We start from the raw sequence: 288358 nt of genomic DNA, 5'->3' as shown, positions 1-288358 counted from the left end.
CACATTTACTGGTTTATACCAGCTACTCATCTCATCAAAAACAACATCTCTGCTCACTGTAAACTTACGAGTAGAAGGGTTATAGCATCTATACCCTTTTTGCTGCAGAGAGTAACCAATAAAGATGCACTTCTCAGCTTTTGGATCCAACTTGGATCTTAGCTCATCTGGCACATGTACATAGGCAATGCAACCAAAAATTTTCAAATGAGAAATATCTGGTTTCCTACCAGTATACCTCTCCTCTGGAGTCATTCCATGTATTGCTGCAGTGGGAGTCCTGTTCATTATGTAGACTGCTGTAGCAATCGCTTCAGCCCAATAAAAATCTGGCAAGTCTTTTTCATTGAGCATGGCACGAGATACCTCTCCAATATGCCTGTTTTTCCTTTCTGCAATTCCATTTTGTTGTGGGGTATGACTGCATGAATATTGCTGCTTTATGCCATGCTCCTGCAGGAACCTTGCAAACTCATTTGAGAGGTACTCTCCCCCTCCATCTGACCTTAGGCATTTTACTTGCAGACCTGTTTCTTTTTCAACCATAGCTTTAAGAGTTTTGAAATGCCCAAAAACTTCACTTTTCTTCTTCATAAAATACACCCAAACTTTTCTGCTATAGTCATCAATAAAAGTGACAAAATAATGACAGCCTCCAAGAGATGCAGCTTTAGTAGTCCACACATTAGAGTGGATTAATTCCAATGGCTTCTCACTCTCTTGAACATGTCTAGGAAATGGTTTCCTTGCCTGTTTTCCAAACTGACAGGCTTCACATACCTTATGCATTTCTGCAACCTTGAATTTGGGCAATCCTGCAACAATATTTTGGGCCTGCATTGATTTAAGTCGCTGTACATTAACATGACCAATGCGTTTATGCCAGATATCAATATCTGCAACTACACCGGTCCCATGTGCAAACATTGCTGCACTCAATTCAGACATGTCTGCATCCAATGTAAACATTCTGCCCTTCTTCTTTCCTTTTGCTATCAAGCGACCTTTATTTTTCATATCCTCAACAAAGCATCCATGAGGATTAAATCTGACCTGCAAGCCCTGTTCAACCATTTGACCAACTGAAACCAGATTCTTGGTAATATTCGGGACATGAAATACATCGGACAGGTATTTCTTTTTCCCATCCTGCATAGACAAAGGAATTTTTCCAATCTGCACAATAGGATGTGCAGTATCATCACCAGTCTCCACAAATCCTGGTTTTTCCATTTTCCTTGCATCCTCCATCCATTCTGCATGTCCTGTCATGTGGTTTGATGCACCTGAGTCAACATACCATACATCATTGCTTTCTTCTGCACTTGTCACAGAATTGTTCATGTGCTGCACCATAAACAAATGCTCATTTCTGTCATCACCCTGTCTACTAGAAGATGCATAGTTCCCTTGTTGCAGTTTTCCATTCATGATGTCATTCTGCTTTTTATAGCAGTCTTTAGCCATATGACCCATTTTACCACAGTAATAGCATTCAACATTACTGTTTGCATTTTGGCCTCTTTGCCATCCACCACGACCTCTTTGGCTCCCCCTGCCTCTAGAGTTACCACGTCCTCCTCCATAGGACTGGTTTTCTTGAGTTTGCTGCATATTCTGATTTCTGCCACGGCCTCCAAATCGGCCTCCTCTACCTCTGCCTCTACCTCTTCCAGCATTTGAGTAGAAGACAGCTTCTTTTGAAGTTCCTCCTGAAGAAGATGCACCACCATTTCTCTGCTCCTCAGAAATTAGAAGAGCAACCAACTCCTCAAAATCAGGAAATCTTTCACGAACTGAAATGGATGTCCGAAACTATGCATAATCCTTTCCTAGACCATTCAAGGTCACAGAAACTAAATCATCATCTTCCACTGGTGACCCAATGGAAGCAAGTGCATCTGCAATCTTCTTCACCTTCATGTGGTAGTCGTTGATGCTCATATTTTCTCTTTGCACATTATGCAACTCTTGCTTGAGCTGCATTTTCCTGGCTTGAGTATTTGTGCTGTACATTTTTGACAAAGTATCCCATGCCTCCTTTGGCGTACTTGCATCCTGAATATGCACAATCATAGAGTCTGAAATACTGATAGACAGCCAGTACATAACTTTCCTGGCTCTCTCATGCCATGCTTTGAATGCCTGCATTTGCTGTTGATTGGGAACATCAGGAAGAACTGGTTCTTCTTCATTTCCTGCAACAAATTCCCAATATCCTTTTCCCATAAGGAAATTCGTCATTCTAAACTTCCATGCTTGGAAGTTGTTCTTGTCAAGCTTTTCAGTTACAATCTGTGAAAGAGAATCAGACGCCATTACAGAATCCTGCAAAAAAATTCTGTCACTGCAGAGAACACAGCTTCAGCCTCACAAGGGCAAATCTGCAAAACTGACGAAAGTGGTATTTAACCACACAGTCACTTCCTAGTGACGATTTTGCATATACAGGAACCAATGATGATTCTGTAACTCCCAATGTCTCTGCACACGAGCATACGATGCAATATCTGTGGTAACTTTTCACCGACCTGTAGAACAGTGGTCGCACAGCATAAAACAGGGCTTTTTCCTGAGTGCGTGCAGAAAACTTCCGCCTCCAAAACAGGCCCCGAAATGGCCTCAAATCAAAAAAACAGGGTCGCCAAGAGCTAAAGCTCTTTCCCGCAGCATATACTGCCCTCTTGCTTCACCGCGAAGGGCGTCTCAACCTGAGACAATGCACTCCTGCACTTTCCGGCTGTGCTACCTGCAGAGATCTGCTCCCAAAACAGAAAATGAAAGCAACACTGCTCCTCTTACCAGAACACCGCGAGCTTGGCTTGCTTTCTTGAGCTCCTTACCACGAACAAGGCTCTGATACCATGTCAAGATTGTGGGAGAGAAGGAAGGAGTCTCGCTTGAAGCTTTCTTGCTTGCACAATGGGGGAAGACACACAAGGGTGGAGGCTGAAAACAGTTTTCCTCTTCTTAGTTGTGTAAGCCAAAAGAACTCGAGTACAAAGAAAATAGAAGAACCCTAGATATGGGTCTCAAACCAAACTCAACTAACTAAGGTGGCATACTAACTGAGCCACGAACTAGAGTAGATAAGGATAGCTATCATGTAGCTATTATTCAGGGGCGGTGTACCAACCGCGTCTGCAACTGACAAGTCGGTGACATAAATACACAACGGTCACCCTGGCGTATCACGAGTGGAGCTCGATATCTCAACATAAGCCATATGCAACTAGGTGCAATTAACTTTCCTTGATATATGCACTTCGCAAGCTCCATCTTATGAATATGTGAGATGAAATGATCTATACCCGTGCATCATAGTATGGGCCTAACGTATCTCGTACGAGAATCAAAACAAGCATCTATCAATTTGGAAATACATTACTTACGACCGGAACCACATTTGGATTCACAATGATGCCTTTGCCCGAAGCTTCGTTTCTGGTTGTGGGATTTTCATCCACATGTAACATTCTTCACTTGGGGGCCATCGTCCACAAGTAGACTCAAGAGATTAAGAAGGCGGAATAGATTCGAGATGTGAGAGTGTAAGAGAATATGGGTAAGTTGGGGATTGAAATAGAGAGAATTGTGTAGCCTCTCGAGGTAATACTTCTCTCTCTCTCTCTCTCTCTCTCTCTCTCTCTCCCAAGCTCTCTTTCAAGCTCTTCCTCACAATCTCTTGGAGGGGTATCTTTCTCTTTACCTCTCTCTCGTAGCCTCTTGGGGTCTCCTTATGCTTCCTTGTGCCTCCCCATGCCTCATATTTATAGTGAATTAGAGAAGAGGGCTTGTGGCTGAGAAGTGGAGCTCTTTGTGGAGGGGGATCTCGAAAAGATTAGTGATTTGATGCTTAGATCATAAATCTGATGGTTCCATTAGCTCCGAAAGGGGGGTAAAACCCCAAGACACTTGATTAGAAAGCTCTTAGTTCACTCCTTCTTTTCTCTGTTCAAAGTATTGTTTTCTGTCTGTTGACTACGATCGCGGTGCGCACGATTATTCCAGTCATTTTTCTTCATTTTTATTTTTATAAAATCTCCAAAACTAACTAAAACATCACTTGTCTTTTCCTTTTAAATGACATCAAGTTCTAGAAATATCCATATCTTTTTTTGTATAATATATAAAATATATAAAATAAACTAGTTTTGCCCAAAATCTAATATTTTTGGACCATCCAAACTATACACATTAATACTAGTGATTAATATAGCTCATAAGTCTCGTTCACGTTGTAACTAATGTGAAGGGTGGCTATGGTCCTTGTCAATCTGAGAAAAATATCGGATTTACGACTCTCAAGTTTTCTAAATAAAATATTTTTAATTAAATAAAAATCCTTAATTATTAATGTTAGTTAGTTTTTACCTTACTTAGTCTTTAGTTGTAACCTTACTAACTTATCAATTGACTAACTAACTTTCGAACTAACCAACTAACTTTTATTGTGTGGAAATATTACAAGGAACTTAACACAATGCTAAAGCACAAGCGGAAGTTAACCCCGGACCCATTCAAACCGAAGAACCAGCCATCCCACAACAAATCGAGATTGTGGCCATAAATCGTAATCATGATGGATGGTTGAATGGAGATAATCAGTTTTAGTACCAAAAAATTTACTTTTTAAGCTATTAACTCTACAATTTCCTAATGAGGGATAAGCTAGTCAGTTACATACAACCAATCAATTAGAATGTACTTAAACTTCCAAGAACATGTTGGTGTTATCAATTGCTTTTTAGGAAGGAACACGAGATTTGATGGAGAGGATAGATTCCATGCATGGCATACATTGACAAGTGTGCTAAAAATGTCTTATGGTTATGACTGCTTTTGGATTTGTGAATGATGAATTATAGCTCTTATGATTCCTTGCTTGCATAGACGGATGAATTGTGGATTATGGTGGTTCGAGACGTTGGGATCCCCAACCCAATGCTCCTTAACACTCTACGGAGTGTGAAAAAACTCAAGTACGGGTGGGGTCCTATGCTCTCAAGGGAGGGAGGTGTTTTTTATTTTTGATCTCACTCGAGCTCTTGAGAGGGCAAAGGGCTGAGTGGTAAGTGCCCATGTTATGTAGGATGGCTCATGAGGCTCAAGGAAGCTTAGAGGGGTTTTGAGCCAGTAAATTCCCTATTGACCATGGACGGAGTGTGATCACATACAACCCAATCTCGAGGGATTAGAAGGTCCTATCCTAGGTTGGATGGTGTCTTTTTGCGGAAAGACAATTTTATACCACTCTGCGGAGTGATGATTCTAGATGTTACTATGAAATAAAGTATTTGATTTTTTGAATTGTTCATTATGTGCTAGAGATTGAGTTTAATGAACGTAGTTTAACGGAGTAATAAAAGAAAGTTGATTTTATATGTCCAAACATCATGGTAGTATGCTTTGCTAATTAGAAAACTAAGGAAACCCCATCGAGAAAAGTGGGAAGCTTTGATCTTGACGACTAAATGCTTATGGTTGGGTGGACCCAATAAGTCGAGTAACTTTTCAACATTAGATAGAGCTGATTAAATTGTGACCCTCCCAATATCGGTAGGATTAGTTACCAGGTTTAACACTGTTTTAGGGGGCCAGAGCTAATATTTTACCTTATGGGTAGGGGGATCAAGTTACACTCTCCCCCATCTCTCACTCTCTTTGAACCAAGTGCGATGTTAACCTCACTCTTGCCTTTGTTTGATTACAAAGTGGTCTGTCTTAGGTGGGCGTTAGATTGCTGTTAGGGGTGACTTTTCCACGCTTCCCCTGTGAAGTAGAACTAAGATTCCCATGTTCAACTAAGTCCAAGGTTTCCCATGGGGAGACGGGATGGTGATGTGCATGGATATTAATTTCAGATGACTACTAAGAGGACTCCTCTGGATCTGTTGGAGGAGGCACCTCACATCAACACACACTCTAGTAAGCCATCATATCACTATGATTAGAATTCTCCTAAGCTTGTGTTAAGATCATCATGAAGGGAATTTTTAGCATGGATTTTATGGACTCTTGAGATGCGTATCATGGGAATATTTGAGGAATATTTTAACACTTATAATTTTGTAGGTGGGTGGTTGATGATAGATCCTTAGAATCCTACATTGAATTAGAAACTACTTTAGATTTATTTAACAATTGTCATTTAATAGAGGTGGTTGGTTTATCATAGAGTTTTAGAATCCTAACTTGACTCAAGAATTACTTTATTTTAGTTTAGGAAATAGTTGAAACCTCTACTTTTTAGTTATGCTTTAATACCATGTGTAAGATCCTTGACTTGAGCTCATCCCACGATCATTGTACTTTTTTTGCTATCAATCCTACACAACACTATCCAATCTCCTTGGAGTACTAAGACTTATAGTCGCACAAGGGATCACCAATTTTTCCTCACAAGGACTACGGCCTTCTAATCCTTCTAATCCAAGCCTACTTGTAAATCTAACTTCTCTTTAGTCTAGTATATGGTTATCAAGTCCTTATGAGTGTTGTACCCTTGATATTGGCAGGTGCACACATAGAACTACCAAACCTACACTTCATTCATAAAAAATGTTAAATGAGGGATACAAGAATCCCTCATTGACCATCAAGTATAGTTCCTAAATGGGTATGGTTTTGGGTTTTATTTCGTGTTGATAAAATTAGCTAAAGTCATTATAAGACTTTGGAAAGTTATCTGGCATATCTAAGTTGCCCATCCTTAGGACACAACCATTGGGGTGACATCCATTCACTTTTCATTCAATGCTCTCATCCACTTTATTTATGTAAATAGGCATGCTAACACATTACATTAGGTTTCTTAATTAGCTTTCTTAATTAGCACATTACATTAGGTTTTTTTCACATAACCACAACTTGAAAGCAATCAAACATGCCTTACACAAAAAATTCATGTATTTTTAATTAATCTTTTTATTTACAAAGCCCGTGTGAGGTTATAGACCCCTTCTAGGTCAATAATTTCTCAAGATTTTAGATTCCTTTCAAGTTTTGGGACCATGTTAGGTCTTTAAGTTGTTGTATTCAGCTTAGCTCTTACAACTCTTGTTAAGTGTTGGTGGGTACATGATAGTTCCCATCTCTATCCTAGGCTTAATCATAGGGATCTAAATAACTTAGAGACCCAGTAATCTCCTATCCACTCGTGTAGGAAACAAATGCAACATCCATGATGGCTAGTTTTACCACACAATATTTACCCTTTGTATCAAGCAATGACCTTTCAAGTAATAACATTTCCCTTCTAGAAATATCACTATTAGTATGGAGGAGGTCCATGATTGAAAATATTTATTCTTGTCATCTTGCTTTGCCACATGTAGTATGAAATATTTGAATATTCATTTATTTTTCAAAGTCAAGACTCCAAAAAAGCTATTTCAAGGCAAAATGAACAATCCTTTCAATATAAATGAATTAAACAAAAATACATAGATATTGAATGTCCTTTTAAACATAGGCATTGCTTGTTTGGATTAGATGATGTATTTATATGGTCTCTTGATTTGGATTACAAGGTCTCTTTGTATGTTTGGCCTAGGCTTCATGGTCTTTGTTCAATTTTGCCCTTGCTTTTATATTGTATCCTTTTACTTAACTTTCCTTGCCTTGTATGAGACAAGATCACACTTATTAAGTCCTAATGATACTTCTTATTTTTCCTTTCTTAGCGTGACTCACCTATAGCTATATACATATCTCTATTGATATTTTGGAAAAATCCTACTTTATCTCTCACTTCTTACTCATTTGGGTCTTATTTTTTTCTTTTTGAGGTTTTGACAATTTTATCCCTACATAGTGCAATCACTTACTAGGATCTTATTTGTCTTTCTATGCACTAAAACTCTTTGCTTCTACATCCCATACTTTCCTTAATACGATAATTACTTATGTAGCTTGACTATAATGGAACCTTCTAGCTAAACACCTTAATCAATTGTTATTCTTCAATCCTTTACTTATTTTAGATCTTAGAGAGTCTCATCAATACAAGCTATATCACTTTGAAACACTAAATCACCCCTTTCTTTAGCTCTTCTAACCTCATTTTATATATACTTGGTTTCTCGTAGGATATCTAGGTTATCATTGTTAAGAGTTTCCCTTCCTCTTGTACTCTCTAAGATTTTCTATTCCATAATCACATCCATAACCTAAAGGATACTTTAGGTTTGCCATTCCATGGTTAATTTTAATATCTTCAATTATGGCTAAAATACCCACCTTTGCATCATGCACTTGATCCAAGTGTAATCCATGTCTTTCCCTCCAATAGGTTTTCTTTTAATTTTCTTGTCATATTTTATGTTACCACTCAATGTCATTTAAGGGAATTACCAAACTATGGCATGTTTTTGTTTTGCAATATCCTGTAGATACTGCGTGTGACACCTAATACCTGCAACTTAGTTGAGAAATGATGAGGTTTGTAGAGTTTGTAAATCTAACTAGATGCACACATAAATACCCTCTAGCTCTCGAACAAAGGACAAAATGCTCTTGGAACACAAATTTGACTGAAGAGCCTCAAACTGAAAGTCTCTTATACTCCATCAAGCACTCTAAGATCATGAAGATCTCTCATCAACCAAAGATTATATGAGAGAGATCCCCACATGTATACTCCACAGCAAATCTTCCTTGTAGACTTGTGGGTCATAGCTTCCCACTTGGATGCCACTTTGATATCATGAAAGGATACGGGGAGAGAGGGAGCTTGAATTTTTGTAAGAAAAATAAAACACAAAGGATAAACACAAGTTAGGAAGCTAAAAACCCTAGTATTTCTTCTTCTTTTTCTTCTTCTTCTCCTTCTTTTTCTTCTTCTTCTTCTTCTCTACTATAACAATCTACCAAGAATAAGGGAAAGTACAACATACTTAATATACAAGCAGTCCATAGTATAAACATGCTAACCAAAAAGATGACTAGATAGATATCCCATAACTTAGGTAGATGGACTATAACTAATGTCTAGCTTGTAAAGTATCATTTGAGGTTGAAGAAAAAAACTATGATTGAGTAGGTATTTAAGGAATGGAAATAGGATTCTTGGAAAGCTATGTATTACCTTTCCATTAGTGTTTCAGATAACATGATTGGGCATATATATGATGCAAATAGTCTTGAAAAAGCATGGAACAACCTATCAAGCTATTTGTAAGAAATACCAAAGCTAGAAAGTTGCAGTTGAATTCTAAATTAAACAATGTCAAGCATGGCAATCTGTCTATAAATGACTATGCATTGAAGATTCAGAGCATTGTTGAAGCTCTTGGATCTATGAAAGTGAAAGTTGATGATGATGATGATATAATGTTTGTATGATTGGATGGTTTGGGCAAGGAGTATAAGAAATTCTAAACATCCATCAACACAAAAGACACCATTCCTGATTTTGCAAATCTAATATCTATCTTGATATTAGAAGAGAAAAACTTGGGTCTTGCTGCATGCTCATCACAGAGCAAGAATAGTTTAGAACATGTGCTTTACTTTAACACAAGTAGAGGTAGAGGTTGGTGATAGAGGTCACAATGGTGCTCATTATGGAAAAATGATGGGAAATCTCATGACTCAAAGAAGTAGTCACACACAAGTGGTAGAAGTCAGCAAGGGGAGCCATAGAGGATGTGGTAGACTAAATCCAGGTTATGATAACAGAAAATGCTATAATTGTGGATGAAAGGTTATATTATATACAAAAATGGGAGAAGAGGCAAAAGTAATAGAAATGGGAGAAGATAGCATAATAATTATACATGTACCAATAATTAGTTTGATAATTAGAAGTACTTTATTATGCAACACATAATGAATATAGTGAATGTAGATGCATCGAATGATAATGACTTTTGATATATAGTATGTGGATTTAAGTGTCTCTGACCATATGATGTCTCATGGAGAATGGTTGTAACGTTCCCGCCTATTGACTATCCAAGCACATTTTAACGGTCCATCGAGAAACAAATCTAAGCGTCGCCGCCTGGCACCCCCAAGGAATGTTCCAGGGTTTGTTGCCTAGGGTTTCCCGAGTCTGCCTCACAACAAAACGTTCACGGTCGAACCCACTAGTATTGACCTGAAATGTGGGTTCCTAGGGCCAAGGTCTCCTAACGGCAATCTAAGGTTGGGTTTTGGACATCCTACTTTACGCAAAGATACCCAATCCGAAGAAGATCCATACCACACTTGGTTCAAAGAGAATGGGAAACGAGAGGGATGCACTACTCAACCTCTCTGCCCATAGGGCATAGTCCCATTCCGGTCCCCTAAAACGGCATGAATCAGGCTCTAACTTAACAATACCTAAAGTTGAATGGTGATAAATCCTTGTGAGAAGCCTCTTAGTTCTCTAGGACCACCCTGTTATAGGACGAACCTATTGGGGATTCCATCCACCCGCTTCCCTTGATAGCTTTAGTTTTCAAATTAGGTTCTACCACATTTATGTGTGACATTTAAAATCAGCTTCACAAATTAATCCTTTTAGGGCACAGGGTTCATTCACGTAATTTTTAGCATAGATATGAAAACAAAACAAGTAGTCATTTTTTCAAACAAGTTCCTTAACTTATCTTCAAGTTAATCTTTGTCTCCTACCCATACATGAGAATTATGTATCCCTTCTGTCCAATAGAAGTACGCGGTCCAAATCACATGGCATCAAAATTTCCATCCTTTATCTAGAATAGGATCTTCCAACTCCCTAAACGTTGGGCTCACGACAAAGTCTGCAATTCTATTTCGGTCTAGGCAAGGGGTGTCTAGAGCTCCACTGACCCCAATCAACCTAGGAGTGAGACACAACTTTTGTGGTTGGCCTTTTCACCACTCGACCTTCGGCCCGTGAATCGAGCAGTGCCCTCTCGGGGTAATCCACGGTGCGATCTTGGAGATGATCCATTCGTGCAAAATATCCTTCCTTAATTAATCCAATTAAGAATCAAGCACGATCAAGAAAATTAGCCTAATATCATCTTCTAGTGAAACATTCCTTTATTTCCCATGGCTACTTGTCATTATTGACCCTTGCTATGCTTTTACCATCAAACGCAATTGCTTGGAATATTTATCAAAATCACAAATGCAACAATGAGTTAATTGAAAAAAAACATTCAGGGTGTTGTTCAATCAACTAACAAAACTAATTGTATTTTTTCTAAACAATACAAGAATAGACGCAATAATAATTCCATCTCATATTTGCTCTCCCCCTTGGGATCAAATAATGATTCTATATAAAATTTACTTAATACTTGTTTACACAATTCCTAATGTTATTCTTTTTACGATTATGCTATTCATAACCCCTGACCGATTTCTCTATCAATGAATAAGCCATATGCAACTAAGTGCAATTAACTTCCCTTGATACATGCATTTTGCAAACTCCATCTTTCGAATATGTGAGAAGAGGCCTATCCCTTCCCATGACCTATTCTCATACATCATAGTACGGAGCCTAACATATCTCATGCGAGAATCAAAGCAAGCATCTATCAATTTAGAAATACATTACTTATGATCAGAACCGCATTGGATTGACAGTGATGCCTTCGCCCGAAGCTTCATTGCTGGTTGTAGGATTGCCATCCGCATGCGACATTCTTTGCTTGGAGGCCATCATTCACAAGTAGACTCAAGAGATTAAGGAGGGGAAATAGATTCGAGATGGGAGAGTGTAGGAGAAGATGGCTAAGTTGAGGATCGAGATAGAAGGAATTGAGCTAACTCTCTCCCTTGCAGCCTCTCAGGGTAAATATTCTCTCTCTCTCTCTCTCTCTCTCTCTCTCTCTCTCTCTCTCTCTCTCTCTCTCAATATCTCTTGGAGGGATATCCTTCTCTTTACCTCTCTCTCATAGCCTCTTGGGGTCTTCTTATGCTCCCTTATGCCTCCCCATACCTCATATTTATGATGAATTAGAGAAGAGGGGATGAGGCTGAGAACAAGAGTTATTGGTGGAGGGACTCTTGGAAAACTCAATGATTTGATGCTTAACTCATGAATCTGATGGTTCCATTGGCTCCAAAAGGGGGGTAAAACCCCAAGACACTTGCTTGAAAAACTTTCAAATCACTCCTTCTTTCTCTCCCCGTTCGAAGTGTTTTCTACTGCCTGTAGACTGCGATCGCAGTGTGCGTGATTTCGCCAATCACTTTTTTTATCTTTTTTCTTTTTATAAAATCTCAAAAAATAACTAAAACATCACTTGTCTTTTCTTTTAAATGGCATCCAATTCTATAAATATCCATATCTTTTTAGGATAATATCTAAAATATCTAGACTATGCTAGCTTTGCCCAAAATCTAATATTTTTGGACCATCCATACTATATAGTGATTAATATGGCTCATAACTCTCATTCACATTGTAACTTATGTGAAGGGTGGCTATGGTCCTTGTTAATCCAAGAAAAATATCGAATTTATGACTTTGGATTTTCTAAATAAAATATTTTTAATTAAATGAAAATTATTAGTTATTAATGTTTGTTAGTTTTTACCTTAGTTAGTAACCTTACTAACTAACTTTTGAACTAACCAATTAACTTTTAATTGCATGGAAATATTACAATGGTTCAAACAAATAAAAAATCTTGATACCCGATTTTGTGAAAATAGGTGGCAATTCATCACATCCTATGGCTTATGTTGGGAGTGATTATTTTTACGCAAGATGGAAATGTTAAATGTTTGGTTGATGTGTTGCATGTGCCTAACATCATAAAGAACTTATTTTTTATTAGAAAAATGTTTGAGTAGGGATTGCAAATAAGGTTCAATCAAAATGATTGCTTTGTAGAAGATTTTAAGAACGGATGTAAACTGATTACAAAAGGCAAGCATGTGGAAAGAATGTTTACCTTGGGCATAAATGTACCTAAGCTGAAGGCTATTATATTTTCATAAGTTGTAGGAGTTCTGGCTAATATTTCCATTTGGCATAAATGTATTGTCCACGTAAACGTGTAGTGCTTCGACGAGTTTCAATTGGAGATCATTGAACAAGTGATCTTAGACTTTAAGTGAGCGGTAAGAAAAGTATGTATCAATCCTACTTTATATTCGCAAAGTGATTGAATATCACATATAAAAATAGTAGACGTGCCCTAGAAATTTCTACAGAGAGGTGATTCTTCATCTCAAAGAATGCACCTATTGCAGCCTCCTATCAAAAGAGTTTGTGGGCGTGCGATGGTGGATGGAGTGCTTGAGCCAATACACCAATTGGAGAGCAGGCCACAAAGCACACCCTCGATACCAGAGGTGACAATGAACCTTTCAGACCTTCCTCCAATATTGGAGCCTAAGATGAAGGCAATGATCAATGCATTACTGCCAATGGATGCCAAGATATCTGATCCATTGAGAGAGAAAGTGTCCATACCATTGTATGATGGATGCCAAGTATCTCGCTTAAAGACATTGTTTGCTCTTCTAAGTGTGTAGACAAAGTATGGGTGGAGCAATACGAGTGTGACTAAGTTGCTTAGGTACATTCTACGCTCTATTGATTTTGACTCTATTATAAAAAGTGCTTTTTGTGCTATTCAAGGGTGCTTCATTTTTTTTAGGTTTGTAAAATATCACAAATTACCACCTGGAAATACGATGCTTGAGTCTCGTAATGATGCACAATTGGTGTTACGAAAGTTTGGCATGGACTAAAATAGTATCCATGTATGTGTCAACGATTGTGTGCTATTTTGAGAAGACTATGTGACTATGAAGACATGTCCAAAGTGTGTTGCTCACAGGTATCGATAAGACTTACAAGGGTAAGGCATCCCCCTTAGAAGGTTCTCAGACACTTTCCACTTATACCATGTATACATCACATATTTTGTACGTAAGGCACGGTGAGCTTGTCAATGTAGCATGCATGAAATAGATCCACAAAGGAGTCCAACAAATATAAGAAAATTCACATACATGGAGCCACATTGACTCCATCTTTCTTGGATTTGCACAAGAGCCAATGAATCTTTGGCTTGGTCTTGCTATGGATAGCATGAATCCATTCAGTCTCCACTTATCTTCTTATAGTGTGTGGCATGCAATCCTTGTGAACTACAACATTCCAGCATGGATTTCTACGAAGAAAGGACACCTGATCCTTAGATTGCTTGTTCTTGGGCACTACAAAGTCAATAACATGAATGTCTACCTCTGTCCACTAGTTGATGAGCTCAAAATTTTGTGGGAGGAGAGGGTCACTATGGAAGACATGAGCAAGCATGATGGTTAGTGGTCTACTAATATACAAGCCATTCTCATGTGGATAATGCATGACTTTTCGAGATTTAGGGAGTGCTCAAGTAAGTGGGTAGCTTTTTCTTGTTGTCGATATCTAAGATGGCTTGTTCAAGTTTGTATTGACTAGATAGGGGTATTATGAGAGGTCTAGTTACCTCAGGTTATCATGCATGTCCATTATGTGGCCCACAGTTAGACTCTTGAAGTTCAAGGACCATGAAGAAGATGGTATATCATGGACATGTTGCTTTATTACCGAAGGGTCATAAACTGAGAGAAGGTTATCTTGGATGACCTCTAGCATGAATGAATTCTCAAAGCTGGTACGATTTAAAAATGGTCCACAAGGAGTCATATCCAAGTGGAATGTGATAGTTCTTAGCTTTCTATGAGTTGCCATATTGGATCCACTTACAAATCAACCATTTGTTGGATCCCATGCATATTTTCAAGAATGTGGGCACCTTATTATGGGACCACATCACATGAAAGAGAGACATTATTGTAGGGGTACAAATGGATTTAAAGGAGGTAGGCAATATGGAGGCATTGTGGCCATAGCCCTCTGACGATCACTTGTAGCTACCTTGCGCTCCTTGGGTCCTACCCACTAAAGAAGAGCACATGGTGAAGTAAATTATCAGTTCTATCCACACCTTGATGGGTATGGTGCATTCCCTGAAGTGTGATTTTTCTAAAGATGACCACCTATAAGGGTTAAAATCCCATGATTGGCATAAGATATGCCAGATTTTTCCTGACCTTGATAGCAAGTGACCTCAATATTTTGCTATTTAGTATCTATTCGATGTTTGTAATACTTCAAATGTTTGGGAGTTCATACTACCGATCACGATCATAGGATACCTCACTCCAAAAATACGCTCCGCGATCTACAGATTGTCAAATTTAGTGCAATGAACACAATATTAGTGAGTTTGGGAATCTCCCAATTCCCATTTTTTGAATACTAAAAATGTGGCACCCGGATAACATACCCATAAGTTTCTCAAAACCATATGATGTGACCTATCATTGGAAAGCGCTTGAAAAATGGAATTTATTGAGATATAGAGCGCTTGATTTGGAGTTATACTGTTTAAGTTATGATAGATCCAAAGATTTGACCACGTGTCCCAAACTTATGGAAAATTTCCAAATTTTCCAATATGGTGTAATGGATCTCACAGAAAGATATCAAGATATTGTCTATTAAAGCCACAAGGCGAGGAGCGATGGAGATGGTTTGTCTCTTTGAGAAGTACCTGCTCATGAGCATGCTCACAATATAAACTCACCTCCTAGTACATCTCATAGATGAAGTGGAGATTGTGGGGAGAGCCTATCTCATAGATGAAGTGGAGACGATGAATGTTCTTCTTAGAGTACTTCATGAAAACCTTGAAGGAATTTATGCAGCAACGAGCTCAATCAGAAGATAGCATGGCTAAAAATTTGGCTAGTGTCGAAGGCGTTAGTGCATATTTCGAAGTGGCTATACTGACAATGGATTCAGACAATAGTATACTATGGTCGCTAAAGGATGATGATAGATTGACCAGAGATGTGGTGGTTGGAAATGGGGTAGAAAAAAGGATGAATGGTACCATGGAGGAGAAAGCGAATCATTTTTGTATGTTGCATCATGTATCCATGGAGAAGTGGCTCGCTAGGTATGAGCAAGCTAGAAGAGAGTGGGAGGTTAGAATTTCCATGTAGTATATGCCATTGATGACTCGTTCAATATCCTAAGGGCATGGAGGAGATGATGTGGTTTTTGCATGGAGCTTTGATCACGACTTCTCCTAAAGGGGTGGAAGTCTCTACCAAGGAGTGGGAATTCTCGAGGGGATGTAGTCTGAAGATGACCACATGCTTTACTTGTTGTTATATCTAGATTTTATGTGCAATAACTAATCTAATCATTTTAGTGTATAAGACAGTGTATAGTGCGGCATGTCGCATAGCTGACATTTTCGAGTTGTGTATTGACAAAATGTACTCCACAATGGATTGTGGTGTCATGGCAAAGTTCGAGCAAGAGAGTTGACGACAAGCCTCAGATTTGAATACCGTAGTAAATAAGATAGAGTATTTTGGCAAACCTACAAGTATTATCTTAGTGGATTACCGAAGCTTCTCCCATGATCATATTCAATGTACACTGGTCTAAAGTGATATTGGAAGTAGTTGGGGCAACCATTTGACGAGGTCCATCTAGATTTTTGGAGGTAGATTTCAAGAAAAGATGGATGGATCTATGCAACACGTTTGTCCTACCCAAGCATTGTGAATAGGTGCATGACCCTTTTTATTAATTTTTCCATGACACGAAATAATTACAAATGTTGCTTTACCTTTATACATGATATTGAACATGTAATCTTCTATCCAAATCCTCGACAACCTCAATAGTAGTATGTTGTGTCATCAATACCTTAGAGTGCATGAGTGTATGATGAAAGCAGTGTCTCCATCGTGGACAAGGAGAGTATGCAAGTAGAGGAGTCGATGTTACAAAGGGTGGAGGGCAAAGAGGGCTTGGAGCATGTAGAGGAGACATGCACGAGTAATGTAGATGAAGAGATAGGCCATGAGTTTTTGAGAATGAAGTAGACTCATGTTTCTGTGGTGACCTATCTATAGACCTTCCAATATACACCAAGCTATGCTAAGAGCTTGGCATGGAGCCATAGACTCGGTCATATTTGCATCCATTTTTCTCAATTCGTTGATAATTTTCTTTTAAGGATATTTTAGTATATGCATTTTAATTAGCATCATTTTTTGTAGAGTTATGTTGTTGTGCTTTACCTAAATCCTTATATTGAATATGGCTAACAACATTTTCTGTTTGTGCAAGTTATCTTTGACAATACCCAGAGAGTAAGATGAGTCAAGGGATGACCAATGAGGAGCTGCAAGAGATATTCACACATATGTCTCTAGATCAAATGGCCCACTTTAAAGATATGGCTAACCAAGAGTTGTCGTGGACATCATGTGGCTATTCTCTGAGGTCTACTTCAGCATGCTTCGATTCTTCGAACTCTAGTAGGCGAGATCAACACTCTAGATTGGCCCTAGATGGAGGGAGTGGCTCTAGGAGATGTTGCAGAGATATAGATGTTGTGAGCCCATAATCGGTTCCAGAGAGGATCGCTACTTCTTGCTCTCATACTGATTTTGGAGATGGTGGCTCAGATGGGTGTTATGGAGGCATTGATGCAGTGTATTTGTCTGATCGGTCTGGCAGATACTTGTCACCTCCAAGATTTGTCACACATGTAGGAACATCTACTCCCGTGACTCTGGGTTTCACTCAATCATCCACAAGCAGTACCCCTATGAGTGCCACTCCAAGAGATACTATCCCTATAGATACACTAGATGTACATGGGTCTCTTGGTTATGTCCAAGAGCGTAATCACAAGTGGGAGAGGCCACATCTTAGATATAACTCAATAGGGTACTGATATCTCATAGATAACAAGATAGATTATGTGATCATGAATGATGAGGGGAGGAGGGTGATGTCTTGAATGAGAGAGTTATACTAATAAGTATTTAGGTAAAACATTTTGGACCATTGAAAGAATATACTAAAGGGGAGCAAGGACTATATAGTGGCATATTTGCATGAAGTTTCCAATACTTACAGTGGTATAGAGAGTTTTCCATTGGGTGGATGATGGAGTGTATGTGTACATACATGTCACATAGATAATAAGACGCACACAAGGCAATCAAGAGTGGTGTAAAACCCAAGTGACTAGACGTAGAGGATCAACATAGACTTAAGGAGGAGGCCATAGATTCTCTAGAATGATGGTGATAGCACGGGAGATAGCCACTGCATGATTGGAGTCAAGGGTTGTGCATCATCTAGGGAGTGGCGGCCACATGACTTATTTGGAGGACTTTGTAAGTTTTCTTTTTGTTCTTCTCGATTTTTTATTTGAAATATCACTTACAGTAACAACCTTGTTTCTAACAATGATATTCTATTTTCTTTGTGGCACTCCATCACAAACCGTGATGCCATAGGTTTGGAGACTTGATATGCACAAAGACACGGTCTTATTGCACTTATCAATAGATTATATGTGCGCGGCAGCCCAATAAGTCAATCATCTTTCTTATCTCTAATCATTAGGTTTTTTGTTATACATTATGTATGGTGGATAATGTCAGGTTGTTTATTTTGTAGAGTTCGTTTGACACCCCTTTGTGTTGGGAGGATGAGCTTTCAGATGGCGAGGATTTGTAGCATGCGCTTGGATTCGTGGAGCGCACCTTATCTTCTTTTTTGGTCTTATGATCCATGTAGGTCTCTTCCATGTAGCATTCCTTAAATATATTTATCATCCTTTGTATAAAATTTCACTTTGCCATATTTACATATAGATTTTCATGTTTATTTCGGACTCTCCTCTCCACGGTTCCATGTAATTTTATGAGTTGTCATCACTAGTCTTATACTTATTTTATGAGTTATTAGTCTTATGACTTTAAGTAGTTTTTTCACTTGTCTTTATGATTGTGTACTCAATATGTAATTGATTTGCAGAATATTATTGAGCACATGGTGTTGTGGGTAGCAGGGCATCTTGCTCTCTGCCACCAATTTTTTTTCTCTATAACCATCACTAATTTACCACACATATCTCTATCTTAGTTGGTATCTTAGTTGCTATCTTAGTCGATATGTGCATTGCCAAAGCAATGCAAATAGTGACATAGATAACGATGCTATTTAGCGATGAATTTGTAGAGATGCCTATATCAATGCATTTAGCAATAGTAGGGAAAAAATTTTGGATGAATATTTGCATTGCTTTGAACATCGATATATGGGATATATCTTATAGTGTGTGAGTAGATATAAAGCAATATTATCCAAAGGTTATGTATAGACTTATGGGATTGATTAATGAGGAGACATTTGCTCCAGTGGCAAAGATGGCAATTGTTAGAGCTGTCATGGTAGTGGATATAGCAAAAGGTTGGATCTTGCATCAAATGGATAAAAAGGATGCATTCTTGTATGGTGAGCTGCAAGAAGTGTACATGGAGCAGCCATAGGGTTATGAGAGCATGTTTCATCCCAATAATGTACGTAGGCTACACAAAGACTTATATGGGGCTGAAACAAGCACCAATAGCATGGCATGATAAAATAGCACAATCTTCTCTCTATTGGCTTCTATGTTGGAAATGCTGATTACTCACTTTATGGGCATCAGAGTGATAGGGACATTGTTGTGATTACTTGCATGTGGACGATTTGATTATTAGGGGCGATAATGTGCTTTTTTGGTATTGAGGTGGAGGTGGAGTACTTTGGGAGAGGTGGAGTACTTTCTTGATAATGATTTTACATGAAAGATTTGGGAGAGGTGGAGTACTTTCTTGGTATTGAGGTGATAAGAACAGCTAAGGGATATGACTCTCACAAAGGCAATACATCTTAGAGATTTGAGGAAGTATGCTATAGCTGATTATAAGCCAATCTCACTACCATTTGATTAAAGTGTTAAGCTAAGTGCTAATGTATATGAGATATTGGAGAATCCCATGATGTCCAAGAAGATGGTGAGAAGTGTGTTCTTCACCACTATCACTAGGCCACTTTGTAACTACATCATTGCCTTAAAGAGTTAACTTTATGAAGGTTCCTTATAAGACTCATTTGGACATTGTGAAACATACCTTGTGGTACCTTAAGGCCACATTGGATTATGTTATCTATTATGAGGTGTTGCAATTATTTGGTTATACTGATACAAATTGGACAGGCTATGTGTATGATAAGAAGTCCATTAGTAGCTTTGTATTTTCCTTTAGAAGTGGGGCTTTAACTTAGAGTAGTAAGAAATGACCCACTGTTGTATTATTGGATACACATGCAATGCACAAGGGTGTTATTATGGTAGCATGTGAGATGTAAAGGATATTTAATGATTTTGGGATATAGATAAATAAGAGAGTTATCATTTATTGTGAAAATATGAGTAGCATAAAGTTATCGAGGGACCCACTATTTCATGCATGCGCAAAACACATTGAGATTCATTACCATTTTATCACATAGGAGTTATTAATAGGCAACATTGATCTTATATATGTGAGCACAGAAAAGTAGGTGGCATATATTTTCATCATGCCCCTAAGAGTGGAAAAGCTTCAATGGTTTCAAAGCTTACTTGGAGAGAATAGGTCATGGAGTTGAGCTTAAGGGGAAGTGTTGAGTTGTTAATCTCAACATGAGTTGACACTCACATACATGGATGATTGTTTGCATATTCATATCACTGATGATGTTTGTATTTATGCATGTATATCATTGTAGTGATATTTTATAGCTAGACATCAATTAGTCTGTCTACCCAAGTTAAAGGATATCTATCTAGTCATCTATCAAGTTACTATGTTCACATTATGGACCGCTTGTGTATTATGTATGTTGTACTCTCTCTTATTATTAGTAGACTATCAAGCTACTATGTTCACATTATGGACCGCTTGTGTATTATGTATGTTGTACTCTCTCTTATTCTTAGTAGACTATTATAGTGGAGAAGAAGAAGAAGAAGAAGAAGAAGAAGAAGAAGAAGAAGAAGAAGAAGAAGAAGAAGAAGAAGAAGAAAGACTAGGGTTCTTAGTTTCCTATCTTGTGTGCATTCTCTATGTGTTGTGTGTCTTGGAAGAGCTCAAGTTCCCCCATCTTTTCATCCACAACTAATCTCTAGATTTCTTTTTAAGTTGCCTTAGTAGCAAGACAAACTCCACTACGGATACTTTAATATCACTATTACCTAGCCCATAGCCCAGCCCATGATGCATGATTTACTCCATCGACCATTGAAAAGAAAGTAGCATCCATGTTTTATGGCCCATTAGAGCACTTCAATGACTACACAAAGAAACCATGGATTGCAAAAAAGCCACATATAACTAGTGAAGGCTAATGTATTATTACATAAAATTTCCTACCTACAAGCTAGCTACTATGATTCCTGCCCATGATTACCACACCTACCTTTCTATGACTTCATGAGAAGAGGCTACCTAGAATTGCTACAAGAGGTCATAATTCTATTAGAATGCATGGATCTAGAGCATGGCTAAGGTAGATGGAAGAGAAAGAGAAGACTCATGATAACATATACAAGGGCTGAATGTCACACAAGTGAATTAGGTTCCAATATGGAAGCTTGGACTCATAAACACAATCTTGTGTATGTAGACAATGACATTGGCTAAAGGGACAAAAAGTACAATGACATTGCTTGAAATAAGAACCAAGTACATGCTTATATAACCTTTGGGTTGCTCCACTCTCCTCATTGTGCTTATGGGATACAGAGTATCTATTCCTAGAGCATACATCATTTGTCATATATTTCAACACCCCCCCTCAAATGATGAGTTTCTACACTTGTTGGATTTTGCCCCCCCTACATGACAACATGGCCCAGGAGACTAGCCCATAGGCAGCCTACTCAAGTTAAAGCTTAAAACTATACATCTTTGGAAAGGGTTTTTACAAAACAACATCCATTAAGGGAAACAAAATCCACTATGGAAAAGATATAATGAAAATCTCTTCAAAATAATCTATTAGAATTGTTGTTGATAGCGGAAGCATCTTCTTCATTCATGATTTGATTTTGATGGTTACCATTCTGCACTTGTGCTCTTTTTCTATAGAAACATTCACTGGCCATGTGCCCAGTCTTAGCACAATAATGACATGTGACTTGATCATTGGTATTGGTGTTGAATCCTAGTCCACTTCCTTTTGCTCCATAAGTTCCCTTGGTGTACAAGAGGTTTTTCTTTGAGATGATTTATTTTGCATCTTGGTTTTAACTTTACTTCCTCCATAAAGTAGAGAATGATCAATGTCTTTGAGTTAGAGATTAGAAACATTACTTAGGGTAGACACAAGGTTCTCATATGGTTCTTGATTTACACTTGCTAGTAGCACTTCTATGGCTTCATCCTCATCTATGTGCTTCTTTAAAGTTGCGAGTTGAGTTTTTAGGCTCTTAAAATTGTTAATATGCATGGTCATAGAAGAACCATCCTTTACATCTAGCTTATAGAACTGCATAAGTAATTTTACTTTTGAGTTTTTAGCTTGAGTTCCAAAAATCTTGTCAAGCTCATCCCATGTCTTTTTTGCATCTTTGATGCCGGAGATATGGTGCAATACATCATTAGATAGTCCCCAGGCAATGATGTCTAGAACCTTGTTGTTCATCTTTTTCCACTCTTTTGTCTTGGGCTAGACTTCTTCAATAAATCTGTCTTCATCATCTTCCTTCTTGCCATCTCCATCTCCTACATCATCCTCAAATAGATCCCAGAGGTCTTTCCTCATGAGATGGTACATTGTCTTTTCTTTCCAAGTGTTAAAGCCTTCACCATTGAATTTGTCTATTTGCTCAAGTTTTGACATTTTGAAGAAGGTCTTACTGCGAGTATACTCAAGTAGTGTCTATCCTTTTACAATGAGATTGTCGCTTACAAGGGATTTAATAAATTGGACATTCTACATTACAATCTTCATGTTTTTCATTGCAAGAGCTGAAGTAAAGCTAGCAAATGAGTTATTATTGGATGTTTCAAGAAATACAAATGCCAAGAAGCACTAAAATGAGTATCAAAAGATACTATGCTTTGAAGAACTTGATGTTGCTGGATGTTTTCTCCCCTCCTTACTAATTTGAAGTGCTAGGAACTTAGTGGAGCACCAAATTAGAGTGGGAAACACTTGAATGAGCTGACAGGACTGAGAAAATGAAGTGTATTATGAGCTTCAACCCAAATGGCTATGGCTTCCTATTTGGGGTTTCAAGATAGGGGCCTAGTTTTTCACTGATTATAGCTCTCACAAAGATGACCATTTTGAAAACCCTTTGAGTGGGAGAGAGAGCTTAGGTATGGAGCTTTAGTTTTCCTATGAGCTTAGTGAGATTTGTGTTGCGTGCATGGAGAGCATGCCATACAAACAAGTGCATGTAGAACAAGCAGCGATGATGAATTCATGCAATGCTGAGCTCGGAGCTCGGAGCAGGGCAATGTTGATGTTTGAAATGACAAGAACTTGCCCCTTGAGTAGAGAAAGAGGTTGATAGAAGTAATTTTAGTGAGATATGCCCTAGTTTGAGAGATATCAAAGCTCCAAGCATGGTAGGTGTAGGCTAATACTATGGTTGCCATGAAGGAAAGAGTGGAGTTAGAGTGAGAAATGAACTCATGAGCTGATAAAGATGAAGAGGAGTTGAATAAAAATTTTGATGAGCTTAGCCATGCTCACCATGGCTTTGATACCATATTAGAATGCCCAGATCTAGAGCATGGCTATGGTGGATGGAAGAGAAAGAGAAGACTCATGATAACATAGACAAAGAGGATTGACTATCACACAAGTGAATTAGGTTCCAAGATGGAAGCTTGGACTCATAAACACAATCTTGTGTGTGAAGATAATGATATTGACTAAAGGGACAAAAAGTACAATGGCATTGCTTGAAATAAGAACCAAAAGTACATGCTTATGTAGCCTTTGGGTTGTTCCACTCTCCTCATTGTGCTTATATTCCTAGAGCATACATTATTTGTCATATCTTTCAACAAATTCATCATATCTAGTGCATGACTTGAATCAAGGTGCTCAAAACATGTATTTCATCTTACAACTTTCCTTAACCACAATCCTTATGCATGATTGACTCAAAAGGTTGACTAGTCTCTTTCTCCCCCCCCCCCCCCCCCTTTTAACAATCTCAAGTACCAATTCTTCTCTCTCAGGGGGCCATAATTGATGAAGAGGGTGCACACAATTTCCTATGTATCTATGATTCATCTAGTACACAATTTCCTAAGTACCCATGTTTTATCAATGGATTAGTATAAAATCATATTAATAGCTATCCACAATTTCTTAAAGAGACTGTGATTGCCCAAAATAGTCGCCCTATGCATGCGAGCCACATCATCAACTTATCTTGAAAATCCATGAAAAAGCCTTAGTTACACACAAATGCAAATAACCATGACCTTCTATAACATCCATATTTCTCATTAGAAACTCACAAAGTAGCCACCCACAATTTCTTTAAGGCAACCATAGTAATAATAATATTCAACACAAGCAATATCACACATCAAGATTAGCACCTCATTGCTGAGTGCATGCAAGAAGGGAGCTTTTGGAGAAAGCTTCTTTTATCAACCTGCAATTTCATTCCACATAGTCTAGTTGGTCCTCTTTTTCTTATGGGCATATATCAAGCATCACCATTGTTCCTCCACTACCACCACCACCACCACATCTTACTCTCTCCCTCCTTAGAATCATCATCACCACCAACATTAATTAGTCTCTTTCTCCCCCCTTTCAACTACCTCAGGTACCAATTCCTCTCTCTCTCTCTCTCTCTCTCTCTCTCTCTCTCTCTCTCTCTCTCTCTCTCTCTCTCTCTCTCTCTCTCTCTCATTAGGCCTATTTATAAATTGAAGTTATGTATCTATTTACAATAGACCCTTGCAATTGCTTTGAAATTTCTATAAGAATCCTCCACTTTACAATAAAAAATTCAATGATCAAATATTTGATATATTTCACATTATATTGCATGAAATTATCACAAAAATTTTATTAAATACACAAATAAATTTTCAACTTGCTAAACTACTATGCACAAAGCAAATGAACATATTTATTGTAAATAGTAAATATCTTTAAGTATATGTCAAATATAAAATTCATGAGTCATGTGTTTCTACTTGCATATATAAGTGCTACATCCTCTAGTATTGCAGGTTCAGCTTTTGAATTTGTTCCTCTTCTTCTACATAAGTCAAAACATTATCATTGATATTATTAATAGGAAGAAGACTTGAAAGTTTTTACATCATACATCTAATGCTATCTTGCACTATCTCTTGCATTGATGGAATTAACAAATAAGATTGAATGTAATGTTGAAAACTCAAGCAAAAGCTCCTAATTCACTGTTTGAATCCAATAAGCAATGCACTCCATGAATGGGTTGATTTAACCAATGATGAGAAAATTTGATGGGAAATTTTCAATTCTTTAATCTCTCAATCAAATGGGTGAAGCTCAAAAATTGGATAGATGAGAGAGATCAAGAATTGAAGAGAAATATATCTTACAATATAGCTTGATGAAGGCTTGAATAATCTGCAAATGCTTGATTAAGCCTTCACTTGCTCAACGTTGTTGAAATAGCCTTCAATCCTTGTTTCTTGGATGCTTGGAAACAATCTTGAAACCTCAGAAGCTTGAGATTGAAGCATTTAACCCATTTCCCCCAAATCTTGACTCCATGGAAGCTATTGAGGTTGAATCTTGACCAATCTTGCTCAATCCTTGCAATTCCTTCAAGAAATCTTACTAGAATGGATCCCAAGACTGAATTGATGAAGAATCCTCAAGAAATTTAAGAGAAGTTGAAGCTTGGACTAAAACTTTTATAGTTGCCATGGCTAGGGTTTCTCAAGAGTTGGAGAAGAAGAGAATGCCAACAATCTTAGCAATTTACTATGGCTTTTACTTGCACAAACTAGCATTGAAGCCTCAAGCTGGATGATGATCATCAGGAGAGGTGATTAGTCCTTGATCAACCCAAAAATTATGCCGCAATTTTTAGAGTTGTTTGCTACTCTCTACTACTTAGCACTTGACAAGTCTAGTACTCCTTCTATTGATAATGAAGATCTGAAGAAGATTCGAGTATGTAGTGGATGGACTAGACCAAGGCTTAAGAGGTAGAAGAGGATCTTGGCAGAGACCTCCATGAAATCTACAGAGGAGGTAAGCTTCAAGAAAGAGGAATGAGAACCCTCTCTTTGAAAAGTAACCACAGTTTGTCCCTCTTCTAAATCTAGTTAACCCCTATTTTACGAAGTTACCTTCAAAATAGCATGAAATGGATACACGGCTTGCTAGTTTAACCACGGTTTGGCTAAATCTCTCCAAGATCTTTATCAAAGCTCCAAGATTAGTCTCTGCTCCAAGTAGAACACCTACAAGTACCTGCCATGTGGCTCCTGTACCTACTGTCCAAGATTTCATGGTGAAAATTTAGAGAAAATATGTCTAAAAATGACAAAAACAAATGGACCAAAAGCTTATGCTCTAATGCCACTTGTTAAGGAGAGAAAGAAGAGTAGAGATAGAAAAGGGTGACAATGAGAGAAAAATACTAGAAAGTTAGAAAAGAAGAGAGAGAATCCATAAAAACTATAAACAAAGAGATGAGGTAAGAGAAAATGAATGTATTAATGCCCAAAAGATATGAAAATTTACATATCTCCCCCCTTTTATACATATGTCAATGTGACAATGTATTATTAATAATTCTGCACTAAAATATATCTTCTTCCCATCCTCTTACATTTGTGAGAGAGAAGATACTTGCCAGAGAGATTGACTTGGTATATGTCAGCACACAGGATTAGATAGCTAACATTTTCACAAATGTATTAGGTGCAGAGAAGCATTGAAAATTTCAAAGCTTACTTGGATTTGTAGAGATATAGTTGATCTTGAGGGGGGTTGTTGAGATGGCAAGCTCAACATGTGCAAATATTGATGATAGACTAATGGGTTAGGTGAATCTACACATCTACACTTAGCATGTTGGTGATCATTATGATCCTCACATGGCCACTAACTTATCACTTATTATGTTTGGTTTGTTGCACCTACCTGCAGCTGGCATAGTTATAGCACCAGTCGATTAGTATAGTCAGCTATGCATTGTTTGACACTCAGTAGACCACTTTCCTTTATGTTATATCTTATCTATAATTTGTGTATATTATATTTTGTGTGTGAAAGAAGAAGAAGAAACCAACAAGAAAACGTTTTGGTCACCATCTCTCTTCTTGTGTTTTCTAGTGAGATTTCTCTTGTGTGTATGGTGTGTATTTGTTACTATAGCTCAAGCAAGTCCCCCCACCACATGATTCATGACAATCAAGATATCTTGGAGGGCATACCATTAGATGGAATGGAGAGAAGATAATGTTGTTTGAGAAGTAAGAACTCTATGAATTTTTTAATCAAGGTCCTAGTTTCCACATACTATGTGGTAGATACCATTTAGTATATGCATCTTTTGACTTGACGTGTAGGATCAAGGATCCAAAGTTACTTGCAAAATATGAAAAAAGACACTGACTTAGATCTACAACAATTCCAATAGTTGAGCAACAAAGAACTAGAGTGCTAATCATTAGAACATATACATGATAAAGTTGGGATATCTCCAAATAGGCTACAAATAGAGGAGAGAGCTTGATCATTGTATTGTTACTCTACTTAAAAACAATGTTTTTCAAAAAATAAGATCTACTTTATGATATAACAATCCTTGTAAAAATTGATAAGTGTCTTATTATGTTAAGATTTCTACAAAACTCCTCAAACATTTCGTTGTGTATGGGCTTATGAGGAACTATTGGTTATGGGTATCTAAGCCTTTCCTTGCCTTTGTCTAGTTTATCGCCACATAGAATGTTTCATTGTTTCTACATTATAATTTTGCCACAATTCATTTTTTCTTCATCTCCCCAAAGTTTGCATTACTTTACCAATTTCAAATATACTTAGTGCTTACTTCCTATTAGCTATATGGACAAGCTTTATGTAGGTCCATTAGTGTAATTATTTTAAAATATAAGCTTTTTTTGCTCCTGTAGCATATCTTATTTGGTTGAAATAACAAGTCCCAGCTTGATAATGGGTTTTCTCCATTCCTTGAGTTGACCAAGCTGATAGGCTACCATATTTCTTAGCAAACCAAGGGGTGTGATTATATATAATGTGCTATCGAAGCATTAAAAAGGATGGATTGCAATTGCACTTACAATTAATATACTTTTAAAGCATTAGAAAGGTATGTGACTATATATAATGCGTTGTCAAAGCATTAAAAATGATGGATTGCAATTGCACTTACAATTAATATACTTTCAAAGCATTAAAAAGGCATGTGATCATATATAATGTACTAACAAAGTATTAAAAGGGGATGTGAGTGGCACTTACAATTAATGTACTTTAAGAGCATTAAAAAGGCATGCGATCATATATAATGTACTAACAAATTATTAAAAGGGGATGTGAGTACATTGTCAATATTGTGGGAGAGAAGGAAGGAGTCTTACTTGTAGCTTTCTTGCTTGCACAATGGGGGAATACACACAAGGGTGGAGGTTGAAAACAGTTTTCCTCTTCTTAGTTGTGTAAGCCAAAAGAACTCTCTTACAAAGAAATAGAAGAACCCTATATATGGGTCTCAAACCAAACTCAAATAACTAAGGTGGCATACTAACTGAGCCACGAACTAGAGTAGATAAGGATAGCTGTCATCTAGCTATTATTCATGGGCGGTGTACCAACCGCGTCTGCAACTGACAAGTCGGTGACATAAATACACAACGGTCACCTTGGCGTATCACGAGTGGAGCTCGATATCTCAACATACATTTAATGTGCTCTCCAAAGCACTAAAAATGATGGATTACAACTGCACTTGAAATTTAAAAATTGAGTCTTCTCAAACTTTATTAAGACAAACTACCATGTAATGGATAATATGTTGATCTATCCATATAATAATCTTTGAATTTTTCAACTCATCGAGTATTATTTCAAAGGCATTATAATTATATGTATTCCATAGTTGTGTGACACAAAATTTAAAAACTATATCTAAAGACTTCCAAACATTAGACTCTTATGATTGTGCTTCACCACTATATTTGCATGGTCTACGAGCTCGTTATGGACAAACTTCCACACACATATTGTATTGAATCCTTTGAGTGAACTATATTTCTTAAACATGATTATTATCTAAGGCTAGTGTAAATAAAAATCTTTGTGCTTTCACACCTCCAACAAAAAGTTTATTTGGCATGTCTCAATCATGCTTTAAACTTTCTCATCCTTTTCAATCTTCACATTTCCACATGTAAGCCAATGTTTGACAATGCCTTCTCAAGTGCTACAATTTCCTTGACCAATGTAGACTTAGGTCATACAAGAAAATTACATTTTCTGCATAGACCATGCATTGTGCAAATATGGACTCTCAACAATGAAATACTAAAATTGGTCCAAATTTTGGATCTTTTAGATACCTATTAGGCACTTTTTTCCAATTCTTCTTCTCAAGTTCATTTGCACTATGCCTGCAACATATACACAGGCCCTTTGAGTTGGCTCCCTTCGAAACATTGTATATGCATTGTAAGGTCTTGAGATCACTTGTTAGATGCCACTTTTCTTTGTATCATCCGAACATTTCCATGTCCAAGATTCTCTTGTTCCTTTGCTTAGTAATGATTTGGGTATTTTTCTCTTCTAGAGAATCCAATGTAAGATTTCAAAATTCTCAGACACAACCTAGAATTGGACACATATTATAAGCATATATACTCTTAATTTAACACAACCATACTATCCAAACTTTCAATAGAAATATATTGCTCACCTCAAAGGACCCTAGAGAAAATATATTCTTCTCAAATTGGACACTAATTCATTTTGTATTTTTCTTTGAAATTACTAGATCAAGTGTTATGCTCATCAAGGTGATGATAACCCATTCGAGCTTTATATTCTTCACAATCTAACACTCATTGAGCTTAAGTACATATTACATGATAACATTACATTCATCTAGAGTAACTTTAAATAATTTATCAAAGTGTGACTACAAGGCCTCCAAGTTGTAAAATGTATTATTGTATTTGTTATAGACCACCGCCTCCCTTGTTGATCAATTTATGCAGCCTAGATTCCTTCATCTTTGATTGAATAGATTTGTAAATAGTTTTATATTCTCTGTTGGTAGAATACTTGCCTTATCTAGCAAGACCTGCATATCACTAGGGCTAAGTTGTCTTCGTTTCAAGATTACCTCAATCTCATGTTTTCTACAAGATTTTGATACTTTTGATCCTTCAAGATTTCTTTGATAGCTTCCCTATTTTGAGAAGCATTTTTATGTCTACAATTAATGCCTCCATGCTTGAATTTATTTCTACATTAGGTTGCAATATATCTCTATATTCAAATCAAAATGTTAAAATATCATAAAATACTTCAAAATTACTTTTTGAGATGGAGAAAGAACAAAGAGCTTACTTACTTCAGTATATGTATCTTCTAATACTCTTTGAGATAAAGGAAAAAGTAATAAAGAGCTTACTTACTTCATTACATATCCTCTTTTTAATGCCATTAATTCATAACTTCATATCTTGCATGATTTGATGTTTCTTACATTGTTTATGAGCATTTCTCTAATGTTAGCCCATGTGAAATAGGTATTCTCCCTCTTTAACAAATCCCTTTTTAACTTATATACATTGGTAATCACATCCAAATGTTTGGTATAACCTAAGATTCCATTATAATCATCTCCAAATATCCTGGAAAAGAGGCATAGAGTTGTGTAAAAGATATTTGGACATAGTTTCCCATCAATCTATAAATCTACATTATTATTTTCTTTTAACGTGCATATTTATTTGAATATACAAGTCATGAGATAGGATTTTTTTTCTTACATTATGGCTCGTACTCACAGATCAACCTCAACATGGAGGTAATATGCCTCTCTACTTTACCTCTTTGATGATTATTTGGGCATTTGACATCTCCATTTATGACATTGATTTGACCTTGGTCATCCTTTTTTGTGATTTTGATTCAGTCTTAACCATCCTTGCTTGTGATGTTTGTGAATTTGCTTCTAAAAAATGAAAATACATGAAATGTTTTAGAATGCAATATGGCAAAGTAAAACGTGAAATTTCATGCAATTTTTTAGATTTTGATAAAAGAGACTACATTATTAATCGCATCTCCAATGTAGATGTAGTCATCAAATTCTAAGCATGGTAGTTTATTGTAGGTACTAACCTCTAGACTACGGCTAATTAATGACTTAAAATTATATTAGCTAATTTGTGTATTTTGAAAAAAATGAGAAAATTTTGAAACTTTTAAATTTTTTATCAATCATTAAGGATTTTTGAATTACATCTCTCTATACTAATGTGGAGTCTCTCATAAGGTCCAAAGTTAGTCCAAATTTTCCCTAATGTTAAATTGACTCTCAACCCTATCCCAATAGTCCACAACTACCTCAAATGCAATTCGATCTATGCCTATTGAGCTCACTCCTTTCCTTAAATTGCCACATCATATATACTTGAATCTTAGACTAAGCCTTCTTATGTAGTGACCTACCTATCACATCAGCATTAGCTTATTTACCTCCTTGGACTAGGCCACAACTATCAAGCCTACTTGTTTATGCTAGTACTTAAACTAACACATCATTAGTCTACCCAATCACTTAGATTAGCCCACATCACCTGAGGGAACTTGTTTCCTATCCAATCTGATCTATCCACTTCAAGTCTACTTGCTTATCCAATCTTAGGCTAGAGTTATCTTGTACGCTTCCCAATCTATCTACATGATTAGTCTACTTTCCCATGAGTGGCATCCCACCTACTTGACTATTGGATATTCAAAGCCCAAGACCATGATTGCATGAGCCTACTTTTCTAATCTTGCTAATCCATTTGTCTATCCACTCCCTTCGACTACCACATCATACTTAGTTTCACTACTTATCTACTTGCCTACTTGATTCTCCACCCTCAACCTAGCTAGAGTTAGCCTACTTGAGTGTTCTGCCATATCATCATTAGTATACTCACTCTTGGTAAGATTGCATGTCCCCCAACTAAAGTAGCCTACCTGGTCTACATACCCGCCCAAGCCCCATGGTTGTGTGCATCATCAACCCACTTGTGCTATCCCCACTAACCATACATTAACAATAATCAACCAAAAATTGAGTGAATATATACTAAAGAAATTATTGCTAAATGCTAAACCATACTCCTACCCTTAGAAAAGTAATTATCTTGCCAAAATCCTATAGTATAAACATTAAAAAAATATTAAATCATCTTGCCAAAATGCCATAATATAAAGGTTAAAAAATATCAAATTGTCTTGAGCATATAAAGTTTAAGTGCACTAATGAGTAATAGTCCACTCACTAATGGTGCTAAAGCAATTATATGTGCACCAAAGCATAATTGCACTAATGAGTAATAGTCCACACCAATGATGCCAAAATAATTATCCGTGAACCAAATGCTCCACTAGTAAATAAAATATCATTGCATCTACATTACTTTGGTGATTAATAGACATCTCACCATAAACACAAAACACATTAAATCCCCACCTACACACCTAGCTCAATGATGTGATCGATAGCACATGCGACTTGTCACTATTATGATGCAAATAGGAAAATGATAATAAATTTTAGAACATAAATCCAAATTTAGCCTAAATATTTTAGCATATTATCTTCATACTTCTTAACAAAATTTAAAACATAATAATTTAACATCTTATCTTCACAAAAATAAGTCAAGTCAAATATCATAACACTTAAAGTGTATCCCCATTGAGTCCCGTATGTGCTTTGCTTACCTACATACTCAAACTAGGCTAAGATCTAGGCTAGGACTATACCTATATTGAGAGAAAGCAATAGTGACGTGTATAATCAATGGATTGAGAGAGAGAGAGAGAGAGAGAGAGAGAGAGAGAGAGAGAGAGAGAGAGAGAGAGAGAGAGAGAGAGAGAGAGAAGAAGAAGAAGAAGAAGAAGAAGAAGCATAGAAGACATTGTTATGGATACATTGTCATCCTTGTTCTTCGTTATGTTTAGTTATATATGATAACACAATATTAGTGAGTTTGGGAATCTCCCAATTCCCATTTTTTGAATGCTTAAAAGGTAGCACCCGGATAACATGCCCATAAGTTTCTCAAAACCATATGATGTGACCTATCATTGGAAAGCGCTTGAAAAATGGAATCTATTGAGCTATAGAGTGCTTGATTTGGAGTTATAGAGTTCAAGTTATGACAAACCCAAATATTTGACCACGTGTCCCAAACTTATGGGAAATTCCCATATTCCCCAATATGGTGTTTGATTGTGTAGTGTGTAGATTTATGAGGAGTACCCACTCATCCTTTGGTCATTGGCGTTTATCCTAACAACCTTATATTTAAATTCCAATGAACCTTTAAGGTAGAATAAACAGTGAGGATACTATGCAATTCCCATCAGTACTCTGTAGTGTGTAAAGCACTCAAAAGATAACTCGTCGTAAGATCTGCAAGGTTGTCATCCATATGGATCTTGATAAACTCATTCCACTTGCCTTCAATCACTTCCTTAATGAAGTAATATTTCACTTCAATGTGCTTTGTCTTTGCATGAAACATAGGATTTTGTGTCACTAGGTGGCACTCTAACTATCCTTGTGCAGAGTGGGTACCTCTCCTACAATACCCAAATATTCCACTAGATGAGTAAGCCACATAGCTTCCTTGCATGCCTCATTGGTTGCAATATATTTTGCAAAGAAAATGTGCATAACTCTTACACCATTCACATATCTCATGATGCCTTTCACTTCTTTCCAATGCTTATTTCCAAGGTTTAATATAAACCTCCTAACCACTCTCATTACATAAACAATGTATACACATGTAGCTACCATAGCATACATCAAGTTACAAATAGTGGATGCATAAGGTAACTTGGCCATTTCATCCTCATCTAACTTAGGGCTATGCTCTTAGCTAAGTTTCATATATGGAGCTAATGGAACACTAATAGCCTTCTCCCTATCCTTATTTGAATGCTCAAGTACCTTTTCAATGTACTCCTTTTGAGACAAAAAGAGAACTCTATCATGTTGTCTATCTCTCATAATCCACATGCCTAAGTACTTTATGTGAAGGTTTCAGTGATTTACTTTATGTGCATATACAAGGGGTATGTCCTTTGCCCATCGGCCTTTACCCCAATCTATTTTCCATGACCAAGACTAAATCTACTTCAAAAGGCTTAATTGAGTGGCATGCTTACCTAAGAGTTTGATTGAGCAGTTGACTTGCATCATCCAAGGACTAGATTAGCCTAGAACTGCAATATCAATCACCCCATGAGCACATGTAGTTTGTATCCACAAATATATCCCTCCATCTGCCTATGGTGGCTATGATTAGGATATATTGTGGATAGGATTTAACTCCTAACCACTCGAATATGCTAACACTAGCAAGCTATAGCCACATTTCATGCTTACATAAGAAAGGAATGATTTCACATTTCATGAGTACTTGAAGTAAGTTGAAAACTACTTAAGCTCAAGAAGTACACTTGCACCATAACTCACTAATATCATTGCACTTAATTGAGCATAAGAAAGTGTAAAGATTGATTTTCCAATATTATGTATTGCACTAAGGAGTGGTAGTGTCCAAGGTGAAATGAAAGAGTATGATGAAATCACACTCATAAACCTAAAAGGGTTAACAAAAACCAACACCAAGGGCTAGAACTTAAGTTAAAGAACCTTGAGAATACACCGTAAACCGTATATAGGTCAACCCAATCAACCCTAAGAAATCATAACTCCATAAGAAAAACCAAGCCCATTGAACACAACTTCTTGGATCAAATGCCTTAGCACCAAGACACAAGAGAAAGTAATAATTATGCTAGACTTACACTTCAAATCACACACAAAAATAAGAACCTTAACAAGATCCCAAATAATCTTAACCTACCTACCAAAATGCACATAATCCTATGCTAGAAGGACTTAAAGCGGGACATGCTAACTAATGATTAAGAAATAATTGTGCATGCAATTGCATGATGGGATAGAGATTCTAACCCCCAAGGGAAGTAGATCTCCTAGTCCCAAACATACCCACCCTAGAGAATACAAAATTTGAAAATAACTTCAACCCCTTGTTAATGAAAATGATCATCAAACTCATGAACCTAAATATCGACCAACAAAAAACCAACAAGATGGAGGGAGGTAGATGTATGGGAGAAGTTCCTTATATAGGACTTGCACAAGTCCCAAGAAAGCTTTGAAGATTTGGTGATTGACTTTGATATAAGTGAAATGACCCAAGAGGTCATAGAAAGAAGGAAACATACCCTTAAATATGGACTAAAAGGAACCCTCAATAAGCTATTGTATGTAACCATAGCTACACTATGGAAAAGAGAAAATAGAGAGAGACTAGTCTTGAATTTTGGTCTAAAAAAGGTCATCTAATGACTCATTGTTCATTCCTCTAATATGCTGGCCAATACCCTTCTAATGGGACTAGGTATTTTGTCTAGGACAAAATAGCAATGAAAAATCTCTCTAATTGACAAACACATGGAGATATATAGAGCAAGGGAGAATTTCTACAACTTTATAGAGTAGTTTGAATGGGTATGTGAGGGTAACAACCTTACATTAGATTAAAAAAGAGCACAAGATTTCGAGTTGCCTATGCAAAAAATGGGGGAACATGATCCATAAGCCTAGATTCCATAAATAGAGTATCCTTCTCAACTCTTGCCTATCTGAGAAAAAGTAGTGTAAAGCTCAACCACAACTCAAGTTATCCTAAATACCTGCAAATAGTAGCTCAATAGAGCTCTCCAAACTCATAGAAACCATTCAATAGTCAAGGTCATATAGATCAAACTTCCATTGCACACACTATAATGGAGATCATCTATCATCATAGTGTCCCAAGCCTAGTCAAATATGCACAAATCATGGTCCCTTTAGCTATGATACTGCTTATTGTAGAACCCCAAGAAGGCTTCCCTATCTTGCTCTATATCCAATGTTGGCTATTAAGAGAAAAATAGAGGATGTTTCTATCAGAGAACTCAATAATTGGGCTTACATGCCCCACATGCAAGCTAGATCAAGCACAAAAAATAATCCTTTAAAGATACCAAGCCCATTGGGTTGGATTATAAATCCATCTTCAAGTGACATTCCCCATGCATTTTATAAAAGAATCACTAGAGGAAGAGAAATACATCAAGCCTTATGTCACTTATGATAAAGGGGGCAATGCATTCTTTATTGACTACCACCCAATTCCAATGATAATGTTAGGATGTGGCCAAGTGAGGGTCATGATCCAAGCATATGAGACTATCGAATGCCAAACCTATGGTTGAGCTTGGTATCTATTAAAAAAGTGTTCACAAAAATAAGAATCTTCAAAGATAATAGAGCCAACCATAGGTGTATTGAATGTGGCATAACCTATATTTGCCAAGATTTCCCTAAGCTAAAAGCAATCACAAGTAAGGTAATCATCCCTTTAGAATCACGAGAGAATCACTAAGTTAGTTCAAGGTTACAATGATCAATGACAAAGACACCATCTTAAAATGCTATTCAAGAGCTCAAAGTAAGAAAGTGAGAGTTCATATACCAAGTACTTTTATGATCAATGATTGATTATTTGAAAAAATAACTCAAACAGGATAAAGAAGCATGTATATATCAAAGGTTCTAAAGTGGCAAACCTACAACAATCCTTGCAAATGCAGTCATCTTTAGTACAAAAACTACAAATACTATACTTAATACTAAAATGGAAACCACTCCCAAACTAGATGAATACCTAACACAAACCATCAATTATAAGCAATAAGTCAAGGATTTGGTTAAGAAATCACAATTCAAGCTTCAAGATCAAGTGATAGCAAAAGGTATGAGTGCACTTCACTTGTCCAACTGCGTACCACTATTGACTACCATAGATCCCAATACCAATCAAAGACGTGCCTTAGATCCACCTAACTAAGAGGAATCGTAAGCAATTTCCTTACAATGTCACAACTATGAAATGTTTAGGAGCTAGGACTTTTAGTTCTAGGAAATAGACCCCAGTATCATCACATCCCTAACTTCAACCAATGTAGAAATTCCATAAGGGTATTTGCTAAAAGAGAATCCAGTTCTTTGGAGGAATTTCAAGGCATGGATCAAAGGAATTGAAGTAGAAATAGACAAAGAAACCTTGCAAAACCCTCAACAAAGGGTAAACCCCAACGTAATGTCAAGATTGTGGGAGAGAAGGAAGGAGTCTCACTTGTAGCTTTCTTGCTTGCACAATGGGGGAATACACACAAGGGTGGAGGCTGAAAATACTTTTCCTCTTCTTAGTTGTGTAAGCCAAAAAGAACTCTAATGCAAAGAAATAGAAGAACCCTATATATGAGTCTCAAACCAAAGACAACTAACTAAGGTGGCATACTAACTGAGCCACGAACTAGAGTACATAAGGATAGCTGTCGTCTAGCTATTATTCATGGGCTGTGTACCAATGGCATCTGCAACTAACAAGTCGGTGACATAAATGCACAATGATCACCCTGGCATATCGCGAGTGGAGCTCGATCTCTCAACACTCCCCCTCGAGCTCAATCCCAATTCCTGCACACCAAGCAGGTCTCTGAACTTGCACATCTTCTCTGCGCCCAATGCCTTCGTAAATATGTCAGCTACCTGATCCTCTGTGCTGACATAAACTAGATCAATAAGACCTAGTAAAACCCTCTCTCGCACATAGTGATAATGCACCTCAATGTGCTTTGTTCTAGCATGATAGACTGGGTTATTTGCCAAGTGTATACTACTCATGTTGTCACAATAAATGACAACTGGCCCATCTGTAGGCTGATGCATATCATAAAGTAGCTTATGCAACCAAGCTACCTCACATGCAGCCATTGTTGCACCCCTGTACTCGGCCTCTGTGCTCGACAAGGCAACTGTAGGTTGGTTCCTGCTACTCCAAGTGACTGCAGCACTCCCAAAAGAGAACACATATCCACTGGTAGATCGTCTATCAGAAATGCTACCAGCCCAATCAGCATCAGTGTATCCATGCAACTGTATCTGAACCCCAGTCTCATAAAATAGTCCATACTGCAATGTGGACTTCACATACCTGAGTATGCGTCTAGCCGCATCCAAATGCGATTTCCTTGGAGCCTGCATAGACTGACTTACCAATCCAATAGCATAGCTCAAATCTGGCCTGGTAATAGCCATATAAATCAAGCTTCCTACTATGCGTCTGTACATAGTAGGGTCTTCCAGAAGCTCACCTGCATCTGCACTCAACTTCACATTCTGCTCCAAAGGAACTGAAATAGCCTTACAGCCTGTCATCCCATATTTGGACAGCATGTCCAATCCATACTGCCTCTGCAAGAGCTGTATCCCACTTGGTGATCTAATCACCTCAATGCCCAAGAAATAACGCAGCTCTCCCAAATCCTTCATCTCAAACTTCTGCTTCAATAGCATTTTCACATGAAGGATATCTTCATCACTCTCACCTGTCATAATCAAATCATCAACATAAATGACAAGTAGCATAATACCTTTCTCTGTTTTTCTCACATAAAGTGAGAAATCTACCTTGGAAATCTGAAAGCCAATAGTGACAAGATACTGTCCTATCTTGTCAGACCATGCTCTAGGTGCTTGCTTCAAGCCATACAAAGCTTTCTTCAACCTGCAAACAAACTCAGGATGAACAGCATGCACATAACCTGGTGGCTGCTCCATATAGACCTCTTCTTGCAAATCACCATGCAAGAAGGCATTCTTTACATCCATCTGATGTAAAGACCATCCCTTTGATGCAGCCATAGCAATGACTGCTCTTACAGTTGCCATCCTTGCAACCGGACTGAATGTTTCTTCATAGTCAATGCCATATATTTGTGCATACCCCTTGACTACTAATCTTGCCTTGTATCTGTTCACATAACCATCTGCATTGTGCTTCACCTTATAAACCCACTTACAGCTAATTGCATTCTTACCTTTAGGCAAAGGTACCAATTCCCATGTAGCATTTTCTTCCAAGGCATCCATTTCTTCATCCATGGCTTTCTCCCATTTTTCTTTTTCCATGGCTTGCTCAAAATAAGTGGGTTCTGGTTCCTCTATCACTTTGACCATATATGCATAGTGAATGGCTGTAAATCCATCATATTTTTGCCTATCCACAGGATACCTAGCTCTCGTAGACCTGCGCAAAGTAGGTTCACTCCCAGGTGCTCTCAAAACATCCATGGTCTGTCTTACTCCAGGTGTAACAATAGAAGGAATACCCAACTCAACATCAATGCTCTGTTCTGAGCCACTGAATTCACCATCCACATAAGAGTGACCTGCATTCACATCAAACATGGGCTGATCTACCTTCTCTTTTCCTTTTCGTGATACCTGCATACCACTATCTACATTACTTTGAGAAGATTCTCCTGATCTCAATCTGCCTGTCCATGGCGAAGAATGTGAACCACTACTAGAGGATGATCTAGGTCCACTAATATTTTGTGACTACTGCTGTGAATTCTGTGCAGCATTACCATTTTGTGCATCTACATCATCAATCACATTTACTGGTTCATACCAGCTACTCATCTCATCAAAAACAACATCTCTCCTCACTGTAAACTTATGAGTAGAAGGGTTATAGCATCTATACCCTTTTTGCTGTAGAGAGTAACCAATAAAGATGCACTTCTCAGCTTTTGGATCCAACTTGGATCTCAACTCATCTGGCACATGTACATAGGCAATGCAACCAAAAATTTTCAAATGACAAATATCTGGTTTCCTACCAGTATACCTCTCCTCTGGAGTCATCCCATGTATTGCTGCAGTGGGAGTCCTGTTCATTATGTAGACTGCTGTAGCAACTGCTTCAGCCCAATAAAAATCTGGCAGGACTTTTTCATTGAGCATGGCACGAGATACCTCTCCAATATGCCTGTTTTTTCTTTCTGCAATTCCATTTTGCTGTGGGTATGACTGCATGAATATTGCTGCTTTATGCCATGCTCCTGCAAGAACCTTGCAAACTCGTTTGAGAGGTACTCTTCTCCTCCATCTGACCTTAGGCATTTTATTTGCAAACCTGTTTCTTTTTCAACCATAGCTTTAAGAGTTTTGAAATGCCCAAAAACTTCACTTTTCTTTTTCATAAAATACACCCAAACTTTTCTGCTATAGTCATCAATAAAAGTTGCAAAATAATGACAGCCTCCAAGAGATGCAGCTTTAGTAGTCCACACATCAGAGTGAATTAATTCCAATGGCTTCTTACTCTCTTGAACATGTCTAGGAAATGGTTTCCTTGCCTGTTTTCCAAACTGACAGGCTTCACATACCTTATGCATTTCTGCAACCTTGAATTTAGGCAATCCTGTAACAATATTTTGGGCCTGCATTGATTTAAGTCGCTGTACATTAACATGACCAATGCATTTATGCCAGATATCAATATCTGTAACTACACCGGTCCCATGTGCAAACATTGTTGCACTCAATTCAGACATGTCTGCATCCAACATAAACATTCTGCCCTTCTTCTTTCCTTTTGCTATTAAGCGACCTTTATTTTTCATATCCTTAACAAAGCATCCATGAGGATTAAATCTGACCTGCAAGCCCTGCTCAACCATTTGACCAACAGAAACCAGACTCTTGGTGATATTTGGGACATGAAATACAGCGGACATGTATTTCTTTTTCCCATCCTGCATAGACAAAGGAATTTTTCCAATCTGCACAATAGGATGTGCAGTATCATCACCAGTCTCCACAAATCCTAGTTTTTCCATTTTCCTTGCATCCTCCATCCATTCTGCATGACCTGTCATGTGGTTTGATGCACCTGAGTCAATATACCATACATTGTTGCTTTCTTTTGCACCTATCACAGAATTGTTCATGTACTGTACCATGAACAAATGCTCATTTCTATCATCACCCTGTCTACTAGAAGATGCATAATTCCCTTGTTGCAGTTTTCCATTCATGATGTCATTCTGCTTTTTATAGCAGTCTTTAGCCATATGACCCATTTTGCCACGGTAGTAGCATTCAACATTACTGTTTGCATTTTGGCCTCTTTGCCATCCACCACGACCTCTTTGGCTCCCCCTGCCTCTAGAGTTACCACGTCCTCCTCCATAGGACTAGTTTTCTTGAGTTTGCTGCATATTCTGATTTCTGCCACAGCCTCCAAATCGGCCTCCTCTACCTCTGCCTCTACCTCTTCCAGCATTTGAGTAGAAGACAGTTTCTTTTGAAGTTCCTCGTGAAGAAGATGCACCACCATTTCTCTGCTCCTCAGAAATTAGAAGAGCAATCAACTCCTCAAAATCAGGAAATCTTTCACGAACTAAAATGGATGTCCGGAACTGTGCATAATCCTTTCCTAGACCATTCAAGGTCACAGAAACTAAATCATCATCTTCCACTGGCGACCCAATGGAAGCAAGTGCATCTGCAATCTTCTTCACCTTCATGTGGTAGTCATTAATGCTCATATTTTCTCTTTGCACATTATGCAACTCTTGCTTGAGCTGCATTTTCCTGGCTTGAGTATTTGTGCTGTACATTTTTGACAAAGTATCCCATGCCTCCTTTGGCGTACTTGCATCCTGAATATGCACAATCATAGAGTCTGAAATACTGATAAACAGCCAGTACATAACTTTCCTGGCTCTCTCATGCCATGCTTTGAATGCCTACATTTGCTGTTGATTGGGAACATCAGGAAGAACTGGTTTTTCTTCATTTCGTGCAACAAATTCCCAATATCCTTTTCCCATAAGGAAATTCGTCATTCTAAACTTCCATGCTTGGAAGTTGTTCTTGTCAAGCTTTTCAGTTACAATCTATGAAAGAGAATCAGACGCCATTACAGAATCCTGCAAAAAAAAATTTGTCACTGCAGAGAACACAGCTTCAGCCTCACAAGGGCAAATCTGCAAAATTGACGAAAGTGGTATTTAACCACACAGTCACTTCCTAGTGATGATTTTGCATATACAGGAACCAAGGATGATTCTGTAACTCCCAATGTCTCTGCACACAAGCATACGATGCAATATCTGTGGTAACTTTTCACCGACCTATAGAACAGTGGTCGCACAGCATAAAACATGGCTTTTTTCTGAGTGCGTGCATAAAACTTTCGCCTCCAAAACAGGCCCCGAAATGGCCTCAAATCAAAAAAACAAGGTCCCGCAGCATATACTACCCTCTTGCTTCACTGCGAAGGGCGTCTCAACCTAAGACAGTGCACTCTTGCAATTTTCGGCTGTGCTACTGCAGAGATCTGCTCCCAAAACAGAAAATGAAAGCAACACTGCTCCTCTTACCAGAACACCGCGAGCTTGGCTTGCTTTCTTGAGCTCCTTACCACGAACAAGGCTCTGATACCATGTCAAGATTGTGGGAGAGAAGGAAGGAGTCTCACTTGTAGCTTTCTTGCTTGCACAATGGGAGAATACACACAAGGGTGGAGGTTGAAAACAGTTTTCCTCTTCTTAGTTGTGTAAGCCAAAAAGAACTCTAATACAAAGAAATAGAAAAACCCTATATATAGGTCTCAAACCAAAGATAACTAACTAAGGTGGCATACTAACTGAGCCATGAACTAGAGTACATAAGGATAGCTGTCGTCTAGCTATTATTCATGGGCGGTGTACCAACCGCATCTGCAACTGACAAGTTGGTGACATAAATGCACAACGGTCACCCTAGCATATCGCGAGTGGAGCTCGATCTCTCAACACGTAATGCCAAACTTAGGAGCACTAGGAGTGAACACATTCTAGGAAGAGAAAGTCAAGAGGTCACACTTTTGTTCAATGGAAGTTTTTGGTGACTCAATAAGAAAATGAAACATTGACATAGGAGGTGGAGTTAGTATTATGTGACATTGGGTCACTCACACTAGAATACAATCAAACCTCAAACCACCGAGCCCCTAGCCCTATGACCATAAATGACTAGGTCAAAATCCCCTCACTAAAAACACACAAAACATTGCATTTGGTAGTCCAACTTAATTGCCTAGCCCTCCAACCTCAAGAAGGAGATCCACCAACGTAAATTGTATAAATAGCACATCACTACTCAATCTGTAGGAATACAAGTGCTATGCAATGATGTGTGCAATGTGAAATATGAAATGGAAAAGTGAATGGAATATTCTTAAACAAATTTAAATTATTGGCTCAAAATGATAGTTCACAAGAATTATTTGAACTTTCCATGAATGCATTTACACTAATTATGGCAATGTAGTTATGAATTAGGGCATCAAGATCTCCCATCTTGTGGTACCTTGGCCATAAAGGAAGCACATAATAATCATAACTATATATAAATGAATAGCAAACTTAATATTTTCACTCACATACATTGGTTCATTTTACACATATACTTACACACACATTAGATGGCACTAAAACTAATTTCATGCTACCAACCCATCCTTTTTTGTACAGCCCTGATTCTACACAAAATGCATAATGGGACTGCATTGCTATATGAGAAAATATAGCATACAACTACATGCATTGTAGAGAATGATCTTATTGCTTCAAGAAACAAACACAAAACTCAAATATAACACCATAGAACCATGAGAGAATATCACATAGCATTTTTTATAGCATTATGAAGACAAAGAACAAGGAATAGTGTAGTAATAGAGCACAAAATGAAACAAAAATATGGGAAAACTATTAGCTCATATTTCATGATCAAAATCTAATCATCACACAAAGTGTGATTTATAAAAAAAGAGATTAATAAGGCCCTTTTAGGCCACACTTTTCTCAACCACTCATAACTACAAGTCACGTGATCTTATAAGTCCATTTACATAAAGACACTAAATAGACTACTAACACTAAGGTAGACACCGAGGGTAATAGAAAGACTATGATAAATATGATGTCTAAAGCCATCACCTATCACCTAGCAATCTAGTGATTGGCTAGCCATAGCTAGGACTTGAACCCTTCCAATGTCAAATGCCTTATCCAAAATTTGGAAAAATCTAATGAGACATAGTTATACATTACTCAAAGCTTTCCACTTTAAAGTAAGCCACACAAAGAAATCATGAATAGAGCCTCTCTAGTACAATATTCATAACCCTCTAATGGAGTTATGTTTGTCCAAGTATTTCATGAGCTATGATGCTCATGCATAGTATGAGAATTTGAAACTAAACCCTCACAAGGCAAATAATACCCATGTAGCTCATGAACAACCAAAGGTACAATATCCATGTCATGTATCTTCTTAGGAGTCAAATCTCTTATCTTTACCTATTGATTTATGTCCAACAAAACCTCATTAATATCTTATCTAGAACTATTGAAAGCATGCATTTCAATACGCCAATTGATTTACCACTTTGCAACTTAGCAAACACCACAACCATTTCATTAGATTCTTTTCACAACCCATCCATCTTCTCCTTCAAAGAATCCTTCTCATGAATAAGAGATTTAAAATTTTTAGGTATAAAACTCTATTGCACAAGAGCATAAGGTTGGCCAAGATTCTATTAGCCATAGCAACCCATTGCTTTGGCATAAGCTTCACCAAAAAATTCTTCATGATATTAATATCTAACTTTAAAAATATCAATCCATCAAGATCCACATCCATATCCTACAACATTTGTTTCTCTACTTGCAACAAAGGCTCAATTCTAGCATCCAATAACACCATCTTTGCTCTTAACCATGGATTATCTTGAGCTATCAACTAGATTTCATGCTAAAACATATCTTGCATAAGAAACTTATAATATTTATTACTAGTCCACTCTTTGAAAACATTGGAAGAAATCATACATTTCTACAACATGGAAACATACTCATCAACTTGTTTTTTAGAGCCTCAACCTTATTCTTGTGAAGTTATTTCATCTTGTGCATTTCCAAAGCATTAATCTTTCTTCTCTCTTGGTTCTTTGAGATAGTGCTATACAAAATTTGGACCACATCCAACTTCACATCTCCACTAGTTTACAAGTCAACAAGAAATTTATGCAACCCATCTACCCATGCACAATATGCATTCAAACTATGAGCCATATGAGAAGAAACCAATGGCATTTTATCTTCATGCATACCAACCACGTAATGCATAGTCTTCTCTTTCTTGAGCATAGCAGAGTCCAAATTGACCTTTGAAAATCTAACTTTCTTTTGCATTTCCAAAATTAAAATATCATCATTTGCATCATGTTTAGGATCTACATCCAGACAATCCAGAAAATCCATATGCATAGAAGAACCCATTTCCACATGATGACCCTCCATCTAGCAAAACATCATCAAACTTCTTATCTAAATATTCTTTCTTGAGCATAGCAGAGTCCAACTTGACCTTTCAAAATCTAACCTTATTTTGTATTTACAAATTGATAATATCATCCTTTGCATCATGTTTAGGATCTACATCCAAACAATCCAAAGAATCCATATGCATAGAAGAACCCATTTCCACATGATGACCCTCCATCTAGCAAAACATAATCAAACTTATTACCTAAATATTCTACTTGAATACTAGGTACCTTTTAGTCCACTACCCCTATTTCAATAGGTATCACTACTTAACATTTGATTGTACATATTGTATTTTCCACATGTTGCTTCCACACTTGGCCTTGATTGGTCATTATTCGTAATAGCAGCTTCTCTTTGAAGCCTACAATAAGATCAATGATTTTTTCTAAAGTTAGTTGCAAACAAGATTTAGCTAAGGCTATAAATAATTCATGAAGCCTTCTTGTTGCTCATGAAGATCTGATCCTTCATCATGGACACTTTGATGCTGCAAAGTTTCCTACAATCCTTGTTGTTCTTCCCACATTTTCTACATTGGATATGTGGGCCTAAGTTAGCTTACTCCTCTTTTTTCTTGTTGGTTTTGCACCTCTTTTGCAACCTCTTCTATGGCCTTCTCTTCAAATCCCATTCTATCTTTTTCTTTTCTTTGTCTCTTTTAATAGCCAAGACTTCAGTGTTGTTTGGACATTCTCTATAATGATGCAATTGGAGCAAGCACAGCCCATATGCTGGTCCAACGCCTCATCCTACAACCTTCTCCTCCTCACATGACATCTCTATTATCATAACTCAGTTCTTTGCTTCAACCTACTAGTTTGTGGACTATATCTCTATTGGGATCATCCCTTTGATAAGAAACAATATTGAAAATCGAGCAAATTTTTCAAAGGAGACAATATTGCCGGATTTCCCATTGGATGTTTGGGGTGCCCCATGGTTACATGGAGGCAACCCAGCAGAAAAAGAGTCTAGATGTTTGCTTAATTTTAGCGATTTATACCTGTAGGCATCATTTCAGGACAATTGATCGAAGAACCGATTGACATAACTTCTCTACAACGTGTAGGCCTGCCCGACAGCTTAGTTCCCTCTACCATGCAGGTCGAAGTATTGCTTTAAGATTGAGTGATGAATCAATGGATGTTGCCAATTTTCACAAGGATTTCAACTAAGACAATTGCTATAGGTGCCAATGGTTATTGTCCTTGAAGTGATCCTCCTAGTTGCATTTCTTGTTGATTCCAATCTACATTCCTCTTTTAGCCCTATGGCATACCAATAATTCACAATTCGGTCCTGGCATATATCCCTACCATCCACAATAGTAGCAAGGACCTCATTGCCTTTGCTGGGCATTATTCCATGGTGTTGACTGGTCATTGCCTCACTGTTTGTGTGGCTGACTTGTCCTGCCAAACCTTCTAAATCCACTTTGTGGTGCTGTCCTAGGAATTATTTGATTTGTTGGTGCTATTGTTCATGATAGTTACATCCTTACATTCCTTACAGTTGGATTATATCAACATTATTTGGTTACATGCCTAATTTTCTAACAAATATTATAGGACTTCACATTCCTTAGAGCATTAATTATTCCTGTATCTAGTAGTGTCTTAGTCTTGTTTTCTAACCGCTTCTCCAAGGGTGATTTCTCTTCTTTATTTTTATTATTGTCCCTAGAGGTTCCTCTATCCTTCTTGGACTTCTCCTTATGCCATCTCTAATTTCTTTCCCTCTCTCATCATCTCAATCACTAGACCCTGTATCCAAGTCTAATCTTGAGAAGGAATCCTCTTCATCACTACTATCCTTGTATTCAAATCTTTGAATTCTGAGTCAAAAGACTCCTTCCTTGCCTTCTTTTCTGACTTGCTCTTCCCAAGTCTCTTCTCTACCTTTTGGGTACCCTCATCTAGGACATCTATAGTAGCATTTGCCTACAACTCAACATTAGCAATTACACTTGTAAAGCCTTTACAAAGTAAGAACCCTTTAGATTCAAAGACACTATCTTTGTAGCATCCAATTTGTTCACAAATTTGTAAATTTTTGTGTATAGTTGTGTATGAGCATAACTTCTATTTGCTTTACTTCAAATTCTTTAATACATCTGTGGCTAGATTATCATTTTTTTAGTCTACTTAAAAATTCATTTTTAAGTGCATCATAAGTAGCAAGATGACCGATGCCACATGTGCTATACCAATCCATAGCCTCTCCCTTAAAGGTTGTAGCAAATTGATGAAGTTTAACTTGATTTCCATCTATAACATTATAATACATGGATTTGCTAATTCTATTTCCTATCCTACATGGTGTATGTATAATGATCCCAAACCTACCAATTTTGCAATTTTTCTTTTTCTTATGGTCCATTTTACATCTCTATTTTCCATTTGTGGCACTAGATAAGATAGGTCCATTTTAGTGTCACTCTATGTGTGGCAGTAGGCTAAGTAGGTGTGCAAAGGTGTCTCTCTTGCTTTTCACTTAATGCACCTCATTTGCTTCTCTCCCTCTCCCTCTCTCTACTCCTTTCTTTCTATGTAGAAGATAGTCTCTCTCCTCTCTCTCACCCACAATGCACTTACTTAAGTGCACATCTTGTTCTCTTCTTTCTCTCCCTCTCTCACATTTCTCTCTATGATGGGGAAAATATTTATAGCTTGGGTATGGAGGATCTAGAAGCTCCTCTCTCTCTCTCTCTCTCTCTCTCTCTCTCTCTCTCTCTCTCTCTCTCTCTCTCTCTCTCTCTCTCTCTCTCTCTCTCTCTCTCTCTCTCTCTCTCTCTCTCTCTCTCTCTCTCTCTCTCTCTCCCTCTCTCCCTCTCTCCTCTCTCTCTCTCTCTCTCTCTCTCTCTCTCTCCAGACACACACACACACACACACACACATATCATAAGGGTGAAGGTGGGCAAAAAACCAAGGGGTGACATGCCACATGCATGGAGCTCTAGGCAACTCTAAGAGCTACACAATAATCCTAGGCAAATCCAAGCGCTATGCATCTCTCTTGTGCAAAAAGGGGGTGGTAGTGGTGCATAGGAATCAATGTTGGAGGAGGTTATGGAAGTGGTGGCAGTGGCTACAAAAAGGGATAGCTTCGCACACACAAGGCTTGCTTTGGTTGGAGTGATGGGTCTCAATGCGAGTAAAGGAGAGGCACTAGGATCACAAAGGTTAGTGGAGGATCCCTAAGGGAAGAGAGGATAATTGCAATGCTTGAGGTTACAAAAGAGAACCTACAAGTCTTGATCCTAGATCTTAAAGGATTGGAGGAGGGAGGCATACTATTCAACAAGGGAGGGGAAGGGGGGATGAAAATAAGGAAAAAGGGAGCTAAGAAACCATGTTAGAGGGAGGGTTGAGGGAAAAAGAAGCAAAGTTCAAGAGAATGCATGGGTGATTCTAGGAGAGAAACTACCCCCATTTTGCTACTATGGCTAGAAATGCATGATGGAGAGGATGATGCTAATGTTGATGTGGACTAATGATATTGATGTTAATGCTGAAAAACATCTTGATGTGAATGTAGCTACATGTTTTTTTAGTGTAGGTGCGTTTAGGTATGGAGGCTGCTAGACTTGGTGCCATGGTGGGGCACATTAATTGGCAAAGGAAGGGCATGCATGCTACTAGTGGTAGCCAATTGCATCCACATGTGGAGGCATTCTTTTTCTCTTACAATAACTAACTAGGTCAAGGGTGGAGATTGCTAATTGGGTAAGAGGAGACATGTGTGTTCCTAGTGCCATATAGCGTGAAAAACCCACATGTGGAGGTGCCATATTTGCAAAGGAGAGGACATGTGTGCTGCATGATTGTGTGGCTTATATACTCTTACAATACTATACACCCTGACCATCAACTTTAATATAAATAACAAGAAGAAGAAGAAGCATCAAGTATCTTGACCCAATACATGTACTTTAATAAATTGAGATATTTACTTCATGTAATGCAACAATATATGATATCACCTTGCTTCTAAATCTATTCTCTTTTTAGCTTCTAGGAAAAAGGATTGCAATTGTTTCCATTGGAAAGCGGTTGCCAATGGTTGACATAAATGGTATAAATGAATTATTGTACAATTAAAGGGTATTAATCATAGGGTGTATGTTGACCATGTTCAAAAGACACACTAATGGGTGTGCATCATATAAGTTTAAAAAGCAACATATATTATGGCATTGGCAAGCATTGATAATATGATATGTTGTCAAGAATTAAAATGGGCCCGACACTAGCTCTATGGTACTAGCTGAGCCGCTACTACACACCCAAACCACCCCTCCCGGCCTCACAGCTATGAGCGTCTAAGGGGTATACTACCCTAACCTCTAATACAGAACATTCATGTTTGTATGGATTGTAATCCAATGGATAACCCTTCCCACACTCCTCAAAGGGAGTCCCTACACATATCAGTGTAATACACCACGTAAGCATAGTCAAACTGAGCACCCCTTGGGCTGCCCAGGGACTCCTAGAATAGTTTCCTAGCATGCTAGCAGAATAGGGTCACTAGGACTACCTTCGAAAAATAGGTCTTAGAATTTTTAACAATGTCTTTACAGGGGGTAGACAACTACTCAAACCATCCTGAGATATACCTAACCTAACCCTAGGACTTCATCCCTTGATTACTGGTCCCCAACAAAATAATAAGTCTCCCCAAGTACAGAAACACATATAGGAGAAAAGAAAAGTAGTCACAAAGGAAAAACATCACCTGCACTTATCCACAAGAAGCTTCTACCCAACAAGAGGCTCCCTCTAGGCTATTCTACTTAATCTATATAGCACAGCTCTAAAACAAAACCCATTTACCACAAAGCACTAAATAGATACATAGCCATCTTGGCCTAATTAGATAATTCTCAAAACGGCCATTCGATAGCATATTGCTGCTGAAACAAACCCTTGGTCTCAGCATAACTCCACTGAAGCATAAGATGGACGAAGGTTAAGGGCTCCTCAAGTTCTACACTAAATGCATCAGGTTATTGGCTAACCAAGGGATGTCCGATGAATATGAAAATAAATGATCCTATGCATCCATGATAAAATAGGAAAGTGCTCAATTGCTACATGACTCATAACCTAAACTGGCCATCAATAGCCAAAATAGGATGTGCCAGCAAAAGAATACCACAAAGTAGTCTTGGGCTAATATTTGAAGGTAATTGTAAGAGCTCCCCCGGATCACAATTGAAAAAGACATCTTCAATAAAAGAATAATTGGCTAGGGAATCTACAAAGAGCTTCCACTATTGAGGAACTAGCTGACAAGTCATCGTCTCAAAAATATGCAATATATCCAAGGTTGCATGACAATACATCCATACGATGGGATCCCACACACTATAAGTCCCATTCAATTGATTGATCACTAACTACGAGTTACCTTTCACCAATAACCACCGGATACCACCACATTGTGCTACATTTAGCCCCATAATAAAGGCCTTGTATTTTTCCATATTATTAGTAAAATAATGCCCTAAATATACTCCCATTTTCATAACAACCCTATGTCGGGGATCTTTAATGACCACACCAACACTTGCATGCTTAGCGGCCCTCTAGAAGCTCCATCAAAATACAAAGTATAGGCCTAGTCTTCTTCAATGATAGGCCATGTCATACTAATTAGCTCACTCGTACCTATGATAATCAAAGTCAAGCCATGAGAGGGGATGTATGATAGGGACAATCCCTCCTTCCTTGTTGCTGAAGTCGATAGGAATGCTAGTCGGAATTCTATGACAGTGGTGGCAGCAGACCTTAATATCCCACGTGAAAAATCTATCTTGCCACTCAATAACCTGATACCTTTACTCCACCAGGTCACTCGACCTTAGTGGTAACATTGCTCTAAATACGGATGCTCAAGGTAAGGAATGATTCTTCCCATCCGATTGTCTTGGTACCTACTACAAGTTAAAGATGAATCGTGAAGGACCTACACAAGCACCAAGCCCAATGTCAACCCTTACACGTAGTAAAGCTTTAGCTTATTAAAGTTAACTTTATTTTTAAACTATATCCCCTGCAAGTGTACTAAAAGGGATATAGAGCCATTCCTATTGATAGGAATAATATTATATGGCCCATCCCATTTGGGTTCTAGTTTCCCAGGAAATAGCTCACGACAAGCATTAAAGTACAACACCAACAACTGACCCTTCACAAATTTATATTTCTTAGCCCGAAGGTCATGGAGTTCTTTCATTCTCTTCTTCCCTACCTCTTGATGTAATAAAACCTGCAGTCAAATTTCATCAAGATGCACAAAAGAAATAAATCTTTCTTGCAATGCTTTTGCTGTCAAGATTGTGGGAGAGAAGGAAGGAGTCTTACTTGTAGCTTTCTCACTTACACAATGGGGGAATACACACAAAGGTGGAGGCTAAAAACAGTTTTCCTCTTCTTAGTTGTGTAAGCCAAAAAGAACTCTAGTACAAAGAAATAAAAGAACCCTATATATGGGTCTCAAACCAAACTCAACTAACTAAGGTGGCATACTAACTGAGCCACGAACTAGAGTAGATAAGGATAGCTGTCATCTAGCTATTATTCATGGGTGGTGTACCAACCGCATCTACAGCTAACAAGTCGATGACATAAATGCACAACGGTCACCCTAGCATATCACGAGTGGCGCTCAATATCTCAACACTCCCCCTCAAGCTCAATCCCAATTCCTGCACACCAAGCAGGTCTTTGAACTTGCGCAGCTTCTCTGCGCCCAATGCCTTCGTAAATATGTCAGCTACCTGATCCTCTGTGCTGACATAAACTAGATCAATAAGACCTAGTAACACCCCGCACATAGTGATAATGCACCTCAATGTGCTTTGTTCTAGCATGATAGACTGGGTTATTTTCCAAGTGTATACTACTCATGTTGTCACAATAAATGACAACTGACCCATCTGTAGGCTGATGCATATCATAAAGTAGCTTATGCAACCAAGCTACCTCACATGTAGCCATTTTTGCGCCCCTGTACTCAGCCTCTATGCTCGACAAGGCAACTGTAGGAGGCTCTTTCTTGCTGCTCCAAGTGATTGCAACACTCCCAAAAGAGAACACATATCCACTGGTAGATCGTCTATCAGAAATACTACCAGTCCAATCAGCATCAGTGTATCCATGCAACTGTATATGAACCCCAGTCTCATAAAGTAGTCCATACTACAATGTGGACTTCACATACCTGAGTATGCGTCTAGCCACATCCAAATGCGATTTCCTTGGAGCCTGCATAAACTGACTTACCAATCCAACAGCATAGCTCAAATCTGGCCTGGTAATAGTCATATAAATCAAACTTCCTACTATGCGTCTGTACATAGTAGGGTCTTCCAGAAGCTCACCTGCATCTGCGCTCAACTTCACATTCTGCTCCAAAGGAACTGAAATAGCCTTACAGCCTGTCATCCCATATTTGGATAGCATGTCCAATCCATACTGCCTCTGCAAGAGCTATATCCCACTTGGTGATCTAATCACCTCAATGCCCAAGAAATAACGCAGCTCTCCCAAATCCTTCATCTCAAACTTCTGCTTCAATAGCATTTTCACATGAAGGATATCTTCATCACTCTCACCTGTCATAATCAAATCATCAACATAAATGACAAGTAGCATAATACCTTTCTCTGTTTTTCTCACATAAAGTGAGAAATCTGCCTTGGAAATCTGAAAGCCAATAGTGACAAGATACTGTCCTATCTTGTCAGACCATGCTCTAGGTGCTTGCTTCAAGCCATACAAGGCTTTCTTCAACCTGCAAACAAACTCAGGATGAACAGCATGCACATAACCTGGTGGCTACTCCATATAGACCTCTTCTTGCAAATCACCATGCAAGAAGGCATTCTTTACATCCATCTGATGTAAAGACCATCCCTTTGATGCAGCCATAGCAATGACTGCTTTTATGGTTGCCATCCTTGCAACCGGACTGAATGTTTCTTCATAATCAATGCCATATGTTTGTGCATACCCCTTGACTACTAATCTTGCATTGTATCTATTCACAGAACCATCTGCATTGTGTTTCACCTTATAAACCCACATACAACCAATTGCATTCTTATCTTTAGGAAAAGGTACCAATTCCCATGTAGCATTTGCTTCCAAGGCATCCATTTCTTCATCCATGGCTTTCTCCCATTTTTCTTTTCCCATGGCTTGCTCAAAAGAAGTGGGTTATGGTTCCTGTATCACTTTGACCATATAGGCATAGTGAAAGGCCGTAAATCCATCATATTTCAACCTATCCACAGGATACCTAGCTCTGGTAGACCTGCGCAAAGTAGGTTCACTCTGAGGTGCTCTCAAAACATCCCTGATCGTCCTTACTCGAGGTGTAACAATACAAGGAATACCCAACTCATCATCAATGCTCTGTTTTGAGCCATTGGATTCACCATCCACATAAGAGTGACCTGCATTCACATCAAACATGGGCTGATCTACCTTCTCTTTTCCTTTTCGTGATACCTGCATACCACTATCTGCATTACTTTGAGAAGATTCTCTTGATCTCAATCTGCCTGTCCATGGCGAAGAATGTGAACCACTGCTAGAGGACGCTCCAGGTCCACTAATATCTTGTGACTGCTGTTGTGAATTCTGTGCAGCATTACCATTTGTGTATCTACATTATCAATCACATTTACTGGTTTATGCCAGCTACTCATCTCATCAAAAACAACATCTCTGCTCACTGTAAACTTATGAATAGAAGGGTTATAGCATCTATACCATTTTTGCTGCAGAGAGTAACCAATAAAGATGCACTTCTTAGCTTTTGGATCCAACTTGGATCTCAACTCATCTGGCACATGAACATAGGCAATGCAACCAAAAATTTTCAAATGAGAAATATCTGGTTTCCTACCAGTATACCTCTCCTCTGGAGTCATGCCATGTATTGCTGCAGTGGGAGTCCTGTTCATTATGTAGACAACTGTAGCAACTACCTCAGCCCAGTAAAAATCTGGCAGTTTTTTTTCATTGAGCATGGCACGAGATACCTCTCCAATATGCATGTTTTTTCTTTCTACAATTCCATTTTGCTGTGGGGTATGACTACATGAATATTGCTGCTTTATGCCATGCTCCTGCAAGAACCTTGCAAACTCATTTGAGAGGTACTCTCCCCCTCCGTCTGACCTTAGGCATTTTATTTGTAGGCCTGTTTCTTTTTCAACCATAGCTTTAAGAGTTTTGAAATGCCCAAAAACTTCACTTTTCTTTTTCATAAAATACGCTCAAACCTTTCTACTATAGTCATCAATAAAAGTGACAAAATAATGACAGCCTCCAATAGATGCAGCTTTAGTAGTCTACACATCAGAGTGGATTAATTCCAATGACTTCTTACTCTCTTGAATATGTCTAGGAAATGGTTTCCTTGCCTGTTTTTCAAATTGACAGGCTTCACATACCTTATGCATTTCTGCAACCTTGAATTTAGGCAATCCTGCAACAATATTTTGGGCTTGCATTGATTTAAGTCGATGTACATTAACATGACCAATGCGTTTATGCTAGATATTAATATCTGCAACTACATCGGTCCCATGTGCAAACATTGCTGCACTCAATTCAGGCATGTCTGCATCCAACATAAACATTCTGCCCTTCTTCTTTCCTTTTGCTATCAAGCGACCTTTAGTTTTCATATCCTCAACAAAGCATCCATGAGAATTAAATTTGACCTGCAAGCCCTGCTCAACCATTTGACCAACAGAAACCAGGTTCTTGGTGATATTTGGGACATAAAATATATCTGACAGGTATTTCTTTTTCCCATCCTGCATAGACAAAGGAAATTTTCCAATCTGCACAATAGGATGTGCAGTATCATCACCAGTCTCCACAAATCCTGGTTTTTCCATTTTCCTTGCATCTTGCATCCATTCTGCATGACCTGTCATGTGGTTTGATGCACTTGAGTCAACATACCACACGTCGTTGCTTTCTTCTGCACTTGTCACAGAATTGGTCATGTACTGCACCATAAACTAATGCTCATTTCTATCATCACCCTGTCTACTAGAAGATGCATAATTCCATTATTGCAATTTTCCATTCATGATGTCATTTTGCTTTTTATAGCAGTCTTTAGCCATATGACCCATTTTACCACAGTAGTAGCATTCAACATTGTTGTTTGCATTTTGGCCTCTTTGCCATCCACCACGACCTCTTTGGCTCCCCTGCCTCTAGAGTTACCATGTCCTCCTCCATAGGAGTTAAACATAACATGTGGACTTAAATCTAATAAAGATTACTTCTCAAATATTGTGAGAAAACATGGATCTTGGACATGGCTATGGAGGTTGAAACACAAAGAACAACCTCATGGAGACATAGACTAGAGCAATGACAAGAACACAAGTGAATGAAGTTCCAAGATTAAGTGCTTGGACTCATAACCACAGTCTTGTGTGTATAGATACTAACATTGACTCTTGACTGAAGAACAAAAGTACAATAGCATTGCATTGAGAAGTGAACCAAGTACATGCTTTTATAGCTTTCCAGCTTCTCCACTCTCCTCACTGTGCTTATGGGAGAGAGTAAGAGTTGTATGCAAAAGTATGATCAGAAATGGTTGCATTTGTGCCCTTCAATATCAGACTTGCACACGATTTTCACAAACCATATCAAGTCAAAGTCTCACATCATGGTTGTATCCAAAAAAACATCTACTAACCATGTAGTTAGGTTTTCTTAAAATGCAACAATTGAAAAAAACCTTCTATATAAATGAATCACAAAGATCAACTTACGAAAATGGGAGTGCACATTGGGTCCTCTTTAATACAACATTTTGAGCTAGTTGTCCTGTTGAAATGTCTTGTGTGATGTCTAAAACACAAAATTACTTTTTGGGGCTGATATAAGAACCATGGTACTTTGAAAGGAAATTTAAGGTAGCCTAACACTCCTTCTCATGCTCAAAAAGGGTGATCAAAGAGTGAAAGAAGGCTCTAGTCTTGACCTAAAGAGTCCCATCCCAACGAGATTAAGGCATTGTGCCAAGGGTGTCACTCCGGACTACTCAAGGACCTAGAAGGATCACTGAGGTGATGGATATTTTCTTTGAGTTGCCCAAGAGGTCACCCCAATGAAATCAAGACATCAGACCAAGGGTGTTGCAATGGATTGCCCACAAGCTTGCAATGATCGTGAAGGCAATGATTTTTATTTGGTGGATGTTTATTTGTTTGACTTGGCCCAATAGTTCATACAAAAGTGAGATTCAAAGTACAAAACCACAATCAAGGGTGTGGATATAAAGAGTAGATGAGGGTAACTGCCTAACTAGTGTGGTAGTTTCTTGGGATCTTGTATGAGCAATGAATGCTCATAATGCTCCACTTGATGAGGTAAAAGGAAACATGATGCTCAATGCATGGTTTTCCATTTGGAAGAGCTGAGTTGGTAGTGGAGAAGTAGTCACTATGGTAGTATCATGTTTTAATTTGAATTGTACAGAAGGGGCCATGAAAATGCACATTTGATTCAAATTTTAGATTTACGGAGGGGATATAACTATTGCCTTCAAAATTCACAAAAGGGGTATATTAAATGGTGACAATTTTGTAAAAATGGGTTTTTAAAGTATCCTTTGAACGCATGTTATATAGTGTGCTTCTATAAGGTGACCCCCCCTAGGCCACATGTTTACTTTAAATGCTAGAATTCCTACTATAAATACTACTATGTATATTAAAGGCAAAGGAGTGGCTGCAAACATTGAGATATGGCACAAACATATTGGACATGCAAATATGCAAAGGATGAAATTAATACAGTGCAAAGGGTTGGTTACAGGATTGCATGCTTTTAGAATTTCATAAAGTATGTAAAGCATGCCAATTTGGTAAGTATGTAAGATAACATTTCGTATATGATAGAGACGTGAGCAGGACTATACTTGATGTTGTGTATACATATGTTTAGGGACCTACACAAAATATATCTCTTGGTGGCAGCAAATATTTTTTCACATTTATTAATATTTGTTTAAGAAAGTTGTGGGTGTATTTCATGAAGGTAAAGAATGATGTATTTAAGCAATTCAAAACTTTCAAGGCTGTTGTTGAAATAGAAAAAGGCTTGAAAGTTAAGCACTTGAGGTCAGATAAAAGGGGAGAGTACCTTTCTAATGAGTTCATTAACTTCTTGAGGTCTCATGGGATAAAGAGATAGTTTACTTACAAGTATATCCCACAACAAAATGGGATAATTGACTAGAGTTATGCAACGTAAGAATCATTTTATGCCTTGCAATTCCCCATGGGTTATTAGCACTTTCCACAATGAGTCATTTGCGAAGAAGATATGTCCTAATAACGCGATATGCAATTTATACTTCCATGCCTAAACGGAGTGCACTATCTTAATTCTGTTTCGTAAATATGGACATTAATCAAGGTTCAGTTCATTGAAATGCTCAAAAACTACTTGCTAGGAACGCATATCAATCTTCTGCTCACTTTATTTTGTTCATTTTATTTTTTAAAAAAATACTAATGACTGAATTCCTACGTCGTGAGTTAATTTTTTCTAAAATAGAAAGGAAAATTAGGCATATTGTGGAAGTTGCATGGATATTGATGGTGGTTAAAAAGAATTTACTAAAATATTTTTGGCCTGAAGCTATTCATTATGCTATCTATACTATGAATAGAACTCCCACAACTATAGTTCAATGGAATGACCCCCAAAGAATACTTTAAAGAGGCAAGAAGCCTGATGTGTCACACTTGAAAGTATTTGATTGTATTGCATATGTTCATATCCTAGATGAGCTACAAAAGAAGCTTGATCTAAAGGCTAAAAAATGTATTTTCATTGGATATTCTTTAGAGCAAAAAGAGTATTGCTATTATAATCCTGACATAGGTGAGTTCAGAGTGAGTAGAGATGCTATTTTTTAATGAGATGAGCAGTTGGTATACATCTAGTGGTGATGCATTGGATAATGGTCATGATCATGATAGGTATGTGCAAAAATAAAAGCAAGAATCATGGAGCCTTACTAGACCTGAAATATCATTTGGTATAAATCTACAATTCTAGGAGACTAAGGAGTAGTCCCACATCTTCAGGTGCATCTCCTAGAGTTCCAGGTAAAGACAAATGAAAGAAGAAAGTGATGGATGGTAATAATAAATCTACTAGCTATTTGGAATTTGATAAAGATTCTAGTGGTTCATAGAGTTTGGATGATGAACTCGGTATTCTTTCAATTAGGATACCGGGTGTACAGAGATCACATGGTAATGTAAAGGCTCCATTGAGTGATCTGGTGTGGTATCTAGGTCAAGCAGGTTCAAATACCTTGTTAAAGGAATTGGTTTTGAAGGTTATGTAGCTCACCATTATGCTTATATGTAAAGGTGGTTGAGGATGTTGAGCCCACTTGTTTTGAGGATGTGGTTTTGTAATACCCCCCCAGCCGCCGCCGAACAGGTGGCAACGAGGGGAAGGGGGTTGACGAGAAAGTTGAGGTGGGGGGAACAGGTGACGTCGACAAGGGAGGGGTAAGTCAATGTGGTAGATGATGATGAAGATGGCGAGAATGACAGTGGAGCTGCAGGTGATAACAACGAGGTTGATGAGCAAGACGAGGACGTCAATAAAGATAAGTACGACGACGCAAACAAAGGGAGGAAGGCCACGTGTACCATCTCACCCCCCTTTTCCACTATAAAAACCCCCTATCATAGAAAAAAAGGGGAATACCACCTCCTTGCCCTGCTATCGAAGGGAGAGAGATAGGGAGAGGGAGAGAGAGGGAGAGAAGAAGAAGAAGAAGAAGAAGAAGAAGAAGAAGAAGAAGAAGAAGAAGAAGAAGAAGAAGAAGAAGAAGAAGAAGAAGAAGAAGAAGAAGAGGAAGAGAGGGAGAGAGAGAGAGAGAGAGGAGAGAAGAAGAAGAGAAGAAGAAAAAGAAGAAGAAGAGAGGAGAAGAAGAGAGAGGAGAAGAAGAGAAGAAGAAGAAGAAGAAGAAGAAGAAGAAGAAGAAGAAGAAGAAGAAGAAGAAGAAGAGAGAAAGATAGGGAGAGGAAGAGAGAGGGAGAGTGAGAAGAAGAAGAAGAAGAAGAAGAAGAAGAAGAAGAAGAGAGAGACATAGGGAGAGGAAGAGAGAGGGGGAGAGAGAAGAAGAGAAGAAGAAGAAGAAGAAGGAGCCCTTCCCCTCCTTACAGGGTGACATTGCTCTTCTCCTCGTCTCCCCGCGAATCTAATCCTCATCTCCCCATGAGTTTAATCCTCGTCTCCTCGCAAGTCTAATCCTTTTAAGAAGAATCGCCCCAGCACACCATCTCTCCGACAAGGGAAAAGAATGATTTATAGGCCGGAGGTATGGCCCCAAAGCGGAGGGAGACACACACCAATAGTAATCTCGCATCCAACAGTGGAGCTGCTGGCTAGGGTGTTATTTCTAATACGATTACAACATCAGGTATGGATAATTCATATCCAAATATCTAGGTACTAATTGCCATCTTCGTTATTCATTGAGGCATAAGCATGCACATGAATTCATTTCAGCAAGTAGCTTGAATTTACTTTTCAATAGTTAACAAACTCATAGGGGATCATAGGTTAATTTCGTTTGCAACCATAGATGACCTTGCATAGATTTATGCATATGGTGCATTGAGTTCGCACAAACCCATGTACTCAAATACTTTGCATCCCAATGCTACGCAAGGAAGTCATATGTGGCATAAAGAACATAAAGGATACTTAAGTGTTATGCACATAGTCGGTGCATGCATGGGAAAGATTATATGAAACATGCATCATTGGTACTCAAGTTGACCTTGCATTAAAGTCTTGCATCCATCCTATGAAGATTTCGCATTGAGTAATGGTTAAAGACTTTTCTTGTGCTACCAAACCATGAGTTGAGCACAACTCGTGCAATAATTCAAGGATTACTTTGCATTAGAAGATAGCCTTGCATCGTTACAGATTTGTCTTGCATTGTTTAGGGGAAAGAAAGATAAAGTCACTTAAAAATTCTACATACTATCGCCCTTTCATCCCAAGGGGGAGAGTGGGTACGCGATGGGAAGGTTATCACGACTACTCTTGCAATGTTGGAAAAGGATACCATTGTTTTTATTGAATGATCCAATAACTTCCTAAATGCTTTTGTATTAAACTGATTGTGGAAGGTGATTTGGATTATTATACCAAATGTTTGTATTTGATGGTAAATGCATGGCAGGGGTCACTAATGACAAGTTGCCATGTGGAATAAAAGAATGTTTTCCTGGAAGATGATATTAGGATGATTGCCTTGATTGTGCTTGATTCTTAATTGGATTAATTAAGAAAGGATATTCTGCGCAGGTGGATCATCTCCAAGGTCACGTCACATTTCAACCCAAGAGGGCAGTGCTCGATTCATGGTCTGAAGGTCGAGTGGTGAAAAGGCCAACTATGGAAATTGTGTCTAACTTCTAGGTCGCTTGGGGTCAATGGAGCTCTGGACACCCCTTGTTGAGTCCGGGACAAAGTTGGTGACTGCCATGAGCCCAACATCTAGGGCATTGGAAGATCCTATTCTAGATACTCGATAGAATTCAATGGTGCCATGTGATTTGGACCAGTTACTTTTGTAGGGCAAAAGGGGGTACTTCTATTAGACAGAAGGGATACATAATTTCTCATGTATGGGCAAGAGACAAAGATTATCTAGAAAATAAGTTAAGGAACTTGTCTGTCGAAAGGACTACTTGCACTGTTTTTATGTCTATGCTATAAGTTACACGAACGAACCCTATTTCCAAAAAGGCTTAATTAATGAAGCTGGTTTGGAATGTCACTTATAAATGTGATAGGAACTAATTAGAAAACTAAAGCTATTAAGGGAAGCGGTTGGGTGGGACCCCGACGAGTTCGTCCTACGACAGGGTGGTCCCAGAGAACTGGGAGGCTTCTCACAAGGTTTTACCGTTGTTTGATCTTGAGACATGGTTAGGTTAGAACCCGATTCGTGACATTTTAGGGGAATGGAATGGGACTATGCCTTACAGGCATAGAGGTTGAGGGGCGCATCCCTCTTGTTTCCCATTCTCTTTGAACCAAGTGCGGTATGGATTTGCTTCAGATTGGGTATCTCTGCGTAAAGTAGGATGTCCAAAACCCGATGCTAGAATGCTATCAAGAGACCTTGACCCCTAGATACCCACATTTCAGGTCGATCCTAGTGGGTTTGGCTGCGAACATTCTGTTGTGAGGTGGACTCAGGAAACCCTAGGCAACAAACCCTGGAACATTCCATGGGAGTGCCGGGCGGCGACGCTTGGATTCGTTTCTCGATGGACCGCTAAAATGTGCTTGGATAGTCGATAGGCGGGCACATTACATTTGGTATAAGAGCGAAACTTTGTAATGATATGAGATTGATTAATGTATGGTTCATAAACATATCTTAAATAAAATAACATAAGTGGAATGATTTGATTGTTAGGTACCTTTTTCACCCACGAAGGTTGACGTGCAAGAGAAGAATTTCCTTCTCAAGTAAAATAAGGCACCCGAGTTTGACGAAGAAGGAATAGACGTCACAAGAGAGGCGAAGATATGGATTGAGTCGATGGATGACTATTTCTTTGCTTCGGAAACTACTGCTGCCAATAAAGCAATGATAGCCAAACTCAAGTTAGTTGGCAAGGCTCGTGGCTACAAGCTTTGATGTGTGGAATCAATGGTGCAAAGATGGAGGTATTTCTGAAGCCACTGTTATACTTGGGCTCAGTTAAAAGATGTTGTGTGAACGATACCTTCCGCCAACCTACCAAACTTTGAGGATGAATGAATTCTTCAAGCTAAAGCAACTAGAATTAACCTTGGAAGCTTACTACTCGAAGTTTGTAACCCTACTAAAATATGCACTGCCTATGGATATTATGCAACTAGTATCCAAGTTTCACCATGGCTTGCTGAACACTCCTCTAAACCATTGTCTTGAAGCAATGCATCCAATGGAATTGCAAGATGCGTTACTTCGAGCAAAGTCAATCATCTAAGAGCTTAGATCAGGCAAAGATGATTCCCGAGATCAGGACAAGAGATGCTACTTGTGCGGAGAGTTAGGGCACATCTGTAGGAGATGTCCCAACCACCGATGTTTCCACTGCAATGAACTAGGGCACACCCACGTAGACTACCCTGTTGACTTAAGTCCCGAAGATATGGAGCCTCCAAGGAAATGAAGCTACACAAGTGCAGTCTTCAGATATATAGAGGGATCAAATGAAGACGAAGACCTAGAACCTACAACACCTCTTTAGGATGATTAGAAGTCCTAGAAATTTTGTTAACATGAAATACAACTTGTATTGGAATAAACTTTACTTTTGTAACTATAGTTAACCTGAGTAATATGAGTTGCATCTATTTTGAGCCTGGAACTTGCAAATGACTAGAGATACCCTAGCAAGGAATGACAGTTATAACTTGCAATGAATTAGTCTTAAGTCGTTTCTTCTCAACTAATATGGATTGGGTCTTTCCAGAATGTCAAAGCTTTGAAGTATTCTTTAGTATTACAAGCAAAGCCGATTGTCCATGGAGCTCAGTCCTGAACTAAGAAGAGGACAATCTGAGAACATAATTTCCTAGATAAATGACCACTTCAATCTGCTAAAAGTATCCTGAGAAAATTTGGTCTAAAGAAGAAACTCCTGCCAAGGACAAATAAGTACCTGGTGACCCCAAGTGATAAAGCTCCATGATGTTTCTATTGCAGGCAGTTAGGTCATTTCAAAAGGGAATGTCCAAAGCACCCTAACCATCAATGCTCCGAGTGCCACAACATTGAACATAACTACATCAATTGTCCCAATAGGACTCAAAGAGAACTTGAACTTACAAAAAATGAAATTTTTCAAGCTTCATGATCCAGAATATACCAAATACTTAGGAAAAACCTAGAAAATATTCATGAAATATAACTATAATAAACTCTTCTCTTGTAATCTAGACTCAGATAGATCTAATACAATAAGATGTTGTTTCAGAAGACCTATGAGTGATCAAAATAGCGCAGTGGACACATGGTGGGTCCTAACCCATAGGCCTTGAGCCCCATTAATGCTTGTCTTCCCCAGTTTTTCCGAGATGAGGACATCTCGAGCCTCTAAGGGGGAGACAATGCAATAACCCCCCCAAGCTGCCACCGAACAGGTGGTGAGGGGAAGGGGGTTGACAAGAAAGTTGAGGTGGGAGGAATGGGCGACGCCGATGAGGGAGGGGTAAGTCGACATGGAAGATGATGAAGAAGACGGTGATAATGACAGTGGATCTGCAGGCGATAACAACAAGGTTGACGAGCAGGATGAGGACGTCGATAAAGATAAGGATGATGACGCTAAGGAAGGAAGGTCACGTGATCCCCCATTAACCATACCCTCTTTTCCATTATTAAAAACCCCCCATCATAGAAAAAAGAGGAATACCACCTCCTTGCCCTGTTGCCAAATGGAGAGAGATAGGGAGAGGAAGAGAGAGGGAGAGAAGAAGAAGAAGAAGAGGGAAGAGAGGGAGAGAGAGAGAGGAGAGAAGAAGAGAAGAAGGAGAAGAAGAAGAGAAGAAGAAAAAGAAGAAGAAGAGAGGAGAAAAAGAGAAGAAGAAGAAGAAGAAGAGAGAAAGATAGGGAGAGAGAGAAGAAGAAGAAGAAGAAGAAGAAGAAGAAGAAGAAGAAGAAGAAGAAGAAGAAGAAGAAGGAGCCCTTCCCCTCCTTAGAGGGTAACCCCATGCGTTGCTCTTATCCTCATCTCCCCGAGAATCTAATTCTCATCTCCTCGTGAGTCTAACCCTTTCAAGAAGAATCACCCTGGCACACCATCTCTCCGACAAGAGAAACGAATGATTTATAGGCCAAAGATATGGCCCCAAAGCGGAGGGAGACATGCACCAACGGTAATCTCCCATCCAACAGTGGAGCCTTTGGCCAAGGTGTTATTGCTAATACGATTACAACATCAGGTACGGATAATTTAGATCCAAATATCCAGGTTCTAATCACCATCTCCGCTATTCATTGAGGCATAGGTATGCGCATGAATTCATTTCAACAAGTAGATTGAATTTACTTTTTGATAGTTAACGAACTCGTAGGGGATCATAGGTTGATTCCTTTTGCAACCATAGATGACCTTGCATAGATTTATGCATATGGCGCATTGAGATTCACACAAACCCATGTACTCAAATACTTTGCATCCCAATGCTACGCAAGGAAGTCATACGTGGCATAAAGAACATAAAGGGTACTTAAGGGTTATGCACATAGTCGGTGCATGCATGGGAAAGATTATATAAAGCATGCATTGATGGTACTCAAGTTGACCTTGCACTAAAGTCTTGCATCCATCCTATGAAGATTTTGCATTGAGTAATGGTTAAAGACTTGCCTTGTGCTACCAAACCATGAGTTGAGCATGACTCGCGTGATAATTCAAGGATTACTTTGCATTAGAAGATAGCCTTGCATCATTACAGATTTGTCTCACATTCTTTAGGGGAAAGAAAGATAAAATCAATTAAAAATTATACATACTATCACCCTTTGATCCCAAGGGGGAGAGCGGGTACGCAATGGGAAGGTTATCGCAACTACTCCTGCAATGTTGGAAAATGATACCATTGTTTTTGTTGAATGATCCAATAACTTCCTAAATTCTTTTACATTAAACTGATTGTGGAAGATGATTTGGATGATTATGCCAAATGTTTGTATTTGATGGTAAATCCATGGCAGGGGTCAATAATGACAAGTTGCCATGGGGAATAAAGGAATGTTTTCCTGGAAGATGATATTAGGTTGATTGCCTTGATTGTGCTTCATTCTTAATTGGATTAATTAAGGAAGGATATTCTACGCGGGTGGATTATGTCCAAGGTCACGCCGCATTTCAACCCAAGAGGGCAGTGCTTGATTCATGGGCCGAAGGTCGAGTGGTAAAAAGGCCAAGCACGGAAATTGTGTCTCACTCCTAGGTTGCTTGGGGTCAATGGAGCTTTGGACACCCCTTGTCAAGTCCAGGACAGAGTTGGAGAGCATCGTGAGCCCAACGTCTAGGGCATTGTAAGATCCTATTCTAGATACTAGATAGAATTCAATGGTGCCATGGGATTTGGACCAGTTACTTTTGTAGGGCAGAAGGGGGTACTTCTATTGGATACAAGGGATACATAATTTCTCCTATATGGGTAGGAGACAAAGATTATCTAGAAAATAAGTTAAGGAACTTGTCTGTCAAAAGGACTGCTTTCACTGTTTTCATGTCTATGCTATAAGTTATGCGAATGAACCGTGTCCCCAAAAAGGCTTAATTAATGAAGCTGGTTTTGAATGTCACACATAAATGTGATAGGACCTAATTAGAAAACTAAAGCTATTAAGAGAAGCAAGTGGGTGAAACCCCAACAGGTTCGTCCTATGGTGGCAGGGTGTTCCTAGAGAACTGGGAAGCTTCTCACAAGGTTTTACTGTCATTTGACCCTTTGACATGGCTAGGTTAGAACCCGATTCATGCCATTTTAGGGGACCGCAATAGGATTATGCCCTACGGGCAGAGAGGTTGAGTGGCACATCCCTCTCATTTCCCATTCTCTTTGAACCAAGTGCGGTATGGATTTGCTTTGGATTGGGTATGTCTGCGTATAGTAGGATGTGCGAAACCCGATGTTAGAATACTGTCAGGAGACCTTGTGATGGACCTAAAAATGGGCCGGCACTGGCTCATGCACTAGCCGGGCCTCGTCACTACGCACAAGACAACCCCTCGGCCTCGCGGCCAAGAGTGTCTATCAAAATCTCTGCCTTCCTAAACATTGCATTTGTAATACGTCATTTGTAGTCCACTCTTCTCTCACCCACTACTCCTCAGAGGGAGTCCCTTTCACATAGCCAAAAGGCTCGAATCACATACACATGGGGTTCCTCCTACGGCTGAATGCCGGCAACCCTCTGCGACTCTCCTACACCTTGGGGATTGGCCCCTCGATGCGTCGCTCAACATCTAAACATTTCGCACAAAAGTCGCTCAAGGTACCAAATAAGCGTGTCCAGGAGTGTACCATTTCTTCCTCACTTGCTTTCCCCTTTGGGACCCGCATCTACCTACAGCATGGGTACCTCACTACCTCTCATCGTAGGTCAGGTTCCAATTAACCAATTGCAATGCATGTCCAGGAGCTGGTCACTGATACTTTTTAAATTCTTTTCATGCTCTATGCATTTGTGGATGCCTAGTGCTCAAACATTTAGCAAAACAGTATCGTGCACAAGTGCAAAAACATTCTTTTAATGGTTTCCAACTATCGTTCGTGCTTCGTTGCATGGGCCTAGCACCGAGGTGATCCTCGTGCTACTAAGCTCTTGATTTTAATTACCATCCGTCCTAAATGCTATGCATAAAATAAACAACTTTTCCATCATCTCACACGGCATTTAGACATATTTCAACTTCTCTACCCTTCCCCGTTTAAACATTGCGTCGTTGCATAGATTTATGGGGCATTTTACCATCATTTTATGTGAAAAAACTGGAAAAAGACACACTAGAACAAGAAGGTGGGGTTGAACTGAGGCAAATCCTCATGCTTCAGTCCCCACAAACATTCACAAACATTGTTCTTATTTATTCTTATTTTTCGAAGCCCAAAATATATTTTTCCCCTATTTTTTAGGGTTTTTCCACCCTTTTCTTGCCATTTTTCCCATTTTCTCCCATTTTTCAATTACTGAACATTAAGAACAGATTAGGGGCTGTGGCCCTTAGTTCCTTCTTGCAGAAAAATGAAAGTTTAGTTGGTGTTCCTATTTACTTTCCCATTTTTATGCCAAAAAACCGTCATTTCCCCTTGATTTTTCATATTTTACGTGTTTTAATGTATTATTTTGAACCACAAGATGCATATTTTCCTTATTTTCTGATTATGACCAGCAAGAATTCATGGAAAACAGCAACATGAACAATTTTTAGCCCACATGAACAACATTTCATCAATCAAAAGCCATAGAATCTCAAATTTCCTTTGAAAATTTTAAATTACCACTTATTTGCGTGTTTCGGGTTTCATGTCCATGGCTGCAAATCTGGAAATCAGCAGCACTTCATGTCCAGCACAATCACCAATCACCATTTCCAGCCCGTGGAGCAATCCGATCCATGCCGGACAAGCCTCCATCATTCTTTCTTCTTCCTTCTTCTTCCCACATGAATTCCCCCTTAGAAGAGAGAGAGAGAGGAGAGAGAAATACTAGATTTCTATCTCAGCATTCAGGCCATCAATTGAGGAGCGAAGGACGGCGAAGTGATTGGCATCCAGGGGGGAATGAGGGGCAATGATAATTGGCATGGGTTGTTTGCAGGCTGGAGATCACCATCAAGAGCATGGAGCGCATTTTTCGGCGCAGTATGGTGCCCCCTCTTCTCCATGTTTTTTCCTCATCTCCTACATCAAACTTTCATGCTACATTTAAAATTGGGCTCCCAAGGGTCACTTGCCCATTTTGGCCAAATTTTGTCCACCTCTTCGTATCTTGACCGGTTTCTTAGCCATTTCCCCGACCGGACTCGGAATTGAGCTCTGAAAAATCCTGGGCGTCCGGCTTAGCATCCCGCATTGGCCATTAGCTCATGTCAACCAGCACGACTATCTGAAAAATTATGAAAAATCAACAAGTGTTGCTCGGGCGCCTTTAAAGCACTTTGACGCTTAAAATCGTCCTAGATCGAGCCGCCGCCTTTGACAGTGAATATTTTTCCCTTGATATTCATAATTTTTTGCTATTTTTAAGCACTTCCCGTCACCTAAATTCCGCTCTCACCTTGACCCCTAGATACCCACATTTCAAGTAGATCCTAGTGGGTTTGGCCGTGAACATTCTGTTGTGAGGTAGACTCGGGAAACCCCAGGTGACAAACCCCAAAACATTTCATGGGAGTGCCGGGCGGCGACGCTTGGATTCATTTCTCGATGGACTGCTAAAATGTTCTTGGACAAGCACCAGGCACATTACAAGTTTAGGGTCATCCTTATTAGGATGTAACAATGGGTGAGGAGATGGTTGCATTAGAGGCCAATAACACATGGAATCTAGTACCATTACCTAAGGGTAAGAAAGCTATTGACTGTAAGTAAGTCTACAAAATTAAGCATGATGCAAATGGTTTTGTTAGCAGCAAATGGATGTAAAAAATGCATTCTTGCATAATGAATTGAAAGAAGAGATATATATGGAGTAGCCAATAGGTTATCAAGATTTAGAGCATCCCACATATATGTGTAAATTAAAGAAGGTGCACTATGGGCTGAAGCAAGTACCTAGAGCATGGTCTAACAAGATCAGGGAGTATCTTGTCAACATTGGCTTTTATGTTTTTTATGATGATCTCTCACTTTATGTGAGAAAGGGAAATGTAGGTTTGGTTATCATAGCCCTCTATGTGACTGACTTGATTATTGTAGGTGATAGTGACAATGGGATTGTTGACGCAAGGACCTTTTGAAGAAGAAGTTTGAGATGAAGGATTTGGGTGAGCTATTGTCCAAGTATGGTATGAACGTATATAAGCCTCTTTCAATGCCATTGGAGAGAAATGTAGAGTTAAGTGTTGATATTTAGGATGAGATAGTCAACCCTACTATGTTTACGAGGATAGTAGGGAGTTTGATTTACAAGGCTATCACAAGGCTAGAATTGAGCTATGTTGTTGGCCTTATCATCCACTTTATGTAAATGCCTAGAAAGCTTCATTTAGATGTAGTTGAGGTATGTGAAGTCCACTTTGCATTATGGTCTTTTATGAGGCAAGTGAGGATATACAGGTGTTTAGATACATAGATGTAGACTGCGCTGGTAACATGTCTAATAGAAGATCTATTAGAGCATACTTGTGTTTTCCCTTGGTAGTGCAATAGGTACATGGAGCAGTAAAAAGCAACCTAAAAATGTGTTATCGAGTACAGAGTTGAGTACATAGGCGCTACTATAGCAATATAACTGCAAAATTCATAATTTGAGTGATTTGGATGTGCAAGTAGATGGTCTAGTTGTCATTCATTGTTTGTGATAACATGAGTAGCATACAATTGGCTAGGAATATTGTATTCTATGCCATGACATAACACATTGAAGTGCATTATCACTTTGTGAGACATAAGAGGTACTTGTAGGTGATATCAACTTGGTATATGTCAACACATAGGATCAGATTGATGACATCTTCATGGAGGCATTGGGTGGAGAGAAACTTCGAAAGTTTCAAAGCTTACTTGGAATTGTAGAGATGTTCTTGATCTGGAAGGGGAGTTTTGAGATGGCAAGCTCAACACATGCATATAGATGGACCACTTGGTTAGATGGGTCCACACGTCTATACTTAGAAGGTCAATGGTCATTATGACTCTTACATGGCCACTAAGTTATCACTTATTATATTTGGTTTATTACGCCTATCTATAATGTGGGACAACATTTCAACTTTACTTGAGATTCAACCCAACTCCTAGTGGGACATGCATATGTATAAACAATTGCACAACTAAGGTAGGCACACTTTTTAGAGAGAGCATATAGGTACAATGGAGCCCTAAAGTCCTGTTAACATTGGTAGTCCACAAACATCATGATTCCTTAAGACCTATCAACATCAGTGGCCCACAACCATCATGATCCCATCAACATCGGTGGCTTGCAATCATCATGATGCTTTGCATCCCTTGATGAGCATGGACCAACCATTATTCCTTGCTTCTTTAAAACAACCTAGCAAGTGTTAAGTCCTTTAGGAGTCTATTTCTTATTTCCTCTACATTAATAGACCATCAATCATCTACCAAGCCCCTTCATCACTTGTGCCCCACCTCTCACCAATAGTAGTATGATATCTTTGATGTAATTTCCATCGGAGTGGCACTCATCTAGGAGGGGGGATAATGCAGTACAAGAAGAAAAAATCTACAAAATTTTAAAGAAAATGGCTTTTAAAGATTCATTCTTTCATTTCATTGAGAGTTGAGCTCCCTCCCATGCAAATTGTATCAATTAGATGACATCTTGAAGTTATAGCTTGTAATTTTTCCATCTTCTTTCTCTCCTTCTTCTTCATTATGGTATTCTCTCATTGTTGGCATACTTGTTGGTGGATGCAAAAGAGCGACGACATCAGATTGTGTTTCTTAGGTCATGGGACTATCTTCAAACCTTCAAGATTTTAAACTACAACTCAAATGTAGGAAGGTAAGATAGGTGAGTTTACTAAAGCTCAAAGCTAGTCTTATGTTCTTGCTTTCTTGAATTGGAGAGAAGGATGCATGATTAATTAGAGTGGAGTATTGAGGAAGACAAGGTGAGAGGCTATCACCAAAGTGACTTGTAGCTTTTGAAAGAATAAAAGTCCCGTGTGATTGTTGTGTGCTTAGCCCAACATATGCAAAAAATTTGGCAAGGTATATGTACATCACATATGATACATTGATATGTGTCCTTTTTTATATAAGTAGCCTAAGTAAGGTAAAAAATCTACCCCCAATGAAGTGACAATATCACATACAAGTATGTACGTAAGTACATTAGTAGACTTTTCTTTTGCAAAGGTGCTAGTCTTGGAGATGACTCATGGCATATGTGTTTTAAGGAAAGCTCCCATTATGGGATGAGTGACAATATGCTAAGGAACACACTTAAGAGATAATAGGTGCAAAAAATTAACCTACCTAAGGACTAAAGGTCAAGGAAGGGTGAAAATGACAAAGTAGATTTAAATTGTGTCAACAATGCATAAGATTGGCCCTTAGCATGGAAAAAGATAGGTGAAGTACAAGCATTGAAAAGAAGAAGGGGATTGGTGGTCTACATGAAAAAAAAGGAGAGTGAACTCATCTAGTGCCAACTTTACTTCCATGATAAAGGGAGAGAGGTAGGATTGTCATTATGAGGCTTCTCATCAACCAATAGGAGGGTTGCTAGTGGAGTGATAACTAGGCTCAAGTAGCACTTTTGGGTGGCCTTAAGTGTGCAAAGAAGCTGTGAAAATCTACATATTGAGCCAACATTGTAGGAAAAAAAATCCTACATATTGAGCCAAGGGATCATGTGTGAAAATGAAGGGTCATAGTCAAATTCGAGTGCCATTCTTACTATGAAAGGAAGAAAACATGTAGCAATTTTTGATCAAGAACCTTTATCTCTTTATGAAAGTCATTGTGAAGAAAGGACTCTTGTGAAGCAAAAGGGAGAGCATGGTTATAGGAGGCCTTAATGAAGCCTAGCATTGTGACATCATAGGACTAACCTATATGTAGATAGATAGCTATGGTTACATCTTGGGCAACAAAATGATTGGAGGTTGGAGTAGGAGATAAAAAATAGGATTTCTTTAGGAGAAACAATCCTACAGAAGAAAAAGTTGGCAGGAAGATTGAAAGGAAAAAGTGAGATTTGGTAGAATGACTATAAAAAATAAGGGTTGGTCATCATTAGTAAGGCCAGGAGAAAGGAGAAGACCTATCTGAGAAGCAATTGATTGGGTCTTCAACTATTCCAACTATAGTAAGGAGTAGCTCTTATATTTATAGCAAAAGGATACCACCATTGCAAAATGGTCATGAACTATCCAGTAGTGGGCTCTTTGAAGGCAATATAGCCAAGAACATAGAGCTAAATAAATAAATCTCCTTCACACTCCTCCATCATCAAGTAAATAGTGTCCAATTAATGCATGTATTGAAAATTACTATCATATAGAAATGTTATTTGTAGAAGGTATAGGTGGCCCTACTTGTGGTTGATGCGTACTTCAAGTTGTTTTTCTTGGTGGGATAGAGTCTAGAAGTATGTAATCTACCTTATGACTTGATTATTCATTTAGTACCAATGATTGTTGGGCTTTTGGTGTCTTCATGATACTTTGGAGCATCCTCTATGCTAGAAGCTGTAGGTATTTTTGAGGAAAACCCTTGTATTGGATAGATGTTTTTGGATGAGTAGGAACATAAGGATTAGTATGTTGATGTCATTGCATTCATAAGCAAAGCAATGAGAACAAGGAAGCACCCATAACCTTCTTCTCTACTTTACATGATTACTTTTCATATGAGTCATGTATTCATGAGTCTATTATGGATGAGGATACCAATGGCAATATGAATCAAGAGCATATCTTATGGAGGCACCCATCTAGATCTCAAAGTTGATGTTCATAGAATTAGCATCCTTGAAGTGAAAATTCAAGACTTCACAAATTCATCTTACTACAAAGATGGAGCACGCATTAGGAAATATCAAGGAACATGTTGGTACTATGGTTATATCAAAGGAGGCAACAATAAATGTCTCTATTATGTAATGCCAAGGACGTGAGGAGAACTCTTCAAATTTGAATCCTACTTCTTGTATTGAAAGGATGGTTTTTGGTGTGGAAGAGTTTCCCAAGTTCTTGTAGGTCACGAGAAGCATACAAAGGAGCTTGAAGACATCTCTATGTGTCAAAAGGTCATGAAGCAATTTGGAAAGGCATGGTTTACATGAAGCCTTGCACTTGGGATGGCCAATCATAAAACTTATATGTTTATGACTTGGATGCTACTATTTTTCCTTCAAAATTTCTTTTGTCTCTCACATGGGATGATGAAGGTATCATCTATGTGTTTGATCCAAGTACTCAAAAGTTTTCAAAGCAATTAAAAAAAAGTAAATCAACATAGTCTACTTCCATGCCATTGAATTGATGCACAAATTTACATATTTTTTTAAAGCACCACATGGCATGAGGGCCATTAAGGCTATACTCAGTAACCCTAGATGCATGTGCGCATAAGAAAACACCACTGATTGAGTACACTCACCTCTTTGTACATCACTTTGGAAACTCTACCACAATTAGGAATCAAGATTAAACACAATATTAGTGAGTTTGGGAATCTCCCAATTCCCATTTTTTGAATACTAAAAAGGTGGCACCTGGATAACATGCCCATAAGTTTTTCGAAACCATATGATGTGACCTACCATTGGAAAGCTCTTGAAAAATGGAATCTATTGAGCTATAGAGCACTTGATTTGGAGTTATAGTGTTCAAGTTATGACAAATCAAAAGATTTGACCATGTGTCCCAAACTTATGGGAAATTCCCATATTCCCCAATATGGTGTTATTAGAGAAAAATGGGATTGATGAGCTAAGTGTCATATGAGGTCTACTTCAATAGAGAGTTAGGGTTCTTTTGGATGACCAACTTCTCTATCAAGAGTTGTTCATGAGCATGAGTGAAGTTAATTTATCAATCGAGGGGTGAGGTTATGAGTAATGAAGGACCTAAAATAAGGTAAGGAACCTCTAAGTGCATCTTACATCAGGCTAGGCACAAAAGCAAGCACAACTTCTTTGGATGTATTCATAATTCTTACGTAAACATTGATTTATTGAAAGAGAAGTAGAACCCAGGAGGAAGAAGCATGGCGGTGAGAGCTATGGTGGATGGAGAGCAAGAGCGAGAGAGAGAGAGAGAAAGAGAGAGAAACTCAAAGTGGGAACTTCAACAGCCACAATGTGTGGTCGGGCCCTCCTTTATTCAAACTGTCACTAAAAGAATAAAGAATAAGTGATTGTGACAGGCGTCCGCCACCTGCAGTGTGCAGTGGCGGGTACTGTTAGTGTAGTAATACACAGGCGGCTAGGTGGAGGCGCGTTTACCCCCAACAACCTCCCACTTAAAGGTGAATTTGCCCCAGTGAGAGAGAAAAGAAAAGCAAAGACAGTACAACATGTACTCATGTACAACAGGATGAGGAAAAAGACATCCCATCAATCTCTTGAGGAAGGCAAAGTGCTCTGTAGTGAGGCTCTTCATGAGAAAGTCTGCAAGATTCTACTCAGTCAGAGGTCAACAGACCTGTCCTCAATGACCTCGTGAATGAATTGATACCTCACCTCAATATGTTTTGTCTTTGCATGGAAGACTAGATTCTTGGCTAATTGAATGGCACTCATAGAATTCGAATGCAGTGTAGGCATAGCATCTGTCATACCAAGGTCTGCAATCAAATGGCCTAACTAGATAGCCTCCTTGAAAGCCTCTGTGGCTACAATATACTCGGCCTCTATAGTAGAGAGAGCCGTACACTTCTACACCCTGGACATACAAGAGATAGCCCCTCCAGCATAAGTGAACACATAGCCAGAAGTGGACTTCCTACTATCTGCATGTCCTGCATAATCAGAGTCAGTGTACCCCACGACTCCTATATCTTGGCTGCCATAGCAAATACACACATCTGTTGTTCCCTTCAGGTACCTCATGATACCCTTCATGGCATCCCAATGTTTCTTGGCAGGTGTAGCCATATAACATGCCACAACCCCAACTGCAAACGCAATATCTGGACGGGTGGCTATCATGACATACATAAGATTGCCCATGGCTGATGCGTAGGGGATCTTGGCCATCTCGGCCCTCTACTCATCTATATGTGGACAATCGGCCTATGAAACCTTCACATGAGAAGGTAATGGACAGCCAATAGGCTTAACATCCTGCATACGGAAGCGCTCAAGGACTTTATGAATGTACTCCCTCTGTGATAGCTAGAGTAGTCCCTGAGATCTGTCGCTTACCTCAACCACTTTCTCAAGGAACCACCTGTCCACCAAATATGACCAAGATAACATCAAACAGTAAGCATTACCCTCATACAAGTGCTCGAAATCTGCAGATTTCAGCTTGCTGGAATAAATTACAACAACATGTAAAATTGTTCCAAAGTGAAGCAATCACTAATACATATGTCACTGCAACTGCCAGGTAGCAAGATACATCCAATATGAGTATCAGGGGGCAAGAAAGTACCAAGAATTTTCAAACCAATAACCTGACAGGCAATATACATCTCATAGGTCTAAAAGTCATGCATGTAATGGGTCTCGAGGTAACAGAAGAGATCAAGCACAAGCACAACTGATAGAGCAAGAAGCTCAATGCATAACCATCCAAGATGCATACAAAACTGACAAACCTATGATAGAGATAGGTGCCTGACCCAATAGGCATATCAAATCAGTCCACTGCAGACTAATTGCAGACATAAAGCTCTTAAGAGAGTAAATGCATGTAACTGTCCCACAAGCTCAAGCTCAAGTGTAAGTAAAACTCTGTGTACATCTAAATATGCCAAGAGGCTCCCACTAGAAGTAAAGTCAGATGCAAATAGAGCAAGCAATGCTCAAATACATCGAGTACATAGCATCAGACATTCCAAATCCCAGTAGGGTACATCCGGAGCATAAATCCCAAGCTATCTCAAACCTGTAAAGCATAAGCCTAAAAGCATTCAAATAGCATGTACCTGACAACCAAATATAATGCTGAGTAGGTCCAAAATGCTCAAATACATCCAAAGATAAAGCTCCAAGTGGCTATCATGCATGGGCAAACCAAGTGGCAGCCATAACTGACCAAAGCATAAATGCAAGAGGCCTAAATGTCAAGCAGTGACAATAGGCATAAACTGGTCCAAAGCATGCCAACTCAACCCAAATGCTAGTGAATGATGGCCAAGATGGAGCCTAATCCAAGCTCAAAACCATTCGAAAAAAAAAGCATTTGGCAATCTCCAAATACACCCTGTATCCAAGAACCAATGCATATACCAAGTAAATGAGCTTCAGCCCACTGTATTACAACAACATATTCACTATCAAATGAAGCTCAATCAATGCCCAAATCTTCTCCAAATCAGTCAAAAAGCATAGACATACCATCCCATAACATCCGGGCATCACCGAGCATCAATAGGCATCAAGCGGGCAATGCCAAGAAGCATCAAACATCAAATGTCAAGTTCTGTCCTATTTTTGACAGAGTCCTAGGACTGTGTATACAGCAATGGTTGAAGGTGGAAGCACTCGTATCGATTGTCGGGAGCCAAGAACCAATGCTGGGGAGTCCGAAGATGATTGGGAAGCTTGCAAACAATGCCAAGAAGCCGAGGAAGGAGCTGGAAATGCTAGAAGTGGATCAGCCGAGCCCCCTAAAGATGCATTGCATTTTGCACTGGCTGCTTCTGGGGGTTGGGGAGTCTTCAAGAGTGCTACTGAGCACTTGGCAATGATTAGGGGGCTCCAATACAGCCCTGCAAGGTGCCAAATGAAGGCCGAGAAGATCGAGGAGGAGGCGGGAGATCAAAACATATCTACAAATGAAGGTGCCATGGTTGCCATTAAAGCTTGAGTTGAAGCTCTTCAAATCCACACTGAAGAGAATGCCGGGCAAGTTCCAATGCATTTGCTCTGATACTAGTTGAAAGGGAAGTAGAACCCAGGAGGAAGAAGGTTGGCGGTGAGAGCTATGGCAGATGGAGAGTAAGAGCAAGAGAGAGAGAGAAACTCAAAGTGGAAACTCCAACAGCCACAATGTGTGGCTGGGCCTTCCTTTATTCAAACTGTCACTAATAGAATAAAGAATAAGTGACTGTGACAGCCGCCCGCCACCTACAGTGTGTAGTGGTGGGTATTGTCAATGTAGTAAAGTGTAGTAATACACAGGCGGCTAGGCGGAGGCGCCTTTACCCCCAACATTTATTAGCTTACATGGCATGATCTCCAATGCATCTATTCATTGCAACATTGAATACCTGAGCACATTGTCCATCAATTGCATGAATATCTTCTCACTATGAACTAAGGGTCATGTAGGAGCCCTTGAAGTGGCCTAGTGAAAAGGTTTAGGATTATTTCTATCATATTTCCACGCACTAAAAGTTGGTTGGTTAGTTCAAAAGTTAGTTAGTCAATTAATAAGTTAGTAAGGTTGCTAACTAAAGGAAAAAAATAACTAACATTAATAGCGAACTAACATTAAAAATAAATAAAATTGAGAGTCATAATTCGATATTTTTTCTTGGATTAACAAGGACCATAGCCACCCTTCAAAGAAGTTACAATGTGAACAAGAGTTATGAGCTATATTAATCACTAGTGTTAATGTGTATAGTATGGATGGTCTAAAAATATTAGATTTTTGGGCAAGACTAGTATATTTTAGATATTATTTATAGTAAATATCCTAAAGAGATGAAAATTTCTAAAACTGGATGTCATGAAAAAAAGAGAGAAAGTGATTTTTTAACCAATTTTGGAAATTTAATGAAAAATAAAGGACTGGAAAAATCACGCGTGTCGCTATCGCAGTCTATAGACAGAAAACAATACTTTGAACAAGAAGAAGAAGGAGTGATCTGAAAGCTTTCTAATCAAGTGTCTTGGAGTTTCACCCCCCTTTTGGAGCCAAAGGAACCATCAAATTTATGATTTGAGCATCAGATCACTAATTTTTCCAAGATCCCCTCCACAAAGAGCTCTACTTCTTAGCCACAACCCTTCTTCTCCAATTCACTATAAATAAGAGGCATAGGGAGCAGTTAGGGAGCACAAGGAAACCCTGAGAGGCTGCAAGAGAGAGGTAGAGAAAGAGAGGAAGAAGGATACCCCTCCAAGAGGTTTCGAGAAAGAGCTTGAGAGAGAGAGAGAGAGAGAGAGAGAGAGAGAGAGAGCTTAATTCCCCTATCTCGGTCTTCAACTAAGCCATATTCTCTTACTCTCTCTCATCTTGAATCTATTCCACCTTCCCTATCTCTCAAACCACTCATGGACGATGGCTCCAAAGTGATGAAGTGGAAAGACCATGAGAACCATCGCAATTGGTCAAGCAATAGTGGGTATTGCTAGAGATATGGGAGTGCTCGATGCTGTCGGATTGCCACTACCAAACACAACATTGAGTGTGGCTAATGCAAGCGTGAGTAAAGATGAAATTCCTAATGTTGTCATGCTACCAAACTAGGTTATTCATTACTAGATTATTATTTCATTACATAAAATGAATACATAAAATATTAGCTTCCATATTTTTCACTTACACAAATTAATAACTTCATCTAGAAACATACTATTACAAGCGTAAATGATTATTCTTTATGAATTGCAACTAGATTAATTGAAATTCTAAATCGTAGAATCATGATAGAAATAATCGTTGAAGGTTATTGTACACATGTCTTTATGTGCATTCGATATAATTATGGTCAAATGTGACAAGGTTAAGTGTTGACTAACACTTGTTATGAAAACTGAATGTCTATTTAAGAGTCCTATAAGTCATCTTGTTGGGTTATTGGCACAATATATTTCTTTAAAGAATTTCGCTTATGTTGGGTAAGATGGCCCAAACGGGAAATCATGCCTTGCTTAACATGTTATAAGAGATGTACTCAACACTTCTTTATGGGGAGGAGAATCCTCATTAGAATGTAAGGTTACCTAAGGATAAGGTCTACCTTGGCAATGTGAAGCTATGATTTGCACGATGGTGTGATTGTCATTGCATCATTTGATATATATTTGAAAGGACTATTTGTGTTTGCTAGAATCTAGATCTCTAATTGATATTATTGATAAACAAAACAAAAGGAAGGATCGCACTAGGCTATCCCCAAGCTAGCAACAAAACCCTACTCCGAGAGGGTCATGGTTATCGCTACGAGAGGCTTGGATTGGCTCCGTAGGCAAAAGGTATGTCAGTAGGGATAGTCTCGGATAGTAGGAAATGTAGGTGTTAGAGGGGGCTCTAGCTATAAATCCTGCATTGTTCCTAGAATTTGACGAGCCCCTTCGTGACCCTAAATACTAGTTAAAAGGGTAGCATCTTGGTGGGTAGAATACCCTCATGGAATTCTGTGTATCTTCCATTGGGTTGGAAGTATGGAAATTATAATAAGATTCCAATATAATAAAGAAGTTTTCTTTATTCAAGGATTGTTCGAATTGTATGTGTGTCTATGAGATAAATTATGTGAAGGAACCTATGATTTAACAGACTAATTAAGGAAGTTGGTTGTATATGTTCCAATAAATGTGCTATAGGTAATTAAAAAACTAAAGATGATCCTGTCATCAAAGGAAAGCGGGTGGGCATAACGCCCGACGGGTCCCGTCCAATGGTAAAGTGGTCCCAGTTAGCTGGGAGCTTTTTTAAATCGACAATAGAAATAGGAAGATGATAAATTAAACAACTAGCCGTTAGATAGAACTGACTTGCATTGTTTTAGGGGGCCGGGATGGGATTTCTCCATATGGGCATGAGGGTTGACATACCACACTCCCCTTCGTCTCCCATTCTCTTTGAACTAAGTGCAATGGTAAGTCCGCTTCAAATCGACTAATTTCATAAAAGTGGAAACTCAAAATTACTGACACTAGCTAGTTGCTAGGAAACCCATCCGATTTTAGGAACCCAGAAATTCAAGTCAATTCTAGTGGGTTTGGCCAGAACTCTATCATTGTGAAGTAGACTCAGTAGGGCCTAAGTGACAAACCTCGTGATGTTCCAAGGGAGCACCGGGTGGCATCATTTTTGGGAAACCTACTAATGGACCACTAAAAGGTGTGCCGTAGATTGAGACTAGCGGAAACCTCACAATTTCCTTCAATACAATGTTGAGAGTGGGAAAGTCACCTATTATCCTAGATTCACTTTGGTGAAACTTTGAGAGTGCCATACTATGGATTCAAAGTCAAAATATAGAAAGAATTACAGATAACTTTTCTACTTTCCACCATCATACCTTGAGCAAAAGTTTTGAAAAGCTCATACCTATTATCTTGCCCTCATATAAGATGTAGCATTGTCCAAAATTTGGAGGAACTATGGCTCTTATCAATAAAAACATTCAGCTAAAGAATAGATATATAAAATATTAACCATGGTTAGCATATAACATTATTAATATTTTACAATTTTGGGGATCTAGATTTAAAGAAATTTGAATTGTACTCCAATTTAGCAAAAGCATCCAAGTTAGTTGATTTGTGGATCAATCCACAAAGGTAAGTTGTCAAATTTCAAATCAAGGAAGGGCTTGAAGAATGGTTGGCTATATGTAGTTCCTCTTTATTCATAAGCTTATCAATCAATGGGTTATTGCAACTAGGATGGTAGGTCCATATTTTGAGTGAGAAAGATAGAGCGTAGAGAGGTGGAGGCATGATAAGTAGGTTATGTTTGCATGTTACTAACCACGTGTCGTTGTTATCATGAGATGACTATCAAAGCAAGTAAGATCAACTCGATATATATACGAGTTTAGCAAGGATGAGATGAAACATTTGATATTCTACTTAACCTCCTCAATTTCTAACAATTGCCCCTCTTACTAATAGAAGTATAAGAGAGTACAATTCGTGATGACTACAAAAAATTCTTGTGAGAAGGGTTTTGAAAACTCATTCTAGATAAGGCTACTTTTGTAGAGAAGATGCTCATTTTCCTTCCAACTCGAAGGCCATTTTGAAGCAAGTTGAATCACATGAACATAATCAAGACCCATAGCTATCAAAGCAAATAGTTTGGCAATATTACAAAAAGTGCAGTGAAGTTGGAGCAACTTCTCTATTGAAAGATAATTGTCTTGTTTGGCCAACTCACCAACTGAAAGGTGAGAAGGATCGAAGCTTGTACAGGAGAGCTATGGCAGGAGAGCAAGAGCAAGAGAGAGAGACTCACAATGTGGGTACTCCAATAGTCACAATGTGTGACCAGCCTTCCCTTTATTCATCTGTCACTAAAAGAATAAAGAATAAAGTGACAGTGACAAGCGCTCGCCACCTGCACTGTGCAGGCACGGGTACTGCCAGTGTAGTAATACACGGGCAACTAGGGAAGGCGTCTTTCCCCCAACAACCTCCCACTTAAAGGATAATTTTTCCCAGTGAGGAGTGAAGAAGAAAAATAAAAGACAGTACAACATGTACACATGTACGACAAGATGAGAAAAGACGCCGTCTCATCCCACGCCCATCAATCACCTGAGGAAGGCAAAGTGCTCAGTAGAGAGACTTTTGGTGAGTAGATCTGCAGGATTCTGGTTAGTTGAGATCTTGAAAAGGTCAACAGACTTGTCCTCAATGACCCCACATATGAAGTGATACCTCACCTCAATGTGTTTCGTCTTCTCATAGAAGACCAGATTCTTGGCTAATTGAATAGCACTCCTAGAATCTGAATGCAATGTAGGGATAGCATCAATACCAAGGTCATTTACCAAATGGCTTAACCATATGGCCCCCTTTCAAGCCTCAGTGGCTATAACATACTTAGCCTCAGTGGTGGAAAGAGTCGTACACTTCTACACCTTGGACATCCAAGAGACAACACCTCCAGCATAGGTGAACACATAGCCAGAAGTGGACTTCCTACTATCTGCATGTCGTGCATAATCAGAGCCAGTGTACCTCACGACTTCTATATCCTAGCTTCCATAGCATATGCACATATCTACAATGCCCTTCAGGTACCTGCATCTATCTCTAGGAGAATGCCGCACTGCAGGCTTTGCCACCTACTCAACATTCTATCCAACATCCTAGCCATGAGTAGCTACTGCTACTGCAGGCTATCCAGTTGGCTATACGGGAGGTCATGGATCCTCTTGAAATATAACCCTGCGTATCTCCACTATCTTCTCAGGTTGCCTATGCATCTTGTCTTCATGGAATACTACATCATGGTGGCTATGGATCCCATAGATGGTAACCCATCTCTCCTACATCTCCATAGCCAAGGAATATGCATTTAACACTCTTAGGATCTAGCTTGTTATGCTTGTCCTTGGGCACATGGAAAAATGCTTCACATCCAAAGACACGTAAATACGCATAAGAGGGAGGCATTCTTGTCTATACCTCCTTTGCAACCTAGAAATCAATGGCCCTATAGGGCGATCTATTAATTATATGCACGACAGTCGTAACTGCCTCAGCCCAAAAGTGCTGGGATAGGCCTGCATGGCTAAGCATACTACGAACCCTCTCCTGGATGGTCCTATTTATCCGCTCAACCCTACCATTCTAGGGAGGGGTGTAGGGAGTTGCCAACTGACGCTTAATACCCCTCTCATCACATAACCGCTCAAAAGCACATGAAACATACTCAACCCCATTATTTGTCCTTTGACATTTTAGTGTATGCCTAGACTAATTTTTTGCTAAAGCAAGCCATCTCTCAAAAACTGCTAATACATCAAACTTTTGCTTTATGGGATAGGCCCATACTTTACGTGAAATATCATCTATGAAAGTAACAAAATACTTCGCACCACCCATAGACTAATAGGACATGGGCCCACAAACATCAAAATGAACTAAAGCCAAGGGCTCACTCATGCATGACATACAAAACTTCTTTTGCATAGACCTAGTCTGCCTACCATAAAGACAATTATCACAAGAATCAAAATGAGAATAGTCAAGGGGTGGTAAGTACATCAAACCAGAAAGCATTTTCATTCCCTTAATGGACATGTGCCCCAAACGGGCATGCCAAAGAGATACATGAGGTAAAGACCCCTCAAGCAAAGCATGATCAACTATAGATCTAGAAACAACTAAGGGGTAGAGGCTACCAACCTTGGCACCTCTTACGAGCACAAGCCTACCACCATGAGTAATCTTCCATGCAGAGTCTCCAAAAGATACATGATATCCTGCATCATCAAGCTGTCCAGTGGACATGAGACTACATGTCAATGCAAGTACATGACATACATTGTGCATTACAAAACTACTGCCAGAAGGAAACTACAGCTTAACATCACCAATGCCAACAATCTCAAGAGACCTATCATCACCCAAGCGCACAGAACCCAAAACAAAACTGTATGAATGGAACCACTCTCGGCAAGGTGTCACATGAAAGGATGCACCTGAGTCCAAGAGCCAACACTGTGTATATATATAGAGTGTATCTCTGTCATTTGCAAAGCACTAGATGAAGCTACTACAAGGATATAATCCCCATCATTATCTTGAAGCTGCATAACATTGATCTCTTCAATTTTAACACTTAACATTGCTGAAGTAAAAAATGAATTTTTGTAGGTCTTCAAGCTGGTACAAATAGGGCTGATGTTGCTGGGTATGCTGCTAGTCCATGTGGCATTAATGGGGTGGAAGGGGGGCTCAAGTAGGGCCTAAATAATGCCTACAGAAAGCCTTGTCAAGCCTAATTAGGCAGCAAGAGCCAAGATATGAAATGGGAAAGCTCCAATGGTTGGAGATATTGCTGCCCCTTCCTTTTTTACCTTGCAAATTGAAATAAAAACTCAAAAGCATGCTTCAATACCTCGGAACAAATGCCCTAAGGGTGCCCAAATGGGCTGGGAAGTCGGGGAGTGATTGAAGCTCAAACGAGTCGAATATGGCTGCCAAGAGTGAGAACCAATGGTGTAAGGATTTGAATGAATGCTAAAGGAGTCACGGACCAAGCTCGAAATGCTCAAGAAACCATGCTTTGATATTAGTTGAAAGGTGAGAATGATCGAAGCTTGCACGTGAGAGATATGTCAGGAGAGCAAGAGCAAGAGAGAGAGAGAGACTCACAATGTGGGAACTCCAACAATCACAATGTGTGACTGGCCTTCCCTTTATTCATATATCACTAAAAGAATAAAGAATAAAGTGACGATGACAAGCACCTACCACCTGCAATGTACACGCACGGGTACTGTCAGTGTAGTAATACACGGGCGGCTAGGCAAAGGCGCCTTTACCCACAACACCAACCATAATACTAAGAGATCAATAGATAAGGGTAGGATTAAGATCAATAGAGGATTAGCTTTACTGAAACTAATGTGGAGGTGAGTCTAAGCAACCTCATCAAGAGCATCTTGGGGTTCATTTTGCATAGCTTGGTTGGACCAGTGGGTTGGGTTAGTAGGGCTTTTAGTAGCTTTTGGCTTAGGATAAATAATTTTAAGCACAGTACTTTTGGCTACTATATCTATGTTGGTAAGAGATTTATACACACAATTTTGCTTTATGACACTCAATGATAATTTGTTCTACATGATAGTGAAAGCAAATGAGAAATTAGATTCTATGTCACTTCGCTTTGGAATAAACCAATCAAAGAAATTGGAATTGTATTGAAGATGAGCATAAGCATCTAGAACTTCAAGTCTTTGTGAGCCAAAAGACATATGTAATGATGCCAAATATCATGTTGCCTTGTCCCAACTAACTAGCAACATGCAACTCTTCTTTAAAGGAGTTTTTAACACAAGGGATGTTTCTTGGCTAGTTCAAAAAGTTTAGGACTACTTCACTCATGAGCACTATCATGCTCTATGACCTTGACATTGGGACCACTAGATGCGCTCTTATTGTTTTAAGGGTTTTGGCATACAATGTATAGGGCTATCTCTTACCTAATCTACTCACAGAGTGGATTTATCTTTGAACTTTCCCTTGTAGCCACAATGAAGAGGAGCTAAGATGAGTTCAAGTGGATATAGAGAAGAAGAAAGCTTCTCACACTATATCCCTCACCCCCATCATACTCTCGATCACATACTCTCACTCACAAAGGCACTCACCATGATAGGAATGGACAAAAAGAAGATAGCATCATGTAGAGCTTCACAAACCATGTCCCTCATTCCAGATGCTCTCATAGTCCTTCTCCTTCACTCTCACTCACAAGGCAAAAGGTTACAAGAAATCTTCATTATCTATAGCCTCACAAAATTCAAACTTAACCCTCTTAACATGGATGGGAAGAAGAAGAAAATATAGAGCTTCTCCATGCCTAGCCCTTTGCTAAATTACAATCTCACAACCTCACATATACAAATTCAAAGGCAAAAAGAAAATGTAGAGCTTCTTTATCCCAAGTTCCTCACTCAAATACATGTGACCTCTTACTCTCTTCCTTTGTTGCTCTCAATGATGGAGACAAGATGATTAAATAGAAGAATTGAATGGAAAGATTCAATAGTTGCATTGGATAGAGCTTCCATATCAAGGATGCATCAACAGAAAATTACAATTGAGACCTCCCACCCTTATATAGAACAAAAATAGGGTTAGGGTTAGGCTACTTCACTGAGATGGTATCCCATTTGTGTTTTAGGGTTTATGCAGCTTTGATGTTTTAGGGTTTTCACAATTGTGAATAAGGGTTTACACCCTCTTTTAGGCATCCTATCCACTTTGTGGGATCTAGGCTAGTCATTCCTTGTTGCATCCTTTAATTAGACCTAGCCTACACTATTGCACTCATATTCTCATATGTATAAAATTCCCACAGCCACTGTAGATGTGACAAATACAACTATAGGTGATAGTACAATGTGCGGGATGTAGTAATCCCCAACTTTAAAAAAATAATACAACCATAAATATGGCATGTCCATGAAGTAATAGAAGTGTCCAAAACAATATATTTTAGCTTCAAAATATAATGATCCACCAAAAATAATCCAAACACTTACACTTTGACTTTGCTTTGAACTTCCTTGACTTTGTCTTTGATTATAGCCTTCCATATTTGCTATTAACATTGCCTCACTTCGAGACAAGGCCAAGCCATGGCACCCACATCAAAGGTAGAAGGGTTGAAGAAGAATGTTGGGATGATCATGCTGATCTTTAGATAGAGGAGTAATAAATGATGTTGGTGTAGAGATGTAGTAATGAAAATCTTGTCATCGTGCTTGCTAATGTTATAGATGAAATTTTTGATACTACGGGAGATGTCAAGGATGATATTGTTGTTGGTGACAAAAATTGTAGAAGATGGTGTTGCTGATGTTGGGATGCTTCACTGGTGATCCATCTAATGAAGAGAACTAGAATGGTCTTTGGGAATGAATTAGAGGTTAGGAAAGAGAGTTTTGAGATTGAAGTAGAAGCAATGGTCCAGTCCTAATAATCTTTTGGACCCACAAAGTAGAACCTCACATGATTAACATCTTAGGGGAGAGTGCTGTCATGCACTAGAAATAGATTGTTGGTTTGGGAGATGGGGTAAAAGTGTTATGCCATCCTAAAGGACCCAAAACTATGAATTGGTTATGGTACAAATACTATGTGCGCAAGCATGCATAAGTAGACTAATACCTAGTTAAGAGACTACTTCATGGGTTCTTCTAATGGTGATGATGATGAATGAAGCAAGGAAGCATGAACTATTGAAGAAGAAAGTAATTGCCATTGCTAAGGGAAAAGGAGTTGTTGAAGAAGAGTAGGGATAATACCTAAGGCTAGGATAGACAAAGGTTGGAGACTAATTTGGGTATCTCCTAAGCACATGTCTCAACCATTGATCTAATGAATGCCCTATCGATTAAAGTACATTTTCTAGCTTGCTACAAAGTGATTTCTGACCATTTGATGAGTTAATTAAAAAGGAAAAAGTGCAACTAGCTCAAGGAGACAAGCCTAACCAAGGCAAGACAAGCCTCCCTAGGTATATCTTGACATTAATGTATCCTAAGTGATTCTGAGGGAAGATGGCAAAAGGGCTAGGGCGTTAGAGCTTGATCTAGCTGGCTAGGTTCTCAAATACATCCAACTTAAGGATCTCTATGTGCAGTGTAGTGCATGTGAGTGCATATTTCTCTTTCTGTTTGATTTTATTCCTCTTCTTTTTTCTTTTTTTTTCTTGGAAAAAACAATGCCTATAACTTGGCTTATATGCTTACATAGTCAAAATGGAAGTATGAGATATCAAAAGAGTATCAAAATGCTCACTCTAGATGGTAGGGCTTGGCTCTCAAGTTAGTGGATGCACCAAGGAGCATACATTGAAGAGTGAATATTGAGCCCATCTATTTTAAGCATAATGCCTTCTTGTTGTTGAAGGTGGTGTTGAAGAAGAACATGTGCTTGTTGAATGATAAAGACTTGTGTTGTTGCTGAAGCGATTTGCAACAACTCCTTAAGAAATAGATAAATATGAGTGAAGGAAAATCCTCGTCAATAATAAAGAGGCAAGGAGTGAAGTGTAATTTTCCTCAAGTGATATGCATATTTACACAAGTCCATTCAGTTGAGTCCTATTTTATGTGTTTATAGCCTCTTGGTGTTAGATGAATGGATTTTTAATATATTTACTTACAGATATTTAGTATAAAGAGTCTTAGTGTGTGTTGTGTGTGTGAGTGTGAGTGGAAGTGTTCGCATGAATTTCATGTAAGTGCTAGTAGTAGTATGGATGTTTGTGTGCATGTGTACATATAATACATACTCTAATATGCATATTTATGTGTGTGTATTCATGTTAGTATATGTGTGATTTGATGTGCTTATATGTGTGTGCATAGTGGTGCATGTGTATAGGAGCTAGAAGAAGGCTTATCAAAACAACAAAGCCTTGAAAATTCATCATTTTGATATTCATGTGGATGGAAAAATAGAGAAGGTGGTGGTTGAGTCTCATGTCTTGGAGGTGAAATTCTTGATGAGGATAGCTCTTTTAGAGGAAAAGAGAAAACCCTAGGAACAAAAGAAGTTAAGAGTGAGAAATGACCAAGTGAATGTGATTTTGGATGTGATGAGATAAGAAGTCACTGTGACTTGGATGCTTCTCAAGTAAGCATCAAAAGTGATTTGGGAACTAAAAGGATCTCAGTCTCTTTTAGATAAGAGTTAGAGGAGTGTCATAAGGGGTTGAGCTTAGAGCTAGTACATTATCCTCTAAGAGATGTATGAGGGGCATGTGTATTGTCACTTGTGAGAGGGAAATTGGAAAATTTCCCAATGAAATCTTACGGTATTTGTGTGAAAATGAGTAAGAAATAGAGGAGTTTCTCTCAAAATTGTTACCCTTTGAAGAGAATTTTGATGAGGATGTGTTTGAGAGAAAATCTCTCAGTGTTGAAGAGAGTAGAGAGTGTGTAAATGTAAGAGGTGTATACTCTTATAATGTGATGAGAAGTTGGGGGTTAACTTGTGAGCAATGATCCTAAGAGGGTGAACTTGAGGAATATTGTGGGTCTTGAGTTGACTCCAGTGGATGTTGTTGATTTTGGGTAAGATTAAGTTTGAGTTGGAAGAGATTAAACCGTGCTTAGCACACTTGGATTATTGTGAGATTGGCAATGAGAATGTTGGTGGCACTAACCAAGTGGAATGAATTTGATGGTCCATTGGTAGGGTGAGAATGAGAGAGAAATTGATAACTTTGATGATGACCTCATGGATTTCTTGGAAAAAGTTACAAAAGAACTATTTGAGGTAGGTTGTAAAGTTGAGAGGAGTATGGAAGGTTTTCCTAATATATGACGCTTGAAGTTTCATAAGAGGGACTTCATAGGGAAGCAAGTTTGGATTTTGCCTCAAATGTTAAAAGGTATGACTTTACCAAAACAAGAAAACCAAAAGGTTGTTATTGAGACAAAGATGGGTTGGAAAAAGAACCTAAACTTCCTATGGGTGAAGATGAGGATAAAGATGATGCTTTGGATAATGACCTACTTGGCTTTTTTAAATGAGTTCCTAATGAGATGGGTGTTGAAAGAAAGGAAGGAGAGGAAAGAAAGGATAGCTTTCCGGAAGTGATTAGAAAAATTTTGGAAAGAGAGTGAAAGCACTTAGGGACTTGACAGTTTGTAAGGTTGAAGATGAGGTTGGAAACCCTAAAATGTTGTCTAATGAAGTTGGTTGCAATAAGAAGAAGCAAGGAGATGAGCTTCTAGATGTAGACGTAGGTTGTGAGACTACTAAGGAAAAGTTTTCCCACTCCTATTCGTGTGCTCTCATGTTGTATTTGTTTTGATAGGACGAGTTCATGGATTTGGTAGGGTAGGTCACCCTTTCCCGTGGTCATTAGTGTAAATTTTTTTGGAGCCCCTACTAAAAAATATGGTCAAATATTTCATGGATCAATGCTCATTTTTCATGTAAATTTGTGATGTTTGGTAAGACATACATACATATACATATATGTACTTAGATCATCACTTATGAATATTATATGAGAAAAATGTACATGAAAATGAATAAGTTTTTTGATTTATCATCCCTCTTCACATTGCAATCTAGTTAAGTTTTGGTGATAAAATACCTTTAAAAACTTTGCTTATGGTCATATTTGGTAATAAGGATTGATTTTTTGTATGAAGAGTAGCCACATTTTCACATCTTATAACTCTTTTAAATTTGTGAAATTTCACCCCCCAAAGAAAAACTAGTGGTGTTAATGAGAACATATTTTTAGGAGTGCATTTTAAGTATTTTTATGGCATTTTAAAACATTTTATGAAGGGTTGCAAACTCATTTAAGGAACATGAAAAAAACATACAGAAATGACACATTTCAAAAGGTAGAAAAGTGCATTTTATGAAGCATTTTAAAGCCAAAAGTGGGATGGAACACTAGTGTTAGATAGGCTCAATGCCCCACCCTCATAAGATGCCACCAATGATCCATGATGCTCTAAGTTGTATAAGGACCCCATTATGAGGAGAAGCCATGTGTGAGCACGGGCGGGTCTTGACTTGTATGTCAGATGAGGTCTATGTGATCGAATGGCAAAAAGGCGACCTTTTTAGATCTAGCATTTGGGTTAGATAGAGTAGTTACAAATTTTGTAAATGAACATGACCAAAATAAAGGGAAATATTATACGCTCAGGAAAAAGGAAGGATAGAAAATTGAGTAAATACCATGTTGGGTCATAAAAACTATAAAGAAAAACACGTAGTCATCGTTACCAGAAAAGGATTAGATCTCGCTGGTAGCACCTATACATGGTCTTTAACACAAATAGAGGGATATATTTCCATTAAAAGAGTTCTAGACAAAGGGTCCCAAATCCAAATATAAAAATAAAAACACTTTCATGCATGTGGATAGAGGTGAATAAAGACAAATTGCTAAAGCATAATATGAACTTGAGTATTTAATGGTAGTGGTTTTTTTTCTAGAGTATATAAAGAAGTGCTAAGACTACTAGTTTATTAATATATTGCAAATAAATGCAAACCTATATTTGAGGTATCGACCACACAAACTAAGATATAATTTTCTATCTAATCACATTTCTTATTGTAGTACTAACTTTGACCCATTGTTAACAAGTGCAAAAGCACTAAGTGTATATGTGGCATGTTGCCATGGTAAATAGTAATGTTTCTCAATCTGAACACATTAATTTTGCATATACACTTAAAGCTTATGTAACTTTCTTAGCAATCCCATATGCTAAAATTTCAAACAATTGTTATATACATGTCCAACAAAAATAGTTTGAGCATGTCATACTTACATTTGTTCACCCATAGTAAACTCAATGCAAATGCTTTCATATGCCTCATGAGAAGCTTGCCTATAGCATCATATTTGTTGGAAAATAGGTCAAATGATGTATGCTATAGGATGAGGAGACTTGTATCCCATAAGCACAGTGAGGAGAGTGGAGAAGCTGGAAAGCTATAAAAGCATGTACTTGGTTCACTTCTCAATGCAATGCTATTATACTTTTGTTCTTTAGTCAAGAGTCAATGTCAGTATCTATACACACAAGACTGTGGTTATGAGTCCAAGCACTTAATCTTGGAACTTCATTCACTTGTGTGCTTTGTCAAGATTGTGGGAGAGAAGGAAGGAGTCTCACTTGTAGCTTTCTTGCTTGCACAATGGGGGAATACACACAAGGGTGGAGGCTGAAAACAGTTTTCCTCTTCTTAGTTGTGTAAGCCAAAAGAACTCTAGTACAAAGAAATAGAAGAACCCTATATATGGGTCTCAAACCAAACTCAACTAACTAAGGTGGCATACTAACTGAGCCACGAACTAGAGTAGATAAGGATAGCTATCATGTAGCTATTATTCAGGGGCGGTGTACCAACCGCATCTGCAACTGACAAGTCGGTGACATAAATACACAACGGTCACCCTGGCGTATCACGAGTGGAGCTCGATATCTCAACACTCCCCCTCGAGCTCAATCCCAATTCCTGCACACCAAGCAGGTCTCTGAACTTGCGCAGCTTCTCTGCGCCCAATGCCTTCGTGAATATGTCAGCTACCTGATCCTCTGTGCTGACATAAACTAGATCAATAAGACCTAGTAAAACCCTCTCCCGCACATAGTGATAATGCACCTCAATGTGCTTTGTTCTAGCATGATAGACTGGGTTATTTGCCAAGTGTATACTACTCATGTTGTCACAATAAATGACAACTGGCCCATCTGTAGACTGATGCATATCATAAAGTAGCTTATGCAACCAAGCTACCTCACATGCAGCCATTGCTGCACCCCTGTACTCAGCCTCTGTGCTGGACAAGGCAACTGTAGGCTGTTTCTTGCTGCTCCAAGTGACTGCAGCACTCCCAAAAGAGAACACATATCCACTGGTAGATCGTCTATCAGAAATGCTACCAGCCCAATCAGCATCAGTGTATCCATGCAACTGTATCTGAACCCCAGTCTCATAAAATAGTCCATACTGCAATGTGGACTTCACATACCTGAGTATGCGTCTAGCCGCATCCAAATGTGGTTTCCTTGGAGCCTGCATAAACTGACTTACCAATCCAACAGCATAGCTCAAATCTGGCCTGGTAATAGTCATATAAATCAAGCTTCCTACTATGCGTCTGTACATAGTAGGGTCTTCCAGAAGCTCACCTGCATCTGCGCTCAGCTTCACATTCTGCTCCAAAGGAACTGAAATAGGCTTACAGCCTGTCATCCCATATTTGGACAGCATGTCCAATCCATACTGCCTCTGCAAGAGCTGTATCCCACTTGGTGATCTAATCACCTCAATGCCCAAGAAATAACGCAGCTCTCCCAAATCCTTCATCTCAAACTTTTGCTTCAATAGCATTTTCACATGAAGGATATCTTCATCACTGTCACCTGTCATAATCAAATCATCAACATAAATGACAAGCAGCATAATACCTTTCTCTGTCTTTCTCACATAAAGTGAGAAATCTGCCTTGGAAATCTGAAAGCCAATAGTGACAAGATACTGTCCTATCTTGTCAGACCATGCTCTAGGTGCTTGCTTCAAGCCATACAAGGCTTTCTTCAACCTGCAAACAAACTCAGGATGAACAGCATGCACATAACCTGGTGGCTGCTCCATATAGACCTCTTCTTGCAAATCACCATGCAAGAAGGCATTCTTTACATCCATCTGATGTAAAGACCATCCCTTTAATGCAGCCATAGCAATGACTGCTCTTACGGTTGCCATCCTTGCAACCGGACTGAATGTTTCTTCATAGTCAATGCCATATGTTTGTGCATACCCCTTGACTACTAATCTTGCCTTGTATCTGTTCACAGAACCATCAGCATTGTGCTTCACCTTATAAACCCACTTACAGCCAATTGCATTCTTACCTTTAGGCAAAGGTACTAACTCCCATGTAGCATTTGCTTCCAAGGCATCCATTTCTTCATCCATGGCTTTCTCCCATTTTTCTTTTCCCATGGCTTGCTCAAAAGATGTGGGTTCTGGTTCCTGTATCACTTTGACCATATATGCATAGTGAATGGCTGTAAATCCATCATATTTCAGCCTATCCACAGGATACCTAGCTCTTGTAGACCTGCGCAAAGTAGGTTCACTCCCAGGTGCTCTCAAAACATCCCTGGTCTTCCTTACTCCAGGTGTAACAATAGAAGGAATACCCAACTCATCATCAATGCTCTGTTCTGAGCCACTGGATTCACCATCCACATAAGAGTGACCTGCATTCACATCAAACATGGGCTGATCAACCTTCTCTTTTCCTTTTCGTGATACCTGCATACCACTATCTGTATTACTTTGAGAAGATTCTCCTGATCTCAATCTGCCTGTCCATGGCGAAGAATGTGAACCATTGCTAGAGGACGCTCCAGGTCCACTAATATTTTGTGACTGCTGCTGTGAATTCTGTGCAGCATTACCATTTTGTGCATCTACATCATCAATCACATTTACTGGTTTATACCAGCTACTCATCTCATCAAAAACAACATCTCTGCTCACTGTAAACTTACGAGTAGAAGGGTTATAGCATCTATACCCTTTTTGCTGCAGAGAGTAACCAATAAAGATGCACTTCTCAGCTTTTGGATCCAACTTGGATCTCAGCTCATCTGGCACATGTACATAGGCAATGCAACCAAAAATTTTCAAATGAGAAATATCTGGTTTCCTACCAGTATACCTCTCCTCTGGAGTCATTCCATGTATTGCTGCAGTGGGAGTCCTGTTCATTATGTAGACTGCTGTAGCAACTGCTTCAGCCCAATAAAAATCTGGCAGGTCTTTTTCATTAAGCATGGCACGAGATACCTCTCCAATATGCCTGTTTTTCCTTTCTGCAATTCCATTTTGTTGTGGGGTATAGCTGCATGAATATTGCTGCTTTATGCCATGCTCCTGCAAAAACTTTGCAAACTCATTTGAGAGGTAGTCTCCCCCTCCATCTGACCTCAGGCATTTTATTTGCAGACCTGTTTCTTTTTCAGCCATAGCTTTAAGGGTTTTGAAATGCCCAAAAACTTCACTTTTCTTTTTCATAAAATACACCCAAACTTTTCTGCTATAGTCATCAATAAAAGTGACAAAATAATGACAGCCTCCAAGAGATGCAGCTTTAGTAGTCCACACATCAGAGTGGATTAATTCCAATGGCTTCTTACTCTCTTGAACATGTCTAGGAAATGGTTTCCTTGCCTGTTTTCCAAACTGACAGGCTTCACATACCTTATGCATTTCTGCAACCTTGAATTTTGGCAATCCTGCAACAATATTTTGGGCCTGCATTGATTTAAGTCGCTGTACATTAACATGACCAATGCGTTTATGCCAGATATCAATATCTGCAACTACACCGGTCCCATGTGCAAACATTGCTGCACTCAATTCAGACATGTCTGCATCCAATGTAAACATTCTGCCCTTCTTCTTTCCTTTTGCTATCAAGCGACCTTTATTTTTCATATCCTCAACAAAGCATCCATGAGGATTAAATCTGACCTGCAAGCCCTGTTCAACCATTTGACCAACAGAAACCAGATTCTTGGTGATATTCGGGACATGAAATACATCGGACAGGTATTTCTTCTTCCCATCCTGCATAGACAAAGGAATTTTTCCAATCTGCACAATAGGATGTGCAATATCATCACCAGTCTCCACAAATCCTGGTTTTTCCATTTTCCTTGCATCCTCCATCCATTCTGCATGACCTGTCATGTGGTTTGATGCACCTGAGTCAACATACCACACATCGTTGCTTTCTTCTGCATTTGTCACAGAATTGTTCATGTGCTGCACCATAAACAAATGCTCATTTTTGTCATCACCCTGTCTACTAGAAGATGCATAGTTCCCTTGTTGCAGTTTTCCATTCATGATGTCATTCTGCTTTTTATAGCAGTCTTTAGCCATATGACCCATTTTACCACAGTAGTAGCATTCAACATTGCTGTTTGCATTTTGGCCTCTTTGCCATCCACCACGACCTCTTTGGCTCCCCCTGCCTCTAGAGTTACCACGTCCTCCTCCATAGGACTGGTTTTCTTGAGTTTGCTGCATATTCTGATTTCTACCACGGCCTCCAAATCGGCCTCCTCTACCTCTGCCTCTACCTCTTCCAGCATTTGAGTAGAAGACAGCTTCTTTTGAAGTTCCTCCTGAAGAAGATGCACCACCATTTCTCTGTTCCTCAGAAATTAGAAGAGCAATCAACTCCTCAAAATCAGGAAATCTTTCACGAACTGAAATGGATGTCCGAAACTGTGCGTAATCCTTTCCTAGACCATTCAAGGTCACAGAAACTAAATCATCATCTTCCACTGGCGACCCAATGGAAGCAAGTGCATCTGCAATCTTCTTCACCTTCATGTGGTAGTCATTGATGCTCATATTTTCTCTTTGCACATTGTGCAACTCTTGCTTGAGCTGCATTTTCCTGGCTTGCGTATTTGTGCTATACATCTTTGACAGAGTATCCCATGCCTCCTTTGGCGTACTTGCATCCTGAATATGCACAATCATAGAGTCTGAAATGCTGATAGACAGCCAGTACATAACTTTCCTGGCTCTCTCATGCCATGCTTTGAATGCTTGCATTTGCTGTTGATTGGGAACATCAGGAAGAACTGGTTCTTCTTCATTTCCTGCAACAAATTCCCAATATCCTTTTCCCATAAGGAAATTCGTCATTCTAAACTTCCATGCCTGGAAGTTGTTCTTGTCAAGCTTTTCAGTGACAATCTGTGAAAGAGAATCAGACGCCATTACAGAATACTGCAAGAAATTCTGTCACTGCAAAAACACAGCTTCACCCTCACAAGGGCAAATCTGCAAAACTGGCGAAAGTGGTATTTGACCACACAGTCACTTCCTAGTGACGATTTTGCATCAACAGGCAACAGGGATGATTCTGTAACTCCCAATGTCTCTGCACACAAGCATACGATGCAATCTCTATGGTAACTTTTCACCGACCTGTAGAACGGTGGTCGCACAGCATAAAACAGGGCCTTTTCCTGAGTGCGTGCAGAAAACTTCCGCCTTCAAAACAGGGCCCGAAATGGCCTCAAATCAAAAAAATAGGGTCGCCGAGAGCTAAAGCTATCCCCCGCAGCATATACTGCCCTCTTGCTTCACCGCGAAGGGCGTCTCAACCTGAGACAATGCACTCCTGCAATTTCCGGCTGTGCTACCTGCAGAGATCTGCTCCCAAAACAGAAAATGAAAGCAACACTGCTCCTCTTACCAGAACACCGCGAGCTTGGCTTGCTTTCTTGAGCTCCTTACCACGAACAAGGCTCTGATACCATGTCAAGATTGTGGGAGAGAAGGAAGGAGTCTCACTTGTAGCTTTCTTGCTTGCACAATGGGGGAATACACACAAGGGTGGAGGCTGAAAACAGTTTTCCTCTTCTTAGTTGTGTAAGCCAAAAGAACTCTAGTACAAAGAAATAGAAGAACCCTATATATGGGTCTCAAACCAAACTCAACTAACTAAGGTGGCATACCAACTGAGCCACGAACTAGAGTAGATAAGGATAGCTATCATGTAGCTATTATTCAGGGGCGGTGTACCAACCGCATCTGCAACTGACAAGTCGGTGACATAAATACACAACGGTCACCCTGGCGTATCACGAGTGGAGCTCGATATCTCAACATGCTTGTCATTACTCTAGTCTATCCATGAGGTTGTTGTTTGTGTTTCAGCCTCCATAGCCATGTCCAAGATCCATGTTTTCTCACATGGTATCAAAGCCATGGTGGGCATGGTCTAACCTTCCTCACTACTCTCTCAATCTCTCACAGCCTGCTCCGATGAACTCATTAGGGGAGTTTTGAGGTCTTGAAAATGCCTTTTAGGATGTGGAGAGAGAGTGCTCTAGACCAATAAGAGCAAAGCCTCTGTAACGAAACTTCTATTAAAAAATTTTAAAAAATCATTTTACAAAAATATATAAATATGATAATATTACTAATTTGTATTTTTATTATGTATTTTTAGTCTCTTATATTTGTGATTATGACATATTTTGCATTAATGGCATAGAGTCTCAGCTACTTTTATTTAACGATGTTTCTAGATTAATGATAATGACTGATGTAATCGAAATTCAAATTGGTGAAAAGCATGGCGCTCAGTTTTTTCCCTCCTTTCTTTTATTCCTCTATTGTTTTTCCCTCCGTTATGATAGCCTAGTCCTCTCTCTCTCTCTCTCTCTCTCTCTCTCTCTCTCTCTCTCTCTCTCTCTCTCTCTCTCTCTCTCTCTCTCTCTCTCTCTCTCTCTCTCTCTCTCTCTCTATGTGTGCATGTATCTCTCTCTTCTACCATGGATACAGAAATTCGACCTTCAACAAGGCGTCCAAGCTCCCAAATCACATCCATATCAGTGTTTAACTCATTCCAAACTGATGGAAGATGGATTCCTACTATCATTAGCAAAGGTAGTTGGATCACCATGCAACAAGCAAAACATGGAAAAAGGCAAAGACATGAGAGCTCGTTTATCTCTGCTTGGAAGGGCAGAATCCGAGATTTTAAGCTTGGAGCAAATAAGAATAGTATCAAAGAGGTACTAGTGCAACATGTGTTCATGCATAGAGAGCTGTGTTTGAAACCTGGATCTTCAAAGCTTCCAATGCATAGACCAAATTGTAAGAATTTGATTCTTAAAGTTTTTCCTTTCTTAAACATGGTTTAGGTTTTTCCATTATAATATTTGTTTGTCTTGTAGATGTCTATCCCTCTAATCTTGAGGAATGGCAACCAGTGGAATCTATTATTGATGTTATTGATGTTATACATGGTTCAATTGGAGAAGAAATGTATAGAGGTAGAAAGAAGACAGAGCTTGCAGAGAATGGAATATTCTTTTATGACCATTCTTATGTTATTCCTATGCGGTGTTGCCAATGGGGATCAATAAAACTCCCTCCTTTGCCAGATTTTTCAAGCTTTGAGTGGCCTTTGCCAAGTCCAGCTACTAGTGAGGGCTATAGATGTAAGATATTTTCTGAGATCCAGAAAGCACTAAAATATAATATCTCAAGTAGGCTAAGCAAAGTTACTTTATTTATGCCTATTAATATATTTATTGATTTCTTCTCTAATATGGAGATAAGAATAACAAAAACCATGCTTTCAGTGAAGAGACTAACATATGATCATATCATACAATTTGTTGATGAAGGATGGGATACAAGGACAGAAGGAAAAATTATATGTAAGATAGATCAAGACTCTATAGCTTGTAAATATATGATTGCTACTCAAAATTTTATCCTTAGCTTTTACTATAGTCGGTGGCATTTTGTTGGTAGTAGTCTAGTTGCTTTAGACCAGAATCTTAATGATTTCAACAAGGATCCTATTGTGGATCTTGATATTTGGTTCAACGAGGATATTATTGCAATCTTAAAGATCAGAAAACCATGTACGCTACATCAAGTGAGGATGGATTTACAAAATGAAGACATTGAACTACCATGCTCCTTTGTATTCCAACTTGACAAGAAATGAGTAAGTTTTCACATCATATTATATCTACTTAGATGTATATCAAGATCTCACTTCCTAACTAACAAACATTTGTAATTTATTTTTTGCAGATATCGAAAAGGAGAGAAAATAAAATACACTACAATGACATTCAAGAAAAGATATCTTTACTATCAATATAAAATACATGTACAAATTTTGTAGCAGATGTCTATTTGTCATCTCTATGAGATATACAAGGGCTGAAGGGCAAATTTCTATATATGAAGGCCTACAAGGCGATATGGCAAAGCTATTTCTTTTTTGGAGAACTATCCTTTCTAGGAGTCCTTTTGCCTTTCTTTGATGTCTTGGGTATAGAAGGTGTTGAAGCTGTGGATTTGCCTTCCGTGGTTATAGGCACTGCATCTCCTCCTTCATGGTGCAAATCCCCACCAATCTCTGTTGTTGGTTGTATGCAATTGACCATCATATACTTCAAGAGCTTTGCTCTGATGTACCAAATATGCTCAGATGTATAGCAATCCTTCGAAAACTGTCACACATTTATAGAAAAAAGAGTTTTAGTTCATTATTGTTCTTACAATAGACTATATTTTTATCATCAATGGACTATTTGCAATTAATATCTATCTTAAAGTTTAGCATCTTTCATATTACCTTTACATGTTTATCATCATTAAGATAAACAAAGTTAATCATTCTTCTAGCATTTGCAATCACCCTCCAGCCACAAGAATGGCTATCATCTTGATGGGGACACTGCAACCACCAACACAAAGTAAAACTATAAAGAGGACGAATGGTAGTTCATAGAATAAACTCATGTTTCAATTATTTTAATGAATAACTTACCGTAACTTGTCTATATTGCATTGTTGCAAGCAAATCAGATGGCATAGGGGGTCTTTTCTCTAGCTCTTCAATTAATCTTTTGGCACCTCTGTATATAAAATATGTTGAAATTTAGAGTACTTACAAAAAAAAGAATTGAAATATCAAGGAGCCCTTGGATAATATAACTTACAATTTAGCATTTCCATGGCTTCCTTTCATAGAGTTGATTAAAAAGCATTGCTTATCCACAAGGTCTATTGCAATCAAGCTCCAATGAGAACTAAAAGCAATCATATCTCAACAAATTAGTAGGATAAAATCTCAAAAACTCTAATAGAATATTGAATCACTTACTTTTCATTATATGGAATTATAAGCAGCTCCAAAGTATCGAAGTCAATCAAATTGAGCCAGTGCTCAAGAAAACTTGCATCAAGCTCATTCCTCATAAAGAATGAGATAGATGGATCAAAAACCTCAATTTTTTGTTGTATATCCAAAGGAAACTCATGCATTATACACCTAGAAAAGGCATAGAAATAGTGAGTATAAACAAGAAAATTCTTATTGTTAAAAAAATATCAAAAAGTATAAGTAATTATGGATGGACATACCTTAGGCCAACAAGAATAAGACTGTCATTTACTTCTCTTCTTTTATCCTTAAGAATCTGAACACATGCAGCATCAAAGGAGATAACCTCAGTTCTTTTGCCTAAGTCACCAGGTAAGAAACAAAACACACTGAATCCTTTTGGATTAGTTGCTTCAAGAAGGGTGGCTAGCTCATTTTCAAAGGACTCTAGTTGCTCTATTTCCCTTTCTTCAACCCTTTGCCTCCTATACTCTCTCCATTTATCTGCTTGTTCCTCTTTAGCCGTCTCCTCTTTTTCATGTTGCCTTGTATCCTTCTCATGGGTGACATCCTCAACCCTGACACCAGAATCAACTTTCTTTCTTCTAGCTGGGGGCACATTAAGGATATTAAATGTCTTCATATCAGTGAGGGGAATTGGCTCAAGGACCTTTGAAAATCTATATCTTAGCCTCCTAAGAATTACCATCTCCTTGTCCATGAGTGTGAGCCTATGAGCATGAGCAGCACAAATGTAGGCATCTTGGAAAAACTCAATTAGAAAATCCTCTGTGGCTTCTTGTATACAATTAAGAGCTGTTCTTGTCCATCTGAAACTATCCAAACTATATCTGTCACAAATTTCCCTGACAAGCCTCTGAAAAGACAACTTTGGAATTGCATTGTCAAGAGCATTTACTGCCTTCCTAATCTCCCTTAGACACCTGACATTTTGAGAAAACCTTCTCCTTGGCTTTGACTTTCTAGAGAGCTTCTGAGGCTTTGAAGACTGATGAATCTTTGATGCTAAATCCCTAGGATCAATCTTCTCTTTTCTTGCTGTTGCCTTAGTCCTAGCCATCTGCCAAAAAAACATATGTTACTTCTTCTCCAACATGTAAAGCAAAATGCGAGTCCCAGACAAGAGTTATCTATGCTGCATGGCGTTTTCTTGTATCAGCTAAATTTTTCTCGAGCTGTCTAGTGAAACGCGAGTGTCAAGCAAGATGCCTCCTTGCAGCTGCTTCTTTTCGCGTTTCACAGGACTTATTGTCCATTGTGTCCAGTGAAACGCGAATTTAAGCCAGGAAACCTGCTTGAAGTACCTTATTTTCGCGTTTCACCGGACAGCTCATGAATAGCATAAAAATTGACAAAACCAAGAAAAAAGAGCTTTGATCCAAGGAAAGCTTTTAAGATTACTTAAAATATCCATAGAATTAGGGAGGAAAGAAATAGGCACCGAGAGCATGGAATGCTCAGATAAGTAATTATTTACAGCAGCATGGATTTCAGATAGCTCATGCAGATCACAGTAAGATTTCCTTAAATATCCACAATATTAAGGAATGCTTTCACTGTGGAAAAATTTCTTTTGTAGTGGTCATGAGCTAATAATAACATAAAGGATTAAGGAAAAATATCAAAACAATGCATTGAATGGAGCTTGTTATTGAAAAGCAAGATGCAGAAACCATACCTTCTTTTTAGCTTGTTCTTCACAATCTCAGCCTAAAGATGACAATATGCTTGAAGGTTTGCTTTGTTGGGGAAGCAGTGAAATGCTTGGAGATTGGAAGGAAATGCTTGGAGATTGGAAGGAACACCAAAAACAAAGATGGAGTAGCGATGAAATGCGATGAAAGCTGAAGGTGGTGAATTTGCATGGACTCAACGTTCTTCGCAAAGTGTTAATAACACACGTGTGATGTACTCTCGCTTATCAGAAATTTTTTATTTACTTGGAAAAGGGTTATTTAACACACGTGTGACATATTTTTGAAAAAAGAGAATGCGCACGTCTTCTGAGGAGTTTATTACGCTGTGTTAAGTCAGACACGCGTACACGTATTTTTCCATTATTACACAAACTTTTTCGTTCGAACTATCACCGCATGCTTAACGGTCGATATAAAAGCATTTCAAACCCATTTCTCCGACATTGTCTTCTTCTCTGCCAAAATTTCGTCTCGACTTCCCTTCAAGGTCCTTGCATCCTGTGTGGAGAGCAGTTCAACAATCTTTGATAGGTAACAATTTTTTTTATTACAAGCATTTTAACAAAATAAATTTGATTAATACAGAAAGAATATTTTATAACACTTAAACAATTAAAGATGTTATGTGCTTTCTATCTTTCAAAAGCAGCATAGCTTTTCCAAAAATGATTATATCATCAATTTGTGTGTTTCCATAGAATTTATTTATTCTTCATGATTCTTTTCTTCATTTGCAATTTTTGACAAGTAAAACGCGAGACAATGTCTCTGTTGATGATATTTTGCTTAGTATCGCGTTTCACCGGCCACATTTTAGAATAATTTTTGTCTTCAAGCTAGTGTCCGATGAAACGCGATTCCTTCACAGGCATTTGCCTTACACACTTGAATTTTCGCGTTTCACCGGTCAACTAAAAAAATTCTCCTGTTTTGATTTTTTTGTCTTGGAAAATCAATGTTGGGGCCTCTTTCCATGATATCATCTTGTTTTATTGGATATTGGTTCTTTTGTGCTCTTTTTTTTTAGGGATAAATATTTTTCTGGTCAAAATGACAAAGAGGAAGCTATCTCTGGAAGGAATGGATGAGGAGGAGATAATTGAGACATCTGATGATAGGCTCTTTGATTTTTTACACATCACTGGAAATTCTTCCAAGTTTTGCTATATCAGGGAAATTTTCAATGTTCCTTTTGATTTGAAGGAGTTATTGGAGGATCTTGATGATAAACTTAAGGAGTACAGATGTTTTTATGATAGACATGTGCAAGGTTTGGAAGTCAATGGATTTGTTCATTATAGTGATGTCATGGGAGCCACCAATACATCCAGGTCAACTTTGCTCGGCAGGTTCAACCTCATTGATGAGGAATTCAGAAAGAAAGAAACATGTTGCCCTTTCCACAGGTACCAACACCAATGCCTTCTAATCCACAAGGACGTTGGATTTATTGTGTATCTTCAGTACATGGAAAATTCTTCTCCAGATATAGACCAACAAAGAAAGTTAGAGGATATTGCAAGTATGGATAAGGAGGTCGAAGAGAAGGAGGAGATGTTCCAAGAAGATGTTGAGAATCAACTTGTCCAAGGTTTTGATGTAGGTTTATTCAAGAGTGACAATATCACAATGGTGGAAGAAAAGGAGATTGAGCCAAGTGCACAAGTTGATGAAGAAGGTCCTCTTGCCTGTGTTCCAACATTTCCCACTTATTTTATCAACAAGAAGAGATATGTGTTGCTAAATGATATTCAACATCTTTTTGATCTTAGAGAAGATTATTGCTTAGCAATCCTTGCAGGTTGGGGCAAAAATGACATGAATTTTATAGGTTATGAACAAGAACCACTAGCAAGTCTTGATGTTGAGGGAGAGAATTTCCAAGATAGCTCTATAGCCTTACATACATGTATTAATCAGATCATAGAATATGAAAAGGGGGGGCTACCTACAGAAGAAGAGTTCTTGCAGGTCCAGAAGAAACTTCATATTGATGATGTAGGGTATGAAGAGAGATTGAAGTCTCCATCAAATGAGAAGCCCAAGAGTTCAATAAATCTTTATGATGATAGTCTTCTTGAAGAAGATGAACACCCTAAGGTATGAAATATAATTCGAAGTTACCCATTGAGTTTATGTTAGACTTTATTATGCATTATAGATAAATATCTTATATCTTGTACTGTTGTGGTTTGTTCTATAGATTGAGATTGAAGATCTGGACAACTTTCTTGGAAGGGCCAAGGGCTCTAGGCCAATGAAGCTTGGAAAAAATCAAAGCCTTGGCCATTATATTGGAAACTTAAACAATCAAACAATTGTAATATATCATAGTAGATTGTCAAGCTCTCCAAGTCTACCAATGATGGCTTTGAGAGCTATCTCAAAGGTTATTGGATCTCAAGTTTTCAGCAGAGGTTTGGACAAGATCATTTTGGTGGATAAGGAAGAAGCCATAAGAGTTTTTGGCTTTATGCCTGGATACAATGGATCTAGAGCTGGATATTTTGGAGTTCTTGGCTCCTATTTGCTCTCTTATGTAGGAGATAGTAAGAATTTGAAGCTTCTTCCAGGCTATCGAAAACAAGAGTTTTTGAAATACAGAGGTCTTATTGAGTGGGATGAAACAAAAGATTCCTCTAGAGGCCCTGTCGAGCTACCTGAAACCAAGGACTCCACTGAAGGCCCTGTTGAGGTGCCTGAAACTAAGGACTCTTCTGCAACACAATCAGACTAGAAGATGCCAAAGATTAAGGGTTTCTTGAAACCCATCTTTTCCCAACTCTTTGTTTGGTTTGTAACCATTCTGTAAATCTTTGCTTTGCGCAAGAATTTAAATATCTATCTTTTCTTCTTTGGGTAACAATTTGTATAGTCCTTGCTAAAGATGATGTATTGCTTGATGTGGTTGTATCTTTAAGCTTGAATTTATGCCAAATTTGTCGATAGAACCATTGAAAGACCTCTAATAAACTGTTGGCTTTTGTGTCTTCCACCTCCATGTCTTGTATGTCTGAAATATTTTGTTCTTGCTTGATAATGTGATTTTTCTATACCTTGGGTTGACCAGATAGATAGAGATCCATATTGTTTAATAAAGTATGGAGCATGGTTGTATAGAATATGCTGCATAGTCAACAAATAAGGAAAGTTATTAAAAAACATTATATGAGTTCGACAATGAAGAAACAAACATATACAAACTTCTTACCATATAGTGAGTAAAGTGTTGATCACCCCAAGCTTCTGTCATCGCCTTTTTGAAAAGGTTCAATTGGTTTTTAAAGTCTTTGAGATCATCGTCATTCCATTCAGTCTTATCACAATAAAAAAACACTTTGTCTAGTGTTTCCCAAACTTTAGCTTTTCTATTTTGAGCTTGTCCATTATCAGTGTGATCCTTAACTGCATTATGTAGGGATTTCCACTGATTAAATTTAATAGTTGAGCCACCATTTCTGGAGTTTATCTTGCCAAGTCTCCCATGAAAGCCTAGAAACCTTCTAGCCTTCACTCCACCAATAGATGGTTTTTTTGGGACACAATTACCATCCTTAGACTTTTGAAGATCTGGTTCAATAACAACATTGCCACCATGCAAACCAATTGCAGAGAGAACTTTTTCAACCTTTGTTATAGCATCTGTTCTAGTTGATAATGGCTTCAACTTCCATGCAAATCCTATATAGAGATGAACAAGCTTTTCGATTATCCTGCAAAGTGCATGAAGTGTACAAATATGGGCATTCGCTAAAGGAATGTCCAAGACTGGTTTAAACTGTGGATCCTTATTGTGCCTAGAGGGAGCTCTATTCCAATTGCTTGAGTTTAACTCTACAGCTGGTGACATGCAGTATAAGCAAGGAGATCTCGAGTTAGCTCCCTTTGATACATTATACATACATTTGAGTGTCTTTAGGTCACCAGCTATGTGCCACTCAATCCTGTAGTTCCCTAATCCTTCAACAAATAGCTCTTCTCCTGCTTGTTGCCTTTGAATAACATTAGGTATTGATGTTTGATGAAAAACCCAATATAGTATATCAAAATTCTCAGTATCTACCTCAAATGCTCCTAGCCACCAGATGTTATATTCAGATTGAACACTAAATGATGTTGAGTGATTGCAATGACTTGAAGAAAGTGCTCTATTCATCAAGGTGATAGAGATTCTCTCCAATTTTTTACATTTCAGAATCTCACTTTCATCAAGTTTAATCACAAATCTAGCCACTCCCTGTGCCTCAGCTACTGACAAGTCATAAAATTTGATCATTAAGCATTGTAGGGTGGGCAAGTCAAGGAAAATATTGTTAAATTCATTGAATGTAACCTCCTTTTTCTTGCCCTTGAAGCTAGCCTTGATATGAAAAGGCTCACCTAGAATCTCCATCACTTTGTTATTAACTCTCTATCTGATAGTCCTAACCACAAATGGTTTCGGAAGTATGCAATTGTGTACCTGTCCTTGCTTCATATTTGATTGTAAAAGTTGGAAAAGTTGCATATAAGCATCTCGACTGATACCGATACTATCCAGTGTCTTCTGTACTAACTCAGAATCCAAAGAATGATCCTTCACAAATGACTCCAAGCATTGTTTCTTTGCCTTTTTAAATTTCTTCTTCTCCAAAATATCCTTTGAAACCACTGAAGGAAGAAGATGATAATAAAACTGAGCTGCTTTTAAAGAATCTCTTTCACTTGCATTTGGTTGTAGAAGAGATCTAAGCAAAATTAACATCACAAATCAATGCAAGTAGTTTAAATAAAGCCATATTTAAGATTTTTCAAGTGAAAAAAAATATACCTTGCTGCTTGGATTCTTTTACCACAGCCTCCTCCTCCTCATTTGAGATTCTCAATATTTTTAAGAGCTCTTTGTCGATTTCGAAGGCCTAATAAAGTTTGCTTTTGTTGATAAGCTTTGATACGCTTTTCCAATGAATGAATTTTTTGTTGACAATCCTCTAGCTTCTGCAACAACTCTATATTGTGTTTCATCAAAAGATGATTCTCTAGTCCAAGGATATCCTTTTCTGTAACAAGATTAAGTGTATAACCTAAAAATCCATTGTAGCCATCACCAATAAACCTCATTAATGACGAGCTATTATAGAAAGGAGGAGTGCTATTTCTGCTAGGATCTTTGGGATATAGCTTTCCATCTAACCAAAGATCAATATTCTTCTTTCCTTCAAACCTTGGTATATGTTTCATAGACTCTGTAACCGTGATAGATTTTGTTCTCTTTCTTATCGGTTCATACTCACTGTCCAACTCAATATGAAGATGATAGAGAGTTCTTTTATGAGAGCTACAGAGATCATTAGATGATTGATCCATAGCTGAGTTACAGAGATCATTGGGTGATTGATCCATAGCTAAGGATATGATTAGAAGCAAGAACGAAAACAAAGAAGAAACTAATAAGGAGGAGAAAAAAAGAAGAGAGAAACGATGGAGAAACGATGGAGGGAGGCAATCGAGTATCCACCAAAATTCAAATTGAATATTACTTTTCACTTTAATGAGGAGAGGTAAGATCTTCATTATGACAACCTTGCCAACTTTATGGCGACCTAGATTTCTAGGTTTGATGTGACCACGAGAATATCACGATAATGACTTATTAACGAATTTTGATATTTTAACTTACCAAAATATAAACCTTTTAAAAATTTTATAAAATGATTTTATTTCGTAAATTGTTTTCTCTCTCTAGGATCTCTTATAGTGCATTTTCGAGACCTCAAAACTCCCCTAATGTCAAGACCACTATGTGACTCCACCTTCCACTCAAATCACTAGTTCCCTATTTGGTCTGCCATAGCTAGCAACACCCTGCTCTAGTGAAGGAGCTAGATCTCTCAATAGAGACCATATCCTTGCAACCTTTCTTCTAGAGACATCATCTTAGTTCAAGCGCTTCATGGTGGCACAATAAACTCTAACATTGGCCCTTCCTCGAAGCAACATTGTGCAAATTCATCATCTTTGTCAGATCTGTGTGTGATGACAGTTGTACAATCCACGCTACTTATGGAGGTTGCAATTTATCCTATCTATATGGGGCATTCAAAGCTCATACTATAGGCTATCTTCCACCTAAGTCTTGGCCCAAATGGCTACACCTATCTTCTGCAGCGACAAAAAAACCAGGGCTCTCTGAAACCCTAACAGAGGAAGCCATAGCCAAAAACTTGAAAGCTTGGCAACCTTGTTCTTTTCTCATTGCCATCATCAATAGTGATTTTGATCACTCTAACATTACCTCTGAAGTCTATTGCAAATCTGGAAGTGCCCAAGGAAGCTCAAAAATTACCCAGCAACATCAAGCCCAATATCAAGATCTTCAAGACATAGTATCTATTGAAACTCAACTAGTGCTTCTTAGCACTTAGGGTGTCTAGCTTACTCAAGAGTAACTCATCTTACGATTTCATTTCAGCTGCTTCAAAGCCTATTCTTAGTTTGTAATGATTTGATATTTGTTGCAGATCACTTGATTGAAATAAGTTACAGTGGAACTAAGAAGGATGATCATCCCGAATGATTGGGTGATCCAATTCCTTGTAAGTCTCAATCTCATTGTAAAAGGATAGACATTGCCCGAGTGTCCTCGTGGTAAGACCTCCTTCTAAGATGATTGAACTGGAGCAGATAGCAAAGTTTAATGGTGAAGGCTTTCATGCATGGTGGAAGAAGAAAACCATGTACCATCTCATGAGGAAAGATCTCTAGGATCTCTTTGAAGAAGATGATGTAGATGACAAGAAAGAAGATGCTAAAGAGGAAGATGCTACAGAAGACTAGCCTAAAACAAAGTCATGGAAGAAGATGAACAAAGATCTAGGTATTATTTTGTGGGGCCTATCAGATGATGCATTACACCACATCTCTGGCATCACGGATGCAAATAAGGCATGGGAAGAACTTGATAGGATCTTTGGTACGCAAGCAAAGAACTCAAAGGTAAAATTACTTATGCAGTTTTATAAGTTGGATGTAAAAGGCAGTTCATCTATGACTATACACATCAATAAGTGCAAGAGCCTTAAAACTCAGCTAGCAACTCTTAAAAAGAACATTGATGAGGATGAGGCACTTTGTAGTCATTCAATGTTGCCTCACTAAGCTCAAAATCAGATCCTGTATAATTTCAAGTCAAGACTCTCACAAATTAATCTCCAAAATGATTAGAAATTAGCCCTAAGATACATATACAAAAGTGATTTTAAAACAAACCCAAACCTTACTAAAGCACAACTCTTTCATAAACCAGTAATTATCATATATGAAAATAACATTTTACTAAAGGTTTCAATGGTTAAAAAGATGTCATTTACCATCGTGAGTGTTATTAAAAATATCCATCTCCTTTACCTGCAGCTAAAACCGCAACCACATTATCTTCATTGCTTTCTTCTACATTTTTTGAGCTAGACGTCACTCCCATCTTCAACCCTTGATTTGTCAAATATCTTATTTGATGTGCTTGACCTTCCAATATATGGGTTCTCATGAAATTAGAAAGACACGAGTAAGCAAATTGCTTGCCAATGACTCGCGATCCATAAGGATCTTTTGTTAGGAAGGTGGCTAAAGTCAGGTTTGCACCTTAACAATAGCTTCGTAACATGAGTGGAAGACAATGATTGGCTTGCCTTCTTGCCTTCTATGCAGAGAGGGGGGGTGCTATCCATACTAAGATGTGACTTACTACTACACCATTGTACCACTTCTATTTTGACCACTATCCATGATAGTTTACAAGGTTAAGCAAGTTGAGGAACCTCTTGATTGCCCTCCTCCAACACTTCTAATCTGCCTTGATGTAACCAATGCCTAATTTTAAGGACTCCTTTTTTTCCAAGATTCACAACTCTTAACTCATCAAATGGGCCACTTTACTCAAGATAGTGAGCCACTTAAATTGAGTAAAGTGTGGCTAATTTTTTGGAGCCATGCACCAACTTGAAATGCACCATTTTACTAGCATATGCCCTAAACGGAAAGGCTAATAAAACTGCAAGGAGAGGAAACAACTATGGATGCTTTGCCTCACCCGACAAAAGCACCTGGTGTGTTGCCTATAATCCTAAAACTTGAAAGTTGTCTGGATTTTAATGTGAACACAAGGTAAATTCATATTGGTGAAAAGCTATAATAGAATCCACTCCCCCTCCCCCATGCTAGTTGTAAATATTTGTCTCATGAGAACATATATGCCTTTAAGTATTGATCCCCTCCCCCCATCTTCCCCCCACCCATCCCCCTCCCACCCCACACACCCCCCCTCCCCAACCCCCACCCCCCCGCCTCCCTTAAAAAGTGTGCTTCTGAAAATTTTTGAATAAAAACACCCCTAATGTAAATTTTAGATGAGGTGCATTTATAAACCCCTTCTGTTTTTGGAAAACTGTAAGTCAACATAATAAAAATACCCTTTCTTTTGAACTCACATGGTATATTACATGTTCTATAAGGTGACCCCCCCTCTGAGCATGTGACAAACTCTACTTTCTATTACGACCAACCACACTTATCATTAAAATATGCCATAAAACAATATTTTACATTAAATCAAACCTATAGCCCTTGCTCTACCATATGATCAACAAATACTAAATTATTTGTGATGGATGGCATATGTAATATACTTGTAATGCATCTAACAGATTGACCATCATACAAGGATAAGGGAACTTTTCCAGTGTGTAAAATTAGGTGGCATCAATCATCACCCATCTGCACATAACCTAGATTTTATAAATCCTACATCTCTTCAAACCATTTGCACATAACCTGAATTTTGTAAATTCACATCTCTCCAAACCATTCAATATGTCTAGCTATATGAGTAGATAGACCTAAATAAAAATACCATACATAATTATATGTGCCCTCTCCTATGACAATATTCATCATATACTACATAACAAATAGATGCTCATTTTATATTCATCCTATCATGAAGACAATGCATAGTTTCCTTGTTGCAATTTACCACTATGAATATCATCCTTCTAAGCATAATAATGGGTTATAATATGATATGTTTTTCCATAATAATGACAAACAATACCAAAATTGCTAAAACCTCTATTATCCCATCCACCTCTTTCTCTAGAGCTCTCCGTGCCTCTAAAGTTGCCATGGCCTCCTGAAACATGCATATTACTAAACTATTGATTTATCCCGTTTTGCTAGTTATCACAAGTATGTCCCATACCATGACCTCTTGAAGAGGACCTATCATATTCCCTTCTTAAACTGGAGTAGAATGCTTAGACCTGTTCACCACTTTTTTTTTAATGATTCGCTCTGCATGTTGATCTCTTCAGATCATGAGAGAGACCAACTCATCAAACTCTAGAAATGGCTTCCGTATACACAAAAGTAACAAACAATTTCCAAGCCTTTTCATTATTAAGACTATCCAAAGTAGATGATACCAAATCATCATCATCGAGCATTGCATCAATTACTACTAAAGCGTCTACAATGCTTCTCACCTTCAAAACATACTCATTGATAGACATTTTTTGTTTATTTAAAGGATTCTTGAGCTTAACCTTTTGTGCCTTTGTATTAGTTGAAAACATATTCTCAAACCTGGTCCATGGTGCATATGAATTTTTTGCATTTCTAATGTATCCTAAATAGTGTTATCATGACTGTAAATAGCCAATACATCACCTTTTTATATTTTGCATTCCATTCTTTCCATGCAGTTAACTCATCTATAGTATCGCAAGGTCACTCAAATGCTCTAGCTTCTTTTCTTCACTTGAAATGAACTCAAAGAGGTATTTTCCAATAAGGAAGTTTATCACACATAACTTCTATGATAAGTAGTTATTCTTATTCATCTTCTCAATGATGGTATTTCTATCATTCTTTGCCATTATCATAAAATTGATAGAAAACAACAAGCAAGTCTTCTGCGACCTTTTATAGCAAGTACACAATATCACATCAAGTAGCCTTTTTTATTGACTACTTAACAATATATGTAATCTACAACCTATTTGTAGAGTGTTTGACTCCTAGAAATGGCACTTGGCAAACACCTTAGAAAATTTGTAACCTATCTATCCACTTTCAATTTATACAACTGAAATCCCAATATACCCTCAAATTACTATCCACAACCTTGTGGGTCTAAAATGGGGCCCAAAATAGTCTTAGATGACCAAAAAAGCAGTGAACGTGCCCTAAAGGGCCTATGTAAAAAATATATAGTGCTCTACTCACACACCAAATCTCATAGCAATCTGGGATTTTTGCTCTATCTTGCTTTCAATGCTTGCATAAGCATAATCCAAGAGAGACAGTGGAAGAATGGAAGAGCTTCTTACCCATTACTTGCTTGCTTGAATCCTTACTTATTCTCCCTCACTTCAATCTCCAAAACTAACCTCTATCAATGGTGTAGCTTTGATACCATATCATGAATCATGTGGTGGGGGAACTTGCTTGAGCTACTATGCCAAACACACACTATATACACAAGAGGAATCTCACTCAAGAATACAAGAAGAGAGATGAAGGCCAAGATGTTTTCTTGGTGGTTTCTTCTTCTTCTTTGGTAAACTTCTCAATGTACACAAAGTATAAATAAGATACAATATAAAGGAAAGTGGCCTACTAAGTCAAACAATGCATAGCAGATTATACTAATCGACTAACACTATAACTATGCCAGTTGTTGATAGATGTAACAAACCAAATATAATAAGTAATAGGTCAGTGGCCATGTAAGAGGCATAATGACCACCAATATGTGGAGACCCGTCTAACTAGGTGGTCCATCATCAATGTCCACACGCGTTGAGCTTGTCATCTCAATAAAAATTACTAATTACTAATTACTTAATGATTATAGCTCAAAGATTTATTATTTACGTGAGTCTAATGCCTAAGCATTTTAGATGAGTATAGACTAAGAGCTCACAACAAAGATCTGCCATATATCAAAGATAGTTGGATGAGTAGAACAGTAAATACATTCATATCTATGTTAGATGGCAGGGATCACAAAGTCATTTCTTAAAGCATATTGATATCAACTATGTTTATTTTTAAAAAATTCGTTTCAGTTAGGTGCAAGGTCCACCAATGATAACTATTTACTCACAACTACTATACTCATACTCACAATTATCATAGTTGTGGTTGGAACAAAACTATTTATGATGGACCAATTAATTAACTATAAGATGCACTAACAATATTACAACTATTATACTCATAACAACTATCATATTCATGCTTGGTACTTGGTTTGATTAATTAACTATAAGACACACCAATGATACTTGCCCTTGCACATACTATTAATATACATTGAAGCAACCAATCAACAACTAATTAACTAATTAGTTTATGTATTTGAACAATTGATAATACTTATTTCATAACTCAATTTATAACTACTAATTAAGTAATTACATATATAACTACATATTGATTGTGTATTTAAGAACCAAATATTTACTAATTGAATAATTAACTAGTCAAAAACTAATAATATATAATTATTCACTAATTATTTATTTATTTTATAGCTACTAATCAAATAATTCACTATGACAATGATAAACCAATTAAACTAATCGCTAGTTAAACTAACAAATATAACTATAAACTAATTAAAATTACTTGTTGACTATAATAATGATAACTAATCTAATCGAGCTAAACTAACGTTAATCACTAAACCAATGTTGCAAAGCAATGGAATGCAACCTTAACAAATTAAGAAAATCAAATCATGATAGCAAGTTTAAAAATTTGAAGTAAAATTAAAATTAAAATAACAATGATAAAAATGAATTAAAAATGATATTCAACTCCAAGTGTAAAATTCCCTTCAAATACATGGAATTGGATTAGAAAAAACCCTTCCAAATTTTGAGTTAACTAGGACCAAGGGTCAAGGCAAGGCTCTGAGGTAACCTTGTATTATGTAAATTGTAATATCCAGGAGGGATACTTCCTAGAGCTAGAACTCCATAGACCTATAGGAGCGGCATTGGATCGGATCAGAAGGACACATTCAGTACCGTGTTGATAAGTGCATTGGCTAAGGGAGGAGATGTGTGTCTTGATGGCATGGAGAGAAGGAGGTCCAAAGAGATAGGGGGCACAAATAGTGAATGTGGGCTATCGAATGAATCATGTCTTGGTCTCTACATGTGTTGGTATATGTATGCTATGATTCAGGAAGGCTTTGAAAATGGATTTCCCTTGTTTTTGCTGCATATTGGCTGACTGTTATCAGTCGGGAAAATATTTAGCATTTGTACTTACTGTACATGTACTACAGTGTGCCCAAAAGGTCATGTATGGACTCTCGCATATAGTGGAAAATGTCTAGGATGTTTTGGGGCATGTTTGACACATCAATATCTCTATTTTGATTGAGAAAAGGTTGTTGGTCATTTACTGGTTTGTTGATTGCAGACTGTATGTTTCTCTACTATCAGTAGATTGAATGTACACCTGGTATGCAGCAACTACCTACATGCTCTATGAACTGGTTGATGTACATGCATGCTGTGCCACTTGATTGTGGATGTATCTGACATGTTGTAGGCTGAAATACTATAATTTCACCAAGGATTTTGTTGTAGAAAACTATCACGAAAGTTGAAGGCAAAAATTGGTCAGTAAGACATCTTGGTTTGTGGGGAGTTAGAGGCATTGATTAAAAACTGCATGCTACAATATGGAAAATGCTCAGGGCACTGGATAACATCACCCAAATTGTTGGTGATAAGCTTGACAACAAGAACTTTGCACTATGCAAGTTCAGGATGCAAAATTTTCTGATTGGCAGAGGATACTAGGATTTATGCACGGGGACTGAACCTGAATTACCTAAATAGAATCCAACATAAGATCCAAGAAAGAGCTCACCGGTGACAATGGTCGCATTTCTGATTCAATGGCTATGCAAATTACCAGTTGTCGTTCCCCGAAAGATGCTTGGGATACACTTATGAAAAATTATGGTAATGTCACGTATGCAAGGAAGATACAACTTAAGCAGCACTTTAATAATATATCAAGAAATGGCAGGAGCATTCAAGCATACACGACGGAGATAAAGACCATAGCCGACCAGCTGGTTACTATTGGGTTTAGTGTTTCAGAGGATGATATGATTGCAATGACATTGAATGGGCTTGGCAAGGAGTACAAGGCATTTGATACTTCTATTTCTATAAGAGTAGAACCCCCTAATTGGGATGAACTGCTTGCATTACTGCTGCATGAAGAACTAAAGCTTGGTCTTAACATAGGTTCCAATTCGTCTCAAGGTATAGATACATTGTTCTCTACTCTAGCCAGTGTGGTAGAGGTGGCAAAGGCCATGGTTCTTTTTGAGGTTGAGGAGACACTCAAAATACCTATGGATAGCAGCAACAGAATGCATGGAATAGCTCGAATATGCAAGGCCAATGAGGATCTTACGGCTTTAGAGGCAAGGCGAGATCACCTAAAGGTAGAGGTGTTGGATCCTGGCAGTCAAATGAGCAATCTAACAGGGACAAAGACTGTCATTATTGTGGTAGATATGGACATATTACCAAAGATTGTCATAAGCAGCAAGCAAACATGAAAGCAAAAGGCAACATGGAAATTATGCATCTTCCAATGGTGCTCAGGATGATCAGGGAGACAAGTTGTTTGCTGTGTAGCATGTATCAAAGAATGTGCCTAAGCAAGGCAGAGGTGAGAAATGGTACATAGATTCAGGGGTCTCTAATCATATGACACTCCACGATGAATGGTTTGATGAGTTGGTTTGCAGGTTCTCATGGATATGTCTACACTAGGGATGATACCCAGCATGATATTCAGCATACAGGTGTGGTCCTAGTGCTTATGCCTGACTGCAAGAAAAAGAGTCTACATGATATACTTCATGTACCATCGATCACTAAAAATATTTTGTTGGTTCAGAGCTGAATATGCAAGTTAGATTCAATAAGGATGGTTGCTTTATTGAGGAATATGGCAATGGCTGCAAATTGATTGCTAAAGGCAGGAGGGATGACAGAATGTTTACGTTGGATGCATCTATTCTGGAATTGAAGGCAACCATGTTTGCCCATGATGATGGAGTTGTATGGGATGTTGAAATTTGGCATAAATGTATTGGCCATGTGAATGTTCAAAAGCTAAAATCTATGAAACAAAAATAGGTTGTACTTGGGTTACCTAAGTTCAAATACAATGATCTTGGACATGTATGCTTTGCTTGTCAACAAGCAAGGTTTCCTTTTATGAGACATGTAACGAACAGTTCTTGTCCATTATAGTTAGTACACTCAGATGTATGGGGTCCGTCTCATAATGCTTCTTTCGGTGATGCTTGATATTATGTCTCTTTCATTGATGATTTCAATAGATACACATGGATGTACATTATGAAAAACAAAGATGAGGTGTTTGATACTTTTAAAGACTTCTAAGTGCTTAATAGAACTCCTAAAGCCGAGATTCATGATATAACTCCCTATGAGAAGCTGTATGGGCACAAGCCTGGCATTAGGCATCTTAAGGTGTTTGGATGCATTGCTTACATGCATGTTCTTGGTGAAAAGAGGAAGAAATTGGATCCAAGAGCTATCAAGGGCGTTTTTCTAGGTTATGCACAAGACAAGAAAGCTTACAAATGTTATCTATCGTCCACTCATGAGACCTTGATCAGGAGAGATGTAGTTTTTTACGTGAGCTGGCTTCATGGTATGGTAATCCTACTGTAGTGGTTTCTGATGGATCAGCTACTAGCACTACTAGTGATGAAAATTATTCTTCAGCACGAGTACTTCTATAAGTGGTCCTACAGGTGATGGTTCATCTACAGTTAGAGTCCTTGGATAGGACGACTGCGTAATCATACTCCTACATCCACTAATACAGATAATTCAGTGAGGGGGAAATTGGATAAACGAAAGGAAAAGATGTTTGATTATGTGACTGGTCCACTTACAGTAGGATATGATTCACCTGGCAGTGATAGTTTGGAAAATGAGTTGGGAATACCTTCAATTATGACACCTGGTGTAAGGCATAGTAGGTGTGTACTGCCTCATGAGAGGAAAGAGTAAACCGCAATTAAGAAGGTCTGAAAGAGTCAAAAAACCAGTGAGAGGTTGGCATATAGTGGATATTCAGCCCATCATTATGCTTACATGACTAGAGTGACAAGTTTCAAAGAACCTACGAAGTTTGATGATGTAGTTGCAGATGAGAATTGGTGTGCTACCATGGATGAAGAATATGCAATACTAGCTGAAAATGAAATATAGGATTTGGTCAAGTTACCTGAAGGCAAAGTACCCATTGGCTGCAAATGGGTCTACAAAGTAAAATGCAAGTCAAATGGTTCATTATAATAGTATAAAGCCAAGTTGGTTGCAAAAGGATATGCATAGCAATATGTCTTGGATTATGAAGAGACTTTCAGTCCAGTTGCCAAGATGGCAATAGTGAGAACAGTCATTGCATTGGCAGCATCTCAGGGCTGGAAATTATGGCAGATGGGTGTTAGAAATGCTTTTTTGAATGGTGAATTGTTTGAAGAAGTATATATGGAGCACCCTGAAGGCTATCTTCATTGTGATTTTCCAACATATGTGTGTAAGCTAAAAAATTCTTTATATGGGTTGAAACATGCACCGAGAGCATGGAATGCTTGGATAAGCAGTTATTTACAGCAGTATGGATTTTAGATAGCTCATGCAGATCACATTCTATTCACGAAGAAGACAAATCATGGTTATGTTTTTCTTGTGGTTTATGTAGATGATCTTATCATCACTAGAGATGATAATCAAGGGATTGCTAAAATTAAATCATTGCTAAATGCTGAATTTAAATTAAAGATCTTGGAGAGCTGAAGTATTTTCTTGGGATTGAAGTTATACCTACACCACAGGGTATATGGCTATTGCAAAAATAGTATGCTCATGATATGTTGCAGAAGTATGGCATGACAGAATGTAAAGCTATGGAGACACCCTTGGATCAAAATGTTAAGCTCGCAAATTGATGTTGCGACTATAATAGAGAATGTAACTATGTATAAACAGATGGTAGGCAGCTTGATCTACCTTACTATCACTCGTCTTGACTTGAGTTATGCAATGGGGCTGATCAATCAATTCATGCAGAAGCCTCATAAGCCACATCTGGATACAGTCAAGAGAATTATGTGGTACATGAAGAGTACTAAGAATTATGGGTTGTTTTATGAGTATGAAAAATCCCTTGACTTGACAGGTTACACTGATGCTGATTGGGCTGGTTGTGCCTATGACAGGAGGTCAACCAGTGGATGCATTTGGTTTGGGTAGTAGTATGATCAGCTGAAGTAGTAAGAAACAACCTACCATTGCTTTGTCTAGCATGGAAGAGAAATCCAGGGGTGCAGCATTAGTGGTATGTGAAGCAATTTGGTTTATGAAACTACTAAATGACTTGGGGATACAATTGGACAACAAAGTCAGATTGCATTGTGATAATCTCAGCATTGTGATGTTAGCTAGCAATCCCGTCTATCATGTTAGATCCAAACATATTGAGGTTCATTATCATTTCATCAGAGAAATGGTACTTGCAAGGCAAATTGACTTGTTACATGTGAAGACCAAAGACCAGGTAGCAAATATATTTACCAATCACTTGGTAAAGAGAAGTTTATCTACTTTAGACAACTACTTGGAGTTCGTCAATTAGTTTGAGCTTGAGGGGGAGTTTTGAGACTTTAAGCTCAATTGCTCATATGTATGTGTGTGTGACCAACATTACCTACATCTATGTCTAGTTGTACTCATGTGTGGGACATTAAATAAGTCAGTGTTGACCTAGTTAGTCATGGTTAGTGGTAACCTAGTTGTACTATCTCTTTCATGTTAGTTGAAATTGAATAACGAAGATGAATGAGATGAGCTAACTACTCACTCTTTGGCTCCACTTTGTCTCTCGTATCTTTCAACATTGAATGCATTAGAAATATTAGCCATCCATGTCTAAAGGATTGGTGTAACATACATCTACTTCACTCTCCTCCAATAGTCTACTCAAATAATCCCTATCCAAATTGAGATCTTGATTAAGGCAAGTGGTAATACATTTTGCACCTATAAAGATCATTGTATCCATAGTAGGAATGCCTTATTGATCATCAAAATCTAGTTGATTAAGATTGTATTGAGATGGAGAGATACCAGTAGACCCTAGTGGTCCTACTACAACCTCAATAGAAGTAGTTGTAGTTTGCACATGGATAATAACATTTCTTTTCAGTTAGCTTGATGGATGTCTTGGCCTTTGATGCTATCTTCCTTGAGCCTATTCACACCTATTAGCCATGGTTGTTATTTGGTAGGGATAATGGCAGGGAAAACATTGTTGTGTTTTTTGAAAGAGGTTTTCTATGGTTGATGGTCAATGTCAAAAACACTAGAACTACTAAGGACTTTCATAATATCAGGGGATGATACCGAGTACATGCCCTTAGCTTGATTTGATTGATCACCTTGTGCAACCTCTTCTGCAAGGATCGGAGGATGATACCAAGTACATGTCCTTAGCTTGATCTGATTGATCACCTTGTGCAACCTCTTCTGCAAGAGTATTGATGTTAGGGTTAGGCCTAACCAAAGAATGATCAACATATTGATCCATGATGCTCTTGAGAAGGTCGTTCACCATCAACACATCCTTTCTCTCCTACCTTCAGCACACACTCTCCTCTTGAAATCGCTTCTTGCACTCCTCCAACTACTTCATTGACGTTGTTGGTGCATCTCAGCTTGCTAGTGGATAATCCTATCCTAAAATATATTGTTGCCATTTTGAGCTCTCATCAGATAGTTGGCAGATCGGTAATTGCTTATAGTAGTACTCCTGCTAGCAATACTAATTATTGTCATGCTCCACAATTGATGCATTGTAGTGATCCAACTCAGTCTCTTGTCCTCAAGAGCATGGCATCATAACCCTACCTCAGATAAAATTCCAAGCCAAAGTGGGGAGAAAGGCATTGCTAGAGCTAGGGCAGATTCCAAAGGAGGAGTAGAGAGAGATTTCTCCCATGTAGAGCCATCATACACCTTGACCCTAAAGAAGAAGGTTCAAAGAAATATCATTTCCATGTAGATCCATCATTCCTATCAAGAATTTTTGTGGAGGGGAGGCTTGCTTGAGCTGTTGTACCAAACACACACCATACACACAAGAGAATGCTCACTCAAGAATGCAAGAAGAGGGATGGAGGCCAAAATGTTTTCTTGCTAGTTTTTTCTTCTTCTTTCACACACTTTTCAATATACGCAAATTATAGATAAGATTGAACATAAAGGAAAGTGGCCTACTAAGTCAACCAATGCATAATTGACTATACTATTTGATTGGCACTATAACTATGTTAGTTGTAGGTAGGTGCAACAAACTAAATATAATAAGTGATAAGTCAGTGGCCATGGTGAGGGTCATAATGACCACTGACATGCTAAGTGTAGATGTGCGGACCCATTTGGCCAGGTAGTCCATCATTAATGTCCACACATGTTGAGCTTGCCATCTCAACACTCCCCCTCAATCTCAACTATATTTCTACAACTCCAAGTAAGCTTCAGAAACTTTCGAAGCTTCTCTGCACCCAATGCCTTTGTGAAAATATCAGCTATTTGATCTTGTGTGTTGACATATACCAAGCCAATCTCTCTTGCAAGTACCTTCTCTCTCACAAAGTGGTAGTGCACCTCAATGTGTTTTGTCATATCATGGAGCACTAGATTCCTAGCTAGCTATATGCTTCTCATGTTATCACAATAGTGAATGACAACTAGACCATCTCCCTGCACATCCAAATCACCCAATAACTTTTGTAGCCATACCACCTAATATGCTGCCATAGCAACACCTTTATACTCAACCTTTGTACTCGATAAAGTAACTATAGCTTACTTTTTACTACTCCGTGTAACTGTTGCACTACCAAGGGAAAACATGGATCTATTGGTAGCTCTTTTGTCTGACATGCTTCTATCCCAATCTACATCTATGTATCCAAACACCTGTATATCCTTATCTACCCCATAAAAAAATCCATAATGTAAAGTGGACTTCACATACCTCAATATGTGGTGCACATATCGGATGTTGTATGCGTACTTAGTGAGCGTCGGAAGGTCCCCAAGAACAAAAGAACTCTACTTTTGCACAAAAAATAAGAGAGAAGACTTGCACAACATGAAGCAAAAGACTAATTGGGTACAATCTCCCCCCATGCCTTGTGTGAGCGCTCCACAAAGCATGTATTTGATATATTATTGATCTCCAAGCTCAAAAAAATAGCCCAATTTACAATTAGCATGCTTTAGCTTTTGTGTTTGCGTTTGTCCCACTAAAGAGTTAAAGCTATTGGGTGCCCAAGGAGCCGAGCGGTGCCCAAATACAATGTCCAATACAAATATTTAAATCATGCATCCATGCGCATACAAAATAATAAATAAATGTCAAGCGCTTCAATAAATAAGCACGTCAAAATAAATATTGGCGCCATGCCTAAGATGCACGCCCATCAAAAATGATAATAACTTGAATACATGCTATCACCTAGTGCTTCCCAATGCCACCACTGCCTGCTCTACACATCAACTGAAGCATTCACAATTGTTAGAAAATAATAAAATTAAATCAACAAAAGTGAATACCTAGTAGTCTTCAGCTACAAAATAACTAAATTGGTTAGAACTCAATCCTAACCTTAATTTATTACGAGTGCGCACTCTAAACTTATAAACATCTATTAATTTAAATATGTATTTTGCAGAATCGCCCGCTATGGAAGCACCCACTTGTACATTAAATTAACAAGACGCCCGAAAAGGACAGGCGTCCCCATCAACTTTTCACACAAGGAATCCACCTTGTGTATGAGCCCCAACAATAAATAAAATTTTATGGAATCTACCAAAAAACCTCATGGAATCCACCATGGAATATGCCTCCTGGCATCAATGTGTGTCTAACCACATTTAAATGATGCTTTCTAGGCATCTATATAAACTGACTGACAAGGTTAACAACATAGGCATCTATATAAACTGACTGACAAGGTTAACAACATAGCTCAAGTCTGGCCTTGTGATAGTCATGTAAATCAAACTTCCTACTATCCTAAACATAGTAGGGTATTCTATCTCATCTCCAACATCAACACTGAACTTCACATTTTGCTTCAATGGTACTAAAAGAGGCCTACATGCTATCATATCATACATGGATAACATATCCAAGCCATACTGCCTTTGGGATAGCCATATACCATCATCACATATGAACACCTCAATACTAAGAAAGTATCTCAACTCACCTAAATCCTTCATCTCAAACCTCTTCTTCAAAAAGTCATTAAACTTCAGCAATACCACTGTCATTGTCACCTGTAATAATCAAGTCATCCATATAGATGACTATGATGACCAAGCGTGTATTTCCCTTTCTCACATAAAGTGAGCGTTCAGCATTAGAAATATAAAAGCTGATGTTGATAGGATACTCTCTGATCTTATTAGACCATGCTTGATGCAAGTTTTATTGAGCACTGGCTCAATTTGATTGACTTCGATACTTTGGAGCTGCTTATAATTCCATATAATGAAAAGTAAGTGATTCAATATTCTATTAGAGTTTTTGAGATTTTATCCTACTAATTTGTTGATATATGATTGCTTTTAGTTCTCATTGGAGCTTGATTGCAATAGACCTTGTGGATAAGCAATGCTTTTTAATCAACTCTATGAAAGGAAGCCATGGAAATGCTAAATTGTAAGTTATATTATCCAAGGGCTCCTTGATATTTCAATTCTTTTTTTTGTAAGTACTCTAAATTTCAACATATTTTATATATAGAGGTGCCAAAAAATTAATTGAAGAGCTAGAGAAAAGACCCCCTATGCCATCTAATTTGCTTGCAACAATGCCATATAGACAAGTTGCGGTAAGTTATTCATTAAAATAATTGAAACATGAGTTTTTTCTATGAACTACCATTCGTCCTCTTTATAGTTTTACTTTGTGTTGGTGGTTGCAGTGTCCCCATCAGGATGATAGCCATTCTTGGCTGGAGGGTGATTGCAAATGCTAGAAGAATGGTTAACTTTGTTTATCTTAATGATGATAAACATGTAAAGGTAATATGAAAGATGCTAACCTTTAAGATAGATATTAATTGCAAATAGTCCATTGATGATAAAAATATAGTCTATTGTAAGAACAATAATGAACTAAAACTCTTTTTTCTATAAATGTGTGACAGTTTTCGAAGGATTGCTATACATCTGAGCATATTTGGTACATCAGAGCAAAGCTCTTGAAGTATATGATGGTCAATTGTATACACCCAACAACAGAGATTGGTGGGGATTTGCACCATGAAGGAGATGCGGTGCCTATAACCACGGAAGGCAAATCCACAGCTTCAACACCTTCTATACCCAAGACATCAAAGAAAAGCAAAAGGACTCCTAGAAAGGATAGTTCTCCAAAAAAGAAATAGCTTTGCCATATCGCCTTGTAGGCCTTCATATATAGAAATTTACCCTTCAGCCCTTGTATATCTCATAGAGATGGCAGATAGACATCTGCTACAAAATTTGTACATGTATTTTATATTGATAGTAAAGATATCTTTTCTTGAATGTCATTGCAGTGTATTTTATTTTCTCTCCTTTTCGATATCTGCAAAAAATAAATTACAAATGTTTATTAGTTAGAAAGTGAGATCTTGATATACATCTAAGTACATATAATATGATGTGAAAACTTACTCGTTTCTTGTCAAGTTGGAATACAAAGGAGCATGATAGTTCAATGTCTTCATTTTGTAAATCCATCCTCACTTGATGTAGCGTACATGATTTTCTGATCTTTAAGATTGCAATAATATCCTCGTTGAACCAAATATCAAGATCCACAATAGGATCCTTGCTGAAATCATTAAGATTCTGGTCTAAAGCAACTAGACTACTACCAACAAAATGCCATCGACTATAGTAAAAGCTAAGGATAAAATTTTGAGTAGCAATCATATATTTACAAGCTATAGAGTCTTGATCTATCTTACATATAATTTTTCCTTATGTCCTTGTATCCCATCCTTCATCAACAAATTGTATGATATGATCATATGTTAGTCTCTTCACTGAAAGCATGGTTTTTGTTATTCTTATCTCCATATTAGAGAAGAAATCAATAAATATATTAATAGGCATAAATAAAGTAACTTTGCTTAGCCTACTTGAGATATTAGATTTTAGTGCTTTCTGGATCTCAGAAAATATCTTACATCTATAGCCATCACTAGTAGCTGGACTTGGCAAAGGCCACTCAAAGCTTGAAAAATCTGGCAAAGGAAGGAGTTTTATTGATCCCCATTGGCAACGCCGCATAGGAATAACATAAGAATGGTCATAAAAGAATATTCCATTCTCTGCAAGCTCTGTCTTCTTTCTACCTCTATACATTTCTTCTCCAATTGAACCATGTATAACATCAATAATAGATTCCACTGGTTGCCATTCCTCAAGATTAGAGGGATAGACATCTACAAGACAAACAAATATTATAATGGAAAAACCTAAACCATGTTTAAGAAAGGAAAAACTTTAAGAATCAAATTCTTACAATTTGGTCTATGCATTGGAAGCTTTGAAGATCCAGGTTTCAAACACAGCTCTCTATGCATGAACACATGTTGCACTAGTACCTCTTTGATACTATTCTTATTTGCTCCAAGCTTAAAATCTTGGATTCTGCCCTTCCAAGCAGAGATAAACGAGCTCTCATGTCTTTGCCTTTTTCCACGTTTTGCTTGTTGCATGGTGATCCAACTACCTTTGCTAATGATAGTAGGAATCCATCTCCATCAGTTTGGAATGAGTTAAACACTGATATGGATGTGATTTGGGAGCTTGGACGCCTTGTTGAAGGTCGAATTTCTGTATCCATGGTAGAAGAGAGATACACACACACACACACACACACACACACACAGAGGACTAGGCTATCATAATGGAGGGAAAAACAATAGAGGAATAAAAGAAAGGAGGGAAAAAACTGAGCGCCATGCTTTTCACCAATTTGAATTTCGATTACATCAGTCATTATCATTAATCTAGAAACATCATTAAATAAAAGTAGCCGAGAGTCTATGCCATTAATGCAAAAGATGTCATAATCACAAATATAAGAGACTAAAAATACATAATAAAAATACAAATTCGTAATACTATCATATTTATATATTTTTGTAAAATGATTTTTTAATTTTTTTAAATAGAAGTTCTGTTACGGAGGCTTTGCTCTTATTGGTCTAGAGCACTCTCTCTCCACATCCTAAAAGGCATTTTCGAGACCTCAAAACTCCCCTAATGTTCCTTAATTTATAGGCAAGCTTACGATTTTGGGAGTAGTTGTTGCAAGCAAGCTGGTGGGAGCTTAGGGACAAGTGTTGCGATCAGGTTGGTCTTCTCCCTAAATGGGTTAGTCTCTCTCTCTCTCTCTCTCTCTCTCTCTCTCTCTCTTTTAGGGAGGACTTAGCGGGGCCTCAAGAAAGTGCCTTGGGAGGGGGGAGGACTTGGTGGGGCCAACGTCGCACAAGGGCCTCTCTCTCTCTCTCTCTCTTTCCCCGACCACATGGCAACCGATGTGGCGGGAGGGCAGCGAGAGCAGGGGTGTGACCGACATCGTGGGCTCTCTCTCTCTCTCTCTCTCTCTCTCTCTCTCTCTCTCTCTCTCTCTCTCTCTCTCTCTCTCTCTCTCTCTCTCTCTCTCTCTCTCTCTCTCTCTCTCTCTCTCTCTCTCTCTCTCTCTCTCTCTACACCACAAGGAACTTTAGACACCTATCCATATAGAAAAAAAAGATAAATTTTCTAGATACTTATCAAAGTATCTAGAAAAAGTCTCAACTTGTAAAAGTGGAACACTTTACAAGTTAGTGATATAGTAAAATATTCCTGTATAGGAATTTCAAAATTCTCTAGTTATCCATGTAGTGAAATTTTACTATATAAACAAACTAGTTAGAACTAATCATATAGTATTTTTTATATATAAGAAAACTAGTTGCAATCATGTAGATAGTTTTAAGAATTACTATTATGGTAAAAAATATAAATTAAAATAATAGAAAGAATTAAAAGATGTTATTTTCATTAATAAAGAGGTCAATTCAAGATGCATATATCATCAATACTCAAAGGTTTATTGTGATTTTTTGTGACATGAATTTTCTCTCTATAGAGTAACCAATCCACAAGAGCTTTTCTCATGGCTAGCAAAGTTTGCTCATTGCGTCCTCCTAAAAAAATAGGATCTCTCTTAATAACACCATATGTAGATTTTAATGATGCATATAGCTCATCAATGGATTGGATGTCCAAATATTTGAGGAGAATGGTTTCTTGGTCTTCCTCTTCAAATGCATTAATAACCTGCATTTTAGAAATACAACATAGATTAGTGTGCTACTACATCATAAGTTAATTAGCTACTCTATTGTCTTAATATTTAATAACATTGAGTTACCGATGAAGTTCTTGATGGCAATTCTATATTAGAAGGATCCACACTTTTTGAAGGGTCAACATGGTCGAGAGCCTATAGTATAGACAAGAAAATAAAGTTAACAAAATTAAATTATGCCACATTTAGTTTTTAAAAATGCAAAGAAGTACCTTAGATAATTTATTATTTTTGCCCTTACTCTCCTTTTGTTATTGCTTGCTTTGCTGCATTTTCTCACTCATCTTATCACAATAAGTTTGTAATTAGATATAATTTATAAAATGCATATACTAAAATAAAATATCAAGAGATGGCTAAGCATACCTTTCGTACACGAAGACTTTTCCGTGCTACTTCAACCTCCTCAGGATCTTGGATCATATCTTGTGGAAGAGAGTGTTCACTACTACATGAACCCTATAATACAAGAAAAGTAAAACTTAAAATGGAATATCTTTTAATTTAAAAGTATACAAAAATTAAGAATATATGTATATATTCCTCATACAGATGGAATTCCTTGTAGTAGCTCCATAAAACTATGATCTGAGTTTAAATAGTCCTGAAACATAGGTTAAGTGTTAGAGACAATCAAATGGAAAAAGACTAGAAACCAAGGTATACTAACCATTTCATTATTTTTTTTGACATTTTTCAGAAGTAGAAATTGAAACAAGAGGCGGACCATCATTGTGAGATTCCAACTAGTACAAGTAAGAAAATTGAAATCAACATAAAAAACTAAAAACTCCAAATATTTAAATATTTAAATAAGTGAACGATGTACATACATGTGTTGCACTATTCTCAAAAAAGATACATTGTTCTTCCACCATAAGTTGTGGATAATACACCTCGTCACTTGTATCCTAAAAGTTTAGAGAAAATATAATGAAAGATAAATATATCTAAGAAATTTAAAGTAAAATTATTATAATAAAGATAAATATAATAAAAATTATACAATAGAAAAAATAAAACTTGGGATGAAAATTGCAAATCTTACCAGTTTTTGTTGCATATCTACTTGCTCGAAGCTATGATTCTTCTTTTAAAAAAACATAGTTGTGCCAATCAGTACCAATTTTTTATGTATATAATCTATGGTGAGAAAATTTTGATAAATAAGTATGCTTACCAAAGATATATCCACCAAAGATGATCTTTTCCTCTTGAGTTTATTTCTGAGATTTTGAGCAACATAAAGATAGTACAAATATACATCCTCCTTTTTCCAAAGGTAAATAGCACCAGGAAACTCAAGGGGTAAAATTTGATCATAGTTTTGATCTATGATCTCTAAAATTCTATGTTTGTCATCTTTATTATTATGAAACCGCAAATCATTGCCAATCTCATGGCTCTTGACCCAATTATACACTTTTCTGTGATTAGCACAATACGTAACATTTTGTGTATCTCGATAGTATTTTAGTAAAAATGGTTTTCCAAACTCATCTTGGTCTTCTCGACTAATCCTTTTAGGTGGTTTGAAAATCTGGTCATATGTAGGAGTCTTCATCAGAGATAGATCCCCTATTTGTATACTCTTGATTTGCTTTTGAGGTGGCAACTGGACTCTTTTACTTTGTATTGAAACTGGTTTGCTCATGCTCACTGTTTTTTCGGAACTATCATTCTTTGATTTTAGTTCCTCAATTGTTTTTTGCAGAGTGATGATAGTTTGCATCATTGAATCTAGAGTTTGTTGACTTGGGGAGGCCATGAGACAAGCTAAAATTAAATCAAGAAACTATGTTAATATTCAACCAATAAAGAATCAATCAATCATATAAAAAGGATACAACAATGATCGCACTCTCTTTTTCTCTCTCTCTCAATGATTTTAATGGGCTTTTAATTTTTAAAGAAAAACACCATACATCAATACAATATACAACTATACAAACCATGAGACAAGCTAAAATCAAACAAGATACAAGCTAAAATCAAATTTACAACTTTATATGCTAGTATTCCTCAAACAAGAGATTGTATCCATACATTAAACTTCTTCAAGCAAGAAATTTTCTCATTCTTTAATAATCACACATGCACACATACACACATACACACAAAGGTCCAACTACCTATACATGAGACATAACATGAGCTATATCCACAAGATACCGTCCTAATATACAAACACCCATAGATAAAGCATTATGATATACACAATGGGATGGCGATCAGATAATGATGTCCATTATGACCAAAGCTTCTAGCACCCATTTGGATCTACAAGAATGCAACACACACACACACTCTCTCCAAAGCAGTCAAGTTACATCACGTGATCTCCACACTATTGGAACATCTATAGACTCTCCAATTGATAATGTTACTCTCCTTCTCTTTGTAACTTCAAAGTTTGACATTACCATGCTACACAAGTTCCAATCCCTCCAAATATCTTCATCAATATCAATTCTCCATGTACTTCTATCATGATCATACTTCAACCATGACAATTTGCACCTTTTTCTTCATAATTTACCTCTCTAATCATTGCATGAATGTACTCCCCATCCATATCATCATGTTTTCTTGCCAACACAATATCATATTTTTCCAACCAAGGAGGTATACAACCAACTGCCCCTATTTGTAATAATCTTGTTCTTTGAATTAGATCTTTTACCTCACATGAAACAAGTCTATTATGTAAAGGTAAAGGAACAAACTTATGCAATAAAGAACTCAATGGTCTTATGCAATCCCATGTAAATGGAAGTTGTTGAGTTTGTAGTACACTCATTCCCATGATTGGATCTATAAGTAAGCATTCTTCATTTTCTTTTACAGTCATGCATTGCTTGTAATATTCTCCACTAAAAAAGGTGTGATACTCTCTATCCCATTGAATGGAAAAAAATTTAGTGACTCTTGCTTTCCAATGACCTATACTTTCTAACGTACTACAAAAAGTGTCAGTTTTTACCATGACGTCATCTGCGATCTTGTATATTTCTCCATTATAAAGAATTCTTCTATATGTGGTAACTAGATGTCCTACTAGTGCATTCTCTTGAAGACCAAGAAATTGCGCAATATATTTTTGTTCTTCTGATGAAAGGGGCCTACGTTCTCTTCTCTTTTTTGTGATTAAAATGCATTTTTCACGCATCATTATGTTACAAGGATATTGGGAATCATCTCTTTCAAAAAGTTTCCACATCTCCTTTGCCTTCTCAATTGAAGAAACCCCACAATGCCATTCTCATGAAATGAATAACAACACGGTGCCTGATAATCAGTGAAAGCATAACTATCAGGTAAAACAAGACATGCATGTACTTGGATAAGTATTCTTTCATGTGGCAAAAGCCCATCTACTTCCATTTCTAATAACTTAAATATTGAAGTGAAGAATGTCCTCTTACAATAATTTACATAAGATATTTTGTTAAAGCGAGTATTGGTCTTTACCGCTACATATAATGCTACCATTCGCTCAAAGTCACAACACCAATACACATCATGCAATCCATGTCTCAATATGTCATCTAGTAGTTCTCCATTTCTTGCAACATGTTCTAAGGGAGAAGAAGTAGCACCAAAGGCTTCTTCCTTTCGAACTCTCCAAGCAGAAAACAAAGTATGTACAACACCTAAACATTCTTTTGACCAACCAATACATCGACTATAGCTATAGAAGGCATGTGCAATATCTATGAGCAACAAACCTAGGTCAAAAATTGACTTTGGTATCTCATCAACTATACCTAAAATATATGGTATGCACCATTGGATGAACTTTTGGTTCTCTTCGGCCTTAAAGCTTTCATAGTACTTACTTGGATTACGAGGCCACCGTCCATGACAAATAGAGGGTGGAGAGAGCTTATAAGCCTTTTCACAACAAAAATCTATCTTTTTCTTTTCATTGGGCATGGCTCTCATGAGTACTCGTATGTATTTTTTAAATATATTTAGAGATAACACATGCATCGCATCATATACCAAGTCTATTGAAAAGTTAAAACCATACAAATCATACAGTTTTCATACAATAGACTATCCAATCCTGCAAGCTTTAGTTTTCCAGCCTTTTCAGCTTGTGTGGATGCCCTCTTTGAACTTGATAAGGCATCAATCATTTCACCTATGGACCGTTGGGTTGGAGGATATCTTGCTTGATATCGACTACCATCATAAAGGTAATGTCCTTGGAATGAGGGATTACTAGTATCAAGAGTAGCTTGGGCTTTTTCTCTACGACAAAAAAATTGCCCACCATCTTTGAAGGATCCTATTTTGCATTGTGCAGGATGATCCCCTGTAACCATCATTAGCATTGATCTAACAACACAAAAGTTTAATTGTCCCCTTGGATTTTCAAAAATCTTTTCTATAGGGTAGTTGTATGACACTTGCATACCATTTATGTAAAGATCTTGTAGCTCACTAATAAGTGGTCTTAAAAAAGTTTGAAATACATCAGGAGTATTACGAATAAATTTAGAGCAACTAAAAGGTATGCATAAAACAGGAATAACGCCTAATATGGAACCCTTCCCACCATTAAGGACCTTAATTTCAACCATACCACAGTCCTTTTGAGTGGTATGAGAGAATTGGAAGCCATCCCAATGTAAAAGAAGTGCCAAGTTTTGAGGATCGCCTCTACACTTTTTCTTTTTACATTTGTTGAGATGTCGGCATTTTTTACAAAAAAAATTATACTCTTGCATCTCTTGGTCAAAACCTTGTTCTAGAACTATTGAAAAACAAGACCTTGGAAAAGTTGTATATACTTGCCCACATGTAGGGTTGTTGCACGTAACAACCATCTCATACTCAGCATCAAGATTCCAAAAATCTTGATACTCACGACACTTTGTTCCATCCCAAAACTCATTTATGAATTTTGGTTGCATATGGATATCTTTCCCTAACCATCTTGTTTTATGACGCCACATGCTTAGGAAATCATGACAAAGTGTCCTGAATCGCACTAAAAGCTCTAATTGTTTCTTTAGAGGCAAATAATCAATAGCTAACATTTCTCTCCTTGGTTTATTGCATTTTTTACACTTTTCACAACATTCAATACAATCATGCTTTAGTATTCTTTTTCGCATATTTTGTTTGCAAGAACACAAGACTACATCTTTGGCATAAGAATCTTCTTTACTAGGTGTAAGAAGTTCAATTTCACGATCATTGTTTTTACTTCCCATGCAAAACCTATAGTGCTCAGGTTGGACCATGCCAAGGCCATGATACATAGAGTCAAGTTGCTCCCAAGATGTCGTGACTCTCACTCCATCAAGGTTTCCATCCCATGTATCAGGTAGTTGCACTAATAGCTTACTTAAACTTGGCTTGCACTCTTCAACTCTTTGAGCCCTAGCCCTTGGATTGTCCATGTCTCCAAATAATAATTGGAGCATCTTCTCTTGTGCATTAATTGATATTCGGTTCTCATCCCAAAGAGCTTGAAGCTCAATTATTTTTTGTATAGTTTTTTTATATAATGATGGCCCAATAATAGATATGTGATTGTCTATAGAAGGATCTATTTGAGGAGACCCAGCATGGTTAATTGAGTTGTTGTCATGACTGAAGGGGGGACTTATAGAAGTATTGATAGTAGTTTGATCATTGCCTTGTTCATGTTGCCTTTCATTAGAAGGAGTAAGACCAATTTGCATACTTAGTGCATCATATTTGGCCTTCAACTCTTGGTGCCTAAGAAAATTTTGTGGACCAACACTCCTCCCACCATTACAATATGCAAGGGAATCACACCACCTACGTCATCTATTTAAATCATCTATGTTAGTTTCACCATGCATTGGAGATGATTCTTCGTGCCTTCGGTTCTCAAGATGATCTCCTTGCACATTTGAGTCCCTTCGTTCACTAGGATGTGATCTTTCTAGAGAAGAATGCATAATCCCAAGCATGTCATTTTTAGTGTGTCTAAAATAAGTACTACAATTCACTAATTGCCAACCTTCAGTACTATGTGCACACTTATAGTTACATGTACATTTTCTTAATGTGCCTGTAGAAGATGACATCCCTTACTTGAGTATCTTCAATCTTCAATTCAAGGTTGATGAAATTATGAGCTCCACAATTAAAACTCCAAGACTGCAAAAAAACCGACCCATAACATAGTTTACGTTAATAACATATTTTAGTTGCACATGTAATATCATAGTCTATACTAGTTTAGCAATAGAGCTACATTTAAAACCATACTTTGTAGTGTCTATTAGTGTCTTGGAAATAAACACACAATTTCACAATTAGGATGAGAAACCCTAAGTCGCGAAAGAAAGGTGTTGGGAGAACTCTTAGAGTTTTCCTTGCACCCTTGAAATTCATAAGGATTGGCAGCATTTGTTGAATGTTAACAATGCTAGAGGTGCAGATGAGAGGCATACAAGGGAGAATCCCAATATTAACTACGAAGATCCAAAGGTCCAAGGACCCTTGCATCCTAGTGCAACCAATGCTATGTTCCAAACTGTGAGCTGAATGGAAATTGGTTTAGAGTAGATAGGGGAAGTGGAGTGGTATTGTGTGGAGGCTATCTCAATTATTGGAAGCTTAGCTGATACTAAACCTAGGTTTTGTGACAGTAAAGATCCACCTAGGGTTGGGTCTGGTAAAAGAAGCCGACTTAGTGGTAGTAATAGGCAACAAAGAAGTGAGCCACCATAGATCAATCATGAAATAATATAAAAATAGAAGAGTGGTGGCATCCAATCAAGCCATGCAAAGATTAAAAGGCGATGGATTTGGAAGCCCAAACCCTACAATGATGATAATAGTTTAATAGGTAAAGTGCCAAATTTGCCAAATAATGAGGGCATTAGGTCAAATAAGTCAGATAAAGAGAATGACCTTGGGATATTAGCACATTGATATTTTCAAGATTTATAGGGATATTAGCCCTATAGATCTTCTCACAAAGACTTTACCTTTTGAGTGCTTTGCACTCCGTAGAACTTCTCACAAAGTCTTTACCTTATGATACGTTGGCCTTTGAGATTTTTGTAAGTCTTTGACAAATAAGACAATTTAGTAGAATTTGAATATAAGGATAAACATTTGAATTGTTCCATGATTCTCTCCAATTGCTCAACGTAGTGGAATGCTTTTTTAAGTGTGTCGCATAGGCTCTTTACTTTGTTGCAACTCGTGTGAAACCTTGACTAAAAGAGCATGTAGTGTTTTTGGAGATAATCGTATAGAGCTTACGCATGCAGTGTGGCATGTCATTGCAAGATAGGTATGAAGCTCTTTTGCACAAAAAAAGAGGGATGTTTATTGACACGTGTGATGAGGTAGGCCCATGGGTACGATTTTAGTGGAAGGACACTAAGATCACTACTGCATGCAGAGTGCTCTACTGCATGCATTTCTGACAGTATATTCCTCCTCCTCTCTGCGAGACATGCAGCGATCGATCTCCATCTACCAACAGCTTTGACTTGAAAAGCAGTGGAGTTTTGTGATGGGGCGACCTATTGATGATGAGCAGGCTTCAACCGTACCAACATACAGTTGCCTATTTGTATGGCTTCGTTGGCAGCAAACAAACCGAAGGCAAGGTAAGGGATACAATGATAGAGCTGCAAGAGTCCTTCCTTTCTTTGCTGCACCGTGATAGGTCTCAAAAGCCCACCACATATGCAAGAGTGTGAATGCAGAGAATGCTCTGATGCAATACTACCCATTATGTTGTCCTCAAAGCTCTTGCCTAAGATGGAAGCAGAAGAGGCTTTTCTAAAGGTCCATAGTTTGGGGACATCTGTGCCACTGAAAGATCTAGACCATGCAGTATCATCATTTGCAGCTTGACAACGAAATAGCATCAAGTAGTGACCCAGACCGTGTAATTGCATGCAGAGTGAAAAAGCCTGCTCAAGATGCAAAAATACTGAACTCTGGCAGGAGATATAGCTGTTGATCACTCAATCTCCTCTTTGCAAACTGATGACAAGATACACCAGCTCAGTGAATTGTTTAGACTCCTTGGTGAGTATATGGTGAAGGTAGAATAAATGGCTAGGATTTTGTGATTTAAGCATCTAGAATTTAGTACTGGAGCAGGCAATTCTTGCAGCTTCTACAGCAAAAGGCCATTTGCTTCATCACCATGCTCCGCAGGATAGCTTGATATTATCAAGAACAGGGAAGATTGCAAGGAATAAAATGAAAGCAAAAGACCTGATCTGGAAAAGACTGGGTAGCTGACAATGATAACAGGGGGGAATGAATTCATGTGGGCAGTAAAGGGCTTGATGGTTATTTACGACAAATCACGGGCAGCAAGGAGTTGATTGACTACAATAAATGGATTGCTATAACTGGCATCTGCTTGAGTAGTCATGATCATTACAGGGGCAAAACAGACAAGTCTTGCTGATGGCACCTTCTATTTGATGAAATCTAATGAAATCACGAGCAACAAAAACTAGTTGATGCATACAGTTCTTGATGTCTAGGCCCCAATTTGATTCCTTCACGAGCAGTAGATCATGTTCAGGCATAACCTTTTGATGCTAATTGTGAGCATATGATTAGTGAATTTATGGGAACCTTGTCAATGAGGAAGTAACAGTTTTTTTTCAAGGACTCAGAGCAAAGGCTGGTGGCCTCTCATCGGTAATATTATCATGATTACAGCAGCCCTTTGCATGTTTCTCTAAATATCATGGCTAGACGTGTAGAGAGACCCTCAGCAAAGTAGCATGTGACCCGCTGGATGGCATCGCTATGGTGGCAATGTAGCATCCACATCATTGCAATGGATGTGTTGATTAGAGTCTGCATGATACTATACTACAAATGCGAAAGTGAAAAGCTATCAAATGGGGCTATATTGAGGACTCTCGAACCTCTGACTAACTTGTAGGATGATGCACAAGAAGTTCTGGACCATTGCCATGGTAATTCTGACATGATGAATTGTTAAACATCCTTTTGACACATCCTTTTGACACATGGGAAATTTTCAAAAGCTTCTTGTGATATGCAGGTCTGTGAATTGAAGAAATACTTGTGACAGCTGGCATCCACTATTTTCTATTTTAATTATTAACTAAGCGATGCAAGCCAAAAGGCGCATCGAATGTGTATAAAGAAAACAGACGCGTCTAATAAAAAAGAACCGATTCAGTTTTCTGTCTCTGCACGTGCTTCACAGCGCTGCTCTCCCTTCTCTGTGTGTATTTCGTTTTTCTACATGGTATCTCGCTGAGAGGTGCGCAGACCCTCCACGAAGAACCAAGGCGCTCCCTTCCCTCTGGTGTTGCTGATCCGGACAGCCTCATCCGATGGCGCAAGGGAACCGCTCTTACAAAATTGACAGGCTGACTGATACCAATTTTCAACCCTGGAAGACGAAAATGATTATGATCCTACAAACACAGGATCTAATGGCTGTAGTTGACGGCACCTCTGTGTGCCCCGCTCCTGCTGACCCTACATACGCTGATTGGAAGGCGAAGGACCTCAAGGCGAGGCTGGAAATGTTGCTCCACATGGAAGATGTGCAGACTCAGGCAGTAAGAACTCTCACCACAGCAAAGTCAATCTGGGATTATTTGATTGCTACATACGAACGGAAGAACAAGGCCTCTCAGGTAAACTTGTATAAAAAAATTAAATTCACTACACATGGAGGAAGATGGTGAGGCCGATAAATTCATTCGTCTTTGGCGTTTGGCTATGGATGACCTCATCATCTCTGGTCTTGTCCTTCCTGATGACTTTCAAGCTGTTTTGCTGCTCGCTGCTTTGCCTCCCAGTTGGCAACCGTTCATCACTACCAAAACCAATGTCCCTAACCTCACATTACCAATTCTTATTCCTTCAATCCTTGAAGAATATGAGATGCGCCGCACTGTAGTTCCCAATACTTCTTCATCATCCACCAGTATAGCCATGTTCTCACGCAATATGCCCTCACGAGGACGCCAATTTGGCTCCTCTTTTTCCAGGCCTTCTACCTCATCCAACTGGCGACCCAAGTCTTCATCTTCGAGATTTCAGCGACAGAACAGTAACAGACATCCTTCTCGCTTTACTAAACCATACTGTAATGCCTGTAAAGTCACTGGTCATGATGACAGGACTTGCTGGAAGCAACATGGGCGTCCTCGAAAGAACCAAGCAAACTATGTCTCTAATTCCGCCTCGGATGAGGAATCCGACTTGGAAACCTTCGAGACATGTTCCCAATCCTCAGAGGAGGATATATTCCTGTGCCTTATGGCCACACACATTTCTCAACCTTTACCCTATAATGTCCCTTCCACTTCCTGGATATTAGACACAGGGGCTACTTGTCATCTTACATCTAACCGTGAGGGCTTGAGACATTACAAACCCCTCACCAAGCCATTTGATGTTCGCTTTGGTAATAATACGACCCAACAAGCCTTGGGCGTTGGCACAGCACATATTATACTTTCGGATGGAAATGTAGTGGCCGTGAACAAAGTGTATTATGTGCCTCACGTAGCCAAGAATTTAATCTCAGTTAGCCAAATTGCAGAAACTGGTACTAAAGTCGAGTTTGGAGCTAACCATTGCACAATTCGTCACAGACTTCCTGGGGGTGTTCGGTATGAAGTTCTTGGTCCCAAAATTGGGAAACTTTACATTTTAGGACATTCTAAACTCATTGAGGAATGTCATAGTAGCTTCCTAACTCCAAATCCTGACTACAGCACGCTGATTTGGCATTATCGCCTAGGGCACTTAAACTTACCCACTATGCAAACTATTGCCACTCGCAATCTAGTATATCATTATGCTTTACCAAGGAAAAGCCGCTTAGATCTATGTGAGGGTTGCATATATGGCAAATTAGCAAATTCAAAATACCCATCTAGTAGAACATCAACATTCAATCCTCTTGAACTTGTGCATTCTGATTTGTGCGGCCCCTTACCTGTTATGTCTCTTCGCCAACGGCTTACTGTACCACACAATCCTCAGCAAAATGTCATAGCAGAAAGAAAGAACCGCTCGCTTATGAACATGGCACGTAGCATGCTTAAGACAGCTAATCTTTCTCCCTCATTTTGGGAAGAAGCAGTTTTCACCGCCTGCTATCTTCAAAATCGTGCTTTCACAAGGAGTATCAAACAAAATCCATACACTTTGTGGTATGGTCAAAAGCCAGATTATGCCAACTTGCGAATTTTTGGGTGCATTGCTTATGCCTACGTTCCACCTCAACGTCACAAGCTTGGTGATCATGCAATCAAAGCCTTTTTTGTCGGTTATGGTGAATCCTATGGCATCAAAGGCTATCGCCTATATGATTCTTCACAACGCAAGTTCTTTTACAGCCGCAGCCTCATCTTCGATGAAGATTCTCTGTTGACAACTAGAACTCACCTCCCTATGTTAGCTCCACCCTCAACTACGTCTTCTTCTACCTCTCCTTCTCCTATGACCCGGTCCACTACTTCGTGGCGCGCACCACCTGATCCTGCACCTGTAGCAGCTGCACCTCTACCTGCTGCCCTGCTTGCTCATGCCCATGCTCTTAATCCACCCCTCAACCCTCCCATAAACCCACCAACTCAGCCCATCACTCCACTGGTTCCCTCACGGATCCCAGCCAGCCATGGAAGTTCCCGCCACACTCGTTCCTTGACTCGCCTTGATTATGGCAAAACCATTCCCTATTCATCCTCTCATCCTCCTTGGGACCCAACCGGACCTAATTCAACACGAAGCAAGCCTCCATCTTTGGCACCTAGTTCTTCATCCTCTCGTAAGAAACCTACCTATCAACCACTCGCCATTCAGTGGGATACATTGGAGAAAGATCCTGCTTCACCCTCTTCTACACCCTCTTCTACATCCCAACCTGTTTCTACCCCTGAACCCCCATCGTTTGATTGCCCCAGCTCGTGGCCCACTTTGCCAAATACAAACTCTTCTCCTACTACCACTTCATCACCTCCAGAACCGCCACCTCGCATCAAATCTTTGGCGGAAATCTATAAGGAAACTGAGCCTTCTTTAGCAAATCTTGTGTCCTCGTCTTCTGACGATGACTTTATTGGCTCTACTTTCACTTCCCCGTCGTTACCTGCTGATGAAAGTGATACTGACCCTTTATCGGTAGAAGAGGCCCTTGCTGGTCCTCACTCACAACAATGGCAACAAGCCATGCAAGAAGAACTTGTCGCGCTGCAAAAAAACCAAACCTGGACACTTGTTCCACTACCCCCTGCACGCAAGCCTATTTCATGCAAGTGGGTGTTGCGACGCAAACTCCATCCTGATGGTTCAGTTGCTCGATATAAAGCTCGTCTTGTGGCTAGGGGTTTCAGTCAAGTTGCTGGTCTCGATTATGGCGACACCTTTTCACCCGTTCTTTGCATGTCCTCATTTCGTCTTCTGCTGGCTCTTGCCGCTGCCCTTGACTTGGAGCTATTTCACCTTGATGTTCAAACTGCCTTTCTTCATGGTGAACTGCCTGAAGAACTCTACATGGAGCAACCGCCATACTTTCAGTCGAAGACATCTCCTCACTCTGTTTGCAGACTCCATCGCTCTCTCTATGGCTTAAAGCAATCTCCCCGCCTATGGTTTCACAGGTTCAATGATTTTATGTTTTCGCACGGCTATCAACGGCTTCACTCTGAACCCAATGTGTACATTCGGCATACTCGTGATAGCTTTTTGATTGTGGCACTCTATGTTGATGACATTCCCTTGTTAGGCTCCACTCGTGCAGTCATTGATTCAGCTGTACGTGAGCTCAAATCTGCATTTCCCATAACAATTTTAGGGAATTTGACATACTTTTTAGGGCTGCAAATCATTCGTGACCGCTCTCATCAAACCATAATTGTCCATCAATCATCTTACATCAGTTCTATGTTAAAAGAATTTGGCTTCTCTGACATCAAACCCGCTATCACACCTCTTCCTGTTACATGTAAGCTTTCTATCAAAGATTGCCCAACCAATGCACATGAACAAGAATACATGTCGCAATTCCCATTCCGGCCTCTCATTGGTAAATTGCGGTACTTAGTTACTGGAACCAGGCCTGATATTTGTCATTCATGCAACCTCTTATCCCGCTTCATGCATAATCCCGGCATGGCGCATTGGAAATCACTCCTTCGGGTTGTCCGCTACCTCAAACATACTACTAATTATGGGATCAAATTTTCTTCTCAATCTACGAGTCAACCCATTTCTCTTCTTGGATGGTCTGACTCCGATTGGGGGGGGGAAACAGATACCCGCAGATCTACTGCTGGATTTGTGTTTATTCTTGCAGGGGGCGCTATCACTTGGCAATCCAAAAGGCAAACTTCAGTGACACTCTCAATAGCTGAAGCGGAGTTTGTAGCTGTGGCATTAGCTGCCAAAGAAGGACTATGGCTACAATCAGTCATTGAAGAACTCAGGCTAATTCCTAAACCATCTTTAAAGATTTTTTGTGATAACATGTCATGTATATTTTTAGCCAGCAACCCAAAGCATTCTGAAAAGACAAAGCATGTGGATTTGAAGTACCATTTTATACGCGAATTGGTGGAATCAAAGAAACTTGAGCTAGAGCATACATCAACACAAACAATGTGGGCTGACTTCCTAACCAAAGCTCTACCAGCTGATAAACACAAAGAATGTTCAGAACATGTTGGCTTACTCAGAGCTCTCACAGAAGAGGATGCCCTCGTCAAGGGGGCGTGAAGAAATACTTGTGACAGCTGGCATCCACTATTTTCTATTTTAATTATTAACTAAGCGATGCAAGCCAAAAGGCGCATCGAATGTGTATAAAGAAAACAGACGCGTCTAATAAAAAAGAACCGATTCAGTTTTCTGTCTCTGCACGTGCTTCACAGCGCTGCTCTCCCTTCTCTGTGTGTATTTTGTTTTTCTACATGAATTGTTTCACTGTGAAGACATCATCGGTAAGCAGTCATTTCTCTTGCTCAATTTCAAGTATTACATCATGTCCTATCACAATAGACAGGAGATCATGTAGCTCAATGGAATAAGAATGGACAAACCTGGAGCAACATATCCTGGAGTTCCTTTGACCTTCGAAGGCACTTCTTCAGAGCTTACATGCTTGGCAATCCCAAAATCTGTTAGTTTGGCCACCATCTCCTGATCTAAAAGTATGTTGCTCGGCTTCACATCACGGTGGACAATTTGTTTCCTAAGGCCATGATGCAAGTAGGTAAGCCCATTAGCCACACCCAATGCTATTTGCAACCTCAAGGGTAGACTCAACTTAATGGGCTCTTGACAATGGAGCATACTTCATGATCAGGAGATAGAACCTTGATGGCTGCGTCCGCTTGCTTGATTGCAGGTGCAAGTTGAAGAGTCAGATTGGTGGCCTTGTACACTTTGCTGCTTCCACCTTTTCCAATTATACAAGCTTCACTAAAATTCTGTCTTGCACATTCCAGTTCTTGGATTAAGAACTGCTTAATATGCATGTCATAGGCAGATACTGCTGGAGAAAGCAATGGTGAGACCTCCTTCACCTTCCATTTTGAGCAATGGTAAAAGGCATATCTCAGGAGAAAAAGGCCAATGGCAAGCCCAAATATAGAGCCCAAAACAATAAGTACTTTATACCCCACCTTGAGCTTTGATTTATTTTGTGATTGAGCATCATAAGTCAGCATGGGACAAGGTTTAGACAATGGAGGGCCACATAAATCCAGACTGAAGAGGAAAGAGGTTGCATTTAGCTTTGCAAAGATCCCAGATGAGGGTATTGGCCCTGATAGCTTGTTATAAGAAAGATTGATGTACTTCAAGCTCGGTAGTCCTATAAGAAATGTTGGAATTGGACCTGAGAGTGAGTTCATGGAGAGATCCAAACTCTCCAAACCTTGCAAGCTTGAGTCAACTTCTGGTATGCTTCCTGTTAATGAATTTTGAGAAAGGTTGATGCTTATTAAATTCACACAATTCCCAATGCTTGCTGGCATTGTCATAGATAGATTATTTGCAGATAGGTCTATGCTTTGCACATGAATTAATTGTCCTATCCCTGGTGATATGATGCCATTAAGCAAGTTGTGGGGCATGGAGAAACTGAAAGTCATTGTTAGCAAGCTTGCGACCATGTCATGAATAGTCCCATTAATGCGATTATTACCAAGATTGAGATTGTGCATTGCAGTCAGGTTTGAAAAGGCCAATGAAATGCCTCCTGCTAGCATGTTGTTCTGTACAGAGAGCTCAGTTAGATGCTAAAGGCTACCTAGGCACATATGCACTCTAAGGGTGGAGAAAAGCGATGGCCAACATCAAGAACAGATGTAGGCTCTACAGAGTCGTCAGGCAACTGATGAGTAGCAAAAGAAGTGGTTACCACTTGCATGCCGACAATCCATCTTAGGATGCTATGCCCAAACAGAACTTGGCCATGGATCAAACGTGCAAGGGTTGGAAACTACAGCAACATTCGATCCTTCAATGGATGAGTTTGTCATACATAGTCCTACTCTAACATCTACCAAAGCATTTCTGTTTTATTTTATCACCAGGCACTGGCCATCTACATATGCAACTTAGAATATCATCTTCTTTATTTAATTGTTTTGGGCAATGGTGGGCCAGGAGGCTTGAGAAAGGTATCAACACATGCAATCGTCTATGCACATCTACTGACAGATGGCCATGACTATGGCATACACAATGTAGGTAAGGTAATTACTATGTTGTGTCATGCGTGACTTACTCATATCTTGTAGGTTGGCAACAGTAACAAAAGAGGGGAAGTATGTACCATCTGGTGTACCACGGTAACTAGGTTATGGGGCAATGGTATTTGTGAGTTTGTTCATCCTCTTACAGGCATCGGATTATCTTTCAAGGGTTGTCACTATAGCAGTCAGATATAGTGCAGTGAGACGGCAATTTGGATCTCAAAAAGGGCAGCCTGAAGTACAGGTAATATTAAATGCAAACTCATGGTTTGAGTGGTCCTTTCTTAATCTCCAGGTTATTGAGTCCATGCAAAACACCTGATCCATATAGAATTAATTGGGAGAGATTTTTGTTGCTTTCAACAGGTGATTGACTACATGACATAGCAGATCAGGCTATTCCCACTTCTTGCAATTGCCTATGCATACCGCTTTTTGGGGGACTGGTTATCATGGCTCTACTCAGATGTAATGGCTCGACTAGATAGCAATGATTTTTCAACATTATTTGAAGTGCACGCTTGTACAGCTGGACTGAAATCAATTACCACATCTGCAGCTGCTGTAAGTTGCCAGCTATTTGCCAGCTTCTGAATGCTTATATTATGAAGGGAAAAGAGTTCTTTTTCCCATGTCAAGAAATGTCAAAACCTTCTAGTGGCTAAGTTGACTCTAGGATGACAATGAATTGGGATGAAGGATGACAATGAATTGGATATCTAACCAATGAACAGGTGATTCTAGCAAGAGAACTGCTCCGGGAGTTGTATTGTCAGGTAAGCAGCATATTGAGCAGTGTGCTTCAGTGTCATAATATGTAAGAAGTTGGGAATAACAAATTAGTGTAATAACATTGATATTATGCCATGTCACACTGACATTGGTATAAAAGGAGAGGAGATGTAATTTTTTCACATCTTTTTGACACATTAATACAATTACAGTCTTCCTCTCCCTTTTTGCTCACAGCTTCTATGGCTTCCCCTTCTTTCATGTCTTTCTCTCTCTAAATCTAGTCTTTCTCTCTCCTCGTCACTCTTCTTCTCTCTCTTCCTGCAGTCTTTCTCTCTTCTGCAGTCTTCTCTCTCCTATTTCTCTCTCCCTAGTTCTCTCTCTGACAAGTGATATCAGAGCTTGAGTCTTTGATCCATTCTTTTCTTCCATTTTCAGTCCCATTTTCCTATTTCAAAATCAATTTCAGACAAAAATGGTACAAGACAGTGACTAGTGGAGTGCTGCAGATCATCTACAGTTAGTAAGAGACTACATCTAGAGATATCCAAGGTCAGATATGGCAGATAATGGCTTAAATGGCAGGACGTCATCAAACTTCATGCAAAAATGGAGGTAACTAGGGTAAAGAATGGTTAACTAGGCTTAGTTAGAGGCTAAACTACAGTTACTTTTCAAAAGAGAGCTTCTCTTCTCTCTCTTTCAAGCTTTTGGCTGAAGCTTCCATGGTGGCTGTCAAGAAATTCCCAAATACCTCTCCCTACTGAACATTTCTCACTGCCAAAGCATAGGGCAAAGGTTCCTTGTTGCATGAGCTTCAGGAGGAGTACCATAGTTGAAGCATGATGCAGATTATCAACCAGTCAACAGCCCGAAAATTGCGCCGAAAAATGCGCTGAGTTTCCTGCTCCTCTTCCCTGCTCAATCTGCTCCAAATCTTCAGCTCATTGATCAAAGGCTTTGAAGGCTTCATCAAACACTTGTTTACAATAATCTTCAGTCATCCACCACAGAGGAACTCTGATCAGCCATTCCTTTGCTCAAAACCCTAATACACAACAGGGTAGCCATAGCCACAGATCTAGAAGCTCAAATTTCTCTAAATTTTGGACTTCGCCAACCTCCAAGTCTTCTCTAATCCTAAGTACAAGCCGGATAGACTCCAAGATTGAAGACATTGAGGAGATTTCAGCCCGTGCATGACATTGGAGCTCAAATGGAAGGATTATTTTGGGGCTTTTTATCAAGGGGCTTGAATCTTTGTTATTCAAGTGTTCAAGCAAGGCCGGAGCATTGATTCTTCAAGGGTTTCATCATATTGGAGCTTGTATGGGTTGATTCTATGGAGATTTCAAGCTTTATGATAGATTATGAAGAACTTTTGCATCAATGGGATTGAAGCTGACATCCATCATATTCTTCAAGCTTAATGGAGGTATTCCCTTTTACTAATCTCTGAAATCTCTCAATAATCCAATTGCTAATGGCTTTTCCACTTGTTGATGGGAGATTATTGATCAATTAATTCACTGAATTGATCAATAGATCAGAGATTAGTGTTAATTCTCATTGATTTCAGCCTATTCTATTGACTTTCATTCGGATTCAATCATTACCTCATCATAGATATCATTTGATCAGCTTTATGCATAACCTTGATTTGTTTTTGTTGAATTTCTTTTACCCAAGCTGAAATATTGTAAAAGGGTAAGTACTAGCAATCAGTGAGTCACTAAATTGCATTGGTAAGACCCTTCTCCTATCCCAAACTTTCAAAATATCATTCAATTGCATCTCATGAAAGGCTGAATGAATATTTCAGAAATGCATCTCATGCTAATTGATTAGAATACTAGCCTCTGCCATATTGATATTCCCACCAAGGAAAAATGTGGATGTCAAGGGAGATAGTGGGACAAAAGAGAGGTGACCCTCCCTCACTATCGAAGATCCCGAAGGGGTCCAACCAACCGACCTGGGGAAACTTTGCCCACCTCCCGATGATTCGGAGCCCGTGTAGGAAGTCTATCATGCCGTTTTATCCCTCACACAGGTACAGCGAGTGGAGAATTGAAGATTGAAGACTTTCTAAGGGCTCAAGTACCTACAGGACCAAAACAAGGTAAAACAAGGAATTTACAGGACACTTACAGGGTACTTACAGGTGGTTACAGGTACACCCTTCATTACTGAAGTACACGTGCAGGTATTACAGGGTATCCACAAGTCCTATATACCCTTTTACAGGGTTTGGTAACCATTTGGGGTTACTATCTTGCACTACAAAGTCAAAATAGGGCACTTACAGGTCCAGACAGGGTGCAGGACTGGACAATTCAGACTCAGAAATCTAGCTACAGAATTTTTTGTCCTAAACCTCTTATAGTGTGCTATAGCTCATCTCAAAGAGGGCACTCTTAGCTTCGATTTTTACTAAAAAGTTTTGAAATCAGAGTTTCCTAGCAAAAGTTATAACCATTTTTCTGACAAGGGATACTGCAGGATTGCACTATTATGGCAAGACATAAAGGCAAAAATAAGGTCCAAGAAGATTATGCTCAGCAAATCAGGGATTCCATGATGGATAGTACAATTCAAGAGAGCCCTGAAGAGCTTCAACGACAAGAAGTCAGTATACTCAATAATACTTTGTGTGCCCATGAACAAATGCATAGGGAATGACATGAGGCCATCTTGTCAAGAATGGAGCAGATGGTTCTATCTACTGATCAAACCAAGGCTTCTATTGATAAGTTGGTGGAATCCAATGAACAACTTATGGCACAAATTTCTAAATTCATGGAGTTGCAAATGGCATCAAGAGAAGCTAATGAGAAGGCTTGTTCAAACAGTGGCCCTTCAGCCCCACTTCAGCCATCTAACCAAAATGGTCATGGAAATGGGATTATTGGAAGAAGAGGCATTCCAAATAGTCAGTATGAAGTAGGAGAGGCTTCACAGAGGCATGATGACTATTTGGGTAGTTTGAATGGGGCCAATACTCAAGCTTTTGGACTACATACTCAAAATTCTAGGGGTGCTCTACCAACAGGAAGATTACATAGTAATTCTCAGCCACCTGTTGGAAGATTTCCGTCTCAATTTGGAGGTTCTGTACTTGGTAATCCTGATCAGCCAATTTTGGGACAGCAACCCTTTCATGAAAGGGAGTTTAAGGACAAATTTGTTTTAGCCAAATTTAATGGTCAGTCATCTTCACCATCTGATTTAGAGGAATGGACCTCTAAGATGGAGTCCTACTTTGACATTTACCCTAAAACTGATGACATGAAGATTCACTTTGCTTCCTTACATTTGGAGGGATTTGCCCATACTTGGTGGAGGTATATCAAGAAAGAAAATATACTTGTAGAGAATTGGGAAGCTTTCAAGGCACTTATGGCTAAAGGCTTTGTTTCGCCTCTTGAGAAAGAGAAGTTAGCACGGAGATGGTATGGTTTGGAACAAAGGGGCCTAAGTGTAAGAGAGTACACAAACCAATTCCTCAACCTGACCATGTATGTGAAAAGCATCAATAATAAGGCTAAGCTTCACAAGTTTATGTATGGTTTGGAGCCATCTTTACCAGCTGATGTTATGGCACAAAATCCTACTTCACTTTTAAGGCTATTGAGCTTGCGGAGCGTTACGGAAGAAAGTATAGAAAAGAATCTTCATTTCAGCTTGGTTTTGGACAGCCAAGGACTGTTTTAAAGCAGGGACAAGTTGGTAACACTAATGGTAGTAATCATGTGCCAAATGGGAGCTTACGGGTACCAACTTATCCTCCATTCAATGCTTCTAGGCCTCAAAGTAATTTCAAGACAGCAAATAGTCCAAGAGTTGATTTCAAACAGGGGGACAGCAAGCCTAAGTCCATCTCAGCTAATACAAATCCTAAATCTATTCCTATGGATCTTTACAAAGAAAGGAAGGACAAAGGCTTATGTTTCAAGTGTGGAAAAAAGTATACACCTGATCATGCTTCAAAGTGTGTATACAAAAATGCCAAACCTAAGCTTCAGAGTATGTTGGTTTTTGAGGATTTTGAAGATGACATAGATGAAGCTAATGCAGTGGCACTTAATGTTGAAAATGAAGATCTTGAGGAGGAAGTTGGGCAGGAGTATTTTTATGATCCAGCCGACTCTTTTCCGTTTGATCCAGGTGGAAGTGTTTCGTTTGACCTAGGTGGATCTTGTGATGAGTTGCTTGCTACCACTCATTGTTCTATCTCTATGGATTCTTGGACGGGATCTAAGAGCCCTAATACACTCCGTATGAAGGGAAGCATATGTGGAAAGCCAGTGTTCATCCTGATAGACAGTGGCAGTACTCATAGTTTTGTGAATAAGTCCATCATGGACAAGCTAAATTGTGTTTCCACAGACTTACAACAGCCCATTAGAGTTCAAGTGGCTAATGGTGAAGAGGAAATCAATACACAGATTTGCCCATAGGTTTCTTTACTGTTGGCTAAAAATTTTGAAGCCAAGGTAAACCTGATCACTTTGGAAATGGGGCGTATAGATATTGTACTAGGTTGTGATTGGTTGATGACACTAGGCAGGATCACTATGGATTTCTCACAGTTGTATATGGAGTTTATCTCCAATGGATGGCTTATCCGTTTACAAGGAATTCCTAGTAGATCAGATTTTCAGCTTATCAACTCAAAAGAGAGTACAAGAAGTGCTCACAAATATTTGTTTTGCATTTGAATAAAGAAACACAGGATCAACCTAATAATTCAGCAAACCATCCAGCCTTGACAGCTCTTCTTGAGGAAAATAGAGATTTGTTTGAAGTACCTACTTCATTGCCTCCTAAGAGAGCAATGGATCACCCCATTGATTTGGAGCCCAACTCAAAGACAATCAATAAGCCACCTTATAGATTATCAAAGTGTGAATGAGAGGAAGTATCCAAGCAAATCAAAGAACTTCTTGAAATGGGATTCATTGAACCAAGTTCTTCACCTTACACATCCCCAGTCCTATTAGTCAAAAAGAAATATGGATCTTTCAGAATGTGCATTGACTACAGGGATCTCCTCGATTCTTTACGAAGATTGATTTGAGGTCAGGGTATCATCAGAGTCACATGCGAGAGGCTGATGAAGTCAAGACTGCTTTCAGGAGTGATCGTGGGCTCTATCATTTCTTAGTGATGCCATTTGGGCTTACAAACGCTCCAGCTACCTTCCAAAGCCTGATGAATAAGATTTTGCAACCTTTCTTCTTTCAGTTTGTATTGGTGTTCTTTGATGACATCTTGATCTATAGCAAGACTTTAAAGGATCACTTGGCACATATGAGGAGGGTTTTTGATGTATTGAGACATTATAGGCTTTTTGCTAAGGAGAAGAAGTGTTCATGCAAACTGGAGTGGAATACTTGGGACATATTGTTAGTGAAAAAGGAATACAGGCTGATCCCAAGAAGGTGCAGTACATAAGAGATTGGCCAACACCTACTACTACTATCTCTCTTAGAGGATTCCTTGGTTTATCTTCATTCTATCGCTGATTTATTAAGCATTATGCGACAATTGCAACTCCTTTGACTGACAGGTTGAAGAAGGAGGCTTTCTTTTGGGATGATCTTGCAGATAGCAGCTTCAACCAGTTAAAGGAACTCCTTACCTCTGCTCCTATTTTAGTATGCCCGGACTTCTCCAAAGAGTTTACTATACAGTGTGATGCTAGTGGCCGTGGCACTGGGGCTGTTTTGCTTCAGGAGTATGGGGTAATTGCATTTGAGAGCCGTAAGCTTACAGATAAGGAAGTGTCCATGAATGTTTATGACCAGGAGATGTTGGCTATCTTGCATGCGATCAAGAAGTGGCACCATTACTTATATGGCAGCCGATTTAGAGTGCATAGTGATCACAGGGTACTCAAGTATTTCCTTACTTAGTCAAATCTCACTCCAAAGCAACGTCGTTGGGTAGCTACATTATAGAATTATGATTTTGACATCACTCATACAAGGGGCAAAGATAACATAGTGACTGGTTCTCTTTCTCGTATGTGGGCCTGCAAAGTTTCAGCTATGACAGAATTACATAATGACTGGATTGAAGAATTACAGGAGGCCTATCTTTTAGATGAGGAATTCAGCCAAATCTTCCAGAAATTATAGCAAGGTCTTATGGAAGAAAACTCGCATTACCAGCTTAAAAATGGTCTTATTTGGTGGAAAAGCAAGATTGTTATTCCCTCTACTTCTTCTTTTAAGCGGAAAATTATGGAGGAGTTACATTATTCACCTCTAGCTGGACACTTAGGAGTTTTCAAGACCTATGACAGGATCAGTAAAAGCTTTTATTGGTAAGGACTGTGGAAAGATGTCAAGGACTTTGTTATGAAGTGTATGCATTGTCAGCAAAATAAGGACATCACCCATAAGCCAGGAGGTTTGTTACAGCCATTGCCTAATCCTACGGGTAAATGGACTCATATTACTATGGATTTCATTACTGGCTTACCTACTACCAAGAAGGGATGGAATAGTATTTATGTGGTGGTAGACAGACTCACGAAGGCAGCCCATTTTATTCCAACCAAGATTCAGTTTACTGCTTCTCAAGTGGCCAACCAGTTTATGGAGCATATTTTTAGACTACATGGATTACCGCAGGTGATTGTCCATGATAGAGACTCAATGTTTATGAGTAACTTTTGGCAGGTGGTATTTACATCTATGGGCACTAAATTGGCTCCATCTACGGCTTATCATCCTCAAATTGATGGACAGACAGAGAGAGTTAATAAATGGTTGGAGACTTATCTTCACCATTTTTGCTATGATGTCCAAACCTCATGGGATTCTTGGTTACACTTGGCTGAGTTTACTTATAACAATTCCACTCATGCGAGCATAGGTGTTTCACCCTTTGAGGCTTTGTATGGTTACAAGGTGTCCTTACCCACAATCATCTTTAATGAAAAGATCAATCATCATGGGAAGGAGGAGTTGGAAAGAATACAAACCCTTTTTCAGCAATGTAAGGTGAATCTAAGGAAGGCTCAAGATCAAATGAAGATGTATGCTAATGAGAAGAGGAGGCCTTTAGAGTTCCAAGAAGGAGAGCTGGTTTTGTTGAAGGTGCCCAAATCCAAGTACTCTACACTAAAAGATGGATCTAGTAATAAGCTTGCCCACAGGTTTTATGGCCCTTACCGGATCCTTAAGCGAATTGGAGATTTGGCATACAAACTAGAGCTTCCCTCTTCTACAAAGATTCATAATGTCTTCCATGTTAGTCAGCTCAAGCCCTATTATGGTGATCCAGTGGATATAGTTGATGAGCTGCCACCTATTGATGAAGACGGTCTTATTCAGTACATCCTAGAGCATGTTATAGGTCAGCGTAAAAAGAAGCTTCGATCACGTTCTATTGTAGAATATTTGATCAAATGGAGAGGTTTACCACCTGAAGAATCTTCTTGGAGACCTGATTCTATATTGGATGAGTATCCATACTTGAGGGATACATTGGTGGGGCTGAAGCCTATTACTTATGGAGCTATTAATGATGCAGACTAGTTCAGGACAGCATGCTATTTTAGCAGTTTTTATTGTGCCTAATTTTCAGAGTTAAGCTATCTACATGGGCTTAAAGTACTCTTCAAGAGCTTCGTTTTAATATATGGTACGTCCCATTTGGACACTTCTACTAGAAGTTATGGTAGATTTGGTCCAGTAGGGTCTGTTTACTCAGCAAGCTGTCTACTTTGCTTTGGGATTATTTGTTGAAGACTTTATGGCTCCATATACTTCTGAAGTATTCCAAATCATGTATATAGCTGGGGCTTACTTCCGTTATTCAATTTCAACTCATGTAGTGGTCATACTTTATTCAATTTCCATTTGTAAAGCTGTAAAAATAGAGTAGTACTCTGTTCTATCTATCTTTTTCTAGACATTTCTAGGTTTGTTTTTTAGGACAAAAACTTTTGGGAAGGGATGGATTGTAAGAAGTTGGGAATAACAAATTAGTGTAATAACATTGATATTATGCCATGTCACACTGACATTGGTATAAAAGGAGAGATGTAATTTTTTCACATCTTTTTGACACATTAATACAATTACAGTCTTCCTCTCCCTTCTTGCTCACAGCTTCTATGGCTTCCCCTTCTTTCCTGTCTTTCTCTCTCTAAATCTAGTATTTCTCTCTCCTCGTCACTCTTCTTCTCTCTCTTCTTGCAGTCTTTCTCTCTCTTTTGCAGTCTTCTCTTTCCTCTTTCTCTCTCCCTAGCTCTCTCTCTGACATAGTACATCTTTGACACTATCATCAATCGTGTGCCTCAGTATGATTATGTGCCTCAGTACGATTTTCTAGTATGTAATGTTTGTCAATCAATCGCATCTCCAACATTTTCAATGACCCATGGTGAATCACACAACCCTTGGCTAGCAATAGAAATGGACAAACCAGCTCTCACAGTTTTCAGATTACTGCAGGTGGCATTAGTCTTCTACAGAGATACTCACCGTCTTCAAATTACTATAGGTGGCATTAGTCTTCTACAGAGATACTCTCTTGAGGCTTTGGTTGCTGTGGTGGCAATGTGGCATCCACAACGCTGCAATGGATGTGTTGATCAGAGTCAGCAGCATCAGAATGCTCATGTCAAGATCTACTCCCCTTGGCAAAGATCTTAAAGATGCATTCAAGGTCAGAGTCCCCCATGCAATCATTGGGCAGGTTTGTACTTAAAATTAACAATTTTGATCTCTTTCCTTGCTGTCTGTGAAGAAACACATTCTTCATACATGCCTTGCCCAACTTGTAGAGTGTGAATGGGGCTGAGGTAATCATAATGATGTGCAAAAGAGGGGTATATATATAAGACTCTACCAGCTACCTTGCTTGTCAGTGTTGATATTTCTCTTGAATGTTCAAGAACCTAGATTCATGTGAAAATTCATGTGAAGATATTGTTGGTAGACATAGTTGGAGCTTGCCTTGCACAGCTTATCTATATATATCATTCATACATTGATAAGCTGTTCCAAGCAAGTCTGCTTAGAGTTTACACCCCTCAAGTCAGCTTATCTATATATATCATTTATACATTGATAAGCCTATCTATATATATCATTCATACATTGATAAGCTGTTCCAAGCAAGTCTGCTCATAGATACAACTTGAGACAGCAAGTCTGCTCAGAGTTTACAACCCTCAAGTTAGAGGGGTGATTACATTGTGCAGAGCTATGGGATGACTGAGGCAAGGCGTGTGCTAGCCATTTCACACTTGCATTTGCAAAGTATCCATTTCCTGTTAAAGCAGGGTCCATTGGAATAGTTGTGTGGAATGCAGTTGTGAAAATAGTCAATCCCAAGACTGATATCTCGCTCCCTTAGAACAAACCTGGAGAAATCTACATCAAATGTTGTAGTGCAAATGCTGGACTCAAGTACATTGTCCAGGTAACTTGCTCTTAATCCTAGATGACTATGGGCAAGTTCAAACTCATGATTAGATGCTTGTGCTGTGAAGGATAACAATAAATACTTCTTTTGATACATTTTCTGTAATGTACATTAATTATATGTTAGTAGATGCACCATATTTTTGTTATAGCCTTCAATTTCTGAGACTGTAAGTTTCTCAATGCCCGGCTATGCTTATGAGGACATGAGATTCTTACAACCATACTATATTTTAAAAACAGTTAAAGAGGACTCTTGAAGTTTCTTGTAAAATAGTACCTGAGCTATTAAGGAGCGGCCGTACAAATGGTGACGGATTGAATTTATAATGTCTTGACTCCTATGCCTAATCACACTGTGCGAAATTACAGCTGCAGTACCACTGAGATTACAGCACAACAGAAACATTAGTATAACCTCTTAGGATCAACTAGTTATTATGACTATCATGATAGAGAAGATTATCATGAGCTATACCATTATTACAGTGAGAGATATACGTCTTTCATACCTTGGATTAGACTTAAGCTTGGAGACTGCAGATTACCAAGTGATGATCAATGATGGAGATGTGGAGATGATGGACAGTAGAAAACTAGAGTATTGCTTCTTTTGCTTGTCCTGCACCTTGCGCTAGCTCAAAGCGCAAAGTACAAACTCGTCTTGTGAAAAGAACAAAAAGAAAAAGAAGCGGTACGTTGGAGAAACGGGCGGGAACCCCAAAATGTAAAGGAGGGAAGCTAATTCGTTTTTTGGCTAACGGTAGGATGATAAATTTCTTATTTCTTTTTCTAAATCTTCATTTTATGGTAGGATTAGATTTCTCTCTTTTTCACAAAATCTTCATTCTATGATTTTATAAATTTTTATTGTTATGACATACTATATTTCAAATATAGTTAAAGAAGAATCTTGAAATTTATTGCAAAATAGTACCCGAGCTATCAAGGAGTGGTGATGGTGACCGATTAAATTTTTAATGTCGACTCCCGTGCCTAATCACACTGTGCCTAATCACGTGACTGATTAAAAGTAAGGAGGGAGACTATAATGTTTTTTTGCATAGCCTCGCAAGTGGTTGGCATCTTGGAGCATAAGCTCGCAAGTGGTTGGCATGCTAGTAGACTGGCCCTTATGCTTCAGGCTTCACAGTCAACAAAAATTTATAAGCTCCATCATGTAAACGAAGCTTGGGATGTTTAAAATATGAGAAACATTTATTGATTTAGCAAAGTTTTCTCTTATATTCAAAGGGAGTTTCTATAATTTAGATTTATGGTAGGATTAGATTTTTATCTTCATTTTATGGTAGGATTAGATTTTTCTTTTTTTCACAAAGTCTTCATTCTATGATTTTATAATTGCTTATTGTTGAGAGCTATCCACATGTGTATGTATATTTAAAGGCATGTGCTCTTACTCAAAGTGTACACGCGAGAGAGAGAGAGAGAGAGAGAGAGAGAGAGAGAGAGAGAGAGAGAGAGAGAGAGAGAGAGAGAGAGAGAGAGAGAGAGAGAGAGAGAGAGAGAGAGAGAGAGAGAGAGAGAGAGAGAGAGAGAGAGAGAGAGAGAGAGATGATTGCCTTTTACAAGCAATCATGTATCTTTACAAATATTCTTTTTGAGTTGTGCAGGTAAACTCCTCGGTAGACACACATAGCGTGTTTGGGGTTCAACTCCCTTTGAGTTTATCCTCCTAATCACCTTTTGTAGGTTTGATATGTGTAACCACAAAGATATGTGCAGCCACAAAGGTATGACTTTTGTAGACAATGAGGTCACTACATCTGAGAAGAGGTTTTCTCTAAAAATTTTCCAAAGCATTTCAAAGCTTCATCACAATTTCTATCTATCAACCTGAACAGTAGCAAATCAAGCCAATCCAAGAGACTATGTTCAATACTAGAAGAAACTTCTTATTATTTCAGACTTTCTGTCTTTCATCCAAATGCAAGGATTATCTCGAATCATAGCAATGGTGTGCATGTGGTGTAAAGGAGCCTTGCGATAGCAATTGTATGACTTTATGAGATAGGACCCAACAATTGTTGTAGCTAGCTTATATCAGGCCATGGAGAGAATCACCAACAACTATTGCAACTATCTTATTTCAAGCCACGGAGATACTGTAAGAGCCATTTGAGCTTGATGACTAGGAAATGGGACTAGAACTATCTTATTCAATGGTGTATTTCTCATATGACATGTACATCAACAATGTCTCAATAGCAATAATTGATATTGGTCCTTAGTTGGATCTCTTTCTCATCTCTTTGCACCATGAAAATATAAAAAATGTATTGAACCATAGTGCAAGGCAAAAACTTCATCGAGCATGCTTTCCCCCTTTGTACATCTCTCTTCAAGCATCTCCTTTCTCACATAAAGCTTGGTTGTGCAGGTATTTGATGAGCTCACCCTGGACGACTTTTTGTACCATGTACACTAAGAGTGTGCTCTTTTCTAGGATTTCTCTTTTAATCAACATTCTTTATTTTTCACATCTTCTTTCTTCTTCCTTCTATGCTCATCTTGCCCACCTTTCTTGTGCTAAGACTATGTTTAGTGTTGTACCTCTACTTTGACATGCTTGAACTTTGTATCTTCAATTATCATTAGAAGTGTAGGTCCAAAGTCCAGGGTAAGGAGTTTGGGCCTCATCTTATAATATTACCTTGTTGCTAACTCACTTGATTGTTGCCAATTTAGTTTGGAAGGTTGTAGTGAGTAGGTGTTCCTTCATGTGAATTAGCATATAGGTTGGTGAACTAATTGGAGGGGGACCAAATGTCATTGATGAGCACCTGCTCTTGGTTGAAGTGGAAGAGTGCAATTACCTCTTATAATTTTGAGGAAAGTTACATTCATATGGGTGCTTGATGGTATGGCCAATTGCATTGTGACTTTGATTGTCGTGCAACCCCTTGGTGCAAGTGGAAGGGCAATTAGGTTTCAAATGGTGTAGGTTTCTATTTAACAAATTTGTCTCTTATATCCAAAGGTAATTTCTATAATGTTTTTGAGTAATGTAGCTTTCTAGTTATATCAAAAAGTCATTGTAGTGATAGCAATGTAATCAAGTTAATCTTTCTAATAATCAAGTCACACCTTCAATTATTGCCAAAAAAGAACCATTTCATATCAGGATAGAATAGAGATAAGTGCATGAGGGTTTCCTAGGTTTAAGTGCCAACACAAAATCAATAAAGCAACTAAAAGTGCCAAATCATTTATGGAGGAACATTAGACGAATTGATGGGATTCTATGGCAAGTATATTTCCATGTATGTGTGGGTAGTGAAAACAATACGCATGATTTGATTGGCCAACTTATAATGAGGTGTTGTCTCATCTTATGATAGTTTCCTAAAAGACAAGGTTCATCTATGTTGCTAGAATAGTGAGTAATCCAAAATGTTTTCAACCTCTTGTGATAGACCTTGCACGGATGTTATCCAAACCTCCTATCTTGTAAGGCCCTTATCCCCCCAACCTCCTATCTTGTAAAGGAGGAAAACTATAACGTTTTTTGTCTAACGGTAGAATGAGAATTTTCTTTTTCTAAATCTTTATTTTATTGTAGGATTATATTTACCTTTTTTCCACAAAATCTTTATTTCTACGATTTTATAATTGCTTATTGTTGAGAGCTATCCACATGTGTATGTAAATTTAAAGGCGTTGTTACGCGAGCGGTGATCGAGAGCAAGCCTCACTCACAACCCGATAACGAGACGTTAAGGAGTGCCGGTTGGGGTAATTGACTTTGTCGAATGCACAACACAACTTGAAAATTTCAAATATTCGATAATACACCACGAACCACACACAAAAACAAGATAAAAAACAATGCCTCTTATAGCTCACAAAAAATTAAAACCCGTATGCGGGTAGAGCATCACACAACCACAATACAACAAAAATAGCAACAATTCGAAAATAAACCAAGTGAGAAAATATTCTCGTACCTTAACAACCTTGAGCTGATGCTCGGCGCTTTGACACCCAAAAGCTCCAACTTCCGAATTAGCATGACAAGAGCTCACTCTAGCATGCGACCCTCCTTTCTCCTCTCTCACATAATACAATTGAAAGCAAGGGGGAAGGCCCTTAACTCTTCAATCTCCTCTCATTATATAGTTTTCTATCCACACTCACACACATTAAGCTTTTTGCTTTTGCTTTTCTACTGCTTTTCACTATTTTCGTTTTTTTTGCTTTATGCATGTTTGCAACTTGTTTGGATTATAACTTCGTCATTTGAACTCTAAATATAGTTGTTCGGGTACTCAAAACGATCGGAACACATTTAGTCGACAAGCTTGCGTGGGCAGAATCATGAAAATCCATCAAAATTGGGCAAAAATTTTGATATTCGTAAATTGCATCATTTTTCTCCATCTTTTAACTTGGACGACTTATTCCCTTCCTTGGCCTATTGTTCTTGTAATTGCACACACTTTCACCACACATGTCCTCTTTTTCTTCAAGAAATACTCGTTGACGATATAAAATGTACGATCTTTTCCTTTGATCCTTGAGTCTTCAAAATAAATATTCTCTGGATATGAACCTGTTTTTTTATGATGTGTGCCCTAACAGAAATATGCTATGAAAGAGAACTCCGTGCACAGTCATTCATGATTTGAAAAAATATGCAATGTTGGATCCATGATATGCAATCAATCAATCCATGCTCACACAAAAATAATGTATGCATTGAAGAATCATGTCTAGCCTATCTAGATGTGATCATGCGTCATACAAAATGCAAAAAAAATTCCTTATTAATTTAAAATTCCTTATCCTCACCTCTCAACTCTCATAAGAAGATATGATATACTCTGCTCCACCCGTCCATAATCTCACATCACTCTCGAAAATGATAGTCCTCAAGATGTTGACCATAATAGAACAACCCATCTCACAATTGGTGGCATCCTTCACGACCCTCGAACTCTCCCAACCACCTTACCCTCTCAACCAGAGGTTCTTGACTTTGTGATGAACATCCCAAATGGTGCGTGCAAAAAACGTGCGTGCTCAATGACATGTGCTCTCTCATGTGCACATGCATCTAAAATGTATTGCATATAGTTGCAGTGGACCTCATGCCGTGCTAATGCTCAATGGTGGTACAAAGCGCGCATAATCCCAACCCATGGCATGGAAGTATTTGATAAGAACAGGAGACGACCCCCGAGTGTAGTGCATCAACAAGTGCAACGTGAAGTGCTCGTGAACCCATTATCCCCTGTGATGTGCAAGAGTCTCAACAAGAAAACATACCTAATTCCTCAATGTTCAGTAGCTAATAGCAAACCTAACTTCATCCTGTTCAAAAAAATTCCAAGCTCGACCAAGGCTATCAAGTTTTACACTCAACAAATCAAACAAAATGACAGAAGCAAATCCTAAGTTTAAACAAACACAAGAAATCCAACTACGAAACAACAAAAACAAACTGTCACACAAACAACTAAGCTAAAAAAAAGCAAACCTAACTACAATTTGACTAGGGCTTTTCAGTTTTCAGGAAAACACTTGACAGCGCATGCTCTTACTCAAAGTGTACATGAGAGAGAGATAGAGAGAGAGAGAGAGAGAGAGAGAGAGAGAGAGAGAGAGAGATGCATGATTGCCTTTTACAGGCAAACATGTATCTCTCTTTACAAATATTTTTTTTGAGTTGTGCAGGTAGACTCCTCGATAGACACACACACTGTGTTTGGGGTTCAACTCCCTTTGAGTTTATCCTCCTAATCACCTTTTGTAGATTTGATATGTGCAACCACAAAAAAATGATTACAAAGATATGTGTAGCCACAAAGGTATGACTTTTGTAGACAATGATGTCACTACATCTGGGAAGAGGTTTTCTCTAAAATTTTCCCAAAACATTTCAAAGCTTCATCACGATTTCTATCTATCAACCTAAATAGTAGCAAATCAAGCCTGTCGAAGAGATTATATTCAGTACTAGAAGTAACTCCTCATAATTTCAGACTTTCTATCCTTTTTTAGCAATGGCCAAACATATCCATCGACATCCAAATGTTGCTTAAGAGGGGACTTGCCATCATAATGTGGAAAAATGAAAGGAGTTGAATTTTTACATAATCTCTACATTTTAAAATCTTGCTGTCAAAATGGTTTTATAAGTTTACAAATATGCTTTCAAGGCCATCAATGCTTTCAAGGCTACCGATCTATGAGTTTGGTGTGGGCACCCTTCATGTTGGCATATCAATGGTACTTCTTGTTAAGGACTATGCATTGGAAAAAGCTCATCTATTCCTTCCCTTACATTTATTGAGGTGTTTTTAGTGCATTCTGAGGGGAGATGCAAGTGTACATAAGTGATGGACGTGTGGTACATCATTCTTATTGTGGTAAGTACAATATTAGTAACTTTAAACGGTTTCTCTTTGCAAAATTGATCATGCATACAAACAATATCTCCTAGAAATTATGCCTATCATTGTAGACTTTTGAGTAGGTAGCAAGTTGCTAAAGGAAGAAGGCATGATCCTGGCAAGCAAGGATAACCTTGAATTGTAGCTATGGTGTGCATGTTAAAAGGAGCCTTGAGATAGCAATTGTATGACTTTATGAGATAGGACCCAACAATTGTTGCAGCTAGCTTATATCAAGCCATGGAGAGAATCACCAACAACTATTGCAACTACCTTATTTCAAGTCATGGAGATATTGTAAGAGCCACTTAAGCTTGATGACTAGGAAATGGGACTAGGACTATCTTATTCAATGGCGTGTTTCTCATATGACATGTACATAAACAATGTCTCAATAGCAATCATTGATATTGATCCTTAGTTGGATCTCTTTCTCATCTCTTTGCACCATGAAAATCTAAAAAATGTATTGAACCATAGTGCAAGGCAACAACTTCATTGAGCATGCTTTCTCCCTTTGTACGCCTCTCTTCAAGCTTCTCCTTTCTCACAAAAAGCTTGGTACCGAGGTACTTGATGAGCTCATCCTGGACGACCTTTTGCATAATGTACACTGAGAGTGTGCTCTTTTCTTTGATTTCTCTTTTAATCAACATTCTTTATTTTTCACATCTTTTTTCTTCTTCCTTATATGCTCATCTTGCCCTCCTTTCTTGTGATAAGACTATGTTTACTGTTATACCTTTACTTTGACATGCTTGCACTTTGTATCTTCAATGATCATTAGAAGTGTAGGTCCAAAGTCCAAGGTAAGGAGTTTGGGTCTCATCTTATAATATTACCTTGTTGCTAACTCACTTGATTGTTGCCAATTTAGTTTGGAAGGTTGTAGTGAGTAGGTGTTCCTTCATGTGAATTAGCATATAGGCTAGTGAACTGATTGGAGGGGGACCATATGTAATTGATAAGCACCTACTCTTTGTTAAAGTGGAAGAGTGCAATTACCTCCTATAATTTTGAGGGGAGTGATATTCATGTAGGTTCTTGATGGTATGGCCAATTGCATAGTGATTTTGATTGTCATGCAACCCCTTGGTGTAAGTGGAAAGGCAATTAGGTTTCAGATGGCCTAGGTGTCATCTTGGAGCATAGACTCACAAGTGATTAGCATGCTAGCACAATGGCTCTTATGCTTTAGGCTTCACAATCAACAAATATTTATAAGCTCCATGCAAACGGAGCTTGGAATGTCGAAAATATGACAAACATTTAATGATTCAACAAAGTTTTCTCTTATATCCAAAGGGAATTTCTATAATGTTTTTGAGTAATGTAGCTTTTTAGTTATATCTAAAAGTCATTGTAGTGATAGCAATGTAATCAAGTTAATCTTTTTAATAATCAAGTCACATCTTCAATTATTAACAAAAAAAAACCATTTCGTATTAGGATAGAATAGAGATAAGTGCATGAGGATTATCTAGGTTTAAGTACCAACACAAAATCAATAAAGCAACTAAAAGTGCCAACTCAACATTTATGGAAGAACATTAGATGAATTGATGGGATTCTATGGCAAGTATATTTCCATGTATGTATGGGTAGTGAAAACAATACGCATGATTTGATTGGCCAACTTATAATGAGGTGTTGTCTCATCTTATGATAGTTTCCTAAAAGAGAAGGTTCATCTATGTTGCTAGAATAGTGAGTAATCCAAAATGTTTTCAACCTCTTGTGATAGATCTTGCAAGGATGTAATCCAAACCTCCTATCTTGTAAAGCTAATATTATTGGTCAATCTAATTGCCATTGTGATAGTTTTGGCCACTTCTCTAAATGATATAGTAGTTGAAGAAATATGCAAGACATGAACCTTTTCTAAATACCTGAAACAAACAAAAAAACGGGGCAATGCTCTAGCACATGCACATGCACACTTGTTACTGTAGAAGTTTTTGGTTAACACAACACAACACCACACACACACACAAACATTTTTAAAGGATATACCATTACATAAATTAGTAAGTTTTCCTTTCCTATTTGCCTTCACATTGCCACACACAAACACAAATCTTATGTAATGGTATATCCTTAAAAAATCTCTATGTGTGTGTGACAAAGTGAGTTAATTTAGTAAATCTATTACATTTGATAGCATTGAATAGGCTCATTTATTTCTAATGTTTTGCATATTTCTAATGTTTTCATAATAAAATCTCTATATTACCTACTACATCACATTATAGTTCTATAGACCCTCATCTTTGCACTGCAAAAGTATGTTTGGTGCAAATAATGGCTACAATGAAAGCGTATTCCATCATTACCTATACATGAATTAGTGTGTTCTGGATGAAAAACATGCAAGAGGAGATTGAGACATAAGCTACACTAATAACTCTCCTATATTTGGCAACAGATGTTGAGGCACAACACACTAGCATAACATGCTTGCAACAAGTGTTAATTTCTTAGCTTGGTTATATAAACATTATTGTTTTCTATGACTAAAAAAGTATTTGTTTGCTTTGCTATAGAGATACTTATTTTGTTTTTTTGGCTTTGTATATATTTATCTAATAAAATTAAAATACTAGTTTATATCTAAAACTTCCTATATAGTTAAAAAAATTCATACATTTACTAAGTAAAAGTCATTTTACTAGTTATAGCTTCATTTCTATGTAGTAAAATTCAAAACCTAGTTTGAATATAAAAATTCCTACTTGCTAACTAGAAAAATTTATTCATTTACTATCTAGTCTTGTGTCTAAAGTTCCTTGTGCACGATGTCGGCTCTCTCTCTCTCTCTCCGCGACCACCTGGCAACCGACGTGGCGAGAGGGCAGCGAGCAGGGGTTTGACCGATATTGTGGGGGGAAGGCACTCACTCACACACACACACACTCTCTCTCTCTCTCTCTCTCTCTCTCTCTCTCTCTCTCCCTGACCACATGGCAACCGATGTGGCAAGAGGGCAACAAGTAGGGCATGGTCGATCAAGAGGGCGTGGCTAACATGGGGGGGAGGATATCGGCAGGGCAGGGCATGGTCGACGTGGTGGGAGGGTAGCACAACATACGTGGCGCGAGGACGTAGAAGACAGCGGCATGGCTCTCTCTCTCTCTCTCTCTCTCTCTCTCTCTCTCTCTCTCTCTCCCCGACCACATGGCAACCGACATGGCAAGAGGGCAACAGGCGGGGCATGGTCGATCAGGAGGGCGTGGCTAACATGGGGGGAGGATAGTGGCAGCAGGGCATGGTCGACGTGGTGGGAGGGTAGCACAACAGACGTGGCGCGAGGACATAGAAGACAGCGGCATGGCTCTCTCTCTCTCTCTCTCTCTCCCGGCTAACATTATATATCGGCCTGCTATGGGCTATCGCCCGTAGACAGGCCACGTGTCGGTGACCCGCACTTTTTAGGGGTCACATATTTTTATATGATATATAAATTTAAGAAAACTATATCCCGTCAACAGTGCACGCACAGGTGAGATGGTAAGAGAATTGCATAGCAGGTGGGTGGCGCAGGTTCAACCCCTGGCAGCACCAAAGTCGTCCCCTTTTGGTCCAAAGAGAGGGCTTTGCACTCTCACCGGATGTGACCGGATGGCACGTCACCAGGCAGGCCGAGATTTAACGTGAGCCCTCTCTCCCCGACCACATGGCAACCGACGTGGCAAGAGGGCAACAGGCGGGGCATGGTCAATCAGGAGGGCGTGGCTAACATGGGGGGGAGGATAGCGGCGGCAGGGCATGGTCGACGTGGTGGGAGGGTAGCACAATAGACGTGGCTCGAGGACGTATCAGACAGCAACATGGCCAGACATAGAGAGAGAGAGACAGGAGAGAGAGAGAGAGAGAGAGAGAGAGAGAGAGAGAGAGAGAGAGAGATTAGTTATACTATTATTATTGTTTGTGTTATTATTATTATATATTAGTTAGTTAGTTAGTTATTGGTTAGTTAAGTTAATAGTTAGTTATTCGTTATTAATATTATCAATATTAATTATTAATTATTATATTTAATTTATTAATAATTATTTTTAAGATGATTAATTATTATTATTATTATTATTATTAGTTGATTCATTAATTATTATTATTATTATTACTATGTTTACGTTTAATATTATAAGATAGGATTAAGATAATATTATTTTATTATTATTAATTATTAGTTATTTTTATATATTTATATTATATTGTATTTGTTAGTCAATTAGTCATTATTTTATTAATATTATTGGTAGTTATTAGTTAATTAGAGTTAATAATTAAGTATTAATTAGTTAAGATTATTAATATTGAGTAATAATTGATAATTATTTATAATTAATATTTATTATTGTATTATTATTATTATTATTATTATTAAGATAATATTTTTATTATTAGTTATTTTTATTATTTTATTAGTTAGTTAGTTAGAGTTATTAGTTAATTGTTTTTATACTATTATTACTATTACTATTGTTATTGTTATTGTTTAATTATTATATTATAATAATATGATGTAATAACTAAGTAACTAATTAAATTAAAAATATTAACAATTAATTAAAATATATTAATTTATAATTATTTAGTTATTAATTAATTGGTTGATTAATTAACTATTTTTCTTATATATATATATATATATATATATATATATATATATATATATATATATATATATATATATATCAAAATAAAGCTAAGTAATTATGTATTGATTAATTAATTAATTGATTGTTATTATTATTAAGATTATTATATTATTAATGTTAATATAAGATAAGATTATTTTATTGTTGTTAGTTATTTTTCTTTGGTTTTGTTATATTATATTAGTTAGTTAGTTAATGGTTAATAACATTAAAATTAATTGGTTTCTTATTAATTAATTAATTTAAGGCATGGTGACATGGCGAGAGAGAGAGAGAGAGAGAGAGAGAGAGAGAGAGAGAGAGATTAGTTATTAATTATTGAGATTATTATTAAGATTAAGATTATTTATGTTATTATTATTATTATTAAAATCAATTATATTAATTATTACTAATTAATTATTAACTATGTAACTAATTAATTTATTGTTATTACTATAGCTATAATTGCATTAGATGGTTATTTTTTATTTTTTATTTAAGATTTTGGTTGCTTGGTTGCTTGGAGAGAGTAGGAGGGGGAGTGTGTGTGTGTGTGTGTGTGTGTGTGTGTGTGTGTGTTGGTTAGTGAGTTAGTTTTGCTTGTGTTTATATATATGTGTGTGTGCTTGTTATTGGTTATGTTAGTAAGTTAGTTTGTGTTAATTGGTTTTGTTAGTGGTAGGTTGGATATTAGGTAGTTGGGTACATTGGTTAGAGAAAGAGAGGGAGACAGGGAGAGGGAGAGAGTTTGTTTATGGAAGTATGTTGGTAGATTTTGTTAGAGAGAGAACATTTGTTAGTTTATGTTAGAGAGAGAGAGAGAGAGAGAGAGAGGGAGGGAGTGTGTGTGTGTGTGTGTGTGTGTGTGTGTGTGTGTGTGTGTGTGTTTTGTTGATGTTAGTTGTGTTGGTACATTAGTTGGTTGAGAGAGAGAGAGAGAGAGAAAGAGAGAGAGAGGGAGAGAATATTTGTTGATAGTTTATTTAGTTTGGCTGGTAAGTTTGTAAGTTGATTGTGTTGATTTTATGTGTGTTTGGTATTGGTTATGTTGGTAGGTTAGTTTATGTTTATTGGTTCTATTAGTAGGTTAAATTGTAGTTAGTTGGGTGGGTTGTTTAGAGAGAGAGAGAGAGAGAGAGAGAGAGAGAGAGAGAGAGAGTTTTTTGTGTTAGTGAATCGGGTGCTTTGGTTTATTAGTTGGCTGCTTTAGATTTTTGTTATTGGTTGGTTTGTAGTTTTGTTTGGTTGATTTGGATTAGGTGTTGGTTTATTGTGTGATGTGATGTAATTGTGTGTGTGTGTGTGTGTGTGTGTATGTGTGTGTGTGTGTGTGTGTGTGTGTGTGTGTGTGTGTGAACTTTTAATTAAAGCTTTGGTTGATGCTGCTCTTTGTTGGTGTTTTTTTGCGCCTATTGGTCTTTTAGGCAAATTTTTGCGAATGTTGTTCAAGTTGGTGGTCTCTCTCCTTCAAAATATGGTTGTAATTTTGATTTGGTTTGATTGAAAATTGTTGTGTTTGTTATTAATTTGTGTTATTGGTATAGTTAGAGAGAAAGCGAGAAAGCGAGAGAGAGAGAGAGAGAGAGAGAGAGAGACTGATGTTTACTTGGTTTATGTTTGTTGTTACTAGTTTTGTTAGTGAGTTGGAGAAAGAGACCTTGATTTATGTTTGTTGTTATTAGTTATGTTAGTGAGTTGGAGAAAGAGACCTCTCTCTCTCTCTCTCTCTCTCTCTCTCTCTCTCTCTCTCTCTCTCTCTCTCTCTCTCTCTCCAACTGACCTACCTAGGTAACCTCCCCATTATGTTAGTGTTGGACTAACCTCTCCATCCAACTTTCGTTTGCATTGGTATTGGTTTTGTTGGTGGGTAGGTTAGTTGGTTAGAGAGAGGGAGAGGGAGAGGGAGAGAGAGTATGTTAGTCTTTTAGTTTGCTTATTTTGTTATTATGTGATGTGACGAGAGAGAGAGAGAGAGTAGTTTGTTATTTGTTAGTGGGAAGAGAGAGAGAAATAATATTCCTTTATTATTATTTTTAAATTATTCATTTTGTTAGTGGTTGGTGAGTTATTGGTAAGGTGGTAGGTTAGTTTTGTTAATGGGTTAGTTTTGTTTATGTTGATAATAAGTTAATTGATGTCAATTAGTTTTGTTAAAAAGTTGGTTGGTTGGTGAGAGAGAGAGAAAGAGAGAAAGAAAGAAAGAGAAATGATTAATTATTGGTTAATTATTAGTTTTATTGATTTATTATTGATTAATTATTAGTTTTATTTATTTATTATTGGTTAATTATTAGTTTTATTGATTAATTGAATAAATATTACTTAATTATAGACTCTCTTTCTCTTGACGCAAGTATGGGGATAGAGAGAGAGAGATAGAGATCAATTAATCATTATTGGTTTTATTGATTTTATTGATTTTAATTAATTGATAAATAAATCATATATGGGTGGGAGAGAAGGGGAGGGGGAAGGGAGAGAAAAATTGATTGATTGATTTGTTATGGACTCTCTCTCTCTCTCTCTCTCTCTCTCTCTCTTATATAGGGTATGAAGTAGGTTAGTTTTGTTATTAGGTTGGTTGGTTGGTTAGAGAGAGGGAGAGAGAGGGGGGGCCTCTTTCTCTTGATGCAAGTGTGGGGGCAAAGAGAGAAAGAGAGAGAGAGAGAGAGAGAGAGAGAGAGAGAGACTACAAGATATAGGCCTTATACTGATGTTTAAAGCGACGAAAATGCAAACAACAAAATTTGCCCCCGTAGTCGCAAAAAGCATCGTTATTGGTAACGCCATATAACTGTCAAGATTGTGGGAGAGAAGAAAGGAGTCTCACTTCTAGATTTCTTGCTTGCACAATGGGGGAATACACACAAAGGTGGAGGCTGAAAATAGTTTTTCTCTTCTTAGTTGTGTAAGCCAAAAAGAAGTCTCATACAAAGAAATAGAAGAACCCTATATATGGGTCTCAAACCAAAGACAACTAACTAAGGTGGCATACTAACTGAGCCATGAACTAGAGTAGATAAGGATAGCTGACATCTAGCTATTATTCATGGGCGGTGTACCAACCGCATCTACAACTGACAAGTCGATGACATAAATGCACAACGGTCACCCTGGCATATCACGAGTGGAGCTCGATATCTCAACACTCCCCCTCGAGCTCAATCCCAATTCCTGCACACCAAGCAGGTCTCTGAACTTGCGCAGCTTCTCTGCGCCCAATGCCTTCGTGAATATGTTAGCTACCTGATCCTCTGTGCTGACATAAACTAGATCAATAAGACCTAGTAAAACCCTCTCCCGCACATAGTGATAATGCACCTCAATGTGCTTTGTTCTAGCATGATAGACTGGGTTATTTGCCAAGTGTATACTACTCATGTTGTCACAATAAATGACAACTGGCCCATCTATAGACTGATGCATATCATAAAGTAGCTTATGCAACCAAGCTACCTCACATGTAGCCATTGCTGCACCCCTGTACTCAGTCTCTGTCCTTGACAAGGCAACTGTAGGCTGTTTCTTGCTGCTCCAAGTGACTGCAGCACTCCCAAAAGAGAACACATATCCACTGGTAGATCGTCTATCAGAAATGCTACCAGCCCAATCAGCATCAGTGTATCCATGCAACTGTATCTGAACCCCAGTCTCATAAAATAGTCCATACTGCAATGTGGACTTCACATACCTGAGTATGCGTCTAGCCGCATCCAAATGCGGTTTCCTTGGAGCCTGCATAAACTAACTTACCAATCCAACAGCATAGCTCAAATCTGGCCTGGAAATAGTCATATAAATCAAGCTTCCTACTATGCGTCTATACATAGTAGGGTCTTCCAGAAGCTCACCTGCATCTGCGCTCAGCTTCACATTCTGCTCCAAAGGAACTGAAATAGGCTTACAGCCTGTCATCCCATATTTGGACAGCATGTCCAATCCATACTACCTCTGCAAGAGCTGTATCCCACTTGGTGATCTAATCACCTCAATGCCCAAGAAATAACGCAGCTCTCCCAAATCCTTTATCTCAAACTTCTGCTTCAATAGCATTTTCACATGAAGGATATCTTCATCACTGTCACCTGTTATAATCAAATCATCAACATAAATGACAAGTAGCATAATACCTTTCTCTGTTTTTCTCACATAAAGTGAGAAATCTGCCTTGGAAATCTGAAAGCCAATAGTGACAAGATACTGTCCTATCTTGTCAGACCATGCTCTAGGTGCTTGCTTCAAGCCATACAAGGCTTTCTTCAACCTGCAAACAACTCAGGATGAACAGCATGCACATAACCTGGTGGCTGCTTCATATAGACCTCTTCTTGCAAATCACCATGCAAGAAGGCATTCTTTACATCCATCTGATGTAAAGACCATCCCTTTGATGCAGCCATAGCAATGACTGCTCTTACGGTTGCCATCCTTGCAACCGGACTGAATGTTTCTTCATAGTCAATGCTATATATTTGTGCATACCCCTTGACTACTAATCTTGCCTTGTATCTGTTCACAGAACCATCTGCATTGTGCTTCACCTTATAAACCCACTTACAGCCAATTGCATTCTTACCTTTAGGCAAAGGTACTAACTCCCATGTAGCATTTGCTTCCAAGGCATCCATTTCTTCATCCATGGCTTTCTCCCATTTTTCTTTTCCCATGGCTTGTTCAAAAGAAGTGGGTTTTGGTTCCTGTATCACTTTGACCATATATGCATAGTGAATGGTTGTAAATCCATCATATTTCAGCCTATCCACAAGATACCTAGCTCTCGTAGACCTACGCAAAGTAGGTTCACTCCCAGGTGCTCTCAAAACATCCCTGGTCTTCCTTACTCCAGGTGTAACAATAGAAGGAATACCCAACTCATCATCAATGCTCTGTTCTGAGCCACTGGATTCACTATCCACATAAGAGTGACATGCATTCACATCAAACATGGGCTGATCTACCTTCTCTTTTCCTTTTCGTGATACTTGCATACCACTATTTGCACTGCCTTGAGAAGATTCTCCTAATCTCAATCTGCCTGTCCATGGAGAAGAATGTGAACCGCTGCTAGAGAACGCTCCAGGTCCACTAATATCTTGTGACTGCTGCTGAGAATTTTGTGCAACATTACCATTTTTTGCATCTACATTATCAATCACATTTACTGGTTTATACCAGCTACTCATCTCATCAAAAACAACATCTCTGCTCACTGTAAACTTACGAGTAGAAGGGTTATAGTATCTATACCCTTTTTGCTGCAGAGAATAACCAATAAAGATGCACTTCTCAGCTTTTGGATCCAACTTGGATCTCAACTCATCTGGCACATGAACATAGGCAATGCAGCCAAAAATTTTCAAATGAGAAATATCTGGTTTCCTACCAGTATACCTCTCCTCTGGAGTCATGCCATGTATTGCTGCAGTGGGAGTCCTGTTCATTATGTAGACTGCTATAGCAATTGCCTCAGCCCAATAAAAATCTGGCAAGTCTTTTTCGTTGAGCATGGCACGAGATACCTCTCCAATATGCCTGTTTTTTCTTTCTGCAATTCCATTTTGCTGTGGGATATGACTGCATGAATATTGCTACTTTATGCCATGCTCGTGCAGGAACCTTGCAAACTCATTTGAGAGGTACTCTCCCCCTCCATCTGACCTTAGGCATTTTATCTGCAGACCTGTTTCTTTTTCAACCATAGCTTTAAGAGTTTTGAAATGCCCAAAAACTTCACTTTTCTTTTTCATAAAATACACCCAAACTTTTCTACTATAGTCATCAATAAAAGTGACAAAATAATGGCAGCCTCCAAGAGATGCAGCTTTAGTAGTCCACACATCAGAGTGGATTAATTCCAATGGCTTCTTACTCTCTTGAACATGTCTAGGAAATGGTTTCCTTTCCAGTTTTCCAAACTGACAGGCTTCACATACCTTATGCATTTCTGCAACCTTGAATTTAGGCAATCCTGCAACAATATTTTGGGCTTGCATTGATTTAAGTCGTTGTACATTAACATGACCAATGCGTTTATGCCAGATATCAATATCTGCAACTACACCGGTCCCATGTGCAAACATTGCTGCACTCAATTCAAACATGTCTGCATCCAACGTAAACATTCTGCCCTTCTTCTTTCCTTTTGCTATTAAGCGACCTTTATTTTTCATATCCTCAACAAAGCATCCATGAGGATTAAATCTGACCTGCAAGCCCTGCTCAACCATTTGACCAACAGAAACCAGATTCTTGGTGATATTTGGGATATGAAATACATCGGACAGGTATTTCTTTTTTCCATCTTGCATAGACAAATGAATTTTTCCAATCTGCACAATAGGATGTGCAGTATCATCACCAATCTCCACAAATCCTGGTTTTTCCATTTTCCTTGCATTCTCCATCCATTCTGCATGACCTGTCATGTGGTTTGATGCACTTGAGTCAACATACCACATATTGTTGCTTTCTTCTGCACTTGTCACAGAATTGTTCATGTGCTGCACCATAAACAAATGCTTATTTCTGTCATCACCCTGTCTACTAGAAGATGCATAATTCCCTTGTTGCAATTTCCCATTCATGATGTCATTCTGCTTTTTATAGCAGTCTTTAGCCATATGACCCATTTTACCACAGTAGTAGCATTCAACATTGCTGTTTGCATTTTGGCCTCTTTGCCATCCACCACGACCTCTTTGGCTCCCCTGCCTCTAGAGTTACCACGTCCTCCTCCATAGGACTGGTTTTCTTGAGTCTACTGCATATTCTGATTTCTACCACGGCCTCCAGATCGGCCTCCTCTACCTCTGCCTCTACCTCTTCCAGCATTTGAGTAGAAGACAGTTTCTTTTGAAGTTCCTCCTAAAGAAGATGCACCACCATTTCTCTGCTCCTCAGAAATTCGAAGAGCAATCAACTCCTCAAAATCAGAAAATCTTTCACGGACGGAAATAGATGTTCGGAACTGTGCATAATCCTTTCCTAGACCATTCAAGGTCACAGAAACTAAATCATCATCTTCTACTGGTGACCCAATGGAAGCAAGTGCATCTGCAATCTTCTTCACCTTCATGTGGTAGTCATTGATGCTCATATTTTCTCTTTGCACATTATGCAACTCTTGCTTGAGCTGCATTTTCCTGGCTTGCGTATTTGTGCTATACATTTTTTACAAAGTATCCCATGCCTCCTTTGGCATACTTGCATCCTGAATATGCACAATCATAAAGTATGAAATACTGATAGACAGCCAGTACATAACTTTCCTGGCTCTCTCATGCCATGCTTTGAATGCCTGCATTTGCTGTTGATTGGGAACATCAGGAAGGACTGGTTCTTCTTCATTTCCTGCAACAAATTCCCAATATCCTTTTGCCATAAGGAAATTCATCATTCTAAACTTCCATGCTTGGAAGTTGTTCTTGTCAAGCTTTTCAGTTACAATCTGTGAAAGAGAATCAGACACCATTACAAAATACTGCAAAAAATTATGTCACTGCAGAGAACACAGCTTCAGCCTCACAAGGGCAAATCTGCAAAACTGACGAAAGTGGTATTCAACCACACAGTCACTTCCTAGTGACGATTTTGCATCAATAGGCAACAAGGACGATTCTGTAACTCCCAATGTCTTTGCGCACAGGTATACGATGCAATTTCTACAGTAACTTTTCACTGACCTGTAAAACAGTGGCTGCACAGCATAAAACTGGGCCTTTTCCAGAGTGCGTGCAGAAAACTTCCGCCTCCAAAACAGGCCTCGAAATGGCCTCAAATCAAAAAAACAGGGTCGCCGAGGGCTAAAGCCCAATCCCGCAGCATATACTACCCTCTTGCTTCACCGTGAAGGGCATCTCAACCTGAGACAATGCACTCTTGCAATTTTCGGCTGTGCTACCTACAGAGATCTGCTCCCAAAACAGAAAATGAAAGCAACATTGCTCCTCTTACCAGAACGCCGTGAGCTTGGCTTGCTTCCTTGAGCTCCTTACCACGAACAAGGCTCTGATACCATGTCAAGATTGTGGGAGAGAAGGAAGGAGTCTCACTTGTAGCTTTCTTGCTTGCACAATGGGGGAATACACACAAAGGTGGAGGCTGAAAACAGTTTTCCTCTTCTTAGTTGTGTAAGCCAAAAAGAAGTCTCATACAAAGAAATAGAAGAACCCTATATATGGGTCTCAAACCAAAGACAACTAACTAAGGTGGCATACTAACTGAGCCACGAACTAGAGTAGATAAGGATAGCTGACATCTAGCTATTATTCATGGGCGGTGTACCAACCGCATCTGCAACTGACAAGTCGGTGACATAAATGCACAATGGTTACCCTGGCATATCACGAGTGGAGCTCGATATCTCAACAATAACAGTCGATATCAGTGTCGCTATTGGCATCGTTATGCGTGTCGTAAACCGTCGGTATTGCTAGCGATGCCAATACCGACGCTTATAGCGACGATTTGCAATGCACATAACAACACCAATAGCGACGCGAGCAGTAAAATTTGCGACGCTAATAGCGACAGTAACAGGAAAAAAAAAATTATGTGGCAAGGTAGCTTGCACTGTGTACTTTATGAGAGCCATACAAAATAGTTTCTGCACTACAGTATACAATGCACTTGCGAACAAAAACAATGTATACTGAAATCATAAAACTGATACATGAAATAAATACATGATCGCATAAAAAGCGATTGGTACAATCATGACAGGATATCACTAATACATAAAAAATGTCTACATAGATCAGGCAACTCAAAAATAAAGGTGTGTAAGCTCCAGGGATCCAAGGGCAAGCTACGCATCCTTGTCCCCCAAAAGCTCGTCCCGCCGCAAAGGAGCATCGAACGGACTCTACAGAAAAAAAAACAACACATCAGTCCACCATACAATAATGCATTCAAATATCTCATGGTAACTACGGACAAGAAAGATGATTGACTTACAAGGCCTCCGCATCTATACAATCGGTCAATGAATGCCCTGAGACCGTGCCTCTTTGCATATCGAGTCTCAAGGCCAATCGGATCGTGATTTGTAATGGAGTATTGCAAAGAAAACAAAATGCTAACTATTAGAAACATGATTGTCAGTACAAAGAATATTTCAAAAAAATAAACAAGCAAAACAAAAGAAAAACTTACAAAGTCCTCCAAATATGTCCTGCGGCCGCCACTCCCAAGATGATGGACCACTCCGGCCTCAAGTCGTGCCCTCGCCGCCTCGCGCTACTGACTCCAACGTTGTCGTACTACTGCGCATCCAAGGTGTGGAATCCACCAAAAAGTTGTGTGTGTGGGATTTGATACTTTGTACATACTTAGTTGTTGTGTTTGCATTTTTGTACTGCGTGGTGCCAAACAAGTTCATATGGACATGTGTTCTAAAAGCTTGTAATAGCATTGGGTCGTAAGGCATGGTAGAATGATATCTGATCAGATAACCAGGATAGAATCCGATTTTGATGGGGAAGTAGGAAATGCACTCATTGATATGTACTCTAAACATGGAGAACCTGCTGAAACATATGAAGTGTTCAATGAGTTGGAAAATTCAGATGTTGGATCATGGGGTGCAATGATTGCTAGTGTTTTTCTACAATGTCATGATCTAGCTAGTATTGAACTTCATGGATGGATGGAACATGAAGGTGTGTTTTCCAACAAGGTTGTCTTTTGTTCATCTTGAAAGCTTGTGGGAATGTAGGAGCTCTGCTGAAGGGCAAGCTGACACATGACCAAATCATTAAACATAGATTGCAATCAGATTTCCTTGTGGAAAGTGCTCTATTGGACATATATGCAAATTGCAGAAGCTTGGAGGATTTGCAAAAGATGTTTTATCTTATGCCAAAGCGAGATGTTGTATCATTGGATGCATCAACAGTGGGAAGTCAGTTTTCAGAACCCGATGAGTAGCAGTGGTAGAATCCAGTGGGAAGATATGAACCGGAAAGGCTTAATTGTTCTTTTATCAACTATTGTCCTTGCAGAGCATCCAAGGACAACTATTGTGACTGATAGTGTTATATCATAGAGAACAAATTGGGTGGGAAACATCATCGTTTTTTTTTTAAGAGGATACAAAAATGTCATTGACGAAGGAGTTCGTTCGCTTGGCTTCTACGTTAGCAATGTTCTAAAGTACAATGACATAAAGGGAAGATATGTACTGCCCTATAAACGGATCAATCGTGATAACAACAGGTCATGTGCCATACAATCGGAATGGCTTTAAATGTTTACATCCAATGGAATGACACCTTGGTCAGAGCAGTGAAAATTCATGACAGTATTACAGATGAGAATGTGGAAGGATAAATTAGTCGATTTTTTCAAGAAAGAAAAAAATGCAACACTGGAACACTAAGAAAAGAAAAACAGGGTCTCAGAATAGAGGAAAAAGCCATGTTTGATTGGCAGCGAAATGACTGGGGGGAGAGGCTTAATTGAGAAGAGTGGAACATATTCAGGACTAGTAGGCACTAATCAAATTCGAGAAGAAAAAAGCAGAGGAAAAATGAGGAGAGCTTGAGAAAAGGTACAGTCGAGAGGTGGTGGATAGATGTAGAGCAGAGCAAAAAGCATACGAATCGCAAGCGGAAAGCATACAAATCGCAAAGGATTTTCTTTGATAATAACATCCTACATATTTCAGATGTGGAGCTGAAGGAGACTAAATTTCTCAGTCCAATGGTACACAAGATTCAGGATTTGAATGATTCCTTTTTCGGTGAAACAGCAACTGCATTAGCACTGAAAGAGATTCGTCAGAGGGACCCAACTTTCACTTTTCCTGATTTCCTGGCTGAGGTTCAGGAGAGCTTACGACCTGTGCTTCTGGCCTACATGAAGGGGGACCTGCTTTGATTCCTGTTGAAGGGAGCGATCAAGGGGCAGATGTTTTGTGTCTTGGCAGTCGTTATATTTTGCAAGGTACCAACGATCCATCAACCTTTGCAAAACATTACAGACACAAATAGATGCGTCTGAACGGAGGTTGCTAGCAGTGATGCTTCAGAATGAGGCAACTAACCTTCTGCTTGCTGGATTGCCTGGAGGAGCTAAGGCAAGATATAGCATATAGCAGGAGCTTGGCGAGCACAAACTCGAGCTTATTGTCGTCTGTGAGGGCAAGCCTTGTCAACAGACGTTCCAACGTAGGTTCTTGTTCAGCCTCTCCGTTCCCACTGATCGTCTTCACATCTGCCATGGTCTCAATTTCCTCTGAGCAATTGTTTGAGCCTCGCTTAAGCAAGGGTTTCGTAGAAATCAATCTGAGGAAAATTTGAAAGATGCAAATAGTCCAAAAGAATCAAATAAATTTTATTCTCAATATGGTGCACTAGTGAAAGCGGGATCTACACAGCACGGATATATCCCTCCAACTACTAACGCAGTTCTGCCAGAGCATGGGAGATTCTCATTGAATGGAGGGAATATGCACAGAGGATACATGTTGCAGACTGAAATCTGGAAATGGAACTTTCTCAGAAACTTTTTAGAAGAGTACCTCAATTCTCAAGGATTTATGGGTATGGTTCACATTTAAAGTGAAGTGCAGGCAATGTAAACTTGTGATATCTCTATGCTTCTGCATATTTATTCTCAATGTTTCCTGGACTAAGAGCTTCATGAAGAGATTCCTTCACTAACAATACAGGAGGTGCAAACAAGATCAATGTGTGTAAATACAATACATTGTTGACTTTATGCTCCTCTTACATATGTTGGCAAGGAACATGCTTATAGAAGCAAGCAGTTAAGATGTGGAACAACCAAGCTCATGCTGAGCCATACACACAACATTGGGTATCCTTTAAACAATCTATGAAATTGGGCTCATAGTTATTATACTGCTCTTCAGTACCTGTCACAGAACAGGTGGTTTCTAAGAGTTGTATCTTTCCAACTGATCAACATCACAGAAGGCAATTGCAGTCATATCAGGCCTGGAATTAAAACTACGTGTTGCTGGGCATGATTGTTAAAAATATTCTTTTGCTCAATGCACATTATGCCGGAGTTGCTGTTGCAGATTTGTATTTATTCACTTGATTGATCTTCCATCTTGAAATTTATCAAGGTCTTCTATAGACACGACTTTGCTTTCAAAAACCCTTCGACAACGTCCTGGAGAATCTGTAGCCTCCTCCCTCAATTAGTGCCAATCATCTGCATCTAACCACTCGGGCTTTGCAGCCCCACTCTTGATTGCCTTGCGTGCATCAGATCGTCTATGTGACATGTATGCACGCATGCAATCCATCATCTAGCCCGTAGAGAATCTATCTACTGCGATTGGCACCGGAAACTCCTCATGCAAGGCTGCTACTATATAGTCCTTGCTCCCCTCCGGTATGTTCTTCCAATGATCCAAGACATTGTGTCGAAAAACTTGTTTACACAACTCTCTCATGCGAGCCATCTCCCTCCTCCCCTCATCATTCATGATGATGGCTCCTGACCTACTATCGACTAGATATCCATAACCCCTAGGAGTCTGCCTAAGATGGGTCCTCTTCCATCTGCGTCCACACTCCTGGGCATATCCAGGAGACCCCTCTACATCCGGTGTACCAATGGGGGTAATCTCTCTTAGAGTGGCACCCACAGGGGTGCCACCTGCTGCTGACGGCTGCGCAAAAGCCGGAGTAACTGGAGTAGACGTCCCCACAGGTGTGACAAATCTTGGAGGTGATGCAGCTCCAGTTGAACGACGGGATGGAGACACCGCGTCCGTGTCTCCACAGCATCCACCTGAGCCACGAGAGCGAGGAGTCGCACCTGTTTCCCATGTCGACCGCGGGCTTAGTGCCTCTGTATCTCTGCAGCATCCCCCTGATCTCGATGCACTCCCTCCCTCTGGCCCAAGTCGTGAGCGTTGAGATCATCTACTCGAAGCTGAAGCATTCGATCGTGCTAAAGCAGATCTAGTAGAGCGCCCTAACGAAGACCGAGACAGCTCTTGGTCTACCATCTCTCTGAATCTGGCGATCTGGTCTGGAGACATGCGTGCAAAGATGTCCTGTAACTCCTCATCTCTCATCCCTCGACTCATCCTAAAAATGTCACCTGCACAAACAAAAAATGATGTTAGAATAATCAATTTAAATCATACAAAGTACAGTAATATAAATTATTTTTAAAAAATCTCACTTAAAATACATATCTTATGTACCCTTATAAGTGATTGGTCAAGGAATTGAGTAAGTGGATGCTCCAAGTATGAAGTATCCTATGGTCCCATGTTAATCTCCTGACACAACTCCGCATACATTGGAAGGTCGATAGACATGTCACCACAAAAGAACGATTCTGCCTCGTTCTCAAAGAAGTCTTGGACTCCTGTATTTCCATCAATGTTAGCCGATGCTGGCTCCAAGCTTTCAACGGCCTCCACCCCTTGCAATATCGACCCCTCTATTTGCATATTATCTTCATCTATGCTCGGAACATCTCTTTGATCATATACTCTCGCACTTCGGGGAGTTGAAGGTATAACATACCACCATCGAGGTTGTCGGGGGTTTGGATGGAAGATTACCTGTTCACAAACACGTACAAGAGAGTTCAAACCATTGTGACATAAACCATGTCGTAATACAATTAGCAAGCAAATGAGTCCATGCACCTGTTCACAATGGACAGGCAACACAAAGGTGTCGCACAAATCCGCCAATTTTTTTTCGGAATCTATTTCGAGAAATCCAGATGGACCTCGTCGAACTGTTGCTCCAGCTCCTCCAAGTACCACTTTGAACCACTGCATATCAAATAGTATCATGGAGAAGCTATGGTAATCCACCATAATAATACTTTGCAAGTTCCCAAAATACTCCATCTCATCCACAACTGTGTTTGGATCCGTTGCTCGTCACCGGCTCTCTTGCTCAAACCTTGCCATGATACCACAGTCCATTGTGGAGCGCATTTTGTCAATACGCTCCACGCGAAAATGCCGTCCGCGCGACCACGCTGCACTATATATTTTGTACTGTACATTGAAACACTCAAATTAGATGTCGCATATAAAATTTAGATACGACAGATTCTAAACCCCTCGTCACCTTTGGACTACATCCCCTCGAGAATTCCCACTTCTCCATTGAGACCTCTGTCCCTTCGCGAGACACTGCGGTCAAAGCTCCATGCAACTATCGCGTTGACATAAACCGCGGCATCTCCTCCATGCCTTCGGGATATCGAATCGATCGATGACGCGTATACGTTGGAATTCAGCTCACGCTTCCTCTCGATCTTGCCTAGCGATCTGGTACTTGGCGAGCCACGTCTCCATAGAGGCACAGTGCAACATACAAAAGCGAATCACTTTCTCTTCCATTGAGGCATCCATTCTTTTTTCTACCCCATTTTCAACCACTACATCTCCAGTCAGTCTATCATCATCCTTCAGCGATGACCATAGCATTTCATTGTCTGGTTCCACCGTTGGTAGCCATTGTGAAATATGCATTAGCGCCTCAGACACCAACCAACCTTCGGCCGTGCTACCTTCTGGCCGAGCTCGTTGTCGCACAAAGCCTTTCAGGGTTTTCATGAAGCGCTCCAAGAAGAACATCCATCGCGTATGGACAGGTCCAGCAATCTCCACTTCATCCACAAGATACACAAGAAGGTGGATTTGTATCGTGAGCATGCTGGTGGGCAGGTATTTCTCAAAGAGACAGACCGTCTCCACTGCTCCCCGCCTCACGGATTCAATAGAGGACATCTTAATCTCCTTCTATGAGATCCATTGCACCAAAGTCGAAAACTTGTAAATGGCCCCGCGTATTTCTGGAGTAAGACATCCTGCGATCGTGATCGGTAGTACAAACTACCACAAATGAAAAAGCATTATAAATAATGGCTACATTTCAAATAGCAAAATGCCCACGCTAATTACAATCCATTCATAATACAAACCTGACATATCTTATGCCAGTCATGGGATTTTAGCCCTGATAATTGGTCGTCTTTAGAAAATGCGGATCTGAGAGAATGCATCATACCCGTCGGAGTGTGGATAGACTTCATTACTTGCTTCACAATGCGCTCTTCTTTAGTGGACAAAACCCAAGGAGCGCGAGGAAGCTGCACATGACCATCAGCACTCGACTGCGACCAAAGCGTCTCCATCTTACCTACCTCCTTCAAATCCATTCGCACCCCTATAATGTCTCTCTTTCCTGTGATGTGGTCCCATAATAAGCTGCCCACATTCTTGAAAATATGCATGGGATCCAACAAGTGGTTGACTTGTAAGTGGGTCCAATATGGCAACTCGTAGAAAACTGAGAACCGCCGCATTCCATTTGGATGTGATTCTGCGTGGACCATTTTTAGCTTGTACCAGTTTGCGGCGTTCATATGTGTTGGAGGTCGTCCAAGGAAACCTTCCCTGAGTTCATGATCCTTCGGTAAGAAAGTAGCGTGTCCTTGATATACCATCTTCTTCATGGTTCGTGACCTTCGGGAGTCTAACTGTGGCCCACACAATGAACATGCATGATAACCTGAGGTAACCAGATCTGTTCTGACACCACGACTTAGTGAATACTTGATTGAATGAGATAAAATATAGATATTACCAACGAGAACGGAGGCCTGCTCACCTGAGCACTCTCCCAATCCCAGAAAGTCATGCATTGTCCACATGAAAATGGCTCGAATATTGGCTGACCACCGACCATCGTGCCTGCTCATATCTTGCACAGTGACCCCCTCCTCCCACAAAATCTTAAGCTCATCGACTAATGAACGAAGTTACACGTCCATATTTTTTACTTTGTAGTGGCTTGGGACAAGCAAGCTAAGGATGAGATGTCCTTTCTTCGTAGAAAGCCATGGAGGGATATTGTAGTTAACAAGGACTATAGGCCACACACTATAAGAAGTTGAGTGCAGACCGAAGGGGTTCACGCCATCCATTGCGAGACCGAGCCGAAGATTCCTTGGCTCTCGGGCAAAGCCTGGGAAGGTAGAGTCAATGTCGCTCCATGCACGCAAATCCGCTGATATTCGTTGAACTCCATTTGTGGACCTATTCTATGCATGCCACGTTGTCAAGCTCGCCATGCCGGACGTACAAAACATGTGGTTTATGTGGGGGATAAGCGAAAAGTGTCTGAGAGCTTTTTGAGGGATGGTTTGCCCTTGCAAGTCCTGTTGATACCTATGAGCACCACACTTTGGACATGTCTCCATAGTCTCATATTCTCCTCGAAACAGACAGCAATCATTGATACATGCATGGATGTTATTTTAGTCCATGCCAAGCTTCCGTAAAACATGTCGTGCATCATCACGAGACTCAGGCATGGTATTTGCAGGTGGTAATATATGATATTTCAATAACCTGAAAAAAATCATAAAACACCTTGAAAAAGCATAAATGTTTGTAATAATAGTGTCGAAAAAAAAATCAATGAAGCGTATGTACAAGGTACTTAAACAACTCGGTCACACTCGTATCGCTCCACCCGTATTTTGCTTGCACACTTAAGAGTGCAAGCAGTGTCTTCAGCCGAGATACTCGGCACCCATCATATAATGGTATGGATGCTTCCTCTCTAAGCGGATCAGAAGTCTCGACATCCATGGGAATCAATGCATCGATCGTTGCCTCCATCTGAGGCTCCAAGATTGTAGGTAGGTCTGGAAGGTTGCCTGTCTCCTCTGGCAATGACGATATAGATTGGCCTTGCGAGTGGTGGATTGGCTCCTGCACTCCATCCATCGCATGCCCACATACTCTTCTAATTGGCCGCAAAGGGTGCACTCCCCCTTGGGACAAGACATCACCTTCCTGGATAGAAAATTTGCCAGCAAGACCCAATCTTATTGCATATGGTATTCAATTAGCTTGCGAGTACAATGCATGATTGATATTAACTTCAAATTACCGTTTGCTGAAAATTCGCAATCGCCTGATCAATGATCTCGGATTGAAACTCGCCAAATCGTCGTACGTGTTCTATAGACAATCAGCGTTTTAATCTAATTGCCAACTTGCATTGAGAGCAAGGACATGGGACACGTTGATAAAGATACGCCTCGCGATCTTGAACATCAGGACCTTCTTTGTTTTCCATCTTGTCTATGTTACAACAAACAATTTAATGACTTGTAATACAATTTGGGAAAACCCTTCACTCATTGTTTATTGGAGATCACTTATGCTTCTCAAGATGTCTATTTGATGTGAGATCACTCGGGATGCTATGTCAATGTCTTGACATGCTATTGGACTAAGTTGAGCACTCATTTACTCAATTTTATAGAGGTTTTCACTTCTGTAATAAGTAGGGTTGAATGCTATTTTGTCAGAGAAACTTCATGCTTATTGCTTGTTGATGCTTATTGATTACTTTGCATGCTACACTAATGTCTATGGTTGATGCCATATACTTGGCCATGCTTCTAGAATGCACTTGGATTGAGATTGAAGCTTAGTCTCATTGAATTTGACTGTCACTTCTCACATCAAGCATTAATTTAAGACACTTCATGCCTCTTATCATTGGATGATACATGAGCCATTTGTTAGATATATTATAGTGAGACAATAGGACTAATTGTGACATGTACATGCTCTCTTGATACTCATTGGATGCAGTACCCCTATCGTAGGATGGTTTGATGTTTTGTCTTGGATCTAGTACTTATATCTGTCATAGTGTTGTCAGTGGTATTTATATGCTTCTAGGTTATGTATTGAGCCTTAGTTCCCTCTCTCATTTTCTTTTCTCTCTCCTCTCTCTCTCTCTCTCATTTTTCTCTCTCCTCTCCCTCTCTCATTTCGTTTTCTCTCTTCCTCTCCCTCTCTCATTTCATTTTCTTCCTTAAATGTTTTATTTGGAAAATATCTCCCTCTCTTCCTGCTAGCTTTCACTCAAGAGGTCCTTCCATTTAAATGCTCCTAACACTTTCCAATGAGTTGCATTTAGATGAGTTACATTGTGAGTTCAATTTGAATGCAACCCATAGGGTGTTTTATCTAGAGAACTAATTTCATGTCGTAAGCAAAAAAAGTTCACTAGTTTCTTTCCTAATACAATTGATAAACATTAGACATAACTAATCCTCCATAGCAATCATTAGACATAACAGTAGACATAACTAATTTCTTTCCTAATGCAATTGATAAACGTTGGACATAACTAATCCTCCATAGCAATCATCAATCAATGCAATTCGAATCTCTACTACAAATGATTAGAGAGTTTTTTATATAAAAAATTGAGTTGTTGATTTCTATCTACTCTAATATACTCAACCAATTAAATCATCATCTCAAATCAATTCAGCCTCACAATCCAAGCATGGCTCCCTCAATTGGTTACGCCACTTCATTTTGCAATCCATCCATTCCTCAAGTACTCCAACAAAGAGAGGAAGCACAGAAAAGAAAGAGGGATATCCCAACCTCATCTCAACTCCACCTCTCACCCTCCAAATTGGAGAAGAAGAAGGGGAAGAAGAAAAGAATGCAAGATAGGAGAGAAGCTTCACTCTTCTAGTTCCTCACTTAATTCCTCTCTCATCTCCCTCACCCTCACCCTCGCCCTCAATGTGAAGCATAAGAAGATAGGATACAAGGAGAGAGAAGAGTTTGCACACACAAGAATGATCTATGCATGCATCCTATGTTAATTTGAACACTTCAAAAAAGTGAATAGAGAGTTTTGCCCACAACCTCTTCCATTTCCTCCCTCTCCCTCTCTCCCCCTCCCTCCCCCTCCCTCTCCCTCTCCCTCTCTTTCTCTCTTATTTCCTCTCCCTCTCACAATATATCCTAACACTCTCCAAAAGCAAAAGGGAGAGGGAGAGAGAGAATGCACTCTCCCTCTCTCTCCCTCTCCCTCTCCCTCTCTTTCTCTTTCTCTTTCTCTCCCTCTCTCATTTCCTCCCCCTCCCTCTCCCTCTCTTTCTCTTTCTCTTTCTCTTTCTCTTTCTCTTTCTCTTTCTCTCCCTCCCTCTCCCTCTCCCTCTCCCTCTCTTTCTCTCTCATTTCCTCTCCTAAACAAGCAAAAGAGAAAGAGAATTAAACCCTAAACAAGCAAAAGAAGGAGAGAATAGACTCACTGATGAGATATGGCGACTATGGGGCGGCTCCTCTTCATGATGAAGGCTCCTCCTCTCCTTCACGAACGACGACGGCGGCGGTGGCGGTAGCAAGCCTTCTTCCTCTCCCTCTCTCACGACGGTCGCTCTCTCTCTCGCTCTCGCTCTCAAAACACTAGACGCAAAAACGCGAAATAAACCCGCACTCGGTTTCGGCCTGTTTTTTTCCCTGTGGGGCGTCGCTATTTTTTGTGTCGCTATTAATGCAATGCAAATAGCGACGCCGCTACCTGCATCGCTACCCGCCATTGCTATAGGCTTGAATCCTTGTAGAGAGAGAGAGAGAGAGAGAGAAGTAGTGGAGTTTTTAATGTTGGATTTATATAAAGAACACCCACCCACATATTTTAAATATGAGGATCTACATAGATTAGAATAAACATTTTAAGGTATGCATTTTAAAACATCGAATGAAAGATATCAACAATATGGGGATTTAAATCTATGTTTAGTTTATTATCTTCTACATTGATTTTAAGACATGGAGTGGAAGATTTTGTACTCTCTCTCTCTCTCTCTCTCTCTCTCTCTCTCTCTCTCTCTCTCTCTCTCTCTCTCTCTCAAAGTCTTATGTAGGGCACAAAGTCTTAGTATTTTGATTTGAGTTTGTGTAATAATTTGGTTTATAGGCAAAAATTGTGTTTGTATGTGTGTGTGTGTGTGTCTCTCTCTCTCTCTCTCTCTCTCTCTCTTGGCTTTTGAAATAGTGGAGTTTTTAATGTTGGATTTATATAGAGAACACCTACCAATGCACTTTAAAATATAAGGATCTACATTATAATAGAATAAACATTTTAAGATATGAATTTTAAGACATGGAGTGTAAGATATCAACAATATGGGGATTTAAAGTCATGTTTTTATTATTATCTTCTACAATGATTTTAGTGGAAGATTCCGTACTAATTTTAAGATATGTATTATATTGTCAACCCCTATAGGTACCAGGATGGAACCATATATCTTAAACTCCAAAGTAGGGACTAAAAATTTCTATACTTATGTTCTTCACGGATTATCAAGTAATGATTTTCTAAGGAAGGATATTGTGTGGTGTGCACCCTTGGACCATAGGGATCCAAGTTATACATGCGAATGAGATCAAACAATGCTGTTATTTGTCTTGGAGAAAAAGCCTCATTTAAATTGAAATGCCAGCTCATTGGTAGTTGAAGCATTCAATGCACTAGGGGCTGTGTCGCATATAATACTTTAATGACATTAAAAACTCTATTATTGACCTTTTCAAATTTTGGGAGTTTTTTAATGTGCAGGTTTTATTAGCAGGAATGGGAATTTTTGCACCATCGCAGGGCATGCTTTTCTAGGGAAGGATGTTGTGTAGTGTGCACAAGCAATGAGACTCTTTGTCTAGGGAAAAAACCTCATTCCAATTAAAAGGCCAACTCACTAGTCGTTGTAATGTTAGGTACATCAAAAGATCCATCCTTGACTCTACTCATTGCAATTCGTGAGGTGGGTATAATTATAGAGAGCTTTGAATTTGTCCATGGGTTGTGAACAAAGACAAATTGTCAGACTGAGAGAAGGGTTTCACATCAAGATGGATGTATTCATAGGGATATTCAAATGAATACATCCATTGTAACGAAAACTCTAATCTGTCACCTAGGAAACCATGGGAATTTGCTTGAAATACTCCAATTGCACCTTGAAGACATATGCATGACCTGTATGTAAGTTAGTGAAAGACCCACTTGAGTTCTGTATGTGAGATAAACATATTAAAACCTCACTCCAAATGTTGATTGCTATAGCAAATCCTATTCTAATAGATCATATGGTCCAAAGCACGTATGTTTCAAATTTAATGCATTAGAAGGCTAATCTAATGCAATCTAGGATTTTTCCCCGTCTCTAAATGTTAAGAATAGTTTATATGCACCTCAATGTTAATGCATGTGTTTTGCACAACATGGAGGCTTGTTTAGCAAATAAGAACGCGTGTGTAGCAAATGTTGTACAATGCACTCCTAGTGTGCAAATGAATATATGCAAGATGAAAAAGATTACAAGGAAGAAGGTAGTTTGTCGTGCACTCAAGCACGTTGGAGGGTATGATAGTTATGTTGGGTTCTTGAGAATCATTCAACACTTGGACGGGATTGAGAAGCAAGTGAAGACACTATTTTGGCATCAAAGACTCTTGACGTGTAGGCTTTGTGAGAATCCAATCAATATGGGATTTTCACATCGGACAACTAGCAGAGATTATGTATTACATGTTCATGGGCATAGACTCAACTCTATGCGGCATAGACAACAACAAGTTGCTAGGCTTAGGACTCAAATGGTTTTGGCTACAAACAAAACATTATCAGAGGGGGCACAAAGAGATGTAATCTGCTATGATTGGGTGCCAAAACATTTCACAGAGAGAAGCTCTAAATCATGATAGCTTGATTCATGTGGGAGTTTAGAGTTTGGTGTATAGTATGCAAAATATGCCTTCTCGCATGGGGATTCTAGATGGGAATAGTGAATCAATTGAGCAACAATTTGCAATGAATTATAAATGCAATATTAAAAATCACCAAAATCTAGGAAATCTTATGATTGATGAGTCACATGCCAATAATGCTCCAACCTTTAGCCCTCAAAATGGGGGTTTTTGCTCCATTTTGCATGCATTACCAACAATGGATATTCATCTTGCAACTACAATATTAGCCCTCAAAATGGGGGTTTTTGCTCCATTTTGCATGCATTACCAACAATGGATATTCATCTTGCAACTACAATATTGCTATTTCAAGACCCAATTTTGCATTCCATGGGAAGTCTTTCTGAGATGTGTGAGTGATGTTCAGCTAAATTGTGAAGATGTGAGACTCAATTGCAAGGATCAATTTTGTTTGGTAAACATTGTTGTTGGGATGGAAAAGTAATGTTGCCACCATTGCAACATCCACCATAGCCATTGCATGATTTGTTGCAGGGTATGCATCCTCAAAGTAGAGTATTTAAAAATAATATATGGGCATATAATTGGTGTGCAAATTGGATGCTAGATGCATACGTAACAAGCGCTGGAAGGTCCCCAAGAACAAAGAACTCTACTTTAGGCTCAAAAAGTGATAGAATAGACTTGCACGACAAGAGGCAAAAAGACCAATTGGGTACAATCTCCCCCCATGCCTTGTGTGAGCGCTCCACAAGGCATGTATTTATAAATTTATTCATCTCAACGCTAAAAAATAGCCCAATTTACAAATAAGCATGCTTTAGCTTTTATGTTTGCTTTTGTTCAAATAAAGAATAAAGCGGTTGGGCAGCCCAAGAGTCGGGCTGTGCCCAAATACAATGTTCAATGATGAAATAATTAAACTGTGCGTTCATGCACATACAAAATAATAAATATTTGTTAAGTGCTTCAATAAATAAGCACGCCTAAACAAATATTAGTGCCACATCTTTAATGATAAGACGTGCGCCCATAAAAAATGATAATTTCTTCTATGTAATTTGAATACACGCTATCGCCCAGTGCTTCCCAATGCCACCGTCGCCTACTCTACACATCAACTGAAGCATTCACAATTGTTAGAAAGTAATAAAATTAAATCAACAAATGTGAATACCTAGTAGTCTTCAGCTACAAAATAAATCATTAGGTTGGAATTCTATCCTAACCTCAATTTAATATGAGTGCACTCTAAACTCATTAACGTCCATTAATCTAAATATGTATTTTGTGGAATCACCCATTGTGCAGTCATCCACGTGCACATTAAATTAACATGACGCCCAAAAAGGACAGGCGTCCCCGTCAACTTCTTGCACAAGGAATCCACCGCCCCGGCAAATAAATATAGTTTTACAAAATCCAACGCAAAACCTCACGGAATCCACCATGGAATATGCCTCCTAGCATCATACCCCCAAGGTGGGATAGCAATTATCCTCAATTGCTATTATCTCAATGTTGAGCGAGTAGTGAGGGGTAAGCACTTAGATCACGAGCGTGCATTCATTGGGCCCCTTCAACAGGATGATTTTTAAACTTAACCAAATATCTAGAGTATCTACAGCCAGTTCTAGTGGCCATAAAGTAAGTGTCTAGAATAGTTTTAGGTTCAAGGATTTCAGTTTCTTCTTCTAATAAAGGAGGGTTTTCATAGACAAGGTGAACATGTAATTGCCCTTTAAAAGGTTGTAACAAACTGATATGAAAAGTATTGTGGATTTTTCAGTGTGGGGGTAATTCTAATTTAAATGCATTGTCATTAATTTTATGAATGATTTTGAAAGGTCCATAAAATCGAGGGGCTAACTTAATAATAGGGTGTTTCGCAACACTTTATAATATTCTCTTTTCAATGCATAACCAAACATAATCATCAACTGTGAAACTCATAGCTTTTCTTTTCTTGTTAGCTTGTTTTGTGTATGATTACCGAGCTTTCATAATCATGTCTTTGACTTCAGCAAAAATCGTAGCATGCATATTGGCAATATCATCAGCAGCTTTAATTTTGTTTGACAATGATGTAACAGGTGTAGACAATCTATGTCCATAAATGATTTCGAAATGTACTTTCTGTGTAGTTGTATGTGGTGTATTATTATATGCAAACTGAAGTAAATGCAAGTGTGTATCCCATGTTTGTGGTTTTGAAATTGTGTATGCACGCAAAAGATCTAAAATTGTACTGTTAGTAGCTTCTGTTTGCCCATTTGTTTCAAGATGAGATGCAGATGAGAAATCAATCTTTGTATCTAAATTAGCAAACAAAGTAGTCCAAAAATTATTGCAGAATCTAGAATCACGGTAAAAAATAATAACTTTTGGCAAACCATGGTTAGTGAATACTGTCTTCCAAAACAATTGTGCAGCTTGAGATGCAGTTAATGTTTTCTTGTATGGAATGAAATATGCTTGTTTGCTAAATCGATCTACAATAGTCCAAATCATGTCATGATTAGCTTGGGTGTTAGGTAAACCAGTAATAAAATCCATTGAGATATGTTCCCATGGTCGTTCAAGAATTGGTACAGGCATTAATAAACCATATTGCTTACCATGGTGTCGCTTAACTCTTTGACAACTTAAACACTTAGATACGAAGTTAGAAACATCATATTCTATCTGTGGCCAGTAGAAATCTTCAACCAATGTACGTAAAGTAGAAATAATATCTCTATGGCCTTGATATGGAGGACAATGAATTTTGTGCAACACAAATGATCGAAATGAAACAGTTACACACAACTTTTTCTCATAAAACATAAATCCATCAGTATAAGACAATGAATCTATTGGAATCCAATTATTTGCAACTGATTTATTCCAATCAGCTTGAAAACTAGGGTCTTGCTCATAGGCATCTTTCATAGGGATAAGGGAATCAAAAGATATAACAAAGATATTATGGATAGTCGGTCTTCTACCCAAGGCATCGACAACAACATTCTCTTTTCCAGGTTGATATTGGATAAGTGAATGAAAACTTTGAATAAAAGCAATCCATTTAATATGTCGGCCAGAGATTTGGGGCTGACTAAGGAGATGTTTGATACTTTGCTGGTCAGTTTTGATCATAATTTCAGATCCCATTAAATAGTGTTTCCATTGATGTAAAGCTTGTACTACAACTAGCAATTCATTATCATAGGTAGAATACTTGAGTTCAGATGGTTTAAGTTTGTAGCTAGTGTAGGCTATGGGATGTGAATCTTGCATAAGGATAGCTCCTATTCCGGATCCACTAGCATTAGTGACGACTAGGAAAAATGATCTATTAAAGTCAGGTGATTGCAAAACAGGGGGCATGTGCTAAGGCATGTTTCAGTAAATCAAAAGACTTTTGCTGATTATCAGACCAATGATATACAATACCTTTCTTTAATAATTTTGTCAAATGTAATGCAAGCAATGAAAAATTTCTCACAAATTTTCTGTAAAAGCTAGCAAGACCTAAGAAAGAATGTAATTCATGCACATTTTTAGGTATCGACCAATTCAAAATTGCTTCTATCTTTTTAGGATCAACTTTAATACCGTTGGATGAAACAATATGTCCTAAGTATTCAATGTGGGTTTGGAAAAATTCACTCTTTTTCAGATTATAATATAATTGATTCTCTTTCAATAATTTGAAAACCAAAAGATATTCATAATGCTTGTTCTCATTCTTACTGAAAATCAATATGTCATCAAAGAAAACAATTACACAATATTGATGCTTCAGAAATATGTGATTCATCATACGACTGAATGTGGCTGGTGCATTAGTTAAACCAAAAGGCATAACAAGGAATTCATAATGTCCAAATTGTGTTTTAAATGCAGTTTTGAAAGTATCAAATGTGTCCAATCGTACTTGATGGTATCCAAATTTAAGATCTATCTTGCTAAATATTGTAGCTCCTTGTAGTTTATCCATGAGATCATCTACCCTAGGGATCAAATATCTATACTTGATAGTGATCTTATTTAGGATACGATAATTAATGCACATCCTATAGGTGTTATTTTTCTTCTTGACTAACACGACAGGTACACCAAAAGGAGAACTACTGAGCCTAATGAGTCCTCGGGTTAATAATTCTTCAACTTGGGTTTGAATTTCTTTCTGTTCAATTTGATTATGTCGATAAGGTGCTTTACATGGTGGTTGAGAACATGGAATTAAGTCTATTTTATGACCTTCAGGACGTGTAGGTGGTAAGCCAGGTGGTAAGTCAACAGCTCTTCGAATTGTGAAAGAAATTGTGCGTGCCTAGGATGCATCTGATTTTCCTTAGCTTCAATTTCATTCACCCATATTAAGTAGGATTTGTTACCTTTTCTTAATGCATGTTTAGCCTTTGTGTGACTAAGTAATGGAAAAGTATCAAAAGTGTGCGTACCATGTAATGTGATTTGTTTTCCATTAGAATGAATCTTCATCGAATGCATGGAATAATCTATATCGGGATTATATTTATGACACCAAGGCATTCCTAAGATAATGTCACTAGATTGCAAAGGCACAACTAAGAAATTTCTGTGCTCAACATAATCGCCAATTTTAATTTCTAAGTCATGAACTTCTTGTGTTCCATTGTATCTAGTGCCTAAGAATGGAGCCTTGATGCGATAATGAGTTGAAACAGTATGTAAATTCAATTCTTTGACCAATTTTGCAGAAATAGAATCGTGTATGCTCCCGTCATCATGTAAAATAATATTTTCTCTACCATACACAATACATTTCATCGTTAATAAAGAATGAGGATTTAGCATACCTGGTAAAGTATCTGAAGTAATACCAATATCATCATCGTCTTCCAATATGGAATTTTTTCATGGCCTTCATCTTCAGTCACTCCCAAGTAATTGATGTGAACAATTGGCTTTTTGGATTGACAATTCACGGTTAGATGTCCAGGTTGGTGGCACTTGTAGCAGACTATGGGTTTGGCTTTGGAAACATTATTGGTAATAGTGGGGAGTTTAGTTTATATGTTGGGATTTGGTTGGAAAGATGGCTTAGGATTTAGATTTGTGTTTGATGGTAATGCAAGGTGTCGTATCCAAGATTTACAAAAAGAAGATGGAACAAAGCGATTTTGATTAAAATCTTTGAAAGGTATAATTGAATTGTTTTGTACCGAAGTTACCGTTAGTTGGAAATTGTTATAGTCGCTTCTCTCATCCTCGAATTTTATCTTCAGCATCATGGGCCGAAGAAATCGCATCCTCGAGGGTTGTTGGTTTGAACATGTTCACCTCTACATAAAAGTAACCAAGCAGACCAGACATAAACTTGTGCTTGTGGATCACCTCAGGTACATCTTTGAGCATTCGAAGTTGTAATAAGGCATTACAGAAACGCTCGATATATTGTGAAATAGGCTCACAATCTCTTTGTTGCAGAAGATCCCACTATTTTATTGCTTTTTCATGGAATTGAGGTGAAAGAAAATTCTATAAAAATTTCTTTTGAAAAGCCTCCCAAGTCGTAGGACAATCAATACTTTTGCGGACAATCACCATAGCAATGCTCTATCCACTAAATGATTAGTGACACACTTGAGTTTGTCTTTTTCGACATACTGTTCTTTATGAAAATAATCATCAAACTAACTGATAAAAGTGAGAATAGTCTTTCCTTCACGTAGCCCATTAAAAGTACGAAATTTGAAATTTATTTACTTATCTTGGCTTCTTTCGTGGTAGATTGTGCTTCAAGTGTTGCATCGATCGTATGTCGTATAACATCCTTGGGTTACGGTCCATCTTGTTTGACAGTAGATCATTGAAGATTGGCCAATTGAGCTTGCAAAGTTTGACGTGCTCTTCGTTCCTCTTGAAGCTGTATCATAATTAGATCCAATTTTTGCTCTACTGTTGGTTTTGGTAAATCACATTTGGCCATAAAATCTTTCATATTTTGATCGGTCATCCTGCAAAATTTCAAACAACCTCACACACTCGAAATCTTGTTAGCGGGATGAGCGTAGCTCAAAGTTGGGTTTACAAGACTTACTTTTTTTTGTAAAATGGCTTTTTACAATCTTTCTTCTTATATCTTGTTTATGCTATGCGTAAAATTTATCGCATAGCATCTAGTCACATTTTTACTCTCTAATACAAGAACTTTGCAAACTCCATCTTTCAAATATTTGGGATGAAATTTATCCTTTCAGTTAACCTATTTTCATGCAGCGTAGTTCAGGTCTAATGCATCTAAAGCAAACATCTATTGATTTGGAAATACATTACTTACAATCGGCACCGCAATTGGATTGGTAGTGATACCTTTGCCTAAGGCTTTGTTACAGATTGTGGAATTGCCATCCGCATGTGACATTTTCCACTTATGGGCCATTCTCGATCTTCCTCTCCTTTAGACGTGATTTGCACAAGACTTCAACGCCTTTTACTCGATTAGCGGGGACCATTGGGGAGAAAATTAAACTTGTGGGTGGAGGATAATCTCACGGGAAAGGGTATAGGTTCACGAGCAACAAGGAAAGGAAGAATGCATGTGGACACTGTCTAGAGAAGGGGAAGAGAAGAGGACCCCTTGCAATATTCCTTCCCTCTCTCTCTCTCTCTCACTTTCTCTCTCCCTCACCCTCTCTCCCCTCTCTCTCTCTCTCTCTCTCTCTCTCTCTCTCTCTCCGTTCAATATGCAGTTCATCCAGGTCTCCTTCTTTTGATTCCATGGGGGGGTGTTTTTATAATGGGGGAGGTATTATTGGGGGAAGCTCTGTCAGAGTACAAATACGAACATGGGCTTACTAGATTTGCAGAACTGGTTCGGGATTGGTTGTGTGTGAATTGATGTTGAGAAGGAGATTATTAATGAAATTCCTAAGCTTTAATAAAGCTTAGTCTTGTAAAATATACATGGCGCAGCGAAGAGAATCTAAGAAAGAGATAGAGAGTACACAACAGATAAGAGGAGAATCAGTAAATTCTTTAACTCCAAACAACTGATACAAAGATGGCTCTGTCCACCCATGCGCTTCCACTGTGTGAAGCTTAGATGGTGATCTAGACAGAAGATAGGTGAAGAGCTTAAGGCTAGCTGGAACAACTCTAACTGGGTGAAAGATGAGTGAGTGATGGCTGCAAAGGGGTTTAGCTTTTATAGCCCGCGAAGGTCGTTAGGTCGGCCTCAATGCAATGTGCCTCGAGTTGCTACCAGCATAACCACTCCGTCTAACCCAAAGTTTAGACCCACAACAGTCACCTTTTTGCCATCTGGTCACATAGACCTCATCTGATATACAAGTCAGGACTCAACCAATGTCCGGGCTCACATTTGGCTTCTCCTCATAATGGGGGCCTTACAACTTTGAGTACCATGGATCATTGGTAGCACCTAATGAGGGTGGGGCATTGATCATATCTAACACCCCCCCTCAATGTCCACCCATAGGTGAACTATCTCCTCGGCCCAATGCCGAGTCTCTGAAGATGAACTTGAAGCAGATCCTTCGTAAGTGCTTTGGTGAAGATATCTGCTCCATTCTCCTCTGTTGGACAGTAGACCAATTCCACTATCCCATCCTCCATCAAATCACGCACATAGTGATACTGGATCTCTGTATGTTTGGTGCGTGCATGAAACACTGGATTTTTGGCAATGGCGATGCAACTCTGATTGTCACATCTCAGCACAGTTGGTTCTTCATCCTGCACTCCCATATGCCATAGAATCCTTCTCAACCATACGGCCTCACATGCAGCAAAACAAGCTGCCTTGTACTCTGCTTCGGTAGAAGACAATGCCACTGTTGGTTACTTCTTACTAATCCAAGAGAAAATTCTTGAACCCAAAGAGAAACAATAACCAGAAACTGACTTCTTGGAATCAATGTCTCCTGCCCAATCTGAGTCACAGTTCCCACAAGAGAAGTTCCGAAACTGTATGTGATACCATAGTCAAGAGTTTTCTTCAAGTATCTGAGCACCCGCATCCCAGCCTTCCAATGACTCTCATGAGGTTTGTTTGAGAACCTGCTCAAAACACCAACAGCAAAACTGATATCTGGTCTGGTGTTACACAAGTAAATCAGACTGCCGACCAACCTCCTATACCTCCCAATGTCTGCTAGTGCTGATGTATCCTCGACGGATAATTTTGCATTCACTTCCATAAGTGTAGCTATCTCCTTGCACTCGGTCATGCCAAATGCCTTCAAGATCTCCCATGCATACTTCTTCTGAGAGATGAAGATATTTCCTGGCTCTTGCCAGACTTCAATCCCCAAACAATAGTGCAGCAAGCCCAAGTCTATCATTTCAAACTCAAAACTCAAAGCCTTTCGAGTTTGGTTGATCATATCTTCATAGTCACCTGTAATAAGAAGGTCGTCCACATATAGGACAATCACTACAGACTTTTTACCATCCCTGTAAACATACAAGTTAGCATCTGAGGCACATCTTTTGAAGTTTAGGTTTAAAAAGAACCTATCTATCCGCTGGTACCATGCTCTGGGGGCTTGTTTCAGCCGATACAATGCCTTCTTCAGTTTACACACTTTGTTCTCAGAATGGGGGGCCTCAAACCTTGGTGGCTGAGCCACGTACACCTCCTCCTTGAGGTCACCATTTAAGAACGCTGACTTAACATCCATTTGGTACACTGGCCACTTCTCACGGGCAGCCACTGCAAGTACCATGCGAATAGTGGTCATTCTGGCAGTTGGGGCAAATGACTCTTGAAAATCAAACCCTTCAACTTGTGAAAATCCTTGGGCAACCAGTCTAGCTTTGTACTTTTCTAAGGTACCATCAGCCTTGTACTTTACCTTCCAGATCCACTTGGTGCCAATAACCTTCAGCTTTGCTAGTCGATCCACTAGCTCCCAAGTGTCATTCTTCATTATGTTGTCATACTCTGCCTACATAGCAGCCTTCCATGATGGATCTGCAAGTGCTTCTTCTAAGTCACTTGGCTCCTTTACTTCTCTCATAATCTCAACCATCAATGCCATATTGACTATGTGAGCAGAAGCCCTCCTTTGCTCCTCTATTCTCCGAGACCTCCTTGGTCCGTCTGCCTTCTCCTCAACAGATGCAGGCATAGGATTATTGTGGTCATAGAGCTGCTTCACCCAGCGCGGCAATGGCTTTTCCGGTGGGGTGATGTCAGGTTGGTGAACTTTTTCCTCATCATCTGAAGATGATGATTCCTCCTCCTTAAGGATAGGGATAGCTCTCGGGACAGGTTCATAGTGGACTACTTCTTTGCTTGATAATAAAGTGGAAGAACTTGCCTTCTCCTTCTCCACTGTATGCGGCTCCTCCTTGAACACCACATCACGACTCGCGATGATCTTCTTTGCCTCTTGGTCATATAATTTGTAAGCCTTCTGCTCATCACTATAACCCAAGAAGATACATTTTCTGCTTTTTGGTTGTAACTTGTTTCTCTTCTCATCTGGAACATGTGCATAACATTCACATCCAAAAATTCTGAAATGTGAGACAGATGGTTTCTTACCAGTGTAAGCCTCATAAGGTGTTTTTCCCTTGAGAGCCTTTGTATAGCTCCGATTTAGAATGTAGACTGCAGTATTAACAGCTTCACCCAATCCCTTGCCCTTTAGCATGCATCTTGCCATCTCCACAATGGTGCGATTCCTGCGTTCCACAACACCGTTCTGCTGAGGTGTGTGAGGCGTCGTCAATTGATGCTTGATCCCTTTGCTCTTGCAAAAGCCTTCAAACTCCTTTGAGTTGAACTCACCACCACCATCTGTTCTAAATTTCTTCACACTTTTCCCTGTTTTATTCTCAACAAGTATTAGCCATTCTTTAAACTTACCAAAAGCTTGAGCCTTATCACGAAGGAAGTACACCCACATCTTCCTACTGTAGTCGTCGACAATCAACATAAAATAAGAAGATCCCTGTTAACCCCAACACAAAGAAAGCAAAAAGAAATAGAAAAGATGCAGGGCAAAGGCGGAAAAAAGGTAGCCCGACTAAAGAAAGAAAATGAGAAAAGGCCAAAAGTGTAAGGGCAACCTTAAAAGTCCAAGGCAAAGGCAAAAGGAGAAAGGCGCATTTTGAAATAAAAAGGCGCACCCTGAAATCTTGTAAAAGAGCGCCGGGCTCTCACCCGTGCAATTTATAAATGTAAACGGGCGGTGGAAAGGAAGATAGGAAGATAGAAGGACAATGGGAAAAAGGGCCAAGACTACGGCCGGCCATGTAAAAAGGGGAAAAGGGGATGACCGCCCAAAAGGGATTTAGGGTTTTGTATATAAAATTGAAAAGTGAATGAGAAGCTCATTCTTGTGTGTGGCCAAAAGTGGCTCTCCTCTTCTTCTTCTTCTTCTTCTTGTTCTTGCTTGCTTGAGCTTGTGCTTGAGAGAGGGAGTGTGAGAGTGTGAGGGAGTGAGTGTGTGAGGGTGAGGGACCGAGGAGGAGAAGCTCTCCATTGTCTCCTCTCTTCTTCTCTTCTCTTCTCTTCTCTTGCCTTGCTCGCGGCAATGGAGCTTGGAGCGTGGAGCTTGAGGATGGAGCTTGCTTGAAGCTTGCACTTGGATCATGGAGCTACTGGAGTGTGCGGGAGAGGAGGTAACTCGAACGGCATCAAGGTAAGCTCACTACACCCATAGATATGGATGGCGCGTCGGCTATGTGAGAGGTAGCCATTAGTGCTCGGCTTGGAACGCTTGAAACAATAAGCGGTCCATGGGTCTTGGCGGTTGAGTGAAAGCTCGCACATTTTGGTTCCGTTGCCGGGACCAACGGATTCAAGCCTTGAGCGCTTGCGCGCTTCGAATCGAGTATCAAAGTAAGGGTTTCCCTAAACTAGTGCTTAAGATAGGTAGGAAGCGAGGGGGTTGAAGATGGTATTCGATCTCCTTGGCAAGTAGGTTTTTTGCTTTCTGTGATTTATGTTGTGGAATGAAATAGTGTAGGAATTTACTTTGTAATTGGATGCATTAGGATAGGGAAAAAACAAAGAAAAAGAAACAAACAGTAGGGTTCTCTGTTGCTGTATAACAGGCTAAAACAGGGAAATAGGGGCACAGATACTTGGAGTGCCATTCGATTCGAGCACCACAGTGGTTCCATGCATGTCTGGCATTCCCTTGTAGTGTCCTACACCTATCTGGAAGGCGCTGGACGATTCGGTGTAGTAGACGTCAGCCTAGAGGCATCGCATGCAACTCGCAGGCCGTCGTCCGCGCCGTCGGACCAAGCCGTCCGAGTCCCAGAATCGGACCAGTCCATACTCGGACACTCGGACTCGGACCACTCGGACCAGTCCATAATCAAACGCTCGGACAACCGTCCTGTCCGATCGGACCACTCGGACCAACCTGTCCGATTTCGAAAATCGGACCAGTCCAAAATCGGAGCAGTCCAGAATCAGAATCCGACCACCCTGTCCGATCCGATTCCCAGAATCGGACCACTTTTTGATCCGACTACTAGAATCGGACGTGAGCAAAATCGGACCAACCCAAAATCGGACGTCTGATTCTGATAATCGGACATCTTCGAATCGGACCAAAAACTGTCAAAATCGGACATGTATCTTGAACATAGATTCTGACGCATCTAAACCCCGAAATTGACCCAAAAGGCTACGTAGAGCTAAAGGCACATCATAGATCTTCACTGGGCTAAAATTTAGAGCACGCAGTTCAAAATTTGGCCATAAACGGTTCTCCAAAATTGCATATGGCGTCTACCGTAACGGCCCTGCGGGCCGAGGGGGACTGCCCCCCCCCCCCCCCCCCCCCCGGACCCCCACAGAGGGGGCTCTGCCCCCTCCGCACCTCCCCCGAGTAGGTTGGAGAGAAAACGGGCACCGTGACAGGACCTCCAAATTGGACCCTAGCATAGTAATGGCTCTACATTAGCATGGAGTCTCACTTGTAATAGAGCAACCAAAAGCCCATATCCGAACAGAGAGAAACAGAGACCCTAGAACATCAATGGGCCAATCTAGCCATCAAGGGCGAAAAGGCCACACCACGAGAACACAAAGACATTGTGTTCAGACTGTGTCTAGTCAGAGCAAAATGCAACTTCAGCAAGCTACAAATGCGAATATGACTAGACATAACACTCTTGACGAGAGACGTACCTTGAATAGCACTGCACTGACGATCCAAGACAGCAGTGGAGAATCCACATCTGGTCGTGCAGTCGAGAACTCAAGGGCATCTGTCAGAAGGCTTAAATTTACAAGCCAGGACCCGGAAGATGAAGACATAGTACCACCTGCTTATCTTAGGGTCAAACTCACCGCAAAAAGAGAGCATACTATTGATGCTCTAATTGATGAAGGAGCAGATTTTAATATCTTGACCTATGAATCATGGACCCTACTAGGCCAACCAGAGCTGACACTGACTAGTGCAACTCTTAGCCCTTATGGGGGACACCTACAAGCACTCATAGGGAAGTGCAAAATCCTTGCGACAATTGAAACAGAAAGCTTGCCTATTCTATTTCATGTTCCTCCAAATAGTGCTGGCTGCGGGAAAGAAACCCTCCTAGGAAGACCCTTCAAAAAGGCGACCAAGTGTGAGGCTGACTATGTAGTAGCACAGAGGATACACCTAACACTACCGGGTGTGAGGATAGTCACAACCTTTAGCAAGGGTGACCTCATCAAACCTCAAGGGAAAGGCAAGGAAGGTGCTGACGTAACAGTCAAGCCTACTAACGAGGGCAAGGACTTGTTGGAAGAGTTGATACAAGCACAGGTCGAACAACGAGAACCAGTGAGTGAGGCCATGCCGGAAACAAGAAGGTCAAGAGACAAGGCCAAGGACAGGGTTTGGACTCACAAATATCGTAGAAGACCACGAAAGAAGCCCAAGCCTTATAGACGGAGGCGTCGATGGAGAGTCAGCACAACACCGCGATGGATATCCAAAGCGTTGCTACGTGCTCAAGGATACTACGCAGGTAACCAATGGATTTGGATGCCCAAACTCCCTGCTAGGCCACCTCTATCAGAAGCCCAAACTATGTCCAAAGCAAAGAGGCGTAGGAGGAAAACTAAACGAACGGCCAAGTTTCAAACCAAAAATATTGGAGTGATTGAGCCCATCACTACTGAAATCAAGAAACCAAACATGGCCTATCAAAAAGTAGATCCTCAGCCTAGTGTGCTTGACAAGGGACATCAGATGCAGCCACTGAGCATGCACAAAAATCATTAGTGCCCAAGGAGCCTTTGATTTCCCAAGGGGAGAACAAGCATCATGGGCACAACATTGCTCAAGGCAAGGTTGATCGCTCAACAAAGCAAATGGCACAATCATCTGATAGCCTCGAGCAAATCATTCAGCGAGTGCCAAGTCCACCTAAGAGTCCTAGATCTCCTACATCCTCTTTTTCCAGACGGACACAAGAAGCACCACAGCAGTTGTCAAGGGCGACTGCTCAATTCCAATCTCTACCTCCATCTAAGCTTCCAACCGTCAAAGAGGCGGGACATGATGCCACCTGTACCTCTCGACCCAAGGATATGCCTGAGCCACTTAATGCGACTAGATCAGCTCCTGTTCGATCTACACAAATGAGTGCTCAAAGGCCAATGAAAGACACAACCACTTCTGGTTGCCCTAGGGACTTGACACCACAATCCACCAAGGGTAGCCAGCCTACTGAACTGGTTGCTACTACTTCCAATCCGGGATCACAGCAGTCACAGCCCTTGGCCGTGACAATGCCCCTTGTGGAACGTGTCCTTAGTAGTTTACCTGTGAAGGATGTGTCGCAACCAAATCCCTCAACAACTCCAGTGCTTTCAAAGTGCCTAAAGCCTAGGACGGAGGAGTCAAACACAAGGGAGTTGGTTGAAAAGCTAGACTCTTCGAAAAGGGCGGCAGTTGTGCCCTCACAACCGGGCAAGGCTATTCAGCAAACCACGGCTATGTCCCATGAGGACACACTAGAGAAGGGAAATGTTGAGGCCCGACCAAGCACATCAACGGTCGATATAGCCTAGGGTCCTGAGTCATTGAGAGAGGCACCTTCATTGACCAAGAAAAAGAGGAGAAAGTAGAGAAAACAGCAACAGATGCAGGTGGTTGTGGACCCCGAGAACATTGAGACGAAGGGCGCTAGAGAGCATATGAATAAAGCATCGAGTCCACCCACCAATGAACCCATTGATGCCTCTCCGAATAGCGGTGAAACCCCAGACACATCCGTGTGTTCTGAGAAACCAAAGCAACCATTGCCATCAACAATTGCTTACAACACTCTATCCACTGACAATAGAACTCACATTGATCAATCAAGAGTGGATACAACGCTGTCACAACAGGGTGACAAATCTATACCAGTCACATCCGAGAAGAACCATGACAAAATAACAACAAAACCTCAGGAGAAATGTGAGAACCCCAAGAGCATAAGAAATCCTAGCGTTGACCAATCTTGCTCATCTAGGCCTGAGCCCCCAGCCATTGCTAAAGCCTAAGGAAACTCTTAGAATGGTGCATGAAATAGCAACCGAGCAAGCCCTCGCTGAACATAGAAATGTCGCAGAATGCTTAACTGAGTTGGAGGCTAAGCTCAAAGTAGTCACACATATCTACGTCCTTGCGGATGTGGGCACGATCCCCAAGGAGTAGCTCGGAGAATACTTGACCTTTCCTCTATCATGGGAAGAACAAGAACATCTTAACGGGCACTACGACAGGCTCCTGCATGAACAGATGCGACTCATCCCTGACGAGGAGGCTGATGAACTACGCTTAACCGTCACGTTCAATGAAGTGCTCTGCCGACCGAATCTCGTAGACCTAGAGCTACTAAAGCGATCGTCAGTAGGCCAGAGTCAATTTGAGTAGCGTTGGTGCGAAAGCCGTGTCGTAATGGCCGAACTAGGGGCTCAAATCATGACGGTCTCAGAAGAGCGATTGGCCAAATGGCGGTCTCAAAGAGACCCAACCTACGTGGCACCAACTTCCCTTCGAGTACTCACTGACATTCGGGGTGCGGACTTGGCTGGGACTAGGCTACAGGGCCCTTTGATTGATAAGGTTCTCACCAAAGAGGAGTTACATATTGCCAGTAGACTTGGTCAAGGTTCCATGCTACTCGATGTGGCAAAATATCTATCAGTATTAAGTCAGCTGCCACGAATACTAGATGCGTGTGCCATGCTCCGGTACAACCCCGAGTTCTATACTTGGTTCTTATCCTCGTGATGTGACATGGATTCATAGATATGTATATAAATAAACACTGATTTTTGTGTCACCATGTATAAACAATATCAACACACACACAAGCAATGATAGTCAAGCACTGGGAGAAGAGTTGGGTTTGACAGGCTAAGCTCCTCAAGTCCTCTTCTCATCACGCATTTAAAAGCCGTGTGACCATTCCCATCCCAAGTGAAGGGCATGCAACCCACATTACCGCCATAGGAGGCCTTGATGAACAACACTGATGTTGTAGACAGGGTGCAGTCCCTTTCTATACACCTTCTTCCCATTTTGTTCTATCCTTCCGAGGATGTGCCCTATCCCACTCCATGACAACCAGTCCACACAACTTAGCATAAGCCAATATGGGCTAATGGCTGGAGGCAAAACGAACATCATCATGGGGGCCATCCCGTTACGACAAAACACTGCATGCCTTACCCCTCCCCTTCTTGTCACATGCGCTTGATAAACCACACTAAAATCCCTTCCATGCGAATAGTTGTATCCTACATCCAGGTCTAACCCTTGGATTGCATCCTGCAGGTTTCCTTTGGCAGCAGAACGCATGGAGAATCATGGGGATCTAGCATGCAAGGACGCTCTTCGCAGAAGGCGAGAGCATGTGGCACGCACCCCTCCACCGGAGCGCTATGTGCCCACCATCAAGAGATATGCCAAGAAGCGAGGCCCCAAGCGACATTGCCCAGGGCGAAGGCCGAAGAATACTCGAGTCAAGAACGTAGAGACTCGAAACCCGCAACAGGCCGCAGCACTAGTGGTACGCACTCCTAGCTCCCGCTCGGGCCCCAGATGCTCAAAGGCAGAAAGGGCCGCTCGGGAAAAAGAAGAATTTAATGAATTATTTAAAGATATTCTGGAGACGGTAGCGGACCGGGATTACACCATTCATGTCCCAGCCGACATGTTCCCTGCTCACCCCCGCGGGAGTCCCACACTAGCAGAGCCCCAATCACCCGGCCATCCAGACTCGCCCCGCCTCATACAAATCGAGTAGCCCATAATGCATAAGGGGCTTATCAAATGATAACTAGCCAGGACTTTTTTGTTTTAAATGGTTGAGTGTTCCCGACTTGTTAAGTGTTGACATCTTCCTGACCTGTATGAACTTATTATATCAGCGTTTAATATATGCTACGCCTTTAGCAAAAGAAAAAGCTAATCAAGCGCAGGGATAAATGTCTAGTCAACACCATAGAATTCAAATAAGTGAGGTCTCCTTGCATTGCACTGGTTTATTATAGTTGCAGCATACACAATGCATATGCTCTCATGAAGCGACAAGTGAATGCAGGATAATACAGGTCCCTGTGCGAAAATGCTCAATGCCCAATCACCGCAACACCCACAACCCCACAGTGAGCCGCGGCAAAGCCACGCTGCCGAAAGCACCCTTGCCAATCGCCCACATTGCATGGCCCATAAAACATTCCTGGGCCACGCCCCCTTTCTGGGACAAGCTCTACAGTTGGCTCACGGCAGTCGTCACCTCAATTGTACCCACATCGCATGTGCCGCAAGGAGGGTGGCAATATCTCAAGTGTATCTCCCCCTTTCGCCAACTGCTTCTCTAACAACGAGGCTAGGGCACCATCATCATTGTACTAGTCATTTTTCTGAGCCTTCAAAGCTTGACAGTTTCCAACCCATTGAAAGGCTGATAGCCTCAACAGATTGTAATGGTTGTACTCAGGCAAAAAAAAAAAAAGGAAAAAAGAAAAGGAAAGAAAAAAGAAATGAATAGAAAAATAAGAAGCACCCACAATCACAGCACAGCACCTAGGGGTCCTCAAATTAGGTACGTCTGGTGACCTTGGTCGACCGGCTTCGTCCCTAGTCCCCTAGCCCCTTACACTCACCCACAATTGTTCAGGGCACATCAAGGGCAAGACATACCTGGGGAGCTTGTCTCGCCTACGGTTAGACCTGTCACCCTGACCCACTTGCACAATTTTCTTTTGCACTCTGCCTTCGTACCATTGCAATCAGTGGTGATAAGCATCGCACGATTGGCCATGAAAAGTACACCGTACTCATCAAGCGAGTCCAATAGTTTCCAGCTACTAGAAGTGCGGTGTCTTTGTATTTCACTATGCTACATCGTGCAGTCACAATGCAAAGGATGTCTCATATGCCTTCACACGTACTCCTTCTCCACATGGACAACTTTGCTTCATCCATGAATTGTTATGAGAAACTAACCCACGGTCTTCTAACTATGTAATATCTAAGTATGCACAAGTACTTACATGATATCTGCACCACAGTATATGCACAGTTTGGGTCCTCAAGTGCAGGACAATACTCTCAGCTTGCTTAGAGTTCGACCTGTCTCCCAAACTAATCAAATATGTCTTGTGCACGATAAGAAGACTAGCACTACCCCTTAGGGAGAGATCACACGAGAGGTTTTCAAATTGCAGGTATTGGATCCTCCAACGAGATTCCAATCGCTCCTTATCAACACTTAACTTTGAATGCTTGTTCCTTACCATCCGACAAACCCGCAAGGAATCATCATGCACAGAATCCCCAACAAACCAACACTTGTGCTGGCCATCCATGCAATCCCCAGCACAGCATGCCCTACCACCAACTGCAATAACCTTCCACCAGCCACCTGGGGCACCAACAGGCCCCCAGGACCTTCTGCCACACCACCACCAACACTCCTCCACGAAACCCACAGGCGTCCTTGTCACCCACGTCTTCGGTGTATGCTACAGCCTGCTACCTACGACGGTGAGTGCCATGGGACTGGCACTCGTCTAGGAGGGGGGTAATGTTAACCCCAACATGAAGAAAGTAAAAAGAAATAGAAAAGACGCAAGGCAAAGGCGAAAAAAAGGTTGCCCGAATGAAGAAAGAAAATGAGAAAAGGCCAAAAGTGCAAGGGCAACCTTAAAAGTCCAAGGCAAAGGCAAAAGGGGAAATGCGCATTTTAAAATAAAAAGGCGCACCCTGAAATCTTGTAAAAGAGCGCCGGGCTCTCACCCGTGCAATTTGTAAATGTAGACGGGCGGTGGAAAGGAAGATAGGAAGATAGAATGACAATGGGAAAAAGGGCCAAGACTACGGCCGACCATGTAAAAAGGGGAAAAGGGGATGACCGCCCAAAAGGGATTTAGGGTTTTGTATATAAAGTTGAAAAGTGAATGAGAAGCTCATTCTTGTGTGTGGCCAAAAGTGGCTCTCCTCTTCTTCTTCTTCTTCTTCTTCTTGCTTGCTTGAGCTTGTGCTTGAGAGAGGGAGTGTGAGAGTGTGAGGGAGTGAGTGTGTGAGGGTGAGGGATCGAGGAGGAGAAGCTCTCCATCGTCTCCTCTCTTCTTCTCTTCTCTTCTCTTCTCTTGCCTTGCTCGCGGCAATGGAGCTTGGAGCGTGGAGCTACCGGAGTGCGCGGGAGAGGAGGTAACTCGAATGGCATCAAGGTAAGCTCACTACACCCGTAGATATGGATGGCGCGTCGACTATGTGAGAGGTAGCCATTAGTGCTCGGCTTGGAACGCTTGAAACAATAAGCGGTCCGTGGGTCTTGGCGGTTGAGTGAAAGCTCGCACAATCCCCCCAAGGCCTGTGTAGGCATCTTACCACACAAGTCAGCATGCACCAACTCTAGAGGAGCCTGTGCTCTATTCTTGCTTTCTTGTGGAAATGCCTTTCTTTGTTGCTTGCCCATCATACAAGCTTCACATGGTTCCTTCAATTCAGTTATTGTAGGTAGGTGAGCAACCATACCTTGCTTTTGCATCTCCTTCAATACTGCAAATCCGATGTGTCCAAACCTTTCATGCCAAAGCTTACTTGTGCCCACTCCAGCGGTGGCTGTAAGAGCACTTAGCTCATACAGGTTGTTCCTTCTTTCTCCTTTGCCAACAATTGTGCTAGCACTATCAATAATTTCTGCACCTGTCTTCTTGAACCTCACTTCATGACCAAGATCAGTTATGGCAGGAACTGATAAGAGATTTCTCCTAATTTCGGGAACATACAACACATTTGAAAGCTTTTTGACTTCACCATTCGCAGCAACAAAAAAAATAGTACCTGTACCCGCAGCAGGGCATTTAGCATCATTTCCAACCGTCATAGTGATGGATTCTTGTAGAGGCTGCATAGAACTGTATAGACCTTTCTTGTTGGTCATGTGACGGGAGACCCCACTATCCAACACCCAAGAGTCAGTGGTAGATTCTTCTTGCGCCGAGGAGCACACTTCCTCAATGGTCGCCATGAATAATTCCAACTCTGCTTCAGCCATATTGGTTGTCTCTTTTCCTTTACTTTTAAGGGTACCATTCTTTTCATCTGCCTTCTTGACACGACAATCTGCAATTGCATGTCCTTTCTTCTTACAGTAGAAGCCCTCTCCTTGAAACTTCTTCTTGCCGCCCTTCTTCTTTTTGTCACCATCATTTTTGGTGGAGGAAACACCTTTGCCTTTTGCATTGGCAGAGAATGTAGCATCTCCATTGTTGCTTCCTTCTCGGGCTTTCAGCCTCAACTCCTCCTCCATTAATAATGCACAAAACTCCTCAAAAGTCAAAGCTTGAGGTCTCACCTGAGTATTAAGGGCAATTACTAGTCCATCAAACTTTTGTGGACAAATCCGAAGACACCTCCGAGCTAGATCTTCGCTAGTCTTTTGTATCCCAGCGCCAGCCATCTGGTCGCGCAGATTCTTAATCCGAGTAATGAATGCTTCAACCGTCTCTCCTTCGGCAAACTTCTCCGCTACTAGTTGATTCTCCAAGTTTTGAATCCTTGTTTGGTTTCGCGTTTCGTACTGACTCCTTAGTACATTCCAAGCCTCTGACGCTTTGGTTGTATGCTGAATCAGAGTCAAAACACTGTCAGAACAGCTTGTAACTAAGGCACACAATGCATCTGCATTCCTTCGTTTCCAAGCTCGTAGAAGATCTGCATTCGGAGGAATCATCACACTAGGATTTGATGGGTCGGGGGTAGGCTGTGGTTCTACGTCAGTCCCCAACACAGTCTCCAAAAGCTCATAAGAATCAAGGATAGTTGTAATTTTGAACTTCCACAAGGTGTAGTTTGTACCATCTAACTTGCCTTCGCTGAAGGTTGGTGGACGAATCCTCAGTGTTTGAATAACTGGTACAGCAGCACCACCTCTTGCACCGCTTCCTGATGTGCCAGAACCGCTTCCCGGAGTCGACATCGTTTCTCTTTGCTGTTGAAGCCTTTGCCTCTTGCACACTCTCCGATCTCTAGAGCCCCCTGGGCTCTGATACCATGTAAAATATACATGGCGCAGCGAACAGAATCTGAGAAAGAGATAGAGAGTATACAACAGATAAGAGGAGAATCAGTAAATTCTTTAACTCCAAACAACTGATACAAAGATGGCTTTGTCCACTCGTGCGCTTCCACTGTGTGAAGCTTAGATGGCGATCTAGACAGAAGATAGGTGAAGAGCTTAAGGCTAGCTGGAACAACTCTGACTGGGTGAAAGATGAGTGAGTGATGGGTGGCTGCGAAGGGGTTTAGCTTTTATAGCCCGCGAAGGTCGTTAGGTCGGCCTGCTACCATATGAGCCTCCACTAGTTGGCCAGGGAATATTCCAGGGAATATTCCCTTTACCATCGGGCCGGGGGCGCTGCCCCCGGACCCCCGCCAGGGGGGCCGCTGGCCCCCTTGGGACCCCCCAGCCAGGGGCCGCTTCCGCGGCCCCCGGACCCCACAATAGGGGCCCCTTTTAACTCCCTTACCACGCAACTCAATGCAATGTGCCTCGAGTTGCTACTAGCATAACCACTCCGTCTAACCCAAAGTTTAGACCCACAACAGTCACCTTTTTGCCATCTGGTCACATAGACCTCATCTGATATACAAGTCAGGACTCAACCAATGTCCGGGCTCACATTTGGCTTCTCCTCATAATGGGGGCCTTACAACTTTGAGCACCATGGATCATCGGTAGCACCTAATGAGGGTGGGGCATTGATCATATCTAACAAGTCTTAAGATTTTTAATTAAAGCTTATTTAAATAGTCAATTTGCAGGACGAAAGGATGTTGATGCCGAAGTCGTCGCCAATTAGGACGTGCTGCCGCTGTCGACACTGAGCTTTTTGGGAACTTAAGTAAAGCTTAAGCTTTTATAAAGCTCTTAATCTTATTGTTAATGAAATTCTTACTTTCTGTCTCTAAGAAGAAAAATAACTTTCAAAGAAACTTCTCGGGTGGTCCTCCGCTTCCTGAGAGAGGTCCTTCGTGATCCAACAGCACAAGAGGGGGTTCTTCACCGCCAGGAACACGCTGGTATTGACAGATCATCGCGAGATTGATTGTAGAGCCCGTTCATTCCAGGAGCTTCGCCTTCGTGCAAGATGGTAAGTGATTGGAAGCCCTTGATCTCAGCTTCACTCTGATACCATTGATGTGGAAATCGGATACTGGATGCGTACGTAGAGAGCGCCGAAAGGTCCCCAAGAACAAAGAACTCTACTTTAGGCTCAAAAAGTGATAGAATAGACTTACACGACAAGAGACAAAAAGACCAATTGGATAAAATCTCCCCCTATGCCTTGTATGAGCGCTCCACAAGACATGTATTTATAAATTTATTCATCTCAAAGCTAAAAAATAGCCCAATTTACAAATAAGCATGCTTTAGCTTTTGTGTTTACTTTTTTTCCAAATAAAGAATAAAGCGGTTGGGTGACCCAAGAGTTGGGCTGTGCCCAAATACAATGTCCAATAATGAAATATTTAAATCGTGCACCCATACACATACAAAATAATAAATATTTATCAAGTGCTTCAATAAAAAAGCGCGTCTAAATAAATATTAGTGCCACTCCTTTAATGATAAGATGTACACCCATAAAAAATGATAATTTTTTTAAGGTAATTTGAATACACGCTATCACCCAATGCTTCGCAATGCCACCGCTGCCTGTTGTACACATCAATTGAAGCATTCACAATTATTAGACAGTAATAAAATTAAACCGACAAAAGTGAATACCTAGCAGTCTTCAGCTACAAAATAAATAATTAGATCGGAACTCTATCCTAACCTTAATTTAATATGAGTGCACTCTAAAATCATAAACATCCATTAATTTAAATATGTATTTTACGGAATCACCCACTGTGGAGTCAACCACGTGCACATTAAATTAACGTTATGCCCGAAAAGGATAGGTGTCCTCGTCAACTTCTCGCACAAGGAATCCACCTTGTGTACAAGCCCCGACAAATAAATATAGTTTTATGGAATCTACCACAAAACCTCACGAAATCCACCATGGAATATGCCTCTTGGCATCAATAATAGTGCTCTTGCATTTGTGTCACTTGGTGCCAATGTTGATGAGTTTTTGTCTGTTACAGGGAATTCTTATACCTTTAGAGTACATGGTTCCATTTATCATCATATAGGCCCTATGCTTCCTAATGTGCAACGGCAAAAAAGGCCAAGATTTGCACAACTTTATGTTTATGATATTGAGCATGAGTTATCTAATCTTGGGGAGCTTCAATCTATGATACACGAACACAATGTATAGCACAAGCTTTTAGATCTGTGGGCATGCAATCACAAAACAATCCCTTGCATGATTTAAGAATGACTATTTTTGGCGTTCAATAGGCTAATAGACAGTACTCAACTCTAATGGCAATTGAAGTTGTGGCTATCATGCCAGGACAAGGCGATGAGAATACTCTTGATCATTGACACATACATGTTTATAGTCGAGATGGATGATGTATTGCTATTTCAAACTTGCAATATAGGGCATATATGTCAATGCTATATGTTCTTCTTTTTTCATGTGGGCGATGATGGTTGGCATGTAAAGGTACCTTATAGTAATATTAATATTCTAGTTAATATACATGGATTGTCTAATAAGGATTGTGTTATTCAAATGCAATTTTATGCATTTCGACTACAAGTGCGTGAGGACATTGAGGTGTTCATGTTGTATGGTGGTCGATTATTGCAACAATTTATTGTTGATGCTTATTGTAGTATAGAGCAATGTAGGTTGGCTTGGTGTTATCAAAATCAATCAGTTTTATGCTTAGAAGTTTATAAAGGCTTGGCGGATATGATGGGAGTGATGGATAATGGGCGAGTACAAGTTATTAGTACCTTTGTTGGCAAAAGGGTGGTTTTGCCATCTTTTACTGGTGGGCCAAGGCACATGTATCAATTGTATCAATATGCCATAGCTATAGTGTGGAGTAAGGGAAAACGTGATCTCTTTATAACAATGACATGTAAAATCCAAAGTGGTCAGAGATAATTAATGCTTTGTTGCATGGACAGACTGCTTATGATCGTCCTGATATGACTACTCGGGTTTTTAATAAAAAAACATATTGTTATGATGCATACTGTTAACCCCAACACGAAGAAAGCAAAAAGAAATAGAAAAGACGCAGGGCAAAGGCGGAAAAAAGGTAGCCCAACTGAAGAAAGAAAATGAGAAAAGGCCAAAAGCGCAAAGGCAACCTTAAAAGTCCAAGGCAAAGGCAAAAGGGGAAATGCGCATTTTAAAATAAAAAGGCACACTCTGAAATCTTGTAAAAGAGCGCCGGGCTCTCACCCGTGCAATTTGTAAATGTAGACGGGCGGTGGACAAGAAGCTAGGAAGATAGAAGGACAATGGGAAAAAGGGCCTAGGCTATGGCCGGCCATGTAAAAAAGGGAAAAGGGGGTGACCGCCCAAAAGGGATTTAGGGTTTTATATATAAAGTTGAAAAGTGAATGAGAAGCTCATTCTTGTGTGTGGCCAAAAGTAACTCTCCTCTTCTTCTTCTTCTTCTTGTTCTTGCTTGCTTGAGCTTGTGCTTGAGAGAGGGAGTGTGAGAGTGTGAGGGAGTGAGTGTGTGAGGGTGAGGGACCGAGGAGGAGAAGCTCTCCATCTCCTCCTCTCTTCTTCTCTTCTCTTCTCTTCTCTTGTCTTGCTCGCGGCAATGGAGCTTGGAGCGTGGAGCTTGAGGATGGAGCTTGGTTGAAGCTTGCACTTGGATCGTGGAGCTACCGGAGTGTGCGGGAGAGGAGGTAACTCAAACGGCATCAAGGTAAGCTCACTATACCCGTAGATATGGATGGCGCGTCGGCTATGTGAGAGGTAGCCATTAGTGCTCGGCTTGGAACGCTTGAAACAATAAGCGGTCCGTGGGTCTTGGCAGTTGAGTGAAAGCTCCCACACATACATTGTTGAAAAGGAATCTATGTGGAAATTTTGCATGCTATGTTAGTGTGATTGAGTTTCAAAAGCAAGGGCTACCACATTCTCATACTTTGCTGATTTCGGATCACCCTTTTAAATCCTCCGAAGCATGCCATTTTAATAGATTTGTTTGTGCTAAGTTTCTTAATAAAGCAAGGTTTTCAGTTTTGTTTGAAACTATCTCAAAGTGCAATGTCCATGGTCTTTGCAATGCATTGAATCCCAAGAGCCCTTGCATGCGTGATGGTCAATGTACTAAAAATTTTCCTCAAAGGTTTGTGAATGTGACAACTATTGATAGCTCTAGCTATGCTATTTATAGAAGACAGGATGATGAAAACACAATCACAATAAAGGGTAATACTATTGATAATCAATGGATTGTTCCATACAATCCTTACTTAAAGTAAAAAAATACAATGCACATATAAATGTTGAGGTATGCTCAATAGTGGCAGCTGTTAAGTATTTGTATAAGCATATATATAAGGGACATGATAGTACAACCATTAAATTTTATGTTGGAAGCTCAAGGCTAAATGGTACTACCATCCATGAAGTGGATGAGATCGAGAGTTATTTAGATGCACGATATGTTTCTGCTTCAGAAGCATGTTGGTAAATAGATGACTATGCATTGCACAATGAGAAGCCTGATATACAACGATTGTAGGTGCACTTGCCTGGTGAGAATTGTGTGGTGTTTTAAGATACAAGCAATATATCAGATGTTATGCAAAATGAAGATATCAAGAAAACCATTCTTACAGAGTGGTTTATATGCAATTGTATTCATCCAAAGGCTCGAGCTATTCGTTAGCAAGACTTCCCAATGTATTGGGTTTGGAATGCATATCGAAAGGTGTGGACGAAGAGAAAGCATGGAAATACATGTGGTCAAATATACTTTGTGTCGCCTACATGTGGTGAGTGTTATTACTTGCGAATGCTCTTAACAGTGTCTTGGGGATGTTTGTCTTTTGAGGATTTGCATATTGTTGGCAATGTGATATACAATACTTTTAAGGAAGCTTGCATTGCAAAGGGTATGTTAAAGGGTGATGATGAGTGTGCTATGTGCTTGGAATAAGCTGCCTCTATGCAAATTGATGCCCACTTACGTGCTTTGTTTGCTACAATTTCGATCTTTGGTGAGCATACTCAGCCCGATCAGCTTTGGGATAGGTTTATGGCCCCAATGGTAGAGGATATTCTGTGTAAATTACAGCTAGAACATGTGCATGTATCTTCTGCAATTCTACAACAAGAGGCATCAAACAAGGCTTTGTTGCATCTTCAAGATCTTTTGCGGTAGCATGGGCAAAGATTGTTTGACTTTAATGGATTGCTAGAACCTCATCGACAATTGTGTGCTAACCCTCTCTTAGAATATGAATATGCATATGATATATTGAAGCAACATAGAGCTTGTGTTTCTATGGAGGCAATGTTGAATGACAGACAGAGAGTTGCATATAATACAACTATAGATGCTATTGGTTCAAACTTTGGGGATGTTTCTTTTGTGGATGGTCCTAGTGGGTCTGGGAAGTCATTTCTTTATAAATGTTTGCTTGCTAGGCTATACAATGATCATCATATAGCATTAGCAACATCATTATCTGGCATCGCTACTTTGCTTCTATAGGATGGTTGTACTGCTCACTTGAGGTTTAAAATTCCATTGGATCTAAGTAATCGATCCACCTGTGGTATTTCTATTCAGAGCGATCTTGCTCAGGCCTTATTTTGTGGGATGAGGCTCCCATGATGCACACATACGCATTTGAAGCAGTTGATAGAACTTTATGGGATATTATGAGTTGTGATAAACCATTTGGTGGAAAGTTCACTTTACTTGGAGGTGATTTTAGACATATCCTACTTGTCATGATGAAGGACTCCTATGAAGATATTGTTAACGTGACACTATGTTACTCTCATTTATGGTAGTATGTCAAGGTGCTAAGGTTGTCTAGGAATATGCAGATGTCAATCATTGGTGATGTAATGGATAATGGGTTTATTAGTTGGATTCAAGGGATAGGGGATGGAGTGGGTATTACAGAGAATTGTGATAAGTTACATATTCCATCTGGTATTAAAAGTACACTCTATTGAAACCTTGGTTGAGTGTGTACATTGAAGTATCCACCGTGAGAGACTTTGGAGCATATTTCAACGAGCGTGTTATACTTGTAGTGGGAAATACAAAGGTGGCTTCTTTGAATTATCATGCATTGCAATTGATGCATGGATAGGTTATACAATATTATAGTGTGGATTCGATTGTAGAGACGAATGATAGCTCATTTTTGTACTCTGTTGAGTATTTAAATATACTAGATATTGGAGGTGGGTTTCCTCCGCATCTATTATTGCTAAAGATGAATGCACCTATTATTCTAATTAGGAAATTAAATCCAAGAAAAGGTCAACGTAATGGTACACGGTTGATATGTAAGGCATTCAATAAAAAGGTGATAAAGGATGAGATAATAGCATGAACAAATATAGGGGAACGAGTTTTCATTTCTAGGATCACTTTTATTCCTAGCACTTTGCAATTTCCATTTACTATGAGGCAGAAGCAGTTTCCTATCCGACGAGTGTTTGCTCTGACAATCAATAAGTCATAGGGCCATACTTTGTTTGTTGTTGGTCTTTACTTTAAAGACACCAATATTTACACATGGACAGTTGTATGTTGCATTTTCAAAGGCGAAATCCTCATGCAGTGTGAGAGTCTTGCTAGATGAAAATGGGAGCATTGTGAAAGTCATGATGAACACTGCATACAAGCATATGCTTTAGAAGATGCAATAAGGTATATTGCTTTTTTGCAGGGATACATACATAGATGTGTTTTTTGGAGGGTGGAATGATATGCTTGCTTTTTTGCAGAGATGTATCTGTTGAAATTTGACAGCTTCGTAGTCTCTACTTGGCACATATGTGAAATGGCCTTTATGCCATGTTCGGTTGGCATATACTTAGTAGTAATTGATTATTTTCTATACTATATTTAAGTGTTTGATTGATTTTTTGCACATGCCTACTCCAAAGTTGGGGATATTATCTAGCTTTTGAGTATCAGAAGGAATTGCAATGTATCTTAAAAACAACACATGATATTATAAGAAGAACACTTGCAAGGATCATTGAGTGTTTATATGATGATATTAATATAGAGATTTTACTTCTAGTTTTTATTAAGGTGGTGCATGTGGATATACTCAGTCTTTTCGAGTGCATATGGGTGAAGCTGAACAAGATAAGAGGTTTCGATGATCTCACACTGATAGAATACCAAGGGGGTGACTAATGTATGAATTTAAAGACCTCAGTGCTTTGCATAGACACAATCAAGGAGTAACACTTTGTAGTTTGTTGATGCTTGACTTTGTGGTACAAAGTTATTAGCGCAGTCTCTAGAACAAACTTTGGTTTTGGGCTCTACCTCACCTATGTGTATTATTAATACTAAGAGTTTCTTTGTAAAGCTTGGATACACTTGGACTTTGTGGTGTATTATTAATACTAAGAGTTTCTTTGTAAAGCTTGGATACACTTGGACTTTGTGGTGTATCTCGTGTATATTTCATTTATGTTCATTTCAACATAGCAATGTTATTTCTAATTGTAATGCTTGGAGAGGTGGAAAGGAGGGGAGAGAGAAAGTGGTGGGTATTGTAGAGAGAGAGAGAGAGAGAGAGAGAGAGAGAGGTGACAAATATGTGAGAAAAATCACAAATAGGAGATGTGTGAAAAAGGGTGGGGAGAGAGAGAGATTGGCAACAAACACTGAGATAGATTCAATAAAAAGAGAAAATAGTGAGCAAGCATGTGACCTCTTACGCTCGAGGATGCAAAAGAACAATATGTGTTCATGTTATGGTTGTGCAATTGTATAGATGTTACGATTATATGCATGTTATGGTTGTGCAGTAGAAACGAATTATATGATGCTTCAACACTCAAAGATGACAAAGTTACTATGCGATCCTGTCAAAGCTGCCGTGAAGCGAGATATTGTTCACGAGTAAGATATTGTTAGGTTCGGCTGTAAGTTTAGTAAATCTTAAAATAAGAGAGAGTATAAAGTTATCAGGTTTGACTGCAGGTTGGGCAGATCTGAAAATAAGAGATAGCAGAGATACAGATATAGATAGATGCAAATATAGATTTCTGCTCTTGTAATATAAATTACCGCTTTCATCGGGAAAAGAGAAACATCCAGGAGGGCCCATCATCAATGGTAGCATGACCAATGACCATGGAGCATGGATTCGCGAGAGTTGACTCAATAGTGAGATTTCGTGACCTCTGCTAAGTAAAGCGCGTGGCATCAGACGAGACGGTTTCTCCATGTCCGGTTTCTTATTCTCCGGTTCCTGTGCCGATTACGACAGCCATCGCCATTCGTGTAGCAGCTCCTTGTCTGATAATCTCAGTCGGAGGGCCTACATTTACAATTAGTCAATTCAGCTATGATCAGAAGAACTTGAGCAGGTCGACTAGTAGGTTTCTTCGCTTGTAGGAGGTCCCGTATAATGCAAGGGCTTTCATAGCCATTTCAGGGTCAGATTGCTTGATATGAGGGCTGAGCTAGTGCATTCTTGCAAGCAGAAAATTCTGTGATGTGTGCTTATAACTATGGAAAGGCTCACGGAAGGCGAGCCCATTCGACTAAATAAAAAAGGGCATGGACGGTGTGGCATTCAGGCGACAGCTAAGGTCAAAACTTAATCAGTATTTAGGTGTCCGGATGCTCTTTTTCTCTGTTCTGTAGCAAGTAGGCAATTATGTGTTTGTGTATAAGCATCCTTGAAAGCTGATCATGATTTTACATGGCGGGATTGCATGCAAGTAAACGATCGGGAATAGACAATTTTGGGGGGGCGGGGAGGTCTAATGGATGTCAACCAGAAAAGTATTACGGCTACCTGTGACAGATAAGGTATCGATTGGGGAACATTTGTTCACCTTGGTTAGCAAAGGGCAAGTTGCGTCAGAAACAGCAGTCAAGACATAGAACTCTCTGTCCGTCTTCAACTGGAGAATATTCCTTCATCTTGGGAACAAGAGGAGGAATGGAACTTGGGAGGTGCCAAATTCTGATCAAGAAAAAAAGGAATCGTGGCTGTGCTCCCTCCTTGTATGCTCATGCATGCAGATGTCAACTAGAAACTCATGAATGTTCAAAGGCAGGTTGTCTTAAAAGGGTTGCACGTCTTGAATAGGTGCAACATCACATTCACGTGCCAAGAAGAAAATCAAACGGTTATCCAACTATTTACTTCTGTTGACATCTTGAAAGCTTGGTAGCTGTCAATGGGCAGAGACAAAAAGAGGGGAGCTCATTGCTTCTAGGCTGACCGATCCAATGTGTAGCTGCTTTGGAGAACTTCTGTTTTTTTGGTGCTGGTTGGCGTACTTATGATTTCTCACTTCCTTCAAAGAGAGGAAGAAATTCGGCTGCAATCAAGCAGGGAAGTTGTTGGTGAAGCCTCCATTTCTCTAAATTGCCCTTCCTTCCATAAATTCTTAGAGAATGGAATGTTGAGCCATATACTTTATCATGTAATTGCTTGTTAACATTCACTTTCCAGGTATGCAAAGCTTACATCGCTAATTAAAGTCTCCCACCTTTGATGCTGTTGTACGGCTACAACTAAGTCATTCCACAAGAAATATGCACTGGGCAGCAGTGAGGTCATGATGTGTCTAGTAATTCTGACAGCCTGATTACTTGGAAAATTCTCATCCCCAAATGCTTGGTCTGAGATCATGCCCCACAGAACTTGTCCCCAGGAGACTGAAATCTTGTGAGCTCTTTGCCAAACACATGCTTATGTTGGTCCAATTGCTGGATAAAGAGGATCTTTTTCGCTTGAATGTCTTGGAGTTTGCACTGAAAGTTCATAGCAAACGAATGAATTCCTCATCTCCTCTAATGATCAAGAGTGCTGTTGTGTGATCTATATCAGCCATTCGACTAATGGTCTGCTTGCACAAACTTATAGCCTCCCAGATATCTGGTTTAACAAACATTGGCCTAGGATCAATAAACTAGTGCTTTGCACCGATGTTCCCATTGTTGTAGGCATTGTTGAAACTTTGTGAAATCATAATTTGTTTGGAAACCTTGTGAAAGTGTGGTTGAAACAACCTGTGAAACTCCACCAGATAGCAAGATCTTTAGTGTAGAGATTGTTAGCATCAAGTGCAGCCAGTGGCAGTGCCCATGCAGCCAGTGACTTACTGTTGTATATGACTGTGTTCAGCATATGGATTCCATTTCCTGAGCATATCCCTGAGTTCTCTTTTGTGGTGATCTTGTGTTTTCTCTTTCCTCTTTCTTCCGTCTTGTGTTTAGTACTTTATTTCAGCATTCTTTCATCTTTCCATTGCTCCATTGTTGCATCCGCTTTTGACAGTAGGGGGGCCTGATCAGGCTGAAAACACAAGCTGGATTGATGTTGATGATGATGACAACAGCAAGTGTGATCAGCGAATATATCCAATATATTCAATTTGTGCATGAAGTGCGCACATGAGGTGGCAGCTGTATTAGGGTGAGGACTGTAGTTGATGGAGCCTGGACAATTGATATAGGCAGGCTAAAGTGGGTGCCAACAGCAGTGGAGAGAGTGTGGACTGATGTGACTTGCAAAACAAGGATGGGCTGAATGGTGGACAGCTTGTCTATTTATAGATGCAGAAGGATCCCCCAAAATTAGGCTTTTGCTTACGGGACACAGAGACTTTCTAGAATGGTTTCTTTTTAATGAAAGTTTAGTAACATTTGAGTTTCAGGGCTGTTTAAAAGAACTAATCAGTTTGTGATGCATTTTTAGCTCAATAGCGGGTTGCGGAAAACCCAACACTGATGATCTCATGTAGTACTAATGGCTTACTGCAGGCCATCTGTGAGTTCATGATGACATGTGGCCTCTCAATTTGTGTCCATAGATATATAGCGGGGCCAAGGGTCCAAAGCGGTGCAATATATATCATGGCTGGTGAGACCAATATATCAAATAGCCACCCTTGTGTGCAAGGCCTTTGTAAGTGCAAATGGTAACACTATTGTTGGAGCATGGCCAATGTAGCATATCCTCGTGTGAGTCCTTGGCCGCCTATGCCATGGTGAATCTCTTCTCCGGTGTAGTAAATGTGACTTTGAGGTAGACATATGAGGCCACTACCTCCACTTGTCTAGTTGCTAGGGTGAAGATTGACCTCCTCCTCATTGGGCCCGATGTGGTGTGAAAGATCAAAATCTTGGTTTTCCCAAGATTCACTATCAATTCATAGTGTATATAAATCGTGAAGGGCATGTAAATGTCATTGTAGGCTCTCCTATGACTTAGAGACCAAGACAATGTCATCGGCATAAAGCAAAATGGACACCAATGTATCTGCTATATGCATTCCATCTCCTTGTGTGATGTGGTCCTCTATCTCATCAATGTAGAGTCCAAAGAGTGTGGGGGAGAGGGGACATTCCTAGTTCACTTCTATGATACTAGAGACCATGTCCAATAGTCCTTTTGGCCATCTCACTCGACTAGTCACCCTCTTATATGATGCATAAATATCCCATATCATGTCTTATGGGATCTCCAATGTTTGCAAGCTCTATAGCGATCTATCTAGTGGAATCATGTCAAAAGCTTTATGAAAATCCACAAAGCAGTAGTAGTAGAGTTTCTATAGTTCATTTTGGTCTGCTCAACCATTGTCCGTAAGGTGAAGGCATTGGTAAAAAATCTTGTCTAAATCTAGCTTATCCTATTGCTCTCAAACCCTAGATATGTGCTAAGCTCCACCTCTAGCACTACTTTGTGGATCTTGTTAGCAGTCATGTTTGTCATGCCTTGTTATCTCCTGCCTGTAAGCCTTAGTTTGAGTCAGACGAGGACTTTTGGAGCTCTGACAGGTCTATCATGTGTTTTGATGGGGGAGGCTACTCATTCTAGAGTGACTATCTAGGTGCATTTCTTTTGTTTACCCAGTGTGTTTTCCATGAGTAGTTTCTACATTTCCCAGGTTGTCCACACCTATCGAACATTGTCCTTACCAGTCCGATTTTTTGGTGGTCATTTGGTATTTTCAAGACATTTATGGCTGTAATATTTCACACAATAAAAGTTAGTTGGTTAGTTTGAAAGTTAGTCAATTAATAAGTTAGTAAGAGTACTAACTAAAGACTAACTAAAAAAAGAAAAAAGAAAAACTAACTAACGTTAATAATTAAGGATTTTTATTTAATTAAAAATATATGTTAAAAAATCAAGAGTCTTAAATCCCATATTTTTCTCGGATTGACAAGGACCGTGGCTACCCTTCACGTACAATGTGAACGAGACTTATGAGCTATATTAATCACTAGTATTAATGTGTATAGTTTGGATGGTTCAAAAATATTAGATTTTGGGCAAAACTAGTATATTTTAGATATTATCTAAAAAAAAGATATGAAGATTTTTAAAATTGGATGTCATTTAAAAGAAAAGACAAGTGATATTTTAGTTAGTTTTGAAGATTTTATAAAAATTAAAAAATAAAGAGAGGGATTTGCAAAATTGTGCGCGCCGCGATCGTAGTCTACACACAGAAAACAACAGTTCGAACAGAGAAAATGAGTGATCTAAGAGCTTTCTAATCAAGTGTCTTGGGGTTTTATTCTTCTTTCGGAGCCAATGGAACCATCAGATTTATGATCTGAGCATCAGATCACTAATCTTTCCAAGATCCCCCTCCAGAAAGAGCTCCACTTCTCAGGCCACAAGCCCTCTCCTCTAATCTACTATAAATATGAGGCATGGGGGAGGCACAAGAAGCATAAGGAGACCCTGAGAGACTGCGAGAGAGAGGTAGAGAGAGGGATACCCCTTTGAGAGAGAGAGAGAGAGAGAGAGAGAGAGAGGAGGCATCCCGAGAGGCTGCAAGGAAGAGAGTTAGCTCAATTCCCTCTATTTCGATCCTCGACTTACCCATCTTCTCTTACACTCTCCCATCTCGATTCTATTTCGCCTTCTTAGTCTCTTGAGTCTACTTGCGGACGATGGTCCCCAAGCGAAGAATGTCACGTGCGGATGGCAATCCCATAACCAATAACGAAGCTTCAGACGAAGGCATCACCGTCAATCCAATTGTGGTACCGGTCGTAAGTATGTATTTTCAAATTGATAGATGCTTGTTTTGATTCTTGTATGAGATACGTTAGGCCCCACACTAAGATGCACGAGTATAGGTCATCAGAATGGATAAATTTTATCTCATGTATTGAAAAGATCGAGCTTGCAAAGTGCATGTATTAAGGAAAGTTAATTGCACCTAGTTGCATATGGCTTGTTTGTTGATAGAGCAATTACAAGGAGAAATCAATTAAGGGTTATGAATGGCATAATGATGACATTAAAAATTATGCATATAACTGTTAAGTAAATTTTACATAGAATTGCTCTTTGATCCCAAGGGGAAGAACATATATGTGATGGTAATGTTATCGTGACTATTCTTTCATTGTTTGGCAAGAATACAATTGGTTTTTTTGTTGGATAATCTAACAACATCCTAAATGCTTTTACATTGAACTGGTTATTAGTTGTTGTTTGGATGATGTTTCAAGTGCTTGTGATTTATGCTAAATGCATGGCAAGGGTCTGTGATGACAAGTTGCTACGGGGATAAAGAAATGTTTTCCTAGAAACTGATACTAGGGCTGAATGCCTTGTTGTGTTGGATTTCTAAAGGATTTAATTAAGGAAGGATATGTTGCACAGGTGGATTACCTCCATGATTGCACCGCGGATTAACCAGAGAGATCATTGCTCGATTAATGGGCTGAATGTCGAGTGGTGAAAAGGCCAACTATGGGAATGATGTTTCACTCCTAGACAGCTCGCGAGTCAGGTAGAGCTCTGGACATCCCTTGCTAGGTCTAGAATGGAGTTGAAGATCTCCGTGGCCCCCAACATCTGGGTATGCTGGGAGATCCTATTCTAGATAAATGATTGAATTTGTGGTGCCATGAGATTTGGACCAGTTACTTCTGTAGGGCAAAAGAGATACTTCTGTTGGACAGAAGGGATATATAATTTCTCCTGTATGGGTAGGAGACAAAGATTAACTTGAAGATAAGTTAAGGAATTTGTTTGAACTTGTTTGTCAATAGATTGCTTGCTTCGTTTTCGTGTCTGTGCTATAAGTTATACGAACGAACCTTGTTCCCTAAAGGGCTTAATTAATGAAGCTGACTTTAAGTGTCACACATAAATGTGGTAGGACCTAATTAGAAAACTAGACAGTAGGGTGGTCGCAGAGAAGTGGGAGGCTTCTCACAAGGTTTATCCTCTTCGACCTTAGGAATTGTTAGGATAGAACCCTGATTCATGCTGTTTTAGGGAACCGGAATGGGACCATGCCCTACGGGCAGAGAGGTTGAGCAGTGCATCCCTCTCGTTTCCCATTCTCTTTGAACCAAGTGCGGCATGGGTCTGCTTCGGCTTGGGTATCTCTACGTAAAGTAGGATGTCCAGGATCTGATGCTAGAATGCTATTAGGAGACCTTGGCCACTAGGAGCTCAGATTTCAGGTTGATCGTAGTGGGTTCGGCTGTGAACGTTCTGTTGCGAGGCGGATTCGGGAAACCCTAGGCGACAAGACTCGGAACATTTCCTGGGAGTGCCGGGTAGCGACGCTTAGATTTGTTTCTTGATAGACCACTAAAAGGACAATTGGACAGCCAATGGGCGGGCACCTTACAATGGCATTTTCAGATTTCAGTCGGCCAGTTTAGGGGTTTTGTGGTTATTTATAGCCATTCCCACCTTGGGTAGTCATACACATCATCATCTTCCTTCCTTCCGTGGTAGATGCATACTTCAACTTTGTTATCTTTCTCTATCTCTGGTGTTGCCATCATCATCAGCTGGATTTGGTGCCCTCATTGATGTTGCGGGCTGCGTCCAAGGACTGACTAGTCCTCAGCATTTGTTCCTTGTTTAGTGCAGGTTTCTTTTCTTATTCTCTTGTAGATTGTCTCTCTTCCTTTGTGTTTGAGTTCCTTCTTCTGCTGTGCACTCTCATAGATCTTGACGAGTGTGTGGCCTACCATGATGGCGTGTAGTTATCCAAATCTAGGGGATCTCGAGATTTGTCAGTAGGCACAATAGCATGCATGCTCCACTCATCTAGAAGGCCCTCTGCGAGGGCCTTGTTTAACATTAAGGCAATCAGAGGAGCCATGGTGTCTATAGGATAAATGAGATGCTCATCTTGTATGCCCATGTGGTCCATGGATCATCCATATTGCATATGCTCTTATCGCTCTCCCAACAATATCCTATGTGAAGAAGGTGGATCTGGTATGGTGGGGCTCTAATGGATGAGGAAGTGGCGGTTGGTGTAGTATGTTGTACAACCTCTTAGCATACGAGTGCCATATCTTTGGGTTGCTAATAGCAGGTGTAGGGCAATGTGTCATAGTGCAGCGATGCAGAAGTGTAGAACAAAGACTGAGAGAGTGAACACAGAGAGGAGAGAGAGAGAAAAGGAGACACTGTAAACACAGAAAATCTGCGGTGTAGTATGCTGTATGAGTGCAGAAATACACAAGGGGGTAGAGGAAATATCTGCGTATGTATCTGACTTGATGACCTCGATCTCCGTCAGCTGTCTTAGCCATCAGATCTCAAGATTAGAATCTGAAATAATGAATATTGGAGTGTGCCACAAAACCGGCTATAAATAGGCAAAAAATAGGAAATAATTGCAGCAGGTCAGTTGCATTAAATGCACCCGACTGCAGTAAAAAACTGTCCGACTGCAATAAATTGTTCGATTGCAGGTGCACAAAGAGACAGACACAGACACAGAGGGCAAAACTCAAACCCTAAACGCAAAACTCAAAAACTCAAACCCTAAACGCAAAACTCAAAACTCAAACACAGAAACTCAAACACAAACAGAATAAGGGAGAGAGAGAACACAACTCTGAAGTGAATGAATGTTGTAAATGAATGTAAGAGTGTACAGTGTGCTCAAGGGCAGAGCAATGTCAGAGTGTGATGTCCACCGAAGACGGATCCCAAGTCTGTGACTACCAGTTGGAGTGTAGGAGTGCTGAATAGTGAATGGCAGCAGGCTGGTCACCAAAATGCAGCAGTCTGGAGGCTGAAAACTGGTAAACGCAGCAGTGTACCACCGATCGGAGGCTGGAAACTGTGCACAGTCTGCTGTAAACAGCAAGCTGAAACAGTGTCTGAGAGTGTCCTGCAATGCTGAAAACGCAGGTTGATTGACCCTGGAGATGATGGACAGCAGGCTGAACAGCAGTCTGGGACAGTCTGGAGCAGTCGCCAGTAGCTAAGAGCTGTCGCCTATAGCAATGGACATGCTGAAGATAATGTGGCTGCAGTCGATGATGGCTGGACAACAGATGGAGGTGGGTTGCAGGCTGGAAAGTGGGCGTCAACAGCACCAGAGGGTGTGTGGGCTAGTGTAACCTGCAAACAAGGATAATGGCTAAATGGGGGCAGCTTGTCTATTTATAGATGTGGAAGGGCACCCAAAAAATTAGGGTTTCCACTAAACTCTCTCGAACCGCTCCCCGTTTTAGGGTTTCGAATGAACTCTCTCGAACCGCTCCCCGTTTTAGGGTTTTACTCTAAAAGAGCATTTTTACTGTGTTTTGGGGCTATTTAAGAGGCTAATCAGCAAGTAATGCATATTTTAGCTTAACACATCGGGCCACAAAGATCCGTATATACAAGCTCCATCGGTGAAGTAGACCGCCTCGAAGCTTTGTTGGAAATCACATCCCGATGCAATTTCCCACGAATGCAGGAGACACATGGCTGATGGTTCACCACTATATTTGGCAAACCTCGGACAAACGATCCGCGCGACGCCTTCCGAAGGTACTCATAGTTCAAGTGACCAAACTGAGCATGCTATAGCGTGGACTGTGTCTGAGAGGTAAGAAGAAGAGAGGTAAGAGCTGTAGAAGACTTCAATTTGTAGATGCCATCCTCCTCATACCTTGTAGAGAGAACCTTCATCGATCCACGATCAAGGACTTGAACAGTATCACTGTCAAACTCCACCAAGAGGCCAAGAACACAAATCTTATGGACCAAAAGCAAATGATACCCCAAGCCTGGCATATGCAACACCTCGGAAATGTGGTACCACCACATCCATCTGAAATAAGCTGCATCTCACCCCGTGCAACAATAGACACAAAAGAGCTGTCTCCAATGAGAATCTGCCTACGCGAAGGTCTTAAATGGTTAGCACCATCGGAAGAAGGAGTCATGTGCCGTGAGGCACCACTGTTCACAATCCACTCTCGAGCTTGGGAAGTTGTCATCGCAGCATCAGAAGTCTTCGGTGTAGAGTCCTCAATGACTGCTAAGTGTAGAAAAGCAGCTGATGAGGGTGTATCCACTGCTCCAGAATCCTTCGTGACCTTCTTCTTGGTGTCCTTCTTGTCTTTGTCGGGGCAATCCTTTTTCCAATGACCGGTCTTACCACACATATGGCAAGTCGATTTCTTCTCCTTGTCCTTCTTGGATTTGCTATCCTCCTTCTTCTTCTTTTGGTCCTTTCCCTTCTTCTGAGAGGCTTGACCAACCAATGCCTCCGATTTGGAAGCATTTTGTCTCTTCAACTGTTCCTCTTGGTCCAAGACCATAGGAACTAACTCTTCCCATTGAAGAGTCGACTTCCGTCCTGAAGCAATAAGAGCGGAATAAAAAGTACCAAATTGTGGCAGTAACTGAGACAACAAAGTGATCGCCATGTCTTCGGAGGAAATAGGCTTTCCCACATTTTGAACTTGCATCTGAAGTTGCCGAAGCTTGTTGATGTGTTCCTGAAGCGAAGAAGACTTATTCACGGACAAGGTCCGCATCTGCACCTCCAAAGAAACCCGCTTCACTAGGGTCATCTGGTTGTACATCTGATCGATCTCCAGCCATATCTTGCAAGCCACCGTCAAGTGCTCGATGTGAGCTATCACGGTTGTAGTGCAAGACAAGAAAAAATATAAAAGAACGAATCCTGGCATTCAGTTTGTCCCAATGAGATTGGGCCTTGGTCAACTCCACGTGAGCACTAGAAGAGAGTTTGGACTTGTCTAGCACTGAGGGCTGGTTTATCTCCTCTAACACAAGCTTCTCCAAATCATAAGACTCCAGGATGGCCAACATCATCACCCGCCAGATGCAATAATTGTCACCATCAAGCTTTTGATTCGATGGAAGGGCCGGTAGGACAGGTACCTTCCTGTCCATGATCGCCTGGAATTCCAAATCAGCCTCTGTAGACATGTTCACCTGCAATGCCTGCACAAACGCAAAAGCAGCCCCCTCTGACTATGAAAATGCAGCCTGTTAGGGCTGTTTCCGTTGCTGCCCGAAACTTCTTCACCCGCTGGAGGCGATGAAAAGGTAAAATTTGCAAATGGAAGACCTAAAACGCAGCCTTCCTTCCCTTCAAACAGCAAAAACTTGCAGCAATTTCACCAGTTGGACTCCTTTCCCGCACGCCCATGCTCGCTTCAGTCTTCATCCGATGCGTAGCCCTCCCGCTCGCTCTCGAATGCTGGAAATGCAGCCTTGTGTTGCGCTGAAATCTCCTCTTCAGATAGGTTCAGCATTCAGTCAGTCCGTCTTCACCGCTCTGATACCATGTTAGAGTGCAACGATGCGGAAGCATAGGACAAAGACTGAGAAAGAGTGAACACAGAGAGAAGAGAGAGAGAGAGAAAAGGAGATAGTGTAACACAGAAAATCTGCAGTGTAGTATGCTGTATAAGAGTGCAGAAATATACACGAGGGCAGAGGAAATTTCTGGGTGTGTCTCTATCTTGATGACCTCAATCTCCGTCAGCCCGAGCATAATCAGTCTCAGCCAACAGATCTCAAGATTAGAATGAATACTGGAGTGTGCCACAAGCTGACTATAAATAGCCAATGCAGCTGACTGCAATAAAAAACTGTCCGACTATGCAGAAGCGCTGCCCGACTGTACCTGTGCCACGCGGCACCTGTCCGCCCTGCTGACATGGCATCCTGCCGCACTGCGCTGATGTGTCTACCTGTTGCCGTACTGATGACGTGGCCGACTGCCTGTCCAGGGGATGACTCTACCTCTAACAGGTGTGGCATGCTCAGTTTGGCCACCTTAAGTATGATTACCTTTGGAAGGCAGCTTGTGGTTAGTTTGTTCATGGATTGCAAGATGCTAGGGTGAGCCACTTGCCATGTGTGTCTTGCATTGGAGGCAAACAACATAGAAATGTGATTCCTAGCAAGACTTTGTGAGGGCGAAAGAGCCCTTGGAGTTTGTTTCAATAGGCTTATGTGGATCGATGAGGACAAAGTCCCTTAAGGGGAGTTTGTATTTTATGCTAATTGTTGATGATTTTAGCAGAATAACATGGGTGTACTTCTTGGAGAGATTTGGTCACCTCTAAGATATCAAGAGAGATTATGGAGTTTTCATGCCGTTTGGAGCATGTTGGATAGGTTTCATGCAGTTGCCAGCATTCACGGATCATTTTTGGATAGCTGTGTAGGCTGGATCAGTCAGGTAGGTTGCTATGTGGCAGCCTGGCAGTCATTGCAGTAGCTTTTTTGTTTACTATTATTGTAGTGTTGCAGTTGGACTGATCAGTGGTCAGTTGGCTAGTAAAAAGTGACTGACTTGGTCATATTGTTTAGCACTTTTTCTGGCTATTTATTGCTATCCTGGCCCTGGTCACATTCATTCAGATTTGGCATGTGCAGATTGTGAGTTCTGCTGCTGACATACTCGCACAGCCCTTTGTACATATCTCTCTTTAATATTCATCTTCTGCAGTCTTCAGCTTTCTTTTGTCTCTTTCTCTCTCTCTCTCCTCTCTGTGTTCACATCTTTCTTTCAGTTTGGTCACATGCTTCTGCATTCATTGCACTCTAAGAAGTCTGTGTTTAGGATCAATTGGGGAGGGTGGGATTGTGTCTAAATGTTTAAGCAATTTCTTTTCACTACCCATTTCCAATGGGGGTCTTTGCTTTTGAGCAACTGAGGGTGGTACAATGTGCTCAAGGGAAATTCCCAACACAACAAGACTAGAGGGTAGAGAGTGATGCACTTGCAGATAAAGGGAAGGTGCATAGTGTGTGGGTGACATCCTTGACAACAAAGCAATAAGGTGCAGAGTGGTACACCTCTAAATGTGTAATGATAGCCTAAAGACTAAATGTGCATCAAAGACAATGCGTGCTAAGGCTGGATAACCTATGGTCGGTCTAAAGTAGGGTTCTAGATATTGAGAAGCCACTTATTTAGTTCACACACTTCATTTAGGATTTTGCATTGACAGCCCCAAAAAGGGCTGGTGCCACATTTTGGCCACTTTTCAATGGGCACCCACATAGTGGTGCGCCACCCTAGACAACTTATGCCTATAAATAGGCAGTCACTCATTCATTCTTCACCACCCCACCACTCTTCAATCATTCTTCACCCCTCTTCCCCCGTCATTAGAGACCCTTACCTTTTCTCACCAGCCCCTTCCACTGCCCTCACATCCCTTCAGGAGGACATTGCGGTTGATGGCTCATGGCTGCCTTTACCCTTTTCTTCTGCATTAAGTCCCCTATTCCACTATTAGGCTTTGCATTTTTCAGTGTGGAGACCTCCTTGCCTGGCATTATTATCTACAGCTTTGTGTCAATACCTAGCCTATGGGGACAGTTTCCATAACTGAGTGTCAGTGATTTTATCACTCCTCTATCATAGGGGCTGCTGGGACCTACTTTTTTGCAGCATGGCTTCTCCTCCATTACCCACTGTTAATCGTCTATCACAGGGGTTGCTGGGACCTGCATCTTGCGGCCTAGCTCCTCCTCCATCACTTGGAGTCACTTGTTTGTCATAGGGGTTGCTGGGACTTACGTTTTTGCAGCGTGGCTTCTCCTCCGTCACCTGGTGTCACCCGTTTGTCACAAAGGCTATTGGCACATGCGTTTTTGTAGCCTCGATCATCTTCCATCATCTGGCGTCATCATTATCCACTTGGCGTCAACATTTGGGCTGCTCTCCTTGCGTTTGATAGCTCCAACACTCTGGGATTTGCATTTTGTTGCCCAGGTCACTCCTCGGCATCGGAGGGCTACAGTTCGCTCCTTTGAGAGCTGATGATCATTTTTCACATCTCCGACAGCATCAGAGGATTGCGGTTCGCTCCCTTGACAACTGTTTTTCACCTTCCAGTGATTACTTCGATAGTCCACTGCCCGGAGAACTGCGTTTCACTCCCTTCACTGTGCAGATTCCCATAGGTGCTGCCGCCTGATTCAGATAGGACAGTGCAGTTATCTTTTGAGCTTCGGCTCTGTTGTATTAGTTTTTCTTCTCATAGTATGATTTAGTGTTCCATCCCCATATTCTTCTTGTATTTCTGAGTTTCTCTTCTCTCTCAATGTTTGTTGTACACACTTTGTATTACTCTCTATAAACCCTACTGCCTGTTTGCACAGTTGCTTATTTTGACATGGTATCAGAGCATGCCTGTTAATTTTTGACATGGTATTAGAGTGTAGGAGCTCAAAGAGCTAAAGACCCTCTTCATTAGAGAAGGCATAGATAGGTTGCGGATTCGGCATTATCTATTGATTTTCCCCTTCATTTCCGCTGCATCACTAGGAGACAGAGATATCTTTCTCTTCTTCTCTGACCCATCCTCCCTTTTAAGGTTGATACTCCGATGCTATGACTTCTCCATAGGCAGACGGACAGACCACTGGATACCTTAGTATCCCGAAACGACGTTTCGGGGCCGTTGAAATGGAAATGGCAGACCAGCGTTTCGGCATCCTGCGGTCTGTTTCGGGGCACTCCAGCTCCCGCCATCACCGCCGCCTCCTCCTCCTCCTCCTCTTCTTCTTCCCCCCATTAGCCTTTACTTCTTACTCTTCTTCCTCTTCCTCCTCTTCTTAATCTTCCTCTTCATCTTTCTCTTCCTCTTCCTCTTCCTCATCCTCCTCCTCTTCTTCTTCTTCTTCCTCTTCTTCTTCTTCCTCTTCCTCTTCTTCCCCCCATTAGCCTTTACTTCTTCCTCTTCTTCCTCTTCCTCTTCCTCTTCCTCTTCTTCTTCCTCGTTCTCATCCTCCTCTTCTTCTTCTTTCTTTTCTTACTCTTCCTCTTCTTCTTCTTCTTCTTCTTCTTCTTCTTTCCCCCATTACCTAAAGGCTAATCATGGCGTTGGATCCATATTGGAGACACGTCACTCCAATCAAGGGATACGAGGGCTCCGGCGGATCAAAGAAGTGGCGGTGCAACTATTGTGGATTGGAGAATTCAGGGAGCGTAATACGTGGGAAAGACCACTTGGCATGCGTTCCCAACAAAGACATCGGACCTTGTTATCCAGACTACAGTTACCAGTCATTCATTGATGTTGATACTTATTACTCAGTAGTTACTAGAGTCTAGAGACTAGTATACAGTGCTTAGTGCTCACTGGACTTTGGAGTTTTAATTGATTATTCACATGACATAGTTACATGTATCATTGTATCTTTATTTCACTTATTATGTATCTTGATTCTTGTTCCATTGTTCTTGATGTCAGTCTCCATTGCTCTTGATGTCAGTTTTCATAGCTCTTTAGATCATAGATGATTTAGTAGTCATAAATTATAATTGATTTGTTGCCTTCAGTTTTGAAAATCGAGTCTTAATTGTGTTAAGCTGTCTTAAGTTTCAACCATTGAGTCTTAACTCTTCAATCTTCACTCGTGAGTCGTGACATGTGTAATGAATCATGATTTCAATCATATAACATGGACTCAAAAGTTTTGTATGAAATTTGGGTACATGTTATTCTAGGCATTGATATATTTACATACCCACATAATACTGTATTTATTTTAGTGTACAATCCGAAACGCCGTTTCCCCGTATCCAAAATTTGGCCGAAACTCCAAAACTCCGGTTTTTTCTGTTTCTGTTTCCCCCGTTTTCGAAACTCTCCCGTATTATGTTGGGTACTCCTCTTCTGGTATCACCGAAACTACCATTGATGCTTGTCAACATGGACCTTTGCTCCCTACCCCGCTGGAGTATATGCATCTTTCCTTTGGCACTCATTGTGCCACCTCTCCCTTATGGGCCATAGAGTTTATTCTGCACGGGGTTTCAGATTTTTATGCTCAAGGCAATAAGACACATCCAATGCACACTAAGCCCTTTCGAGCCACAAGAGGATCGATTGGTAATCACGGACTCCTCGCGACCACTGCAATGCGCTACGAAGGTTGCTTCAACTTCTTCTAGGGTTTCATGAATGCCACCTTGACAACCCGTGGTTCTACAGTCAGCTTGACACCTTCTATTACTTCGGCTCCGCAATACGTTGCACTGAGAGATGGCAATTGTTGCGTACCCCTGTTTCAGCCTGAGGCTCTCTTTTCCCCATCCTCGACTACTCAGTGTCGAGAGGCCACCTTTGGGAGTTCTTTAATATCTTCGATACCCTAGATACCTTCGTCGGCACAACGGATAGCACTTTCTTCATCATTAGATGATTTAGAGTCCGTGATCCATGAGTTTTTAGATTCCCTCTGTCTCTCTCGTAGAGGGGGATTCAGAGGGGGGTTATACTCTCTTTGCTCTCAAAGAGGGCTTCTACTTCTTCGGCTTCAGAGGGGGTCCCTGTACCTCCACCCTCAGGGGGGGGCACCTATTGATTGTGAAGTTCGTCACCCCCATTTACTCTTTTGGGATGGTTATCCTCGAGTAGTAATTTCTCCTCTTGATATGGAGGATCTTTAGAGACCGCCTAGATCGGGACCTTGGAGGTTCAGCCGTGACTTGGTAATGAGACCTTCGAATTCCTTCCAACATGGAGTTATAGAGCTAGTAGCTTCTTTCCTGGGGTGGATTTAGATTCTACCGTTCGTTCCGTCTATTGTTCCTTACTACATGTTACCTTTCAGGTGGAAATCTTGGATCTCGGGGATTCTCTTCTTCTTTATCGTATCTCTCTTCTCTCCTCTTTCTTCATTCCTTTTTGGATCCGATGTCAAAAGATGACGTACGAGCGAGACAGTAGGGTTTGCGGGGAGGAACATGGAGTGAACTCGGCAAACATGGAGAAGAGAAGAGAAGAGAGAAGAAACTCAGATGAATGGAATGATGAAGTTCCGAATCATGGAGTGAATGTGATACAAGGGAACAAGGGTGCTGTAGCACAAGGAAGATGATGAAGATAGCCATGAACCACGAACCGCAATGTCCTCTTGAAGGGGTGTGAGGGTAGTAGAGAGACTAGAGAGAAGAGGTGACGGACTGAATGAATCAATCGTGAGGAATGAATGAGAGAGTGCCCTATAAATAGGCATAGTCAGTCTAGGATGGCGCCCCTTTTTGAGATTGCAAACCCTAAACGCAAAACGCAGAAACGCAAAAAACGCAAACTGCGGGTGAAAGGTTTCTCAACACCCCCTCTCAGGCCCAAAAAGGGGAATAAGAGAAGAGTGAGGTGGAAATGCAATGCTACATGTTGAAGAATGCTCATGTAGCAGGTGCCACTTGGATAGTGTCCTTCGTGGGAAAATTGTTTACTTACCCAAGCGCCCTAGTATAAAGATGATGAAAACATTCAATGCATAGGAGGAATGTCGGACTTTGTGTAGTGCTGAGAACCATAAGGATATGCCCGTACTCGATCTCGGGAGGTGGCTCCATGCTAACCAAGGGATGAAGGAAAGAAGAGAAGAGGAGGAAGAAGATTCAGAGGATCCCTAAGATCCAAGATTTCCACCGGAAAGGGAACCTACAGTAAAGACTAATAGACAGAGTGAACTAGAGAACCCGTAACTCAACCTCGGGAGAGAAGCCACTAGCTCCGTGCATCCATGCTGGAAGGAATACGAAGGCCTCGTCACCAAGTTGCGGTTGAATCTCCGAGGTCCCAATCTAGGTGGTACCTGAAGATCCTGGATATCAGTAGAAGAGATGATTGGTCGAAGACAACCACCCCAAGAAAGTAGAGGATGGGTGAAGAACTTCATGTGGAGTAGGTTCCCTCTCTGAGGTGGAAGGTGGAGGGGCCCTTGCTAAAGTCGAAGAAGAAGTAGATGCCCCCTCTGAGGGCAAAGAAATAACATCCCCCTTTGAAGTAGATAGGGAATCCAAAAACTCATGGATCAGCAGTAGAATATATGAAATTTGTAAGCAAATGATGAATTGAGAATATGGAAAATCAAAAACTTTGATTATTGTAGATGATTACAATAGATAGCTAATACTTCCCCGCCATGTGCTTATGTTAGGAAGCTTCCATAGCACACGGACACAAGAAACAAACAAGAGCAAAGGCTGTGTGTATAGAAAAACGTGGTTGTAGCAATGAAAATGAGCCACAAGGTGATATGCCAAATAGAGCATTGCATGCATGCTTTTTTGCGCATGCGACCAAAACTGACTACCAAATCAAATATATATTCGGTAGGTCCATAAATCATGGTATTTACTGTAATGGCCCTTCAGGCCAGGGGGATGAGAGCCCCCCCACCCCCTTGCAAAGAGGGGCTTTGTCCCCCTCTACACCTTCCCCCAAGAAGGCTGGTGGGAAAAGTTGTGCTGCAACCTCTGCAATGGTTTGTCTCTAGCTATTTGGCCACACTCGGCTACCATTGATTGTTGAAACCAGGACCTGCTAGGTGAATATGTTGCTTGATTTGGCAGCCATGTGATGATGAATTGGGGATACACTAGGACTGACTAGGGTGCAAAGGATGCAAGTGATACGCGACCCCCCAATCTTCCCCCAACGTACTGTGGCCTGCGGCACTACTCGGTAGGCCTAACACAATCTCTCGCCTCGCTGCGAGCTGGACTACAATAATATCCAACACCTCCCCCACCATGTAAACAAGCATTCCCCACATCCCCCCCCCCCCTCCGACAGCGTAGTAGCATGTGTGGTAGGTCCTTAGTTGGGACGCACAATGGAAACCTTTGGTCAGACGCCGGCACATTCTACGAGTGCCCCCAATCAAACACCTTGCACATCATCCTCTTTGAGGAACAACTCTTGGCCATCTGGGCCACAGAGTTGGAGGTGAAAGAAACAACGATCTTTGATTAGGTCGTTAGACATTCCCCATCGAGAGCCTAGTTGCGAGATTGGCTCCACTCCACGCTGCGCATTGGCACAGCGCAGATTTTGGAGGCAGTGCTCATGGGCGGAGGGATCTTCATGGTTCAACTCACCTCTGTGGATGCAACCTGTGAGTTGGTGGAGAGCTTGCCCTATGCCTCCACGAATGGGGTCATCTACATGGTTCCTTGGTATAGCGGCTTCATAGTGGAGTCATTTGCGCTCCACAATAGTTTTCTCAGACACTAAGTCACCCTACTTTTTCCCGGACTTTGGACGGCTTTTTGGCACAGTTCTCCTTGCTTCCTTCGTGGATGCAGTGACATCTGCAGGAGTCCCAAAGGTACGAGTGGCCGTGAAAGATACAAAAAGCATACCAAAGTTCCTGGAGATTGAGGCTGGAGGTCACTCCTTTAGGCAGCAGGTTATTGTGACTGGGCAACCAGGGCAATGCCTGCGCTGCCATGACTTTGGACATCAAGCAGCAGATTGTACGCGTTTCGGGGCCAAGGCGGCTCCGACGACGGGCCCATAGGTAAACGCCGACGGCTTCACACGGGTCCAAAGATGACAGAGAGGGAGACAGCGGGGGGGGGGGGGGGGGGGCGCAGCCAGTGCCTCAGTCGCAGCCTCGACAACAGGGTGCAGGGGGGCGAGCGACGCACCCTCGGTAGAGCACTCCGCAGCCCCCCTTACCCGTCCCACCCGGCAGGGCCGCAGTTCCCTACAGCCACCACTCGCGCCACAGACTACCCCACTTGAGATCCCATAGCCCCCACACCCACCCTCCCCTACCTCCCAGTATCCCCCCACTGACCCTGGCTCCCAGCCCCCCCTTTCCAAGGCCACCAGCGCCCCCCCCCCCCCCCCCCCCCCCCTCCCCCCCCACCCGCCATGTACGTCCGACCTTCCCACCATCCCTCGACCCTCTTCCCCCCACCATCTCCCTTGCCGAGCACCCCACCTGATCCCGTTTCAGGTAATCCCTCCTAGACCCACTCCCACTCGTCCCACAACAGATGATGAGCCACACACGCCTACATCCTCCTTGCACCAACAGTCTTTCCCCTCCCACATAGCCATTAGCTCATCTGCCCCTGCCGCTCGTCACACCTTCCCAAGACAGGCACAACTGTTGCCATAGGAGTTTTTCCGCAGGGGCCCGTGGTCCTACCTGAGAATTGCGGAGCGTGGAGAGTTCCCACTACCTCTAGAGTTTGGGATCTTCGTGGTTCGCAAGTCAAGGAGGGGCAAGGTCCATCTACTAGCACCACGGATGGACCAAACTACTCTTTCTTCTTTCAGTCCTCTCACTCAGGGGATTGGACAATGACACAGATAGATGAGGAGTTAAAGAATCAGGTGGCAGACCACATCTCCTAGTGGATGGGAGGACTAGCACTGTTTGCACAGAAGTGGTCTGGTTGCATGATGGACATTAACTGGTGGGCTGGTGCTGAGGTCCCACACTTGAGCATTATCTTTCGAGCCCCTCCACAATGAAGGGCTCCGAGGGATGTGATCGAGTGGCCCTTGGCACAGGCGGCTTGTTTCTACCAGTGTACGGAGTCACGACTCTTAGTATGGCTGATACATGCATTGATTGTACCACCTGGAGCATCTATCACCCCTATGGTCCGGCCGAGGGCCACCATGAGGGACTAGAGTTCGCCGTCCAGACCTGTGGCAAAGCGTACTTGCATGCCCCATAGTTTCTCATCCTCATCAGCAACCTCCACACCGAATAGATATCTGTTCGGTCAGTTGCAGGTTTCCCCATGAGCTTATACCTTGCATTCTAGAATGTGAATAGTCTCCACTACAGTGGGGCACGTGGTTCTAGGAAGTTGATTGTTCGACAGGAGCTGTAGCTTGCCCTTGCCGGATGGATCGACATTTTACTTCTACAGGAGCACAAGCTCACTCCCTCCTAGGCCTAGTGGATAGGGAAGGTACTCGCGGGCAGCTCGCACACTTACTGGGAGCATGCCATAGGTGCCCACGGAAAGAGTGGAGGCGTATGCACCTCTATTGGCCGAAGTCTCACCGCCTGTGTATGAGACCACGGGACAATAGTGGCAGGGAGGGTTCTATGGATTGGATTGGATGTTGGGGACTCGTGCCTTGGAGTCCTCAACGTCTATGCCCCTACGGAGGTTAAGGCACGCAACAGGTTTCGGGTGGAGATCGTAGATGGACTCCCAGAGGTGGACTCCTGGATCGTTGGAGGAGACTTCAACAACCTGGAGGCTTTGGAGGACTAGCAGGGCAGAGGTAGAAACTATCAGGGCATGATCGGGGAGGAGCAGGAGGCATGGGAGGTATTTCTATTGGCAGTAGGTGCACGTGATGCTTGGAGAGACCCTGCCTTCCACAGAAGGGAGAGGTCGCTGGACTTCTCTTGGGGATACAGGTGGCTAGGTGGAGTCCTGTTGGAGTGGTTGGACAGGTTTTATGCGGGAGAGTGGGGAGGCTCTAGTGGAGGTCAGATTGGGTAGTTTGCGGGCACCACATTGTCTGATCATTACTCCGTTCTCCTGACATTAGATCCCCAAGCATCTGCCCTAGACACTCGATCCTGTAGGATCTTGGACTCGATTTATAGGAGGGAGGAGGTGACGAGACAGATAGAGCAACTCTGGACTAGGGAGTGGGGCACGAGGGATCGGATCGTAGAGGAGGTTGTAGAGGTCCTAGCCGAGTCGAGTAGAATCTGCCAAGAGGCAGCCATACAGGCCAAGCAGCAGAGCTGGGAGGAGGAGAGAGCGCTCTGACGGGACCTTGTAGCCACGCAGAGATTACTACAGGAGGCACCAGGGGATCCTACCCTCCACGCACAGGAGGTGCGAGCGTGAGCAGCCATTGCTGGCCTAGAGCACAGACACTCTGAGTTCTCTTTTCGCACCTTAGCAGCTTTTTGGGCACGGAAGGGGGACACGATGTGCAAGGAGTTTTTCCAGGTGCACCAGCCTCACACCTCAGGAGAGCAGATACGTAGCCTTCGAGATCAGTATAGGACTTGTTCTAGCCCTGACGAGGTGACGGAGATTGCCACTAATTACTACAGACGCCTTTTCCAGCAGGAGACAGCCTCAACTAGAGGACAACGATGTAGGCAGTAGGTTTGGGATTACATCCTGTCCCTTGTCACAGAGGAGATGGGATGCTTCCTCCTAGCCCCCTTCATAGAGAAGGAACTAGAGGAGGCTTTCCATACATAGGATGGGCATAAATGCCCAGGAGAGGATGGCCTCTGTAAGGCCTTCTTTACTACCCATTGGGAAGTGGTGAAGGATCCCCTACTGATGGTTTTCCAGGAGATTTTCACTTCAGGACAAATGCCAGGGAGTCTTTCGGTAGGCCTTATCAGTCTTCTCCCCAAAGGGGGAGACTGATTGGAGCTTTCCCAATGGAGACCGATCACCTTATTGTCAGTGGCCTATAAGGCATTGGCAAAGATGATTTGTAGGTGACTATGCCTCGTGCTGCCAAACATTATCCATGACACACAAACAGGCTTTGTTCAGGATAGGAGTATCCTAGACAATGTATTCACCTTCTTTGAGGCGACAAAGCGGGCTCAACATAGTGGGCAGAGACTGGCCGTACTACTCTTGGATTTTGAGAAAGCTTATGACAAGGTGGACTGGGATTTCCTAGAGGGCACTGTGGTGAGGTTGGGTTTCCCCCAGGCTTGGATTTGCGAGGTCGCCGCACTTTACAGATCGGCCACCAGCATTCTCATAGGTGGTAGGCGAGGGGAGGAGTTTCGGCTGGAGAGATCTATCCGGCAGGGCTGCCCCTTGGCCCCGTACTTGTTCCTACTCTTTGGAGAGGTGATGTCTCACTTCCTTAGGTCCTGTGATAAGCGGATTATGCAGCCTTCGACTTCCTGTGAGAGAGGAGACCCAGACTCTAGCACGGGGTGGGGCATCCACCTAGGATTTAGATGGGTGAGTAGAGGGCAGACCATCTAGTTCCTAGGGTTCCAGGTGGGACTCGACATCACTCCCGCCCAACAGTTTCTTCCAATCCTCGATTCTATTCGGATGAAGCTGACCTGTTGGAGCACGACTCGCCTCTCACTAGCCGGTTGAGCCCTGGGGGTTAACCAAGTCCTCCTAGCGACGGCCTGGTACATCGCCTCGTGTTGGTGCTTCTCCTCATCCTACGTAGTGTAGCTTCGCTGCCTAGTGCGGAACTTCCTTTGGTCCGGGTTAGACGGCTCTAGGGATTCTCGGGCCAAGGTGGCTTGGGCGACCATCATACGGCATGCCCAGATGTAGAAGGAGGAAGGTTGTAAATGTTGCACATAGTAGCCTCTGGAAACCCCAAAGCACTGCCTTTGGTCATGTGAGGAGGCGTAGCTCGTGTGGAGAGGAGCGTGCAGCATCCTTCGTCGTACAGCACTCAACCTTGGATGTATCTCATGGGGAGCTTTTTGCTGGCAGGCAGTTAGCCAAGGCCGTCACCTTCTGTATGAGGCCGGGATGCAGGACATGATATTCATCATTGAGGCAGGGTCATGCGCAGTGGTCGGTTTGGAGGCTCTATCCATCCACCAGGTACTGGAGCCCATAGCAGACCGCTCTGAGGTATGGGAGATCATAGGGAGTCTTACTAGATGGCATATCTGGAAGGCGCGGTGTTAGGAGACTTTCGGCGGAGAGAGACTTTCAGCACAGGTGACCTTAGCAGAGCTCTGTACCTCCATCATCCACTCCCTCCGCGGCTGTTGTGATTAGGTGCAGGGCAAGTCCAGGGCTCGTCAGGAGCTCCGTGGTCATTTCATGCATACCTGGGGCGGCTAGAACTTGTTTTTCATGATGGAGGCAGGCAGCCCCAGATGGCGATACACCTAATTTAACATTTTTTAGTTAATGAATAACTTCTTGAAATTGTATACTAATCTATCCCATAGTTTTATTTAGTGTTTTAATCCCTCCATGGCTTCTTGCTCCCATCCCCCCCAGACCGCCCTGAGAGGCTTGTATACATGATGTATTTGTGTTTCTGCATCAGCTCCAGCTAGTCTGTTGAGCATGAGCACTCTGTTGCAATCAGTTTCTTTGAGTAATATAATCAGCCACATTTTATTTGCAAAAAAAAAAGATAAGGAACCAATCAAAAAGTGGGGAGTTTGCTTATGGGACAGTGAAACACACTTGAGTGCATTTGAGTTTTGGTGCTGTTTAATGAACCAGTGGAGGTTTAATATATGTAATGTGCCTTTTTAGCTTAGTAGGTGAGTTGGGCTAAATATTGGTGCTCCATTTTATGTGATGGATGGAGCAACTACAAGAGAAGGATCATTAACATCCTTGTGTTTTGCCCTCTTGGCATCTATATCTTGCGAGTGGTGGATGCTAGAGTGAAGGGAAGGAGAACCACGGGGTCCTTCATTTACAAACACATTTGACAAGCCATGATCGAGGTAAATAATGAATCTTGATTCTTTTTTCATAATGTTACTTTCTTGAATAAATTCTTTTTCATTGGATGTAGCATTGGACATATGTTTAAGATTTTTAAGTTCGACTAGTAAACTAACACCAGGCAGTACTAATTGGACTCTAATGTATGTGACCAGCATGGAGTGAACCAGCAGATGGGGCATAGTGGATGCGCGAGAATAATTTCTATTTTGAACTAGGACAGTTTGTGCTTCTTGATCACTGAAAACTTGCAAAAGGCATAATTTGTGGAGAAGGTTTGGTGCAGTTACCCCACTAATGATGCTATATGGATGATTCAAGGGAATATTCAGACTGTGACTTGTGAAACACACCTGACAGAAGTTTATTTGATGGTTTGTTTTGTTCTTTTGGGGGGGTTGCTGTGTGTGGAAGAATCATTCTGTTGTGTAGTTTTGGAAAATGTGCAAAAAGAGTGATCTGAAGAAGCAAATTATAACAAGAGAGTCTCTTGATACATTCTGGATCCACAAAGCCTGTGGCAGCTGATGAAGCCAACACCATACATATTGAGATTGCTAAAGAATGGTTGCTAATACAAAGCTTTTGTCATTGTTAATGCATGCAAACATACCAATTTTTATCATGGTCGAGAACTAGAAATTCAAAAGAGAGTGTGCTCTTGTGCCCTAACTCAAGGCCTGCATGAACGTAAGAATACACATGTTTGGTAGATGCTGTGATTTTTTGAGATAGCATGTTTTGGTTCTGTGTGATTACCTGTTGTGATTACATGTTGCGACCATGTGGTGTTGCTGAACAAGATTTGTATCAGAGTATTTTAATTGTAGAAATGCCATGATGTTCATGCAGTGTTTCTCCAATGCATTCTTCTGGAGAGCTTCAACAGATTTTTGAGAACTACTTTGTGATGTTTGTTCTATCAAGACTAATCTTATTAGGTAAGAGGAGATGAATGTGATTACAAAACGTACAACAATCCATCAACATATTCAAGGTGGACATGTATCATTTCCCAGAAAACAGGAGACTGATCAATCCTTCTAAAGCCATCTGTTACTCTACATAAGGGCACTTGTATATCAGCGTAGTAAATTTTCAGAGCCCACTTAATCAGCCTAAGTTGAGGAGCCTTTAGTGTTTGGGTTATGGGGGAGGCTTTCTTTATGTGTGTGTGAAGAGAAACTACTGCTAATATGAAGCTCAAGAGGGCTGCACAGTGCGAAGGTATGGCAAGGGTAATAATCTGGGCTGTGATCAGGATATATGGCAACAGGTTTTCTTGATGTAGGCACTTCTGGTAGTGATGCCTCTCCATACAGGTACTTATTTACTTCAGACATAGAAGGCCTTGCAGAGGAATCTTCCATGGTGCACAGCAAGCCTATCATAATCACTGAGGCTACCTCTTCTTCCCAAGTATAATACCTTCCAGCCCCAGTTACCAGGTCCTCATCAATGGCTTCCATCAATTTCCCTCTCTCATGCAATGTCCATACCCATTCTACTAAGTCCACCTCTTTCTCTTCATCATCCCCTTCCAGCTCTTGCACTCCTAGAGAGCTTCTTCCTGTGACTATCTCAAACAGCATAACCCCAAAGCAATAAACATCTACTGTAGTTGCATCTGCTTTACTACCTTCCTGCTGATGGATTGACCAATCCATATTACCCCCCTTTGTGGACCCTTTGGACTTTGCAAGACTAAAGTCCCCAAGTCGTGCTCTGAATGTGACATCTAGCAGCACATTACTTGCTTTCACATTCCTGTGCAGAATTGGCTTCTCCAATCCTGAGTGTAGAAAGGCTAAAGCCCCTGCTATTTCCTTTGCAACCTTGTACCTTCTTACCCAGGGGAAAACCACTTTGGAGGAGAGCCACTGATCAAGGCTACCATTAGGCATGTAGTCATAAGCAAGAAGCAGCTCCCCTTTATCTGCACACCAGCCTCTCAGGGAGACCAAATTAGGGTGGTGTAAACGGGATAGAGCCCCTATTTCCTTTATCACTCTTCTTTGATCAGAGCATGATTGCTGCAAGAAATCTGGATAGAACCTCTTGATTGCTACTAGTGACCCATCTGTCAAATGTCCCTTGAAGAACATGCCCTGATTGCCATAGCCCAGAATTTCTCCCTCATTAAACAGCCTTGTGGCTTCAAGTAGTTCCACCAAAGAGAATTTTCTGGGTTTGTAAAGAGGCCTTGGTGCTAACCGGGGCAGCTTTGCACCAGGTCCTTTGTCTTCTTTCCTCCTCACACAAGCAAGATTGAGGAAGGCAAGAGCTGCAATTAGAATGACCAAGCAAAATATAATAAAAGCACTGGGTGCCTTTTTCTTGCTGGGCACAAGTTTGGGCAAAAGTCTCTTTACACAAGTTTCATCTTTTGGCATTCTCAACAAACCAGTGCTGTCTGAAGAGAAGTGCCATGAGAGTATATTGTGCACTTGGGCATTGGACCCAGTAGATCCTGAGAAGCCCACAAACATGTACTCTTTGAAGATTTTGGATAAGTCCAGAGGAGAAGATAGTAGAGGAGTTGATGGCTTAGCATCCCCATCTTTGGCCATACGGACATCTACCAACTTCTTGCCACTGTCATAGCTAATCCAAGCCCAGACGGTGGTACCATCATGGAAAGTGACACCTGCCTGAGAGGGATCTGCTGTTTGATGGGAGATGATACTGCCAAAGTTGATCCCGATGTGATGATCATTGGGGTCTTGGAACTCTTCGTTTTTGAATGTGTCAAACTCTATGGCAAATGGCTTGTATGTCTCATCACAAGCATCGTTCATCATGCCTAGCCACCCACCATTCCTCCCCACAGTCAACTCATCTGGCACAATGAGGAATGTCAATCCACTGCCACTGGTCCCATTCGGGTGCTCTGCTAGTTTGGTTATCCTGAACGAGAAGCTGGTATGGAAGGAGGAGGTTGTTCCTGTTGCTGGATCCATCATCCTGAAAGGGAAACTGTAGAGGGCTCTGCCTGCCTGATAAGCCAAGTCTTGAGGAGAGTGACTTGGCGAACCTGGTATTTTGATGACACCTGAGTTTCTATCGACTGCAGCACTTCCCAAAAGGGTGAGGGCATCTGTTTTCTCCTCATCTTTGAAATCTGGGAATACCAATTTTCTTGTTATTGAGGCTGTGAGACTGCTGCTATCAGCTGGAGATGGAATAGGAGGAGAATCAATGCTACTGGCAATGGTAGAGGATTGAAGACAGGATGCTGTAAGCAAAATGAGGGTGATGAGGATGCATGGAGTGGCCATTGGAGTGATGATGCTGTAGATATCAGGGATAATAGCAGCAAGAGACTACTAGGAGATTGTTTTATACAAGGGACTAGAACTGATGATGATAAGCACAGCAGAAGATGCTTCTTGTAAGAATGTTATATGTTACATTGTCACTGGTAGAAAGAAGGATGTGCCATTTGATTTGGCCATTATTGGATGTGCCTTTTCTACTTTTGGCCACCTTAGCCAATTAGGCACTTAACTATGCCTAACGTCATTGCATGTGTCTTGGATAAATCAGGCAACCCACTCGCACATTTGACCAGAAACCCGAGCTATTGGTGGCTCAAGGTCCTGGTCAGGCCTGCTTTCTGATGAGTGCAAGTGGGTTCTACTTACCCTTCATGATTGGGAAGGGAAAACACAAGCTTAATCTGTCTGAAATTTTATTTAATTTGGACAAATACCGTACAGGTAAGTATCCAAGGCTGAAATGTGGAGCAAAGATATGGCAATCTAGGTTTAAAAAAAGCAAAGGTTGAAGGTGGTGACGTGCCACCTTCCAAATGGCTGTGGGGGTGTAGATTTTACATGAGATTTGCTAGTGTTAGGTGGTGGATGGCAATCAGGAAGTTGTGGTTTAGAGAGAGAGAGAGAGAGAGAGAGAGAGAGAGAGAGAGAGAGAGAGAGTGTGTGTGTGTGTGTGTGCCGTCAGAACAAAATCAAGAAATGAAAGGGAATCGAGATTCAAGTTAGATGACAATCTGTATTCTCTGATGGATGATCCGAGTGAGATTATGCACGTGGGCAGAGTGTCCCCTTGCCTTTTATTTTCCTAAAGTCATTTGCTGAAGTGGGGTGAAAATTAAAATGGTGAAATGATTGGATTGGCAAAGGCAGAAAGCAATGTTTGGAAAAGCTGGGTCAGAAAGGCCGGTTGCATGTGGGGGCCCTGCCACACAAGCGTTTTTACCCTCGTTGGTGTGAGCACACCCCTTTTGTAAGGAACCGTATGAGGTACTCTCCATAAAACAAGATTCCCCTACCCAAGGACCACCAACTACCTTCAAAGTCCTTTTGAAGGGAAAAAGAGAGGGACTGATTTTGATATTTTGTACACACCCTTTTCTAGGCTTTTGCCCCCATGTGATGGTGTCCTTCCTCCAAAGTTGTCACATAGTCCTTGCCGACCGCCTTGCACGATGCTTCTCACCCTTCATTATTCACATCTGGGGTGAGGACCCATCACACTTTCACTGCCATGGATCTTGCCATCTCGATGTGTTTGATCCCCACATGCCCAACCACCTTGCCCTTCATTATTCGCATTTGGGGTGAGGGCACATCATATTTTCACTCCCTTGTATTTTGAAATCTTGAGGTGTTTTTATCTCCACATGCAACAACAATACATGACATCCAAACATAGATGCTAGGTCAATCATTCTTTTCTTACATCTCAATTCAAAATATCACCACAATGTTCCTCCTCACGGGATGATAGTCTCCCATGAAAATATGTGGTTCCGCCTCATGGGATGATAGCTTAATATGAAAATATGTAGTATTCACAAAGAATGTGTGTTCTATCCCTTTCAAGTAAGCCTTTGGCTCATATAGCTCCAATGATTGTTTGTCTTCTCAAATTGTTGCTTTTTGCATGCTCAAATCAATTCATTTTATTGCAATACTTTTCTATATTTGATGGACAAGTTTAAAGGAGGTTATGTGTTACATGTACATACATGTAGGTTTTCTACACTAGTTTGTGGCATGATCATACTTCTTTATATTACAGTGGGAATTTTGATGAGATGCAAATGATTGAAACATGTGGTCCATGTTAAACAATGTGTGAAACCTTATTGATGGTAATTTTTAAGGGGTGCTTGAATCATATTCCATATTGACACAACATAGTTCATGATCTTGTGAAATAAGGAATTATATGCTTAAGATCATCAATAAGGTTATTTATGTTTTTATGTCCTTCACGGCTTTGAGAAGTAGCACTAGCGCACAAACGGTAGTGTGATATAACTATCAAATCTCAATCATTCACCTTTTGATAAGATATAGAAACCTAGTTACAAATTGTCAAATTATTTGAATCAATAATTACTACCTTAATAATTTAACGTAGTGAAAGTATTTGAGACAAAGCTAGTGTAGAAAAACTTTTATGGGGGGACTATTTTGAACTCTAATTTGTTGGAATTCTTAGTTTACAACTTGTTATCGATGAAACATGCAACATAGCATGGTAAGTTTCTCATTTATTGGTCTCGAATCTCCAAATGTGCACTGAAAGCTACAAAATGATGCCACAAGTTGTTGGATTGAAATAAGAAATGTGCACTTGCAACACTTTTGGTAATCCTCACATCATACTCAATTAGGCAAGCTAAACAACTTGTAAACCCATGAAATATACCTTTGCTTGTGCCATGATAGGGAATTTAAGAAACTATAAGACTTTGTGGTAAATGGCTTAGGTGAGGTGACACATGACCAATATGTGTTACAATTCACATTGTACCTTGGGATTGCCTTGATAAGTTGCTTAGCAAAATGAGGTCATTAGCCTAGGGACCAACCATATATGTTGTTGAGATGTCCAATTTGCACTTCAAAACAAAGATGAGATGGCATACACACAAAGGAATGGCTTCCAAGTTCAAATGCTCCAAGTGTCATGATGATAGTCTATTTGTGGTTGATTCTCTATTCAAAGTGTAAAAGCAATTATGCCAATGGTGTCTTAAGGATGTGCACAAGATAGACCATAACAAAGGGTCTTGGATTATATCCGCAGAGGGCTTGAAAACAAAGTTTTCTCCATCTTCTCCAATTGCAATATAAGGAGTGCATAATAACTTTTCCAATGTTGGGTTATTCATGTGGAGAGGATTCCAATCTCTTCAATGATTGAAAGTATTACATAAGGATGCAAACATGAGGCAATTAGAGTTCTAGGTCCACTCAATAATTTGGTAAATGTCATGTCTCACAAAGTTAGGTGATATTGAGGAGAAAGTTCAAACAAGTATAATAGTGCCATGAATGCTTAGAGTTTCACAATAGAAGAGCTTGCAAAACATTATTGAGGCACAAGTTTTGTTTGGTGTATATTTTTGAATTCCTACTTGAGCCAAAAAGTTACAATGATGTTGCGAATCAAGTCTTTCTGTGGCAGGAGATGATGTGATAAGTTGTGTGAGGGATTATGTTTCATAGATAAAGAGGTTATACAAGACACACCTAGCCAATTGAAGTTGTTGAATTTCAAATCTTGAGAAAGGATACATACATGACATGTTTACCTTACTTGGAGACAACTTGGAAGAGAACTAATTTTCAACAACAAAAGGGAGATAGATATCAAACTCGAGGAAATAGGGAGGTCTACAAAGGAGATCCATAACAAAAAATGCTTCAATAAAGAAATTCATGGTTACTCTTCATATGAGAAAAGTTAAGAGTATCACAATCATGGCCGAAAGACATCGAGAAAAAGTCATTTTGCTAGGATTGAGGTATTCTTGTGTCATTCCATGAAATAATGTTCACTTGTAGCAAAGGTGAGACTTTATCTTGTGCAAATGTGTTGGAAACTCCTTGTTCATGTTTGCCAATATGCAACAATCTTTGGAAAGGTGGGCTTGAGGCACATGAATATGGAGCTTCCAAGAAATAATAGAGGTTAGCCCCGATTAGAGGAACACAATATACAATTTGTTCTAGCGCATTTGGATTTTAGAAAGTTTTAATGTTAGAAGTCCATGAGAGCATGTTCTAGTAAAGAGCATCAAATTTTGAAGTGCACTTGTTGGAGGTAAAATGGCGAAGAAGGAGAACATAATCTATAATGGACAAGTGGGTTCTACAACGACTTAGAATTTCACTAACATCAAAGGCAACCACTGAGATGTTGCAAGTTTAGTGGGCCATGCCTATTTGTTCGAATGTAAATAAGGATGGAAATACCTTAACTCCCCTCAACCATTATGTATGATTGTGGAGTGGAGCATATTTATGAGGTAAGAGGACTTGCATACAAAATTAAGCCAAGTTGTGCTAATGCACATGATTGTTCATGTAGGCTTTTGGATGGCTATAGTTCCCATTGTTGAATATGATGAGAACAACAAAGAACTCTTATTTTAGCTTAGTTATGATTGCAAATGTGTACCCTTGTACAAAAAAGGTGCTTAGAAAGAATGGGTACTAGTCAACTTGAATTGAAATCTATACTAGATACAGATGCATTCTAGTTAGTAACTCAAATGGTGAGTATGGGCAATGAAAATAAGCACTTTTGCTCGGCAAAATGGGTACCGACAAGAAGAAGTGACAAGATAAGGTACCAAAGTAGACAACAAAATAGATGTATTTCTAGCTCTTTGAGTCAATGATGACTCCCACTCCAAATTCCCCAAACCTTGAAATTTTAGTTGTGTAGATGTCTTCCTTCACCATACTTTGATTCTAGTAAGGTGTTTCATTATGAACTTTCCCCATCTCTTGGAAGGCTTTTGATAATAACTCAAAGATAGGACACATCCGTCACATGCTTCTAAATAGCTGAAATTTAGTAATATTCCCATAATTATGGCTTAAGTAGTTATGTGGGATTGTATGATTGGCTTGAAATAAGATTTGATAAAATGCACTTTGCCTCTATTGAGGCCATTTTAAAGCTTTTATTTAGGTGTTTATATTATTATCTATCTATACGACAACTTTAATCATCCGTCTCACACATGGGATTAACTTAGCTTAACAATTTAAGAAGCATTAGGAGAGATACATACTCATTTTTGGGGTACCTAACAGTCCCAAAATCATCTGGTTTTGCATTTGAAGAGTATTTCTCATGTACATACCATGCTATATTCCAATGCTCGAGTTCCTAGATATGTATGGATATTTGTTAGAGAAATATATTGTAGATTTCAAATAATTAAATTTGTATAATTAAATAATTAAATTTTCCAAAAATAATTTTTCTCATGATATTTTTCGATACAAACGATAATTCTTCCTTAGTCATTAAGCAATTTATTTCTAGTTAACTTCTCAAATTGTTAGTTTTTTGAATACTTAAGAAAAATGGCACCAACGATTGCTAGCTTTACAAATGAGAGCACTTATTTTACAACTATTGTCAATTTGATTAGTCAAAGGAGAGCCTATAATTCTACCATCTTCAAGTGAACACACATTTTAATTATCAACCACTGAGAAAGTGCAGTAGCATATTATTTTTGAGGACGACGGACACAAGATTGAGGTCACATAAGAGGAGAATGTGACTTAGCAACATGGAGAAATTGGAAGTTGGAAGTGGAGTGAAGAAGTGAGCTTAAGGTGTGAGGTGTTTTTTGTTATATAAAGTACATTTGGATTGCATGGTTTTCCAAAGCTTCAAGGTCAACAAAAATGATGTTGTACATTTTGAAGACTACCTCCCTATAGCCAACATCAAAAGTGGCTTCAATGTGTATTGGTGGTGGTGAGCAAAGCTTGCCACAATACCTTTGAGTTCACAGCTAGGATGCAAACTTGACTTGCATTAGTTTTGGTAGTGAAACTCTCTTTGCCTTTTACTTTGGCATTTCCTTGCTAGTGCTTTATAGAGTTTGCTATATCCTTTATAAGAGACAACAACCTCGTCCAATAACGATTGCACTTCACTTGTACTAGGTTTGTTCTCATGTGTAAAGGATGAGACCTTCCGATTGTTCATTTTAAACTCATTTTGATGCAACACTTATTGAGCTATTCTTTTTGGTATCAAATTGCTCTAGTGAACTTTGGCTTTGGAGCACACAAATGCACTCTACATGAAGCAACACTCTACCAAAAGGGCAACATTGATTCATGAAGAATATAATGGCATTAAGAAATTCGCTATTAAATTGAACAAGAGTGAGATTTTGAAATCTAGATAAGTGGATAGGGTTACTATCACTATTATGAGTAGATCGCTCAACCAACCAATTACTAAAGATGATCCCAATTATTTCTAGTTTTGCCAAAGAACAATCTATTGTCACTTGTCTATTTTGAGGCATCTTAGCGATTTTGTTTTATAATATCATTGAGTTAAGCTTAACATCAATCCACGTTTACCACACAATACTTGGTAATGGTACAAGTAGACAAAGAAAACTATGATATTTTCAATTGGGTGTTTTGTTGAATCCAAAATTTGGAATTTATAAGAAATCTAAGAAATGGGAGGATGCTTTATATAAAGGTTTGGTTTGTATTTAGTGGAATGGCACTTTGTAGGTGATTTAACTTCTCTCAAATGGACATATAATGTGAGCAAATGTGCAACTACAATGTGTCAATGTCTACATTGCATTTTGAGTGCCAAGAATTTGGATAGGGTGTGGTGGAGTGAAGCTTTAGATAGACATTCAACGAATGTGAATTGGAAATTAGTGCTTGATCCCTTTCTATACTGTACATATCCACATCGTGCATATTGTGTACGATAATAGAGAAGTCAATGTATTTGTACATTCATTTTGCATGGACTTTAACATTAGTCTTGTACTTTGCCACAAAAATGGTTCTAAGCCACTCAAGTGGCTCAGGTCCTATTTGACTAGTTTGAAACAAGTCATGCATATGATACCAAAATTGGATGGAAATATACTAATATATTTGACTATGGAATTGAAGGTTTGGAACAAGTTTTAAGTGAAAATTCATTATCTAAAAAAATTGGATTTTCAAAAGTACATGAAAATTGGTCAAAACAACACCCAACAACACTATTTGGAGCTATCGAAAAAGGTGATAGTTTTTATTTAATTGCAATTCTCTCATTGGGAATGCATCTCATATATATATCAAAGTATTTTTCATGAAAGGTTTAGCTTGATAACCTTTTTTTGAGATAGTTTTGATCTCAAGACAATCTCTTCTTAATCTTTGTGGTTGAAGACAAATTTAACTTTTTGTAGAGGGTCTAAATGGTCACAAAAGTGGCTTTTTTAGTACAAGACTAGTATTAAAGCCTATTAAGGAATCTAAAAGTATGATAAATTAGTGAAATAGGTGTTATTGAACATTTTCTTGCATAGAGATGAGGAAATCATTAAGATGTCATGAGGATAGCAAACTACTAACTAAGCTATCAATGATTGGTATCAAAGCTAGAACATTCCTGTCATGCCATGAACATGGCAAAAATAATGATACTATTTACCAACAATTATTTATTTGATGGAAAGGCCTACAATGGAAGTGGAACATTGGATAATTGAAAGATGGATGTGTGGATTCCATTTGATAAAATATTTTTTTAAATGGAGAAATAGTCATGGAGCAATATTTATTTAAAATTATATGGTATCACATTATAGACTTGGAGGAAGGCATTTCTTGTATCATGGGGAGATTTGTAAATGACTCATTGCATGGCAAACACTTATAAAGGAAAACCATTCACTAAGAAAATTTTCCAAGCCAACATAAATACTGGGCACACTTGGATAAATATTTCATTATGAACTAAATAAAACTCAAAAGAAAGACACACACATTTAGATATAGTTTGCTCACATTGCACACACACACACACACCCCTTATTGTTGAACTATTTCCATGCCATCAAGTATGTAGTATCTCTCTCTCTCTCTCTCTCTCTCCCTCCCTTGTAGATGCACGAGTATAATCATGGTTTCTATTGCAATATTATATGAGCTTTTAATTATTGTTACTTTACTATATCCAACCATATTTATGAATGGTGTAAGCTATAAACCAATATCAATTATTTCAAACATAATTTTTCATGCTTAGCTAAATATTTCTATTGTATTTTAAAGGTTCATTCAAAGATTGGTCAGAAAAAAAATAGAATTTAGCATTGGCATCCACCCAACCATGAAAGAGTGGTGGTTGTATTAGTACTACACGTTGCAAAAAATCAAGAATGTTAGCATAACAATATAAGCACCCAAAGCATTTTTTTTTGTCTAAGAAGATGTATAAACATCATATAGATTTTCCAACTATCCCTCAGATTACATATGAAAAGCTAATACTACTTTTGTTGTATATAATTTTTTTTCTACAAAGTCATTGCTCCAAGAAATATTTATCACCATTAATCTGTCCATCTACAATGGTATAAACTTTTTAAGTGCTTAAGGAACTAAAAAGTGGTTGAAGACCACTTTAGAATGGCTCACCATTGGAGCACTAGTGTAGTGTTACACTAAAAAAACGAAAATTTTATTTTTTTGCAAGCCTTTTAATTTGGTGTCTAATTACATAGTTACTTGATATATATGTTTATTTTGTAGGGAGGTGGTCACATGAGTAGTGTTCCAAATTCAAATTAGATTTGTTTTTACAAAGGAAGACTTCGAATTAGAATATGGGTTGAGCTAAGTTGTGGGCAAGATCCCAAACTTCTTTGTGACAATGATTTTGTGAACTCAAAATGGTTGATAATTTGGCCGCATAAATGGTATCAAATGGAGAAGGTTCACTTGAGAGCCTTATAGCTAGAATCCTTTGAGGAGTACATCCTTTTATACAACACGTATATCAAGGAGTACCTCCAAATAATGAAATGAGCTTGCATTCATATTGGATTTAATGGCAGAAATACAAAGGGAAAGATGATAGGCTTGGTCTTGTGGCATATGCCAATTTTTTTGACGGTGTAGTTAGGGTGATATGGCAATGGAACAAACTAGATAGGAAATTAGAGAAGTGGTGGTTGAAAAATGGGCCAAGTGAGATAGCAAAAGGGAAACAATTTCTAAAAATCTGCCTCTTTACCATGATGTAGGTGGCACAGCATGTGACCATCCCTATGCACTCTTATGCACACATGTTTTAAGGGCATGTTGAGTAGCTCTACCATGTCCTTGGCCATGCATTCTACATCAAGTGTTGATATGGTAGCATTTTGCAACATGAGGGCCACAAATGTTGTGAAGATCGACACAAAGCACAAGTGCCTTGATGTAGTAAAAAATTCTCTTGAAGCTTCAAAAACTTGCAAAGGCAATTAAGAAAGATAACCAAGAAGTTGAAAAAGGATATGCAGGAGCTTCAAATGCACAAATCTAGGTTGGTGAAAAACTAGGTCGAAATCCCAAATATGGAGGGGATAATCACTATTAGAAAGGAATCCTTAATGGGTGTTGAGATATAGATATACTCGATATTGATTAGTCTGGCAATAAGATGGTAGAGCTACAGGTTTGCAAGCTTGATTTTCAACTAATAACACTTTATATTTGTTCTTTAATGATCATAGTCTTAATCTATTTGAAGCATACTATGTCAGTTTTATTATAGGGTCATCACAACAATCTAGTCTACGAGGTAGAGGTGGCAACAACAAGTCTCGAATTTGTGGAGATAACTATGAATTTGTTGAAGACAAAAATGCATGTCCTTCCTATTAGACCACTTGTTCAAGTAAACATAGCCCATAGTAGTGCACCATTTAGTGACTGTGCTAGTTGTGAAATGTCAATAATGTAGATTATTATTACAAGTGTATACATGCTTCGGTGTCTGCACCCATAGCACCCACTCTCATTTGTCACTACTTATATCTCTTGCTCCTATTGTCTATTTCACAGCTATGAAAAGCCTTTAAATGATGCATTGACAATGATAGCACATGATGATGCACATGCGCATGACCATAGTGTAGGTAATACATGTTTGTACACCTTATAGTAGATTAATCATGGTTGTTTAACTCTTAAAACATTTATTTTTTCCTCATGTAGATAAAGTGAAGAAAGAAACAATTGGACTACATTCAACTCATCATTTGATTGCATTGGCAATACTTTGCAATTCTATTTTGCATTCTCCTCTTAAAGTGTTCAGAGAACTTTAATGTTGAATATTATTAGTTTGTTGTTTGTGTAAGAACTTTGTTGTTGTCCTAGCATGGTTCCTACATGTTTGTTAGGTGTTTGTCCACAACATATGATATATTTAGCCTATGAGTACTAGGTTGTAAGACTTATAAACCTAAGGAGATCATTCCCCACTTCTCAAAAGATTGGCAAGGTATGACTCACCCCACCCCACCACATTGTGGCATACCCCTCCCCCTTTTCCACACCCCCACATCAATGAGACCATGGTATCCTATGACCACCCCATTGACCCCCACCCAACTACATCATGGCACACCTTGCCCACCCCTTAATCCAATGACAACACGATGTCCCTTGCCCACCAACCCAACCACGTCATGGCATACCCCTGCCCTACCCCCTAAACCACCCCGAAGAATAGTAACATGGCACCCCACCTACCCACCCCACCATGTCATGGCTCACCCCTCCCCCTGTCCCCTAAACCAACAACAACATGGTATCCTTTGCCCCACCCACCCCCACCACATCATGGCATAACCTCTCCCTTCCCCCAATACACCAATGCCAATATGGTATCCCTCACTCCATCCCACTCCACCACATCATGGCAAAACCCTCACTTCCCCCAACATGCACTAACTATGACATCGTATCCCTAGCCCCATTCCACCACAGTGACATGGTATATACCCCCCTACCTACATACCACCCACCCCCCCCCCCCCCCCCCCCCCCCCCAACACACACACCCGTTCAATGGGACATTCATCACAATGTTTTCTAAGCTTTTCCATATCATGGAAGAGGTTGGGATACCATAATTGAGACTATAGGTGACTTTTTGCATGATTGAGTCTTTGACAAAGTGTCCTATCGTGACTCCCATGTGTGCTTTTGCTAGACCTTTACATCTCATGCTCATAGATGTGCCTTCTCAACAAGCCATTTTAGCTTAGTTAGTACAATTTTGCCTAGCGATCATATGATAAGATTGGGCTTTGAGAATAGGTGATGAGGTCGAGCCTTCTAATCAAATATTTCTTTTTCTAGCATTTTGATGATGTCGTTGGCCCAATATTAGATAATATCTACTTTATATAGATCTTTCTCTTGAGATATTTTAAACAAGTATACATCAAAAAGAGCATTTCTATGGGTTCTCCATTAGTTATTCGGGACAAGTGAATAGGATGTAGTGCTATTCTCCCTTCCTCACATCTCTAAGAAGTCAAATTCAAGAAAAAGTAACACCAATTATGCTATGCATCTAATTGCACAAGATTTCTTTACTAAGTAAAGTAGAGCTCGATGAGGATCAACAAAGAATGTGAATGGAATTACTAGTAAGTAGCAATGAAACCTTTTCACAGTAAACTCAATTTCCAAACCCTCTCTCTCAGTAGGTAAAGTATTTCATTTCTCTATCCTTAAGTTGCAGTGAAGTTCACTAGATAGTCCAAATTCTATTCTCTAGGTTGTCATAATGTCACTCTCATGGAAAACTTTGAGGTGTCAATGTGCATTTGGAAGATTAGGTTCTAGTTTGGGGCTAGGAGAATCGAAGTTATTGTTAGAGACTTTTTCAATGTGTCATAGAGGCACATTTCCATTCTTTGGTGTAGCTTAACATGAATTGCTAATAGTATCTAGTGTGGATGAGAAAGCAGAATAGTCCTCCCACATTGGGTCCTCAAGAAAGCCTATCAATTCCAAACTTTTACAAGATCATGAAACTTATCATTCTTGATCTAAATGGGCTGTTAATAAAAAGAGAGTTTTCAAAAAATGAGAAGAAGAAATAGGTGTAGTTACATATCCACAACCTCCCATCTCAAAGCACATTGAGTTTACAAGGCTAGAGAAGTGGCTATGGGTCTATCACAAGTAAGATACTTTATAGTTTCTATGGGATATGAGGCAAATTGGAAATGCAATGATTTGGAGCTCATGCTCTGTGCATAATATTGAGTTCATAATCAAGTCATGTTGGCCCCACAGATTTTCAATGATGTGGCTTATTACTTTCTAGATATTCTCTTAGAGTGATTTTGTGACAAATGGAGGTTTTCAAAGGTTATTCTTAGTGCTCTGAAGGAGATTTGAGATAAACAAGTGTTTTTTAGCCTCTTTCTCTTGTCTAGAACAAGTTTTCTTAGTATGATGCCAATCCCACACTATTGTTAGTTGATGGCAATAAGTACCAAAACCTCCACAATGACTAGGGCAACTACATTACCCCTCCAACTTTTAATCCCATGGATGAGGAGCAAGGCCTATTCTGCCCCTCCACATGCTCTTATTGTGATTATGCCGATGGGTAACAGCTTGAAACTCTTTGTAGTATACAAAGAGCAACCCCCTCAACAACCCCAAGGATCATTTGTCTACTTTAGTTTATAACCACTTTTTACTATCACAAGACAATAAATAAAATGTACTATGACTTCTAAATAGCTTGAATGTACTATGACCTTTGGCTAGCCTATAATGTGCTATGACCTCTAGATAGCATGAAATGTACCATGACCTCTAGATGGCTTGTAGTATACTTCACCTATGAATATATATATATTTAAACTCTTTATATGTTTCTACTGTTAAAAACATGGATCTTGAGCAATGGTTTAGGTATGGTGGCTGGAACTCATAGACTAGAATTATGATGACTGAGAGTATTACTCAAGTGAATAAAGTTTCAAGATAGATTAGCTTGGACTCATAAACACAATATTGAGTAGATAGAGACATAGACTGTTGAGAGTGGAAAAAGACTAAATTTTTGACTGATTTTTGTTGTTTTTGAGGTCTGAATGATTGATTTTTGATGGATTTAGAGTGATGTATGGTTGTTAAAGGAAGTATTTGAGAGTGTTTTGGATGATATTGATTATGTTTTGGAATTTCATGATGATTTTTAGTGCATATATGAAGCTTTATGATGTTCTGATAGCTTCTGATTGGTTATGTATACCTTCTGTATAGCTTCTGTTTTGTTCTGATTGTCTTCTGTATGAAGCATGGATTGATGATTGATAAAGATTGAGATCTTTTGGAAGCTTATTGAATTTTTTTTGATAGTTTGGAATGGTTTGAGTATGAGTTATGAGGTTCTGATGACCCTCTGTAGACCTTCTGTAGTAGAGCCTTTGTCTCTGCTTTGTCTCTGTACTGTAACTGTACTGTAGCTGTTCTGGTGCTGTACTGTAACTGTTCTGTAGACCTTCTGTAAGTGTTTTGTAGAATGTATGTGTGACTTTGGGAAAGTTTTCTAACTTTTGGAAAGGATGAATCTAAGTTCAAAAGAGCTAAAACAAGTGGAAGAAACAGTTGCTGAAGACTGAAGAGAAGACTAAGTGACAGTGACAGTAGTGAGCTGTGAAAAGACACTGTAGTGGCTCTAGTGACTCTTCATATCAGACATACCTCTTGGGAGGTGCATCCACGACCTAAGAAGGATTATTGAGGGTTATTATGAGAGCATTGTAGTGAGGAGATGATGTACTATTGAGAGAGAGAGAGAGAGAGAGAGAGAGAGAGAGAGAGAGAGAGAGAGAGAGAGAGAGAGAGAGAGAGAGAGAGAGAGAGAGAGAGAGAGAGAGAGAGAGAGAGAGAGAGAGAGAGAGAGAGAGAGAGAGAGAGAGATAATTCTATCAAGACAGTGTAATTGTATATGAGAGATTGAGAGAGAGAACTATGAAGACATTGAAGATGAATATTATGTGATTGATTTCCATTCAAAGATGGTGTATTATTTTGTGTTCTTTGTTCTATTGATGGATTATATGAAGATGTTGAAGATTATGGTTGATTCTATCAAGTCCGTGGGAGATATCTACTATGATGCTGCGTGAAGAATTGCTATTTTCTTTGTTTTGATGATCAAAAGAATGAAATAAAAGCTTGTTGATGTTACAAGATATATTTTCTTGCAAGAGAATTCCATTTTCCTTGGTGTTCCTCTTGGGGCTCCATGTTTTTGGTGCGCAGCTGGGGAAGCTTGCCATCAACAAGCACCAGAAGAGGCTGAAAATGAAGGAAATGGCATTGCCAAGAAGAGGAGAATTCAATGGATGCTTGCAAAGTTCCTTCTTCCACTGAAGAGTTGTAATTTCTCATTATCAAAGTCATTTTCCACAAGAAGTTAATCCCACAATGGCGGAAACATATTACCATCATGATGCATGCTCTATGTGGTGGACTGTTTCCTCTTCCTGTTGAAGCAGCAGAAACTTGCATCTTGGTGGCAAACTGTTTGGGAACAAACTGAAGAGCAAAAACAGAGAGAATGACCATCCATGGAAGATTTGGCATTCATTGAGAAGTTTCCAGACATCATCAAGTGGGAGATTGTGAAGAAGCTTCAAGAGTCTTGGTATGTAGAGGTTCACGAAATCAAAAAGGAAAAGAGTTGGAATTTGTTCGTGGATGCTCAACAACAAGATACATGGGATGCTTGGTGCGTTGATAATCTTCTGTTTGTTCAATTAGCAACCCACTGGAAGTTGGTAGACAGAGTGTTTTTCACAACATACACTGTTGAAATCCTCAGAAGCTGGCATTATTATAATGATGCAACAACGATCCTACGAAGAATGAGTTTTGATACTTTCAGAACAGAATATCTCCCCCTCTATAGTGGTTTGAAAGTTGAATTCAGAGATGTTAAAAAGAAGGAAGTAGAGGAGATGTTGGCCAGAGAATCCCTCAGAGACTGAAGCCCTCTCTGATACTATCCTGTTGAGTCTAGACCCCAACTGGTTGAAGCCAACCCCCTCATGAATGACGCAATAAAGAGGCAAACATTAGAACGAGTCCACAGGTACGTGAGAAGAGAGAAGGCAAAAATCAAAGCTGAGAACGAGCTCACAGCAGAAGCCTCCTTCGACGCCTTAAAAGCACTCTTTACAGAAGTCCCCATGGCGACTCAAGGTCCCCTTCCTAGTCAGATCCGTCCTGGAAATATTGATGACAGGCTAGCAAATGTGGTCCCATTGCCAGTTTTTAAGGGAGAGTACAATGAAGACCTTGATCTTCATGTAGCAGAATTTATCGTAGCATGTGTGGCTAACAATGCCAGAACCCCTGAGCATTGGTTAGCAATATTCCTCGCCACTTTCAAGGGTGCGGCATTTCAGTGGTATGAGAGATAAGCAGCAGGAACTTTTGGTACATGGGACGACTTGAAGTTGGCCTTCCTCACTAAATTCAGGCGTGAAGGTTTTGAAGAGTGGATGCGAGAGGAGTTCATGAACCTAAGTCAGTCCTCTGGAGAAAGAGTAGAACCTTATGTCTCGCGAATGGAATCCATCCTGAAGAGATGGAGTAACCATCATTTGGATGAAGGAATCCAGAAATGAGTGTTTCTCAGGGGCCTACAACCAGAAGTTCGCAAGTTCGTGGAATTGAGAAGACTAGTCAATCTGCAAGCTGCAATGGAAGGTGCAAGATTGTATGACGAAGTTGAAGCAAGGCTGTCAATGACCCCAGGAAGAGGAGTCTTACCTCCTCCCATGCCAGGAATGGTATACCCACCAAATGCAGTGCTGGGGACAATTCCCTACCCCTACCCCCCCAGATGCAAACAGTGCCGCAATATAATGCACCTAATCCAGTGTGGTCACCGAAGACGACAGTGCCTCAAATGATGGTTCAACCACAACAATAGTGGCCTCAAACAGTTCCTCCAATGGTGACTCAACAACAGTGGAACCCTACCAACTGAAATCAATAACCCCAAGTCTCAATAGGAGCTTTGAATCAGAGTCAGAATAGAGGACCCTCTGGATTGACCCAACCAGTTTATGCAATAATTACAGATGCTTCCCAAAATCCCACTACAAGTACTTCAGGAGGTGAAAATCTGAAGGACTACTTATCCAACTCAGTTGCAAGTATCAAGAAAGGGCTTCTGGATGTGATTACAGAGCAGCTACAGACGCTGAAGGTGAATACCGCCAATATATCCACTCCTGCTTGAGCTGGAAGAGATGTGATGCGCTCTAATACATGGTGCGGAAAGTGTCATCAAGTAGGATATTTAGCCACTGAATGTACCCGAAAACCAACCATTCCTGGAGCCTTTTGTTCTTACTGTTTGCGGAAGAACCATACAGAGGATATTTGCTCTCTAAAAGAGATGCATGAACGAAGACAGAAGGATGAAAATGAAAGATTCAACTTGCTGGAATCCAAAATGACAACACAGGATATTGGACCAAAGCCTAGGGAATTTGGTCCTAATTTTGGTCCAAGGAGGTTTCCCTCTCAAAGTTACAGAGGACGACAGTCTGGTGGTGGTCAGAGATCAGAGGTGGAATGTTATAGGTGTGAAGAAAAGGGACATATCTCCCCAAATTGTCCAAACCCTAGATGATCTGTGGATTACAAGCCCTTATGCAATCGATGCAAAGGAGAAGGCCACACCGCAAAGGACTATCCCAGTCCAACCCCTGTAAAGGCCAATGCCACTGATAGCCAACAGAAGGTACAAGCGCCTGCCTCTAATTTGGTAGAGTTGGAAGTTGCCACTGTTATGCGCACCAAGAAGAAAGAACCAGTGATTCAGAATGAAGATAATTCTCCTGCCAAGACTGTGAAGTTCAACCTACCTACAGAGGGACATGGCAGCACAGAACATAATAGTGCAGTACAGAGCACTACAATGCCACAGAGAGTTACAGAGACAGTCCCAGAGACAGGACTAGAGGCCCAAGAGATAGATGATACAAAAGCATCTCCAAAAATAGAAAAAGTACCGATGTTGCAATTGTTAGAAGAAAAAGGAAAGATGAAAATGGGTGTAGCCCCATTCCCCAGCCAGCTGGAGAAGCCTGTGGATCCTATCAAAGATTATGACTTGGTCAAAGACCTAGATACTTTTAAACGAAACTTAACATTCCAACAGTTGCTGATGCTATCTCCCAGCTTGTCGAAAGAGATTCAAAAGCATCTTCACAAGAAGACGTGGATTAAGGATCTCTTCTTCAACAACGACCAAGACCAATAAGGCCCCGGAGCCTGTAAAGGAAGTAGATGTGGCTAATGCCTTCCTAGATCCTAGAACCCCAGAGATTAGTGTATGGATAGAAGGATGTTTCATTTCAGATGCTTTGATTGATGGCGGCTCATCAGTAAACATAATGATAGATGTCACAATGAAGGGCTTAGAGTTGCAAAGAATTCAATCTACACAGTGGCTTATTCGATTGGCAGACCAAAGTAGAGTCAAATCATTGGGCATCCTCCCATACGTAAAAACAACCCTTGCAGGAAGAGACTATTGGCTGACATATTTGGTGGTCAAACCAAATTCTTATGGGACTTCATACCCTCTGCTGTTGGGAAGACCTTAGCTTTTTGAAGCAAGAGCTAGGATGGACTGGTTCAAAGGAACCCTAACCCTAGGCAGAGGACCCAACAAAGTGGTGTTAAAGTTGTATGGATCGCAAAAAGGCAATGGATCCACATCCATTAAAGTCATAACTAACTCCTCTAACGAGGTAACAGATGGTACATCAGGAGATGAAGAGGCTGTTAAGCAGGGATCATGAAGCCGTGTCCTTCTTGATGAACAAATTAGATGTTAAAGAAAGACTGATGAGATGGTTGCTCCTATTCCAGGAGTTTGACTTCGAAGCAGTCACTAAGCCTGGCCGTTCCCATGTCTTAGCCGATCATCTGTCAGGCAGGGATCCCTCAAACAGAAGAAGAGGAACAGGATGATCCAGACCTCCCTGATGCTTCTTTGTTTCTAGTTGAAACAGTTACTCCATGGTATGCAGACATAGCCAACCTCTTGGCAACTCAATAATATCCTCCTGGCATCTCAAGCCATGAAAAGAAGAAGCTTCTGTTAGAATCAGCCCCCTACACCTTGCTAGGCGGTGCCCTGTACAAGAGAGGCAAAGATGAAGTGCTACGAAGATATATTGCAGGAGATGAAATCGGCATAGTATTGAAAGCATGCCATGATGAACCTTGTGGTGGACACTTTGTAGGAGAAGCGACAGCCGGGAAGGCTCTGCTAAGCAAGATATTGGTGGCCGACCCTCCACAAGGGCGCCTATGATTACTGTAAGAGATGTGATGTTTGTCAACGAATGGGAAAACCCACCAAAACAATTGCCATGCCACTTCAACCCATTCTCCCTCTTAAGTCGTTTGAGAAGTGGGGGATTGATTTTGTGGGTCCCATTTATCCACCCACCAGACGGAAGCAGAACAGATACATCCTAGTATGTACGGATTATGTCACAAAGTGGTGTGAAGCTAAAGCCCTGAAGCGGGACGATGGTAACATCATAGCCCTATTCATGTACGAGAATATTATCACCCGTTTTGGCAGTCCCCTTGAGCTGGTAAGTGACAGAGGTACTCATTTCCTTCACAAAATCATGGAGGAGTTGATGGAGCTGTATAAGATCCGCCATCATAAGTCCACTCCCTATTACCCTAGAGACAATGGCCAAGTTGAAGTCACCAATCGCATCCTTTGCTCAATTTTGACAAGAACGATTGCTGCACATCGTCGCAACTGGGACGATCGACTTATAGAGGCCCTCTGGGCGTATAGAACCTCCCATAAGGCAGCAACAGGACAGACCCCTTTCCAGCTAGTGTATGGTACCGAAGCTGTCTTCCCTGTTGAGCTGGAATTGCCCTCTTTGCGAGTGGCAGTTAAAGAACGCTTGGGAGATAGTGAGTCATTGCAACGCCGTCTCCTGCACTTGGAATGCTTGGATGAGATATAACAGATGGCCCTATAGTGCATGGAAACCACTCAAGCGCGACGCAAGGCCTATCATGATAGTTTCATCAAGCACAAGGAATTCAAAGAAGGTGATCTTGTTCTAGCCTATGATTCGAGATTTTGCAAGTTTCTTGGTAAGCTCCAACAATGGTGGATGGGCCCGTACAAGATACTTGCCATCAATCCTAATGGATCTGTTTAGGTACAGACCATTGATGCCTCTGATGATCCTTTCTTGATCAATGGCTATTGCCTGAAAAAGTACTTCCCTCCCTGGGGATCTTGACAATCACAGTTGACCTACCCCTTTCCTTTTGGGCATCGCACTGTCCTTCTTGTCATGCTTCTAATATCCATTATGATTCTCATCATGAGGTGGTCTCGTTCCGCTACCCCCTCGCATAACCATCTCAACTCGACATTGTTCTCTTCTCGTCTGATCCAACAACAGTGGCGAGGTTGGTCCTGACATATGGTATTTCTACCATTCTCTTTCTTTAAAAAAACAAAAGAAAAAAAAGAAAAAGAAAAAAAAGAAAAAAAAGGGGAAAAAAATAGAACAAAAAAAAATTTGTTATGGGAGAAAATGAAGAAATTTCCTGTCATAACAGGCCTCGTTCCAAGAAAAGGTGGAAACACCCTTGGGCGAGAAGCTGACTGTGAAAAATGTGGTAACACCTTGCAGTTTAGGATAGCTGACTCTCCAGCAGAATCTCTTCAGAAAATAATTTGAATCCACCTCCCTTGGTGTGCTGTCTCTGTAATATCAGTCCATCTGCCCTTCTTAACAGACGACTCTTCTTACAAGTCATTGAAGTATGAGACTTGTAGGTTGCCTCCCTGGGTACGCCTCCCCCTCAAGATCTTGATGACAACAATAGCCGACATGATCTTCATCACCAACCCCTTGAGTGATGTGAGCTTTCATCCTAAAAAGATGGGGATGTGAGTATGGGCTGCCCTCTGTATCTATCCGAGCATGAGTTAGAGGGTGGGCTGAGTGACCAGTCTTTCCCTTTAAATCAAATGAGAGGTGAGTTGTGTGAACAGAATGTTGCACGCACGGGATGGGCCTCTCTATGCACAAAGCATGAGTTGTTCCTGTGCATTGCACCATAAGGCTCCCTGGCCTTCCTTCTTGCACCGTATGCCGGCACAAGGCGGGATGCACAGTTGCACCATCAAATGCGCACAAGGCATACAACCTCTGCAAAGTGACAGTGAGGATTACATCAATGGGTTTCAGGAATGGGCTGTCCTCTGTAGCTATCAACAGAGCGTGAGACAGAGGGTGGGCTGAGTGTGACTGGAGTTTCTTGAATCAATTACCGAGAGGTGAGGGTTGAGGGACGTAACAACCTTTGGAGTCAGGTACATTCCCATTTCCCTATGCACCCATGGGCTGGGTTTCTGCCATCAGTACAGGACAAATCACTCTGTCCTATACACTGCACTGCAAGGCTCCCTGGCCTTTCTCCTTGCACCTATGCCAGACGGATTGGACGCACTGATGCACCATCAATTGTGCACCCTGGCATACTCTCTTTACATCATTTCCTTGTCGATTCCTAAACCGGGTGTGAGTTATGTGTAACACACAATGCGTGCGTAGCATGCAATTCCCAACTTTGCGTTCGTCACCCACGGTTCTCATCGTGATCCCCCGCGGTCTTTCCCACCTTTAGCTTACAAGAAGGCACTTTGCTTTGAAAGAAAGTAGATTGCAAGAAGACTTTGCGATTGCAAGAAATAGCATTCGTGTTATGTTGGCGCAAGGCCCGGGTGGAGGGGGAACACCCAGGCAATGCGAGAAGAAAATGTTGGTTACAATGGTTTGTGCGCTTATCCCCCCTCATACACACCCCCCCCATGAGGAAGCTCAATGTCCTCATTGAGCGGGAGTGGGACTAGTTGACTCAAAATCCGAGGGTCTTAATCCACTCCTAGTGAGTAGATCAGTGTCTAAACCCGCTAAATGCCTTATCCACTGACTCAATACAGATGTGAGATAAGGTCTTTGTTTATTTTGGAACAGAAACACAGACAATTCCTAGACCTAAGTTGCCTTACCCACTGACTTGATTACAAATGTGGAGCTAAGGACTTTTTGAAGTAGGTTGAGTTTGATGTTCAGTCCTGTGGTAATGGTGGATGATAGAGATCTGGATTCTCTCGCTCGTTGTAGAATTGAAGTAGTAGATCTCGAGCATGTTCGATGACTAGCGGTTTTGCCACCCAAGAGGCTTCTTTCATTGGTCGATTCTTCCACTTGATGTGAAACTCCGGGTGTTTGCCGATGAAGCGCGTCTCCAGAATAATCTCTGGCTCGAAAGGAAGCTGGGCGAGTTGTGCTGGAAGAGGTCGTTGTCGCCCAAATCTGGTATCTGCATGAAACCGCCGTAGTAGTTGAACATGAAAGGCGTCATGGATAAGGACATTCGGCGGTAGCTGGATCTTATATGTGACATCATTGAGCCTTGTGATGACTTTGTATGGCCCGTAGTACCGGTTGTTGAACTTGGGGGTGAGGTTTTTGGGCAAGTCAATGTTCTTAGAGCTGACCAGCACCAAATCTCCAGGGAAGAACTCCACATGCTTCTTTCTTTTTGCATTGTATCTTTTGGCGATGAGTATCTTGTTGTTGCGTAGGCTTTCCTGGGCCACCAACATTCGTTGTTTCCACTTCAGTAGAAACTCTTCGGCATCTGGATCTTCGACATACTGCTTACCTGCTGCCAAGGCCAGAGGGGTGATGACTTCTTTGCCTGTTGCTACCTCAAAGGGGGTGAAACCTGTAGAACTGTGCAGGGTCGCATTGTAATGAAACTCCAGGATGTTGAGGTATTGAGCCCAATCCTTTTGATCAGCTCGGACATAGCTGCGGATGTAATCTTCGATGCCTTGGTTGAGTCTTTCGGTTTGTCCATCTGTCTGCGGATGAAAAGCCGACGAGAAGCGGAGCTGAGTATCCATTAACTTGAAAAGCTCCCGCCACATGTTGCTGAGAAATCGGGGATCTCGATCAGACACGATGGCTAGAGGCAGCCCATGATACTTGAAGACCCTCGAAAAGAATAATTTTGCCACTTTCTGAGCAGTAATTGGCGGCTCGGTGGCAATGAAGTGAGCTTGTTTGGAGAGGTAGTCCACCACCACAAAGATGGCCGTGCAGCCATGCGACTTGGGCAATTCGGTGATGAAATCCATACTTACCACATCCTAGGGGCGGGATGGAATCGGCATCTGTTGCAGCTCTCCTGCGGGCTTCATCCTCGGTGCCTTCACCATTTGACATGTCGAGCAGGTGCGTACATATTCGGTGACATCCTCCCGCATCTTTGGCCAGTAAAAAAATCTTTTCAGGTGATCAAAAGTCCTTATCTGACCCGAGTGCCCCCCAATGGGACTATCATGGCACTCCCATAGGATCTGATTCCTGAGTTCATCATTTTTGGGTACATACATGGCTCCTTGGTAGTAGATGATACCATTTCTGGCTTCATACATTCCCCATGGAGTGGAGCCTGCTTCAAGGTCCTTCAGAAGTTGCTGAGCTTCTTCATTCCCATCCATCTTCTCCCGCACCTGAGCCCCAAATCTGCCTTCGGCAACGGTGATAGCTTGCAGTTCAGCTTGTCGACTCAAAGCATCCGGCATTTTATTGGAAGAGCCAGGCTTGTGGATAATCTCTATGTCAAATTCGGCCAGAAAATCCTGCCATCGGGCCTGCTTTGGTGATAGCTTTGGTTGAGTTTGGAAATACTTGAGGGAAATATTATCTGTATAGACTTTTGTTGGCTTATCCTGCACATAGTGCCGCCACTTCCTCAAGCAATGCACTACTGCATACATCTCTTTCTCATGAGTAGCCCACCTTCTCTCAGTTGGGTCCAGCTTCTTAGATTCATAACATACTGGATGACCATCCTGCATGAGCACACCACCTATGGCATAGCTTGATGCATCAGTATGGACCTCAAAAGGACGTGAGAAATCTGCCATCTTTAAAACTAGGGCCTGGATCATCATGCTCTTCAACTGCTCAAAGGCTTGCTGCTCTCGATCCATCCACTGAAAAGTATTTGTGTTGGAGGTGAGATCTGTCAGTGGGGCAGTAATCTTACTATATCCTTGAATGAACCTTCGACAGAAAACTGTAAATCCCAAAAATTCCCACACCTGGCTTACTTTGTGGGGAGCCTCCCAATTCTTTACTGCCTGAACCTTCTTCGGGTCTATGGCAATACCATTTTCTTTGACTAAATAGCCCAAAAATTCTATCTCTTGTACAGCAAACTCACACTTTTCTGGCTTCACAAACAATTGATTCTCCCGGAGCCGGGTAAAGACCTTCTCCAGGTGCTGTACATGATCTTCCAGGGTTCTGCTATAAATGAGCACATCATCAATATAGATGATCACAAAATCATCAAGATAGTCGATGAAGATCTTGTCCATGAGCTCACAAAAGGTAGCTGGTGCATTAGTGAGCCCTTCTGGCATGACCAACCATTCGTAGCTCCCGTATCGGCTTCTGAAAGCCGTCTTCACCTCGTCCCCTTCTGCTATTCTAATTTGGTGATACCCTGACCTCAAGTCGATTCTGCTGAAGTAACGTGCTCCTTGCAGCCGATCCAGCAGTTCATCTACCACTGGCACAGGGTACCTATTCCTCACTGTAGCTTTATTGAGAGCTCTGTAATCTGTACACAAACGAAGAGACCCATCCTTTTTCTTGACAAATAGGACTGGAGCTCCATAGGGTGATCTACTAGGTTGAATGTGGCCTGATGCCTCCATTTCTCCTAGCTGTTTCTTCAATTCCACTAGCTCTGTTCCCGTCATCCTGTAAGCTGGCCTGGCTGGCGGTTGCACTCCTGGTAAGAGCTCGATTCGGTGATCAACACTCCTGTGAGGCGGCAACCCGATCGGCAGCTTGTCGGGCATGACATCTTGGAACTTGTCCAGAACTTCCCTGACCCTTTCGTCACCTATTGTCCAGATGATTTGTTGAATCACTGGTTCTTCTTCAATGAGCCTCATCATGCATAGCCTCAACTGTCCCCCATGCTTCAATTCTTTTTCTAGCTGCTTGGCCGTAATCTCCATAGGTCCTGGGGCTCCCACTTGTGTTCCTTGACTCTTTTCCGTGGCTTTTTCTGCCACTGTTTCCATCCCTTTTGCTCTCTCCAATTGTACTTCTTCTGGTTGCTCCTTTGTCGTTGCTTTTTGCACCCACACCATTGCAGGACCTTCTTTTTCTGAGCTGTTCACATTTTGCACCTTTGTCACCACCAATCTAGCGTCCACTGCGTTGCCAGCCGGTGACTTGTTGTGACTCTTGCTTTTAGTGCGAAAGTATGGCACCCAGACCACCGACTGCGGTGCTTGCAAGTAAATTTTATTCTTTTTCATGCCCAGTATTTGCACGACATGGTTGTCTATCCAATCCATGCCTAAGATACCTTCAAAATCATCCATAGGCACCACTATAAAATCCAGATTTGCCTGCCATTGCCCAATTTGAACTGGGACGCCTTTGGCTAACTCGCAGTATTTGTATCTTCCTTGCACAAATGATACCTCAAGACCTTCGGCTCTTATTGGCTTCACACCTAGCCGGGATGCTACTTGAGGAGATATGAAGTTATGAGTGGCCCCTGTGTCCACCATCATCCCCTGGGGATGGTTCCCCAACTCAGCTTGAACAAACATGTTGCATATGCTAGGAATAAAGGTTGGCATAGTTGCTGGAGGCTTGGCCCCCACTGCTCCTGCCTTTGCCTTAGATTCCCACTCCTTCTCTTCATCTTCTATCTCAGTTATCTGGACTGTCGATCTTGATCCTTCTGCTTCCACTTGAGCATACGCGAATCTGGAGCCACTTGAAGAAGCTGCTCCCCTCGGACAATCCCTTGCGAAGTGCGGACCTCCACAATTATGACAAGCTAAAGGGCCTCCTCTTCCTTGCCCCATTCTACCTCCTCCTCCATATCCTCCTCTATTCGAGTTGTTCCCTCGGCCGACCCCAGACGTGGTTGGTCTAGAACTAGCAGAACTATTGGCTGGGGTTGTCTCGGACCGAGTCTCCGTGTACTCCAGTCGGAGGGGTTGCTTGCCATTCCATCCATTGTTCCCTTGCGTGTTGTTTTGGTAAGATCCCTGGTTTTGCCTATTTCCCCATGTCGAGTTGGACTGAGCGGTGTTGCCTCCTTGCAAAGCTCCACGCCTTGCCCCTCCTTGTCTGCCGTCGAAATCAGTGAGTCTTTCAGCCATTGTCATAGCCTCCAGCACACTTCCCGGTTCCTGCTTTTCTATTTCTCTTCTAGCCCATGGTTGCATTCCATACAGAAAACCATGCAGTTTGGTGGTTACATCCATGTCGGGTAGCTGCAGCATTAGAGACCTATATTTTTGCACATAGTCTCTCATTCGGCCCGCATTCTGCCTCAAGTTTCTCCATTCGTCTCTGACTTTGAATGGTTCATTCTTTGGCACAAAGTATTCCTTCATGCTTCTTTGCAACTCCTCCCATGTCAGTTTCCTGCCAAACTGCTCTTCCTCATACATCAGCCACTTCGAGGCATCACCCTCTAGTAACTGTGCTGCCACCAATCCTCTTCTTTTGCTTGACACCTTGAGTAACTTCATGTAGCCGTCCACCTCTCTTATCCATCGGTTTAGGCTGACTGAGTCCCTCTCACCTTTGTATTTCTCTGGTGCTTGAGGCTTGTACTTTCCCATATCATCAGATGAGGAGTCATCCCGTTCCTTCTTTTCTTTCCTTCTGCGTCTCCGATGAATCTCACCATCGTTGTCCGTCTCGGCTTAAGCCTTCCCTAGTGCTTTGGGTAGCATGGTAGCCAGCAAGTCCTTCATCATTTCTCGCATGGCATCCATTGGGTCAGGTTCGTGCCGTGGCTCCTCTTCTTCGTGCATAACAGCATCTATTTCATTCTCATGCTCCGTTGCGTATCCTTCCCCAATCACCAGTTGAGGTCTGCTTGCTCCGATTCCAAGGGCCACCGAGATTTCATCTCGGTCATCTCGAATTCCACTCTTATTCTTGTTGCGTCCACCCATGTTGATGAACCGCAACTTGCTAGCTTTCCAAAATCTTCCTCATGCCTGTTGAAGGACTAGCCCTCGCGTGAGTTGAGCTCTGATACCAAGTGTAACGCACAATGCGTGCATAGCATGCAATTCCCAACTTTGCGTTCGTCACCCACGGTTCTCACCGTGATCCCCCGCGGTCTTTCCCACCTTTAGCTTACAAGAAGGCACTTTGCTTTGAAAGAAAGTAGATTGCAAGAAGACTTTGCGATTGCAAGAAATAGCATTCGTGTTATGTTGGCGCAAGGCCCGGGTGGAGGGGGAACACCCAGGCAATGCGAGAAGAAAATGTTGGTTACAATGGTTTGTGCGCTTATCCCCCCTCATACAATGGGTTTCATCATTATTTCCTTGAGTGATATTAGTCATGGGGCAAGTGTCTACTCTTTCAATCCATTTGAGTAATCGTGAGTTGAGTGCAATATCCCTCTCTATCGATAAATTTCCTGTGATTCCTTCAACTAGCTACCTCCCTAGGTACTACCCCTTGGTCCCTGCCATGAAGGACGAAGGACATGTGCTGTGAAGATACCTTGTTACCTCCTGCAGTCGACGATGACACCAGACGCAACCTCGATAGTCGACATTCCTTCTCGGCAATATGGGCCAAGTTTTTCTAACCCTACACCTTCTATTTCTAAGTACTGGTTATGTTTTAAGTGTGGGGACGTTTGTGGTTGGTCTGATGTGAGGTACCAAGTCCTTGATGTTTGGTTTAACCTCCCTGTTAAGGTCTTAAGTGTGGGGATGCGTCCCTGCGCGTCTATGTTGCATACCCCCATGCATATATCCTGTTCTGATCATGCATGACTTTATTTTACCCTGATGGGGTCCCTTCCCTACTCTTTCATTCTATTTCATTCTGTCCTAGGGGTTGTTCCTTGACCGTTTGCCCTTATTCTGGGTTTTACGCTTCTTTCATACAACCAGACCTTACGTTCACGGAAAGCTCAATTCGACCTTACAGCCCTATTTGTCCCTTGGAACTGCCTATTTTTCCCTTTTACCGACCCCTGTTCCGATAGACGATTCTCAAGTTATTCATTTTTGAAGCAATTCCTGTCAACAAGACAATTTCCCATGTGAACGCATCCTATCTCGATCGGAATTGTGGTTTGACATGATAGGGTTGTTGGACACATTGTTTTGCACACTTTTTCTTCTTTTTGTACTTCGTTCCGATGCGCGGATTTTCCGATATTAATGCTCGTATGTGTTTTCGGGTTTTTTTTTGTGTTTTTTCCATGTGAACACCCTGATTTTGTCCCGGAACGGTTGTTGTATGTTTTCAACATTTTCCCCTAGTCTCCCGATCCATTTTTCCTTTTTACAAATTTTTGATCCGACAAACGGTTTGGCTTTTATTAAATTTTCTTTATTTTTCCCGTTAACCGTGTTTCTCGCCTCGCACGTGAACGCGTCTGTTTTTGCTTTTACGCGCCTCAGGACGCCCCGTGGCGTCTGTGGCTTGCGTGTCCCCATCCCTGCCCGTTAGAACCCGTCATTGCAAATTTTTTTACCCCTGCCCGCATATGCGCATGGGCCGGGGATGTATTCTTTTCTTATTTTTACATTATTTAATATCAAAAGACAAAAAATATAAATAAACTATACACACAATTTAAAAAAAATTAAAAAAAATCAAATTTAAAACAAGAAAAAAACACACATCCACCTAAATCCCAAAGGAAAATCCATCTTTTAAAAAAAACAAAACACCAAAAGGAAAAAGAAAAATAAGAAAAACGAAAAATATGAAAAAAATGAAAAAGAAAAGAAAAGAAAAAAATCCACGTACCTGACGGTTCGTTCTTCCTCTTCCTCCTCCTCTTCCATCCCCTTCTCTCCTGTTTCTCCTTCTTCTTCTTCTTTTTCTTCTTCTTATCCTCCTCCTTCCCTCCACCTCTTCTCCCCCTCCTTCCCTCCCCCTTCTTTTCCCCCTCCTTCCCTCCACCTCTTCTCCCCCTCCTTCCCTCCCCCTTCTTTTCCCCCTCCTTCCCTCCACCTCTTCTCCCTCCTTCTTCCTCCACCTCTTCTCTCTCAGCGCCGCCTGCGTCCCTCCTGGCGGCTCGACACTCCACCCACGGCGGCCTCCTCCACTACTGGCGGCTCCCAGTGTTCTTCACGGCGGCACAGGCACCCTTCTCGGCGGCCTTCATCCTGTCTGGCGGCATAGGCGCCCTTCTCGGCGGCCTCCTCCACCCGCGGCGGCACAGCGCCCTGCACGGCGCCTCGCAGCTCCCTCCCGGCGGTCGCATCATCCCTCCCGGCGCCCTCCACCAGCACCTCCTCCTCCTGCAGTCTCCTCCTCCTCCTCCTTCTCACCACCTCCACTTCCTCCGCCTCCTCCCCCTCTGCCACCTCCTCCCACCCAAGGTTAGCCACTAACCTCAGATTAATTTACCACTAACCTAATTCTGATTAATCATTTAACTAAGGTTAGGTTAAACATTAACCTAACTAGACTTAGGTTAACCCTAACCTAACTCGACTTAGGTTTAAAACTAACCTAATTAGGGTTAGGTTAACCCTAACCTAACTCAACTTAGGTTAACCCTAACCTACCTGTAGTTAGTTCACTAACCTCACTCAGGTTAGTCCCCACCCTACTAACTAACTCTAGGTTAGTTAGTCTAACCTAGGTTAGTTAGAACTAACCTAGCCTAACTTAACTAACCTAGACTGACTCTAGACTAACCTAATTGACTTAGTCAACCCTAGACTAACCTAATCAACCTTGACTAACCTGCCTTGACTTAGCCTGACTTACCTGACTTCTCCAGACTAACCTGACTTAGTTGACTTGATTTGACCCTACTTACCAAACTAACTTGATTTCCATAATTTAATTGATTTAGTTAATTTACAAATTCATTTCAACTCAGAAAAATTTCAAAAAAAAAATCTAAAAATTCCCTTATATTTCTGTAAATTTTTGGAAAATTTGTCAGGTGAAAATTTCAACCAACAAAATTACAGAAAATTAAATATTTGATAATTCATTCAAAAATTCCTACAAAATGCATAAAATTCATTTAAAATTAGTAAAAAAATACAGACAAAATTCTGAAAGATTCTAAAAATTCCACCCATCCCCTAACATTTTTTCACTAATTTCTCACTTCAAAATGTTTTCATACAAGGCACAAATATTCTTAAAAGAAACCCCTATTTTTAACATAAATTGTGGATATTTTCTAAATGGCTGAAATTTTATTTATTTTTCCTTTCATCACATATCCATGTGCTATCTATCTTACTTTTGTTATTATTTCTTTTGCAAAAACAACCACATATAATTTATTTAAAAAAACAAAAAAAAACACACATAATAAAATAAATTAACCAAACCACACTATAACACCAAAACAAATACACCTAAAATATAATCCCCACATAATCCAAACTTTAAAAAAAAATCACAATACAAATACATTAAAAATCGACAAATCCACTAAGGTGTTTTATTTTTTATTCAGTCAGTGGTCTTTGATTTTGTTTGACTGGATTCATTGCTTTTGGGGGACTCTTCTGTGCGCCTTCAGGCCATTGCATACACACCCCTTCCAGGTATTTATTTTATGAGCTTGATTTATTTTCATTACCCTCTTAATAACAAATTAATTATTAAAACGAACTATTTATTCACCCACATTTTCCACGCGCATTCGCGCTAAACACACAATTTCATAATTTAAAAATCAACCAACCATTCACTTTGCACGCACTACGTGCGCTTAAGAGGCACTTTAATTTGTAATAAAAATGAACCAATTGTCACAAGAGCACGTGCTGGCAAAAAAACGCTCCACATTACTCTTAATTTTTAATTAAGGAATTTGCATTTAGAGATCCAGTCTGGGAATTGTAGTCCGGGTTGCGTTAAAGCACCGTTTCACCTTAATAATTTGTAATTAAAATTTTAAGAAGGAACTGCTGTTTTCTTATTAAGGTTTATAACCTAATAAAATGTCACCCATTGTTAATAATTTATTAAAATGAATCCTTCATTAAAATAATTTCCCCTCACTGCACTTTTCTCCCTTTTTAATAAACACGCTTCATGGGATGGGCGCGTAAAAATCTTTTAGTTGACACTGATGGTCCAGGTTATGGTCAAGTCTTGATGTACATTCTTCTGGTAGTCTGATTTGTCTATGTGTTACGATTACGGGAACGGTGTGTAGTTCTTTCCTTCTTGCCTGATACGGGGATTTGGGTGCTTGAATGTTGCATCGCATGAAGCTTTCAATCGCATATGTGTCAAGGTCACGCTGAATTTTTTCTAGGATGTGTATTGTCTGGGGTGGTAACTGGGTTAGTTACGTCTATGTCTGTATGAGTGTTCTTCTTTTTGGATTGATTCCTTTTTGATAGCGCTTTGGTTGTTTTGCAGCAGGTATTCTTTGTGACTGTCTATGTTGTGGTGTGTGTGTTTACCATCTAAATGGTGCCTCTCACGCTCCTCCCCCTATCCAGTATGTCCCACTGGTTAGTAGGGATTACTCTTCCCTACTCACTTTTGAGCCTCTCACGAAGGCGGGACTTGCGACTTTTGTAGCTGCCTCATTCCCCTTGATTCCAAAAGATCCATCCGTGTGTGATGAGTTCCTTGACTCATACAACAAAAACTCAGGATTGGTCCATGGTACTTCCATGACATTGACATCCCGAGGGTTAGGGAAGGCTTTGTCTCTTCCCTACAAAGGAGAGCCCTTTGTTACAGCTTGCCAGCTATTCTCTAACGATGAGATTTTGAAGCTGTTACAGAAATAGACTAAGGAAATTCTGGTTGTTAAGAAAGTGATCAACACTTCAGGAGTTTCCTTTTCCATGATCACTAATCCTGTGTGAAAGTTGGTCTGCCAGTTCCTCCAAGACAGGTTTATGCCTGCTAAAATGCTATCCCATTACTTGTCCAAAGAGCTCTTTACAGCTTCAAGGATGGTGTTAAAAGAAGTAGCTATTGATTGGAGCACTTACCTACTCACAAAGATGGATCAACATCCTACCTGTCTGCCTTTGACCTATTCAGGTTTAAAGAAGAGTGTGCCTCCACCTCCTCCATCATCTGATCCAGTACCTCCCCCTCCACCCTCAGAAGAGTCAGAACCAATTGATATAGAGGATCTGGATTCTCCTCCTCCACTGGTCATACAACACAAACGCTTGAAGTGGGTAGCAGATAAAGCTCCTTCAGCTCTTTCTTTAGTTACAATTCTTGCTACATCTGGTAGTGATCTCCCTGCTTATCTCACCTGTAACAACCTATTCAGAGCACATAGAGAGGGTTCATTGGATATATCAGTCCCTTCACTGAACAATCTAGTTTCGAGAGATGCCATTCCATTCCTCTGTAAAGACATTCACAGTTCCATTGAACTTTCAGTGACAGCCTGTGTTCAACAGTTGTATGCTTCCTTTTATGAAGAACTGATGTAGTCCAAAGACCAGTTGCATAAGGCAACATTAGAGTTAGCCTCCGCCAAAGACACCCTAGCAGATCTGTTTAAGCAGATGGAGCAACAAACCCACATGATTGAGACCCAAAGAGAAGAGATATCTTCTTTGAAGATTCAGTTAACAGAAGCTCAATCAGAGGTCACTAGAATCTCAGAGGAGAAGGAGAGGACATCCAAAGAAGCGCAAGAGTTTTAGACTCTTTTAGATGTAAAACTCTTAGCCTTACAGACTGCTAATGACACAGTGGAATCACAAGCTTCCTAAATCAAGCAGTTGCAAGACCAGCTGGCACAGTCACGGTCTGTTCCTCCAAGCCCTAATGTTCCACTGATCCCTTCTCTCTCACAGCAGGACTTGGCAGTTCTTTAGAGATAGGCTACCTTTTGTCCTTTATTCCAAGATAAAGTGGAAAGATTGCAGTCCAGGATGGATATGCTATGGTCTACATTTGAGCATTTCCAGGAATATGTTCCTCCGGACCATTCTTTCTTTGTCCGCTATCAATTGCAAAAGTTGGCCTTTTACACGAAGCTTTCAACTATGGATCTTCCTCTTCCAGAGGATGGTTGGAGTGGGGCTTGGTCTCCTGAGTTACTGACAGAAGTGGTTCATATGGTGTTTGAAGTTTTTGTCACGACAGATACCATGTTGCTGTCATATATGTATCTTTCTTCTTGACTAACAAGACAAGGGATGCATAGGGGGAAGAGCTCGGTTCAATGAAACCCATCTCCAACAACTCCTTGACTTGCTTTGCAACCTCTTCATGCTCACACTTAGAGAGTCTGTAAGGGGGCTTGTTTACTTGCTTGGAAATGGGATGTAAGTCAAGTGGGTGGTCCACTTGCCTCTTAGGGGGAAGGGCTATAGGCATCTAAAATAGGTCATGGTGCTCCTCAAGTAAGGCTTGCAAAATTTGGTTGAATCATTGGATACTGTAGGGGGTCGACTAGAATTTTCCTTATTCAATTGCAAAACAAAGATTTGTGAGCATTTCTTAAACTCTCGTTTGAATTACTTTGCTGTAATGAGTTGAAAATCAACATGATCTTGAACTCCCTCTAGGCGGATGGGCTGTCCATGTATCATAAACTCCATGTAGAGTTGAGAGAATTCCATAGCAATTTTTCCCAATTGTTTTAGCTAATCACAACCCAAGACATCATCAATGGGGCCCATATCTAGGGCAATTAGATCAACCAATGCCACATAATTTTCAGCCAAGCATAAGGGGATTGCGGGACATACATGTGTGCTGATTTCTTCTTCTCCATTTGCTACTTGGACCTTCAAGGGATGGTGTAATTACATAGGAGTGCATTTCAACTGGTTAATGACTGATTTATTGACAAAACCGTGGGTGCTACCACTATCCACAAGGATGAAGACATGCTTTTCAGGGATACTTTCTTGAATGCGTAGGGTACTAGGGCTTCGAAAACCCATCCAAGCATCCAAGGAGATAGAGAAAAGGGAATTGGTAGGTGGGTGGGATGTCAGATCAAGTATCCGTGAATGGATCACCACTCGAGTCAAAAGGAAACCCATCCTCAGGGTCATAGAATTTCTCATGATCAACATCCTCTACAAGCTCAGCCTGGTTGGTGGGTAGGTCATCCTCATCATTGTGCCAATATTCCATGACCTACATACTATGAACCTTGACCTTAGTTATCTTGTACGGGCACTTGGAGGCATGATCTATAGTGTACTTATCCCCACATTTAAAGCATAGACCCTTTTCCTTCCGTTCCTTCATAACATTTGGAGAAATGAAGCATTGGCCACCACTAGATCCATGGGAAGGTGATGAAGTGGACTGTTATTTTTAGCATGCTTATTCTCAACATTAGAGCCAAATATTGTCCCAAAAGTGCCCATTTTTCTATTGGCATGGAAGGTAGGGTAAGTGCGTACTTTGGGGCTATTATTAGGAATAGAAGTGCCTTGGAAACCACCTTCATATGGGTCAGATTGTGAAGGCATGCGGGGCTATCTAGAACCTATTCATTCTTACGGTACTTTCTTGCATATCTCTCACCTAGTTTAATTGCATCAAACAGTGTGGTAGGTTTTTGGGCCATGATAACTTCCGATAGGCTTGGTTCCAACCCATAGGTATACTTGCGCAATTTAGCATCATCACTAATGCTCTCCACAGACAAGGTCAAGTTCACTTGATTTGTGTACTCACGTACAATGAGGTTACGTTGGTCAAGAGTGTACCCCTCTTGCAAACCGCTCTTTTTCCACAAGAGACACAAAGACTTGGGCCATATGCATTTTAAATCTTCCCAGTCAATGAACTGATGATTCTCTTGATTGATATAGCGCCATCACATGTGGGAAAATCCTTCCAAGTGGAGAGAATCAAAGAGTATTTTCTGATCATCAATGCGGGGTTAGATATTGAAGTAGGACTCCAACTTGGACATCCATTCCTCCAAGTCAAATGGTGAGGGAGACCCATTGTACTTTGTTAGGATGATCCCATACATCCCATGGTAGCCATTGGTACCTTTCTGTCCATATATCCCATGTGGTGCATTTATTCCATGCTATCCATTATAGCCATGCTACCCATGATTGCCATGCTGGCCATTGGTACCATATTTTCCATGATGGGGCTCATTCATATAGGGTGCACGGGGGCTCCTAGGGAGAGTGGGGGAATTCCAACCAAGGGTGGAGGAGGGCCTCATTGGGGTGTTGGCTACATGGTTGACAAGGGAGTAGAGCAGGGGCTCGTCATGCGCATAAGAGGGTTCACCAATCTCGTAGGTAGAAGGGGGGATTCCCTTAGCACCAAGTATGCCCCCCGTGGACCATGCAATGGCTCTTGATGTATTTTCTTGGGGAGGTTATTATATGCATATCCTCTACATCACATGCATTTAGGGCCTATTTATAAATATCTTTATCTGTGAATTTTTCTTGAATAAAACATAACACTTTTCAATTCAATATGTAAATAGTTCCTTTATATTACATCTTTATGTATGTAGACAATGTATAAAATGGTATTTAAAAAAATACCTTATTTTGAACCCACGTGATGCACACATATTTCCATGAGTAACTTACCCAAGTGTAGTGGATGTCTAGATTCATACCTAGAGTCATTGATCTTCTCTTGGGATGAAGCGGTAGCTAATTGAGCAACAAGAGTAGTGAGCTACTCCAAGGTCTGTTGAGTCCTCAAGTTTAAGAGGGCTATGTGCTCGATCACTTCATCAAACTTGGACATCATTTGGTGGTGGTTGGTGACCATGACATTATGCCATTCCATGTGATGAAGCTCATGTTGACATATGGTGTGATTGAGCAAGGTGTATGGGTCCATTTCAGGTATTTCCTCTTGTACATCACCATCATAATCTCGTGCCAAGATTAGTTCATCATTCATGGAGGTCCAGGAGTCTGTAATCTCCCTCTGGAGTTCCTCATGGACCTTGCTTTCGCCTTTTTGGCTAGCCATCTGGATGTAGTCCACAAGACCTATTGTTAGTAAATGGGGGATAACGTTTTGTAGAAAACTTCGATTGGTGAGATTTTTGATTCAAGTCAAAGGGGACAAAGTCCTCTTTGAGATGAGCTATTAACCTCCGTGATAAAAAATGATTAAAAAAAAATTGGAATGGAATTATTGTGCTTGTCCTTCCCGGAGCGGGTCCGCAGTGACCCTAGTGCAGAAAAATGGGCATAACTTCCAAAGCATAGCTCCGATTGGGGAGATTTTTGATTCAGACCGGAGGGGGAAAATCCCTCTTTGAGGTGAGCTATGGGGTTTACTCTCTGATTCAAAATAGAATTTTTTGTAATAGGATATTCATGGCTGTCTTGCAAGACTGTGACAAAAAACACTTCATGTCTCTTATTGCAAAATCCTTATATGGATGGAGCATATTTTGAGAGGCTTGATTAGCAACATGAAAAACATCTTGAGAATACTAAGCATTATCCCAAGCATCATTGCATACCCATCTGCTCTGTCAATCAATGCATAAGTGAGTTTATTGCCACACATCTCTTTTGACTGCACGTACTTCAAGCATCATATATGGATGCCATTAGCATTGGGGAGGTGTCCAAAGTGGATCATTGCATTAGGGGAGGTGGTGATCATTGCAAAGTACGTGCACTTGCATACAAGTATCGGGCTTCGAATCGCTAGGAGGTGGGCAAAGTTTTCCCCAGGCTGGGTTGTGCACCCCTTTAGGGTCTTAAGTGGTAAGGGAGGGTCACCTCTCTTTTTTATTACCACCTCGCCTGACATCAGCCTTTTTCCTTAGCCGGAGTATACATGGCGGCAGACACTTTTATTAAGCAATCAGCATGAGATACATTGGAAAGGAGATGATGGAACTTTTCATGAGATGCAAGGAATGAACAAGGGTTAGGGTAGGGGTTAACTTGGCAGTCCAGTGACTCAATGGCTGCTACTTACCCAATTACAATGGCTATTACTCACTTTGAGACTTATCCAAGGTCGCAAGATAAGATGGGATTAAAGTCAGCCAATACAATGAATTTCAGGATGAGTTATGATGTATGCATACAAGAAGTATTGAACTACTAAGCCTATGCAATCTTTAATCTCTCCAACAAGGGGATTAAGCTCAACAAGTGGATAAACATGAGAGATTAAGATCAGATGGTCATATCTCTTCAGTGCTTGGAGAAGATGGTTGAGAAGCATAGCCCATCATGATGCCCATTTTCTCCATCAAGTAAGCTCGATTGGTTGGAGCACTCCCATGGATGAAGGCTTCAGCATTTGAATGCTTCCAATGATGATGATGGCTCCCGTTCTTGTTCTTAAGCTTGAGCTTCAAAGAAGGAAAGCTTCAAGTGAATCTTTCATGGTTTCCCTCAAGAAATCTCTACAATGTTGATCCCGATGACTTCAATTTGGGTAAGAAAGAGGCAAAAGGGGTAGGGGGGGGGGGGGGGGGGGGCGGCTTGAGGGCTAAGCTCCAGGGGTTGTGGACTGGATCAAAAGCTTGAACTGAGCAGTAATGGTGGCTTTCCACAAGTAGTGTACAAGAAGAATGAAGTGATCTCTCACTTATTATCCACCTTCTTAATAATCCACAAAAATTCCTCACCATATTATCCTCTCATTATCCTCAAGCCAACAGTCAAGCCCAATCCATGAACAAGATCTTGGTGAGTGTTCTAACAAAAGCAGTCTCTGCTTCACGCACAGGGACTGGGACAACAAGATCATGGCAGCTTGATGGGCTATAGAGGCGATCCACCACCAAGACCCATGGACCGCTTATTGCTTCAAGCATTCCAAGTCGAGCACTAATGGCTACCTCTCACATAGTCGACGTGCTATCCATCCCTACAAGTATAGTGAGCTTACCTCCATGCCCGATCAAGTTGCCTCCTCTCTTAAGCACTCTAGTAGCTCCACAATCCAAGTATAAGCTTCACGCAAGCTCCATCCTCAAGCTTCACACTCCAAGATCCATTGCCACGAGCAATACAAGACAAGAGAAGAAGAGAGAATAAGATGGAGAGCTTCTCCACCATAGTCCCTCACCCTCACATACTCACTCCCTCACACTCTCACACTCCATCTCTCAAGCACAACCTCAAGCAAGCAAGAAAGCAAGAAGAAGAAGAAGAAGAAAACGAAGAAGAGAGCTACTTTTGGCCACACACAAGAATGAGCTTCTCATTTACTTTTCAACTTTACTTACAAAATCCTAAATCCCTTTTGGGTAGTCATCCCCTTATCCCCTTTTTTATATGGCCCCCCTTTTTCCATTGTCCTTCTATCTTCCTAGCTTCCTTCCTACCGCCCATCTACCTTTACAATTTGCATGAGTGAGAGCCCGGTGCTCTTAAAATAAATCATGGTGCGCCTTGCGCTCTTTTATAAAAGCATTGACTTGCACTTTTTCTTGTGTGCCTTTCTCCTTGATTTAGGACTTTTTTGCACTTCTTGTGTATCTAGATTCTTCTTGGCGCGCCTTTCTATCCCGTTTCACTTTTTCCTTGGCCTTGTCTTCTGCTTAAGATTTTTCGGATTTTCCACCTTGTTTGTCTGAGGGTTAATTGTAGTCCTTCTTGCTGTACCTGTACATGTAAGTTGAGTAACTAGGGTTTTTGGGATTTGAGAAGGAAGAAAGGGGAAATAAGAAAAGGGCCAAAGCTTGAAGCTCTGATACCACTTGTAATGAATGAAGCTGAGAGGAGAGAGGAGAGGATCTGAAGAGAGAAAGAAAGAAAGAAAGAAAGTTATATTAACGTCTTCTAAAGACCAAAACTGGCCTCTGAGACAAACTGTGATACAACTGATGAGGTCCAGCTATCCAAAATAAAAGTGCTGAATGAAAAGCTAAAAATTGGAAACTGAAAATACAGTGCTGTGAGTGTGATAAGTGTCGTGTATGTGTATGTGCGTATGTAGCTCTGGTACTCCAGATAATGGCTAAAAAAGGGGAACAAATGTCGGCTGTGATAGAGGAACAACTGTCGGCTGTGATAAAGTGGTGCGATGTGTATATGTAATAGATGCAGGGAGATATACTATCCTGGGATGTAGTAGCAGTCGTCGAAGTCACTAATAGCAGGTGATCCCTCCTGGATGCAGGATGTGGTACATCGGTGGTGGAGAAAGAGCAAACTGGAGATCTGAGATCCAATGTGTTGAGTGTCGTCGGATCTCAGTCTGCTGTCGATGTAGATCAAGAATCCTCCGGGTCTCCTGTCGGTGTGGCTATGGGGTCCGAAACCCACGGATCCTCGTGCGGCGTCGGGTACGTTGGTCCTCAGCCTGCTGTAGTGTGAGCCCGGAGGTCTAGCTGGAGGCTGGTATAGTAGCTCTCACTCTGTCTGTCTGAAAGAACTGTGTAATAGTCGTCTGGGAGAGTAAGAAGAAGAGAAAAGAAGATTAGAAGAGGAGAGAGAAAGATATAAGAGAAAGAAGAAGGGAGGAGGAAGCCATGGAAGCTGAAGATGAAGGTGAAGAGTATGTTCGTGATAATAATTGGTTGCTCTAATTTGGGACTCTTACACCTTATATACCTCAGTTAGTGTGACTAGATGTCTAACCCCTAGTTTATATGTATCCCGCTTGTTACAAAGGGGGGGGGGGGGGGGGGGGGAGGGAGGGAGGGAGAAGGAGAGGGAAAGGGATGTTGTAATGGAGGAATAAAGAAAGTGCAGACCCTTGAGGAGCTCTAATGTATATGATGTATATGGTGTGCGTGTGCGTGTGCATGTACGTGCATGTGTGTGTGTGTGTGTGTGTGTGTGTGTGTGTGTGTGTGTGTGTGTGTGTGTGTGTGTGTGTGTGTGTGTGTGTGTGTGTGTGTGTGTGTGTGTGTGTGTGTGGCTCATTTACCATGAAACTGTGAGAGTGGCCCGACAAGAAAATAGACAAATACATTAATCTAATAACCTAAAAATATGAGGCAAAGTCACAAATGGATGCTGACTACTAATATCAATGTATATGCTATTATATGATAGGCTACTATGCTTGCACCCTGTAAGGAACAATCCTTATTGTTAAGCTCAAATTTTCCCCTCAATGGTAGTCTCTTTTGTATTATTTTGAAATTAAAAAAATTAGGTACAAGTTTAATATTATACATTTAGTAATAAGTAAAATACATTCATTGGAATGGTAAATATTCAAAAAGGTATTATTGCTTTAGTATTTCACCACTTCCCTTACCATCTTGACACATTTCTACCATATGCATAGACATTATCATAGTAACATAGACGTTTTATGAGGTGATTTCTCAAGTTTTGCATGTTTTTTTGAGTTTGTGTAAGGATTTGCAAAAAATGAGGCTATTATACATGAAGGCTCTTTTGGTGCTCACACGTAGCAAGGGCACCCACATGTCACTTTCAAGCCCATGTTTGGAACATCAATTGTGTGATACAATCCAAATGCATAAACCAATCTTGGATAAAGATCTATTATACAAGAATTTAGAAACTATCTATAACAATCTCATGGTTCACTGCATCTTCTAAACTATTTCCACATGCTCACCTCATCTTCTACAAATGTATATATAATTATTTCCACATGCTCATTCTTCAACTTAGAAAAAAAAGTGAATAAAATGAAGCAAGGCAAATGAGCTCTAGGGTTGAGAGGATGCCCATGGCTACCAAATGGAAGAAATAAAATGCAAATAGGAGGATGTTTATGGTTGTCAAATGGAAGCAACGAGAGGTGAATAGAAGCTGCTTTGTGCTATCCTTGGCAAAAATGATGTGCCAAGTCGAAGCATATAATCTTTTTCTTTGACTTCAATGGTTGTAGCTCTAACTATACATCAACCTTTCAAGAAACTCTAAAGTGTATAAAGTGGTGCAACAATGCTACATTTCCTTTTGCATGGAGGCCATAAAATTTTGCCAAGCTATCAAGTATGCTAGGGAAATCTACATTTTTGCCTTGTGAGGGATGTCATCTATTATACTTGTGCATGAGAATGAGAAGGTGAAGGCTTACTATGAGAGAGAGATGGGGGGGGGGGGGGGGGGCATTTCATTCTGATCAATGATCCATATTTGTGTATGTCAATATTGGGTTTTGTCATTGATTGGTGAGCATATTTTCTAGAAATGCTATGGTAATAGTGATGGTCTATACCTTACACACACACACACACACACACACACACACACACTCTCTCTCTCTCTCTCTCTCTCTCTCTCTCTCTCTCTCTCTCTCTCTCTAAAAGTTTCTTTGATAGGCTTACATTTAGTAGTACCAATATTTATGTGGCTCAAAGTATTTCCTATTTAGATAGAAAGCATTCTTAATAAAATGATGGTCTCTAATAGCATGACTCTTATTAGTTCAAGAACTTTGAAACACCCTGAACAAGCTACAACTCCATAGTTGTCATGTCATGAATTGCATGGTGGGGAGGACTTGGTTGAGCTATTGTGCCAAACACACACCATACACACAAGAGAAAACTCATTCAAGAACACAAGAGGAGAGATGGAGACAAAAAAGTTTTCTTGCCAGTTTCTTCTTTTTCATTCTCACATAATACAATATACATAGAGTTAGATAACATACAACATAAAGGAAAGTGGCCCACTAAGTCAAACAATGCATAGCTAAGTATACTAATCAATTAGTGCTATAATTATGCCAAACAATTCTAGGTAGGTGTAACAAACTAAATATAATAAGCAATACTTTAGTGGCCATGTGAGAATCATAATGACCAATGACGTACTAAGTGTAGATGTGCAAACCCATCTAACTAGGCAATCTATCATCAATGTCTGCACGTGTTGAGCTTGCCATCTCAACACTCCTCCTCAAGCTCTCAACTATATCTCTGTGACTCTAAGTAAGATTTGAAATTTTTGAAACTTCTCTACACCCCCCAATGCACTTGTAAAAATGTTAGCTATCTGATCATGTGTACTGACATATACCAAGTCAATCTCACTTACAAGTATATTCTCTCTCACAAAGTGGTTATGCATCTCAATGTGTTTTTCCTAGCATGGAGCATTAGGTTCCTAGTTAGCTATATGCTGCTCATATTGTCACAGTGAATCACCAACAAGACGATCTCCTTGCACATATAAATCATCCAATAACTTTTGTAGCCATACCACCTCACATGCTACTATAGTAGCACCTCACATATAAATCATCCAATAACTTTTGTAGCCATATCACCTCACATGTTTTTCCTAGCATAGAGCATTAGGTTCCTAGTTAGCTATACCACCTCACATGTTTTTCCTAGCATGGAGCATTAGGTTCCTAGTTAGCTATACCACCTCACATGTTTTTCCTAGCATGGAGCATTAGGTTCCTAGTTAGCTATATGCTACTCATATTGTCACAGTGAATCACCAACAAGACCATCTCCTTGCACGTATAAATCATCCAATAACTTTTGTAGCCATACCACCTCACATGTTACTATAGTAGCACCTCTATACTCAATAAAATAATCATAGATTACTTTTTTCTACTCCACATAACTATTGTACTACCAAGGGAAAACATAAATTTGCTAGTAGATCTTTTGTTAGACATGCTACTAGCCCAATTTGCATTTGTGTATCCAAACACTCGTATATCCTTACCTACCTTATAAAAAGTCTATAATGCAAAGTGGAATTCATATATCTCAATATGCATCTAACTACATCCAAATGAGGCTTTCCAAGCATCTGCATAAACTAGCTAACAAGGCCAACAACATAACTCAAGTTTCACCTTGTGATAGTCATGTAAATTAGACTCCCTACTATCCTCTTGAACATAATAGGGTCTTCTATCTCATCCCAACATCAGCACTTAACTTCATATTTTTCTCTAATAGCATTGAAAGAGGCTTACATACTTTCATACCATACTTGGACAACATATCCAAGCCATACTACCTTTAGGAGAACCATGTACCATCATTACATTTGATCACCTCAATACCAAGAAAGTACCTTAGCTCACCCAAATCCTTCATCTCAAACTTCTTCTTCAAATGGTTCTTGACTTCTACAATCCCATAGTCATAGTCACATGTAATGATCAAGACATTCACATAGATGACTATGATAACCAAACCTACATCTCCCTTTCTCACATAAAGTGAGTGATCAATATCAGAAACATAAAAGTAAATGATGATTGTGATAACCAAACCTACATCTTTCTTTTCACATAAAGTGAGTGATCAACATCAAAAATATAAAAGCCAATGTTGCGGTCAAGATATCTTTGATCTTGTTAGACTATGCTCTAGGTGCTAGTGTAACTATACCAAATGTAGTTAAGTGTAAAAGACCAAATATGATAAGTAATAAGTTAATGGGGTGTAACAGTCATAACGACCATTGATGTGCTAAGTGTAGATGTGCAAACTCATCTAACTAGGCCAATCTACATCTATATATCCAAACACTTCTATATCCATACCTTCCTTATTAAAAAGTCTGTAATGCAAAGTGGACTTCACATATCTCAATATGCATCTAACTACATCCAAATTAGGATTTCTAAGCCTGTGATTGATTTTGTAAATGAATCCCATGTTGAGAAGCTTGTCTAATTCTTCTCTTATGAGACGATCATATCTCAGCTTCATTGGATATGGTCTCTGTTTCATTGGTCTTACATATTTAGATATGATGGGATTGTGTGTATAAGCACATGTGCTGACACTTCTTTTACATTGTAGGTAAATACTATAACCAACTGACAAGGTCAACAACATAGCTCAAGTTTGGCTTTGTGATAGTCATATTAATCAAACTCCCTACTATCCTCTTGAATATAGTAGGATATTATATCTCATCCACAATATCAACACTCAACTTCAATTTTTCTCCAAATGGCACTGAAAGAGGCTCACATCCAAGCCATACTACCTTTGGGATAGCTATTTACCACCATCAAATTTGATCACCTCAGTACCAAGGAAGTACCTTTGCTCACCCAAATTCTTCATCTGAAACTTATTCTTCAAAAGATCCTTGACTTCAGTATTCCCACTATCTCTATCACCTTAATAATCAAGTCATCCATATAGATGACTATAATGACTAAACTTGCATCTTCCTTTCTCACCTAAAGTGAGCAATAAGCATCAAAAAGATAAAATCCAATGGTGGAAAGATACTATTTAATCTTGTCAAACCATGCTCTAGGGTGCTTGCTTCAACCCATAGAGCACCTTCTTTAACCTGCATAAATATGTGGGATACTCTAAATACTCATAACTTTTTGGTTGCTCTATCTACCTATTCTTTCAATTCATCATGCAAGAAAGTATTATTCACATCCATTTGCTGCAAACTCCAATCTTTAGTTGCTAGCAAAGTAATAACACATCTACTAATTGCTATCCTAGCAACTAGACTGAATGTCTCTTCATAATCCATGCCATATGTTTAAGTATAGTCTTTTGCATAACTAGCCTAGCCTTATACATCCTAATAAAACCATCTACATTATGCTTAATTATGTAGACCCAATTATAGCCAATAGCTTTCTTTCCCTTAGGCAATGATACTAGATCCCAAGTCTTGTTAGCTTCTAATGTAGCCATCTCCTCATCCACATTGTTGCATTCCAATGAGAATGACCAATAACATCCTCAAAACAAGTGGGCTCAGCATCCTCAACCACCTTTACCATATAAGCATAATGATGAGTTGCATAACCTTCCAAACCAAATTTTTAAACAAGGTATCTAACCCTACTAGATCTATGTACCATTGGATTACTCAATGCTTTACATTACCATGTGCTCTTTGTACACTTAATGTCATGTGGCTGAAGGAATACCAATCACATAATCCAAACTCTATGAACCATTGGAATCTCCATGAAATACCAAATGCCTAGTAGATGAATCATTATCAATTTGACACTTTCTTCTTCCCTTTTTCTTTACTTGTAACATTAGTATATGCACTTGAAGATGTGGGATTGCTCCTTAGTCTCCTAGAACAATGGGACTGACTTTAGATCTAGTACCAAATGATGTGTCTAGCCCAAAAAAGATTTGTAATTCTTGCTTTCCTTTATGCACATGGCTATCATGATCATGATCATCATCATGCAATGCATCACCATCACTAGATTTATACCAACTGATTATTTTATAAAAAAGAATGTCCTTACTCACTCTAAAATCACCTATGACTTGGTTATAAAATATAGACAACAGTGTGAATAGCTACAAACCAAAAATATTTTAGTGAAATTTTTTCAATCAAAACCATCAAAGCTTGCGCAGCTTCTGAAATATGTATTTTTTTTCTTTTCACAATCCCATTTTGCTCTAGGGTATACCTACAAGTAAACTATCTTTTTATCCCATCAGACCTCAAGAAGTCACTAAACTCATTAAGGAGGTACTCTCCCCCTCCATCTGATCTCATGCACTTAACTTTCAAGCCTATTTCTATTTCAATAGCAATCATGAAAGTTTTGAAGTTCTCAAACACATCACTCTTTTCCTTCATGGAATACACCTATAGCTTTCTTGAGCAATCATCAAATAAACGTGACAAAATATTTGCTGATATTAAGAGATGTTTTGTGTAGACCTCCAAACATCTATATGCACCATATCAAGTATATTCCTGCTCACATATCTATATCAAATGTTTTTTTGCATGCTTACCAAATTGATATGCTTTTTACACTTTATGAAATTTTACAACTCTAAAAGTAGGCAATCTAACCTTTTGAATAGCATTAATTTTACAACTCTAAAAGTAGGCAATCTAACCTTTTGGATAGCATTAATTTTAGCCTTTACACATTTGCATACCCAATACATTTGTGCCATATTTCAATGTGTGCAATAACCACTCCTTTACCTTTAGCATACATGGCAACATTCATAGCATGAATTTCAGCATCTAAAGTAAACATGTAGATAACTCTACTTTTTTGTGTGACCAACCTACACTTATCATTAAAATCTTTCACAAAATAATCTTTTGCATTACATTGAACTTGCAACCCTTTCTCTACTATCTAGCCAATAGACACCAAATTATTTGTGATAGATAACACATGTAATACATTTGATAAACTCTTTACCTCACCATCATGCAATGACAAGGGAATTGTTTCAATGTGTAAAATTTGGTGGCATGAATCATCACCCATCTACATATAACATAGATTTTATAAATCCTACATCTCTCCAAACCATTCATCATGGTTGGTCATATGATTAGATACACCTAAATTAATATATTATACATAATCATGTATTCCCTTTCTTTTAATAGCATTCATCATATATACCGCATAACAAACATACACTTATTTGTGTTTTGTTTTTGTCATGAAGACAATACATAGTTTTCTTACTGCAATTTACCACTAGAGATATCATCATTCTTAGCATAACAATGGGTTGTAATATGACATTTTTTGCCACAATAATGAGAAACAATATCAAAAATTTTAGAACCTCTATTCTACCATCCACCTCTTCCTTTAGAGCTGCCCTACAAAGTTGCAATGGCTTCCTGAAACATGCATTCTATAGCAAAAGCATCCCCATAGGGTAATGAATGTTGTTTTCTTCTGATCTTCTTCTGCTATTCTTATCTAGAAATATCCAAAGTATCCATCGCACACGCTGTAAAATTCATGACCAGCCACTTGATCCAAGATCTCATCCTGAAACGGAAGAGGATAGTGGTCCCTCTTAGTCGGTGTTGCATTCAGAGGCTTGAAATCAACACATACTCTCCACTTTTCATTCTTCTTTGGCATGATTACAACAGGAGACACCCACTCTACATCGTCAACCGGATAGATAAATCCCGCATCAAGCAACTTCTGAATTTCACCTTTAAGTACATTTTCCTAAATTGTACCAAGTCTCCTAAGTTTTTGAGCCACTCGTTTATACCCTTCTTTCAATTTGATATGGTGCACAATGCTATTAGTACCCCTTAGTTAGTGATATTCTGTAATAAACAATTTTGGGTGTTTTTGAAAAATGGGTGAATATTTATCTCTTTCATCATTAGTCAAGTCATTTCCAAGTATATTCATAAGCTTGAGCAGTCCAACATTTATTTCAAGTTGATGATCACATGTTTCCTGCATGAGGTCTGTACTTCTTGCATCAATATTTAACAACCTTGTCCTCTCTTTTTGATCCTTGGATTGACAACCCGAAGAGATCAACATCCCTAGAGAGTAGGCTAGCTTCCCATTCTATATCTTCCTCATTAATGCTGGAATTTTCCGAGTCACTACTTTCATCACCTCCAACATCACTTTCATGTCCATTTTGAATGCCCGACCTTGTTTTCATGTCAAAGAGCACCCTCTTATGAGTTAGCTTCTGTAGATAGAGTTCCAATTGACCTCTATACTATTCTTGTATGGACCTCATACCAATCAACCACGGTCGTTCCAAAATGAGAGGATATGTCCCAAGTTTTGCATGCATAACATGGAAATCCAAACATGATCTTTGGCCTCCAATGTTGATTTCCAAGTTCTTGATGACTCCCAAACATTTCACTTTTGAGTTGTTTGCCATTTTAACCTTAAACGATGACTTCCTTATCATTTTAAGATGCATTTGCAGCATTGCTTCTGCAGTGATTACACAAACTTGCACACCACCATAAACATAAACTTGATCAGTTTTCCTTCCGTGTATCCATGCATTCATGACAAGTATAATGTCTTTCACATCTGATAGGTATACCACTCCAACATGCCCAATTTGGGTTTTTCCTTTCCTGATGCTAACCAACCCATGCCATTGCCTCCTCATATATGAGTTCATCTGCAGTAGCTAACCATATGTAACATTAGCCTTCTTACCTTTTAAATCATCAAGAAAGTTGTAAGGAACTTGATTGACTCCCAAAGCAAAGTTCCCCATTTGAATCTTCCTTCGTTGTCTGCCTTTCTTGCTAGTTTTTGGATCATCTACAACTTGTTTTCCCTTTTTAATCCTTGATGCCCTTTGAGTTTCAGTTTCAGCATCCCTCTTTCTGGTTCTCTTGTTAGCTAAAACATTTGCATTTTTCCCACGATTAGATATGCTGATTTCGATCAGATTCATACCCCTGTGCCTTCACTAGGTCTTATGTCCAATTGTATCCTAGAGCTGGTTCAAGTGGCCTTTGTTCTTGTTGAGGTCTAGCATCTTGCCTAACATTCCATTGTGGCATGGGATACATGTCCCCTCATATTCTTCTTGGATAAGGGCAATCATGAGCAATATGACCTCTCTCCCTGCAATTAAAGCATTCAAAGTTTTCCCATATATTTCTTGGAAGTCCTCTAAATCTAGGCTGCATTTGAGGCTACCTTGCCTGCAATAGACTCATATTAATGCCCCATGAAGATTCACAGCTTGCTATCCTGCATTTCCTACAATAGTCTCAACCAGATTAGGCTGTAAAAATGCATGCACAACAATACCTCTTGATTGATTTGACCTCAATTGTATTTTCCTTTGCTTTTCTCTTGCTATTTTGACTGCATATTCATATGTATTAGGGTCTTTGATCAAAATATTTTATCTAATTTCAAGCTTGAGCAATGAAACAAACGTGCCCTTTTTCAAGTACATCATCGGACGTTGCTCCATACTCTGTGCAATTTCTATCCATTTTGCTTCAAATCTCGCAGCAAATTTAGACACTTCCTCATTTTTCCTCTGAAAAATCCTTTCCAAAGATTTCCATAAACTCTCAGGATTTTTCTTAGCTGCAAACCTTGTAAGGAACTCATCTTTGACTTAATTCCAATTTGCCCTTGTCTCTTCATTCACTAAGTTCCACCATAATCTTGCAAAACCTTCAAGCAGCATGCTCATCATTTAAAACTTATCTATATTAGTGTCCCTTTGATCTTGGTAAGCCATCCACTCCAATCTCTTGATAAACTTATTAGCATCCTCATTTTCAGTACCAAAGAAGGGTTCATATCCAAAAGCCACCATGCTTGAGTTTGTATATAGGTTGGTTTTCAAACCTTACATTTCCCAATCAACTCATAAGATCAGCAAGAGATCTTCAACATGGGAGATTCTCAGTGGGGGCACCAATATATGGTAGGTGAATTGGAGAGTCGGCCTCTAACAACCCCCAAGACAACACCACAGGATAAAGATCGAGGATCTCCCCTCAAGAAAACCTATGAGACAGCACCACTGAACACATAATCAAATATTTCTGATCACTCCCTCCTCACTGAGACTTCAACTCAACACTTAAGTAACTTAAACCTTCAAGCTCAAGATTTACCATTTTTAAAGAGAATCTGATGCACAAACAACCATGACTGAGACTCTGATAACACAAGCTTTCAAATTCACACAACTATGTTTTAGGGATGTCAACCCAAAGCAGTAGTGGGCCCACAAAGCGTGGTTGCCTTAAGCAGTGAAAAATTAGTTGTAGATCCTTTCTATTCTTCTTTTTTCAGAGCACACATAAATACAAACCAAAAACGTAGGTAACCAAAGCTTTATACGATGAATTTTCATGCCAATTCAGCTCCTATAAGCATTTCACTGTTGTAGATATTCCATTACTGCAATAGATTTTACATTGATATAGCAATGGATAATCATGATGACTTTCATGGGAAACCAAGTTGGTAATGTAGATGTTGTTGAAATCACATGTTTCCTCATAGAGCACAGAAATTACCTCATAGAGCACTACACAAAACAACTCATAACTTTCTCGGATTACCGAGCTTCAAAAAGGAAAGTTGTAGCTCCCTTTCCAATCTAGAACTCTTTAGAACCACTAAGAGCCAAATTCTTTGATCTGCAGTCCTGAAATAGCTCTGCATAGCCTGCAGTCCTAAATATACTACTGCTCTATACAACAAACACATCTCTACTCCAAGAAGCACAAAATTGCAAATGAAAGGACACTTCCTTTGATTTCAAATTATCATTTTAACATAACAACAGATACATCTCAGCATATCT

General features: G+C 40.0%; 2 protein-coding genes across 2 annotated transcripts; one reads left to right on the top strand and one right to left on the bottom strand.

The window, feature by feature from the left end:
* Positions 1–134935: 134935 nt before the first annotated feature.
* On the top strand, positions 134936–139643 carry LOC148036903 (uncharacterized). Its single transcript, XM_087677203.1, has 2 exons — positions 134936–135480; positions 139155–139643. The coding sequence occupies exons 1-2, from the start codon at positions 135172–135174 to the stop codon at positions 139194–139196; spliced, it is 351 nt and encodes a 116-aa protein (XP_087533329.1). The 5' UTR covers positions 134936–135171; the 3' UTR covers positions 139197–139643.
* A 97267-nt stretch (positions 139644–236910) lies between these two features.
* Positions 236911–240107, bottom strand: LOC148036902 (putative L-type lectin-domain containing receptor kinase S.7). The gene has a single exon (XM_087675826.1). It carries the CDS (start codon positions 239714–239716, stop codon positions 237557–237559), a length of 2160 nt encoding a protein of 719 aa, XP_087531952.1. The 5' UTR covers positions 239717–240107; the 3' UTR covers positions 236911–237556.
* Positions 240108–288358: the final 48251 nt, after the last annotated feature.

The sequence above is a fragment of the Lygodium microphyllum genome, chromosome 4 (assembly GCF_053477565.2).
Source record: "Lygodium microphyllum isolate KBCC chromosome 4, Lygodium_microphyllum_v1.1.10, whole genome shotgun sequence".
In the NCBI taxonomy this organism is placed as follows: domain Eukaryota; kingdom Viridiplantae; phylum Streptophyta; class Polypodiopsida; order Schizaeales; family Lygodiaceae; genus Lygodium; species Lygodium microphyllum.
The sequence above is the reverse complement of the archived record's forward strand: the minus strand, read 5'-3'. Positions and strand labels throughout refer to the sequence as shown.

What these genes read in the sequence shown, in the direction of transcription:
- LOC148036903 (XM_087677203.1), top strand. Translation starts at nt 135,172, where the DNA reads ATGGCGCAAGGGAACCGCTCTTACAAAATTGACAGGCTGACTGATACC. An exon ending in GGAAGAACAAGGCCTCTCAG is followed by an intron (nt 135,481 to 139,154) that starts GTAAACTTGTAT and finishes TTATTCTTGCAG; the next exon opens with GGGGCGCTATCACTTGGCAA.
- LOC148036902 (XM_087675826.1), bottom strand. Translation starts at nt 239,716, where the DNA reads ATGGCCACTCCATGCATCCTCATCACCCTCATTTTGCTTACAGCATCC.